General features: G+C 42.1%; 2 protein-coding genes, 1 long non-coding RNA gene and 1 pseudogene across 6 annotated transcripts; 1 reads left to right on the top strand and 3 right to left on the bottom strand.

Moving 5' to 3' along the window:
* Positions 1-32,588: 32,588 nt before the first annotated feature.
* Positions 32,589-44,467, bottom strand: KLHL31 (kelch like family member 31). 3 transcript variants are annotated; one of them, XM_045802567.2, is made up of 3 exons: positions 44,185-44,467; positions 35,282-36,486; positions 32,589-33,525 (listed from the first exon to the last, which is right to left on the bottom strand). In XM_045802567.2, exons 2-3 carry the CDS (start codon positions 36,451-36,453, stop codon positions 32,793-32,795), a joined length of 1,905 nt encoding a protein of 634 aa, XP_045658523.1. In that variant the 5' UTR covers positions 36,454-36,486; positions 44,185-44,467; the 3' UTR covers positions 32,589-32,792. The 3 variants fall into 3 exon arrangements, with proteins under 3 accessions (XP_045658523.1, XP_045658530.1, XP_087713135.1); XM_045802574.2 differs by having other exon boundaries at positions 44,234-44,368; XM_087857009.1 differs by lacking the exon at positions 44,185-44,467 and adding an exon at positions 39,271-39,357.
* A 34,767-nt stretch (positions 44,468-79,234) lies between these two features.
* LOC148107515 (uncharacterized) lies at positions 79,235-151,440 on the bottom strand. 2 transcript variants are annotated; one of them, XR_015722263.1, is made up of 4 exons: positions 150,859-151,440; positions 148,616-148,674; positions 87,289-87,509; positions 79,235-86,399 (listed from the first exon to the last, which is right to left on the bottom strand). It is a non-coding gene; the product is annotated as an uncharacterized LOC148107515 (long non-coding RNA). The 2 variants fall into 2 exon arrangements; XR_015722262.1 differs by having other exon boundaries at positions 79,235-87,509.
* Positions 151,441-151,539: 99 nt separating this feature from the next.
* LRRC1 (leucine rich repeat containing 1) lies at positions 151,540-270,830 on the top strand. Its single transcript, XM_045802582.2, has 14 exons — positions 151,540-151,969; positions 199,845-199,962; positions 224,614-224,692; positions 228,122-228,211; positions 241,988-242,044; positions 242,328-242,391; positions 242,772-242,846; positions 245,395-245,539; positions 247,673-247,791; positions 249,236-249,319; positions 259,044-259,159; positions 266,054-266,226; positions 267,591-267,727; positions 269,352-270,830. Exons 1-14 carry the CDS (start codon positions 151,811-151,813, stop codon positions 269,508-269,510), a joined length of 1,575 nt encoding a protein of 524 aa, XP_045658538.2. The 5' UTR covers positions 151,540-151,810; the 3' UTR covers positions 269,511-270,830.
* On the bottom strand, positions 190,348-190,415 carry LOC148107514 (U4 spliceosomal RNA; annotated as a pseudogene).
* Positions 270,831-288,358: the final 17,528 nt, after the last annotated feature.

Here is a 288,358-nt window from a genome sequence, read left to right as displayed (position 1 = left end):
ACAGAGATAGAGACAGCCAGCGAGAGAGGGAACATAAGCAGGGGGAGTGGGAGAGGAAGAAGCAGGCTCATAGCAGAGGAGCCTGATGTGGGGCTCGATCCCATAACGCCGGGATCACGCCCTGAGCCGAAGGCAGGTGCTTAACCGCTGTGCCACCCAGGCGCCCCAGGTTTTAAGCTTTTAAAAACGAGTTTTCAGGAGCCTGGGTGGCTCAGTCGGTTAAGCGTCTGCCTTCGGCTCAGGTCATGATCCAGGGTCTTGGGATCCAGTCCCGCATTGGGCTCCCTGCTCAGCGGGGAGTCTGTTCTCCATCTCCCTCTGCCCCTCCCTCCTGCTCGAGCTCTCTCTCACTCTCTCGCTTGCTCTCAAATAAATAAATAAAATCTTGAAGAAAAATAAAAAAGAGTTTTCATGTGAGAAGGTATACGTATACATTCGAATGTCAGTGCAGAGGAAAGTTGTGGGCCAATCTGTAGTGTTCTTCATTCTGATGAAAAATCCCCCTTTACTGACCTTCCTTCCAAGTCCAGCTACCATTCCATTTTGTTACAGTCATGCTCTGTGTGGGTGGGTGGCTGTGTACCTAGACTCATGAGTACGTTCATACCACGTAAGAATAGACCCAGTCACATGCTTTTAAGAATTTGATATTGGACTTTGCTTCCATAGTGAATGGATTTCTAAACATTAGCTCAGTGACGCTTTGAATACTGTGCAATGAGTTAACAAAAGCTCACATCTAAGAGTGTGAACCAACAACAAATTCCTTTTGAAAAAGAACTTTGGTCTGGTTAAATCACTGCCTGATTCTGCCGTGCAATCTCTCTTTTCTTTGCATGGAACAAATGTATTTTCCTGCATCGAGTATGTTTTTCCTAGCAACGCTGCTGAGGTTCGATAGAGCCCCACGTTTGGAGCAATGTTTGGGTCATAACGAATAGTGATAGTTGCCAATGCCAAAAAAAGCACGATGGTGCTGAGTCACTGTGATTTGGTGATTCTCTAGTGAAAGGGATATGCCGAGAGCTTGACTTTTGCTTCCTTTCTTTTGCTGGAGTAAGCTGGAGGCGCCGTTACATGATTACTGTTCATTCACCAAAGCTCACATTTCGGGTGCTTCGCCCTCACGGAATAAAACAGCGATGTGCGTGCGGGTGGCCATGTCCCCAGGGGAAACGGGCTGCCTGGATGCCTCAGAGACTCAATTAGATTTGCCTGGAATTTTGGGCAGGGGTGGAGGGGTTGGGATTGATGTTCAGGCATCAGGACACTGAAATTTAGATGAATGAGCCAAGGAGTGTGTGTGTGTGTGTGTGCGCGTGCGTGTGTGTATTTCTTAACCTCACTACTAGGTGGTTAAGAAACTTTTTCAAGGTTGAACAGAGTAGAGGTATTTCAAGTTGCTTTAGAAAGATGACAAAAAAATTCTCTTCAGGAGCCAGACAACCTTTTGTAAAACCAGTAAGAGAGCTCCAACATAGGGGAAATGAAGCCCCTCTTGGTGATAACAGCAAGGTCCATCTGGCAAGATGGTTGTGACAGAAGTGGTGATAATGGGGATAGAATAATGGACGGAGACCATCCTTCCTCGGTATATGTGTGTGTGCTGTGTGGTGGTGGCGGAGTCAAGTCTTAGAGTATGACAATCCTACGAACGCCAAAGAGTACCTTGAGTGACCCAGGATCCTCTCAGGATAAAAAAGGGGCTGGAAGGTTGGGGGCTTCTGGGAGTCTATTGAGCGGAACCCCATGCTTCACTAACACAAATTTTCATTAACTTTATGTTTGTTACCCTCGACTTTGATAGCTACCAGAGCAATGAACCATAGTTATCTGCCAGTTCCATTGCACTGGGGGGGCTCCTTGGCAAAGGGCCATATTGAGTTCATTTCTATGCCCCTAGTGTTTAGCAAATGTTTTTACTGGTTGATTAATAAATCCATCTTCTACTTTTTTTTCCAAAACTCTGAGATGCGATGAAAAAATTAGTGTCTCAGTAGGACTTTTGCTCATACAGAGAGGAAGCACTACACAAGTGTTAACTATGCCGCCATGATTACGGCTATTTCTAAGTTTGCCTTGAACTTTCATATGTAAAAGTTTAACTGACTTTGGTGTTTTTATATGATCGCATTTCTCTGGTTCCTTCTTTTTATTTTTTATTTTTTGGTGGGTTATTTTTGAATTTTTATTTTAAGTGGGCTCTACACCCAATGTGAGGCTTGAACTCACAACCCTGAGATTAAGAATTGCATGCCTTACCAACCAAGCCAGGCATCCCTCTGGTTCCTTTCTTTTTATTTAAGGTATATGCAGTATGGCCTTATACACAAAAGTTTGAAGTTTTATTTCTAGAATTCCCACAATTTTCTGCACAAATGTTTTTATTTTTCATATTTCCTGTTTCTTCTGAACATCTTCCCAATGACTGGAGTCATGAAAGCTGTCCTCAGGAGTAGATTTTTTTTTCAAGATTTATTTATTTATCTGAGAGAGAGAGAGACCTCACACACAGAGAAGGAAAGGAAGAAGCAGACTCCCCACTGAGTAGAGAGCCGGATGTGGGACTCCATCTCAGGACCCCGGGATCATGTCCTGAGCCAAAGGCAGACGCTTAACCGACTGAGCCACCCAGGTGCCCAAGAATTGATTTTATATCTTAGACATGGAATTTGTAACCAGTGTGTAGTGTCCTCTCTTTACTGAAAAGGGATCCCTCCCTTGACCTCATTACAGTGTCCAATCAGCTCTATTTCATTTTTCACGAATATCTGTGACAAAACGCACGGTGTGGGGAAATCAGCATTTCCACCCTACTCACTTTCACCCCAGCTCGCGGCTGCCTGACTTCAGCTTCACTGCCCCTCCAGACACATCACTTTCTATAAAGCCTCAGTGCTTTCCTTCTGACCCTGAGCCGGGAGGCTGTTTTCATACCCTCTTTCAAGCTTAGTTGGTTTGACATTATTAAAAAAACAAAATGAAACAAAAATCCCGTTTCAACCAGAAGTCTTTTCTCCTTTGCGATAGTCTCTTCTTCCTGACAGGTATGACCCTGAGCTCATTTTTTTTTTTAACCCAACTGGTAAACAGGTGGGGTCAATGCTGGTCACACTTGCTGTTCGCACCCTTTGGCGCTCTGCAGTGAGCCCCAGACTCTCCTGCCCCTGCCGGTCCTCCTGTGTGTGGTCCCCTTGCAGCTGTGCTCTTTCCCTGCTCCGGACACTCTTAACTCCACTCAGCCCTTTGGTTTTCTAAACCTGTTTTAAAACACACATTCAAGGAAAAACTTATCTTCTTAAACATTCCGTATTCTAACAGCTCCCTTGGGTTTTGTGGGAACAGTGTTTTCTTTATGGGATACTAATATATCGACACATGTGTGCTGCTTAGTAAAGATTCTGAAGCTTTTGTCTTTTCATGAATGGGTATTTGCTCCCTGAGACCCTTTCTTCTATTTGGGCTCCTTCCAAAATGCATAATATGATCTTCCATATGCAGTGGATACGAGCTACCTGTTGGTTAAAGTGGGTAACAATTAGAAATGTGATATTTACTCCCGCCAGCTAAGTAAATATGTAACTTACTTAATATGACTCAGTGACAGTTTGTTCAGATACCGCCATTTCCTGCTTTCAGGGACCTGCTGTCTGTGGCTAACTTACTGCTTCTCTGGGTCTTCTTTGCCCAACCTAGGTCAGATGGAGAGTATGGGGCTTGTGAAATAGCCCGGAACGTTGTTCTTACGAATTTTACTACCTGCATCGCATGCCAACCTCTCATAAAGGCCAGGTATTCATTCGCCAGGCTGATATTTATTTGAAAGAGAAGGGACCCGTAGAAGCTTCTGGCACCAGATCGCTGGGGTTGAAGTTCAGGTTTTGCCATACTGTAACTGCACAATTTTGTCCAGTTACTTAACTTCTTTGTGCCTCAGTTTCCTGCTATAAAAAGGATATAAAAATAATTGTATTACTCTCCTGGAATTATAAGGAACAAACGAGTAAATATATGAAACGGAGCGAGCTCTAGAGAAGTACAAACTACCACTGCCACAACTACTACTATTTGTAGGTTTGCTTTGAGTCTTTGTATGTGTATGTGGATTCAGATGCTACACAGAAAGCTTCCTGAAAATGGATTGTTGGGTTTATTCCCCCTTAAGGAATAGATTCTGGAAGGTCAGAAGAGCAGACACTGGGACGCCTGGGTGGCTCAGTCAGTTAAGCGTCTGCATTCCACTCAGATCATGATCCCAGGGTCCTGGGATCAAGTCCCACGTAGGGCTCCTTGCTCAGCGGGGGGCCTGCTTCTCCCTCTGCCTCCTGCTTCTCCTGGTTGTACTTTCTCTCTCTCTCCCTCTCCTCCCACCCCCACACAAAAAAATAAATAAAATCTTAAAAAAAAAGAAGAAGAAGAACAGACACCAAGTTTCAGCTGCTAAGGCAGAGCCAACCCCAGAAGGGGTTGAGAAGAGCACAAACTAGCCTCTGTTCTAACGACTGTCTGCCCTCTTCACAGCCATTGCTGTTCAGACAAAGAGAGGCTGAGGAACTCTTCCAGGCGAGAGGAGATGAAAGAAACATGGCCGCCAAATGCAACTCAGGATCCTGGGTTGGACCCTAGGTCGCCATAGGGACGTGATGGGGAAAACTGGGAGATTCGGAATACAGACTGTATGTTAGACAGTGATTATGGTGTCAGTGTTAGACTTCTCATTGCGATGTGGTTATGTGAGAGGCTGTTCTCATTCTGGGTGTGTGTGTGTGTGTGTGTACACATCGAAAGAGAAAAGAGAGTGAGACGAAGAGAAAGAGACTTGAAAATTCAGTAAACGTGGCAAAACGCTAACATTTGATGAATTTGTGTTATACAGGACTCTCCTGTTTTTGCAACTGTTCTATAAATTCAAAATTATTTCAAAATAAAAAGTGAAAAAAAATTAGTCTTGTGATTTGAAGACCCAGTTTTCCAACTTGAAAGATGAGTTTTAATTTATGGTCTTTAAGAATGATGATAATATTTTCTGAGCTGCAGATTGGACTGTTTTGTCTGAAGAGTCTTCTAAAATGTTTTAAATATAAAAATCCTCCAAAGATGACAAAGGAAGGCACACATTGGATATATTTCTGTTGAAAAGAATAAAAATACATGAGAAAAAATAATTTAATAAATTACATTCATTGGTTAATAGCGGAGTTGTCATTTACCCATTTTAAAATCAATGGTATATTGATCCACTTGTATTGTTTCAAGAACTCAGTTTGCCCAACAGTTTTTTTCTCAAAATTCTTAAACAAATATCAGAGTAATGGAATTGAGTTATCATTGCTGAAACTTCTAATTCTTCTGAAGTTCTTACTATAAAAATATAAGAGTTTTTAAAAAATATAAGTTGACCCCAAAGTGAAAGGACAAGGTTGTCTATTTTCATTAGGTCGGAAGTATTTACATTCATAGAATAAAAATATGCAAGAACATTTTATCATCTCTGATACACTGTTTCTTTTTTTGTGTCATAGTCAGCTATGAAAATCTCTTTAAGATATGCTTTTATGATACAAACTTAATTTTCAAATCATATTACCCAATAGCAGTGAATGTTCAAAACATGAAAAGTTGGTTTCCATTTTAAAATGTGCTCCGGTTCAACCTCTTTTAATTTTATACAGCCAATATCTCAGCCAGATGAACCCACGTAAAAATGATGAATCCACTGTCAATTCTAGTGACACTGAGATGAAGCCTGAGTGGCAGCCAGAATCTGAAAGGGGATGTCATTAAGTGAAATCTTATGGAGACTGACGGAGGATCCCTGTCAGGAGCTACCAGAGCTTTGCCCCTTGACATGGAAGCTCTTGCTGGAGGTTGAGAGAGGCTTTGCATACTCTTTGGTTCAAGAACTTGGGACAGTTACTAGCCAGAAAACTGGGCAGCCATTTCTCAGCTGGGAAGGTTAAAAATAAAAAGATAAGCAAGGGAGGGGGGAGGAAGAAGAAGGAAGGACAGAAAGGAGATGAAGGTAATATTATCAATTTTTCATAACATTGCTTTTCATAAAGCAAAAATAATTTGTCAGGAAAACAAGGATCATTTTATATTGATAAAAGATATAACCCACAATGAAGACGAGCCTTCCTAAAAGAAATAAAGAAAAAAGTTTCCAGAATAGCAAAGAGAAAACGACAACTATAATTGTAAGAGGCATGAACATATTTTTCTCAAGATTTCATACAGATTGAAAAGTGAATAAGATGGAATCAGTAGGTAGATACTGGACTTCGTGTTTTACAAGCAGAGACTAGACCTTTGTCACATATCCCTGGACCATTTGCAGCAGCTGGTCACATACTTGGACGCAAAAGGAATTTTACTATATAATACAAATGAGAAAATGTAGAAAACATATTTATATAATCATAACTAACATACACTAAGAAAAGTTTAAACAAACAAAACTCTTCAATCCATGAATTATCTAACAAGGTCCAAAACAGTCTGAGAATATTTATGTTTTCCATAATGAACTCCAAAGTTCATTGATGATCTGTAGGTGAATGTTCATTGCAACTCTATTTATAACAATAAAATGGTGGAAATAACCCACACGTTTGCCCACAGGGGACTCAGACCCCCGTCGATGGAGAGTCGGCCGCTGTAAATAAGGAACATCTCCGTATGCTGCTATCGGTATATACGCTGTAGGACGCATTATTACCTGAAAAAAACAAGATGAAGGAAAATATATAATATTCTGCTCTCTACCCCCCAAATGTGGCGGGGAGACGAATATTTATTTGCTTATGCTTGAAGTCATAACAACAAAAGGGCGCAATTTAAAAAAAACTGAAAAAAAAAATCAGTTACCTACGTGGGAATAGGGTGAAGGAAACACAGAAGAAAAACTACACTTTGGGTTATACTTTGTTTGGGGAATTTGATTTTGAAACCATGTAAAGATTTTATGTAATTATAAAAATAAAATTAAATTTCAAAAGGAATTCTTAAAAACAGAAAGTAAAATAAAGATTACTATGTTCAGTGAGTAGCTTAACTATACAGAGAAAAATTATTTCAAGTGGCTTAAAAACCAGTACTTTATAAACATTTTGGGATATACCCCAGGAATAAAAAGATTTGCAAGTGCACCTTAATATGATATATATTAATATATAGTTTATATACAATACCATATATATTACATATATACACACACACACATACCTACCTACACACATATTTTTTTTCTTTGCCAGCTGCTGGAATTTCTGGGATATTCTGATGATTCAGTAGGACAGCATATGGGATAGAATCCTGGAAAGTAGGACTTAGAAAATCTAAGATTGGAAATGCTGAATCCTCCAAGGGCTATGTGTTACTGAAATTTGCAAGGTGACTGCCTTTGCTGGGACCCAAACTTGATAAGACTAAACCTTTATTGGAAAAATCTTTTAAGTAAAAGACTAGTTTATTAAGTGGGGATGTAGGGTGTACATGAAGTCTTCAAAGCCTGGAAATAGAAAGTTGCAAGCAATTTGTACACAAATTTTTTTGCTCTTAAAAAATATATAGATATAGGGGCACCTGGGTGGCTCAGGCGTTAAGTGTCTGCCTTCGGCTCAGGGTGTGATCCAGGTGTTCTGGGATCGAGCCCCACATCAGGCTCCTCCGCTGGGAGCCTGCTTCTTCCTCTCCCACTTCCCCTGCTTGTGTTCCCTGTCTCAGGCTGTCTCTGTCAAATAAATAAATAAAATCTTTAAAAATATGTATATATATATATAGATAGATAGATATAAATGTATCTCTCTATTTAGTCCCTAAAAACAATCTTACCACTTCCCAGGACTTCACGCTATTGCTGAGATTTGCTTTCTTACAAGATTTTCTAATGATATAATAGTCCTAGTTTTTGAACTATCAGATAGAAAAAAAGTCATTTAATTTGACAGTAAGATAAAATTTTGATTCTAAGAAGCCTTATAAGAAGATTCTGAGACTTGCACTGGAATATTTTTGAAATGTCCTTCAAATAGGTAAAATTTTAACTGGAAAGAGTAAAAAGTTAAGCATTTTCTATTTATAAAAAAACTATTTTTTCCTCACTTGGTTAAAAAGTTGGTACCAAAGTGACTAAATAGCTTCATATAGTAAACAATTAATCTTTTGTTGGATTCATTCCCAGTTCTATTTCAGGAACTTACCTTTGTTTTCCCTTTTGGTTTCCACCTCTATGTAACTTATGTTATCAAGCTATCTTTCATAAAATCTTCTAAGTGCCCTTTTATTCTTTATGGACTAAGGTAAGGGAATAACTAACTCATTAGCTAAATTTAAAAACTACAGCCAACTAGGGGCGCCTGGGTGGCTCACTCTGTTAAGCCTCTGCTTTGGGCTCAGGTCATGATCCCAGGGTCCTGGAATGAGCCCCTACAGGAGGCTCCTTGCTCAGCGGGGAGTCTGCTTCTCCCTCTCCCTCTGCCTGCTGCTCTCCCTGCTCCTGCACCCTCTCCCCTGCTCAGGCGCACTCGAGGTCTCTCTCTCTCTCTCTGGCTTGCGGTGTCCGTGCCACTCTCTCTCTCTCAAATAAAGAAATAAATTAAAAAAAAAAAGCCACAACCAACTAAAGATTGATACAGTGATGTGACTTGCATTACTATCTTCACATTAACGACCATAGACTTCATTTTCTAAAATACTTCAGAGAATGAAATGCCCAGCCACACTATCAGCTAAATTCTCTCAAACTCATTGTCTGGATTTGGTGTTTCCTTTGCATGGTCAAAGCTTGGAATCTGAAAGCTCAAAATTTCTTGGAGTCAAAAGTGATTTAATGAACGAAATTAATTTCAGGAAGAAGTAGATTTAAAGTCTTAGCCAACAAAGAGTCAAAGAGATTTATTAAGGCTCTAAAATAAGTAATTTAATTTTTTTTAACATGTTAAGAGACATTTTGGTTCACCCAAAGGACTCTGAATTGGCTAAGCGTTTAACAATAAGAATGACTTTAAACGTTTTTTTCCATCTCGGAATATAAAATCGGTTAATGTCATGTCATCAAATTGTCATTCCCAATTCACATGTTTCACAATAAAATTTTATCTGCACAATTCTGGTTTCGATCCTTATGCAGCATTGTACTGAGTTCTACTGCTCAGCGTCCTGAGGTCTTCATCTGAGATCACAGTAGGTATATGGAAGCATATTCCACCCATGAGGGCCCAGAAGCCTCCTGGAGCAGGAAGTCCTCCACCCTCTTCCCCGTCCTTAGTCAACCCGTCCTTCAACTCGATGCACTTTCAGACCTACGCTTACATTAGCTGTAAGGAGGCAAGTGTTCTGTCGTCTCAGGAGGGAAGGCCAGGATCCCCACAGGAAAGAGTGTAGAGCCTTCCACGTGCCCGCCCTCAGCCTTGAGCTTTGTATTTGCTACCTCATTCCAGCCAGTCAGCAACAGCAAGAGGGAAGAAATCTCCATTTAAAGAAATGTTAAATTCCAGTAAAGTTAATATACGGTGTTATATTTGTTTCAGGTGTCCAGTGTAGTGATCCACCACTTCCATACATCACCTGGTGCTCCTATGACAAGTGCCCTCCTTAATCCCCATCACCTGTTTCACCCATCCCCCACCCACCTCCCCTCTGGTAACCCTCAGTTTGCTCTCTGTAGTTACGAGTCTGTTTATGGTTTGTATCTCTCTCTCTTTTTCCCCCTTTGCTTGTTTTTTTTTTTGTTTCTTAAATTCCACATGAGTGAAAGCATATGGTATTCGTCTTTTTCTGATTTCGCTTAGCATTAGATTGTCTAACTCCATCCATATCATTGCAAATGGCAAGCTTTCATCCTTTCTGTTGGAATATTCCGTAATAATGCGGATTGAAATAATGGATAATGCGGAATATTCCATTGTGTATGTACACCACATCTTCTCTATCCATTCTTCTATCAGTGGATGCTTGGGCTGCTTCCCTCATTTGGCTGTTGTAAATAAAGCTGCTGTAAGACACCGAGGTGCATGTATCCCTTTGAGTCACTATTTTTGTGTTTTGGGGGTAAAAACCCTAGTAGTGTGATTACTGAATCATCGGGTCGTTCTATTTTTAACTTTTTGAGGACCCGCCATAGTTTTCCACAGTTGCACCAGTTTGCGTTCCCAGCAGTGCCCGAGGGTTCCCTCTGCTCCACATCCTTGCCAACATTTACTATCAAAGAAATCTCCATCTTACACACTTGGAAATTGAGCCCAGAGAAGGCACTGGGCTCCTTAGCTGTGTCTGTCAGCCTGTCTAATCCCAAGCCTTTTGTCTACACTACTACTTCCTGTGTGACCTGGGACCGCCCACGGTCACACGGCAGAAAGCAGGGCCTTGAGGAAATGACCACTGACCGATACGTGCTGTCCAGGCCATGGGCATGAGGGAAATAAGACAGTTGTGGGTACGTGGGGGTGGAAGTCAGAAGTTACCACACTATCGTGGGAGGCGGGGCCCTGCAAGAAGCTGGGGAAATAAAAATGTTTCAAACTTCCCATTTCCCCCTGAAGGCCAGACCAAGCTGGAGCTTGTTTTGTAGTAGAAATGAGGCAGCCCAACCGGTCGGTAGGGCAAAAGGTCTCTGTTGAAAAGCCCAGTAAGTATCATTCTCGTGAAACAGTCTTTTTCTAAATCTAGAGTCTTTTCTTTCATGCGCTCTGTAGAACGGAGGGTGCGTGTTTGGGTGGGACTATATTGGCCACAAGTCTCCATTTTTTATGTTTCCTCTCCATGTTGCTTAGCGTCTCTTTTCCTCTTGCTCTATCCAAAGATAACTGGTCAAGGGAGCAAGCAAAGTGCCCCCTTTTATCCAGAGTTAAACACTCTTATACGGATCGATGGTTCTGTCAGGGAGGAGAGCACAGAGTTGGTTATAGCAAAACTGGGCAGCACATAGTAACTCCAGATGCTGAGGCGACCCCTCCGCCCCGCTTCCATTCCCCACAAGGCACTGCGCTCTGATGGTCAGAGGGAGGCAGGGCAGGCGCCTGCCAAGGGTTTTTACTGCTCTCCACATATCCTTTTTCTACATGCCGATTCAGCATGATCTAGACAAGCATCACTTGTTTGTAAGGATTGAGAGCAACTGAGAGTAGCTCAAGTAAAGGGGGGTTCACCGGAAGGGCCTGAGCTTATGCCCTGGAGTTCATTTGAAGGAAGTGTGTCTGGACCTCCTGGGAGCTCTTTCTGGCTTGCACGGTCTCCCTGATTGAGGTTCCAACTGCTCCTGCTACTTCCTAGGACTGTTGCAGCAAGGCTCACCTCATGAGATGACGACAGGGCTGTAACATCTACACGAATGCTCTATCTTATTTTAAAAAGTGGCGTTCCTCTTAGCCAACGTGTTGCGAGTCGTTACAACGGGTGCTGCAAAACGCTTGCAATAAAAATCTTGTTAATTCACAGTCATTTAAAAACATTAAATGAATTGCATTTAGTTTTCATGCATGCGCAGGATCGGAGGCCGTCATATCAAGATTGGATGGTCAAGTAGATAATGAGAGGGTGCCAAGATTCCAAAAACGTTGGGAGTCATGGTTGGGGGTGGTCAAAGAATTTGTTTCCCCCACAGGGCATGTGGCTTTGAGCCAGCGTACCTCCTGGTTTGTTCCCCTCCATGCCCTTCTTGGTTTTCCACCCCCTTCTTGTAGTCAGTTTCATCAGGCGGATGTGGAGTGTAAGGAATGTCTGTTAGTCCTTTAACATCGAAGTAGTTGTGACTTCCGAGAGACATGGAGACTAGTCCAGGTTGGGTGTGCTGTTCTGGTTCTTAACCTTTGAATATTTGAAAGTCTTTATTTTTGTATCAAATATTTGACCAGAGGTCTGAGTCCAGAAGGTCAGACTCAGATGGTGAACCAGTGGGTTGCAAAGAGCTGCATAAAGGTCACTGAATCTAAACTGATCTAGAGCGAGGGACCAAGATTAAGGAATAGAAAGGCAAATTTAGATTCATTTAAAGAAATAATACAAATAGAGTATTCAGGAGGATAAAGAATGGAAAGAACTTGCAGTGGTCTTTGTTCTCAGGTAAGGGACAGGTTGGTCACCTCTTTTGCTATGGCTGTGACCCTACTATACTAGTCACAGTACTGTAACCTCCAGAAGATGGGACTTGATGACTCATGCACACTTGCAGAGTGTTTGGTCAGGGCAACACGAGAAGTACTAGAATGGTCAACGCTGTCAGCACTAAAAGATCAAGAGATGCTATTTGGTCAGATTAGATTTAAAAAGGACATTCAGAGACACAGAAATATGGAAGCGATTTTCTGCCATCCTAGGAGAGGATATGCAATAGATGACAACAAGCATTTGGGTGACTCCCTCCGTCTAGGCTTGGAGGGAGTTCACGGCCCCTGGCAGATGGGTGGGAGAAATTTCATTAGTCTTCCATGTTTCCCCAGGGCCACATGTTCAGAACCTTTTAGTTTTAAGGCAAGAGCAGGACCAATATTCCAGTCCATTTATGAATGACCTCAGAGAATGAGGGAGGGGAGAGGAAGACACCACTTTTAATCCACCCTGGAGGAGTCCCTAAAGCCTCATTAGTATCTCAACTGTTTGGTCTAATTGAAGGGTGTAAACACAGTGTTCTTTTTTAACCTAAACTTGATAGATTGATTGATGAATTAATTGATCAGTAGGCATTGGGGACTTAAACATGAAAACTATATGATGAAAACCCTTAAGGAGCTCAGAGTTTAAATGGGGAGTATAAACATTTATGATATTGTATGATAAGGACAATAAAGCAAGTAAAGATGAAAGTAATCTTCTGGGCTTTGCATTGGACAAAATGTCCCTGGGAGGTCCTTTACCTGCAAGCCAGTATGGGCCCAGCTCCAGCTCCAGCTATTCTAAATGAGTCCAAAGATAACATATTATCTCATATCTGGAGCCATGCCCACTGTCTGAAATTTCCCAGTGGCTACCAAGTTATTGGTCAGGTCCCTTCAGGCCCATTAATTATTACCCATCCCACATTGCTACTTCTGGAGCAGACACCAGACAGGTAGTATCAGAAACAGTACCACATGGTTTTGTCCCAAACGACCTTTGAAATAGGCCTGCTTCCACTCTGGCTCTTTCTGGGGGAACCAGCACCTTTGCTTCCTGATTTCTATCACACGCGTCCCAAGGCCAGCTGGTAGAAGAGCTCAAAGGGCAAGTGACTGGTCTTGAAAGGACCTGAGGCTCAAGGAATGAGCAGTAAACACTCATTATCATTATCATGGATAATTTAGCACGACATGAAATTAGATGGCCCCAGTGGAGTCAAATTGGATGAAGACTGCCTCTTGCTCTTAGCGGTTCCTTCTGTGCCAGTCTTTTTTTTTTTTTTTCTTTTCTGCACAGGAAAGTATAAAAAGCATTCTGTTAGGAAGATGGAAAAAAAAATGCTGGTTTTAGACAAAGCTAGTGAGGGTTCAAAGATCACCTATCTATTGGCCAAACTGAGTTTCAGTGGCTTAAAAGTAAAATAAGAAAAATAATCGGTCTTTCCTTCTCATTCTACTTAAAGGCAAATTTTCCAAGCCTTTCTTTTTCACCTGAAAACAGGAATTGAGAAACAGTAAAAAGAGGTACTAGGTAAGGGATGCCTGGTTGGCTCGGTCGGTTAAGCATCTGCCTTCAGCTCAGGTCATGAATCACAGGGTCCTGGGATCAAGTCCTGCATTGGGCTCCCTGCTCAGCGGGGAGTCTGCTTCTCCCTCTCCCTCTGCCTCTGCTGCTCCCCTCTGCTTGTGCTCTCTCTGCAAATAAATAAATAAAATCTTAAAAAACAACAAAAAAAGAGATACTAGATAAGACTAGAGTTTCAGCATCCTAAAGATGAATACCGTTCTTAGAAGTGTATGCTTGGTTCCAGAAGCTCTCTGAATACCACGTAGCCCTGAAGAAACTACAATTGCTGGCTCAGACCTTGGCAAAATAACATATATCAGATGCTTTTCATTGTCAGGCACACTTGCCTGACAAAGAAACACACGTACTATTTATATACATACTATATACACTATATATACTATATATGTGTGTGTGTGCGTGTGTGTGTGTGTGTATATGTATATATATACACACTAATTTCTTTATTCTCTTAGGGCATAAAGGATTAGCAGACCCTTCAGGTTCCAGTATATTCTAAGACAAGTTAACCCAGAAACTGTCATGGAAAAGTAGATTCAGCAAAAAGGGACCAGCCAATATGTTCCGTGGAAGTCCCCGTGGCTTAGTGTTAGGGATTGGACATTGTGCCCTTAGGGGGAAAACAATGAGGTCAGAGCAGACTGGGAGAGGTCGGGGCTGGCACTTCTGCAGCAGGCCTGGCTTCAAAGATGATCTGATGGGAAGCCGGGCAGACAGTTTGACTGAAGCATTCAACCATAGGGGCCGGCCTGAGATGCACGGTTTGGACTGAGAATGTGGGTGCACCAGATCAAAGCAAGAGGCCTGCGGAAGGGGTGCAGGGCCCTGGAGAGAAATCTCAGCCCCTGGGATAAAGTGGCAGTTGCTTTCCATAGAGTGCTGGTGTGGGGGGTACTCTCTGCGAACCTGAGAAGGGCCTGGGGTCTCCAGTGCTATTTGGGCGTACCCTCCCACAGTTTAGCGACCCAGGCAAAGGAAGAGACAAAGTACAAGAATCAACATAGCAGGGAGAAGCTGTGCCAGATTTCATCCCAACACCAAAAAGTAGTTACAAAAAGTAGAAGAAGAGGATTTTTATCCCCTCCTCTGAGCCCTAGAAGGGCTATACTGGGCTGGGATTCAGTCTACTTTTCCATCAGGTCTAGGATTCTAATTGTTCGTGATACTGACTTTTGGCATGAGGATGATTATGATTACTCAGGGTTTTGGTTGTTTAAATCCTACTTGGCTTGTACCAATAGGCACTAATGCCAAGCTTTTACTGCTGAATCCGTAAGCTTGTCAGAGAAATGGCAATGCCAAGAGATTTGCTGCAAGTTACTACTTGTAACCCATGCATAATCCATTCTTGCTTGCTGTCTTGTGGTATTCTTCGGTTCCTAATCCCCTACATCTAAATAAAGGGTGGGCAAACTTTTTCTGTTAAGGGCCAGATGGTACATACTTTAGGCTTTGCTGGCAACGTTCTGGTCCGCCATTGTGGTGGGAATCCATGAGACAGTAAGACAAGCAGGTATAGCTGTATTCCAATAAAACTTTATGCACAAAACAGGCAGCAATCAGATTTGGCATGCGGGCCACAGTTGCTGATCCATGAAAGAAAGAAACAGACAAACAGATAAATACATTTTATACTCTCCTTGAGCAATGTTTTATTCTAATTGTCTTTTCCTAAAGGACAGGGGGAAGGGGGAACCCTTTCTCCTGCATGGAACTGTAAGTCACTGTCATTTTCCTTCTCTCTTACATTTGTAACTTTGGAAGGAAATGGCCTAAATCAAACTTCTTGCCTGCTTTTAAGATACAGAAGGGGCTGGAATGTGTTATTCCAGGTTTTTTAATTTTAAAGAAGGGCTCCCATTTGCTATTTCTTCCTCCCATCCAGTGAATATTCTGCACACACGGACAGCCTCTGGTAAGAGTTGAGCAGTGTCCCTTAGGTGACCTCTACTCTTTCTTTCTCCCATTTCACTGGCAACAGTGCCCATCTAAACAGCCTTTGGAATTTTACTTTCTTCGGAGTGGTTCATCCAAGTAAAGAGTTAATGGAGTTAAAGATGAGGCAAATGCGATTTCTCCTAAAATGCAGAAAAATAAACAGAGAATCTGGGTGAAAAACTACTAGAGGAGAGTTATCCTGGCCAAAATCAAGTCTGAAGGTTAAACACGTTTGCCCTCCTTATCTACGGACTGAAAATGCTCAGAGCGCAGGGTAGCACTTGATTAATGCTGGATTCTCTTCAGCAGTTAGCAAATTCACCACCTGTTATCAAGGCGATTGTGTCTTCCCAAAAGATCCAGTGAAAGGCTGACCCCCGGGACCTGCAAATGTCCCCTTTTTTGGAAATAAGGTCTTTGCAGATGTAATCAAGTTAAGTTGAAGTCATTAGGGTGGATTGTAACCCAGGATGACTGGTGTTTTTGTAAGGAGAAATCTGGACACAGACACACACACGGGAGAATGCCACGGGAAGGCAGAGAGGCACACGGAGAAGACGGCCAGTGACAACAGAATCGAGACTGGACTGAGGTAACCACAAGCCAAGAAATACCAGGGAGGACTGGTAACTTCCAGAAGCTAGGAGAGAAGCATGGAAGAGGCTCTCCGTCAGAGGCGTCCAGAAGGAACCAACCTTGCTGGCAACCTCGATTTTGGACTTCTAGCCTTCAGAACTGTTGAGAGCATACACTTCTATTGGTTTCAGCTGCTCAGTTTGTGGTCATTTGTAACGGCAGTCCTAGAAAACGAATATGCCTACTATGGGCCAACGTCAAACAACTCAAACTCTGTAGCGCGCTCCCCTCTGCTCATGTTTGTTAAATGTCCTCCTCCTATCTAGATACCTCCGTAGTGGAGTAAGCTTAGTAACTGTGTCATCATAGGCAGAGGCTACATTCTGACTTTATTTTGATGTATCTTGCAGATAACCTGGGACTTTCAAAGTCCAATGGAAGTGATCGTTGTAATACGTCCCCTCTTTTCGTGATGTGAATTCAGAGCCAGGCCAAAAGCAGTTTGGCAAACTGTCAGCAACGGGCAGTATGACTGAAAAGCTGTTATGTCAGCTATGGTTCTCTTGTATTAGCCTCTTCGGGTCCTATGAATTCAGGAAGCGTAACAAAGCGCTGTATTGTCCAGACTCTTCTGAATACATGGCTAGGGATCACATAGCTCCTTTTGTCTTAGGCTGTGCCTGTCAAAGAGGATTTCTCTGGTGTCTTTGTTTCTCTTTAGAGCTTTTCCCTCTAATTTGATCTGTACTTGATGACGTGGTTATAAAGAACGCCACGTACCTGGTAGAGCAGAATCGCACGTAAGTATGGCTAAAGTCGTTCTGCGATGCAGGAAGGAAATTTCCCACACAGAAGTCTAAGAGCTAACATTTCTTGAGTGAGTCCCATGTGCCGAACACCTCTAGATGCTTGACAGCAGATAACGTGTTTATCCTTTTAAGGACCCTACGGGGTAGCTGCTATTGCTCTCCTCCCTTTACAGCTAAGGAACCAATTTATGGCAATGGGAAGTACCACTTACCCGAGGTCACAGCGCTGGTGAGGGCCAGGGCTAAGATTATGAACCCAGTGGTCTGGTTGCAAAGTTTTTTCTTTAACCATTACTCTGCTTCTTTCCTACCTGGGAAATACTCCCATCCTGGATCTCAACGTTGTCATGTTTTCCTCACTGAAAATCAGTGTTGTTATGTCCTTTTCAGCTAATGCAAATTTGAATCTATGTACTTGCCCAAGGTTGCGGGATCGTCTTTGCAGGAAGGGACTGAATGAGAGCCTTTGAAATTCAGTTGAAATGCTCTCTAGAGCATTAGTGATTGGATGGTTACAGATGTCTCTTGACCTTCGAATGATCTAGGCCACATGGGCACCATTTTTAAGTAGTCGTATTTTCTCCAACTAGGCCCACTAACTGGAAATATCGTGTTTTCAAAACTAAATGTTTTATTTTTGTATCATGTTATTATACAATAGAATTAGTGATAGTGATAATGACTGATTGCAGGTCTACTTCCCTCCATACACAACACACATTTGGGGTGAGGTATCAGAGACCCAGGCAAGAGAGGGCCAGAGTCCAATGCCTCTTCTGGGGGAGCTTCTGCAGGCCACTGGCTCCTAGCGTTGAAGTGGTCAAGAGGAGAAAGGAGTAGAGAATGGGGGGGGGGGGCAGAATCGCTTCTAGGACAGGGGTTTAATCCCAACACCCCCTACCTAAACAATTTTTTTATTAAAACTCTTTTATCCTAAAGTGACTTTCATAGATAACATAACCTACTTCTATACATAATTAAAAACCCATGTAATGCCTCAACTGAATCATAAAGAAAAAAAACAAAAGAAAATAAGTAGAAATTAAATAGTATGATATTTATGGCCCGGGACCAACTCTAGTAAAGCCATAATGATGTAGTCAAATGCTTGCACCTGAATATGCAAATGCAAGTATGCCTGATACGAGGGTGTGCTGTGGTATACGGATAGTGGCCTTACCTCAGGAAGTGAGCTTCTCCTGGTGGTGAGTAAGCTAAGTAAAGTTACTAGTAAAATAGCATGTAATCTTCCCTGATTAAAAAAAAAAAAAAATAAGAGTGGTCAACAAAGCGACATATAATTTCCCTTCAATTTTGTTCCCCAAGAATTTGCAATTCTTTTTTTTAAATTTTTTTGAAAGATTTTATTTATTTGCCAGAGAGAAAGAGAGAGAGAGAGCACAGGCAGGGAGAGCTGCAGGCAGAGGGAGAAGCAGGCTCCCCGCTGAGCAAGGAGCCCCATGCGGGACTCAATCCCAGGACCCTGGGATCATAACCTGAGCTGAAGGCAAATGCTTAACCGACTGAGCCACCCAGGCGCCCCTCCCCTCAAATTTAGTGGCATTGCTGAGATATTCGGCCTGTATCAAAACCAAGAAAAAACACTGCATTAATGTGAGAAATAGACTTGAGTCCTGAATTTGTCACCTACTTGAATGAATAGGCCAGTTAAGCAGGACGTGGAACTACCTAGTTGCGGTACCATCTCCCGTGTATCTACCACATCCGAACTCAGTTGTTGGAACAAACAACCGCCCCCGGAAATGTCCACACCTCTAGAGGTTGTATCACTCCGTCGCGTGGCCACTAGGTTCGGGCTTCCTTATTCACAAATCTCTCTCGTCTCCTCGTCCTGTCCTGTCTCTGTCTCCCTCTCCTCTCCCTTCTCCTCTTTCCCTCTGCCACCCCTCTTGTTCATCTTACTTGTGCCCTGACGTTCTCCCCTCCTGGCTCTGCTGTCCACATCTCCTCCTCCTTCTCCCCCTCATCAGGGAGGAGGTGGTGGCCGTCTTCCAATCGCAGAGTTGGGGGCTTCTTGTCTCTCGTGGAGAGTCTATCTCATAAGATTGCCTGTGGCTGTCTTTCCAGCCCCAAGCATCCTCACATTGCATTCTCTCTCTCTCTCTCTCCAAATTTGGATCTGCAATTTCAACTGTATAGGTCAGAAAATACGGTCTGAGAAACGTTGCGACATCAGAGTCTTAACTCTTTAATATAATTTTAATATAGACTCTTAAACAGCAAATAATGGCTAAGATACACACACACACACACACACACACACACACACATTATTGCCTTTAGTTTTCATCTTCTCCCCATTTTACAGATGGGGGACTGAGACACAGAAATTAAATGACAGGCTAAGCCCTCAGAGCTCATAAATGGCGGAGCTGGGTTGTTCTCTTACACACTAGGCAAGGGGTGCTATGGAATCTGTTCCTATCCCCAGAGAACTGGCTACCTGGCTGCAGATGAAAAATCTGCAAAGGAACAGATGAGAATTGGACAGCTAATCCTTGCTGGGCGTTGCCATGTGTCATTAATGCTCTACATGCATTATCTTATTATTATTATTATTGTTTTTGGAGAGATAGAGAGAGTGTGTGTGTGCATGTGCATGGGAGTTGCGGGGCGGGGGGGACAGGGAGAGGCAGAGGGAGAGGGAGAGAAAATCTTAAGCAGGCTCCACCTCCAGTGCAGAGCCCAGCAGCCCAACATGAGGCTCGATCTCATGACCCTGAGATCATGACCTGAGCTGAAATCAAGAGTTGGATGCTTAACCAATTGTGCCATCCAAGCGCCCCTTATTAATCTTTTTAATAACCCAGTAATGACTATCTTTTGTTGTTGCTTGTTTTTTAGTGTCACCACCAGTGTCCACTGACAGATAAGGGACCAGAGGCAGAGAGGCTGCTAGTATCCGGGCTGGGATTCAGACGCAGATGGACGGCCTTGGGAGCCTGGGTTCTCACCCATTAATCTAAGCCCAGGGATTTCAAGAGAGGGAGATGTTTCTGGCCACTGGGATCAGGGAATGGCATTGCCGCTGGGGGCATTTCCACAGGTGGAGATTGTGTGTGCCTGGTATGGGTGGAGCCTGACGGACAAAGAGGAGAGGTAGTCAGGAAGTGTTTTCTCCTTTTAAAATTTAACGGCATTTTTTTCTTTAAATTCCAGTTGAATATTGAAGAGAATGAACTTTACTGCTGAGCATCTGTACTTGGAATCAATATATCCTTATCGGTTCTGGGCGACTATTGAAATAATTTGTGAGAAGGCACCACGGTCATTTCTGCCTGGTGCTCAGCGGGCTCTATGTACTGGGAAATGGTCGGAAGGCAAAAGCTGGAGCTCACGTCTTGATTCTGCCTGTCGATCTCGGGCCTCCCACTTCATCTTCCCTATTCTTCTGCAAGTGTGGGTAATGACGCAGGCCCTGGCTTATCCTGGAAAGATATCAGAAGGCCTAAGGAGGGAACAGAGGTGCCCAGCTTCAGAGGAAGGGTGCTGTGAAACTCTAAGGCATCAGACATTTTTGTTACTCTGATTACTGTCTCTTTTAATACATAGCGATAATTAATATTGGCCACCGGCAACTCAGAACAGAAATGGTGTGACCTCGATAGATTTGTAGAATGACCTCGTGTTTTCACATACCTGATCTAATTCAATTTTTATAATCGTCCTATGAAGTAAGCAGGATGGTTATGATCAATTGCCAGTTTTACAAATACTGAGACCCAAACTATTTGTTTAGCGGACACTGGGTCTAGGTATAAAACTCCAGCCTTCCAACTCAGTTTAGGCTACTTTCCAAAGACCAGAGAAGAGGCATTTTGGGGTCAACACTTGCTAAATTTCTTGGCAAAATTCAAGACAGGCAAGAACATAGACTTGATAATGGTCTTTGAACATAGTACGTAATTCAGAGTGACACTGAATTCATAAATCTTTTTAATAAATCAGCTCCAAGTTTGCCTCTTTTGCTTTGACCCCTCCGGATAGAATGTGTCACCCCTGCAGTAATCCCATGAGGCTGCGTACCTACCCCTGTTATTACATGTATTCCTTGTATCCTGTCATACAACAGCAGTTCGTGTACGTGTCTGCCTCCCCAGACTCCGCCCCCACCCTTACCTCCCCAGGGGGTGGGGGGACAGTGAGACAAGGACGAGCCATCTAGGGTCTCCGGCACCTAGCAGGCTGCTAGACGTAGCAAATGCTTGAGAAGGATCTTAATTTTTTTCATAAAAGGAAAACTTATTTTGACTGCATAAAATTCAGAAACATTTTAACAGTAAGGAATATAAAAAATGAAATAAAAGTTAAAAAGAAATAGAAAAATAAGAAACACATGGTTGCAAAATGTCAAATCCTCTAACCTATGAATTAATAATAATAACAACATTGCTAAGTTTAGCTGGGGATGACGCTGCCACGTGGGGTGTGTGTATGTGTTGTTTTAAAAACCAGCCAAAAAATTTTAAGGTAATATTCACTTACTTTTAGCGATTTCTAATAGCAGCTGGGAGGGTAAAGAAATGGTCTTTATTCTTCTGAATGTCTCCATTTGGTCGTGTCAGAGTTCAGGGATCATTTAAGTAATAATGGACACTTTTTTTTTTTTGAGCAAAATACAATACATCATGTACATTCTACTGGGTCCACTGAAGTGGACATGATGTATGCACGAGAATTCTAGAACAGCCATCTGTTTCTGAAAAACATGACCTTAAGAATTCTCATTCTATCAGACCTCACTAACAGTACATGTGGCATCAACTTAAATAATAGTTTAACTAAAAAAGAGATACACCAAAATGACTTTTAAAGAGAGAGAACATGGGCATATCGCCAGTGGCTGTGGCTACGCAGGGGGCGGGTGCTTTGGAAGGTGAATCAAACCTGCATGTGACCCAGGCTTCCAGAGTCCTCTCAGCTTAACCCTGCTCTTCCCCTGGGGACCTGATGATCAGGGGATGCCCTGAGTCTCTTGGGCCCGTGTCAGGGCGGCTCATTGAATAGCAGGGGCTTCAGTTTTCTTACGTGGCTGAACAAATCACCCCAACTTTGTGCCTTAAAGCAACACACATTTATTGCCTTTGGGTTCGGCAGGTTAGAAGTGTGGGTTAGCTCGGCTGATTTCTCTGCTCCAGAGTTCACCAGCCTGCTGCCGAGCTCCATCCCAGGACTCTGAAACCGTGACTGAGATGAAATCAAGAGCCTTACAGACGTTTCTGATGTGAGTTTTAGGGATTGGAAGGGTTTTGATTCATCTGCAAGTGGCCATGGGTCTGTCCTTGACCGGGAGCCTTTATTGCCCCATGAAATGAAATGAAAGGGGGGTGTCTCACTTTTCTATCATTTGTCAGGAGGGTCTCCTGTATCCTCCAGGGAAGAGATGAACTCATTCAGAGTTCTGTCAAGTGCTGCCAAACATGGTGCCAGTAACGTCGAGAACTCACCTCGGCTGGCGGAGACTCGAGGCCTTGTTGGTCCTGTAGGCAGTCCAGTCGTCTCACCGACTTTACCATATTCTTCCAACCTGCGCAGAAAATCTTACCTAGCTCTTTTCCTCCTCTTGAAAGTACATGGGCTCTTTATTATCAAAAGCAAACACCAGAATCACCAGGAGATCCACAGGGAATTGGGCATGGTCTCCAGCTTCCCGACAGCCCTGGCGGCGCCCGGCACGGCTGGAAGGTCATTGTTGTGCCAGTCGGCAGCCCTCTATCGCCCCCAAGGGCACCACAGTGCCACCTCTGATTGCCAGTGTCCTGTGAGTCACAGCTACTGGCAGAGCGCTCTGCCTCTGACCCAAACCACTGCCTCCATCCAGGACAGACCGCTGGTGGGACGGGGACACGGGGAGGCCAGGTTTTGTACAACAGTGCTGTCTCACTTTGCTCTGCCCAAGGAACGAGAAAGTGCACGAAGAAATTGTTTGTATGGTGCACTGGGGGTGGGGCTGGGGGGAAGGGGGTGCAGAATGGAAAAGGCTGAGGCAGCCAGAGAAGACCAGCCTGAGAGCGCCGGCATCTCTCGGCTCCACCTGCAAACCTATCGCCAAGGCCCTGCCGCAAACCTGGGAGGCGGCCAAGCGGTGCTGCTCCAGACCCCAGGCCCCGCACGTCAGGGCTGGGCTGGCACAGGCCGCGGTAGAGCGCCCACACACCCCCAGCTCTGGCGGAGGCTCACTCTTCTGATTTACAGTTCCCTTCTGCAGCCCAGACTCGGGTCAGCCCACGGAGATCACAGGGACCTCCCACCCCTGAAGGCTCCCTCTGTCCTTTGTGTTTGGTCAGCGCACGCAGGGGCAGAGGGCTTCACCAAGAGTCCTAACTTACTGAGCTGGATTTCAACTGGAAAAATTCAAGAGAAATAAGAGGGAACGGATATGTCTTCATACTTCACGGATTTTTGATGGAGCCCATTTGTCCCCGTTCAGTGCGAGCATTCCATGAGCAGACGCTCTTCCAGTGGCCCTGCTACCTTCAGCGCGGGGCCCTCGGGCTTGCCCGGGGTTGGTCCGCCGTCCGCCACGTCACCTTCAGAAGTGTGCCTCCAGGTTGCGTCTCCAAAGAACAACAGGCAGATCCCCCTTGCAGCTGAATTTGCCCCTTTTTATCTCTTTATACGACATCTCACTCTCCTAGTATCTCTGGTCGACTCAGGCCCGGAGCCTTACTATCTCACCCAGGACTGTGCCTTGTCCTCAGTATCGTTAACCTTGAGAGAAATGAGAGAATCACTGGTGGAGGCCAGTCTGGGGGTTCTGCAGGGTGCCGGCACTCGGGCTGCAAGTGCCCTGCTCCCTGAGCCCCTCCTTCTATCTCTTATTCCTGAATTGGAAGAAGTCCTCTGGTGTCAACGGGTAGGCTCCAAACTTTTCAGGTTCCGCCATGTGGCCAGGAACATGGCTGCCCTCAAGAAATATTTAAAGAAATGGGGTGCCTGGGTGGCTCAGTCAGTTAAGCATCTGCCTTTGGCTCCGGTCATGATCCCAGGGTGCTGGGATCGAGTCCAGAGTCTGGCTCCCTGCTCAGCGGGGAGTCTGCTTCTCCCTCTGCCTCTGCCCCTCCTCTCTGCTTGTGCTCTCTCTCTTTTGCTCACTCTCTCTCAAATGAACAAAATCTTTTTTTTTAAAAAAAGAAATATTTAAAGAGATGAACATTACCTATCAACTCGTTTAGCTCTCATATAAAGTAGGTGATGGAGTGAGAACAGCTATAAAAGTCAGGGTGCAAGCATGTAGCGACATGGTAAGATATTCATACAGCTATGTCTATGTCTCTGCCCCTACCTCTTTATCTCCCTATCTCTATCTCTTAGTCGGTGTGGGCTGAGGTTGCTGTAACCAAATACCAAAGACCTGGTGGCTTACATTTCTCACAGTTCTGGAGGCTGAAAAGTCTGAAATAAGGACACCAGTGTGGTTGGATTCTGGGTGAAGGCACTCTTCCCGCTTTACAGACGGCCATCTTCTCATCTTATCCTCACACGGCGCGTGGAGAGCTAACTCTCTTCCTCTTCTTAGAGGGACCCTGATCCCATCACGGGGCTCCACCCTCATGACCTAATTACCTCCCAAAGCCTCACCTCCAAATGTCATCACATGTGGTTTCAACTTATAAAACTTTAGGGGGCACATTTAGTCTATAACAATATAACTATATATATATATATATTCACACATATATGTATTTGTAATAGGACTAGTGTCAGCATTTAGCTGGTATTTATTTAGTGCTTACTAAATATACACATGTGTATATATATGCGCATCATCTGATAGAATGTATATAAATACAAATATATACATAAATACCAATATATATTCTATCAAATTTGTATATATATTTATATAAAACTAAACATATTGAATAAACAGTTTAAATACTGCCACTAAATATTACTAAATGAACACTTGCCAGCTAAATGCTGCAACTAGTCCTAAACTGTTCTTGAAGATTTGGCAATTATAGAGAGAAAAGTGATTTTAAAAAGTTTAATATTAATAATATTAATAATAACTATAGAGATAGTCTCAATCTTCTGAGAGGTTTTTTAAAAACAGAAACGGACAGTAAAGGTCTGGTTGGATAATTCCTTCCCCCTGTACTCTTTCTTGCCAATGTGACTTTTGGCTTCCGCTGGTTGAGAGAAGACCTAGTTATCGTGGTTGTGTAATTTGCGCTCACCCCTTCCTGGGGTAAAGGAAAGTGCTTTGAATAGAGTAGGTGTGCAATGAGTATTTATTGATTAAATAAATGAATAATAATTGGAATAGGAATCTAGCAAGCAGTAAGTCATGATGGTTTTATCATTTCATTCATTCATGCATTTGTTCATTCACTCAACAAAAAGTACTGATCCCCTACTATACACCAGCAATTCTAGACACCAGACGAACGGCAGGGAACAAGGCAGACAAGGTTCCCACTTTCAAGGAGCAGATTCTAAAAGGGGTGGCAGAACATCCACAGAGCCACAAGCAAACACCCGAAGTGGCAGGGCTCTGAGTGGGGCTGTACTTGCAGAGTTACTGGCTTGGCCAGAGTGCAGTGCTGAGGCCCAGAAAGGACAGGAAAGAAATGCCCCAAGCACTCTCTTCTGCCCTCTACCTTCTCCCGATGCCTCCCATTGGGTAAACAGAACCTATGGAACAAAGAGTCTGAGTCTGAGGATGCAGTCCCTGGGGGTCAGCCTCCTAGAGCACAGAGCAGGGCGGAGAAAGAGCAGGATCAGAGATGTGGGGTTGGAAAACAGAAGGAGAATAAACTCCAGAGGGAGTCAATTAGAAAAACTTTGACCGCGAAGCTCCTTGAGGGCAGGCTCTAAGCTGGGCTTGCCTTTCTCTTCCCCGCAGGACCTGGAGAGCACAAAACTGGGCAAGAAGTAAACGCCTGTGAATGTAATTGCGCTTTTTCGGGTTGGCTCTGCCTGACCGTGAGTGTGCTTCAGGCAGCCGCGGTGTCCCCTAGGAGTTTTGGTTCTTCACTTGCCCTGGGGAAACACAGCACCTTTCCACGACGGTATTCCAGCCAGGTGCTTCGTACACGGTTATGTTCAATGGACATATGCTAAACTAGGAAAGAATTCTTTTTGCATCCAGAATTTCCTTTGTTACCCATATGTAAAATTGTGATAGAAGAAAACACTTCTCAACTTGGAACTCAGCAACAAATCAAAAGGCTAGGGAAGAAAAGATTAGGGAAGACGACTTGGGGGTCAGATTATAGCCATTTCATTTTCCTTCTCTCTCTCTGAGGAATCCTCTCTTCGTATGGTGATTAAGAATAGATCCTTGCATTTCCTCTTTTGGTCTCTACATCATGTATCTATTCTCCCAAACCACTGAGCATTGGGAACGTCCTCCTGTGGCTGGAGTGAGAGGAATTTGGTCACAGACGTATGATTTATAGTCAGTATTGTGTTAGAAGAGGTAAAAATCAAGAAGAGTTTAGAGTATTCTAGAAGTAGAGGGACAGAGAGACCCAAGGAGGGAGGGAGGAGGGGGTGATTCTGATATTGGATGGATTTCCTTGATGGTTTGTGGGAACCAGATTTATACCAATACTCGAGGCTTACCAAATACACGTAATGTGTGCTGTAGGTCTGCAAGAGCCCTGAATGGAGAAAAGGCTGCAGGAGCTGCCTGGGCTTGCCCTTCAGGAGGGAAAAGGCAATATACACTTAAGTCTTATGAGCGAGGAAAGGGAAAGAGGAGAACATAGATCCAGAGGCTGAGAGGAGGCAGTTTGCCTGGGACGCTCTCTGCTCCTGGGCAACCAGAAAGGAAGATGGGAGCAGTGGTTTCCAAAATGTAATCATTCAATGTGCAGAGGTGATGCTATATGAAATCCTCTCTTCTTCCTCTTGGGCTCACTTGAAGGCTTCTTCTTCAGCTCCCTTGCCTCTAGGTAGGGCCATACGCCTAGTTCTGGCCAAAGGGATGTAGGCAGAATTGACATCAGTCGCTTCCTACCTGGCTCGCCCAAAATGGATCCTGCTCAGTTTCCCCCCCTAACTGATGGTAGTGATGTCTCCAAGACGGAAAAAGAATTTCTGAATGCAGAGCCGATGGTGATAACCTAAATGTGAGCACAAAGCAAAAACAGCCGGATACAAAGATGTAGGTCCTCCATTCGTATCACGAGACACTTCGCTCCCGTGGGTACATGTTGCGATGGTGGGGGTGGGGTTGGGGGACAGAGACATGTTTGTTACAAAATCATGGTCTTGTTTCTTCCATTTTGACCTATTGCCCCATCTGAGTGAGAGAAATAGTAATTTTCAAAGGTCTTTTTTGGGGATGCCTTGGGTGGCTCAGTCGGTTAAGCAACTGCCTTCAGCTCAGGTATGATCCCAGGGTCCTGGGATTGAGTCCCACACTGGGTGCCTTGCTCAGCGGGAGTCTGCTTCTCCCTCTGCCTGCAGCTCCCCCTGCTTGTGCTCTCTCTCGCTCTGACAAATAAATAAAATCTTAAAAATAAAAAAGGTCTTTTTTGAACATTGCTTCTATAGCTATGACTGAATATTGAGGCAAAATCGGAACGGTCATTTCTCCAAGATGAGTCAGCCTGACTTTGAGAGGTGCTTCTCTGAAAGGGATAAGAAAAGAAGCAATATAGGATCTTCAGGCTAACCAGAGGCTACTGTATTTATCCAAAGGTTGGGGAAAAGTGCCTCCCTTCCTCACCACTCTCTAAGGAGCATGTCTGGTCTGAAACTGGGAGGAGGATTGGTGTTGGCATAAGGAATAATTCATCACATACCTACATTCATAGCCCAACTTGTGAATGTGGGTGGAAAGGAAGACAGAGGGGCTGAGTAGAGTATTTCTAGAGGGCATGGGTTGGATTCCTTCTCTCCTTCCAGGCCTGTCCCCTTTCCTGAAGTGGACTTCCTAATGCACTTCTATACCACCCTGATGAGGGGAAAGCCTAGAGGTGGGTCTGAATATCTTTTTGTCTCTAGTCTTTCTATCAAATTTGCCAAACAGTAGGTGCAAAATGGTTATTCCTTTGCTACCTCCTGGAGTACCATGGATGTCATTCGTGTCATTAAATAATTTTACATGTGCTGTGAATTGGTTAGACAGGCTGGTATGTGAACGTGGGAGGAAGTGCAGATCTGTGGGGAAGCTTGGAGTTCTAAATGTGGCAATTCAAGGAAAACTCAAGGAAACTCTGGGGCTCCTGCCGGTATGCTCAAAACTGGGAATGCGGCACCAGCTTGTTTCTGTTTGGGGGCCATTCTAGTCTCTCTTCATGGTTAGAAAGCTTGGAGAAGTTTAAGAAAAAGTAATTGCTGCCATTTAGAATTTTCTAGAAATGACTGCCTCAACTGATATTCTTTAACTACTAAATCAGATCAAAGCTAGAGCATCTCATCTTGGTTACATTTCCTTTGCTCACTTGGAAGGAGAGGTGGAAGAGTAAGGCTGTGAGAGTTTGCCAAGACAACACCACAATTTCATTTCCTAAAATGTAGTTTCGTCGCAAATGATGACAAATCTGAATCCGTGCCAGGTTGGCTGCGGTCAGAGCGGGATCAATCATTCAATGCCACTGAAAGCACGAGGCTAGAAACCACCACACTTAATCTATGATTTCTAAGTGGTCAGGGCCGAGACAGACCAAATGCAGGCTTTGGTCTGAGCTACAAAGCAAATCACTATTGATGTTTTATACATTTTTCTTCTATTAGTCTGCAAGCTATTGGAATAGCTCTTCAATTATGTGTCATTTCTTTCCTTGTTATGTTTTGTTGAGGTGAATCATCATGAAAACTAACTGGAGGAAAAAAACCAAACACCCCAATCATCACACAAAGGACACTTCAAAACTACCCACATTTGATCATTGACTAAGCTCTTACTGAATACAGCTTTATTGATAGTGATGAGGATACAGATACCACATACATTTTAGTTTGTTGTTCCTTCTATAATACCAGAATGTTCTAAGCGAAGAATTTGTTTTGCCAGAATTTTCTGAATAAATATCAAGTTTTTTGTTTTTTAAAGGAGTGTCCAAGACAAGTATTTTATCTCAAATTCTCTGGGAGGGAAATTAAATGGTCTACACCCTCTGAATGTGCTGGAGGGTAGATCTTTAATGTTTCAGATTCTTTAGTTCTTATAATTACCATGGAGGAGTGTTCAGGTAATTATGCTATAGTTTTTACTGGGAGGAAGAGACATACTAAAAAATAATTCCTTGTAATGCTGCCTTGTGCCGGAGAACGTATTCATCAGTGGCTCGGGTGGAGACATAGCTCCTTCAGAGAACATTCGTTCAGAAAAGAATTCAGAAAAGTCATTCAAAGAAGATTACATAAACGTGTTTCTTTGTAACTCAGGGAAAAAATTAAATGAAGTGATTCTAGTTTCTTTTATATAGCATCTTGGATTGATTTCTGAAGATATTTGGCCAAGATAACCAGCAAAAAATTGACCTTTTAACACTTACATATTTCCAGGGAAGCCTCTAGTTACATGCAAGTTTGTAAAATAGACTTGCTATAATTGCTGCTCAGCCTTAGGTCAGAACCATTCAGCACATTCTCACTTCCTTCTTTCCCCGGTTATACCTCTTTGCTAGTAACACCCCACTACCATCGAATCACTGATTAGAATTGTATTAATCTGTACCATCACTGACTTTCTATCCTTAACCAGTCTTACACCAGAGGAAGTAAACATAAAAATCATTCAGTGCCACTGAAAGCAACTAGTGCATCGGGGATGACAGCAGATCACCAAGAGTCTAACTAAAAACGGACAGACTACATTAAAGTCCTTCTTCCTTGAGACTTGCACATCAGGTCTCTGGCCCATTCAGAAAAAGAGAGCTTATTATATCAGCTGCTGGGTAACTTGCTACTGCTCTGACAGACTGAACTGATGCTTTACTTAACCGCAGGACTTGGCAATTACAAAAATAATACGCACTACAAAAGTAATATGCCCTTTTCTTTCAGAAAAATAAAAGAAGGTCTAGGGTTGGATCCTGAGGCTGGGAGTGTCATTGAATGTAAGCATAAGACATTAAAAATGAAGTTGTTCTCCAGTTGGGAAACAAGGACAAACCATCACGTTTTCTAGGAGCAATAGCTCCAATGGTGGGTTACAAAGTACGTTTCACTTACACATGAAACGGGACACACCTTACTTTGATTCTATAGACCTCCGTGTCTTTCACTTGTCCGTGAGGAATGTTCCAGGACATAACACCTTCACCCACCCTTATGTTCCATGCTCCCTACCAATTTGTAATGCCAGCAATTCCAGTGTTCTAAATTCATACTGATCTTTATTTATTGACCTAACCGTTGAAACAGAAGACAGAACAGCAATGCACCCAGGAACTTGGTAAGCCCAGACGGGTATGTTTTCTGAGTCTTCAGATAAACAATGTAGAAAATACGTTACATGGTCATTTCAAAGGATTTATCCAGCTCTAACATGTCTTCAGTCCCATGTCTAGAAAGCCATTGCCAAGTCTGTGTACATCTTACCAAGCTCTGAAGGCTGAAAAATCCTCTCGTTTCAGTCTCTCCTCATTCTTTCAAGATCAAATGTTACAACTGATTGATTCCTATTTCATTCCAAGCCTTAGGTCCTCCACTTCACAAAACTTCTAGGATCTCAATGGGATACACACCTACTAGTGTACATCAGGAATTATGCCTATTTGCCCACTTATGACCTGTGATCCATGATAAGTCACCTTTTTTTCTCTCAAAATGTATAATATACTGCAGGCTGCTCAATTGTACAAGAATATACATTTAGACCAAACGATAGATGTCAAAACTCACATAGGTTTTGTCAGTTGTGGCCAAAATAATTTACTAAAAATGAAAAGTTTATTTTACCAATGACGCTGCAAGGACAAAAGTTATCTATGGTTTGTACACTGATAGCTTAAGGGGCTCGATGATTTAACTTGTTCCATAAACTAGTTTCTCACACAGCTTGATTTTCCAGCCTGGACGGAGAAGGAGTCAAGGGAGCCAATGCCTTTAGACCTGCTCCATACTTGGAGAAGCTCCGAATGTTCTGTGTGGGGTGAGGAAACAGCCCAGTGGTTTTACATTATTAATGCCTTGTTCTCAGCTCACAGTGTTGTACGCTTTACCAAGCGTTACCGTTAAATACAGAGATTGACCTTTTCGTAAGGGGCAATGATATAAAAGTGTCCTACATGAACCACTTTTCACAGTTCAAAGAACATATTTTAAATATAAGTATTGTAATGCTAGCAATAACCTATCTACACAAGGTAGGAGAAATGGGATTAATGAAAACCCAGTTAGGTTTCCATATATCTCATGGTTAACCAGTGAAATAGTTTTATTTTTCAAAACCCAATTGCACATAACCCATAACTGATAGGCCACGTCTCCAAAACAAATAAGCCACCAAAGAATAAAGTGATAAATTATAAGAAAGGAAAATATGTATCATTTACTACAATCATTCCCTTGCTCCAAAACATGGCAAATATGTAAGAAAAATGATATCAAGTGGATACACTTTAATCTGCAAAGCTAACTTGGAGTGGATGAAGTTAAAACATACAGAACAGAATGGGCATCGATATTTCCATGTGAAATGAATAGTGTTAGAGTTTTAATTAAGAAATCAGGAGGATTGCTACGCGATTGGCAACAGTGACATTTACCAACAGGAGAAGCCGTTCATCCTGTTATCGCCAAACCCAAGAATTCCAAATGTTCCCTTCATTCTCATCCTTATAAAAAATGGGGGAAATCAAATTCTCGTTATTAGTTGTATAACCTTCGGGCTATATAAACTTTAAGTTAATGGTCCTTATGGCCGTAGTTTTATTTGGTGTTCTTCTTGGGGCTTATATTAGGGTCAAGGTTGCATCTCGGTGTAGTTTTTAGGGTCACAGTAAGGCTCCCATGATACAATTCCTTTAATAGGGGACAAAAGTTAAAGTGCAAATACTCCTAAGAGAAACAACGAAATGACCTAAATTTACACCATACACTAAATGACTTGTAGTTCCTTCTTTGAGAGCAGTATTTTTCGAGAGCAAATACCCTGCGGACTGAGGCACAAAGGAAGACGAGAATAAGGGATAAACCAAACGGATCAGTGTGCCAGTCCCAGGGTGGAATCCCTGTTACTTTCCACCCCAACTTTGTTCTAAGCTTTATGGCTTTATCATGGGACGCCTTTCAATATTCTTTACTCAGTCATGTCTAGAAAAAGAAACTGCTTTTAAATGTAGAATTAAGTCTTTAAGGATACGGATAGACTTCTATTTTAAAATAAAAGCTATAAATGAATACTTTTAACTTCCTACAGAAAAAGTCGAGAGAAGAAGATAAACTTTCGTACATGAAATTGATTACTCACATAAGCTTCATGTGTACTAAAGGGTAGAAGAAAAATCTCAAATGTGGGGGTAACCGCTATCCATTAAGGAACATGCCCCGGTGGAAGAGGGCCTACAACGAATTCTGTCTGCCACCCAGTGGCCACGGAAATAAATGGTTTCTTTTCTTTGTTGGCCAGGGCCTTGCATTCTGCTTAAAAAAAAAAAAAAAAAAAAAAAAAAAAAAAAAAAAGACATGGAGGTAGATTACGCCCGCCATACCAGGAATTTAAAACTACCAAGACATATGCCTCGATATAGTGTAAGATACAATCCTTGTAGTAAATGCTATATATTTTCCTTTTCGCTAACCCAAAGGGAACCCACGAACGCCTATTTGCCCTTCCTGTGTCCCCGAATCTACCTGGGTTCAGATACTGACTGGCACCGAGGACACCGAGCTGGCTCGGGATTCCCGGGTCACGCTGTTGGGCATCGAGAGGGTGCAGCAGGACACGCCCACGGTGGCCTCGGGCAACTCGTCGTCCTCCGTCCACTCGTTGAGCTCCGGGCTGAAGCACTGGATGCACTTCTTGTACTTCTTCTCGCCCTCGTTCCAGCCCCCTAGCAGGTAGGCGCGGCCGTGCAGCGCCGAGGCGCCGGCCGTGCTCACGCCCACCAGCAGGGGTGCCGCGTAGCTCCACTGGCCGGTGGCCGGGCTGTAGCACTCCACGGTCAGCACGTCCACGCGCTCCCCGCGCGGCCCCAGCTGGCTGCCCCCCATCACGTACACCCTGTCGCCCAGCGTGACCGCGCAGTGCCAGCCTCGGGGCGTGCTCAGGCCCGGCAGCTCCTGCCACGAGTCACTGGTCGGGTCGTAGGCGCACACGGAGCGCGAGTACGCGCTGCCAATGTACCCGCCGGTCACCAGCACGCGGCCGTCGGTGACCGCGCTGGCGTGGCAGCAGCGCGCCACCTCCAGGGGCGTCTTGGGTTGCCACTGATTGGTGGAGGGCACGTAGCACTCGAGCGAGGCCAGGCTGCCTTCGGTATTGCGGCCGCCCACAGCGTAAAGGAGCCCGTTGAACACGCTCAGGCTGAAGTGCGTGCGCTTCTGGTTCATGTTGGCCAGGTGTATCCAGGTGTTGAAGCGGGGATCGTATCTGAAAATGGCAGAGCAAGCGTGACAGCCTTGTCGGCGGCAGCCAGGGAACCCACGTGACTCCACAAACCACAGCGTGGAAATTGTGACACTCTTCCTGCAAGGAGGCTACGCTACGAACAGAGCGAGGCCTCTCACCTGGAGGCCGGTGTTAGTTTCTCAGCCAGTGAAAAAGTGTGACACTTGATAAAGACAAGACGGGCATCGTGACTTCCCCTCCTCCCGTTTATAAAACCACTGCCTTTAGGGGGCCTCTTGGAGAAGTCCCCACAGAAACCAACCTGTCAGTCCCTCTTCTTACATACTCCACACTGTCCATCACAGGGGAGGATTTATGAGATGTGCTTGTCGGGGAGGCGGTGGAAGCTGGGTATTTGCGGCAATCAGAAAGGGAACACTGCCACATTTAAGTCAGTTCCACTTATCTGCAGACACCAGCCATCCTGGCTTATTCTTACTGCTTAATTAAGATAGGAGTTGGCTAATTTGACTTCTCCATGTCTCGCAAACACCTTCTCATTCATACACCTGACCTGGCCAATGTAACAGTAAAGCTAAGTCACTCAACCAAGTCTATCACCTGCTTAGAATGAGATCAATGGAACTCATCCAAAAGCATCACCAGAGGCTTAACTTTCGATATTTCTCTATTTTCTAGCACTTATTGGTGGGTAGATTTTTTAGTGTAGAGATAGATTTTTTCAGTGTTCTATATTACAGTTATTATACCATAAGCACTGAAGTCAGTACTGCAAAAACAATTACTTGAATACTTAACATAGTTGTCAGCAGGAGGAAAATAAGCAGTCACAGAAAACCTGTTTTAACTGTTTACGTAGTTCCAAAGTATTGTAAACACAGACCTCCCTGCATTAGTTTGATGTTCATTTTTCTCCCATTTAACCTCCAAATCAAAACTTAACTTATAAAGGGCAAAAAATCAGTTAATTTTTTGGATTGATTTAAATGACACACAGACACATAATGAAATAATAAAGAATATTTTTCATGATATACTTTATAAATTTTCAGATCTTGCTCATTACTTATGTTTGACTTTGTATTTCTACCAGGATATAAGTATGACTTCCTGACATCTCATATATATGAAAGTGTTTTTATTATAAATATACACAAACAACATGGGATTTGAATTCCATTTTCTGAAGGATATATTATACCTTTACTGTTTCCACATGCAACAAAGATATTGACATTTTTTATGGTATTCAGTCTTCAAAAATATTTAGAATTAATTATCTGCCACATTTCTAATGATCTCATTATATTTGCCAATTATGAATCTGACAGTCATCAGTAACAGTCACTTAAATGAAATTTTGTATTATTTTGACCTTTCTTACCACTTCGTGTTAAAAACTAAATTTGTACCCAGTTTCTTTTCAGAAAAACAGTGTACTGTGAAGGGTACCTTACCATAAATGAGAATGTGAATTACCACTCACTTGTGGTATAACTTGTCTGGGTATCAGATTTCACACACGTAAAATCAGAATAACCATATCTTCCCAGCTCATTTCATAGGCTTATTCAGAAATATAGAGTGCATTTTATATATGCATATACTTTATGTAATGTGGACTGCTGTATATATGTAATGTGGCATTATTATTATTATTATTATTGATTTACTGAGCCAACGAACTAAGCTAACAGGCAGGACTCATTTGTTTCTATGTCAGAGTAATTTCCTCATAATATTGAACCATTTCAGTTCCTAATAAAGGATCAAATACCTGCAGAAATTGCTGACCGCATGCTTGGCTTGATTTCTTGCGTCATTCTGGTCTTCACCACCAGCCACATAAAGAAATCCGTCCATCACAGCCACACACTGATTAAAACTCTTGGCTGGCATTTCTGTAAGCTTGCTCCATCCATTTTCAGGGTCTCTGTACAGGATGTCTCTACTAAGGGACTTCTCAGTAAGGCCTGGACGTCCCCCAACAGTGACGAGGACTCGACAGCCCCCACGGATTCTCGTGCGCCTAGACTGCAATGTGTTTTGATGATATGGAAGTAAGTGGTAGTTCATAGCATCTACAAGAAGTTTGTGACAATCAGCATCTTGCATCATTCTTGGTACAGACTGAACATAATTGACCAGGTCTTGTGCAGAGATGGTACCAAAGCGGATATTGCTTAGAAGATCTGCAGCGTATTTCACTCTCTTTTGGTCAAATTCTAACCATTTCATTGCAATCTGGAATGCTACTATTTCAGAAGGCAACTGTAAGTCATCATCTATAAGAAGTTCATTAATTTGCTCAAATGTAAGTTTCAAAAACTGATCTGATTCTGCAAATTCAAGGAAGTTATCCCGGATAAATTTTTGGGCTGCCGCTTTTGCATTTTTCAAGGAGTATGTTTCAGCAATGTTAGCAATGTACATGCAATTCTCAACACTCATCTCTCGGATCAGAAAATCACTGCACATCTTTACAAGGGTATGGATCTGAAGATAAACAGCAGCAGAAATAATGCTTCCTATTGTATACAAGGAGAGCGTCAGCTTTCCGGTGTAGGCATATGCAATGACAGTAGCCAGGCCCAGCGGTGAGATATCATTGAGATCCACCCTTTGGGTAGATGGGTCTTTTTTTAGGATGTTGTAAAAATATTCACTGCACGAAGCCATCACTGACTTGTGAACATCAAAGGATTTGGTTTTGGTGCCGATGACTAGGTCGCAAAGGAAGTTCTCCTGCCTCATTTTACTTAAGCCTTCCAAGAGGTTGGGGCCATAGGAAGCATCTGTTAATTCAGAAGAAATGCAGCTAAGGCCATTGCCTCCCTCTAGGAGCCCATTCAAAGCATTTAGTTTGTTTAGGGGGCTATCTTCTACGATTATGGTCATCTCATTGATATCTCCTTTGCTCTTTCTGACAGTCTTCTTTTTGGGGGCCATGTTGGCAAACACACTGTCACAGGCAAGATCTTGCTAAAAAAAAGAAAAGAAGGCATGGTTTTATTTTAACAGAGCTTTGGATTTTGAAATGCTACATTGAGAAACTGTTCTTTTTCACAATAGCTTTTAAATGGCATAATGTAGATTAAACCTCAAAGTGGTTTAGTATTAGACAGACTTGAAATACATTAAATTTAGCAAGTATATGCATAGTCCTTAAAATATCGATTAAATTGTTTTAGAATTTTTCAAAATACTGAGCATAGTCATCAGAAGATGTTATACTTGGACTTTTTGATGGATTTTACTTACAGCATGGTAGCATTCACTTTTTTTGTGAGATTACTCTTTTTTTTTTCATTTTCAAGACATACATTAAACTAGAAGTACATTTTATTGACTGTTTACTTCAGCATCAAGCACTGAAGACAATTCTAGAAAGATTTATATTATAAAATGAGACCTCTTAATAGCTCTACTGCCAAGTCATTTTATACAGCAGAAAAGACCAAATATTCTCTGATCTAGCCGTACAGCAATTATAGAATAGTCCTTAAACATCACTTGAAGGGCTTAGCTTACTCTCCTGAAAAAAATGAATTATAACTCTGAAGTTTTCCTCAAAAAATACTAAAATTCAGGAATCCATGTAAAATCTATATATATCAGAATAAATGTGGAATTTAAAAATCAATGGGTAAGGACTTGTAGCGATACACTGGTTCAACCGATTTCTACTATACATAGTCACTAAAATAACTTCTAGATGTATGAAATCTCTACATCCCACTCACACATACACACTCACACAGACTAGAACAAGGTAGGTTTTTGTTTGTTTGTTTTAATTTTAGGGTAGGAAAGGCCCTCTTAAGCATGACCCAAAATTCAGAAGCCATGGGGGAAAAGACTGAAATATCTGAATACAACAAAAAAAAGAAAGAAAGAAAAGAAAACCCCTCAATACTTCTGTAAAACAACATCAACTATTTAAAAGACAAGCAATTGATAGTGGAAGATGTTTGTGACGTTCTTGACAGATAAAAGGTTAATTGACATGTTTGAAGAGCTCCAACAATTAATTAATAAGAAAAAGGTAATCCAATTAAAAATTATCAAAGACTGTGACTAGGTAACTAGGTTGTTCACAGAAAATAAAATACAAATAGCTGATACATACATTTTTTAAAGCTAAACTAATTAAATCAGGGAACTGTCAACTGAAATACAGAGATCCTTTTTATTTCTTTGTGGACACATTTTGCTTATCAGATGGTTAAAATATTTTTTAATATTCACAATATCAGATTTTGCTGTGGTACTCTTCATACATTGTGGATGGGAGTGTGATTGATACAGTCTTTGCTTTGACATTAAACCTATATCCAGGAACATGCTCATGGAGATATATCCTCATAAAGATATATTTATATGGATAATAACCATTTTCCATGATCAATGTTATATATATTTGAACCAGTTTTTATTTGTTTGTTTTTAGAGAGAGAGAGAGAGCAGACGTGAGTAGGGGAGGAACTGAGGGAGGAGGAGAGAGAGAATCTTAAGCAGACTCCATGCCCAACATGGAGCCCAACATAGGCTTAATCTCACAACCCTGAGATCATGACCTGAGCCAAAACCAAGAGTTGGATGCTTAACTGACTGAGCCACTCAGGCGCCCCAATATTTGAACCAATTTTTAAACCCGTATGAAGTGGTCTGAAACTTTAAGGTGGCTCTGAGCAGCTTTAGTATTAGACAGACTTGAAATACATTAAATTTAGCAAGTATATGCATAGTCCTTAAAATATCGATTAAATTGTTTTAGAATTTTTCAAAATACTGAGCATAGTCATCAGAAGATGTTATACTTGGACTTTTCGATGGATTTTACTTACAGCATGGTAGCATTCACTTTTTTTGTGAGATTACTCTTTTTTTTTCATTTTTAAGATTGTAAAATCAGTAGGTGTAAATTCAACAAGTCACAGTTTGGTATATATTATTCCAGATAATTGGATAGGCTTATACAAACTCGTATCTGCCCATTTTTGAGCAGCGGTGTGCTGATAAACCAGCTCTCTAAGGGGTGGGGGGAAGCCCTTATTTGTAAGGTGTGGATTCCTTTGGTGCAAATACACTCACTGTAGCTGATTTTAAGCTATCTACTGCTTAACAACCAGCTTGTCAAATTTCTGAAAATGTAACCGTTAGATCTCATGAGCCAGCACAGTCAGCTCCAGCACACCACTCTATGAGAACTTACATCAAAGCAAACAATATGCTTTACTATTCAGCAGTTTGCTTTTTTTTACCTAGCAGAACTAGTGTACCTCCTTCCATATCAGCACACACATAAATTTACAGGATTCTCTCTAATACTTGCATAGTATCCCATAGTAAAGATATAAAACTTATGCTATTCTTCTCCTACCGATGTGTCCAATGATTTAGGTAAGTAGGTGTTTCATAGCTTATTGAGGGGTGTGTGTATGTATGCGTCTCTTTTAAGTCACACCATTGAGTTCATCCTGAAGGGTGAAACTTGGCTTTGATTCCCCTTGAAAGGTCCTTCAATTTAATTACTGGAATGTACGTTTAAAAATTCCATAACCGTTCTATTGTGTTTGTCCTTATTCCTTTCCACATGGAAGAAGCCTAGCAAGTACGTAGGCACAGAGATCTATCTCTTTGCCAGGGCTTTTGTCTTCTTCATGAAGCTCAAACTGTCGTATTCATATTTATATTTGTTTACAAACTACAGCACATTTGTCCTTCCTCATTCTTTCTTGCAAGCATTGCCAGATGCGACCTTACCTTGTGAAATAGATTTTCAACCCACCATCAGTTTAGTCTTCAAATGCATTTGACTTAGGTGGTTAAGTGTCCCCGTGATGGATATTTCTGGGGAAAATTTTAAAAATTTTGTTCAGCTAGCAGTTATCAGACACCTACTGCTGTGTGGGCAGCGCTGTGCTGGGAATGATGGCGCCATATGATATGTAAGTTACGTGAGACAGACAAGACATGACAAGTACCAAATGGTAACAAGTAACTAGGCGAGCACAGCAGAACACACACACACATATATATATATATATATATATATATATATATATATATATATATATATATATATATTTAAACGTCAGTTTCTACCATCTGGAGTAGAAGCACCCATGTGTCTTTGGGAAAAGCCTTGTCTATTTTCCTAGAAGAACCCCTTTGGAGAAGTTTCTATTCATATAGATGGAGGGCTCATGACCACTCATTATTCTGAAGGAAATCCTGAACTTGAGCAGTAACGTGAATGTTTTAGACTGAAATGGTAAATATTCTTTTTATCTACCATTAAATGATTGCAGCAGTCCCCGTTTTATCTGTGGTTTTGCTTTCCTCAGTTTCAGTTACCCATGGTCAGTGGTGGTCAGGAAGCAATGACGCTCCTGACACATCATCAGAAGGTCAGTGGTAGGCTAACACTAGGTCACAATGCCTACATCATTCCCCTCACTTCATCTTATCACGTAGGCATTTTATCATCTCACATCCCCCCAAGAAGCAGGGCGAGTACAGTACAATAAAACCTTTTGAGAGGGAGACCACATTCACGTAACTTTGATTACAGTATGTTGTTATAATTGTTCTATTTCATTATTAGTTACTGTTGTTAATCCCTTACTGTGCCTAATTTACAAAATAAACTTTATCACAGGTGTATGTGTACAGGAAAAAACATATTATATCTAAGCTTCAGTACTATTTGCAGTTTTAGGCATCACTGCGGGGCTTGGAAGGTCTCCCCCGTGGATGAGGGGCAACTCCTGTTTTCACTGGCAGCAAACAGGGTGGTATTTAAATAGTCAACACCAGATAAAACAGGGCACCTACTAAATAGTATGGATTCACAGGCCAGAATTCTGGAGCGGGATTCCAGAGGCTTCCCTGGAGTACACTTACAGTCCGTGTAAGTCTTCAGTTGCTGGATAATGGGCCCGGGGGCTTCTCAGAGAAGAATGGAGGAGTGGGCGGGATTCAGGGGGACATCAGAGCAGCCACTATTTGGCTGTTGATTTGCCTATTTACCAACTCCATACAGAAGGATCTCACTATTTTAACAACTGGTATACTGTACTGAATCATTCTTGTCGCAGGGACAGGATGTAATTCTGAGATTTCCAGAGAAAAGAGAGAATCTGGCCTCGACAACACAGTGATACGATGGAGCTAAGGAGAAAAAGGGCCAGCAGGGAATTCCAAATGAATGCGAAGGTGCACTGTAGGAGCACTGATTATGATTTCCGGTTTCCAATCTTCTTTTTCTACATTGGTATTCCCCTCCATCACATGTGATTGAGGTACCCTCAAGTACCCTTAGTTAAGCTTGAGAAGTTGCTGACTAGCTCACTCTCCGCCTTTAGGTATATATCATACAGTATTGTTGGGAAGACCCGAGCCTCTGAAGGACCACTTGAGTTTAGGAAGGAGCTCCAGGGCATGACAGGGTGGGCATGGATTGGAGGGGGTGGGGAGAGAAGTAGGGGAAACTACCAAGGGTCTGCAGAGGGAGTATAAAAAGCAGGATGATTTTGTAGAGGAGTCAAGAGTTGGAAATGTACTGTACGGTGACTAACATATCATAAGAATAAAAAACATAAAATAAAATAAAGAGTTGGAAAAAAGACATAGCATAGGATGAGTTCCCCTATCCTTGCAAAATTTTGGGGTGCAGAAAACCCAGAGAATTCTCTTTTTCTGGGCATGGACACCACAGCCCCCTTCCCCTCTCTGCTCCATCTGGGATTACCCAGAGCAGCCTCTTGGGTTCCTGGAAGAGCTGCCCCTTAGCAACTAGATAGAAGTATAACAGAGATGCAGCTCCACACTCTCCTCCCATCGCCCGCCCCAGACCTTGGCTCTTGTGTCATTTCTATTATGATAGTGTCATGCGTTTGACATCCAATAAACAGCTGGATAGTCATGTGAACCATTGCATTTTTCGTCTTTTGTATTTGCCAGATTTAAGTACATTAATAATTATTCCTAAATGTAAATCATCAAGCATGAATCTATATTATGTATTAATTGTAAACTGTTACCTCCATTTCTAATTAAAATAATAATTAGATAGCTAGCATTTATTAATTGAGAACTTACTGTGTGCTGAGCCCTGGGTTAAGTACTTTACGTGATTTTTTTTTTAATTTAAGCATCACTGAAATCCGAAAAGATAGGTTATATTATGTTCATTTTGCAAATGAAGAGATTAAGATTCAGAGAGAGTTTAAAAACATATCCAAGGTCACACAAACGAGCAATAGGTCGTGAAGCAATGACTCAAGCCCAGATTGAGTCCTGACCCCCATAATCACCACTCTTAAAGCCAGGGTAGGTTAAAATCTGTAGCAGGTTAAAAAGTTCCTCTTTCCAGTGTGAGAAGATAGAGACTGAATGATACAGACCTGAGGCTGCCAAAAAAAATTTTTGGATATAGAGAACATGAAATGGTTCTTTGTAACTCCAAACACTAAAATGACAGAATTGCCTTTTTGAATGTAGAATGAATCTGGGGATGAACAGAACCTGTGGATTTCTTAATCCTGAAAACTCCCATAGGTTGGGTAAGCCAAAAATAGAAATAGGTTCAAGGAGATCCTGCATGAATTTGTTGATCAGAGCACAAAGCACTTCCTTTTAAGTGCTGGGTTGAATATGAAATTATCAATTTTTTCTTAAAAACAAATATTAATTCCATCTTGTTCAACTTAGCTAGAGGCTTATGCCTGGCTCTTATCTATAAAGTATACAGAAACTATGCACAAAGTTAGCTGTAATTCCATTCCCCAAGACTGGAGATAGGACACAAGGGTCCAGTGCTAAGATTTTTGCTTTGGGTTTTATTGAAATTTCAGGAAAATAGCTCTTTCTCTTGCTAGTCTTTTGTGTGTTTATATGTGTGTGGGGGGGTGGTTGGAAATGTAATTTTTCAGGTTCATGTCTCTTTGGTTGTCACAGAACTGGAAGTTGGGTTTTAGTGTTCTTTTTGCTCTAATCCTCTAACAGACCTATGGCAAAACATCAAGCAATTAGGAATTCTGTTTAATCCTCTGTCAGATGAGGATATGTGTACCTTCCAGGTCTAAAACTTTATACAGAGTTAAGCATAAACAGCTGGCTTTTGCTGCCAAAATTGTCAAAATCTGGTCCTGCGTCTTTTCTCCCCCCAGAATCCTAGAATCAACTCTATCAGATAGAGATACACCAACTGAACCAGGGCATTCTTCACCTGGGAGGCATGCAGCGGGGTCTGAGTTGCCAGATTTAGCCAATAAAAATACAAGATGTCCAGTTAAATTTGAATTTCAGATCAACCATGAATCATATTTTAGAATAACTAGATCTCCTGCAATATTTTGGAACAAACTTACACCAAAAACTGGTTTGCGGTTTATCTGAAATTCAGGTGTAGTCTGGATGGTCTATATTTTATCTAGCAACCCTGCTCTGGGTGGGGTTTCAAGTGAGTCCATGAATTCCAAGGAAATTTCTAGAATATTATGAAACATGTTACGCATGTGTGTTTATGTGTCTTCTTCTATAGAGTGGGCCTAGAGCTTCCACGAGGTTCTGAAAAAGACCCCTGACCCAAAATAGACCCAGAACCACCGGGCTGAGGACGGTGCAGACAAGAAATGGTGACGTCCTTCTACTCTGAGGAGTGGGCAAGTCCCTGTGAAAGAATTACCCTAGAGGGAAGCTCCTCCTGGCCTGACACAGCTCTCAGATGAAAATCTCCTACAGCTGATTATAGAAAAGAATTGTCACTTTATATTTAAGAACATTCTCTTTTCTGCCACCTCCCCCCTTGCCTCCTGGGAGAGACTCTGCACAGGGCAAGCTGAAAAGCCATGTGTGCCAAAGTGTCACTGTCACTCTCATGCCAGAATGAGCTGGGATCCCAGAATGTGTCCTTGCCAAAGAGGTGAATCAGCTGCGCCTTCCCCCTGTCCTGTCACATTCCAGTCGCTGCATCTGTCCCAGCTCATCAGCACGGACCCTGGGAATAGAAACACTCAAGCTTCTGCTGCTTTGCCATTTTAAGTGAAGTCCAACTTACCGGGGGGGTTTCCCACGTCACCATTTCTCTTCTAACGTAAAGCAGAGGTCAGGACAGCCATGGGTGCACATTGAGAACAAAAACTCGCTTTATGGTTAAGTAAAAAATGTGTTCTTTTTATAGGGGGAGTTTCTGTTTTGCCAATAGGAATATTTCTGGGAATTCAAGGAGTCCTCTGATTTTTGTGCTACCAATTGAGTTGAAACTGATTGTATTTCATCTAAAAGTATCATGTACTAAACGTTTACATGGTTCCTATAAAAATGAAGATGGAATTCTAAAGTTTGTGAACAAAACCTGCGAGTTTTACTTCGTCCCTCCTTTCTCTATAAAGTGGAGGAAGAAAAACAGGCATTAGGCTTTAGAGAGTGAAAATTATTAATGGGAATGACAAGTCATTTTACTTTTTAAAGGCATCCCTCTCTTGCCTTTCTATTACTAGGACATTCTCCTGATCTCTGGCATTCCTTACATCTCGAGAGAATGTGTTCTGGCTCCCAATTTCAGATCCAGAACTTGGCGATGTGGCTGAAAACCGCCTGTCGGTGATAGAGCTCGACCACCGCGAGCACGCGGTAACCTCCGCCCTCTCCCACCCACACAGCCATACGCACCCTCGAATCTAGAAGACAGGAATTGGAGATCGTGGCCCCAGCTCCTTACCCTCCTGTGTGGTGTCTGGACCTGTGATGATGAGTGTTCAGCAGCGGGCTCCTCTTGGGAAGCAATCTGTGGAGAGAGAGGGGGGGAGAAGGAAAATACGGTGGGGAGCCACCAGCAGCCACCTGACGAGTCCCAGCAGCAGCAATTTTTAGAGTGACCCTCGGCGGTCCAACTGGATGAGACAGCAGAGCCCACGCTCCCCCACCCGGCCTGCCACCCACGGAGCAGGAGCGCAGTCCCCTCTCCCTCTTTGGCCTTCAGCTCCAGGCCTCCTGGGGCAGAGGCGGGGCTCTGGTTGGTGGAGAGGGGTTGGGTTTCTTGGCCTGCTCAGTCGTTCCAAAAAAAAAAAAAAAGAGTCAAGAGTCAGTCACCCTGGTTGCAAGGAGAGAAAATTAATTAGGTGGGAACTGAATTGTTGGAAGCCGGGATTTCAGGGTACATACTTTGTAAGAAGAGGGGCAGTTTGTGAATAAAAACTTAGCAAGGTGAACAGCCTGGTCACTTCAGGTCCTCTGAAAAGACTGAGTTTATAAATAGGCTGTTCTTTAGAAGAGGAGCACATCTAGGAGGACAAGGTGCTTTCTTTGATACCTCACAGGTGCCATCAACATGATTAGGTCATGGTATAGGGCCCCACACTGAGGTTTGCAACCAGTCCTTGACTCTCCAGTGATCCACGGGAAGGTCCGAGACTAACACACACTCAAGCACACATGCAGGTGTAGAAATACCTCATTCGGTAACACTCCTTGTGAGAACAAAACAAAACAAAATCAGAGGATTACAACTGACCACAAGTTTTTAACAGACTCCGAAGATGTGAAATGGCTGCTAAGAGTTCATGTGATATTGGGCTGTAATAATAGAAAAATAGATCACGGAAAATTAATGTTGTAATTATTCTTCATTAGTCAGACGATGTGTTAGGCATTGCTTTGCCTGGTGGCACAGTGGGAAATCATTCTGCATCCTGAAGGAGGTGGCTGGAACAAAGAGAGCTTCAGAAGCTGTGAATATTTCTGAAGAAAATACCAAGAGAGGACTTAGGATGGATGAAATTCTTGTAGCAAGTGTATTGGGGGTTGTTGTGCAACAAGGGGGTTCAGTGAAAATTCTTATAGCCTATCATGGCCAAAATCGGGCCCGATGGGTAGAAATTTCAGGGAAATATTAAAAATAAGGAAAGAAAACTCTGATAACAATTGGCTTCTAATGATGAGAATGGGCCCTACTGATGAAAAGGAGCCAGTTCCTTATGAGTGGAGGTGGGGGGTGGCAGTGAAAGAAACTACAGGACTGGGTGATGTCGGGACTCTCGCTCTGGCTGGGCACTTGTACTGGATCATCTCTGATAGCCTTCCAACTCTGACTCTATGATTCCATACGTATTGGCTTCTAGTCCTCCCACACCTCTCAGCTCACTGGTTAGCGTCTTCGTTACCACTTATAATTAAGTCCCGTTCAGCTTTTTAGCAGGGAAAACTATTTTCATTAAAAAAAAATTCTTTGTTTTCGCCCATAGATCTCCAGTTTCAAATGTGTCAGAAGTATATCAAAGAAGTTCTTTATTGTATGGTTTACACAAAGCTAACAGAGAACCACTCCCAAGTGATCCTTCATGTCTCCACCTCCTTGATTCCAGTAAAAGACCAAGGCATTCAACTCTCTTCCTAGCAGTATGATAAAAATCAGCTTTAGATCAGTATTTATGATAATATTATATGATTATGGAAAGGCCCTTCAAGAAGTAAGCAGAAATGACCTGGGAACCTTGTTAAAGATAGATTTTAACAAGGTAGGTCTGGCGTGGGGCCAGAGATTCTGTTTTTCTAACAAGCTCACAGGTAATGCTGCTATTGCTGATCTAAAGACCACACTTGGGGTAGCGAGGATTTAGAATGCTTCGGCTACCTAACACCTGAAGGAAAAGGGTTTCTTAAAAAGGCAATAAAAGCCATTCTATCAGAACATATTCAGTGTTCTAATACCAAATCTACAAATGCACCATGAAGAAGTCTACAACCTTTCCTTCTGTGCCTTGTTAAAGTGGAAAGCCCTCCTTCTAAACCCAGCCCCTGCGCTGGAACTTGGGGTTACAGATACAGCATCTGTTCAAGAACCAACCTTGCTGTATCAGTTCATCCTACTCTCCTCTTACCCACCCACCCCCATCTCTGCTAGCCAATTTCTACCTGTTTAATGGCACATAAATTCTTCTCTTTAACACAAGTGCAACAAAACAAAGCTTTCAATTTAGTCCATCTGCCCCTCCAGATACTGCCATATTTCTCCCCATTTCTTCAAAGGCAAACTTCTCAGATGTATTGTGTATATTTATATCTGTAGCCTCTATCATGTTGCTTCCCATTTTCTCCTCAAATCAATCCTATTAAGCTTCCCTGTTTGCCCTTCTACCGAAGTGCTTGTGCCAAAGTCATAAATAACCCTGAGTCACCTCGCTTCTTGGACATTTGCCAGTGCCTGACCTTTCTGAATTACTTCACACAGTTGACCAATCACTTCCACCTAAAATTCTCTTTTCCTATTGGTTTTGATTTTTCTCCAGTTGCTCTGGTCATTTCTTCTCATTCTCCTTTTCTAAAAGAAGATATTCCTCGCAACTCTTGCAGGTTAAAGGACTTCAGAGCTCCTAGGCTCTCTTCAATTCCCAAAGCTGCATTTGGCAGATAAGCTCATATATTCTTAGATATCTCACAGGATCCTTAAATTCATTATTTCCAAGACTCAAGTCATCTTTCCCCCTCAAAATATGCTCTTTCTAGAAAACAATATTCCCTTTGGTAGTATACAAGCCATTACTCGTCTAGTTCTTTAAAGGGTGGACTTGGGATCATCATTTGCCTCCTCACCACCCTGCACCTCCATCTCCTCATCTCATTATTCACCATGTCCTGTTATTACATATCTGTAATATCTTTCCCACTGCTACCATTCTGGTCCCAGCTATTATTACCTCTCACCTGGACCATTGTGAAATCCCCCAAAATGGCCTTCCTGTGTTCACTCTTGCTTCTCTCCGATCCATCCTTCACACAATGTAGCCAAAGTGATATTTTCAAATTTCATTATGTAACTTCCAAGCAGAAAATTCAATAGCTTTCCATTTCCTCAGGATAAAGTCCCAGATCCTTCTCTAGCTTACAGTGCCTTTCAGCCATCTGATCCCTGATTTCCTCTATGACATCTTCATGCTCCAGCAAAACCAGTCCTCTCCAAGTACCTCAAATATACCATATCTCTCTCCTGCCTTAAGGTCCTCAAACTTGCTCCCAAGAAGCTGTCTATTTTCCCTTCTCCTCCACAGTTCAACAACCCCTCATTGGACTGTAAGTGCCATAAACAACAAAAGCTAGCATGTATTCTGTACCAGGTACCTGTGGTAGGTAGCCTCTAAGATGACCCCTAAATGATCTCGTCCCCCTGGGATTCCTAGCATCAAATAATCTCTTAACTTTCAGCAACTTTCTTCTAAACAACAGAATACCTTAGCATTGAGGGGATATGATGTCTATGACTAGATTACAAAAGATTCCAACTTCCACCTTAAAAGAAGACGTTCTCCCTTGCTGGCTTTAATGAAACTCAGTGTTACACCTGAAATACCCAGACAAGGAACAGCCAGCTAGGAAATGAAGCCCTTAGTCCAACATCCCCCAAAGATGTGGAATCCTGCCAACCACCCTTGCATGAACTTGCAAGTAGATCCTTCTTCAGTTGAGCCTTCAGATGAGACCTCAACCCTTGTAAGCATCCTGGATAAGCACAGGCAGTTGGGTAACACAGTGCTGCCACCCTGGTAAAAGCCACCGGAAAGAGATCAAGTGCTGTATGTTGGCCAAAGCTCAAGAGAGTGCTTCAGTTAAAATCGAGGATGAAACTACTAAGGACTAGCTTTGTCCTCCTGTCACTCTTGTTTCTGGCACCAGGGATCTGCAATGTGCATTAATGTTATATTCTGAACATGTCAAAATCTTTCAGTTCAAATGTGTCATACATGCTGTTTGTGGCCTCGGCTGACATGAAGCTGTTTCTGTGAGGTTTGCTTCTCAACTAATGACTTAGTAATCAAACTGTGCAGTACTTTTGTAGTACTTTGATTTCATGAAAGAAAGACTCTAGTTAAGGCCTGCTTGGATCCCTGACCTACGGAAACTGTGAGATAATAAATGTATATTGTTTTAAGCTGCTAATTTATGCAGCAATAGATAATTAATATAGTACCCTTCTATGTGCTTTTCATTATAAACTGACATAAGCCTCACGATATTTTTATCAGATAGGATTCATGTTTTGTAGGTAAGAAAACTGAAGAACTTTTAACTTATCCCAGAGCACATGCTGGTAAGGGATGGAGCCAAAATTTGGACCCACATTGTCAGGCTTCATGATCTGTGCTAATTTAACCACTTCATTTTGCATGAAGCAGTGACTGTAACTGATTTGTTTATCACCATAGTCCCAATCAACAACACAGGGTTTGACACGTACTAGTGATCAATAATTGGTTAGTTCATTATTTAATTTAGAAAATTGCTAAATGATGATGAATAAATTTTGTTTTTGTTCATGCAAAGGAATTTTATAAGAGTATTTTTGGTATAACTGTGTCTTTTGGTCCCAAAGCCTTTTCTTTTTTTTTTTTTTTTTTTTGTGGTATGCAGGAATAGAATGGGCTACATGCTAAATGACTGAAAATTATAGGTGCAAACCACAGCATTTTTCACAGAACTAGAACAAACAACCCTAAAATTTGTATGGAACCACAAAAGACCCTGAACAGCGAAAGCAATCTTGAAAAAGAAAAAACAAAGCTAGAAGGATCAGAATCCCAGATTTCAAGTTACATTACAAAGCTGGAGTAATCAAAACAGTATGATACTGGCACAAAAATAGACACATCAATCAATGGAACAGAACAGAAATCCCAGAAAGAAACCCACGATTATATGGTCAATTAATCTTCAACAAAGGAGGGAAGAATATACATTGGGAAAAAGACAATCTCTTCAACAAATGGTGTTGGGAAAATGGGACAGCCATATGGCAAAACAATGCAACCAGACCACTTTCTTACACCATACACAAAAATAAACTCACAATGGATTAAAGTTCTAAATTTGAGGCCTGCAACCATAAAAATCCTAGTAGGGAGAACAGGCAACAATTTATCTGACATCGACCATAACAACATCTTTCTAGGTATGTCTCCTGAGGCAAGGAAGATAAAAGCAAAAAATAAACTATTGGGGTGACATCAAAATAAAAATCTTCTGCACAGCACAGGAAACACACAACAAAACTGAAAGGCAAGCTACCGAATGGGAGAAGATATTTGCAAATGACATATCCAATAAAGGGTTAGTATCCAAAATATATAAAGAACTGATACAACTCAATACCCCCAAAACCAAATAATCCCATTAAAAATGGGCAGAAGACACGAACAGGCATTTCTTCTCAGAAGACACAAGAAAAGATGCTCAACATCACCCATAATCAGGGAAATGTAAATCAAAACCACACTGAGATATCACCTCATCCCTGTCAGAATGGCTCAAATAAAAAACACAAGAAACAAAAGGTGTTGGTGAGGATGTGGAGAAAAAGGAAACTTCATGCGCTGCTGATGGAAATTCAAACTGGTGCAGCCACCGTGGAATCAGTATAGAGGCTCCCCCCAAAATTAAAACTAGAATAATCATATGATCCAGTAATCTCACTACTGAGTATTTACCTAAAGAATACAAAAACACTAATTCAAAGGGGTACATGTACCCCTAGGTTTATTGCAGCATTATCTATCATAGCCAAATTATGGGAGCAGCCCAGTGTGCACTGATAGATAAATGGATAAAGAAGAGGTGGTATATGTGTGTATGTACATATAATTACACACACACACACACACACACACACACACACACATAGTGGAATATTATTCAGCCATAAAAAGAATGAAATCCTGCCCCTTGCAAACAACATGGATGGATCTACAGAGTATAATGCTAAGTGAAATAAGCCAGTCAAGAGAAAGACAAATACCAAATGATTTCATTCATGTGTGGAATTTAAGAAATAAAAGAAAAAATGAACAAGGGAGAAAAAAAAGAAAGAGAAAACTAAACAAAACAAAACCCAACAAAAAACCAAAAACCCAGTCTCTTATCTTTGGAGAATAAACAGATGGTCACCAGTTGGGTGGGGGAATGGGTGAAATAGGTGAAGGGGATTAAGAGTACACTTATCATGATAAGACTAAGTAATATACGGAATTGCTGAATCACTATACTGTACACCTGAAACTAGTACAATATATATTAACTATACTGAAATTAAAATAAAATTTTAAAAAATTATAGGTGTATTTCAGAGTGCAAAGCAGTGTAATATAAGCATTATATAAGCCACACATGTAACTTCAAATTTTCTAGGAGTTGCATTAGAAAATGGAAAAAGGGAACGGGTGAAATGAATTTTAATAATATATTTTACTGAACTCAATATATCTATAATACTGTTTCAATAGACAATCAATATAAAATTATAAGATAATTTACATGCTAAGTAAGTACTAAGTCTTCAAAATCTGGTCTTTTATACTTTCGATACATTTCAAGTGTTGAAATTTGGATTTGCCCTATTTCAAGTGCCCAGAAGTTAGTATTAGACACTGTGAGTATACGGGCAATGCAGGTATATGGTCAGTGCAGGTATAAAGAAAACGTGGAAGGAAGACACAGCCTCTGGGAGTCAACAGAGTCTCTCTCCTGTCCTTATAATTACCCCTTCTATTACAATCCCAGGACTTACTAGAAACTGCTCAAAATAAAAACTGAACTTTAGGGACAGAAATTGTCTTAAAGTTTTCCTTTAAACGGAACCTGGAAAAAAAAATGACGAGTCATCTTAAACAGTAGGGTTTGGGCACCTGCCTTGATGCTTCCAAAATTTCGGTTGCCTGAAATACGCAGTTTCCTTTCAGGCAGAAGACAGCCTGAGAGAAAGTCTGAGAGAGCAAAACTGAGTTTCTGCGTTCCTAGAAGGCAAAGATGGGGAACGTGGCCCTTTGTTTTACAAAGGCTATTGTTCAGTCTTTGGTTGGCGCCAGAAAGGCCAGGAGACAAATGGACAATGGAAGGCGACACGGACATTTTTACCTCGGGCTGCTGGACATCTGAACCCCTTTCGGATGGTTGTGTTTACCCTCCCGCTGTATGAGGCTGGGTGGGAAGCAGAGTCTCCCCCATAGAAGCCAAAAAGCCGGATGCTTGATTTGTCGGGCTTCTTGGCGGCTACGACAGGGCTGGGCATGGGTTTGACGAGCAGCTGCCTGCACCCCGCATTAGGAAGTGGGAGCTAGCGATGCACAGGAGCAGGGCAGGGGGGAAGCTGTTCCGGCTCCGGGGTGGCCCCGCGAGCAGCATGGGCGATCTCCCTTCTCAGTAGCTGCCTGGGCAGCAGGGCCAGTGGCGGCCTCTGCATCCTCAGCCGGAGGGCCGGGGACTTCCAGCAGGGGCCTCGACTGTTCTGTAGGGGCAGCCGTGGTGTCCGGGGCTCTTCGCTCTGGCTGCGGCCGCGGAGTCTTCATTAGTTCTCGTCCTTTTCCTGGTCTGTGTCTTTGGTGGTCCGGGAGTGAGTCTGTGAGCTGCACGGTGTCCTTTCAGGACATTTCTTTCCTTGGTTACTCCGCGTACAGGCTCAGGAGCTCAGCCCTTCTGCATAATGAAATGAGGGGACCCGAGGGACAGAAACGGAGGGAGGGCAGCCTGGAAACCGGGGAAGCACGGAGATGGTGGGAGTCTTGAGGGAGACTGGCCGAGTGACAAGACCGAAGCTGTCATCTGCAGGTAGGGGGCGGGGGCGGGGGGGAGCCAGGGAGGATGGAGCCATTTCTGACGGCAGGGTGGCGGAGGGACCCGGACCAACAAAGGTGCCTCATGATTCCTGTTCAGCAGTTTGCATTTCTGCCCTGTAAATGCTCTCCACGGCATACAAAAGTCCCAGTAAAGGCTGCTATACAAATATTCTGGGTGGGTGTTTTCTGTGGAAATCAATGAGAAGTCACCCAGGTTGGCACAGAACAAAAATGACAGGAGAGCTGTGGAGATGAACTGTGAGGGACAGCTCAACAGAGCAGTAACTTGGAGTCAGAGGTGACACCACGTGAGCCTAGGGCCCTGGCTAATTCCCCCAAATCCCGGTGAGGGCTTGGAACTTCTCAACTGGCTGTGATTTAGGAAGGTTAAGCCAATTTTATTTAATATCAAAAAGGCTTGGAGATGTCAGCTGACATCAGGGTCACACCCGCATTAATCTATTTATCTTTACTAAGAAGGACTGGCTCTGGGATGGTCACATGGGACAACCAAGTTTCTCATCTTTATTACAGGAGTAGTAATCTTTGAAAGAGTTAGTGACTCTCTAAAACAAATGAAAGAGAGGCAGAGCTAGAAGAATCCACATGCCAAGAATTTTCAGATAGTAGACATGAAACATTGTCTTTTCAAGGTGACGCAAAGGGGTCTAGTTCATTATTTTAAACACATAGGTTTTAAGCAGAAAACACTGACTATGTAAGTCCAGCACAGAGGCATTCAAAGGTCTCATTAAATTCTTACTTTTGGAAAATAAACATGAGGTCAGTCAGTGTAGTAAAAACTTTCATGGAAACTGCAGCCAATTCGTGAATTTACACAGCCTATTCCAGTAACATCTACAGATGCCAACTGTGCATGGACTATGCTTGGTATAGTTAAGAAGTTCTTGACGTAAGAGGGCACGCGCAAGCCACATGCTCTATAAGGACATTTTAAAGGTGGCAGTACTGTTTTGGTATAAAGACACCCTTGTAAAGGAGAAAACATATTGATTACAAGTACTTCTAAAAGTATGACAGTTTTCAAAACACACAGCCGGCTTCTCCAGTGATTGTAAGCATACAGTCACTGAGGGTTGCTTTTAGATATCAAATAATAAAAACAATCTACATATGAAAGCTGAGGACTAACACTCATTTGGTGTGGATTAATGCAGAGTTAACCCATCTAAAATGTAGAAGCCTCTTATTCGGGAATTTGCTTTCCTGGCCACAGTGTTCCCGTGGTCATATTGAATTAACATGATATAACTTTACTAACAGGTGTTGAATGGCATTTCCCCATCGAAGACCTTCTTGTAGACTCCTTCCCTGACCTGTCCATATTCCCTTCTCCTACCCACCTGTAGGCTGTTAGGTGACTCCTTCCATGTCCCTGTGATGCCATGGATATAGCTGTCTCTCGTGGCACTTACCACATTATGATAATGTGATTTTCTCCTCCCTGACCTGGCACATCTTGGAGGACAAAGTCCTTGTAGTGTCTTTTTTTTTTTTTTTTCTTAATCTCTATACCCAGTATGATGCCTGGTAAATGGTCAACCCTCAAGAAAGTTTGTCACTCTAGGAATGACCCATTTGCTTGCATTAATGACTCACTAACTCTGGAATTAAGTAAGATTTAAACAAGATTAGACAAGATGCCAAAGATTAGTTTCTCATTAGTTGCATTGTCAAATTACCTTCAAAAGGTAATTAAAAGACTGAAGGCGCCTTTCATTCAATGCCCTAGATAAGTGATGGCCCCGCTCTCTCCTTCCTGCCTTGCTCTCCTTTTTCACCCATCCAGCTCTTCCACTAAAATACTTCTCCTCTGCCTCACCATGATCAAAAGCTCTATCGTTATGCAAGATTTGAAGAAGTTGAAAGGAGAGATGTGATGTCATTTTGGTAAAGTTTCATCAATCATTTTCATTCTGGCCCCCAACCCCCTTTTAAAGAAGACCAGCAATCATAAAATCTTGACACCATAGTGGCTTGTGTTTATGCAAGTTGGGATCAATTATATGTTGTCCTAAAACAGCTTTAAACTGCAAAAGCTATTTCTGAACAGAAGAATTTATTAAAATTATCTTCTGAAAGCTTGATGGCTGTCCCTGAGATCTCTCGGGCAACACAGTGACTCCATGCAATGTGGAAAACAGCTGGAAAGAATAAGCTGATCAAAACCCAGATAGTATACATTGCTATTCTTTCCCCATAGGAGGTCCCTTCACATCCTCACTCAATGCATTTTCATTCTTTTGTCACGTGTTTCAGTTAAGTCGGTTCCCAGGCAGTCAAGAAGGCATTTACAGCAAGAGGTGGCCATTTGATTGGGATGGAGGCCAACTGTTGAAAACATGGCACAGGAATTCCCAAACTCTCAGTTTTAGATCATTGAGGGTAGGGGCTCTCATTTCTGAGCGCCACTGCGAGGACTTAAGACAATTGTCTTATGGACCAAATTTGGCCTGCCCAAGTGTTTTGTTTGGCCTTTACAGTGTTTCTTTTTTTTTATTTTATTGAACTAATATTTTTGAATAAAGGGGTGTCCACAGAACAATACATTGTTCCCTAGAACAATTTCCATACAAAGGCGGTTCCACAAGCAATCACACAGTCTGGCAGTACCGGCCGGTGCATGTACATGGGAAGAGTAGCAGATGCTGATTGGTGACTGCACCTATGAGAGAGGGCATGGCCCCCCGCGTGTCACTTCCATTGCCCACGTGTGGGCTGCCTGGCACCCATCCCGGCTGGTTTTCTCATTTCTACCTAGTCACTGTAGGCAATTCAGTTTGCCACGAAAAGCTTCATATCATGGTCCATTTTCTAATTGTCATACGGTTTCCTTTTTTACAGTGACAGGGAATTCTCCACTGTACCAAGAAGATCTTCTTGCATCCCCCTTGCTGATTTAGTTACTTTTATTTTTGTAAAACCCAAAGTATGTTATGTAGAACCTTCATTCCAAGGGATGTTAAAATTGGTGTTACAGGGCTCCTGGGTCGCTTAGTCGGTTAAGTGTCTGCTGTTTGGCTCAGGTCATGATCTCAGGGTCCTGGGATCAAGCAGGCCTCAAGGGCTCCACGCTCAGTGGGGAGTCGGCTTCTCCCTATCCCTCTGCCCCTCCCCCCACTCACGTGCATGCCCGTGCGTGCATACGCTCTCTCTCTAAGAATAAATAAAATCTTTACAAAAATTGGTGTTACATAAAAGAAAAATTTCAGTAGTCAGGTATTTATTCATTTATCAGCAAAGATAAATTACTACTTTTTTTCTTTTCTTTTCTTTTTTTTTTTTTTTTAGTGAAGAACTTCTTAGAGCCTTTAAAACACTTGTGCATTGTTGGTCTCTACCAGGAGGATGAACATGTAACCTTTCTTCATATATATTTGACCATAAAACCTATTTTCATGGGACTACCCTTAGAAAATGTATATAGGAATTCTTAAGGATTTCTCAATTTCATTATGTTGCCTTCTACTGTTTCTGAAAAGTCAGTTGGAAACAAGATACAGCAACTTGCTCCAGAACACAGAAATTGTGGCTGTGATGAAACTGAGCTGGAATCTGAGTCCTGCCATCAGTAGTGGTAGCAGGATGCAGATGGAGTGCGCACACTAATCACTAAGTTTGGGGATAAACAGACTTAGTTAAATCCACAACAGTGTGAGAGGAAAGTGTGACAACCTTGATAAAGGAACACTGATGTTAATGTAGAATCAATGGTAGCAAACTATATAATAACAATAAAAAAGGGAGGTAAAAGGAGATTAAGGAGGTCATTAATGGGGGCTTAGCCTTATTTGTGTAAAAAGGGAAAGCACTCCTCCCTTTGATGTTCACGGTTCACATAAGACTGTAAAATACATAATATATGTTATAAGCATGTCCATTACAAAAGTAAGCCATACAATGGTTATGGTCTCATTTTTACCTCCTGTCAAAATTAAGTCCTAACGAATGAGAAATTGAAGAGAACAAAACAAAGTTTCCCACTATCATTATTAAAGACAGGCAATCTCGTTAGTAAGTCTCCTTTTGTACTTGGAATTTAATGTGTTAGCTAAAATATGGAGATTCATGTTTTGGGGCCATCTCAAAAGAATAATAGCATTGTCATCACCATTATTAGGTTAAGAATTCAGTAGAAAAAAGGCAGAGAAAATTGGAAGCTAAAAATGATATATTCCAAAATCTCACTCCCATATCACAGCTATCAACATTTGTATTTATTTCCTACTAATATTTATGTTCTTCATATTTTTTATCATTATAATCATATTATAATTTTTGTTATAATTCTTGATCGTGGTAAACTATACTTAACAAAATGTATCATTTTAACCATCTTCAGGTGTACATTCCAGGGGTGCTGTGTATCTTCATATTGCTGTGCAACCATCGCCACCTGCCATCTCCAGAAATTTTTCATCTTCCCAAACTGGAATCCCTCCAGTCCCTCCAGTCTCCCTCCAGTTCCCGGCAACCACCCTCCATTCTCTTCTTGCTTTTTAATGAGTGTATTCTTTTAAAGATTTTCTTTTGGACAACATTTTTTACCTATCAGAGGTAATTGTTCTTAGGAACTATAATGAATGCAAATAATCATTCATGATATTTTTGGTAAACCAACTATGCTCTTGTTTCCAAAATGGTTAAGGTTTTATTCATTCACTGGGTCATTCATTCATTCTTTCAACAACAAATTGTTGCATCATGTCTTAGCCTGGATTTCCCTGAAAGCAGAGCCTGAGACAAGAGGTGTATTTGGGAAATGATCCCGGGGAGGAGTGAGAGGCCAGGAGACTGAAAAAGGACAGAGGGGAAGACAGCAGCACAAGGATGCATTAAAAAGTTGGCTAGCACTGTGGGCTGCTGTGCCCCAGCCCCCTGGACCTCTTGAGATTTCTGAAGTGGATCTCGTAACCGTCCACATGGACCCAGAATGGCCTCACAGGCATTAACACTCTGGCCTCTGGCTTGTGTATTCTTGTGAGTCAAGTGGGTTCTCCCAGGATTCTGTACCTTGGGCCAGAGAAGCACCAGGGCAGGAAGAGAGAGCGATGTGGCGTGGGGCCAGTGGGATACTGACACGTTATACCTGCATCACGTAGCTGAATGCTTGCACAGAACTGGGGGCTGGGGTAGTGGCTGGAACAGCAGGTGGGCACAGGTGGTGCTGCACATACACAGGCACTGAACTAGGCACTGGACTGGAGCCACAGCAGTAAGCAAAAGAAGGCACGGGCCCTTCCTTCTGGAGCGTACAGACACAGATAGGTGATAGAAAATAGGAGCCCTGGGGCAGCTGCAGAATTGTTCTGCTGGATACTCATGACTCTGGACAATTATGAATGAGCCGTCCAACCACTTGAGAATAGCTGCTGGACACTGTACAAGGAAGATGGGCAAATACATTGAGGAGCAAGAGGATACAGGTCCAGCCTCATGAATATGGTGAAGAACGCCATCACAAACAAATAATTCCCAATGGGGGCGCCCAGGTGGCTCAGTAGGTTAAGCATCTGCCTTCGGCTCAGGCCATGATCTCGGGTTCCTGGGATCGAGTCCTGAGTCAGGCTCCCCACTTAGTGAGGAGTCTGCTTCTCCCTCTGCCTGCTGCTCCACCTGCTTGTGCTCTCTCTCTCTCAAATAAATAAATAAAATCTTAAAAAATAATAATAATTCCCACCAATGAACTACCATTGTAACAGCTGCTGTGAACAAGTTCACCAGGTTTCGAGAGGCGTAACAGGGGCTCTGGTAAAGTCAATTGAGTCAGGAAAGGTTGAGTGCTTTCTTCACAGAAATGATATTTAATCGGAGACCTGAAGGATGATGCGCTATGAAAGAAGCATTAATCGGCTATTATAGCTCCGATGCTCGGAATACCCTGTAAATTATTACCTTTTTCCTCCAATTGCTCACAGTCCAGTTGTGGACACAAGTGATGATTATGTAATCAGAAACAGGCTCACTAGCATTAGGTGTAATGGAAACACAGGGGATCAGCCCGAGGAGGCTAGTGATGTTCTGGCATAGGAGATAACATTTGGGCCTGAAAGATTTGGAGGCATCTTCCAGGTGAATCAGGTCAGGACTCTTACAGTGTGTTTCTCCAACGGGGGCAGGAGATTGCAATGCAGTCCATGAAATTCCTTAAAGAGAATATCAAGTTTAGCTTTTATTTTTAGGATGATCTTTTTAAAGTCAGGTAAGCAAACCTGCATTATCTGTGTGACCTGCCTTACCACTGGACACCGCTGTACAATTTCAGGGCCTACATTTTCAAATGTGTTTGTTATCACAGGGTATCAAGAAACAGTGTTTGAGTTATCCATTGCCATGCAGGAATTCAGGCCTCGTATATTGAGAAAGATCCTAATTTTAAGACAAGAAAAAAAAAGCAACCCACCTCTTCACACGAAATATCCTAATATCTAAATGTTGGACACTAATTTTTTGCAACATTGCCCATGGTAACAAAACAAAAACACGTGTTTTGTGACTCCTACTGGGCAATGTCTTTAGGCATCAGGGTCATTAACAAGACATTGCTATCCACCTAATGGCCACGTTGTTTCACCATAGTTGGAAGGGCTTGAAGGACATTTGCTTCTTGCAGCACTGACCTTGAAAACCATAACATACAAGTCTGACCCAACAGGACAAAGGCCCAAAGAAGAACTCAGCAGGTGGGTAGTGGGGGTCTGGCCTCCTGCTTGAACTCACACTGGGGAAGGCTAACTCTGGAGCAGCATGGGACTGGGGAGACACCCATCAGGACCTGGCCATGCTAGCTTCGTGCTCTCCTTTGGGAAACATGGCTGAGCCCATGAGTGTGGACCTGGAGGGCCACCTCCTCATGGCTCCAGCAACTGCATTCTTGAGCAGTATGTCATCCTAGGGGGTTTAGGCCATGATCTTTTGATGGCGTTCAAAGCCATTGCTTGACACAGATTCGTAAATATTTGACCTGACATCTCTTTAACAGTCATTCTAGCTTACAGAGCAGTAAGAGAAGCTACGATTATTCCCTTCTTGTGTCTTTTTGATGTTTGCCAGACCAAGTTTTAATAGACATGAGAACATAATTCAAGTGAATAGTTACATTCAACCTCAATCTCTCCACCAGCAGGACCCCTCCCTGGCTCCCTTACCCTTCCACTTAGATTTGTTCTGGCAGATGTTTCAAGGGTGATCTAAATTGTGTTCATGGAAAACAACACTTCTGTGAAAGTTCTCTGCATGCTTGATTCCCTTTGGTTGGCTCATCCTCCTACATACAGTGTTTCCACGTACAGCAGCAACTGGGTCCACAGTTGGTCAATTAATTTTAAAAGTCACTTTAAGGTGTAACAAGAGCAGTTTCTGTCCAGTTTGAAGGAAGGTATAAGAACAAACAATAAACTCATATTCCAAAGTGTCCTACCTAAGCCAGGTGGTAAAAAAAAAAAAAAAATCTCTTTTTGTGATCCTCAGAAGTAATTTAAGATGGAGCTAGGAGGTCAAAGAGGAGGCTAAAGATATCAAAGAGAGAGGATTCTTATGGAGAAAATTCTTGGAAAGCCATGACATTTCCCCCTTTTCTTAGTCAGGGTTGGGGAGCGGGGAGAGATGTGCTTCCTCACTTTGCCATCCAAGTGAAAAAGGCTTTGAGGGAATCACTTGAGGAACTTGATCTGTGTTCTCTGGAATTCGGTGGACTAGTGTCTGAACTCTAGAGGATGACTGTTCAAGTTGTACACTGCACAACTGTAGAGGGTGCCATCCACATAGATGACAATGTTTATAACCTGTACAATGGTACTTGGAGACCCTGGGTGTCCAAGAGCAAGCACTTGTGGCTGACATTGCAGTTATGTAATAATAACACAGGAAGCAAGTTGTACTTTCACCAACATTGGGACAAGGAGGTGAGAGATTTTCTGGTTAGCTGTGTGGGTTCATGTGAGGGAGCTGGCCTGGAGTCTTCTTAAGAAGGCCCACCCAGTAAAAGCCTTCTGCAGAGTTCCTCAAACTAGCAGTCTGAGGGTTGAGTGTTGGCAGTGAGAGCAGGCAGGTGGAGGAGTTATTGCTTTCATCATGCAATTCGGTGGGGATGCTCAATGGGGAAAATACCTCATGAGAGAGTTGAGCCTGCACACCCAAGACCAACGAGCAGCAATGCCAGGTCACCATCCATGGAAGACTGTGCCCTTTGTCTAACCCTGCATGCCCTGGGCCCAACCCTGGAGGGGATGGAAAAGCAGCTAGTAAGGAGAGGCATTGAAAGAGGAAGGACACCCACCTGCCCTCATGGCCCCTGTGCCTTTAACTCCCAAGACCCTAGGTTTCTTGGCATAAATCGAGGCTTAGGGAGGGGAAGAGAAAAAATTCGGAATTTTATGATTACACTAAACTGATTCTTTTAATTACTAAAACAAGGCTTTCCTTGAGACCAAAGATGACCTCACGACATTTCACACCTAGAGTGACTGGGAGAGCTGCTCAAGACTTCAGATAAGGACAGGGGAAGAATCAGGACACACAGTGGGTACCAAGGAGAGGCTGCGGCAGAGACAATTTCTCTTTGGGCCCTGCCGAGTACCAAGCCTTCTGTGACCAGACCCCATGGGAAATCTTTCAGAGAGATGGCTATCTGTACTGGAAACACTTTATTTTAACTTGAAACATATAAATAAATACTCATCCTTAATCTTTTGACCTAGAGCAAGGCCTCCGTGTGAGCACAAGTGGATAAATCTTTCTTAAACTCACCCACGAAACATCAACTGTGAATTCAATTTTGGATCCCTTATATCGGACTGAAAATTTTACAAACCTTGCCAAGCAACCTGAATATAGCTGTATACATGTATATGATTTCTTTTCTTTTGTCTTCCACGGTCATCTCACCCATACCTATTTTTTAGAAACTTGCATTTATTGGGGCTTTTGAAAGCCTTCAACTTAGTGTTTCATAGGAACAATTTTCTTTTTTGGATTCCTATTTCATCAGTTTACACAGTATTTAAAGTATGTAATTCAAAAACAAGCGCTACTGGCATAAACGGGTTTGGGAACACACCCAGCTGCCTCTCGGTCAACACAGTTACACTTGAGGGAGCAGAAGCACGTGGATGCACTGGAGAGTAGCTACTGCCTCATGTATCCTAAACAGTGGTCTGGGGCGCCTGGGTGGCTCAGTCGTTAAGCGTCTGCCTTCAGCTCAGGGCGTGATCCCGGCATTCTGGGATCGAGCCCCACATCAGGCTCCTACGCTGGGAGCCTGCTTCTTCCTCTCCCACTCCCCCTGCTTGTGTTCCCTCTCTTGCTGGCTCTCTCTCTCTCTCTCTCTCTCTGTAAAATAAATAAATAAATAAATAAATAAATAAATAAATAAATAAATAAATAAATAAATATCTAAAAAAAAAAAAAAAAGAACAGTGGTCTGTATGCCTCATAGACAGAACGGAAAGCACAGGATTTTCTGGCGAGTTGGTAAGTGGAGGTCAGTTGGGTGAGCCGTCCACTTTGGATGTGCAAAGTTGAAAGTGACCAGCACAAAAAGAGTTACCATTTACTGAGTCCCTACTATGTGCCTGGTGGGACTCTGGATCCTTTATACACACAATATCACAGGTATCATTTTCCCCTATTTTACAGTTGAGGAAAGTGGAATTTACAGATATTAAATAATGGACCCTGAGTCAGGAAATGAAATGGTCAGCGTTTCTCCGTCTAATGTGCAAATGAATTGCCTGGGGGATGTGACTGAAGAGGCATATTTTAATGGAGTAGGTCTGGGGTGGGGCCTGAGAATCTGCATTTCTAACAAGCTCTCAGACCAGGCTTTGGGTGCCTCAGTTCTAACCCTTGAGATTCTGACTTACTTGTTCTGAGACAGAACCTAGGCATCACTATTTTCCAAAAGCTTTCGAGGGAACTTTTATACACAGAGTAGAGGCGATGAGTAGCCTGGATCCCAGTGAGAGCAAGGGAAATTGGAGCCGTGGACTGAGAGAGAGATACTTAATTTGAGTGTTTTAAAAAGACAAGGGTAATAAAATTTGAAACAATATAAACGTGTATAAAATGAAAGCGAAAAATCCCCTGTTCTCAACATAATATAAAGAATTTGTGAAAAATATCTAATTAAGGGGCATCTGGGTGGCTCAGTTGGTTAAGCATCTGCCTTCGGCTCAAGTCATTAGATCAAGTCCTGCATGGGGCTCCTTGCGCAGCGGAGAGCCTGCTTCTCCCTCTGCCCCTCTCCCTGCTTGTGCTTGCTCTCTCTCTGACAAATACATAAGTAAAACCTTTAAAAAAATTAAAAAATAAAAAATCGAATCAAGCTAGCCTTGCACACATTCATCCAACAGTTTCCTAACTCAGTGATATGTCATGCACTTTTTTCCTCGTCCCTACATGCAGATCTACTTGCCCCTATTGACCCTGCTGCATTGCATCCTCTAGCACAGTTAAACCGGAGTTCATCTCACTGGTCCCTCACACGCATTCAGTAGATTCCAATTTTTCAGTTTTTTTTTTAAAGATTTTATTTATTTATTTGAGAGAGAGAAAGTGAGAGAGAGAGCATGAGCGGGGGGGGGGGGGGGAGAGGAAGAGGGAGAAGCAGGCTCCCCACTGAGCAGGGAGCCCGATGCAGGGCTCAATCCCAGGACCCTGGGATCATGACCTGAGCTGAAGGCAGATGCTTAACCGACTGAACCACCCGGGCATCCCCTAATTTTTCAGTTTTATAGATAACACTTTGGGCACATATCCATGGGTATGTATGCAGATTAAGCCCCAAAGGCTCACCAAATTACATTCCCACCATCACATCTAGAAATACTTTTTCCCCACCACCTTGCAACTACTGGGTATGATCAATCTTTTCAATATTAACCAGTCTAATGTATGAAAAATGGCTCTTAATATGCTTTAGTCTACATGTCATGATAAATGCGTGAGGATGAATGTCTTTTAATATATTTATTAGACTGAAGTATTTCTCCTTTGGATTTGCCACTTTAACTATTTGGTTCTTACCTTTTTATATGAATCTTTTGTTTACTATTTATGCCACAATTTTCTTTCATGACTTCTGAATTTTATTTTTAAGAAAGACTTCCTCATCCCAAGATTATAAAATAGATCTCTGGTTTTTCCATCTACTTGCTTGGATAAATTTGTCATTCATTAATCTATCTGGTCATTGGTCCATATGAAAAATACGTATTTTACTTATGATTTGAAGGAGAACTCTTACTTTGTTTCATTTACTTCCAAAATACCATTCTCAGCACTATTCATGGAGCTGGAGTTGAAATACCCCCTGGATCATATAATCCACCCCACACATGCAGTCTGGTCTCCTCACCTCCTTAATCTCTCTCTCTCTCTCTTTTTTTTTTTTCTGTGACTGTCCAAAGCTCTTATAATTTCTGCACTTTTACAAGACTTCAAGAAAGACAACTACTTCCTTGTTATTCTTTAGTTTTTCTTCTTTTTAAAATAAATTTCTTCTCTGCTTTTTTCCAGATGAATTTAGAATTCCCAGGTCAGCTTCTAAAGCAAAGTCTAATTGGATTTTTTTAAATGAAATTGCATTTTAATATACTAATGTGGATTTTTATAGTATTTTTATAGTATTTAGTGTCCCATGCAGAAACAAGATGTGTTTCTCCATATATATATATATATATGTGTATTTTTGAAACTATTTCTTCACAAACATAGATCTTGCACATTTCTTGTTAAGTTTATTCCTGGATGAACTGTATAAATATATAGTGACATTTCTTTTCAAATCATCATTCTAATTGATCACGGACAATACAAGACCACTGTTGATTTAAATATATTTATCTCCTAAAAACAAATTTAAAAAATCTATGTTTATGTCCTAATTATCAATCTTACCAGGTGCATAAGGCCTAAAAATTTAATCGATTGTGTTTGGAGCTATAGAGCTTTGATTTTACCAAATTCATTTGTTAGTTTATTTTTTGAAGTATGAAGTTATTGAGTATGTGAGAGCAAAAATTAGAAATGTAGAAAAAATTACCCCAACAATCAAGGACAACTATTATCATTTTACTTGTATCAGTTTTCATTCTTTTTATATTTGCAGAGCTTCTCCCACATAATTATAATCACACAGTTTAATTAACTGACATGCTTTTTAAAAGAGTAAGTGTGTTCAATATGCCAAAACCGTTTTGCTGAAAGTTTGTTTTACAAAGAACCACGTGCTTCTCACTAACGGGCAGAAATGCAAATGTAATTTCTGCTACTGAGATTATTGAGCTCAGTCCCTTCTTTTGCTGCCAGCCTGACTTGCTGGCATTTCTACCAGCCAATTATAGTTCAGCGTCATGGAGCCCTCTGTCCTTCGCGCCACACATAGCTGCTGACCTCACCACACACCCAGCCACTCCATTTCAGGCCTCTGCCTGATTCACTCTTGCTAGGGGTTTATAATTCCATTTGAAAAGCTGACTAGATCCTGACATAATCAAGATTTCCCAAGAATTTGTTCGAAAACCATTTCTCACATGGCTTTCGTTGACATAAACGCATATGGGGTTTGGGTCTGGATGGGTTGATTGGTTTCTTCTTCTGTATCACTTTAAATGTGATTTCCTCACTTGTTCATTTTGTGACCTATATGGATTGCTCTTTTATTCCCTCAGCTCTCTGTTCATTCACCTTAACAGGGAGCCAGGTCAAGATGACCTTTTTCAAATTCTCATGGCCGTGCGACTAAGTTCTGGCTAATGAGATGGCAGCAGAAGTTGGTTGTGAAGTTCTAGCAAGTCTCCTTCCTTGGGGCACCTGGGTGGCCCAGTCAGTTAAGGAGCTGACTCCTGGTTGTGGCTCAGGTCATGATCTCAGGGTCATGAGATCTAGCCCTGCTTTGGGCTCTGCACTCAACACAGAGTCTGCTTGAGGATTCTCTCTCTCCCTCTCCCTCTGCCCCTCCCCGTGTTTGCACCCTCTTTCTCTAAAATAAATAAATAAATAAAATCTTTAAAAAACAACAACAAAAAAAGAAGTCTCTTTCCTACTAGGGAAAGAGGGAAAGAACACATCTTTCATTTTGAAAACGATAAATGGTGTCCTTATTCAAGGTAAATGATTAGTTTCCTCTTTGTTTTCTCCTATGGTTATTATTCTAGGCAGGTATTCTAAGCCTTTTTGAACTAATCTTCATTCGTGTATCTCTAGAAAACTATCTGAAAAATTATATAGATTTTTAAGTTTATTGACTATAGTATTGTCCTCAAGTTGTTTTATTCCCTACTATATTTGTAACCATAGACTCTATCTTATCCTTAATGTTGCTTATGCATTATCTCTTTTTGGTGTGATTGTTTGCCAGATTAGATTTAGTAATTTTACTTTTCTTTTCAACTTTTTTTTTAAAGACATTTATTTATTTTTTTTTAAGTAGGCTCTACACCCAACATGGGGCTTGAACTCATGACCCTGAGATCAAGAGTCACACACTCTACTGACTGAGCCGGCTAGGCACCCCTCAACTTTTCATTTTTTATTACTATTCATTTTTTCTTTAGATTTCCTATTTGGTTTCTGCCTTTATCTTCATTGTTTCCTTCTTTCATTATCTTTTCTCTTTGATTTTCTTTGTTATTTTTTGGTTTCTGGAGTTTTGTGCTATAATCATTTATTTTCAGTTTTCCTTATTTTCCAATATATACACCTACAAGCCATACATTTTCCTTAAAGTATGATTTTGGTTACATGAAAAGCAGGCGTAAGACACTTAGAAAGTTCTGGCACACTTAGGTATGACTTTTCAAAAGCGTGCTTTCATGTATCACATAAAAAGTCTTTAGAATTAAAAGAGCTGCTTACATTATCACCTTGACTAAATATTTTCCTAGACATATTTCCATATATGTTGACATTTCCTATAACCAAATTAAAGAAGAAATTCTTTTCAAAATATTTATTTTGTATGCTTTTTAAAATTAAAGCCTTCTTTACTTTTAGAGCAGTTTTAGTTAGGTTCACAACAACACTGAGAAGAAGGTACAGAGATTTTCCTTATGTCTCCTGCCCTCACATATGCCTCCCTCTCTTTATCACCAGCCCCCACCAGAGTGGCGCATTTGCTACAATTGAAAAACCTACACTGACACATGGTAAGCACCCAAAGTCCATAGTTTACATCAGGGTCCCCACCTAGTGTTGTACTTTCTATGGGGTATTGCTTTTTCTACAAAGTATTTTTTTTTGTTGTTTCTTTTTTATTTCTTCTTAATCTTGGCTACTTTTTAGAACTACCCAGGAAGCTTGATACCTGATAGCAAGGCTTTAATTCAAATTATATCAGAATCTCTAAGCAATAGACCCCAGACATTGTGCATTTTAAAGCTCCCCAAGTGTCGGGGTACCTGAGTGGCTCAGTTGGTTAAGCGTCTGAATCTTGGTTCAGTTCAGATCATGACCTCAGGTTCGAGAGATCAAGCCCCGCAGCCAGCTCTGCACTCAATGTGGAGTTGGCTTGAGATTCTCTTCCTCTCCCTCTGCCCCTCCCCTCTCTCTCTAAAATAAATAAATAAATCTTAAAAAACAAACAAAAAAAACCCCCAAAAAACTCCCTGGGTGATTTCCCAGTATAGCCAAAGCCGAGATTTATATTGATCTTAACTTTCTGTCCCATCTTTCCTACTCATAAGCCACAGCCATTCAGAACTATTAAGTCTAATAAAAATGAATGGATGTAAATGTAATACAGAAATTTTAATACTTTATGTAACACTCTGGGATACTTGCTCATTGACATTGGAAATCCATAACATGTAATTGAACATTACTCTAAGTGAGTATTAATAAGTGATCAGCAATTTGGTGGACTTATCATTGGGAAAATAAGTTTACAGATTTTCAGACTAGTTCAGACAGCCTGTATAACCCCCAATGTAGCTGAAACAGTTATTTAAACAGAATTCATTAGGAACGACTGAATTAAAGACATTGTTTTCTTGAAGGCTGATGATCAAGTAAAATCAGTTCTAATCAGAAAACAAAGTAAAGAAAGGGTAGGATTTCCCAAGGTACTACATATTTAATTCTTTCCCTTGTCTTTGAAAGGGCATCTTTATTGTTGTACAAGCAGAATGATCATTTATAGCTGAGAATTTGAGGATTTCAAGTCCAGCTTGATGCCTACCATTTAGATGAATTTGGGAAGAAGAATTATAAACTCTCTGAGCCTTCATATTTTTATTTTTAATTTTTTTAAAAAAGATTTTATCTATTTGTCAGAGAGAGAGCACAAGCAGGGGGAGCAGTGGGCAGAGGGAGAAGCAGGCTCCCTGCTTAGGAAGGAGACCAAATGGGGCTCGATCCCAGGACACTGCGATCACGACCTGAGCCGAAGGCAGACGTTTAACCAACGGAGCCGCCCAGGAGTCCTGAAACTTTTCGCATTTTTACATGTAAAATGGGGACAATCTATCCTGAAGGATTCTTTTAGAGGATACACGGCATCGAGTACTTGCTTGGTAGATAGCTTCTATGACACTGCCCTCCCTGCTTCTTACTTATCATTATATCAAGCCTAAGACATCATCGTTCTTCTTTGCACGGTGACATCTCCCGGACTATTCACTAGCCTTGATGAATTGTATAGCCAGGAAGGAAGAAAGAAATGCTGTGGTAGTTGCTGATGATCTCAGATCAGCTAGGGTTACTTTGTAGCTGAGCCTGGAGGAGGAGGCATTGCGCAACCAGACTTTTATCTGCGCAGGCTCTTTAAAAGGTGAAAAGTCAAGTTATACTCTTCTGCAAGCTCTTGTGGTTTTTTTGTTTTCTGTAAAAGTTTGTATAAATCTTAAAAGGCATATAGACATGCTTTCCTTTCTCTGATAATTTTTCTAGCCACTTTGGATTCACGGTTAAAATATGCCCGGAGTAGCTTTATTCCCCCCACTTTTGTGTTGCCACAAGAAGGAGTTATTCTGTGAGTCGTACAAAACTTACAGGGGCGCCTGGGTGGCTTCGTCGGTTAAGCATCTGCCTTCGGCTCAGGTCATGATCTCAGGGTCCTGGGATCAAGCCCTGAGTAGGGGTCCCTGCTCAGTCAGGAGTCTGCTTCTCCTTCTCCCTCTGCCCTTCCCCCCAGGTTGTGCTCTGTCTCTCTCTCAAATAAATACATAAAATCTTTAAAAAAAGAAAGAAAGAAAGAAAGAAAGAAAGAAAGAAAGAAAGAAAGAAAGAAAGAAAACTTATATACCAGCAATTTATTCCTAAGATTGTAAAGCTAGACAGATTTCAGGAAAATTGATGCCATCCCAGAGCCATTGTAGATTTTCCTCTAAATTAAAAGCAGAATGAGGTAGAAAGGAACTGCTTAATTTTTATTTGTGCCTGAGACTTATGAGAGAAACAGAAAGAGTCAGAGACCTTCTTAGTGACTGAATTACAGTAATTCTAGTATTGGGTTGCAGTTTGATTGTGGAATGCAATGCTCATGGACAACCCGGGTGCCAATTTACATAGCTAATGAGCTTTACTGGCCTGCGTGACTGGTTGCGACAGCATCTGTACAGAAAAGCCAAAAATATTTACCCTTTGCTCCTTTGCAGAAATAGTTTGCTGGTCTAGAAAATCATGCAGGCAGCTCGGAGAAAAAAGGCTAAGATTACTGAGAGCCCAGAAAGTCTCAGCACTGCCACAGACCTTTGCTTACTCAGCGTTTCATCCAGTCCCAGCAAGTGAGCAGGACGGGAGGAGGTATTTTCCCCATTTCACAAGGGGAAAAAAAAGGGTTCTAAGTCTGCTGGGCTAGCAAATGTGGGGCTTGAATTACAGTCCAAGTCAGTCTGGCCTCAAAGTTCTTTTATTTCTTTCAACAATATTTCTTCCTTCTGCGTATGCAATGTCAAAAAAAAGAAGTCCAAGTTCTGAATTTATGTACAATGAGGTGTGGCCCAAGGTCAAGAACACTAATAGCAAGCATTCAAGGAAAAGGAGCCATGAAGAACTGAAGGCAGGGTCCTGGACTCATGTTAGAAACAAGGATCCTGGAATGTTGGTGAAGTGAAGCAGGAAGCAATCAACAGGATGTGTGTTCAGAGGCCTGAGGGTGACAGTAGGCTTGGGCTGCAAAGTAAGGAGAGGCAACATTTGGAGTTCTCCTGGGATGGTCTGGCTTCTAATCAGACTGGTCATCAGTGTGACCTTTGCATGCCCAGGCAGTCAAAGGACCCTTCCATTACGTTACCAAGGGTGAAGTGACATATCAGGAATTAAATTCTAATCACTGCATTAAACTGTTTTTTGATCAGAGCTACATATTTTCCAACCATCTTTCTGATTTCTCTATCAGGTAACAAAAGCCAGCTGGAGAATACAGACTGTCTTATCAACGGCATTGACGCTGCGCTGAACTAGGGCAGCTGTCCCGTCCTTGGCCTCCGCGGGGACCTACACCTTAGTAAAGTCATTTTAAGTCCAATGTCTGGAACTGAACTTTGGAGTCTGAGGAACAGTATTTTCTTTTCTTTCTTTTTTTCCCCTCTATTTATTTGTCAGAGAGAGAGAGCACGAGCAGGGGGAGCGGCAGGCAGAGGGAGAATGGTGATCGATGCTACGTAGAAAAAGAAAACAGAGGAAAAGGGGATAAGGAAGTGCAGCGTAGGGTAGGATTTAACCAGGCATATGACAGAGAGTGACCGCACCAAGTAATCTAATTTGTTTAACCTGGAACGCCAGCCAAATTAGTAGTTTGCATTGTACCAAAATGCTTGCATGGCTGTCATGCAAGGAGCAAAAAGTAAGATACTCCACCTTTTCCCCATTCATCTGCAAGTAGCTTAGGAATGCTTTTTGAAGAATCTGGTAGATTCTAAGCATATTTTAAATAAATTAGTCATGTGTGTATTATCCGAATCTTCTTTTGGCCTCCCTCGTATTACAAATGAAATCAAAATGCCAACGTTGAAATAATAGTCCACCGAGTCAGTAGGAATTGACCATCACACTCAGTACAGAACCTAAATTCCGAATTACTGTGTATTAATGTGTATTAGGAAGAAACCAGTCATGGAAAAACTTAGGCACACTCAAAAGTGTAGGCATTTTTTTTAAGTCTCTCATGCAACTGATTAGCTCCTGTTCTTTATCTTGTTCATTATCATTGATGATTACTTTATAGTCTACACAAAATAATAGATGGGGGGGAAGCCAATGAATGAGAAAAAGGACTAAAATGTGCCTTACTTGCGGAACAGGCATATAAAGTGACCATCATATTGACCCGTACCACAAAGAACAGTCGACAGGTTCACACTTGAACACGCAGGTGTGCATTATTTCCAAATCCATAGTTGCACATACATACTGAATTGTCTTCTGTAACTATGTAATCTATAAAACTCTTCCCCACACGCACACTCCTGTGACTTGTACTACTGACCATGGCTTGCCTTCTTGCCACCAACACAAAACAATCTCAGTGATATCCAAACCGTGTTAAACTGTCCATAGAAACCATGCATGATGTGATTAGCATTTGTGGGATGCAATGACAACACAACGCAGTGACGTGACACGATCAGAACACCAACGTGTACATGGAGTTCATGTATGTGCTTGAGAGATGACAGAGTTTACGGAAAAGGTCTTCTTCAGTGGGGCTTGTCTCATCTTTAACTGCCACCAAACACTAAAGTTACAATAGCACAAAGCCAACGTCACCTGGAAGGTTGGGCCTGAGAAGCTTACCTTCAAAAATTTTAGCCTCAAGAGTGTCCTTAAGGAGTCAGACAAAAAAACCACCAGATATTTCACTTGTCTACACAAAATAACAGCACTAAGAAGTATTTCATTCTGGCCAAGGCGATTTCAGCTTCTCGGTAAGATGAAACATTTTTCTGGCAGCAGATATCACTCATCTCTCCCCACGTGCAAAACCGCTGGTGGTGGGAATGGAGAGGTCCTGACCTATGAATTGTTTAATAATCCTCCCTACTTTCTTTAGTATTTAAATTATTTGAATCTTCGAACGGAAATATCTGTAAGTACTTCCTTTATCTGAGGTACTTTCCACTCTCCTACTTCCCAGACATCTGGGAAGAAGCCCGATATCCTAAGAGCTATGTTTTCCAGGCCTCCAACTGAGCCTCCAATTGAGGCCATCTCTATTGTAATAAAATGAACACCCTAGATGCACTTTCCAAGATGCTCCATGCTTTCCCCCAACTGAATGAATACTCTTGTTCTGGAGCATAAGATCCAGAGGGCAGAGGCCTCCCTGAAGAGATGATGTCTGAACTGAGCGATGAATGGCCAGAAGGAGCCGTACATAAAGCAAGACTGCAGGCAGAGGGAGCAGCAAGCCCTCGTCCAGCAGGTGGCTCTCTCTGGGGAGCGCTGTCAGAGAGGCAGCCAGTGCTAGGGACCCTCCTTCCACGTTCCCCTCCCTCCAAGGGATACTCATGCCAAATGGTGGGTGTCTAGGGTGCCCTTCTACTGCCCCCCTCAGCCCCACCAGCCTGGGGTGGATAGATTTATACAGAGGAAAAGAGAGGCAAGACTCCCTTCCTGTCCAGAGTTTGGGGAGAGGAGACCAACTTCCCTTCTCCCACCTGGTCATCCTGTAACAAATGGGGGTAGAGGTGGATAGGTTCAGGAGCAGAACTTCCAGTTCTCGAATGGGTGCTTCTCCAACAACCCTGTGGAGAGGTGGCTGACTCCAGCTGCTGCATGTGGGAATGACTTTTCCCCTTTCCTTCGGGCCTCCGCAAAATTCCCTACAACGGGAAAAAGCATCTACCTGATGCCTTATCACTCGGGTCTAATAGGCATCATTTGCGGAGTATTGGAAGGTGGGATCTGGAGTGTGAGGAAGTCTTTGTGAGTCCCTCAAGCCATGAAAAGTAGACGACTTTCCAGGACAGCTGCAGCCATTCAAGGCAGCAATGCTGGGAGTGAACTTGGGACGTGAGCTTGGGATTCCACCCTTGCTAATGTGGGAATGAGCAGAAATATCCACAAATGGCAACTGAAAATGTCCAAAGTCTAGATGAGGCTTCTGGCATTTGGAAGTGAGCCAAGCTCAGTAAATGACTTTGCACCTGTTTATCTGAGGCCTCTTAGAATGATCATCCTCAGAAAGCGGAATATTTATGCACTTGAATAAGTCAGGGTTCGTGAGTGGAATAAAACAACCAAATTTACGAGTTTTAGGACCCAAATTGGTCAGGAGTTGGTCAAGGTTTCATTTCTTTTCCCTTCAAGACAGCTAACCAGGCTTTGCTTTTCTTTTGCCCCAGTTATGAAGGGTCTCAGATAATTCATCAGTATAACCCCTTAAGACTGGAGCTTTTACTAAGTTGGCGATCTCAGCTGCAGGTTTGAATATTTAAAAACACTGTGCGTGAGGTGCCTGGGTTAATTGGGTTAAGTGGACGACTCTTGCTTTTGGCTCAGGTCTTGATCTCAGGGTCCAAGGATCGAGCCTGCCCCTCCCACTCTGGCGGGCTCTGTGCTCAGCAGGGAGTCAGCTTGAGAATTCTCTCTCTTTGCCTCCCCCTGCCCCTCTCCCTGCTCATGCACTCTCTAAAATAAATAAACACATCTTAAAAAAAAAATAAATAAAAAACCCACTGTGCAGAGCATACTCAGACCTGTGCCCACAATCAGTTCTAAGGAGCTGATCAGACTGAGTACATCGCTTACTAACAGACACCATGACAGACACCAGAGGAGTCCTCTGACTGTGTGCCTTTCCTCTCTAGCAAGCGAAATTTTCAGTGCAGAGCTGAGCTGTGCCACTGGACAGAGTCTGACAAGGGTAAGACATTCCCAAGCCTCATCTTGGCTATCTCCTGAGAATTTCTAGAATACTACAAATTGAGAACCCAAACTATTTTCTTACAGCTGGCATGAAGCTGAGGCATCTTCATTGGTTGCAAATAGCCTGCCAATGCTAAGAAAAGAATTCATCTCATCAGTAGCTTAGATTACTGAGTAAGTGGGCTCCAATTTAAGCTGTTTAAACCAACCACACTAAAATTAACCAAACAGCCATGTTACTTTAAAAGTAGCTTGTAGTAAGCAATTAATAACTATGTGCTGAATGGAAGAACAAAGCTGTCTTAACTGGTGTTTATAAGGTGAGCAGGGAGATGTTAGGAGAAGACCTGGAAGGGTTGCTGGATTTCATGCTTGTGATTGGGGATCTCCTAACACCAGCTCTGTGACACGGTGGCCATTTGGCCGCTCAATCCAAAATCCCAAGGGTGCTTCTGAATTCCTGCATCTCCGCAGCCTGTCAGCAAGTCCTGCCAGGCCCACCACCTGCCAGGCCCACCACCAAGACCGAACCAGATTTGCTTCTTTCTCCACCTGCACGACCCCAGACAGCTCCAGTGGTGCTGACGAGCCTCCCACTCACACCCCGGTCAGCAGCCTCAGGGACTGTCCCATGACACTGCGCTGCTTACAACCCTTCAGAGCACCGCGCTCATCTGAGCCTGCAAGGCCCTTTATCACCTGACCTTTCCTCCTTCCCTCCCCTCTCCTTGTACCTTCTATCCCTTCGCTTGGGACTCTTCAGACACATTGGCCTGCTTTTCGCCCTCAAATGTGCCTCGCAGCCTTTGCGCTTGCTGTCCCCTCTGCCTTGACGGTTCCTCTTGCGGCTCACGACTTCCCCTCTCTCAGGTCACAGCCCAGATGTCATCTTCTTAGAGATGCCCTCCCTGGTCTCATTAGTCACTACCCAGTGGCTCTTTATGAAGTGACCATGCTTTTATCGCATGTACTGCCATCTGGCCATCTGTGTTTACTTGCTTACTCTCTCCCTCTAGCAGAGACAGTGACTTCATCTGTCTTCCTCACCGATCTATCCCCAGCACTTACTGTTCAACTAATAATTGTTGAGTAAATAAAGTGAATGTTACTCTTCTCCTGACATTTCCTTCTATTTGGATTAGGATCAAGAAAAAAAAAATCACACAAGTGTAACATGTGACAGTCGATAGGAAAGCGAGGTCATCTATTCCCGTTTCTTTACTTTGGGATGGGCAAGTGGGGGCTGGGGCTCCAAGGTGACTTGCCCAACATCACATGGCTTATCAGGGGCAGAGTCCAGAATAAAGTCTCGTCTCATGATTCAAGCTGGCGCCCTCTCTACAAAAACCATGGACAGGGCCAGGCTCCAAAACAGTTGGATTTTGTGGCCAAGTGAACAGTAGAAAGGGACGTATGATGAAAGGTGGGAGGAAAGACTGGATAGAAAATATCATAAGACCTCTCAAAATAATAGGGATAGGTACAAAGATTTCACAATAACCCATGAAGGAAAACATACGTGTGGGAAGAGTAGTCACTGTTATCAGCAGTGGGAAAATTAGTATAATCTGCTGCGTTCTATCCCAGGGGCTCCCTGATGGGCAATGTGCATGAGAAGGGGGTGCCGGCTGCTCTGTAGGGCAGCGCTGATGTGGGACAGGCCAGAGAGGGCACGCCCTGCCTGCAGACATTCACATCTGTTTACACGCTGTTCTGTACAAACAGAAGCTTTTTATGGGCTTGGATTCAGCCTACGGGCAGTCAGTGAGTCCCCTGCATAAAGCCTAGAATCTGGTTTGTTCTCAGGTTATACCAAATATATAATGACCTTGAATTGTGGTCCAGTGTTGAGTAGATCTCCTCTGATGGGAGAAATGATGGAAAAAGCCACTGGGTTGCTTCTAAATCTATGTCACCATCTCCTTCTACAGAAGCCATGCTCAGGGTTTGACAAATAAGTGACTGCTCAGGCAGAAAATCACTCAGGAGATGGTGAGGAGAAGAGGGGGTTGGTTTGTTGGCTAGTGCTATGTACTCACCAGTGTATACACACACACCGTTGTTTTCTTTATTTGGACTCTACGCTCTGACAGATTATATCTGAGCCAGGAAGATGGTCAAATACTCTGGAAAGAGGTCATGCCCGGTCACTGGGATGGGATCCCAGAATTTGTCATTGTGTTAGGAAGGAAGTCCATGGTTTAGGTATTAATGTCAAGGAGGGATATAGTGAGAGGAATCAGAATGGTTCCAAGTAATTAAAGGGAGAACTCTTCAAATGAAAAAAATCTCTGAGACTCTTCAGGGTTTCATCAATCAATCAATTTAGTGAGGTTTAACTTATGCTCCCTGTGTAACAGCGGCTTCAGGTAAGTTCTATTTGTTTGTTAATATTCATTAATTCATTTATTCGAATATTATTTGTTGGGTATCTAGCAAGCCCTAGGCACTTATAGGCTAAGAATACAACAGGAAACAACAATAATAGAACATGATGGGTTCATAGGGCTACAATTTAGTTGTGGAGATAGAACCCTAATAAGTAAACTACATAGTGGGTTAAGTTTCACCCGAGAGGTACTTTGAAGGGCACTTCACACAGGTCTGATCTTCATGTGGGTAAGAGGGATGGCATTCCTGAGAAAGAGGTGGTCAAGTGCACAGCTGATGGAAAAGTACAAGTCTACCAGGCAGAGCCTGGGGAGAAAGATTCCAGGAGGAGAGCAGCATGTGCAAAGATGGTGTGGAGGCAGGAGATGTTGAAGGAAATGCAAGGAGACCCTTGTAGCTGGAGCTGAGCCCTGATGAACTAGAGTATAAAATGGGATCAGAGTGGCAGGTGGGGCTAGACTGTGTGCATTGCAGACCCCCAGAGTAAAGAAAAACAGACCAAGCAGAATCTGAACACATTCCAGGGCCAAAATTCAAAAACATCTGGATAATACCAGCCCAGGTGAGTGTGGGCAAGCAGAGCTCTTCTGGAATGCCGGGAGACACCTTTCTGGAGGACACTTTGGTGAAGTGTGTTATAGTTGACACTTGTGCACTGTGGGTGAGGGGGGTTAGGAGCACCCACCACCCCCACAGTGGAAAATCCAGTATAACTTTTGACTCCCCAACAACTTAACTACTAATAGCTTTCTGTTGATCAGAAGCCTTACTGATCATGAAAACACTCAATTAACACATATTTTGTATGCTATCTGCATTAGATACTGAATTCTTAGGATAAAGTAAGCTAGAGAAAAGAAAATGTTATTAATAAAACCATAAGGAAGAGAAAACACATTTTCAGTGCTGTAAAAAATCTGCATATAAGTGGACCTGCATGTTTCAAACCTGTTGTTCAAGGGTCAACTGCATAAACCTTCCCATCATACCCTTTGACACAGCAGTTCTACTTCCAGGAAGGTATACTAAGGAAATAATCAGATGAGGGCACTAAGACAGTGTTATTTAACTTTGCACAATGAAGAATTTGACGCATGGGAGGCTGTTACTTCTTTTCTCTTCCTCTTAATTTTTCTTTCGGAGTATGCAAATCAGTTTTTTTTATCCAAATAGATTTTTTTTCTGCCTCTGTCCATAACAAAGTAAAAATAAAAATAAAACATTGTTATTTTGGTCAATATCTGAGTTGATTCCACATAGGATAATGCCATTTGCTAAGAACGTGGAGATTTAAGAGACAAATCTCAACCACACGGTGTCTTGTGGATCTTGCTATTGAAGCTACTGTCTTAGGTAATGTGGTTTTGCAACATGGCAGCTTGGACACTGTGCTGCTCTTGCCTGCAAGTGATACGGGTCAGTTTTCCTGTCTCATATAATATGGTGCCACGGGTAGATGGATTATAAGCCCTCAGGTCTACGACTGTGACTTTCAAAAGTGAGTAAAATGTGGTTCCACACATATGGGCATGTCATCCAAAATGAGGACTACCAACCATCCCTCGAGCAGAGATACAATCATGTTAATATTCAGCATCATGGGTCTCCCCGGGGCTCCAGTAAACCGTAAATGAGCCCTAACTCAACTCACAGAGTCGAGAACCGATTCTGCCTGTTTCCAACATTTACGTGACCAGGGGACAAGAGATAAGGTAACTTCCCTGAACCTGTTTCCTTACCTGCAAATCGGAGATAACAATAGTATCATCTCATCAGGTTATTTCTGGGGATAAAGAAGCTAATATGAATAAAGAACTAAGACCAGGTATGCCTCAGTGTCGACTGTCCCTATCCACAATAGAGAGATGACATGAAACTTTCCAAATTCAAAGTTTTGAAGTCACCGAGAGGAAAATGCTATTATTGAAGACAAGAGGGGCATGCCTAAGTGGACCCTTGAAATTCCTGCTTCAAGAAACTCAGTCTTTTTGCTGCTAGCCCCAAAGTGCCAGCAGCATGATTGCTCGGTTCCAGGAATGGGAGGAAGGAGGCAGACCCAGGAGGCAGGTGGGTTTGAGCAGTGGCCAGAACTAACAACAGTGTCCTGGTGGAGAGGCCCTGGGGGGTATGTTTGTGGAGGCAAATTGAAAAGAAGCAAACTTTGATCCAACATAAAGAATGAATGGTTACCTTGGAAAAACCCATCTCTAGATAGCCATGGGCTACATGATTTTGCAATAAGCACAAGCCTCCAAAATCCTAGAGTCTTATTTCATATTTAGAGAGTCTGTGTCTTTTCTTTATGGTTATTTGACATCTTTCAAAGAGACAGTTTGTGAAGGTTCTGTGCACAGACTCTAAAGTCGGAAATACCTGGCTTTGTATCCTGCCTCTGCCACTCTCTTGGCTGTGTGAACTTGGGCAAGTTAATGAACCTCTCTGTGCCAGGGATGATATTAATTATACCCATTTCAATCAGCCGCTGTGAAAATTCAGATAAATAAAGTGTTCCAATATTGACTAGCACTTACCAAAACGAAATTATTATAATTATTATTTCTTTTTTCATCTTCCGGTCCCTGAACCCCTCATTATTTTTATAGATGTCCGGCACCTTTCTGGATTCTCTTTTTTCTTTACCAAGCCTGGGACCCAGCTTGTCACTTTACAGTCATATTTGCCAACACTCTGGATCTTCTGCCAGCATGACCCAAAGTTTGGTTGCTGAAATGGAGCGGGGGCCATAGGAATTAAGCTGCATGTCTGTGTTGTCAAATGGATGTCAACACTTCTGCAAGGAGGTCAAGGCTAAGACCATTCAAGAATGCCAGCTTTGAAGTCATGCACACCTGAGTTCGAATCCTGCCTCTGGTAGTCGACAGTGCACTCGGCCTTCGACAACATGGTCTCTCGTGCCTCCATTTGCTCACCTGTGACATGGGGCTACAGGATCTGCCGGGCTGGACATCTTCCACGTGCCCCGCCAGACGTCACTCTACCCTTTCCGACTCTGCACTGTGCCCCGAAGCTCCCCTGCTCTCTGGCTCCACATGGGAAGCACCCAGAGGTGGGTTCACGCAGCTGCCTCCCGGAGGGCCTGTGGTGGTCAGACTTCTTCAAATGCAGCTTGAATGCCACTGCTGAGCACCAAACACTGGCCCCTGGAGTAAGGCGACTGTGTAGCCTGTAATTTGATGTGGTTCCTGATCTGACACGAGTCTAACTTTAATTTCCTCTTATTCCCCTTGATGGACGCTGATGCTGATGACACCAAATTACTTGCTCACTATTTCCTGACCACGTCCATGTGATTCCCAACCTTATGCCTCGACTTCCGCTGTTCCCTGCTAGGTCCTGACTGCACAGGGCTAATCCCACCTTTTGGTTTGGCCTGGCTCAAGAGCCTCTAGGGCGTTCTTCCCCTCGACTCCCAATCACGGGGATTGTTCTCCAGCAGGAGCTCCTATGTCCTATCCTAGATCACTGTGTGTGTATCTTTCTTCCAGCACTTTATCACTTCTTGCTTTGTATTGCAATTGTGTGTTTTATTTCTCCTGCTGTTTTGAATGTCCCGTGGGGAAATGTCTGTATTTTACTCATCCTGTGCCTCCCATAATTGCTTGCCCACGCAGGCTGCTCAACAGATCCTTCGTGAACAGTGGGTATGGTGCTGCTGGTGGGTGACGTCCATAAGCTGGGTGAACGACTTGAAAAAGCACTTGTGTGGGGTGTTCTCCAGCTACACGAGCAAGCACCGTGTTTCTGTACAGAACTGCTCGTGTCGGTGGGGGAGGGATGAGGAGTAAACTTATCTCTAAGCTCTCTTTTGGATCACTGCTACTTATAGTTCATGACAAAACACTGTCTAAAAAGGCTCGCTGGGGTAACCCTGCATGAATGACGATATTCCAGGACAGATGGCAGGCTCCGGAGGGGGAAGAGTGTAAAGGGAAATTTTCACTCTCTGCCTGCCAACCAGGAAAAATGGAATACATCCTCTATGCTACTGTCTTTTTGATTCCCCTTCTAACATGAGGACACACCATAATGAATTAACATTTATGTCTCAGGGATAAATTCAGCCACAATGTATTGAACTTACACTATGTGTCTCAGCGCAGCCACGTGCCTTGGGGGATACCGGGGACCAGAGGCAGGGTCTCTGCCCCTAATTTCTTGCTCAGCTTTACCGGGGAAGCAAAATCTAAAAACAATACCATCCATAGAGAGGAGGCCTATGGATGGGCTCATTATCTGACAACTCTGACCTAAAGCCATTCATGAGTTGAAAGCATTTTAATACAATTTGAGGTCACATTATGTGAGCCAGATTCTCCGAGTCTGCGTTACTCTCTGGGCAGAAATAAGGTTCCTTTAAGGTAGCCAGGCGTAAAAATAGCTTACTGTGGACTTTGAATTGGAGCTAAACATGTTACCTCTTCTGAAGCAACCTTCACTGGCTACCTGCCTCTCTGGCTCCAGACTGACCCTTTACTTCTGTCCCTCATCTCAGAAACGTCAACAGATGCACTGCTCATGGCCATTTCAGGGAAGTGCCCCGAACAGTCTTGGATCCTGGGGGCAGAGCACGGGGGCACAGGCAGCCTGCTGGGGCTGCTGCTGGCACGAGGAAGGAGCAGGTCGGGTTACGGGATACCCAGCAAGTGGACACATGTCCTCCTTTCCCCTGAGCTTCCATCTAGCTGGTATTTAGAATTCATTTACGTAGCCTATGGCTTGGAAATGAAGAAATGAAATTTCACATTTTTAATGTCACTTCATCTCCTGGAAATTGCTTGATTCTTGCTGTTCTTGTCTGTTTTCCCAGCAACCTACTTCACAGAGTGGTTGGGAAGATGAGCTAAAATGGGTTCAGGTGCTTAGGGGAGTGACGGCACATGGTTGGCATGCAAAAATATTAGGTGTTACATATAAAATTCATCACTTGCTACCTTGTGTCTCAACCTATTCACTCCTTGAGAGCAGAACATATATTTGACTCCTCCTTGATTAACCTAGCAAAGGCATACATAAATTCTCCCCTTCTATTCTTTAATACTTTCTGATGATGTATCCTAAAAAAGTAATTTTTAATGTTAATGGCTATAAATTAGTCCAGTTCCTTTTTCATAGCCACATATTTATTATAAATATCCCCCAATCCAGCACCAACTGGTTCAGGAGAAAAGGACCCTACATCTCTTGACCAGCAGGGCTCGCCTGCTTAGAGCTTCATTGGGAGTGGCTCGGGGAGGGTGTTGGTATCCCCTCATTAGGGAAGGTCTTATCTTTTCTGTCTCTTCTTTTTTTTTTGCCACAGATTAACAGACATCAGCCTTGCAGCTGCTCCAATGACCCTGTCCAAAGGAAAGCCACTCTAAAAATAGAATCAAAGGGAACAAATGGTCTGCCTGACAACCTATTTTGAGGGGCAGGATGGGGAGAGGATTCAAAAAATTAAAGTATGTTATCAAGTAGGATGAGAAACATACAGATTGGAAAAGTTTTAAGGCATGATTTTTACCAAAAAGCTCAATTGGTCAAGTTCATAGCTATGTGCCATCTATAGCGATTAAGTTATATGTGTAAAATTGCCAGTATCAGATACAGGCTAATGTTCTGAAGTTTTACATAATGCTTCCTATATATAACAAAGCCCTTGGTGTCTTAGGAACACAATTTAAAACCTTTTCATAAACCACAGGCTTTTGAAATAGTGTTAAAGGGAAAACCCTAAACGCTCCACCAAAACTATCTATCTATCTATCTATCTATCTATCTATCTATCTATCTATCTATCATCTATCCATCTGCTAGATAGAACTTATAAATGAATTCAGTAAAGTTGCAGGATATAGAATAAATGTACAGAAATCCATTGCATTTCTATACACTAATAATGAAGCAGCAGAAAGTAAAATTAAGAAAGCAATCCCATTTACAATTGCACCAAAAATAGTAAAATACCAGGAATAAACTTAACCAATGAGGTGAAAGACCTATACTCTGAAAACTATAAAACTCTGATGAAAGAAATTGAAGACGACACAAAAAAATGGAAAGACATTCTATGCTCTTGGGTTGGAAGAAGAAATATTGTTAAAATGTCTCTACTACCCAAAGCAATCTACACATTTAATGCAATCCCTATCAAAATACCAATGCATTTTTCTCAGAGCTAGAGCAAACAATCCTAAAATTTGTATGGAACTGGAGAAGATCCCAAATAGCCAAAGCAATCTTGAAAAAGAGAGCAAAACTGGAGCTACCACAATTTCAGACTACAAGTTATACTACAAAGCTGTAGTAATCAAAACCATGTGATACTATCAAAAAATAGTCACATAGATCAATAGAACAGAACAGAGAGCCCAGAAATTAACCCACAGTTATATGACCAATTAAACTTCAACAGAGAAGGAAAGAAAATACAATGAGAAAAAGTCTCTTCAACAAATGGTGTTGGGAAAACAGGACAGCTACATGCAGAAGAATAAAACTGGACCAGTTTCTTACACCATACACAAAAATACATTCAAAATGGAGGAAATACCTAAATTCAAGACCTGAAGCCATAAAAATCTTTAAAAAGTACATAGGGAGTAATTTTTCTGACATTGGCCCTAACAACATCTTCCTAGATGTGTCTCCTGAAGTAAGGGAAACAAAAACAAAAATAAACTATTGGGACTGCTTCAAAATAAAAAGCTTCTGTACAGCAAAGAAAACAATCAATAAAGCTAAAAGGCAATCTCCTGAATGGAAGAAGATATTTGCAAATGACATATCCAATAAAGGGTTAGTATCCAAAATATATAAAGAACTGATACAACTCAACACCCAAAAAACTAATAATTCCATTAAAAAATGGCCAGAAGCCATGAATAGACATTTCTCCAAAGAAGACATCCAGAAGGCCAACAGACATATGAAAAGATACTCTGCATCACTCATCATCAGGGAAATGCAAATCAAAACTACAATGAGATATGACCTCACCCCTGTCAGAATGGCTAAAATCAAAAGCACAAGAAACAATAAGTGTTGGTAAGGATGTGGAGAAAAAGGTATCCTTTTGCACTGTTGGTAGGAGTGCAAACTGGTCTAGCCACTGTGGAAAACAGTACGGAGGTTCCTCAAAAAGTTAAAAATAGAACTGCCCTACAATTCGGTAATCACACTATTGGGTATTTACCCCCCAATTCAAAGTGATACATACACCCCTATGTTTACTGCAGTATTGTTTACAATAGCCAAACTATGGAAGCAGCCCAAGTGTCCATCGATAGATGAATGGATAAAGAAGTGGTGTATATACAATGGAATATTACTCAGCCACAAAAAGGAATGGAATCTTGCCATTTGCAATAACATGGAGGGAGCTAGAGAGTATAAAGGTAAGAGAAATAAGTCAGTTGGAGAATGACAAATATCATATGATTTCACTCATCTGTGGATTTAAGAAACAAAACAAATGAGCAAAGGGAAAAAAAGAGAGAGAGAAACCAAGAAACAGACTCTTAACTTTGGAGAACAAACAGATAGTTACCAGAGGGGAGGTGGGTGAGGGAATCGGTGAAATAGGTGATGGGGATTAAGAGTACACTTGTCATGATGAGCATTGAGAGAAGTATAGAATTGTTGAATCACTGTATGTACACCTGAAACTAATATAACACTGTTAAGTTAACAATGCTGGAATTAAAATAAAAAGCTTAACGAAAACATAAAATAAAATGGTGTCAAGGGCCTTCCAAGTTTTCCAACTCTTCAGAGAACATTTAGCTCTCAGGGACTCTTGGTAATACTATGGTACAAAGTGAGCACTCATCAAACACATGATGTCACACTGGACTTGCTCCATGAACCCACAGCTCAAAGCCTCATCTAGGAGGCCCTCTCGTTTTTGTGGACTTCCAGTTTTCCCTTCTCCCTGGGTAAACTGGAAGTGATCTAAATGAGGGGAAAGCAAATCAAACAGCAGAGTCACATACCTACCATTTGAGTGGACTGATGTTATACACGGAAACCCCTAGAACTGTCTAGAACCATCAACTTTTTTTAGTGTATGTTCTCAGATAGGATTTTTAATAATTACAGATGTAATTATATTGTATATACAGTTATACATTTTGCTTGTTCATCTATTTCATCAGTATTTTCACCCACTTTACATTCATTACATCTTTTTTTTTTTAAGTTTATTTATTTAAGCGATCTCCACACTCAACATGGGGCTCAAACTCATGACCTGGAGACCAGGAGTCACATGCTCCCCTGACTGGGCCAACCAGGCACCTCTCATTATGTCCTATAAATTACTTTGTCACAAAATACACTCAGGCTTAAAAATGTAAATAAATAACATAGAAGTGCATCAAGTGAAAAGTAAAAGCTCCCCTCCCTTCTGTTTCCTAAACCTAAGAGGTACTAGTTCTGTTACAGTCTTCCGGAGCTTTTTATCTGAATGTCTGTCTGTGTCTAAACAAGCATGTTTATGTGTAGATTAATTTTTCTTTACATTTATGGGATCAATCTAAACATCAGGTTTGGCAACTTGCTTTTTTCATTTAGTAATGTATTTTGGGTTGTCAGATTTAGCAAATAAAAATACAGGATGCCCTGTTAAATGTGAGTTTCAGATGAATAAGAATTTTTTTTAGTGTAAATATGTCTCAGATACTGCATGAAACAAACTTATACTAAAAAATGATTCATTGTTGATCTGACATTCAAATTTCACTGGGAGTTCTGTCTTATGTACTACAAACACACTACTATATCTGCACTTTTAGATCTGTTTGTTTAAATTGGCATAGGGTTCCACATGTCTAAATGTGGCCAGACAATCTTGGTTGGTAATAGAAGTAGAATCAGGGGTAATTTTTCTCTTCTTATTTTTCCATATTTGTCATTACCAAATGTTTATCACTGTAAGTGCTTTGTAGGGAGATTAGGTCCTGTGAGCTGGAAGTCCTCTTCATCCACAGGGCACCTTGATTGGTGAGGCCACAGAAGCCTGGGAGTGAGACTATGGAACATTCTATTACTTTGTCTTACAGAGGCAGAAGACCCCCTGGGACACCTAGAAGAAAGGAACTGAGAAGACTAGGCCAGCACCTCAGGAGGCCCCATTCTCTGCTGACTTCCTCAAAATCATCTAAGTCACCCTCTAGTGCCTCGGATTAATGGGGTTGGCAGAATCTTCTTGGTGGGGTGCCCTGAGCCTAGACTAGGACTTTTATAGAGCCTCATGGACTCTGGACTCTTTTCCTCCTTTTTGGGGCAATCACTGATCCTCTACCCCCCACTCCCCACATGTGGTTGACTAGATGCCCTAAGGAGCATGGGGGACATTGTGCCTATGAGGTCTTCTGGGGGCTCTGGGGCTGGGCCCCAGTTCCAGAAGGGAGGCAAGTGGATCACATCTACTATCTTGCTCAGTATTTCTCACATGGAACTGCATGAGATTGGGGAGCCAGTGTGGGGCTGACATGCTGATTCTGAGTGACTCAAATTGTTTATACAGACAAAGCCCTGGCAAAAAATGTTGTCACCTCCACCCCTCAACCTTTGGGGTGGCCCTGGAGAAAACAAGTGAAAGGAAGAAGGGAATGGGAAATTGGAAAAAGGAGAGTGCCAAGTTGATAAAAGCCCTGAGAGAAACCAAGAAACCCAGCTGAGAAGGAATCTGGGGAATGTCTATGGCCAAGTCTCTAAGAATTTTGCATATACTAACTTGTTCAATCCTTACAACCACCCTGGGAGGTAGGAGCTATGACTACCCCAATTTATAAAAGAGGGGGAAGGGAGGAAGGAAGGGAGGGAGGGAGGAAGGAGGAAACTAATTTGAGTTCAGAGAAATGAGGTGACTTACCCAAGATCACACAGCAGCTAGAAAGTGGTAGACATGGCTTTCAGTCAATACAATTGACTCTAGAGTCTATGGTCCAAAACACTTGGCTACACATGACTAATGTGGATTTTTAACCTGTTGACTAGTTCCCATTACCCCCAACTTTCCAGCAAACCCTACTATACTCATGAATGCCTTGTTATGTTTTAAATTTTGCTTTGTTTAGAAACCAGTAAAGAAGCTATTTCTTGTTTAGACCTATAAAGAGGCAGAAATGCCTGGGCAGCAGTGAACATGTGACCATAAGACTTTCTGGAGTCCATACAAATCTTTGGGAAGGTGTCTATACCAGTCAGGACAGTAATGGGAAAGCCAACACCCTCATAGGGTTTAACTAAGAAGCGTTGGGGTGGGGGGCAGAATTAAGGGAACCAGCGAAGGACATGAAGCACCAAGGAGCTGGCAAGAGAGAGAAGCCTTTACACTCCTTGTCCTTACGGGGCAAAGAGAGATAACTGTGTTATCGAGTCTAGAGAGAGCTGGGAACCTCAGAAGGCAGATCGCCTGCCTAGAGCTATGACCATGGAATGAAGAGCCACGGCAACACAGGCAAGGAGCGAGAGAATAAATGTCTCTTCCTCTTTCTCTTTCTGATCTCCGATATCCTGCAGGTGTTTCCACTGGCCACACCCATCAAGAAGCCAAAGGGCAAGGGACCCTGATGAGGCAATCTAAAGGTCAGCCTGTGGAGACACAGAGGAGGCAGAGAAAGATGGTGGAGAGGCAAGTATAAAATAACAGCACGGGAACTGGAAGTTTAACACGCTCTGGGAATGTGTGTGTGTGCGTGTGTGTGTGTGCAGAAAGACACTAGTTCTGGTTTGGGTTCAGGCTCTAAGTTGGGCTTCAGTTGTTCCTAGATTACCCCAAAAGCCCAGATATATCCTAGGGAGACTGAACTCTGTGAAGGCATACACTTGCCTCCCCAGGAGCCTGTGTATACCCTAAGGTGTCTCTGTGACTGGGAACACTTTTGTGCTTGTCTGAGTCAGTGTGCCAATCCCAGGGCTTGGCCAGAACCATCTGGCTTCCCAAGGCCAAAGGCCAGGCATCGCTCACCTCTCTGGTGTCTTGCTGACTCTGGACTAGGCCCACTGTCAGAGGGGCTCATTCTCTTCCGATGCCAGTGATCCTGACGAGAGAGACATTGTAGACTATTTCTGAGTGCAGCGGAAGTGTTCAGGACATTGGATAGCTCATGTTGAGAGATTACTTTATGATTCATTATTTTAAAAATTATACTTGCAATCTTCACATGCTATGGAAGTGACACATGATTCTTATTTGACTGGTGATTTTCGGTGAAATCTTCATTGGAAATAGTGGTAGATTTTACATTTCATTAATCTTAAGACAGAGGACTGTCAGGCAAGGGTAATTATCTTTCAGAATAAATTCCTCCTATATAGGCTTTCATTTACTATCCTGAAAGTCCAACAGGATCTACTTGTTGGACTTGAAGTAATGCCATTTGACACAGGAATTGCTACTTCTTAGAAGAAGGTCAATACTATACTGATCACAGTAAAATGTGACGGCCATCTATGATCGTCTCTCTACTTTGTAAACCTGACAACTGGAATAGGAACAACAGTTAAAGTTTTTAGGAAGCAAACTGTTGTTAAAGTCATAACAACTCCTTTGCAACAATTTATTCTAGCAGAAAATGTCAGCTGCATGTTGGCCATCCCGTCGTCGGAGGCAGAGAGGATTCATATGCTCCTTGAGGATGGAGACACAAGGCTTTGGAAGGATGGGGACAATGTGTTGATGTGGGTTTTGCAGAGTAGGCTTACTCCGGACTCCGGCAGCAGTACTGGGGTACTGTGGCTATGCTGAAGCCTTCTAGCACCTTCTGCTGTTACTTCAACTAATCCACCTGAGTGTTTCATCTGATTCTGATTTTTGCTTCTATTTGATAAGTGGAAAAAAAACACATAATGTGGCTAATGTGATGTTCTTGATTACGTGGTGTAAGGTGATGCTGTGAAACGATCTATGAGATTATCTTTGAAATGTTTTGAAGTGTCATTTCATTCTTACCTTTCTCAGAGGAGCGCTGGCCCTTTAGGCTAGGGGTTTCCTGCTCTTTTTTTTTCTCTTTGGTTTTCAGTGCTCCTTACCATCTTGGCTTTGGCTCTGTGATTATCTCAAGGTCTCTGTCATCCAAACGGTTCTCTGTGAACTGATGCAGCCTCTCAGTGTTTGCTTCCAGGCCCAAAGCCCTCGCAGGGGACGGGGGAGTGTAGACCAGGCTGGAGAAGCTAAGAGGGAGAGGAGAGGGCCATGTTCTGAAATGCCATCCCATTCAAACTGTCCACGTGAAGGATAAATTCCAGCAAGTACACCTTTCCGTGCCTTGCTGAACTTCTAAGATCTGAAGGCAAGCCCAAAGGACAAAAATCTTAAAAATAAAAAACCAGAGGGGCACCTGGGTGGCGCAGTCAGTGAAGCATCCGACTTCTGGTTTTCGTTCAGGTTGTGATCTCAGGGTTGTGGGATTGAGTCCCGTGTCAGGCTCCCCGCTCAGCGCAGAGTCTGCTTGAGACTCTCTCTCCCTCTGCCCCTCCCCCATCTCTAAAATAAATAAATAAATCTTTAAAAAATAAATACACATAATAAAACCAGAAACCATAGAAGCAGGGCTAAACCTGAGACTCTCCCTGCTCCCTATACAGCCAAGACACCTGAAGCTGTCACATTCTCAGTGGAATGAAATGGCAGGCTGGGGGAAAATCTGCCTTACAGCAAAAGGCACCACCAAAATCAGACAGACAGAAAACTGTTGGTGGGAAAAAAAAAATGACAATAATGACTTCTTCTCTAAGGATCTATAACCAGAGGCCTGCCCTTTCCAGGTTCTGGGTTTCCTATCCACACTACCCACGCAGTCAGGGACACCCCAAACCTAGAAATGAAGCGACCCCAAGTTAGTGTTGGTCCTGGTACATACGCACATCCTCTCCAGAGAGAAACACCCCCATCAAGCTCCCACAGGTTATTCCAAATCTGAGCTTATAGTAAAAAACTACCAGATGTTTTAGGAAATATTATACCATGAGTGAGACTGACCAGAATTACACAAACACACACACAAAACAGTTCTAGACCCTGGTAGATTTCAGATATTGGAATTATCAGATATAGAACACAGAATAATTATCCATGAAATACATACTTACAGAGAGGTTATACAGTTTTAGTATCACGTTTTAAAATAACAATTTTCCAAATAAGAAGATAGAACCAAAATCCTGGACAACAATAGTAGGTCAACTGAGAGGCAGTGGTTAGACGTATAAAATTTTAAGATTCCTACATTTTTTGGAAGCAGAATCTGTATTTTATTTTACTCGGAGTCTTTGTTAAATTATATATACAATTTTAAAGGTAACCACTAAAAGAATAAAAGTAGAGTGTATTATGTACAGATAGAGTGAAAAAAAAATAATATGAAACACATCAGGAGAAAAAAAAGAAACAAATGAAAAACATAACAAAGCGACCACCAAAGAAGATGGCAGAAATAAATACAATTTGTCAGTAATCGTAAGAAATGTGTGCAGTAGCCCCCCTTTACCCATGGTTTTGTGTTCTGCGGTTTCAGTCACGCAAAGTCAACTGTGGTCTAGGAGTAGATGTTCCTCCTTCTGACGTATTGTCAGGAGGTCAGTAGTAGCCTAACGCTACATCTCAGTGCCCACGTCATTCACCTCACTTCATCTCCTCACACAGACGTGTTATCCTCGCACATCATCATGAGAAGAAGGGTGAGGGGCTGGCCCCTGGCTGGCTCAGTCAGTGGAGCATGCAACTCTCACACATTGGGTGTAGAGATTACTTAAAAATAAAATCTTACAAGCAAAAAAGAAGAAGGGTGAGTACAGGACAGCAGGATATTTTGAGAGAGAAAGAGAGACCATAATCACCTGACTTTTATTAGAGTGTATAGTTGTATTTATTCTATTTTATTACTATTATTAATCTCTCACTGTGCCTAATTTATAAATTAAAGTTTATCATATGTACGTACAGGAAAAAATAGTCTCTATAGGGTTCAGTACTTTTGCAGTTTCAGCCACCTGGGGGTCTTGGTTGAGGGAGGACTATGGTACCAATTATTTTTTTTGGCCTCAAAAATAATGTTTCTGATTACAAAAGTGCTTTCACTCTCCCTGTGTGTGGCCTTGGAGCAGGTCCCACAGAGGGTGGTACAGGCGCCATGGTGGCTTTCTCTGGTCACTCTGGCAGTCCTTTAAGGACCAAGCATGACCTCAAGATGTCTGGCTGGAGGCAGCCATTAGCCAGCCTCTGATATAGTCCTCTTGGTGGTCGGTTACAATGGCAAATGTTTCTCTATTACAGCATCTTTTAGGACGCTTGTTTCTCACGCTGAGTCTGTATTCAACACTAAAAGGAAATGTGCCTCTGAGGGAAACAAGGAAGGTGGAGCCATGGAACCTTTGTTTCCAAGAAGGAGATTGTCTTGAGGGGTGCAAAGCAACCACCAGACCACCCAAAGGGTGAGAAGGATCCTTCAAAATCTGGGAGCAGATCTCACTCTGGAGCAGATAACAGAAATGAAAGGAAAGCAAATCTTGAAAAAAAGGGAAGGACTTATGTTGGCTATCCAGAACGTCAGAAAAAAGATTTTTAAATGACTTTTTGTCCCTAGTTTGCTGAAGAAAACAGGAGAATGAATTCTCTAAACATTGAGAAAACTATTCTCAGAGCATTTACATGGATTTTAAGACAAAAAAAAAAAGCGCAATGCTTTGCTGATGCTTTTTCCTTTAACTTTGACTTAAGATAATGCTTCTAATAAAATGGATAAACATAGCTTATCGAGGTTGAAAGCAGGAATGAGCAGTACAGCCCATCCCATTTTAACGAACTCTTACTGGTGCCCAGAGATCTCAGCCAGCACTAGGTGTGCCCACAAAGAGCTTGACATGCCTGATGTAGAGCTAGGCTGCCACCAACTGGTGGACCATGTTTGTCTTGCTCTGCTTTCCAAGAAGTACCAACTGACTTTTCTATTTCCAGTGCTTGACCTTTGGGCATTTCTTCTCTTTTGAAATGAAAGCTAAATCTAAAAACACACTGTAAGTATCCCAAACTGGCTTTGCCTGTTGCTATTTTCCACCAAATAAATAGGCATTGGAGCTCACTGGGACCCCACTCTTGACTTCTTGAGAAATGGGTTCAGAGCTGTCCAACATCTGGTTAACCACTGGATTGGTTGAGAGTCTTTCATTTGTAAGGCAAGAGATTCAACTCAAACTTCTTACATTCAAAATCTGAATTTATTTGCTCCTATAACTAGGCAGTCCAGCTGTGGAACTGGTCTCAAAGACCCCGAGGACTCAAGTCACGTGTGGTGTAGGACACAACCGGGAGTCCTAGAGCAAGGTTTGCTTTGTTGTTCCCTTGCGCTCACACTCAGCACCCCCACTGACTCAGAAGTGGCCTTCCACAAGGAAGGATCAGGATTGTTACAGCAGGAAAGCAAAGAGAAAAAAAAATAGTCAGTGTTTATCTCTTTTCAAGTTCTAAACATATTTAAAATTTTCATAACACAAATTTTTGAAAGAGCTTTGGATTTGCAAAACCAGAGACTTTTGAGAGAAGAAAGGCTTATTGAGAATCAAAAACAGCAAAACCCCGAAGGAATCAGGGGATGGGGTCTGTGCCTTAACCAACATATAGGAGAGGAAATAGTTGGCGCTGGGCCTGCAGACCAAATTAGCATTGTCCAGATGTGGAGTTTGAAAGAGGAAGGGATGGAGCATGATCTGGAAGGAGGTTGGTGATCCTATGAGCAGAGGCGTGCAACTGGGGGGACTTTTCCAAGGGGAAATGGGGTCAGTACTGGGTACTGCCCAGGCTTCTGCTCCAGCAGCATTTGAGACTAAGTACCTGGTTTGAATGTTCCACTGAAATGACGAAAATATATATATTTGAAATAATCTTCTCAAAAGCATTGATGACCTGGAAAAAAAGTAAAGTGTATTCAGGACAAAACCTATAATAGGAATATGGAGTGAGAAGAACACAGAAGCTGCTCTTTCCAAACTAGTAAATGTGAGTTTTAAGGTTTAAGGGACTTGCCAGTTACAGAGTACAAGAGAAAAAAAAAAAAGCCCCATAAAATAGGAGATATCAGCCTATAAAGGTGGGTTCTGTAAAGAGTCATACCCCTTCCTATGACCAGCTTCATAATTGATGGGTTCAGTGCAAAATGAAAATGCAGGGTACCTCATTCAAAATTATTAAGAATTTTAAGATAGTAATAGCAGAGCATTAAACCCAGTAAGGGGCTCTTCTGAGCTCACTGCCCTATGCAACCCCTTGTGGCATGAACTACATGGGAGCCCAACTCCCACCATCTCCAGCAGACCACCTTTCTAAACAGCCACAACACAGTCTTCATGTGGGTTTGCAACTGAAATTCGTACTGTCTGGGTCATCCCCAAATACCTCCAGCCAGGAATTTAGTGTAAAGGAGACTTGGGTTGGTAGTGCCCCAAGCTGCTGGACAGAATCCAAGACAAGTCCTATCTGATGGAATCCAACTTCAATCCAAGGGCTAAAATCAATCTCCCTACTTGCAGAACCAAGTAAAAACAGTTCATCATCACAAATCATATACTACACAAGGAAGCAAGCCACCATAAATAAGAACCAACAAAAATAAGAAAATTGTATATATAAAAAAAAAAAAGCCCAGAGGGAACCTGGGTGGCTCAGTCAGTTAAGCTTCTGACTCTTGGTTTCAGCTCAGGTCATGATTTCTAGATCTTGAGATCAAGACCTGTGACAGGCTCCACACTCAGTGGGGAGTCTGCTTGGGATTCTCTCCCTCCGCCCTTCCCCACCATTCATGTGTGCTCTATCTCTCAATCTAAAATAAATAAATAAACTCTTAAAAAAAATAAGAAAATTGTAAAAAAAAAACAAAAAAACAAAAAACCTACAAAGACTTTTCTATTGTTGGCCTTATCAGACACAGAATATTAAAAGGCAATATAATTTTTTTTTTTTAAATTAAGGTCCTCGTGTGACACTCCATTACAGTTTTGCAAGAAGTTACCACTGGAGGAACCTGGGTAAGCAATACGTGGGATTTCCCTGTATTATTCCTCACAACTACAGGAGAATCTGCGAGTATCACAAAATAAAAACTTTAATAAAAATTTCAGGAAAAACTAAATATGAGCAGTGATTAGGATAATTAAAAGGATGAACAAGTAAATTTTTAAAAATAAGTAGAGCATCTAGAATTGAAAAAAGAAAGGGAGGGAGGGAAGGAGGGAGGGAGGAAGGAAGGGTGAACTAGAAGAATGTTCCAAGGAAATTTTGCAGAATCCAGCACAGAGAGAAAAAGAGATGGAAAAACTGACCGAGAGGTTAAGAAACGAGTAGGACAGAGTAGGTGGATCTAACAGGTCGAATTAGAGTTCTCGATGAAGAGGAGAAAGTTAGAATGGGAAAGAGGAAACACTTAAGGAGCTGACAGCTGAGAATTTTCCACAACTGGTGAAGGACACTAATCCACACCACACATGTCATAATAAAAATGTACGGCAAAACAGCCATGATGAAAAGAGGACTACTTCCACAGGAACAAGATCAGGCGACTGACGTTTTGACAATTCTTTTAGAACCTTCCTACACACACTGACAACCTTTCAATAATTTCCCATCAACTTCTGGATAGAGGCCAAAATATTTTTGCATGGTCTACAATGCCATGTGCTGATAGTCTTTAGGAGTCACCGTCCCTTCAGCAATCTGCTCTCCATGGTCTTCTTCCAATTTCTGGTATAACTGCTATATTCCCTCCTCACTGGAAACTTCAGACATGCCGTTGTCTGTATCATTTCCCACTCTCTCCCTCCTTCGCCTTGTTACCTGCTTCTCATCCTGCAGGACTCAGATCAAAGGTGGCTTCCTCAGGAAGTGTAGCACACATTTGTTGAATCTGTGTTTGTTTTTTGTTTGTTGCACAGCCCAACATCTGAGCTCCACTTTGGCCTCAAGGGGAGTCTTATAAATTGTATCCTTTGATGGATAAGGCTTCAAACTTCATATTCAGAATAGCTATTAGAAAGTATTCAGCAAGGCGCCTGGATGGCTCGTCGGTTAAGTGTCTGACTCTTGCTTTTGGCTCAGGTCATGATCTCAGGGTCCAGAGATCGAGCTCCCCCCAACCAGTTGGGCTCCACGCTCAGCAGGGAGTGGGCTTGAGATTCTCTCCCTCTGCCCCTCCCCCAACTCGCTTTCTCTCTCTCTCAAACAAATAAACACATTTTAAAAAAAGTATTCGGCATTTGCAATAGGACTACCAACAAGTGAAACTTATTTTCTGGTGTAGTTTAGTAAATGTCTCCTTACTGAATAGCGAGAGTTCCATACTTTTTTCTTTTAATCAAGAAAACGTATTACTTTTCTTATGTGAAGTACTCTAACTTCAAATTTTCTAAATTCCAACGCAAATTCACTTGAAGTTAAGTACTTAGGTAAAACACTTTTATAAAGCGGCAAGTCCATTTTTAAGAACATAGGATCTAGAAGTCTCTCTTCCTGTAGCACGTACAAAGGGTAGAAAGTTACCAAATCCACAAAGCGTGCCAAGGTTGGATTGTCTCTCAATATAATCAGCCATTCTTCTGACTCTTCAAACCAAGATGATTTGGGCTCCAATACATCTGGGTTTGGTTCAAGTACACAAATCTTTGTTTGGGGTAGTCTGGAGGCACTCAGTGAGTTTTCAGGGATGATATGCAGAATTATTAATTTAAATGATACTCTTTATCAGAATCCTGAGAGAGGGAAACTTCATCATGAAATCTCTTTCACCCTCTCCACCTTAAGATAGCTACTGAAAAAGCTATTTGTAGAAAAACCTTTCAGGAATGACTTCTAAAAGAGCTGTGAAAACGATGAATATCAATTCAATTTTGCAATCCAAGGAGACTTAAAAACAAATCAAAATATGTACCACGACTTCTCCATCCACTTAACTCACTTATAATCTGTACAGAACTGAGCAGAATGAAAGGTGAAAAGATTCTCCTATACCTCACCTTCTTTTTGTCTCCAGTATTTCATGATAAAAAAGCATATATCCTAGTACAGCACGCGACTCTGGTTAAAAATACTCTACTGCATATTTGAAAGTTGCTAAGAAAGTAGATCTTAAAAGTCACAAGAAGTGGGGCGCCTGGGTGGCTCACTCGTTAAGTGTCTGCCCTCGGCTCAGGGCGTGATCCCGGAGTCCTGGGATCGAGCCCCATATCAGGCTCCTACGCTGGGAGCCTGCTTCTTCCTCTCCCACTCCCCCTGCTTGTGTTCCCTCTCTCGCTGGCTGTCTCTCTCTGTCAAATAAATAAATAAAAAATCTTAAAAAAAAAAGTCACAAGAAGCAAATTTTTTTTTGTAACTGTGTGGTGATGGTTGGTAACTAGACTTATCATGGTGACTATTTCACAATATCCGCAAATATCAAATCATCATTTTGTATGCCTGAAACGAATATAATGTTATATGTCAACGATACCTCAAAAAAGCATATATCCTAAAATAGGTATCTATTTGCAGGCATACAAATTTTTGCACAAAAGCCATTTTGTTATTCTGCACTGTTTCTTTCATTTAATAGTATACAAGGAACAATTTGCTACTGAGACTTTCCAACGGTATGAATCATGGCTTTACAATAAAAGAGAATAAAAACGTTAGGACTCTTACACAGAATGGTATTTTGGCCTAGCCTGAAAGCCTCAGAGGGAAATGGCATTTTCAGATCAGTTTTTGGGCTGCTTTTGCGGCAGAAAAGAAAAAAAAGGTCTTGGTCTCTGTCATCTTCAGATACAGGTTTTGGAGGTAAACCTTTCCGTATTTGAATTCAAGCTATAGAATTTACCAATTATGCGTCCTTGGGAAAGTAACTTTACCTCTCTGAGTCAAAATGGAACAAATAGCACCTAGATTACAAGATTGTTGCGAGCATCGATGAAATTGTGTATATAATGTAATTAGTATTGCGATCACATAGTAATCCTTCAGAAATTGTAGTTTTTTAAAGATGTAGGTGCACAGAAAACCTCCATTTTCCACATTAGCCTTCATTTTCCCTTCTAGGAGAGCCATGTGGGTCTTTAGCAGTAAGTCCTCTCAGACTTGGCATCCTGATTTAGTGTCCGGGATCATCCCCTGGGCCACCATAAAGCAGTTTCCTAACCTGTGCACTTCGGTCATGACTAAATTTTCATTTGTATCTGAATCTTCTTTTTTACTTTTTTTTTTTTCTTACAAGAAGCGTTTCCTCTTGTTTGGTAGAACACTGTGTACCATTAGGATGTCTTCAGTGTCACAGAGAAGCCCAACCCCTTGGCATGGCTCTAGTCCCATCATCACCTGATGCTGGCTTCATCCTGTGTCACCAGTCCTCACAAGGGGGCCTCTCCATGACTCTCTCCATCAGCGTCCTCATTTGCACTCCCTTCCTGCGCCCTGCTGCTAATGTTCTTATCTGTGTCACTTTCTGGGCTGTCTCTCGTGGGGCCCCTACACCTCTCCCACTCACTAGTAAATAAACTGTCCTGGAACTTGGGCATGCCACCCTGCTCGAAACACTTCCCAGTTTCTCCAGGACACTGGAGAAACTCTTAGGGAGTTAGGACCCACTTTTTCTTCCTTGTGATTCTCTCTTATGAAGCTCCATGCTCAGGGGGAAAAGGTTCAATAAAGGCTGGGAAAAGCACTGGCAAAACAAAATATGAATACAAAATATGTGATCGCGGAAAGCCTTCCCTGAAAGTACTTTCTTTCCACCCAAGATGAAACGATGAGGGTTGAACGCCGCTCTGTCTCTACGGGCGCCACTGTGCAGTCCACCTGCGGTTGGTTTCCTGGGCCGGTTCTCCTGGGAAACAAACCCGGGTCTCCACGGTTCCCTTTGGAGCTTCCAGCAGGATATCAGCGCAAGTGGGGGAATTACTGGAAGTGTTTCATGGCACCTGGAAAAGCCACCGTAGCCCCCGGGCAGCTAGCTTTCTATCCCTGAAATGGACACGTGCTATGTGTCTTCTCAGGTCAACCACTTTTTCAGAGAACCTCAAAATTCCCTTCTCTATCTCTAAAGGAGTCTGCTGTCGTCGTTACTGCAAGAAAGTCTCATTACTCAAAGTTGTTTGCAGCGAATCTTACCTTTTACCTTTCGTTTCTACTCTCCTAGTAAAGTCCCAAAGAAACATTCCTCGCTGGATGCTTGACTCTGTGCTGCTTTTTTTAGGAGCTGCCCACCTGGGCCACAGCTGCGGAAACGCTGAGCTCCCCGCCTCCGAGCCTCTGCTGCTGCTCTGCCCTGCCCTCTAGTGGCACAAGGATGTCGGAGCAGGGGCTCCTCCACCTTCCCTGAGGCTGGAGGCTGCCAAAGGTGAGTCTGCAGCCCTGGCAATTTCTCAGTAATAGATAGAGCTCCTGCTTGATGCAGCTTTCTTGCCAGAAGAGGATCGACTTTAAGAGACAGCGGCTGTCTTGGACCCCAGTTTGAATCAAAGTGCCCAAGAAATGTAGGCCATCCTGATGCATACAATATGCCACTTTGGAGTAACTACTCTGGGATCCTTCGATGTGAGCCTACAATTCGGCACGCTGGAGGAAGAATGGCAAGGTGTGAGAGGGGACAGAGCCCCCTCTTCACCACCACCTTTATCTTCCTCTGTCCTCTCATACTCCCTCCTGATGGGGAATGCAGTAGTCGTCCTGGTTCTCCAGAGAAACAGAGTGAATAGGAATCTCTCTCTCTCTTTTCATCCATCCATCCATCCATCTATCCATCTATTTATCTATCTAACAATTATCTGGAGCTTTATCATAAAGAAGTTCGCTTACACAATTACGGAAGCTGAGAAGTCCCATAATCTACTGTCTGTGAGGGGGAACCCAGGAAATTCCAGTCCAAATCTGAAGGCCTGAGAACCAGGAGTGCTGATGGTCAAAGTCCCAGTCTAAGGGCAGGAGAAGACTCAGATCTCAGCTCAAGCAGTCAGGCAGAGAGAGAAAATTCAACCTTCCTCTGCTTTTCGGTGTTATTCATGTTCCCAGCGCTTGGAGGATGCCCACACTGGGGAGGGCAATCTCCTTCACTCAGTTCACCAATTCAAATGCTTCTCTCTCCTAGAAACACCCTTACAGATACACAGAAATAATGTCTAGTCTGTTTATCTGGATGTCCCATGGCCCAGGCAAGTGGACATGTAAAATTCACCACCCTAGGGAAAAACTATTTGGAAGATGATGTAACCTGACAAAAGTAAGTAATGCACTAGCGTAATAATGACAGGAGGTACATGGTAGCAATGTCAGCCTCCTAGATCCTGTAGGATAAAGAATTCAAAATTGCTTGCCATCACCATACATACTTCATAAGAAAGCACAGGAGGGGCTGCCGCCCAACGTGCAGAACGAAGCCAAGAAGGAACTTCAGAGGCTGGGGCATCTCTGCTGTTCCGAGGTGAGGCTGGGAGCCCCAGGGAAGGGCAGAGTGGTATGGGAGCATCCTGAAGGGAGGACAGAAGGAAGACCAAAGGGAAGAACTTCCAGATGTCCTTTCAGAGTGAGGGGACTCTTTAGAAATTAAAACAAAACAAAAAGACTCATGAGAACAGTGAAAAGAAATCGTTTGTGTATTCATTTTCATTTTAATGTTATTTTCTTTGGGATAATATATTTTCACCTTCAAACCATCCCAGGTATTGAAGGTACTAAAAGTTAACATAGAGGATTCAGTTCATTTCTGGTGCTCAAGAGAAGATGGTGAAGATGCCCTAACTGGAATTTTGTGTTTTCCCTCTGGAATGTCACCAGTGCATAACTCAGTAGGCCCCTACCCTGACCTCGCATTAGAATAATATAGAGATTTTCTAGAGAAATTACATCACAACTGGGAGGGGGGACAGGGCTGGACATTCTGTTTGAGAAGCTCCTCGAGTGACCTTGGTGTAGCCAGGACTAGCCCGCTCCATTATTACTTGGCTAATGAACTCCAAGCACATTTGGTGGATTGGGTAGACATCTTGGAGAAATGGAGACAGGTTCTGCCATGACTCCTACACTGGCCTGCAGAGTTCCCACGTGTACCCCTACGCACACAACAGGAATGATATTCAAATGGCTTTCCTTCACAGCACGGTGGTCCTGTTATTGTTTTCTTCCGAAATCGCTTTTATCCCAAACCTTCCAAAATCTAGGAAAGTTTATAGCTAAAAAAACAAAAACAAAAACAATGGTTTCTCTGTACTAACTACTGACTTGTCTCTCTTATTTTGCATTTGGGTTTTTTTTTTTTTCCCTGTCATATATTCTGTATATACAGAAAGCATTTTCTCAAAAAACCCTTTGGTTCTGCCTTATCTTTCTACTTTACTCAGTGACTTCCGATTTGGTCTTTGGGCCCCCAGCATGTTCGCTTCTTAAGTCTGTGGGGAAAGGCTGCGTGCTCACGAGCCACACCCCAATCTGATGCAGCTTCTCCTCCTCTCAGCTGCACTGCACTTAGCAAATGAGTGTCTTGATGAATTCACCTATGTCGGCCTTGCTGCCTAAACTGTGAGCCTGTAGAAGGAAATAACAGCTACTTGGATTTATTTCCCCAGTTGATGACATGTGGAAAGGGCCGAAACATTTTAATAGATGAAAATTATCAAGGGCAAGATTCTCTTCTTCAATGAAATACTAAATTTCAATGCAGTTTTCATGTCGTGCTTGCCTGCTCTTCCTTCTACTCCTAACCTTCAGAGGTGATGCACACATTGGGTGAAGAGGTGGGGAGATTTCTCAGGGCAGAGGTCTGCCCAGCATTCAGCCCCTTAGCTCCTTTTTTTTTTTTTATTATAATCATATTTTTTTATTATAGTATGTTAGTCACCATACAGCACATCCCTGGTTTTTGATGTAAAGTTCTTTGATTCATTAGTTGCATATAACACCCAGTGCACCACGCAACACGTGCCCTCCTTACTACCCATCACCACTCTATCCCATTCCCCCACCCCCCTCCCCTCTGAAGCCCTCAGTTTGTTTCTCAGAGTCCATAGTCTCTCATGCTTCATTTCCCTTTTTGATTACCCCCCTTTCTTTATCCCTTTCTTCCCCTACTGATCTTCCTAGTTCTTATGTTCCATAGATGAGAGAAACCATATTGGCTCCTAACGTTCTTTCAACTTTCTGCGGGAGGAAATGTGTGAAAGTGGTCTGCTCCGCCCTCTAGTGGTGGCCAAGTTGCAGAACACCTTCAAGACTCCCTGGGAGTTCTAGTTCTCCAGAATGGTATTGAAAGTCATTTGTGTAATAATCTGCGTGTTACATACACAACTGTTATCTCAGTCTTCATTTGCTGCTTTTTAGAATAAGAGGCTTGCAGTCCTTTGGTTAAGAATCTGTGGTCATCCACGGGAGGATCTCTCTGGAAGGGAGTTTCAGATCAGAGTCCTTACCACTCTAAATGTTGGGGTCCCAGCGGCATCCCACAGGCCCCTTCAAATGTATTTTCTCCCTTTCGTGCCCAGGTATTTTCCCATACGGCATAGGGGCACCTATGCAGATCACGTTTGGTAAGGCTGCAGGTATTACAGGGTAAACACTCAAGCAAAATTCTGTAATAACAACCCGATGTGTTCCAAAACAGTTGACCCATTATGTACCCCCAGGTGTTTAATCAAGCCTCACTGCCTTAAAGAAAGTCACTTTGTTTCTGAGTTTTGTTGTTGATAGTGGTGGTGGTGCGGTAATTTTGTGTTTGTTGGCTTTTTAATTCAATCATGACGACAGAAACTGTTGCTGGGGTTTGGGAGAAGAAATCTAAAATATCACTGAAGCCAGCACCTTTATGGAACCTACCACATAAAATCTGTTGATAAGGGGAAAGAACATTCTGATTCTGATCTGACCTTTCTCAGATAGGGGCTATGTAGAAGACGAGGAAAAATATGAGGAAGAACATAGCATCTGCAGAGAGAATATGCCCACAGCCTGTGAAAAGTGCTGTCTTCTGTGGATGGTATTTTGTCGGCAAATTGCAAACACTTTCTCCAAATTGCAGGCACATTTTGAATCCCGACAATGTGGTTCATGAAGCAATTTGTAGTCAGTTTCTTTCACAAAATGATGATGTTTAAGAACATTTTGCAATTAGGTCAAAGGAAAACAGTGTTTATTCTATGAGCTGAGAATAGACTGCAAGTCTGAGTTCTAATTAACCCAGTGGTTGATTCACTAATGCCAAGCATCTGTTGTCAAGGAAGGCCTGAACACAGTTCCACAGGTAACATTTTGCAAGGGGATTCTTTATAACAGCCGTTCACTTGGACAAATGATGGTGGCAGTGCCTACCCTGATGCCTTGAAACGTTTCCCTGACGAAACCTTTACCTCTAACTGGATTCTTCTCACCTCAAATCCGCTTGTGAGAAAATGGAGATTTTTTTCCCACCAACAAATGCGTACAAGTGCGGTCCCTGGAAATAAGCAAGTGATCACAGATCAAAGTCTTAGCTCATGCATTCTGAACAAACACAAACAGCAAGGCTCAAGAGAGAAAGCTCGGTTTTGTTTCCAGTGCTAGATCACAATCGGCTCCTTCAGAGCCCCAGAGAGCCAGAGGCAGAACAGGCTGCCTCACAAGTCCTTGTTCCACATTATGCTTTCCTTTTGCAGAGTTAAGCCTTTGACTGAAATGCTAATTGTGGAAAAACAGATCTCCTTGGGAGCCTGTAGGCTTCCACTTTATTCCACTTGATGATAGTGATGAAATCCCTCTCTGGTAAAGCTCCACAATCGTGTGAAAAGTGTTGAAGAGATTAATTAACGAAAAGAGAGTGATTCATCCGGTACCTCAAAGTTGAAGGATGGATAGAAAATTAACCCTAGTCACTTCAGTGTGGCAAAAATGCTAGGTATTTCCGCTGCCCAAATTCCTCTGTCCATTCTTGATAACACATGCTTGATAACACACACACACACCCACACACACCTCTTTTAGTCCTTTTGTTGAGTGTGTTTGCTTTCTGGTGTTTCTTCATGTGGGAGACAGGTGAAGGAGAGAAAGGACTGTGTATGTAGAGGGAAGACGCTGATTTAAGAACATGAATCCTTTTGCCAAAGGCATATGCCTGGACATAGCAGGACTCCGACCTCCAAGAAATTCAGATAGGAACCCAAACTCGAGCTTTCATCCTCAGCGCCTTCTTTTCCCCCCTGTGCAGGGCTGCCCACCCTCAGTCCTTACTTCCCCTTACTGCCATTTGTCACGATCCTCCTCTTGATGGAAAGCTGCCTTTGGAATAACCTGCCCCTCTTGGGTCTTGACTGATAAGAAAGGGCTGGAAAACATGCTGCATGAAGACATAGCTATAAGATTCTCTCTAATGCAGGTGCCCACTGCCTACGGAGGAATCTCAAAAGATCTTCCACTTCCTTCCCACCCTTTAATTTTGTTGTGAGATCAGGGAGATCAAATGTGGTACTTCCCATTTTAAAGTGTGGTTGTTGGGGCTGAAAATCTGAACAGAGTTGGCCCTGAGCAAAATTATGAAATAGGTATTTGGTATCTTCCTTCACCTTTAGCTTCTTGCCCCTCCCCATCTGTCCTCCCTTCAATTCCTCTCCCTTCCCTGCTTCTTCAGTGAAGAACCTTCCAAGAGCAAATCCTCAGCTAGCTCTCAGCCCTTCCACCTTCCACCTCTTGAGCTGATCAACAGTAGGGTCTCAAGGCACACTGCATTTGAACAAGGCATCTTAATTCTCAGCAGTGACAAAACTGGTGGGTAGGGATCTTCTCTATCCCCTGGGATCATGCTCTTGGAGACGCTGCCTTGGGATAGATATGGTCAAGTTCTCCCTGGAAAAATCCGGGAGAGTTCTAGGACTCTTGTTCTCTAACTAGCATAACCTGCCAAGTGTGGATTTTCTTTAAACAGAAGATTGGCAATAATTACTGATGTGAATTTTTCTGTTTTCATTGGTGTTTTGATCTCAGAGGATTTCTTATCACTTTAATCAAGCAGCTACTGTTTTTCATGGGACACAACAATTTTTTCAGATATAACTTTTTTTCCCCCAAAAGGAACAAGCCTGGGTGAGCAAAGATCTGAGTTCTCATTCTTATTTGCCACTCGGTAGCTGTGTGACCTTGAGTAAGTTGCATCCATTCGTTCTACAAGCATGAGAACACCAGCTCTGTACCAGGCACTGGGATACCGTGGTGAGAAAGGCACTAGAAATTGACCTACGAAACGGGCCATTACAATGTAAGCTATCGGAGGTCTGTCCATGGCGCCCAAGAAGAGAGGAATGAACTTCTAAGTCTGGTCGACCTTTCATAAAGCGGGTAGAACACCAGCTCTGGTGCTGTGGGATACTTTGTCAGCCGCACTAGACCACAATCTTTTTGACAGCACCTATTGATTTGAAAACTGTATCTTGAAAAATATATACTTCTATTGGTGGTGGTAGTTAACATTTGATCGTGCCTATGTGACTTTCAACTTTTTCAAGGTTAACACATGTCTCACCTCCCAACTAATAGACTTCAGAAGACTCTCAGCCAAAATCTCTTTCATCTTGGTTCAATTCCATCCTATTTTTCTAATTGCAAACCAATCATTATGATGTTGCTTTATACAAGACCTATTTAGAATTATCTAAATATTTATTAATTAATTTCTTTGCTTATTATACCTTTTTGCATCTCCTTCCATTTGAGTTCAATTTTGTTCTTCCTGAAGTAGAGTTTGTTACAGGTGCACCTCCAATTGTTATTATTATTACTTTAATGATAATTTAGCGGGGCATAGAATTTTAGCTTGATGACTGTCTTCTCTCAGGACCTTGATGATATGAGTGCAGTCATTGAATTCTCAGATCAATCTACGTATTGTACATTTTGGGTACATTTTTTGGACTTTCGCTGCTAAGATCTTTGTCTTTGATATTCTATTTCACTACAGTATGTTAGGAATGGACGTACTTTTACTTATCTTGCTCAGGACTTTGTGAACTTTCTGAATCAGATGATCTATGTGTTTCCTACATCTTGGAAAATTCTTAATCATTGTACCTTCCAATATTGCCTCTTCCTTTTTTTTTTTTTTTTTAATATATTTTCCATCTGGAACTCCTGTTAGGTAACATTTCATCTCATCCTCAATGTCCATTCATCTCTCTTCATATTTTCATCTCTTCATCGCCCTGTGATGCATACTCACATCTATCCTCTTAGCTCTTCCGAACCTGTCTATTTAGAGTGTTTAATTTCAACAAATGCATTTTTGTGTTTTTCCCCTTCATCTTTGCAGTTTCATTTTTCTCCTGATTCCTATTGTCGTATGTTTTAAACTCTCAGGCATCCAGTCATGCTGTTTGTGGTGTCTGTTGACTCTTGCTCCCACTGCGCCCTGTGTTTTAGAATTTTAGATGGGAGTTAATATCCAGTGAGCCTTTATCTGTGAAGATTCTGCGAGGCCTGGATTAGAGGCATGGTTCTTCAGCAAGCTGTATATTTGCTCTGAAAACACGGTACTTTGAATCCCATGCCTTGCATGGGGCCCCGGGCCGCATCTCCTGTCTCCATGTGTGTATTGACGCGCCAAGCTTTGGGCTACTCGCTGAGCATTATCTTCTGTCTCCTGCTTCCTCCTCAGAACAACCATGTACTTACATCCTCTGTGCTGCTCTGGTTTTCAGTTTTAGCTGCTTTCTCACACTTTCCCACAGTTTCTTGTAAACTCAGCCATGCATTTGAAAGAATGTTTGGTATAATTCATTCAGCATTTCTAAGTGTTTTATAATTGGAGGCTCTACAATTGCCTATATTGTTAGAAATGGACCCCCTACATACTCTAAGAACTAGAGCACAAAAGAATTTTAACTAGGTGACATCATTTTATGGGTGAACGTGTGGTCATATTCGCTGGCTAATGTGCTAATGAGAATCAGCCATGTTTAACATACTGTTACCTCAAAAACAGGGAAGGCGGGACCGCAGTGAATCAAGAACAAAACTAATGTTTTTTGAGGGAACAGATAATCAAGGAGAAAATGGTCGAGCTGTAGGGGTCCTTGGAGATTAATGTATTCATTCATTCATCGGGGTTTATGTTTGTTTTGTTTTTTAAGTAGGCTCCAAGCCCAGTGTGGAGCCCAACATGGGGCTTTAACTCATGACCCTGAGATTAATATCCTGAGTGGAGATCGAGAGTCCGATGCTTAACCGACTGAGCCACCCGGGTACCCCCATTCATCAGTTGTTTGGTGGATGGTTCCAATGACCCAGAAACCACGGGGATGTAGTTCTTCCTCTTATAAAGCTCACCTTCTGGTAGGCAGCAACGCACGGTGAACAGTAAACAAATGATTGAATCACATTGTCGCCAATGGTGCTAAAGACTACAGAGAAATAGAGGGACTGGGAGGTGTTCGTTTCCTTGAGGAAGTAGCACAAGGTGAGGCCTAAAGAATCAGAAGGAGCCAATCAGAGGAGCTAGGGGAGGGCTTCCCAGTATGAAGACGGTGTGCAGTCCAGGCTGTAGACAGCATAGGGAATCTGAGTGAGACACCAGAGCAGACAGACAGTCCTGAGAACACAGAAACCAACTCTGCCAGATTGGCCACAGCTGGGGCTCTGATGGTACCTTCTCTGTTCTCCAATCCCCAGCTTCCCGCATGCCACTAACCCTCTTGCCAGCTGTCCTGTTCAGCCTCGTCGTGAAGCAAGCTGCCATGCACCACATCAAATATTTCTAAGTGCTCACATGAGCTGTAGGACTACCTAGAGCACCTGCTTCTGTGGTATTTTATAGCTCTGGCTCCAAATCCTCAGAGCCTTTGCCATTAAGGACTATCTATGAGTTCTTGCACCTGTTGTTTTTATATAATTCTGTCTGTGTTCACAAGAAGAACCACTAATTATGTTCTGGTATAGTAAATAGAAAATTTGCTATCATGATTTTAGAAAACAAAGAAAGTGCTTGATCTTTTGATAGAAAAATCTCTAGCTTTAATTGTAAAATTCCCATATACCTTTGTTAGGTATAGATCTATAAAACTGTGCTTCGAGTTAACAAGAACAAATATACAGCCATATATACATGCATGTGTGTATTATGTGATCGTATTAGAAGACTGGAATTTATTGTGCTCCTTTTCTTACACTACTACTCATTAATAACTCTATACTCTTAATAGTTTAAAAACTATTGTTTACTTGATTTTGCTCTATTTTCATAATAATGATGTGATGTCAGTGGTATTATCCCTCTTCTTTTACAATGATTTGAAAACAAAGAGGACTGATTTGTCATGATGGCTCAACAGAAAATATTACTGAGACTAGAGTAAGGGGAAAACATGTGGTCCACCTCTGCACTAAGTGAACAATACCAACATTTACACCTTAATTTGCGCTAATTCAATATTTATTTTTTTAAAGATTTATTTATTTATTTATTTGGGAGAGAGAGAGAGAGTGTGTGCTTGAGAGCCGGGAGTGGGGGGTGGACAGAGGGAGACAGAATCCTCAAGCTGGCTGCCCACTGAGCGTAAAGTCTGACCCCAGCGGCTCCATGCAGGGCTCAACCTGGGGCTGGATCCCATGACCCTGAGATCACCACCTGAGCCGAAACCAAGAGTCGGTGCTCAACCAACCGTGCCACCTAGGTGCCCCACATTAATTCAATATTTAGATAGCTACGTAGTTTCCTACCATTAGTAGGAAGGCTATTGTGCATGTGTTTTCTTTTGAAATAAACATTCATCGGCTAAGATTCGTTATTGAATATCGAAAGAAAAAAATGTCAATGTTTATCCTCAGACATCTATGATTTTATTTCCTTTACCTCATTTTTTGAAGGCCTTTCTCTACAAAGTCAGGGTCTTCTACCATTAATTCTACAATGGGACATATTTCTGAAACATTAATCACACTAGAAGGAGTTACTTTCATTAATCCTTCATATAGCAACTGAAAATAGACCTCAAGAGGAGTGTTGAGAACATTAAGCTCAGACACGAAGAACACTCAGTGGGAGGAGTACCTTGGCAGAGTTCTGCTTTCCTGGGGCACGGCTGTAATTTAATCTTAGCATCAGAGCCATGGATGGCGCGGCTCTTTCCAAGATTCGGATTTGTCAAGTGATTTTTCTTGGTGACAGTGGTGTCTCAGTGCTGGCACTGTCCACCTATCTTTCAAGCTCTTTCAGCACACACTTCATGACAAGTTAGAACACAAACCAGAATGGGAAAGCTTTTCTGTTGCATCTATGTTGCATTTCGGGTTTTGTTTTACTTGCTCTAGGGAAGTCTCTTTACTTCTTGTTCTTGATGGCAAGGTACTCTGTTCTGTGCTAGTCGCCTATGAAACACATCAGTTGGGAAAATCAACTGCTATGGAATCGTACATAGCTGATTTCTAACCACCCCTTGAGTAGCTAAGCTTTGGGAGGGGGAGAAACAGGGATAAAAGCTCTTGGAAGCAAAGTGGTGATCAGAATATAAGGCCTCCCAATCACCCTTTCCTTATTTATTAAGTTTTAGGTGTCATGGAAACAGATCAAAATCCTAGCAGTCATTGCCATGTTGTCACTTGATTGAACAAAATTTGGAAACAGAGATACTTGTCACAGGGAAATTGGGAAGACCTGTGGGATAGGGTATAATTCCTATAGAAGGTTGGGTGGTCTGGTAGTTCTCTACCTCCAACCCTACTTACAAAGTTCTCCGTTAGGGCAGAATTTTGAATTTTTAATGAAGGGAAAATAATGTAGAAATTAGGAATTTTCTAAAATAATAGCAGCTAATGTTTACTATGTGGTAAGGGTATAGCAGGTGCTTTATATATAACCTAATCCTTGCAACTACCCAGTGAGCCTGGTACCTGAGCCCCTTTGTACATATCAGAGGTAGAGGTACAGAGCATTAAGGCACCTTGTCCAACGCCATACAGTAAGGAAGGGATGGAACAGGATTTGAACCCAGACAACCTCACCCCATGGCCTAAGTGCTTCATTTCCAGTACATGGACCATTTCTTGCCTATTATGTGCAGGAGTCTTTCTGCATATGTCTTCGGGAATCTGACATTCTAGTAAGTTAGGATGTCAAGAGTCTGGGAGGAGGAGTTATAATGCAAAGTCCGAAATCCTTTGCCTAGTCTTCATGGACCTTTATTTGGTGATTCAACTTATTTTTCCAGTCTTTTCACCTATTACCTACCATCTTCCTACCTGAACCCTGGAGTCATTACGATGTTTTTACAGAAGCTCTCACCTTCACAGCTCCACGTGTTGGTTTTACTAAAATATGCTTTTCTCCATCCCCGTTCAGATTTTCTCTAGGCAAATCTTAATGACTGTCCATGAAGCTCTCCTTACACTTGAACTCATAGCATTCCTTCCCTCCTCTTACAGTAACTGCTGTGAACCAGGCATAATTCTGTGTGCTTCACATCTCTCACTGATGCAAGCCTTGAGGACACCTAGAAGGGTGTTTTGGGGCAGGGAATGGAAAATTCAAAGGCCCCAAGACAGGAGTTTGTTAAGCATGTACCAAACCACAAGCAAGCCACTAACATCCAAAAGAAACAGAGTGAAAATGAGCCATGTGAGTGCTCAAGGCCAGGGGTCTCTCCATCTCTCCTGGACAACCGAACACTCAGGCTTGCCTATTGGAGCGGTGCTTTGGAATATAATCACAATTTTTTTTGAGTGTGTGGACTTCATCACATAACCTCAAAATAGATGAAATAACATTTTCAGAACTAAAAAGGAGAAATAGATAAATTCATAATCATTATGGAAAATTTTAACACACCTCTTTCTTTAAAGGTTATAAAAAGAATGAGCAGACCAAAAAAAAAAAAAAATCAGGCTGACTACAGGGTGATCGGAAGGGAATGCCTGGTTCAGCATGCCCACCTCCACACCTTTTCCCTGGTTCTTTCGCCCACGTCAAAGGTAGAGTGAGTGAGAGGTCAGATCGCAGCTCCAGAAAATAACTAAGTTCACAGGTGAATTCAGTCTCACTCGGTGTCGTCAGCCTCATTAGGACCAGAAACTCATTGGCTATTAGAACTGGATGACAGGTACAGAATTCTCCATGAAAATCACTCCACTGAAGCGTCTTAGTGGCAATGACCGAAACATTGTCCAAAATCCAAAATACCAGGAAAGACACTAAAGTATCTGTGTATGCATTAATTTGCTACAATGAGCTTTTCCTGTCCTTCATCAAGTCAAAACGAGCTATTCTAGGCTTTTCCTAGTCAAAACCAGTTATACCTGTTATAATACTTCACCTCCCACAGCTAGCTTGTTACAGGCATATTTTCCCTACAATTGCAAACCTAGAAAATCTATCTGCTTAGAGTCACACAAATGGGAACCTAACAAACATATAGATGTCCAACCTCACTATTAATCAGATAAATGTTATAATTAAGATGAAATATTTCCCCACAGGTATCATACTGGCAAAGATTTTATTTATTTTTTTATTTTATTTTTTTTTTTTTTAAAGATTTTATTTATTTATTCGACAGAGATAGAGACAGCCAGCGAGAGAGGGAACACAAGCAGGGGGAGTGGGAGAGGAAGAAGCAGGCTCATAGCGAAGGAGCCTGACGTGGGGCTCGATCCCATAACACCGGGATCACGCCCCGAGCTGAAGGCAGACGCTTAACCGCTGTGCCACCCAGGCGCCCCGATACTGGCAAAGATTTTAAAGACTGACAAAGCAACTGGAAAAAAAGGAAACTCTCATACACTGCAGATGAGATTGGAAATTGGTTTGACATTCTGGAGTGCAATTTGTTAACACCTTATAGAACTAAAGATGCACCTACTTGTCAAGTCAGACATGTCGCTTCTAGGTAGAAATTGTATCAAGATCCTCAAACTTACTGAAAAACCAAGCGTTAAAATTCCAGCCTACTGAGGATCACTATTTTGGTAAAATACAGTAAAAACATAAAACAAATGAGCCTTAAAAATAGACAAAATACAAGCCTGAATACTTTTTTTTATTATTAGTTCAGTAGACATCAAAGTACTCAGGTGATTTGCTTCTAAAGTTTCTAAATGCTTATTCTCAATTTCTGCACTTTTTAGTCATTAACCGGTAATGGGCTTTGGTACATGCTTTGAGGAGCCCTGCTAGGTAACTCCGGCCCACAGGAGCAAGGAGATGCATTTAGAGGAAAACGTTCAGTGCAGCACTGTTTTTAAAAATAAAAAAATTTTTAGGGGCGCCTGGGTGGCCCGGTCGTTAAGTGTCTGCCTTCAGCTCAGGGCATGATCCCAGAATCCTGGGATCGAGCCCCGCATTGGGCTCCTCCACTGGGAGCCTGCTTCTTCCTCTCCCACTCCCCCTGCTTGTGTTCCCTCTCTCACTGGCTGTCTCTCTCTCTCTCTCTCTCTGTCAAATAAATAAATAAATAAAATCTTTAAGAAAAAAAATTTTTTTTTTAAATTCACTACCATAGTGAAAAATAAACATTATGGTCATACAGTGAAACAAAACACAGCAATTAAAATGAATAGACTAGATCTATACATATTAACATGGATGAATCTTAAAACTAAAACACTGAGTGAAAAAAAAATGTTAACAGACTTTCTTGCATGATGCCATTTACAAGTTTCAAAAATACTCAAAACAATCTTATATAAAGGTGTTATGGATATGAATGTATTAAAGTTAAGGAATGGGAGATTACACACCAGCTTCAGAGTAGGGAAGTGCGAGAAGGAGTGTGAGATTAGGGCACTTGATTTTATCTGTAATGTAGTATTTCTATAAAAAATTGAAACAGATATTATATAATGTAAACATTTATTCAATTTGGGTATTGGGTACATGCGTGTCATGTTATTTCCCTTTAAAAAATGTTTGGATTATTTCATGCTTCAATTTAAAAAGGCAATGAAAACAGTTCAAAGAAATTCACCACATCTTTGAAAAATGGAAACAGTTTTAAAGTGTTATAGTTTATTTGGCCAGAATATATGTTAGCTTTAAAGAAATAGACTTTATCATAGTAAAACTTAATCAGTTTTAGGTTCACAACAGAATTAAGGGGAAGGTACAGAGATTGTCCCTGAGACCCCTGCCCCCACACAGACACACATCCCCCATCATCAGCATCCCCCACCTTTGTTAAAATTGGTGAACCTACACTGACATATCATACTGACCCAAAGTCCACAGTTCACTCTTGGTGTTGTACATTCTACGGATTTGGACAAACGTATTAATCATGTACTTTTCGTTCCAAAGTTCTCTCTTAAAACTGGAATAGTCCACAGGCTCAGTTGGGAGTCCTGCTCTGAACATCAAGTCTTGTCCCAGTCCCATTGCTTCCTATACTAACCTGTGTGAATATCAACAAGTCTCAAATCACAGAGGGAAACTTAGAGGTCACCTACTCCAAACTCCTCATTATAAAAGAAACTAGCTTGGTTGAAACCAAGACAAGGGTTGGACATTTTCTCCATTAGAAAAGTCCAAGTCATTTAGAAACAAAAACACGGCATTGTAACTGCTCCTTGTGTCTGTAAGTTTTGATTTCAGACATTTAAATACAGGTAGTCCACACTGTCTCTTCTTCAAAACTCAGTTGAGGGACCTCTGGCCCATAAAGAAGCAGGGAAAGAATGCTGGCTTTGGAGTCAGGCGGATCTCGGTGTGAATTCCAGCCCTGTACTGTGCTGACAGCCGTGTGACCTTGAGCCCACGTTTACCCATCTCCAAGGATGTGGAAGAATAAATTACAAATCACATAAAGAGTCCCTGGCACATGATGGGCACAGTAAGTATCTAATGAACGCTCTTTTCTTTCACCGTCCTTGACAGCTAAGGCACACAGCGTGCAATGACACCATGCCTGCCTTGAGGTGGGGAGACAGACATGGAACAAATAATTGCAACAGAGGGAGACAGGGGCCAACCTAGATACATTCAGAGGACTTGGAGGTAATTGAACAAGCACCAAGTAACTATTATGCTATCCTGTGTTGCCACTTACTAGATGCGTTACAATTTATTCACTTACAAAATGGTTCTCTGGCTTTCTATTCTGCTGATTCAAAAGTGAGAGCATAAAAACGTGAAAGTCTTGGTATGTCATAAAGCATAATACCAATGTGAGGCATTGTTCATCACCCCCTCTCCCTGAACCAGGTGGGAGGCAGAATAAAGGCCTTTCAAACCCGTCCACGTGCCGATGCTGCGTGGCAAGGAGGAATTAAGATTGTAGGTGGAATGAAGGTTGCTAACCAGCTGGTCCTAAAATAAAGAGATCATCCTGGATTAACGAGGTGGGCCCAATATAATCACGCGGGTCTTTTAAAGGTGGAAGAGGGAGGCAGAAGTTCAGAGTCAGAGAAAGTTTTGAAGATGCCACGCTGCTGGCTTTGATGATGGAGGAAGGAACCACAAGCAAAAGGCATGCTGTTGGCTTCTAGAAGCCGGCAAAGGCAAGGAAACAGATTCTCTCCTAGAGTCTCCGGAAGGAATGCAGCCATGCCAACAGCCCAACTTTAGCCCATAAGACCCGTTTCAGAACTAATAAATAATAATAAATTTGTGTTGTTTTTAAGCCATTACATTTGTGATAATTTGTTTACAGTGGCAATAGGAAACCAGTACAAACCACAACCTCAATACTCTGAAGACAACAGCATGAAGAATGGGTTACTGCAGAAGGTAGTGAGAATGTGAGTCTTGCTTTTCTTCTAGATTTCATGGTCATCAAGTCAGAGACATTGGGTTAAAAACCAGAGACAATGACCTTTCATGGTCAGTCTGGGTCTAGAATCAGCAGGATGAGGTCTTTCTTTAAATCTCCTCTATCTCTGCCTAGCTCTGGCATGCACAGGCTGTGCTCATCTCCACTCACTAATGGCCCCTGTATATTCCATGACAGACACCGAGCAGGGGTCCCCCAAGAAGTCCCAACTCCTATCTGTCAGGACATTTCTTTCAGGCCAAATACTGTGCACTAAGGTTCCTTTATTTCTCCTGATTCATATTTCAGATATTTAGGTCCACCTGATAAACTCGTAATCATCTCTCAGAATGTAGTTCAAGGTCTCTCCCCCGTGGTAAGTGACTTTTGGCCCCAGTTCTTCCTTTCCCTGTAGTAGCATCCATATCCATATTATGGAAAAGTGGAGTGTAATTCCCTACTTCTTGACTTTGGGCTTGGCCAGGTTACTTGCTTTAGCCGATGGAATTTTAGTGACTGCAGCAAGAGCAGAGACTGGAACAATGTTTGCACAGTCGGACCCTCTTGCTCGATAGTGATGCACTATGAGAACATCTGGTCCAAGGAGGATGAGGACCATGTAGAGCAGATCTGAACCCAACTTGTGACTTCAAGAATGGCGCCCAAAGCCTGGAGTCAAGCACAGCCCTAGGGAATGGGCCATCGTCTTTCAGACAGAAGCGTCAGAAGTATTAAGTCACCGTGTCTTTAATTTGTTGCATGGCATTGTGGCAATAGCTAGCTGATGGATATACCTCTTACATGAGGGCTTTTCTAATAACTTCCCTAAGTACAATTGACCAACCATATCCTCTTTTGTGCCCGTTGTATTGTTACAGATTTATATATCTGTCTCCCCAAATGGATTTAAGTTCCTCAAGGCTAGGTACTGGGTAGGACTTGACTTTATATCTATGATCCCTAGCATGATGGCCAAAATATAGTAGGCCTCTATGCTTTTTTTTTTTTAATGAAAAGATACAAATGAATAAATGAATGAGTGTAAAGAATACACTATTCCAGGTCTGTGACCTTGAAGTAGGGGCAGTGAGGGGGAGGAGAAAATCACAGATCTCTGGGCTGTTGCAAATGTCATCAAACACATAAGGGGCCAAACTTGGTTAGCAGACTGAATAAGTCCTTTTTTTAAAACCTATATGTTCTATTTTTCAGGTATCTATAAATGCAAGTATAATTAATGAAACACATTTATCTCAAAGTAATAACAAATGTGTGGTTGCTGGAATCATTATGTATTTTCTCAAATAAAAAAACCCCTCATTTCATATGACAAATGAAACATTTTGACATTATTCCAAAATGGGGGGAACAACTGTTCTAGACTATTCCCTTTAAAGAAGTCAGAGAGAGTTCAGCACTGTGCCATGTCTTTCTGGCTTGCTGACTGGTAGACCATGTAGCAGGGACTTGGTGTGTCTGCCTGGCTTATTCTGTCCTGAGTCTCCAGGTCACTGCACATTCACATCATAAGGGCAGGGCTACTATTAGACGTCAAAATACCTCCACGAAAATTATAAGCTTTCATTCTTTCTCTACCTTTCCTATCACAAGAGCTGTCACATCACTGCATTTTCCAGCTCAGCCCTGGGTTGTAATTATAGTCATTGCCATAAGCATTCTTCCAACAAAGAGGCTTATTTAATAGGGAGAAACTCCCATGCAACAAAAGAAAAGACTGCCAGTACAGGAGTAATGACTGAACACTGAGAGTTTAGAACATGAAAACTACACACTGAATGCGGCAGGGTGTGGCCTTCCTGTGCTAAATATTTATAGTAGGGAAGAGGTTTCTGTGCAACTGTTGAAGTCCTTTCTCTTCAAATTGGTTTATTTTCTTTCATTCTAATCCATTTACAGGATGTCGTCTCTAATCTATGGCTGGCATAGTAGATAGAAATATTTAAGGGTTTAAAGGCATCTTATGGGTACTGAGAGTAGAGGTTGGGGAGAGGGAAGTGACAGACCAATGGTGATTTCGCTTAGAATTTTTATCTACTCAAAGGTGACTCTCAGGTTCTTGACTTAAGCCAGGACACAGGCATAGCTCTCTGGGGCTGACAGGGCTAAATGGAAACTCTGGAAAGGATGTTTGATAAATATTTGTGGATGATCACGTGAATGAGTAAGTGAGTAAATGAACAAATGCTTCAGACCAGCTCTTTGCTCTCATGCCCCCTCGATCATCCTTCCCTGAGCACCTACCCTCCTGTGGCAATGAACTGCTTCCTATTTCTCCCACACCATTCTTCCAATTGCTGTAATTTCTGGCTCCCTTAACTCTCCAGGCAGACCACCATAGCCCAGCAGCTTCCAACTCCACCTTCAAGTCACAACTCCAGCTCCATGCTCTGACAGTACTTGATACAAACGTAATGGTGCAAAACTTATCATGTTGCAATTTTCCCAGCTTCAGTGCTCAAGGAAGCATGCATTTGAATCACTGCAGCTGATTAACGGGCTTGGTGCCTGACACATGCCAGGTATTCAGTAAGTGATTCCTGAATAACCTTTATGCTATTTGACTCTTCCAGTGCCTTCCAAATCAGACTATAATTTGCTTCAATGCAAGATGATCTCTTCTATAATTCTTTACTTCTGTATCTTCCTTCCCCAGCACACATCAGTCCCTCACCCTGACCCAGAATTGATCAAGCAGCAAAAAGAATAAGACACAGTTGTGGGTGTTAGGGTTAAGAGGAAGGATGAAAAATCATTGGATGAATTTTAGCTGGGGATGACATCACCAGATTTACCTGTGGGAAAGAAACATTATAGTTTAGGGAGAATAACATTCTGAAGTAGACAAGAAGGTCATTGTGGTTGTGCAGAAAAAAGTGATTACAGATTATTGCCGATTTTAACAAGGATCAGGGCAGTGGGAATTGAGAGTTGGGGATACATATTATGTGTTTCAGAGATCACATTTATAGGGTTTGGTGGCTGAATAAAAATGACGCAAGGACAGAAGGAGTCTAGGATGGCTCCAAGGTAATTAGCTTGGGCAAACTGTATGTCCTTCGGGAGAGCCAGGGATACCGGAGGGATATGTCCACAGGAAGACGGGAGAAGGGCCCTGAGTTAAGCGTCGCTTTTATTGCAAACGAGGAACCCGTGGATCATCCCTAAGGTAGATACCCACCAGCAGTCAGTTGTTGTGGAGCTGTGCAGAGCAATCTGGGCTGTAGATACAGATTTCAGAGTCATTGGCAAGCAAGCGGAAGTTGAAGGTTAGGTAGTAACTTATGTTGCCCGAGGATATTGTATACAGAAGAGGTTTTAGGGATCTGGGGTGGGGAAAGAATTACATGGAAAACGCCAGGGAGTTGACTTAAACTACATGCCTTCCACTGCTAAGTAGGTGTCGTAGCAGTTTTAAAGAAGTGAGAATTACTGCCAGCGTAGCCCCTTTCCCCTGGGGGTGGCTGTGTGTAATTTGAAAAGCTCCCTATGTGTGTCTGATATAATCTCCCATCTTGTGAACCACTGTGGAATAGACTTCTACGACACCAGGTGTACCTATTTACATGCTTGACTTTCCTACTAGACTCTGCTCTACTTGAGAGTGGGAATTTTATCTTACTCAAATCTACATCCCCAGCACTTAGCACAGCGTCCAGCACACAGGTACGCAAATGCTGTACGAGTCAAATGATCTCATTTCTTGTTGATCTCATGGGTGTGGCTTGTCACCGACATGTTATTTTTATTTTTACTTTTTTTTTTGGTCACTGACAATGTGAGAAAAAGAGGCCACGAAGTGGTTCAGCAAATACCTTGTCCCAGTGTCAATCCGGTGCTCTCCCGCTATGGCCCGTTGCCTCTGCTCCCTCCTGGCTCTGCCACCGCCATCACAAGGGAGGGGGGAGGATCATTTAGCAGCAGGCTGTAGCATTTCTAGAAGACCTTGCTAAATGAAATTCAAAGTACCCTCTAAGGTTCGCACAGCTGGTCTTCTCACTCTCTATTAGCAGACTTCTTGAAATATCAGGTGAGAAGAATAAACATTAAGATAGGAGCCATTTCATATCGGGCTCACTGTAGGGAAAGACTCAGGCTAACTGGGAACATAGGAGAAATGACTACGTGAGGATGAAGTGTGTGTCATAATTCTTGATAAGCCTCACCCCTTTTATCTGATTGAATACAGAGTTTGTTTTCACGTTTCTTATGTGGATACTAAGATTTTTCAAACAGAAATTAAAAGCGTTGCTGCTCTTTAGGTCTCTCCTCAACCAAAAAATTGATATGTGGATGCTGTCTTTAATATATGGAATATATGTTAAAGGAAAAAAAGGAAAATGCTGAGAGAAAATTTTTATGAGAGGAAATTTTATGATTGAAAAATGCAGAGGAGCAGTAGGGAAACCTAGCTCCTCCATGGTCTGTGAACAAACAGTCCTTGACTGGTAGACACCTGCTCCCTACAAACGTCAGCACTCAGCTGGCCAGAACTCCTCCAGGAAAGCTGCCATGGAAAACATGGCAGCTTCCAGAGAACCTATGGATGTAAGGGTGGTGAGAGGAACATCCTGAAAAGCCAGCAAAGCTTGGGGTTGCTATCTCAATGGGTAGACTCTCAAGATTAGATTTGTCTCGGTAAAGTGAGCTTTAATGAGGAAGAAGTACAAAACATTGGGAGGGTAAAGGCCACCTCCAGTCATGCAACTTGATTGGGGTTAGTGTAATCCATTTGCTTTTGAACAAATAGCAGTACCTCCCAAGGCAAGGGAGTTGGATTGGGGGAGCGCAGCCCATACTGCCTGCACCTCCACGTCAGGCAACGCAGACGGGCTTAACGCCACCTAAGCATCGAAAGGAGAGAGGAAACACGAGGCAGGAGACGTGTACACAAGGCAAGTAGGGGGTCAAAGACCAAGTTTGCCGAAAGAGAAAATTTGCCAAGGGATGACCATGCACCAAGAAAGGGGAGGGGATTCTCCTTCTCTTTTACTACAGACCTAGAAGCCTTCCCGGAGCTTCCTTGGCCTAAATTCTCCTTTCCTTTCTCTGTGCTTCAAGGTCCTTTGTTCACCCTTTGCCTAGAATGGATGTTTTTGTAGTTATCTGAATTGACCCCTTGAGTTAAGCCCCTGAGAGGGAAATAACACTTAACAGTAATCAAATGTACTGGCTACTTGCACATTGTTATTTCGTTTCAGTCTTAGGAACAATCCTGCAAGGCAACAACTGTTATTCTCAGGAAACCAAGCCTTAGAAAAGTTAAATATTTTATTCAAATTTACAAAGCACTAAGGAGCAGAGCAGAAATTCAAATCTGGGTCTGTCTGAACCGAAAATCTTTGTTCCAGAGATGGCTCATCTCCCCTGAGGCCCCGAATCAGTTCTTGCACATCGTTTCCCCCTCAGAGTACCTAGCATGGCGACTTGCACATGCTAAGTCCTCAACACGTGTTTACTGAATTGATTTGGAGTTTGTCAGTCTTTTTTGCGGGGGCATGTCCATTTTTGTTTAATTGACTTCAGGGTATTATTATATGAGAATATATGCTACTAGAGATGTACCAGACATAAATCTTGTCTACCTTCTCAGAGTATCTCATGTGCCTTGCCCACCTACACTCCAATCCACTCTAGATTTGGATGGGAGGCCACATTTCTGGACACTGGGGCTGGCTTCTTGGGAGCTTCTGAGGGGCCATATGACAACACTGAAATGTGGGGGAATTAGGTCCCAGTGGGATAAGACTCCATCAAAGGTAAGTGGGAGAGAGGAGGAAGCCAGGTGTCCTTTCTCTTCTTGTAATCCTTGTGGAGAAAGTCCCACTGGCGAACAGTGAAAGATATGCTTTCTGAGCTATCTGGGGAGTACTGGCTGGTGGCGTAACTCATTGCTTCACATGGCCTTGCATTTGTCCTTATCTCACTTCCTTTCTTCCTCACCTGCACTGCCCTGGGCTTGCACCTGGCGAGTAAAACATCAGCCTTTAAGGAATAGAGGCATGTTATGTCATAATAGAAATAATCCAATAGGGGGCGCCTGGATGGCTCAGTCAGCCGAGCATGTCACTCTTGATCTTAGGGTCATGAGTTCCAGCCCCCCATTGGTCCTGGAGCTTGTTTAAACAAACAAACAAAAAAGAAATTACCCAAGAAACTCTAACAAATATATACGTCCCTAGCAACAGAGACATGAAACAGACTTGTGAAGAAGAAAAACTGATGTCACAGGGAGAGATTGGCAAACTCTAAGTCATACTGGGAGAGTTTACTATTCCCCTCCTAGAAGCTGATAGATTTCAATACCTCTCCCTCTGAAGTGGAGATAAAATAGAGATTAAGTCTGTATCAGATTTAAATGCGAAAAGGGATGCAAAACACCTTTGAAAACCCTACTGGAATGTGGAATCCTATTAAATAATCATAACAGAGTTTCTATGGACATAGGCTTCGGGGTTCAGAAAAATGCTGCATTTTAGGATATGACGACTTAGTAAGTTGGGAAGAACCCGGTTCTCAAAATCAGGGCACAGTGCTAGGGCACCTAGATTCACACGCCCAGGTCCTCACCAGCCCCAGGCTCTTAGGTCGATCCACATGAAACATCTCCCGAGGAAACCAAGGACTGCTGGCCAAAGCCCACACTGAGCTGTTAGAAGGTGGGCTTCTGAGGATTTGTGGTCTCTGCCACCGTCCTCCCCATCCGTTAGCTCTTTCCATGTGATGAAAATCTACTTTCCAAGCATAGTTAACCCCGAAACTAGAGAGCTGTGAGAAAGTGTTTTGATGCTTATGCTTTTACTGACTTTTGCATTTGAAATTCTTGTTGGCCTTTTACAGTTAATGAGCATCGAATTTTTACCCTGGCATAGCTTCTCTCCCATTGTACATTCAGTTACTATTCATTTGAATTCCTGCCTTCCTGAACAACTTTGTTATTTGGAGTTCTCCAATGACACATTTGATTAATTTAAAAAACACTTTCCATTTTTTCCTCATTCTAAAACAATACCCATGCATTGCAGAAGACTTCGTAAATACTGAAGAGCAGAAAGAAGAAAATAAAATTCACTCATTATCCTATCACTCACTGGCTGCCACTTGCATATTTTATCTTAATCCGGCCACACCTTTTTGAAGCTGGCTGACCAGATTTTCTGGAAGTTCTCAAAGCTGCTTTTCCCTCCCACCTCCATCCTTTCTTTTCATCCTCCTCCGGCAACACCCCCCCCCCATTTACCTTTACGTCTGCCATTTATCACTAAGTAACAAACAGCTTTCCCAAATTACAATTTTAAATCTCATTATATTTTATTAACTCAGAAAATTCAGGTGTAAGAGATCCATAGGAGAAGACATGAATTTGTCCATCAGATTTGATGTAAAAGGTAAATTACTAGCACAAGTCATCTGAGGGATGGATTGGGTGAGACATGGGGAAGAATCAGTTCCTCCCCAAAACTCACTTTCTCCCAGTTCTACAGAGTCACCAGTCTGGACGAGCAAAAGCTATTTACTGTGTTCTAATAAAGATACATAGGCATGTAGCACTTACTATATACCAAGCCCTGTTAGCAGTACTGTGTATGGATTAACTCATTTAGTTTTTACACTAGGACTGTGTCAGAAGTACCAGTGATGTGGGGTGCCTGGGTGGCTCAGCCAGTTGAGCATTTGACTCTTGATTTTGGCTCAGGTCATGATTTCAGGGTCCTGGGATCGAGTATTGTGTGGACCCCCTTGTCAGGCTCTGTCCTCAGCGGGGAGTCTGCTTGAGGATTCTCTCCCTCTTCCCCTGTCCTTCCCCCTGCTCACACTCTCTCTCTCTCAAATAAATAAATCTTAAAAAAAAAAAAGGACTAGCGATATCATCCCATTTTTCAGAGGACGACACTGAGGCACAGAAAGATTAAGTAACTTGCTCAAGGTCCCAAAGCTACTAAGAAACAGAGCTTGGATTTGAACCCTGGCAGTCTGTTTCCAGAGTCTGTAGTTTCAAACCACTGTGCTACCCCGCATCCAGAGTGCCATCATATTCTGTAAATTGTGATTTCTACAGCATGGGATGTGGGACACATCTTTAGGCAGTTTGTGGAGAAATGTTTAAATATTTTGTTGATTTTTATTACTCACTAATTAATACTCTAATGTGTTAGAAAAAATATCTTTCACAAGTGTAGTATCACAAACATTTTTGCTTAGAATGAAAAAAAGTTTAAAGTCTATTTCAAGAAGAATATTAATAATAGTACAAATGGTACATAAAGGTTGCAAAAATAAAAGTGACATGCTAATGAAATCTTGGAAACACTGTCAATTTAAAACCAAAACCAAGATCCCACCTCCAACTCAACACACCCTGGGGAGATTCCCCACCAGCAGAGTGGATCAAAGACGGCCCCCTCCCAGGGGCACCTGGATGGCTCAGCTGGTTGAGTGCTCAACTCTTGGTTTTGGCTCAGGTCATGATCTCAGGGTCATGAGATAGACTCTGCACTGTCTGCTTGAGATTCTCTCTCCCTCTCCTTCTACCCCTCCTGCTTGTGCTCTCTCTCTCTCAAATAAATCAATAAATCTTAAAAAAAAAAAAAAAGATGGCCGACTTGTCTATGTTCTATCCTGTTAGCACTCTAAGTGAGGCCTCTGGTGGAGCTTCTTTTTAAAACAAGTTATACCCTTTCCTCTCTCATAAATAAAAATTCTATTAGTTTATTAGACATCTTCTGTCTTAAAAGATTGCCAGTGTAGGTTTCTTAGACTGAGGTCCTACACAAGGAGAGGTCATGGAGCTAACAGTTATTCCACTGCTAATCTTTTCTACATTTTTATTGACTTTCAGAGAATTTTGTTAGAAGTAAGACAAGGTTGCATGTAGTTCTTATACCCAATGCCTCGGCTATGGGCTGGTTGCATGATAGGCAAACAGACCTCCCCTCACTGAAGTGCAGCAAAATCTGTCCCAAAGGAGTCAGGGTCTGGAGGCAGTGTTCTGGCAGCTCAGATAGCCATTTGCAGTGGATAAATAACCATGTATTTGGTCTGCCCGTCTCTGAATTCATATTTCCATGACTTGATGCCACAATCCTATGAACCTTTTGGCTAAATAGAAGTTGAAGATGTCTTTCCATTTTGTACAAGGTCCTCTTTATGACAATGCAAGAGGTATTTTTTCCTCTAGTCTCAGTTATAGGAATAACAGACTTTTATTTTAGGAAACTGTGAATACACTGTTTTGATACAATAAATCTTAGAGTCCAACTAGTAGCCCTCTTAGTAATTAATAGCTTTCATAACTCAGATATATATAACTTACTGTGTACAATTTTTGACTACTCCATCTTATCATTTTCCACTTATTTGTCATTTGGCTTATTTCCTTCATTCTTTTATTCACAATTTTTTTCTATGGCATATAGATCTATATAATCCATTTTATATGTTGTGTGGAATAAAACAGAAGCAAAAAAATAAAACTATTAGTCCCCAAATACTAAGTGTTACATGGACTGTGACTCAAATCAGCAGAAGCAGGGAGACTGTAGAATTTTTTTTCCCCATCAGTCACAATTAATTCGCCTTTGTGGGCAAACCTAATCCAGGATTCTTTTCCAGTCACTCCCAGAACACATTCACACTGCATTTGACAGCATACTTTTTCTTTCCTGCCTCATATCTCCATAACAGAGCTAATTGCCTGAGTGTGGAGCTCAAGCACGTGGACTTATCCTCTTCCCCCCTATACAGACTGCCCAATCAATTTCAGACTGGGTCTGGGTATTTGTGATAATATGCATGATTCTCTTGTTCTATTATAGTTCACAGTCAGTGTAGATCAGAGGTCTATTGAAAGTTAAAAGAGCCTCTAAAGAAATTCCCAGTGCAAAGAAAGAAGAAAACCTAAGTGTTGATCAAAACACTTCCCTGAGGCTGCTGGGGGTGCACGCCGCCTCTATAAGGGCTCATTGCAAAACACTGAATGCTATTTTTGTGACTTTTTTTTTTTTTTTTTTTTTGTAAAAGTGAAAATTCTCCAGGTGTCTGGATGGCACAGTCAGTTGGACTCTTGGTTTCAGCTCAGGTCATGATCTCAGGGTCATGAGATTGACCCCTCATTGGGCTTTGTGCTCAGCATGGAGTCTGCTTAAGATTCTCTCTCCCTCTGTCCCTGTACTGATGGGAATACAGGAAGATGCATACCATCAGGCCTCATGAAGGCAGCAGGACAAAGGCTTTCAGGATCCAACACAGCTGCGGCCTCCAGGTCATCCAGAGCAGTGCTTCCCAAACTGTAGTAAGCGAATCACCTGGGAACCTCAGACTGTAGATTCTGATTTAAATCTGGGATCTGGCCTGAGTTTCTGCATTTCCAACAAGCTCGGGGGGATGCTGATGACACTGGTCTGCAGACCACACTTTGAGTAGAGAGGATCTAAATTTCCTCCACTGTGAGAGTCCTCAAGTCCCTGTTCTTTCTCTGTCCTGTGTCTCTCCATGAATCTGTAGCTTCTGTCCCACTTCCAATGGCTTATATCTTAATCACAAACTCCACAAGGGAAAAGATTGAATTATCTCAGTGTGATGAAAATATAGGCACCGTTTAAAATACTCTTTCATACCTTCTAAAGGTACCTTCTGTATAGCGTTACTTACACGATCAGAAATGAAAATTATTTTATGCTATTTGTTACTAACAACTTTATCACTTTGGCTGTCTTATGTGTGATGCTGGTCCTTCAGATACCCACAGAGCTGGTGAGAAAAATACAGATCTGAGAAGCAGGGCACGGAACTCAGGGCACTAAAAAACAGATCCTAAGGACACAGCCAACATCTTTGGAAGCAACTGCAGGATTCCAAAGGGGCCAGCAAATTGCATCCAAACACCAAGATGTAGAGGCCCCTTTTAGGCAACGGGCTTGAGCCATGGAACCTTGAAGAAGGAAAAAGGGTCCACAGTGACCACCCACCTGATGCAAACAGGCTTACTAAGCCATTAGGCCCTAATTAACCAATGGGCTCCTTACAACCAGGCACAGTTCCTAAGATTACCAAAAAAGGGAAAATTCCATATGTCCATTGTTCCCTTACTCTGCCTTATAACTATAGGTACCCCCCCCCCTCACCCCCCTCATCCCCCACCCCGCCCTCACTGCCTCATGGCAGACAGTCTCTCCTTTGCTGTCCTTCCCACTGCTCCCTCTATCTCCTTTGTTCTGCCTTGGGTGAATTCTTTCACCACCCATGCCACCGGCCCCCATCCAATCCAGACAACCCACACAAGAGCCTTGCTCTCCTGGACTGAGATTTCTAATGTTCTTGTCTGTCAGTGGCTCCCACCCTGCACCGCAGCTTGTGAACATTAATAAAGGGAAATCTCCTTTAGAATCGAGTCGGGAGGCTGGAAGGAGGAGCTCGCATGCCCTATCACTCATAGTCAATTGCAAATCCACCAGGAAGAGTCGGACTTTGCATGTGTTTTCTACTTTACTACCGGAGCGGGAGGAAGAAAGGTTTTCCTCCTCCCCCAGCAGCAATAGCTCAGCCAATGAGAGCTGTCACAACTCAGTCAATAAAAGCCACTGTACATCAAACTCTGTTTACTCCAATGGACTTTCTGTTTGTAACAGCCTTTCCAACATCCCTCTTTGCTCTGTAAAACAGCCTTCCTCTCCTTTGTTCTGTGGATTTGCCTATGGTTTTGCTGTAGCTTCCTTGTTCTGGATTGCAATTCTCTGCTATTCCCAAATAAACCCATCTTTTGCCAGTAAAATAGCTGGCAGTTTTAACTTTTTAAGGTTAACAGTCCGTCTGGGCTCACTCTGGAAGGGAGTTGGAGAGCGTTGTCATTCTATGATGGCTTCCTTCTTTAGACAGGCTTGCCATGACTCTGCTGCCTGCCCTGCGTGGGGACACAGTGAGAGGGAGCAAGAGACGGCCATCTAAGAGTTCGTACAGAAGCTAGAAGCAGCCTGTCGGTAACTAAAGTTTCTAATAAAATATTTCTCCAGATTTGCACTAATTACCAACTTAGGGCAACCAGAACAAGATGGTATGGTTCACCAGCCATTTCTATTTTGCACCAAGTAACTTTATCAGAGAAACAAAAGTTGAACATTGTACAGTTGGGTGTAAATCAACTTACAGCCCTCCCCTTCCTTTGAAGCTCTAAGTTCAACTGGGCACTACTTCAAAGAATGGCCCAAAGAGGCCAGACTCTCAGTGTTCAGAGCTGAAGGGTGGGTCCACTGTGCCAGGCTTCAGTGTTTCAGTAAAAGAAAAGGGGCTCTCCTTAGCCTGGGGCCTTGCCCTCCCAGAAAGTCATTAGCCTTTAAGATCAGTTACGAGAAGCTGGAAGTAAGAGAGGACTGCTTTCTGGACTCATGGGACTGGGAAATCAGCTGATTCTGCCTCATGTGGACCCTCACCTCCCAAGCCCTAATTGACCTCATGTACAAACTGTACTTGTCTGAAGATGGACCCGAAGGGGCAACTTTTGATGCTGCCCTTTACAAGGTTTTGCCAACAGAACCCCATTTTTCCTGCTGGGGGTGCTCAGAGCACACATATGCTGCTAGTAGCATTTCACAAGCTGCTGGACATTTCAGACAGGTAGGGCAGGGCTGAGACCCCACAGTATTTACCACTTCAGCACAGAAATCATTTACACCTCATGATATAGATCTTATCCCACTGTGATGAGCCAACTGATATGTGTAGCTATCTATAATTGAGCCATTAAATATTATTCATGTTGGTTTGTTTTGCTGACATTCCCACTTTATCCCTGAAAACCCTCAAACACCAGCGGTTCTTTGATGTAATAAAGACCTTCCATGGGGGCTCGAGGGTATTTACTTCCTTCTTCTGTGCATTGTCACAGTGGTTCAGAGAAATCAAAATTAAGGAAAGTCAGTATGGTAGAGCTAACTAGTGTCTTTGGAAAATTAGAAATGTCTAATGGGTAAGTTTTTAAACATGTTCTGTGGGTGTGTGATGCAAACTCCCTCTGCCATCACTCCCATAAAATCTTCAGTAAAATACACGGTACTAACGAACGGCTTTGTGTGAATGGAATATTTAAGAGCATGTGAAGCTCTGCATGTTCTGGGGGATGTAAAGGAAACACGACAGCACTCTTGGGCACAGGGGCTGGAACACAGGAGCCCCAGGCTGCATTTGCCCCAGTGATGCACTATTTGGGGACGTGCTACTCACAGTGCAATAGAGGAAATGTTGTCCCCTAACGTTGTGATGCTCTCAATCCACACGGCCAACTGTGCTGGCCTGCAATGCAGGAGGAGACTGTGCTTTTTTATATCAGTACATTTATAGAGCATTTCCTGTGTGTATGGCTAGGATTTTATTCTTGCCTTCGAGTTTCTTCTATGCTCTAGGGAAGGCAAAATGAAATGCAAAGATAAGAAGGTAAGGTGGCACGTGCTAAGTGTCACATGAATGATGCAGCAAACTCTTCTGAGAAATACTAGTCCTAGGAGATGCTCCCTGAAAAGTGTCCTGAGACCAGTTAAGTTGGGGAAACACTCATATTCGGTCCTTTCCTTGGAGGTTCTCCATGGATCTGAGCATATTAAAGGATCCTGCCACAATATAATCTGCATATCTTCTGTTAGCCCAGAGTTCCCCATTTACTTCAACATGGAACATGTTTTTGTGTAACATCTATTAACATTCCAAGAAAATGGGGGAGCTTCTGTCGTAGAAGGTACAAGCTGAGGATTTAAGGAAGGAATCACTCTGGGCTGGATTTACTGTTCTATGGAAGCACTTCAGGGAGGGAAAGGAAAAGCAGCACAGCCTTATGAGACAGGCAATGTGTAGGTGAACAGAGCCAGGGTGGAAAAAGAGTGATCTGGAATCAGGAGAGCAAGGCAGGAAGGTAGGAACACACAGGCCAGTTTAGAGAACTTTGTGCCTTGACTTTTGGGAAGAGGCTGGAGAAAAAGTTGAAGAGGTAAGTAGGAACCAGATTTTGAGAGTCTTAAATGTACTAGAGTTTTAACTTCATTCTGTACATCACAGTAAATACAAGCTTATTTTTAGAACAGTGTTTGCATGAAAAATCGCCATATACCAAGCAGCATAGAAGGATGTTAAATTAATTAAACAAGGAGGCCATTGGACTGAGTGGGCTCTAATGCTTTGGTGGCTGGTCTATTTAAGCAAACCAAGATCTAAGCCTGTAAATGCTTCAAGGTCATGAAATCAAAATGTTAAGGACAACCAATCATGAACAGCCAAATAGGCTTTAGGTTATAGGCAATCAATGATTTCCTTCTTCTGCCTTTTCACTGTAAAAGTCTCCCCTGGCTCCTGTTGGGGGCAACACTCCTAACCCCTTCCCATGTGGCGCTGCCTGATTCAAATTGATGTGTATTCAAATAAACTCTTCACATGTTTAATATACCTCAGTTTATCTTTTGACAGAGGAAAAGGACTCAGTAGAAAGGAGAGCTGTTTGGAACCCAAGAACAAGATGAGGAGACCGGAGCCAGGGCAGTGGCTGCAGCGAGCGGACAGTAAGAGGGGAAGTGGAGAATCTAACGGAGAGAGAACTAACTGGTGACAGTGGCAGGGAGGGGGAAAAGGGGGGTTTGCCACGAATGACTCCAGGAGTAGCCCCAGTAGCAAAAACAGGGAAACGGGAGAGCAAGCAGATCTGAGAGGGGCAGGGCAAGTGTCACCCTGGCCTTTGTTCCAAGGTCAGTGGGTTAAGACAAGTCCGGCCCCGCTACAGTCTCTTGTTCCTTCCTGTGCCACGTGCATAGGAGATCTAGCCACAACTATACTTTGCAGTGCACACAACTGTCCAAATTGAAGTTATAGATAATCAAGTCCAAGCCGACTTTAACCGAGATCGAAGACATTCAGAGCCCCTGCCTCGAATCAAACTCCCTTATCTTTCCCTAGCAGTAATAATACCCTCCAATGTTTGAGCACGTGCTGTGTGCCAGGCATACACTGGATACTTTACATACGTTCCCTTTTCATTTTCACAACAACCACACAAGGCAGACTTTATTGACTTCCTTTTTCAAAAACAGCAACTTAATAAGCTTTAGTTAACTCCGATTTATTTGTACTGGAAGTCTAAGGTTCAGAGAGGTAAATTATATTATCCGCGATAACACAGCTAGGATATGAGGCTAGGTTTGACAGACTCCAAGTCCTGTGCTATTTCCAGCACATTTCCTGACTCTCACTGAAAATACTCATGTCATCCTGATGTGCCTTCCTCTTTTAGAGTATAATCTGCATTCTGGCTTCACTTATTTCAATTATTTACTATTCCAAATAGCAGCTCAAAATCACCCACCTCACGTACATTTTCTCACTTTCCCCATCCTCAATCCTGCTTGATTCTTACCTGATTTTGTATTTCTGGTCCGATAATGTCAGGTACTGCTAAATAGCATCTTATTACAATAGGGAGTAAATCCTATTGAAGCTGGAGGATTTATTCATCCCCTAAAACACTGATTGGGAAGCCCAGAGAGGTAGTGTTGGTGGGTCCGAGGCAAAAGCAGCTGAGGGTACTCAAAGAAGAACCCATTCCTATGAAGATGTGGCCAGACCTCTCAGGGATCAGGCCAGGACGTGGGCACCAGTTTCAGCTGTGGACCAAGAGTGATGCTAAGTGAGCCCACAGGGAACATTCCCAGGATCACATGAATACCTGAGACTTAGTGCTGGAGTATGAGCAAGGCTCAGGGCTAGAACAGCAGGGGGCCATGCCATAAGCATCTGAATGGACAGAGCTAGGCTGTAAGACGTAATGGAAATCCACATTCAGCCTGTTTTCTGAAGAGCAGCCTGTGATCTCCTTGCAGAAACTCAATGGTGCCGCCTGAAATGAAGTCTCTCCAGTGGCCTGGGCTGAGGCCTCTCTGAAGTCAGCCATCTTTGAATCAGCTCTCCTCGACTCCCTGTTACATTTCCTACAGCAGTACCCTCCCACACAACTGCATCGTGCCATTACTATGAATCTGGAGACTGTTCCTTATGAGGATCAACTTCCTTCCTCTACACATTAGCAAATCCCTCAGTATTTTCATTTATCTCCTTCCTTCCTCTTCCTTCAGGGAGCTAACACTTGCAGCTCTGTTCCTGCTTTCCTGAGTGGTCCTTCTCTCACTACCTGTTCACTGCCTTCTCCCTCTACTTCTTTATGTTACCCAGATCTCCTGTTTCCTAAAGGGGCTGCTTCTGATTTGCTTCCCTATTTAAGCTGTCACTCCTTTTCCTCATTCCTTCTCCAGTTTCCACTCCCTCACCTCCAGTTATCATGAAGCCCTTTGCCATTTAACTTCTGCAGAAATGCCTCTTTCCTAGGAATCAGGGAGCTCCTGTGGACCCCTCTACCACTTCCTCCATCCTGAGACTTTCTCCTCTATAATGCTTAGTTCCCTGGTACCCCTCCTGCTCCTTCTTTACTTTCTTCTTGGCTCTTTTTCCCATAGTCTGTGTGTAGACAAGTCCTAAGCTTCTGGCCTGCCCTTCTTTCCTCCTTACTTTTACCATCTCCCTCAGTGAGGATAAAACTTCCATGACTTAGGCCACGTACTTTGCACAGCACAGGGGGGAGGCCTACTTCTCTGTCACCAGCACAAACCTGCTGAATTCCAGCTCTGCTCTTTCAGTTGGGGAAAAAGATCTTAACCCACCTGTCCCGACTGGACCTCAAGGTGCCCATCATTCTCTGCATGCCCGCCCTCCCCAACCTCAGGTAATAACAGTTATCCTAATTAGAGCTACTTTTAATGAGCACCTACTATTTACTGTAGGTCATTTACTTTAATGCCAATACATCTCAATGAAGCAGGTGTTTTTATTTCCATTTTATAAACGAGGAAGCTGAGGTCAGTGATATAATTTGCCCACATTCACCCAGCAGAGCTGGGATTCCAAGCCAAATCTAAGTGAGTCGACCAGTTAACTTTTGTGCTTTGAGAAGAATTTAGGATAGTGGTTAAATGCATGGCCACTGATCCTAGATTACCTGGATTCCTAGCCTGCTTCTGCCACCTCCTAGCTGGTAATTTCAAGCCTGATACTTAACCTCGCCTGTGTCTCAATTTCCAGACTGATGGAATGGAGACAACGGTGTCCCGCTCCTGGGCTGTTCTGAGGTCAAAGCAACTAAAGCACAGTCTGGCACAGAGTAACTATGTGAGTGCCAGCTGGTATTATGCAACATTATCACTTGTCACACCTGTTTCTTTCTCATCAAGTGACCATCCTTACATTGATCTTTTTTTTTTTAAGATTTATTTTTTTTTAGAGAGAGGGAAAGAGAGTGTGCACGGGGGAGGGGATGGAGATGGTGAGGGGAAGGAGAGAGAAAGTCAAGCAGATGCTGCACCAAGCATGGAGCCTGATGAGGGGTTTGAGGTGGGGCTCAATCCCACGACTCTGAGATCAGATCTGAGCTGAAACTAAGAGGTGGATGCTTAACCAACCCAGGTGTTCCAAAAAAGAGAATCTTAAGCAGGCTCCATACCCAGCTGGGAGCCCGCCATGGGGCTCGATCTCACAACCCTGGATCAGGACCTGAGCCAAAATCAAGAGTCAGACTCTAAACTGACTGAGCCACCCAGGTGCCCCAATTACATTGATCTCTGACTGCATTCACATCATCCTTTAGACAAATACTCTCATTTTTTTTTTGGTGAAAACCAGTATTCGTTTTTCAAATACATCAATTTGTTTCTAGTATTTTTAAAGTTGTTTGGCATTGCTTAGTCTATTATACAGAATAAAAGGATTCCCCTCCCTATTCCCCGTTCATTGGTTAAACTCATTAGGCATCACTTTGGATAACCCTTTAGAAAAATTAGGAAGATTAAAGACTTTATTTCTATTATATGCTTAGGCAAAGCAGAGATATTGTGAGGCTTTTAAAAGAAAGAATGGAAGAAGGAAATGTATGCTACCAAACAGAACACAATCGGTATCAATACTTCATTATTTAGAGTAGTGATTCCTACCTAGAGATGATTTTGTTGTCCCCCTACCCCGCAGAACATTTGGTAATGTCTGAAGACATTTTTGGTTGTCACAGCTTAGAAGAGGGTCCTATTGGCATCTAGTGGGTAGAGGCAGGGATGCTGGTGAATGCCCTATAATTCATAGGACACCCTCTCCCCAACAAAGAGTTACCTAATCTGAGATGTTCATAGTGCCAACGTGGAAAAGTCCTGACTTCAAGATACAGACAGGATGGTTCAAACCTGTCTTCTAGTTTTTAGACTAGTTCTTGTTAAAAGCAAACAAAACTAAAGTCACCACATGAAGCTTCTCTAAATTCCATAGGGACGGATTTAGGGGCATTCGGCTGATGGTAACGTAATCGCCACTTCTGACTTTATTTTGGAGCACAGAGTTTAATTATAATACGACAGCACCCATGGTGAGATAAGAAAACTGTCACGACGGTACAAGAAGAAATAACCACCCTCAAAAGTCTTGGAAAAGTTTTAACAACAAAAGTGGTAGCCAGTGGATATCCAAGCAGATAACTGTCACCTTGTTTCTAAAACTGCTGAACCCTCCTGGAGGCAACTGCCATCAGCATGCTGGGTCAGAAGGACCTTGTCAAGTAAAGGCTGTAATTGCCAACAGGTTCCCTGGGCAAAAGGGGGAGAGAAAAAACTGGAAAATTTCCATCCCTCTGTGAATTGCTCTAACACAGAGCACAAAGGGGAGGTGGATGTGACAGCTTTCAAGCAGACAGTTGCTCTAGGTGAGCCAGGAATAGAGTGATCCTGCAGATGTTTAATGAGCCCAGAAGAAGACACTTTGCTCTGCTCCACTAGATAGAGACTGTCTTCAGAAAAAATCATGGGGACTTGGTATGCAAATGTTTTTGCGTAAGATGTCTTGCAATTTCTCTTGGTTGCCTATGAATGCATTGCAAAATGTACGGTTTTGTAGAATTACAGTCTGTTAGAAATATGAGGAGATAAAGAAATTAATGGTGGATACTGTTTACTCCTGCATAGGACAGAAGAGAGAAAATCCTGAAACATGGTGAGCATATGAAACATCAGAAACCTTTAGGTCAATGAAAGACAGGTACCTTCCCTTTCTTCCTCCACAATAGAAAATACCCCAAATTATTTAGTGTTGCCTCAATGCTATCAATCAGTAGATGATAAAGGATGGTAGATAAGAAGCTAAGAATGTGGAAATGTGTCGGGTAGGATAGAGTTTTCGGGAGAGGTGCACACCTGGGAACAGACCAGACCCTGGAATGGTTTCCAGATGCTGATTGCCTTTCCAAGGTTCCAAGGTGAGTGGCTAGGGATGGGGTACATATGTCCCAGCCACTAGCCCAAATGCAACTCTGTCTAAATTAGAAAAGAGGCCCTTCCTCAACACTTTTTTCTGTCTTCCAGAAAACTGTCACAATAATTATACAAGTCTACAATGACTACTATGTCAACTCACCCACCCTCCCTGAGATGTGCAAAACACAACGTGCAAAATTATAAAGAGCGAGCTCTGGTGAGGATATCAATGGTCATCAGTGGCTGAAATTTTAAAATTCCATGGCCCCAGTTTATCCCCAGTTAAAAAAAAAAAAAAGTTCTTCCTTCATAGTACGAAAGTAGTTAACAAATTTAGGAGGAAGAATAGACCTAGAAAAAGCATTATTTTTGCAGTTCCCATTGAAATAATTGATGTAGGGCGCCTGGGTGGCTCAGTCGGTTAACCGTCTGCTTTTGGCTCAGGTCATGATCCCAGAGTCCCGGGATCAAGCCCTATATCGGGCTCCCTGCTCAGCGGGGAGTCTGCTTCTCCCTCCGCCCTTCATCCTGCTCGTGCTCTCACTCACTCTTTCTCAAATAAATAAATAAAATCTTTAAAAAAAAAGAGAAATAATTGATGCAGGCAAAAATCAGCAATGAAAGCTAAAACTACTAGGTAGATGAAAGATGGCTGGAGAACAATATTTATGTGGTGCTTAAGTATCACCCTACAAATTACTTGTGATTTTTCTTAAACAAACGTGTCCTTTTTCTCAATCAACTCTCCCAATATATATTTTACTTATTTATATGCTGTAATCATATACTACCGTACTGATGTATTTCTAAAACATACACACAAAAATACATCTGAAAGAGTGAGATAGGAGCACCTGGGTAGCTCAGTCAGTTAAGCGTTTGACTCTTGGTTTCAGCTCAGGTCTCCATCTCTCAGTCCTGAGATCAAGCCTTGCAAGGGGCTCTGTGCTCAGGATGGAGTCTGCTTTAGATTCTCCTTGTCCCTCCCCCTCTACTTCTCCCCCCACTCACACACACTCTCTCTCTAAAATAAATAAATGAAATCTTTAAAAGAGTGAGATAAAAACAATTAAGCTATTATAGATTTTTCTCCCAACATCCTAAATCATTGTCTTTCAGGCACACTTCGGAAAGCATCAGTTTAGTCTATCCATTATTTTGTGCCTGGAGATTTCTTTTCTTTCTTTTTTTTTTTTTTTAAGATTTTATTTATTTATTTGACAGAGACAGAGTCAGCCAGCGAGAGAGGGAACACAAGCAGGGGGAGTGGGAGAGGAAGAGGTAGGCTCCCAGCAGAGCAGGGAGCCCTCTGTGGGGCTCGATCCCAGAACGCTGGGATCACGACCTGAGCCAAAGGCAGACGCTTAAGGACTGAGCCACGCAGGCGCCCCTTTGTCTGGTTTTGGTATCAGAACAATACTGGCCTCAGAGATGAGCTGGAACGTGATATCCTGCCACTTCTGAGAATATGGCCCTCTGACTAGGACCCGGGGGGCACAGGGAGCCCTGTGTTCTTGGTGGTACCTGTCTGGATGGAGTTGCTATCTCTTTAGGCTGGGAAGGGGGTAAAGGAGCAAGTCTTTGTTCAAATGCCACAGACTTCTTGTGAAGTTTTAGCAGATTTTTCTTGAATAAATGTGTCTTCCTTTGCTCTTTGCCCTTGGGATAATTTCCAGAGATTTTAAATTGTTGTTTTTGAACACAATTTTGTTTTTATTTTTGAACACAACATTTACTGAGTAGTAGGTCTGTGGAAGCTTTTACACTGTCACATCAGAAACCAGAAGTAGAATTCTAATTATCTTTTCTTATATCCTCTAAGGGTCTTTTAATTTTTTTAAGTTATCTTCGTTCCACTATTTAATATAGGAGGAATCCCCAGAACGCCCTGTGATTTTTGATTGCCCATTCATATTTAAAACTGAGGTGCTGAAAAGCTGATTATTCTGTAGGGGGCAAGGACAGGAACAGGGAAACTAATGTGAATCAATTACAGAATTTCTCTCTAGATTACTGGGTAAATTATGGTTTCAGAATATAGAATATAAAAGAAAATAAAAATTCAGAAGTCTGGAGGCAAAGTGAGTGTGCTAATCAACTCATCTTTTCTAGTTGGAGCAAATCAACACTGAATTGGAAAAATCTAGCTCTTCTTCTCAGCCCTGGCATTCTCGATAACACCCCCCACACTCGAATAATTTCAATAACTATTTTTCCTTAATTTTATAAGTACCTTTTCGGGGAAAAAAAAATCTTTTGGGTAAAGAAACACTTACCTAAGCTTCAGTCATTCCTGTAATTTAAATTAAATTAAGACAAAATCAGATTTAATCTTTTTCTTAAAAATATCATGTGTAGTATTATTCTCTCTTTATAAAATAATTTCTATTTATACCTGTTTATCTCTTTGACTAACTACATTGCTTATATATCTACCAACCTTCTTTCTTTACATATGCATAGAGAGATTATAACAATGTATGCCAATTACTAATGGTAGTTATTTCTGGGCAGTAGGACGTGGGATGCTTTATTACTTTTTCCCTTTAATTTTTTGTATTGCGTGACATTTTAAAGAAGCGCATACCAAAATTTTTTAAGTCAACAATACAATGCAAAAGCAAAACCCAACCCACTAACAGAGTCAATCAACCATATAATCAGGGCTGGTACTACGGTGAGGCCAGCAAGGAGCCCGGAATACAAAATCTGGGAAGGCGTTTCCTTGCAGAATCACACAAACGCACCCTCAGCTCCTCATTGGCCTCACCATAGTAGTCCTGGACAGCCTCGCAAACAACACAGGGAGGACTGGCAAATCAATGTAGGCGAAGAACAGCATGTTTGGAATTCTGGCTAGATGAGTAAAGCATACTTTTCCTTTCTTATAAATGATTATTAAATATATTTTTAAAAACTATTTGCAGAAGAGATCATAGCCTTTACACTTTAGAAGTTAATTATCAGACACTTGGAAACTAGCCAGTACCTAGTCTTTCCATTCCCTCCTGTCCCTTGATTCAGCACTTGCATGAGTGTGTCGCAGGCTCTGGCCGCAGGGCACCGAAGGGGGCGTGTTGCTGTCAGCTGCAGCATCTCTTGCTTCATCTAGGACTTTCCTGATCACCCTCGCTAAAATAACACAACACCCTCCTTTGTCTTTCCAGCCCATTTTCCTGCTTTACTGTCTCCCTGGCAGTTATCATATTCCAAATGTATTCATCCTTTCTGCATACAGTTTTATTTTGTAGGTGATGTGTTCATTGCCTGTCTTGCCTTATTAGTATATAAGCTCTGCCCTGCTACCCTCACGGAAGCCTGATGGTGCACAGGAAGTTTCCACGGTATTTGCTGAATGGAAGAATGAATGAGTTCATTGTACACTCACTGAATGACTGTGGACCTGATGGTGGTGTGACAATACGAAAAATGCACAGTCTTTACTCCCCACAAAGAGAGTCCACATGGCAGCCTCGCTCCCTGCCTTGGTTCCCTGAGACAGTCACTGGCCTCATGCAGTCATTACTTCCCAATCACACACAGTTTGTTTTCACCCATCTTTTCCTTTTCTCATAGTCTCTCTTTTTTTCTTCCTTTAACTCTTGGCTGATTAGCATAGGGAAATATTATCTCCCCCTTAAAAACATCACTCAGGCTGATAAGCATAAAAGTAATACTAGTAATAACACACTCATGAAAAGAAAATCAGTTTTGAAGAGAAAACAATAGCATTATTAATTGTGAACATCTATGTTTGCTATATAGCTGGCCCTCTGCCAAGCAATTTATATGCACTGCCTCATTTAATCAGTATAGATAAAGAAACTATGGCAGCAAGAAGTAACTTGTCTGGGTCACAGAGCCAGTAACTGGTCTGAACCCATGTCAGTCTGATTCTAGAGCTCAGGCCCCGACAGGGGCAACAGAGAAGTTGTGCTGTTCATTTCTAACATAAACCCCTCTGTGGGATTTTCCCTCCATCCTCTTCCCACACTACATCCTCATCCGCACTACAAGCAGTTGCTCTCTTCATGCTCCCACAGCGCTCTACTCATACCGCCTCAGCTGTGATCACATAAAATGTTAGGTCTATGTCTGAAAGGCTCAGCTGGGTGCATTTTCACTCGTTATCAGTGTTATAAAGTATCTGCTTGCCTTATTCATTGCAATTAGACTTGTAATAGAAGCAGGAGCTTTGGAGCTATTCTGTATACATATGTATATATGGAGGATGGAGGAGAGAAAGTTCAAAACCCAGCATCTGCTACTTATTAGCAGTATAAAGTTAGGCAAAGTAACCCCTCAGAATGATAGGTTACTCGGGTGTGCTGTGGGGATAATGATGCCAGTGTTACAATGTAACGAGAATAACCTAAGATGTGTCTGTAAGGTGCCTGGCATTGTGCCTAGAACAACACAGGTGCTTAGTGAGCACTCCTCATCTGGGTCCTATACAACCCTCTGCCTACCTTGATTCTGACTCTTCTGCTGCACCTCATACAGCATTTCAGCTATGTTACCTGTTTTGGTTTATATTAGTTATCTATTACTTTGCAACAAATTACCCCAAACCTAGCAGTTTAACACAATACACATTTACTATTTCAAAGTTTCTGTACATCAGTGATCTGGGAACAGCTTAGCTGGTGGTTCTGGTTCAGTCTCTCATGAGGTTGTAGTCAAGATGTCAGTTAGACCTGCAGTCATCTCAAGGCTCCACTGGGAGAGTGTTTGCTTCCAAGCTCACTCATGTGGCTATTTACATGCTTCGGGAGATTTGTTTCCAAGCTTACTCATGGGCACCTCTCCACAGGACTCTCAGGCCAAGGCAGCTGGATTCCTCCAGAGGAAGCAATCCAAGAGAATGAGATGAGAGCCCCCAAGATGGAAGCCATACATAGTCTTCTTATAGGAAGGAATAATACACAGCCTGAATATCAAGATGTGGAGATAATTGGGGTCATATGAGAGTTTTTCTACTACATGGTTTAAATATTGTAGAGAGCTAGCCTAGGGATTGTGATGTGCCCAATTATTTCACTGATTTTATAGAAAAGTTTTTATGGAAAGTCCTGTGTTTACACAAGGGACTTATACATTTTGGAAACATACACATTGCTAAGCAGATAACTGGCTACACCAGCAATAAAGCTTCAACATACTCCACAACATAAAAATAATAACAATAATGACTTCTTTTCATAGTCTTACAAGTTATCATGCTATCTGTACCTTTAATTTCCCACTCTATACATAATTATACTTTTCCTCTGAGTTGGTTTCTTAAAAACCATTTCCCCTTTGGCTGTCTCCTTGGTACATTTTCCACCCACTTCCCCCCCTTTGGTCTATAGACACACACACACACGCACAAGCTTCCTTCCTCAGAGAGCAGCAAAGATCAGATAGGTAGCCATGGTGAAATATAAATATTACTCCCAGTCCCATATTTGGAGGGCAACTTGTCTTTTATTCCCAATTAAGTCATAGCTCTAGCTATCTCCCCAGAGTGAAGTGTCCTGCCTTGGGATGATCTTGGCTCCTTTTACCCCTTTATCCTGTGGCTGCTCTTAGTCATAGCATTGCCTAATTGTGTTAGCCTCCCAAGAGGGACGGACACTGGTCAAATTTGATATTCATGTCTTCTCAGGCTTAGAAGAAGGATTATATAAATACAAAAATATGTATAAGTAACTAGTAAAACGTATCAAATATTAAATAAGTGTTATAAATATTAAAACTTTACTGTATAAATATTAAAACACGTACTTTACATAAGTCTCTGCTTGGATATTAAAAAGGTAGATTCAACAATAACAGTCTGACATTTTGTATTCTTCCATTTCTATAAATTATTGAAAGTCTATGTTATTAGCAATAGTATTTAATTATTTGGGTTGCCAATAAGTTTATTAAACTAAACAATTTCTGCTTTTGAAATGTTATTTCTCAGGAAAGTAGGCAGAAATGAAGCAGATGAACAATTAAAGAAAGAAATATAAGGAGCCACGAGCAGGTAAATATCTTAAGGCAAGAGGATTTGATGATGATAGCTACATTGGGAAGGGGGAGACAAAAAGTTATAATGGAAAAACAGGTGCACTGGCTGTGAATCATGAAAGAGAAATGTTTATAAAAATGAAAACCCGATAGGATCACTTAATTATGATGGACTTTGTGCCATTTATGTTTACTAAAAGGTATAATAAGGAGAACATTTTGAGGAAGAAGTATAATCATAGTCCTTTTAGAGTTGTCAGAGACCTTATAAACTTTGTTACCCCATCTGCTCATTAGGATGAGAAACAGGAAAGAAAGAGGTGAATCTTTTGATGTCCAATGTTATTCTGTTGAAGAGCCAGGGCTGAGATTCACTGAATTCTTAATTTAGTAGCTTTTATTAATAATTGTACCTTATGATCTGGAAGAGAATTGGGTTTAAGTTTTTTCTTACAAATTTCTTATTTTCTACATCACTTAAGAGATTCAAAAATCTGAAATAACTCTGTTGAATATAAACATAGTTATAATCTATGTGTATGTGAATTTAATAGAGGGGTTCAACAACAGATGAGATGAAGCAGAGAAAAAGATCAGAGCCCTTGAAGGCAGGGCAGTGGAATTTATCCCATCAGAAAAGCAAAAAGCAAAAAGAATGAAGATAGCTTAAGTGAGTTATGGGAAAACATCCAGTGGGCCAATTTTTCACTTTATAAGGGTCCCAGAAAAAGAAGAGAGAAAGAGGCAGGTAGAAAACTTATTTCAAGAAATAATGGTTGAAAACTTCCCTAACCTGGCAAAGGAAATAGACATCCAATCCAGGAAACCTAGAGCGTGTCAAACAAGTTGAATCTAAAAAGACCCACATCAAAACACATTATAATTCAATTGTCGAAAGTTAAAGACAAGAAAAGATTCTTAAAAGCAGCAAGGAGAAAACAACCTGTTCTGTACAAAGCAATCCTCATAAGATGCTATCATCAGAATTTTCAGCAGAAACTTTATAGGCCTGAAGAAAGTGGTACAATATATTAAAAAATAATAATAATAAAGCTGAAGGAAATGGAAAGAAAAAAACCTGCCAATCAGGAGTACTCTATCTAGCAAAGTTTTCTTTCAAAAATGAAGGAGAGATAAAGAGTAATCCAGACAAGCAAAAGCTGAGGGAGTACATCACCATTAGACCAGCCTTATAAGAAATGTTAGAGTCTTTCTTAAGCTGAAATGAAAGAGTACTAATCAGTAGGAGGAAAACATGTGAAAGTATAATTCCCCCTGGTAAAGATAAACATATAGTTAAATTTAAAATACTCCAATATTGTAAAGATAGTAGTTAATCACTTATAAATCTAGTGTGAAGGTTAAAAGACAAAAGTATTAAAAATAACGATAGCTACAATAATTTGTTAAAGGATACACAAGATAAAAAGGCCTGTATTTTGACACCAAACACAAAAAAATCTGGGCAATGGAGAGTCAAAATGTGAAGCTTTAGAATGTGTTTGAAGTTAAGTTGTTATCATCTAAAAATAGACGATTATGAATATAAGATGCTTTTATGTAAGCCTATGATAACCACAAAGCAAAAACCTATAGCAGTTACACAAAAGATAGAGAAAGGAATCTAAGCATATCACTACAGAAAATAACCAATTCACAAAGAAGGAGAACAAGAGGAAAGGAACAAAGGAATTACTCAACAGCTAGAAAATAATTAACAAAATGGTAATAGTAAGTCCATATCTATCAACAATTACTTTAAATGTAAATGGACTAAATTTTCTAATCAAAAGCCATAAATAGGGGCGCCTGGGTAGCGCAGTCGTTAAGGCGTCTGCCTTTGGCTCAGGGCGTGATCCCGGCGTTCCGGGATCGAGTCCCACATCGGGCTCCTCCGCTGGGAGCCTGCTTCTTCCTCTCCCACTCCCCCTGCTTGTGTTCCCTCTCTCGCTGGCTGTCTCTATCTCTGTCAAATAAATAAAATCTTAAAAAAAAAAAAAAAAAAAAAAAGCCATAAAGTGGCTGTATGAATAAAAAAACAAGACCCAACCATATGCTGCCCAAAAGAGACTTGCTTCAACTTCAAAGACACATGCAAACTGAAAATGAAAGGATGGAAAAAGATATTACACTCAAATGGAAACCAAAAAAAAAGAAGAGATAGCCGTACTTAAATCAGACAAAACAGACTTTAAGCCAAAGACTGTAATAAGAGACAAAGAAAGTTATTACATAATGATAAAGGGGTCAATCTAACACGATGATATAACAGTTGTAAATATTTATGAACCCAGCATAAGGGCACCTAAATATGTGAAGCAAATCTGAAGAGAGATCTAGATAAAGATCTGAAGAAAGAAATAGACAGCAAAATAATAATAGAGTACTTCAATACATTTAACAATTGATAGATCATCCAGACAATAAGAAAACACTGGACTCGAACTACATGTTAGATCAGATCGACTTAACAGATATTTACAGAACATTTCATCCAACAGTAGCAGAATATATATTCTTCTCAAGTGAATAGGAATATTCTCCAGTTTTGATCATATGTTAAACCATAAAACAAGTATACATTTAAGAAGATTGAAATCATAGCAGCATCCTTTCTGACCACAATGGGATGGCATTAGAAATCAATTACAAAAAGAAAACAAAAATTCACAAACATGTGGAGATTAAAAAACATGCTACTCAACATATAATGAGTGAAAGAAGAAATCAAAAGAAAATAAAAAATTACTTGAGACAAGTAAAAATGGAAGTATACAAAAACATATGATCCAGCAGAAGCAGTTCTTTGAAGGAAGTTTATAGTAATAAATGCCTACATTATGAAAAATAAAAGATCTCAACCTAAATTTATATCTCAAGGAACTAGAAAAAGAAAACCCCAAGTTAGTAGATGGAAGAAAATAATAAAGATCAGAGTGGAAATAAAAGAAATAAAGACTAAAAATACAATAGAAGGGGGCACCTGGGTAGCGCAGTCGTTAAAGCGTCTGCCTTCGGCTCAGGGCGTGATCCTGGCGATCCGGGATCGAGTCCCACATCAGGCTCTTCCGCTATGAGCCTGCTTCTTCCTCTCCCACTCCCCCTGCTGTGTTCCCTCTCTCGCTGGCTGTCTCTCTGTCACATAAATAAATAAAATCTTTAAAAAAAAAATACAATAGAAAAGATGAATGAAACTAAGAGCTGGCTTTTAAAATTTATTTATTTATTTATTTATTTATTTATTTATTTATTTATGAGAGAGAGTATGTGCATGAGCAAGGAGAGGAGCAGAAGGAGAGGGAGAACGAGAGAAGCAGACTCCCTGCTGAGTGTGGCGTTCTCCACTCAACCCTGAGATCATGACCTGAGCCAAAATCAAAAGTTGGATGTTTAACTGACTGAGCCACTGAGGCGCTCCAAGAGCTGGCTTTTTGAAAAGATAAACAAAATAGACAAATCTTTAGCTAGACTTACCAGGAAAAAAAGAAAGAGGAATCAAATAAATATAATTATTAATGAAAGAGGAGACATTGCAGCTAATATAAAAATTAAAAGGATCTTAAGAGACTATTATGAACAATTATATGTCAACAAATTGGACAACTTAGAAGGAATGGATAAATTCCTAGGAACACACAATCTACCAAGACTGAATCATGAGGAAATAGAAAATCCGGAAAGGCCAAATACTAGTAAGGAGATTGCATCAATCATCAAAAACCTTCCAACAAAAACAAAAAAGTCCAGAGCTAGACTGCTTCAGTGGTGGATTCTACCAAACAATTAATGAAGAATTACTACCAATCCTTCTCAATCTCGTCCAAAAAAATAGAAGAGGGAACACTTCTAAATTCACTTTATGAGGCCAACATTACCCTGCTACCAAAACCAGATAAGGACACCACAAGAAAAGGAAATTACAGGTCAATATCCCTTATGAACACAGAGGCAAAAATCCTCAATGAAATATTAGTAAGCCAAATTCAACAATACACAATGATCAAGAGGAATTTATTCTAGGGATGTAAGGATGGTTCAATACTCAAAATCAATGTGATACACCACATTAACAAAATGAAGGATAAAAAGTCGTGTAATCATCTCAATAGATGCAGAAAAAGCATTTGACAAAATTCCATATCCATTCATGATAAAAGTGCTTGACAAACTGGGTATAGGGGGCACATACCTCAACATAATAAAGTCCATATATAATAAGCCCACAGAAGCTCAATGATAAAAAACTGAAAGCTTCTCCATTAAGATCAGGAACAAAACCAGAATGGCCACTCTTGCCACTTTTATTCAACATAGTACCAAAAGATCTAGCCAGAGCTACCACATAAATAATTAGTAATAATAATAATAGTAATAATAATATAAAAGCATCCAAATCAGAAAAGATGTAAAATTGTCTCTATTTGCAAATGACACAATTCTATACATAGAAAATCCCAATGATTCCATAAAAAAGCTTAGAATTATTAACAAATTCGGTAAAGTTGCAGGATACAAAATCAATGGACTGAATTACTTGTGTTTCTATACATTAATAACTATCATGAAGAGAAATTAAGAAAACAATCCCATTTACAATTGCAACAAAAAGAATAAAATAAATTTAACCAAGGTGGTGAAAGATCCATACACTGAAAACTATAAGACACTGATGAAATTTAAGAAGACGCAAATAAAGGAAAGATATTCTCTGTTTACGGATTAAAAGAATTAATATTAAAATGTCTAAACTAACCAAAGTAATCTACAGATTCAGTGCAATCCTAATATTCCAAAATTCCAATGGTATTTTTCACAGAAATAGAACAAACAATCCTAAAATATGTATGGAACCGCCAAAGGCTCCAAATGGCCAAAGCAATCTTGAGAAAGAAGAACAAAGCTGGAGGCATCAAACTTCCTGCTTCAAACTATGTTACACAGCTATAGTAATCAAAATAATACAGTATTGGAATAAGAACAGGCACATAGATTATTAGAACAGAATAGAGGGCCCAGAAAAAAACCCAAGCATATAAGCTCAATTAAATTACAACAAAGGAATCTAGAATATACAATGGGGGAAGGACAGTCTCTTCAAGAAATGGTGCTGGAAAAATGGGATAACAATATGCAAAAGAATGAAACTGGACCACTATCATATACTATACACAAAAATAAACTCAAAATGGATTAAAGATCTAAATGTGAGACGTGAAACCATAAAACTAGAAAAAGACGTAAGCGGTAATTTCTTTGACATTGACCTTTAGCATTATTTTTCTAGATATGTCTCCTGAGGCAAGGGAAACAAAAGCAAAGATAAACTATTGGGACTACACCAAAATAAAAAGCTTTTGCACAGTGAAGAAAACCATCAACAAAACAAAAGGCAACCTACTGAATGGGAGAAGCTACTCACTGTTCAATAAGGGATTAATATCCAAAATATATAAAGAACATGTACAACTCAATAATAAAAAAGCAAACAATCTGATTAAAAAACAGGCAGAGAACTGAATAGACATTTTACTATAGAATACATCCAAATGGTCATCAGGTACAGGAAAAGGGGTTCAACATCACTAACCATCAGGGAAATACAAATCAAAACCACAATGAGATATCATTTGCACCTCTCAGAATTCAATTTTATGGATGGAATTTTAACTGGAGAGACATGACATTCTTTAGCTTTATTTTAGTTAATTATTAGTAGTGGTATTTGAATTGTCTGAATGGCACTGCTCAGTAGAAAGGGCACACTTCTGTTGGTTGATATCTTTTTCTCTAATATTCATAAAGTAGTTCTTGGCCTTCGATGAAAACTTAGTGTCCATATTGATTTAATTTACATTGTAAGAACCGTTAACTATAAAATAAAGGTGATCTAAGATAAGATTGATCTGTACGATCTTCTAAAATCCTTTGTAAATCAAGGTGGAAAACAAATGAGGCATCTGTGTTTATTTAAATGACTACAGGATGCATTTTGATCAATTGAGATGATGTATGTTGATAGTTCATTTGAACTGTAAAACATTACACAAATGTAAAGCACTGTCACAACCTGAGGAAAGACTGCTTGTAAGCCTCTATGCTTCAGCCCTCAAGTTTTCAGTTTTATTGGAGAAAGAGGCTATGAAGCAGAGGCTGGGAACAGGATGGATTCAGTGGCAGGTGCTTGTTTTGCTTGGGCTCCCCTGGTGTACTCTCATTCATGTTGAAATACTTTCACAGTCTCATTTCTACTAATCCACCATATAGTTTTCCCAAATAGAGTACTCACATGGTAGGCCTTCTTTCAAGCTGGTAACTGAGAAAAGGGTATTGGCAATGACTAATACCTAATGTGTAGTTTTTTGCAGTACAGAAAGCTCTTTCCACTACATTAATTCAGTCCTCTCAAGAACTTCTTGAAGGTGGCAGTTTTCATGTCTTTTGTAGAAATAAAGAAATGGATATCGGAGTTAATATGATTCACTTATGATCTAATCCCTAATAGTGGCAGATGCAAATATTTGATGCAAAATTATGAGTTCTTTATGCCACCCCGCATGACAGATTAGTGTCTGGCCCATTTCCACCAAGGCAAAATGTTGTTCAATATTTGACTCATCATTAGCACATTTATTAGGAGACTGAGAAAAACAGAAAAGCACATGAAATTCAAGCTGCTCATTTGTAACTTCTCTGAATGGAGGAGTAGATTAAAATCTATGTAATATGAAATTTTGGATTTTCCACATATTATTACAATCTGTGAAGCTGAATAAATAAACAATTATAATTAATAAAAAGCAATGAATAGCGTTTTTCTTTCAGTAATGACTGAGTGGTTACTATCAGACTAACTTTCCCATAGATAACAATTATAATGCTAGACAAAATATTAAAAAAAAAACAAACACAAAACCATCTGAAGGTACTAGAGAGTGACCAAAGGCAAGCAGGAACTGAAGGGGACTGTACACTTGGAAGAAGGAAATACCATGGTGTGAGTTTTCTGTTTTTATGGCTTTGGCAAGCATAGACACTACATTACATAAAACCACTAAAATTTAAAGACTAAATTAAAACAGGCAATGTTCATAGCAAATCTGACTGACTTGTGATAGATCAGAGTTGGAGTGACCACGGCAGCTGGGAAGTGAAAGAGGGAAACCTCGGAAGGGACTGAGTGAGAACAGAAGCTCCAAATTCTGCATATAAACTCCACCTATGACCCCTTAACTATGCATGTGTAGCTCTGTTTGAAGCAGCACCATTAACAAGAAAATAACTGAATACAAAATTTCAGCTGCCATGCACCACAGAGATAATAAGATGCTATAGGCCAAATATGTGTCCTGCTTCAAATTTATATTGTTGAAATGTAGTCCCCGATGTGGAAGTAGGGCCTCTGGAAGGTGATTAGATCATATGAGTGAAGCCATCATGAAAGGGATTAATGTCCTTATAAAGGGAGCCCAGAAGCTCCTTCATCCTTTTCTAATGTGTGGAGACATACTGAAAAGAAAAACATCTATAAACCAGGAAGCAGGTCTTCATGTGACACCAAATCTAGTGGTGCACTGATTGTGGACTTCCAGCCTCCAGAAGTGTAAGAAATACATTTCTGATGCTTATAAGTTACCCAGTATATGGTATTTTTGTTATAGCAGCCTGAAGAGACTAAGACATAAGAGTTTGAAGTTTGATTTCATCTAAGCTGTTCTTAAGGAAGGAATTAGGGTGAAATAAAGATATTTCATAATAACACTAAGAGAATCTTTTGCCAACAGAATTTCACTGAAAGGTGAGAGAAATGAGGTCAGGTAGGAATAAAGAACATTGGAAATAGTAAACATATGAGTGAATGTAAGAGTCTATTTTTTTCTTATTTCTTTAAAATACATATGGTTATTTAAAAAATTATAAAATTCTATTGTAGATAGAGCTTATATCATAGGTAAATGTAATACACATAAAAGCTAAAACATAAAGGAGCAGAGAGGTGGCAAATGGACCTAGATAATTGCAAGAGTCTTATGTTTTACATCTTTTGGTATATACATGGTAAACTGTGAAAATTTAAGGATGTATATTGTAATCCCTCGAGCAGCACTACAACTAGAAAGTCTATAGACAAAATACAATCATTTATTTATTCAAAAGATGGTGGAAAAGGAAGAACAGAGGATGAAAAATCAGATGGTACAGATAGAAAGCAAATAAAACATAGTAGACTTAAATCCAACCATAGCAATACAGTTGACCCTCGAACAACATGGGTTTGAACTGTGTGAGTCCACTTATATGTAGATTTTTTACAGCATTGTACTATAAATGTATTTCCTGTTCCATATGATTTCCTTAAAAACATGTTTTTTTCTCTAGCTTACTTTACTGTAAGAATACAGCATATAATACATATACAAACTCCGTGTTAAACGTTTATCCATATGGCTTCTGGTCAACAGTAGGCTATTAGAAGATATTGGGGAGTCATAAGTTACTCAGGAATATTTTACTGTGCAGGGGTCAGTGCCCTTAACCCCTGCATTGTTCAAGTGTTAACTGGTAATTATATTAAATGTAAATGGGCTACACATTCCAAGTAAAAAGCCAGGGATGGGGAGGATGGTATTTTAATTTGGTAGCAAGAGGAAATCAGAGAAATCTTAGAGTGGCATCTTTACTTCTGATTACATAGATTGTTGAATTCTAAACTGATTTACCCATGAGATTGTATAGGTTCTCATGTTTTTTTGAATGGTTTAGGTGTCCTTCTCTTATAGCAGGGATATATAATCTCTAAAAATGTCCTTAAATTCAAATTTGAAGAAACAGAGGTTAGGGTGTGAGTGCTTCCTCTCCCAGAGGGCTTTGGGATTCTATTGCAAATTTCTTCCTAGAGTCCAGCATTGCATATAATAAGATTTAATTTGCTTATCTGACTTGTATATAAATAACTTGGAGGGCCACTCAAGTAACTTTTTAATTTTTAAATTTATTTTAATTTCTTTTAAAGATTTTATTTATACATTTGCAAGAGAGACAGCAAGAGCAAGAGCATAACAAGTGGGAGCTGTAGGCAGAGGGAGAAGCAGGCTCCCTGCTGAGCAAGGAGCCCAATGCAGGACTTGATCCGAGGACCCTGGGATCAGGACCCAAGCAGAAGGCAGACACTTAACTGACTGAGCCACCCAGGCATCCCAAGTAACTTTTTATAGGACAAAGATGAGACTCCCTAGATTAAGGAAAAAAATTTTACTATGATTGCTATAATTCCCTAGATAACTGCTTTTCTTTCAGTAAGACTGAAAGCTCTGTATTATTCCTTTTTATTTCCCCAGAAAATTAAGCTAGTGCCTGGCACAACAGTGGGCATTAAATAAATAACACAACATGATTCCTAGTCCTAGAAGTAATTTATGACTGCCTCTTAAATACATTTACCTGTATATTATTTATTAACTTTTAAAAACTTCTTTTATTAATAATTTTATATAATAAAAGTTCCCATTTTAAATGTATAGTTTGATGACCTAAATAAATGTGTACACACATGCAACAACCAATACAATCAAGATATTTGTATATGGGGAACAACACTAGAAATTATATCAACAAGGAAAGCCTAAAACTCTTCAGGATAAAGAATTGGTTCCCTATTCTTCAATTCACAAGGTGTTTTCATTTTTTTCTCTCTTACCAGACTAATGTTTCAAATTCTAGGCAGCATTGTATATAGGAAACCCTAAAGACTCCACCAAAAAACTATTAGAACTGACAAATGAATTCAGTAAAGTCATGGGATATAAAATCAATGTACAGAAATCTGTTGCATTCCTACACACTAATAATGAAGCAGCAGAAAGTGAAATTAAGAGGGGTGCATGGGTGGCTCAATCAGTTATGCATCCGACTCTCTCTTTTTTTTTTTAAGATTTTATTTATTTATTTATTTATTTGAGAGAGTGAGAGAGAGAAAGAGAGAGAGAGCATGAGGGGGGGAGGAGCAGACTCCCCACTGAGTAGGGAGTCTAATGTGGGGCTTGATGCAGGGCTCCATGAGGGGCTCAATCCTTGTACTCCAGGATCATGATCTGAGCCAAATGCAGATGTTTAACTGACTGAGTCACCCAGGCACCCCCACATCTGCCTCTCAGCTCAGGTCTTGATCCCAGGATCGTGAGTTCAAGCCTCACATTGAGCTCCGTGCTGGGCATAGAGCCTACTTAAATAAAAAAAAAAAAAAAAAAAAAAAAAGTGAAAGTAAGAAAACAATACCTACTTACAATTGCTCCCCAAACAATAAAATATCTAGGAATAAACTTAACCAAAAAGGTGAAAAACCTGTACTCTGAAAACTATAAAACACTGATGACAATATAAAGAAGAAGCTTCTACGCTCATGGATTGGAAGAACAAATGTTGTTAAAATGTCTATACTACACAAAGCAATCTACAAATTTAATGCAATCCCCATCAAAGTACCAAGAGCATTTTTTACAGAACTAGTGCAAACAATCCTAAAATTTGTATGGAACCACAAAAGACCTTGAAAAGCCAAAGCAGTCTTGAGAAAGATCAAGGCTGGAGGTATCACAATTCCAGATTTCAAGTTATATTACAAAGCAGTAGTAATTACAACAGTATGGGACAGGCACAAAAATAGATACATAGATCAACAGAATAGAATAGAGAGTGCAGAAATAAACCCATAATTATATGATCAATTACTCTTCAACAAAGGAGGAATGAATATACAATGGGAAAAAGTCTCTTCAGCAAATGGTACTGGGAAAACTGGTCAGCCAGATGCATAAGGATGAAACTTAGCCATAACCCTCACTTTCTTTAGCCATACACAAAAATAAATATGGATTAAAGACCTAAATGTGAGACCTGCAACCATAAAAAATCCTTGAAGAGAGCACAGGCAGTAATCTCTCTGACATCAGCCATAGCAACATTTTTCTATACATGTGAGGCAAGGGAAGTAAAAGCAAAAATAAACGATTGGGCCTTCATCAAAATAGAAAGCTTCTGGACAGTGAGGGAAACAATCAACAAAACTAAAAGGCAACCTATGGAATGAGATATTTGCAAATGACATATCCAATAAAGGGTTGGTATCCAAAATATATAAAGAACTGATATAACTCAATACCCAAAAACACAATCTAATTAACAAATGGGCAGAAGACATGGATAGACATTCTCCAAAGAAGACATACAGATGACCAACAGACACATGAAAAGATGTTCATCACTTACCATCAGAGAAACGCAAATCAAAACTACAAGGAGGTATCACCCCACACCTGTCAGAATGGCTAAAATAAAAAACACAGGAAAAAACAATTGTTGGTAAGAATATGGAGAAAAAGGAAGCTTCTTGCACAGTTAGTGGAAATGCAAACTGGTGCAGCCACTATGAAAAACAGTATGGAGGTTCCTCAAAAAGTTAAAAATATAACTACCCTATGATCCAGGAATTTTGCTACTGGGTATTTGCTCAAAAAATACAAAAGCATTAATTCAAAGGGATATAAGCACTCCTATGTTTATAGCAGCATTATTTACAATAGCCAAACTATGGAAGCAGCCCAAGTGTCCATCAATAGATGAATGGATAAAGAAGATGTGGTGTATATACACATCATGGAATATTATTCAGTCATGAAAAAGAATAAAACCTTGCCATTTGTAACAACATGGATAGAGCTAGACAACACAATGCTATGTGAAATAAGTCAGAGAAAGACAAATACCAGATGATTTTAATCATCTGTGGAATTTAACAAACAAAACAAATGAGCAAAGTAAAAAAAAGAGACAAACCAAGAAACATGGTCTTATCTACTGATGGTTACCAGAGGGGAGGGAGGGATGGGAGAAATAGGGGATGGGGATTAAAGAGTACATATCATGATGAAAAAAATAAAATGAAATGAAAAAAAATTCTCTTAATCAAAAACAAAAACAAACCAAGAGGCAGGCCTAACAATAACATCTTCTGAGAGTCCCAAAGCTAGAGAATTTCAAAGCATATTAGCTGTGCTATAGTCAGTGGATTAAAAAAAAAAGACAAAAAAAAAAAAAGACAAATTCTAGGTAGATCCTTGGTGACAAAGAAAGTCAAGAATTCTGCCCTTGATTTCGCAGAGTTAACAGAAGTTTGCTGATCATTTAATGTGCGTGTGGCATTGTGGTCGCTGTAGGGATCTATGAGATGAGACACTACCTGTTGTCCAAGAGGTCACAATCTCCTTAGGATTAAGGTGATACAAAAATAATCATAACGCAAGTATAAGTGTCATAGAGACACACCCGGGGAATACTAATTGAGGTTTGAATTTTTTAAGAGACCAGCTATATCTTTAAAACATATTTGGTGTTTATTAAAATAACCAAGTGTGGTAATCTCTGGAAGTCACAGATTAGGATGAAGGAGCCAGGCCTTCTTTATTTTTGTTGTTTTTTAAAGCAGTTAGAAAACTTGCAAAGACAAGTCTGTGACTTGTTTACCATTCCAGACTCAAATCAGAAACTACAGTTTTCCACTAAAAGTGGCACAAAATAGGTTTCTGGAATGTGAGAACGGTGGAAGAGTGGCTAAGGTTCAAAGTCGAGGTAGCCTTTCTTCTGTGAGAATGTAGAAATCACACCAGGACAAAGGAAAGAGAGAGTAGAGTGGGTCTGGCAATGGAGTTTAGGGATTGACCTGAATTAGAAAGTTAAGGTGACAATTCTGGGCTCAAAACCAAAGTGGTACTCAGATCCATCCTCACTGATGGGGGAGAAAGGAGCCCTCCTCCCAGAGTTGAAATGATGAAGTGTCCTCCTCCTCGCTAACCCTGTGGGAAACTGTCCTGCACACAGTTGGAACTGGGAGTCTGTGTAGACACGTATGCCTTGTATAAACTAGTTTCAGACCAAAAATTCCCTTGGTCACTAACCATGCTCAGCTTTCAGTCTTCTACAGAAAAGTGGATTGGGTGGCTCCAGATTTCAGCTTTGGCAATTTGGGGTGGCAGAGCCCATGGTGTCTTGGCAGAGGCCACAGGTGTAATCTTGAAGGGAAAGGTGTGAGAACTAGGGGGCAGCTGGGAGAGAGTGACAGTAGGACCGAAAAGACAATCCATCAATGTGACTGACTTTGATCTGGTCCGCAGCCCTTTGTAAAGGAGCCAGTTGGTTTTCTGGAGAGAGGGAGAAGAGAAGTCCTGGGTTCTGGTCCTAGTTTGTAGGAACCAACCAGGGGTAAAGGAATGAACCGTCGTTTATTACCCAGTAGCGAACCTCCTGATTCCTCCCCAGCTAATCCTTCTTGGGCTACAATCTCCCTTTGCAAGATACTGCGTGTTGGTGCAGAAACGCAGGAACTGGAGGGAGGATGCTGCCCTGGCAGCCCCCAGCCAATCTGCCCCACCTCCCCCACTCCTCTCTTCTCACTAGCCCAAAATAGTCGCCAGGGGCCAACATCTGGTCGGGCTAGAACGAGCTCGGAAACTCACCTTTGCTACCTCGTTTTTTGCGTTTGGACTCCTGATGCGGTGCATCCACGCCAGTGATAATCTTACAGACTCTGACTCCTATGCTTTTGATGGTATGGGGAGAGGGACTTCCTATTACTCTGTGTATAAACAATGATTCCTGAAGATGTGCGCCCAGGTTACACAGCCTGCAGGCGGTGCCCGCGGACCAGAGGGCACGGTCGGGGCCCCGGCGTGGTGCGCGGCTGAGGGCAGCCCGCTCAATTCTGGGGTTGCTGGCAGGCAGGGCACCTCAAAATCACACCGAATCTCGTAGCTCTGGGCGCCCACGGCGCACAAGGTACGCTTCGGGGGCGGTCCTGCCTGACCCCGGAAGAGAAAGTTGTTTTGGGGAAGGGGAGCGAGGAGACGAGAGCGAGTTAAATAACTAAAAATCAAAGTTGTTCTGCTCCCCTCAGGCCGCCTCTCTTCTGCTTCAATTTACCCCAAACTCCATTGCAGTCAGGCTTCGTCGGAGGGCCGGACGCTCCCCGAGTCTCAGCCTGAGTAGGGGGACAGGCTGCGCCCGGCCCGCAGGTTTCGACCCTCTCTTTGCCTCCAGGTCTCCAGGAAAACCCGGAGCGGAGCATCCCCCGGGCCGGGAAACGCCCTCGCGCGCGCCCACTGGCGCGCATGCTCAGTCGCGCGGCGGCCGCGAGTAGGAAGCTCCGCGCGGCAGTAGCGGCCCCGGCGGCGCGACTGGAGGGTGGGAGGAGACGCACCGGCTGGCGGGCGGGGGCGCTGGGACGCGGCTGGGGCTCCCGCCCGAGGTTCCTGGGAGTGTTTGGGACCGCGAACCCCGGCGCGAGGATCTAGCGAGCACGGGAGCCAACGAGTGCGGAGTGGGCAGCGGGCGGAGCGGAGCCGCCGGGCGGAGCGGGCTCAGAGCCCGGGTCTCCGCGGCTCGGCTCGGGACCCGGCGGCGGGGGCGGCGATGTTCCACTGCATCCCCCTGTGGCGGTGCAACCGTCATGTGGAGACCATCGACAAGCGCCACTGCTCGCTGGTCTACGTCCCCGAGGAGATCTACCGCTACGCCCGTAGCCTGGAGGAGCTGCTGCTGGACGCCAACCAGCTCCGCGAGCTGCCCGAGGTGAGTGTCCGGCCTCACCTGCGCGCCGTCTTCGGGAGAACACAGACGAGCCTGGCCAGCCCTCTTTCCCTCCTCTCTCCCGCCGACTCCTCTCTTCCCCACTCTACCCCCTTCCACCTCCGGATCCGGTCCGCAGGTCCCACAGAACCACCACTACCTGTGTTCACCTGCTCTTCCTCCCTTACCGCACCCCCCCCCCCCGCCCCGTCCGCGTTAAAAGTTCCTTGTCATTTTGTACAAAGCGAGCGACTTGCTGTTTTCCAGGTAGTCACTAGAGCTTGTGCGACTAGGGAAACGTTCTGGTTCTAAGTAGTTTAGATAACACGTCTAAGTACTAACAGCTGGTGCTTGTACCCAGGCAGGTGAGGAGCCAGGTGGCTCGGGCTGTTCCCGGGTGAAAGGACAGAGCGTGGCATCCGCTCCCTGGACAGTTTCCCTGCTCTGCATTCCCCTATCACTGGCCAGGGCGCGCTTCCCGGTTGGCTCCGGCCGGTCCGGAGGAGGTGGGCAGCGCTCAGGAGAGCCGCACTATCTCGGCATCTTCCGAGGAATGTGCCCTGGGCCTTATCGCTGATGGGCAGTGCTTGCAAGTGCTGTAGTTTGGCTGGCGGGTCCTAGGCTCCGGGACCGGTCGGGAATTGGGGGTGGGTAGGAGATCGGACAGGAGGAGAACTATGCCATGGGAGCTGTGGGCAGGTGCCCGCTGCTGGGGCACTGCGTGCGTGGACCTGTTGCGTGGAGGGAGCCGCTGTGAACGTCAGCAGAGGCTGTGCCTGACGGGCCAGTCTTGCAGCCGCCTCTCCCGGAGCGGGTACATTCAGCCTGCTGACTTCTGCCCTTGCAGTGGTGCCTTACCTCTTCAGAGTTGTTTACGTAAATTAATATCTGCTGAGGCTGAACTTGTTAAGCGACAGATGCTGATTGAGCTTTAATGGAGGGTCTGCGACTGCGAACTTTTAACCTTGGAGCTTGCGCCGGGAACTTAGCTTGAGTAACCCTCGAAGAGGAAGGTATCACAAATCCAAGGGTGTGCAGGAAGTCGGTGTGCAGTAATCCAAAGGTGTGCAGGAAGTAGGGAGACTAGACTGCTGGGAGTTGCGGGGAGGACCCGAGGGCTGGAGTTGCAACTCAGATATCTTTCTTGTCCTTTAGTTAACAGAAGACCGAGACACTGTCACACAAACACTAGTCAGATGTTCTGGCTTGTTAAAATGACCTGATAGTTCTTTAGCCTTGATCGTGTGTTTTAAAAAGCAGAATAGTGTGTTTTTCTTCATATTTCAAGTGTTATTCTTCTTGGATTAACTTTCCTTGGTTCATGTGGGATTGGATGGTTTGCTGTATGTAATCATGGAGATAATCCTCACTAGGATCTTTGCAAAGCCCCCCAGGCTTTATTTAGCTTAGAAGCAGAAAAGCCATCCAGTTCCCTCAGGCATTTATTATTTTGCAGGCATTTCCAAACACATGGCTTTGTCTGGCCTTTAACTTCCTTAAATGTGACTTGAAAGTCATAAGCTCACTTGCTGCCTTAAGTTGTTTAAGTAAGTTTTAGGCATCGCTATCGCCAGAAATACAGACTATGTTATTTAATACTTTTCAAATGTGTCAGAATGAAGTTATTAAAGATTGAAAAGTTATTTTAACTAGAAATGTTTCAGTGTTCCTTGTGGTATTTTTGTTTGTTTGTTTATTTTAGTAGAACTGGAACATTTCCTTTGACTGGATTGGCTTTTCACTCCCTTCTGCAAAGTTTGTGGGTTTTCCTGTAATGTTGGAGAATTCAGCTTCGTAAGGGGAAATTATGGGTTTTGGAAGTGTTAGGTATTCTTACTGATCCTAACTGGAAACTTCTCAGAAGCTCAAAATAGTCTGATAGCACTCTGTAGATATAGTAAATAAACAAGCTTTTCAGAGACTAAAGGTGGTCTTCCTTATGGGTAATTATTGCTCTTACAGCTCTGAAATTAGTTTTATGGTTTCTAGGTCGTTGGAAACCTGTTTCTTCATTACTTATTGTGTCTGGGTGCCTCGATATGTATGAGCCAGACCTGAACTACCACCTTGAAAGCACAGATATTTCATTCAAAGGTATAGAATGTTGTTTCACCTCAGAGATCTGTATTACTCATTAGCAGTGTTCACTGCTGTCCCTGCCCCCTCCTCCAACCTCTGTCCCTCTACCTGTCCCATCACCAGGGGGCCTCTTTTGCTGACAGACCTCCAAGGTCCTTGTGGTGGTGGTCATGCTGGCGATCTGTTCTTGTCTATGTAATTTGTTTGGAAGCACAGACAAGGGGGAAGACTGCACCCCCTACCCCAACAGCAAAGATACACTGTCCTGGCTTCAGGATGATGAAAAGCATCTCCTCTCCACTGAAAGGTTTGTAACCTCTAATTTGCTCCAACTTCCTCATTTTGCATATTGAAACTTGGAATTGAAGTGAGTTTTTCAAGGCTGTCCAGCTGGTTAGATGCGGAGTCCCTGGTCGCGCCCCTGTTCAGCAGCTTTGGACACCTAGTGGGAATCTGGCCTGTTCAGCCTCTCACACCCATTAAAACCTCAGTTATTTAGCCCCTCCTGTTTTACTCACATCATCAAGCTTGGCCTCTGTCAAAGGGCCAAGATGCTCTGTCAAAGAGCATCCTTCATCCTTTGTCATTGTGGGAATACAGAGATTAAAGAAGTTATGATTCTTAGGAGCTATTCACAGCTTTGTGGGGAGACAAATGACATTAATACAGATGTGGTGAGTGTGGGGTAGAGGGGGCATCGCAGTTAACTTGATGGTTACTTTTGCTGAATGTGCATCCCCCTCCTCAACAGACCTAACCTTTTGCTGAACGTGCATCCCCCTCCTCAACAGACCACCCACCTTGTGATAGCCTCTCAGTGCTGCTGTTCCGCAGGGAGGGCTTGCATCCTTCATTGTTAGCCTGACCCCAGATAGATGATAGTCTCACCATCCCATTCCCATCCACCCTCTCCTTCCCACTTCCTCCCGGCTAGATCTCTGTGGCATGTGTATTGAGACCATCTGACTCTAACCTCCTTGAGATGCTGGCGTGTTTTGGCTCATCCTTGTGAGTGAGCACAAAGCCTGCACCCAATGAGTCCTGCTCAGTAAACAGCTTTTATCTGTTCAATGAATTTAGCCAAGTCTGATACAAATCTTCTTCCTCGGCTTCTTTCTCTTACCTTAAGCTTATCACTGCTCTGACATCTATCCTTCTCTAAGATAGAGAATATTCAAGTTGGGAGTGATTTTTTTCAGGACTGTCTAGCTGGTTAGATTTATAGTCTCTGGTTGCTTCAAGTTGGAAACCACTTCAGAAGTTAAAGGTCATTGATATGGTGGAGCTGTTTTGTCTTCTTCAAGATCCTCCACCCCACTCTGTACCTCCTCAGTGGTTCTGACACCATCAGTTTTCCCCTCAGGCATCCAAGGTGCATGGATTGTCGAATACCTTCACATCTGTGTGTTTTACTGTGATCTCTCTGGCTGCAATACACAGCCTAGTCTAATGGGCAGCAAATATTTTGAATGAATGCTGTTGAGCCCAGACAGCTTATAAAACTGAGCTTCATCTTGTCACCTACTCTTAATGAGGATTCAGTTGACCTTTTGATGATTGCCAGATGATCTTATCTCAAATATATACTCCCACCCATCATTCTTTCTCATATCCTGCTTAATTTTTTCACAGCCCTTAGAGCACTATTACTGCCTAATTCTAGACTGTATACTTGCTTCCTTGTTCTTTGTCTCCCCAACTAGAACATCAGCTCCATGAGGACAGCGATGTTTTTGTTCATGGCTGAACCTAGGACAGTATCTGGTATACAGTAGGCACTCACATGCTTGTTGAATGAATGAGTCTTCCCATGTGATGTCATGGGTAGGCTGCCCTGGTTTCTCAGCCATTGTGATTCCCCTTCCTACAGTCTCACATCTCCTGTACACCGATCTATTGAAACTAGTCATGGCAAAAAGTTATTCTGAATTCAGTAGTCTTGTCTTACCAGTCTTTTCTCCATCTCTTCTCTGCTGGGAACCTTTGACTGTCTTCTCTTTTTGAAATAATTTTTATGCACTGTAAACATAATTTCTCACTATGACTTCAACATCTCCAACTGTGATCTGTTAAGAGCATATCCATTCCCACTTGGAATAGGTCCCTTTTGTCTTAAGTTTACCATGTTTCAGTGTAGGTCTGTCTCCTGCAGTTCGATTTCTGATGGGTGGGACAGCTGTTCTTCCTAGCCTACAAGTCCATGGACCAAGGCTCTTTGGGCTGGTCTTGAAGGAGCAGAGACCAAGGGTGCTGGAATCAGATAGCTCAAATGCTGCTCCATCACTTGGATGCTTTCTTCAAGACTTGTTCCCTCACTTATTATTTTAGTGCCTATTTTTTAGGGTCATTCTGAGGACTAAAGAGTTAATGCATGCAGAGCGCTTATAGTCAGGTATGTCTAAGATCTTTGTAGATACTGTAGCAAGAGACTTTTAAAAAAGTAAAACAATGTTTCTTTATCTGAGATTGGAAAACATTTTCCTGGGGGTTCGTAAATTATTTTTTTAAATCAGAATTAAAACTTTAATGTTCTTTTCAGTAATAATTTAAAAAATCATAGATTCCATATATCTAGATGAAGTCACAAATGAGTAGTGCCATAAGGTTTTACTAATGCCATAATCTGTGTTTGAGCACTCCCTTAATTGTCTCTAGCTAAGAGGGAAAGAACAGATGTGGGCTTATTGCAGAAATCATGTGTTTGGGTCAGATGATCGCTGGAACTTACATGAACAAAGGTTTCATGGCCATTTGTTAGAGAAGCGTGATGGGTAGCTGACGGGGTCACAGAGCCCATGGTGGCGTAGGCAGGCGGAACTGCGAGGAACCTGCTCCGAGGTAGTGCTGTACCATTGTGCGCAGCCATGCGATGACTGTAAAATTGCATCATTGTCACCTGTCATGTTAGATTAATGTTCAGTTCTTTCATACTGGTTTTTGTCAGATTTTTACCTTGGTTCACCTCATGGTTTTATAAGAGCTAAAGCACAGGGAGGACATATCTAGTTTTATGTTTAGACATCCTTAAATATCAGTATAACAGAAATAACTTAAGTCAAAGCTTAAGAAGGGAGCCCAAGAGAGGGCTTTCCCCTAAAAGTGATGATCCACGCACTTGTCAAGGTAAGGAAACCGTTCTCATTTCTCAGATATCCTGTTACACAGTTTAGCACTTAGTTGTTTGTGATGCTCTCTCTCTCTTTTTAAATAAAAGATTTTATTTATTTATTTGACAGAGAGAGCATGCACGCAGGAGAGCACAAAGCGGGGGGGGGGCAGGGAGGGCAGAGGGAGAGGGAGAAGCAGGCTCCCCATGGAGCAGGGAGCCCTATTGGGGTTGGGGTTGGGGAGAGGCTGTATTCCAGGACCCTGAGATCATGACCTGAGCTGAAGGCAGACGGACACTTAACTGACTGAACCTCCCAGGTGCCCAATTGTTTGTGATTCTCTTATGTGTTCGTCCAGCCCCCCTTCTCCTACTTCTCTCCTGCCCTCAATTCCCCCCCTCCTTTTGTAGGTAAGGAAACTGAGACCTAGAGAAGTGGTAATTTGCCTTGGTTGGTGGAGGGTAGACTCTCTCTGATTAAGAAACACTGAGTGAGGGGCGCCTGGGTGGCTCAGTCGTTGGGCGTCTGCCTTCGGCTCAGGGCGTGATCCCGGGGTCCTGGGATCGAGCCCCACATCAGGCTCCTCCGCTGGAGGCCTGCTTTTTCCTCTCCCGCTCCCTCTGCTTGTGTTCCCTCTCTCGCTGGCTGTCTCTATCTCTGTCAAATGAATAAATGAAATCTTTAAAAAAAAAAAAAAACAACACTGAGTGAGTACCTGGTAGCTATTAAGTAGAATATTAGCCACCACTTACTGAGATTTTACTGAGCTCCAGGATTGTGTGAGGTACTCTACATAAATTATTTCTCTTAACTTGAATAACAGCACACTTTAGCCATTATAATTTCAGTTTTGCAAATGCAGGAATTGAGACTTATTTAAGAATCTTGTTTAGGGAAGGTAGTCAAGGTCAGTTCTGGATCTGGCATTCGGCTCCAGCTCTATGTGTGCATTTACCACCTGGGAACCCACCTGGGAGCAAGGAGGCCTGGCAGCCTGTCGATGCTTAGGAGGGAGCCTGTGCGGAAAGCTCTTGGCAGCCTTAAGGAGTCTCACACTCTCTGAGGAGCTGAGGGAAGGCTTTAGAGGTGGTGACATTTCACGCTAGACTGGAAGGAAGGAAAAACCATGTCAGCTGTTGAGAAACCAGTCCTTTCCAGGTGGCTAGAATGCGTGGCACCTGAGTGGTAAGGAGTGACTGGAGAGGGGCCTGGGGTCGGATCACGAAAAGCTCTTGACCGTTATGCTAAGAAGGTGCACTGTGTCCGTAGGTAGAGGAGGCCCATGGGCGGTGTGTAAGCAGAGATGCAGTACGGTTAGATCTTCGTTTTAGAAAGATAATTCCAGGGCAGAGTATAGAGTCAGGGAGACTAGTCAGGAGCCTAGTGTGGTAGTCTAGGCCAGAGAAAACGATACAGCACTTGTGGGGGACGACAGGGGAGACGGCTTTGTCCATGATGTTCACACTGGGCATTTCCTGCCCTTGGGTCCAGTGCTCTCTCTGCTGGGCCACCTTCTAGTAGTACACTGGGTGAGGTACTTCGTTAATACTTGTGAAACACTAAGTAAGAAGCATTTACCTCCACATTTTCCTCGATTGTGGCATGTGTCTGCATTCAGCTTGCGAATTGCTTGCTAAGACATGGCAAGCATTATATGTGGGCATTGGCTCGGGGGAAAGAAGAACAGCCAGATGTGCTCTGGATGGCAAGAGATTGTTATTTTTGGGTTTCAGATAAATGTGGTCATCAAGTTTATAAAAATGAACCCACAGTAACACTGGCAAGCCTGGGGGTTCTATTTTTCTGAGTAATATGAAGGCGTACTCTGTGTGTACTGTACCATGAATGTTAGTTTCATCATCATCTGCTGATGCTTTGAAAGACTAATACTTGGAGAATTTTTATTATTCTAGAGTTACTTGGAAGTTACTTTTTTTTTTTTTAATAGCTCAAATCTTTGAGGGGAAGTAAAACTTATTTATTTAATAAAACTTTTCCAGAATTGACAAAGTTGAGGCACACTGATAAAATAGCAAAATAAGCTTGTTTCCAGAGTTCCTCCTCCCCTCTTCCAGTGAAAAGGGGGGAACCTCGAACCTTCCTCACAGCTTCCTGCTGCATTATCCTCTCTGCCAGAATTTGTAATTTCTGTACCGTAATAAGTAGGTACTTGGGATTTCCTTAAAAAGGACTCTATACCACCGACTTGACATTCTGGGGGTAAAGCATCGTTGATATTTATACAAGAGGGTCAGAAATAGTAAGGTAAACATTTTTTAGCAATGATGACAAAAATCTCAACCATGATCTTGCTGTGCTATGGAACAAACAGGCATTGGATTCTTCTAGATGGGGATCTAATGACTGCTACAGGCTTTTCTCTTTGTTCACAGAAGTCTAGGGAAAGTTTGCCTATTTTAGGATTCTACCCAGAACATAGGGCTAGAAATGTTTGTCCTCTGCTTCATCTGATAGTTATGAGGGATGATGAGATCATGGGCCAGATCTTAGTAAATGCATAGGAGAAACTTCTGAATGTCCATTTTCTTTCTCTTAGGTATTATTTAGTGGACAGGAATGGTAATTTACTATTGCATGTGGTGTTTTGGAAGATCTAATGGTGTGTATGTGTGTCTAGTGTAAAATACTTTGAACTCCTAGAAGTACGATGAAATGTTTAAAAAAAAGAGAAAAATATTTTTTGCTCATTATTATTTTGAAGAGTTTCCTTATCTAGGCTGTAACTCCAGAGTCCAGAGAATTTGACTCAGTTGGAAGAAATTTGGTATTTCAGTTTCCAAGAACCACAAGGAGTGGATTTGTCATGTGGTGGGTGGAAGGAGGTGTTTCACCTAATTACGGCATGTTCCAGACTGATTCTTGGGTAGTGTGGCCAGATGGAGACAACTCTGTCTCCCCTGGCCATTCTAGTCACCTTCCTTTCCACAGTCTATACCCGCTTCTTGGGCAGTCATCGGGAGGGGCTGTCAGCTGACTTGTGGTAGAAACTAGGAGGTCGGGTCAGATGAGCACGTGCAAAGGCCAAGAAGTGGCTTCTGAACCTCTGAGTATGGGACGTGGGCTCCAACTGCTTCACTTGATTCGGAAGATGCTGAGACCTCTGAGCTCATGCAATTAGCACAACTGGCCTGACTTTGGACCATGATGTGGCTTTGTTTTTATCTCATTAAAGGAGTAATATGGGTTGGGTGCTTAAAAGAATTCAAAGAATAAAACTGACGTTTTCCTTGCTTTCTTTGAAGTGATGCCAGCCATTAACAATTCTAGAATATGTTCTTACAGATTTTTTTCTCTTACTATATAAATTGCTTTGCTGCCTGCTTTTTTTACTTAACACTGTCTTGGACATCTTCCGTATCAGTCCGTATAGATGTATTTCAGCATTGATTCTGGTGCTATAGTATTTCGCTGTATTGGATATACGACCGTTGATTGGTTTAACCTTTCTCCTATTGCTGGGCACTTAAATTGTTCCTAATTTTTTGCAGTGATGAACCATGCTGGATTAAATGTTCTCGTACATATTACTTTGTACTTCTGTAGAAATGTTTCTTTAATAATTCTTGGTTGAAAAGGTAAATATTACAGATTTTATTAGATGTTGCTAGATTACCAAGATTTTTTTTTTTTAAGATTTTATTTGAGAGAGAGAGTGTGAGACAGAGCACGGCAGTAGGGGTAAGGGGCAGAGGAAGAAGCAGACTCCCCACTGAGCAGGGAGCCTGACACTGGGCTCGATCCCAGGACCCCGGGATCATGACCTGAGCTGAAGCCAATGCTTAACTGACTGAGCCACATGGGTGCCCCCTCAAAAGAGCTATTTTTAATAAGAGTGGAATGAAGTCCTTACTAGAGATGATAGAAACCTACCCACTTTACATAGCTAAGGATGTGAAAATTTAGAGAGGTAAAGTGATATGTCAAAGCAGAATGAAAATATGGACTGTAGTCTCTAACTCTAGACTCCCAAGTCCTGTGGATTTTCTAGGGGCCTAGAGACTGGTTCTGTCATCTGTGCTCCCTTTATTTTTGACTGTGACTCTTTTCCTATAGGCTGGAAGAGCTCTCAGATGGGGTTTAATCAGTCAGATATTTTTTCCAGGGCTTTGGAAGACTGACATCTAAGTCTTGCCTTCAAGTAGTCAACACTCCTCAGCTGGGAAGAAAAGTTTGGGGTCATGGAATTCCTAATGGGGCTCAGCATCACATGGGTCAGTAAATCAAGAGTTGCTGTGGACCCTGTGGGAGGCTCACTGGGAGATCAGGAAAGCAGGACTCTGATTTTCCCTGAAGGTAGGTTCAGATGGGCTGGGAAGGGTGGGCAGGTATTGCAGACAGGGAGCTTTTGTGAGGCAACACAATGTTGTGCCACGGAGCAGAGACCCTCACTCTGGGTTGCCTTGGTTCTGTTTGTGGAGCAGGGGCCAAGATGATATGAAGCATGTTGGGGGACAGGAAGCATGGGTGCTAACTTGGTGTGCTGACTGTGTGGATCAGCCTCCCCCAGAGACTCAAACTCCTTCGTGCTTTTCTTGTTCAAGTCCTTTCTCAGTACTTGTGAGTGAGTGATTATTCTAAAACAAAAATGTGATGAATGACTTTCTGCTGCAGTGGCATCTCACACCTTCAGGATACAACCCGGCAGTGTTTTTGTTCTCTGCCTACCCCTTCCACCTTATCTCCCATCTCTTTCCAACTTGAACTTTCCAGCTTGTGTTTCAGCAAGAGTTAGCTGCTCTTGGTTACCAGCATATCATTTCATGCATCCGAGTCCTCATTTTTTATTACTCTGTGTACCGTGAGTTACTCTTTCTCTACTTCTTTGCCTGGCTCATTGCTCTTCATCCCATGGGATACAGTTAGGGAGATAACATTCCTCCAGGAAACCTTCCCTTACCTCCTCTCTGGTCTCTGGGGACACCTGTGTCATTATTCATACCTCTTTGCAATTATTGCTGCCTCTCATCAAAGTGAATTTCTTAAAGCTACACACTTTTTCTTCTTTGCATTCCTGCTGCCTAACTGGGTGGTTGGCACAGAGTAGGCATCTAATACATTTTTGAGCAGCATTCTTGGGGAAATTTCAGCCCTGTTGGGGAGTGGATTTAGAAGTGGGTTTGGTCTAGACCTGTAGGTGAGAGAGTGATGATTATTCCAAGAAGAGCTGGGCTTTCTGCAGTCTTTGCCTGGGTGGGTAGCGTCCTGATGGTGTGAGATCAGCACTGGCCTGGTAGTCAGCGCTGATTTTTGTCCTTGGGCTGAACAACACTAGCATTGTGACCTTGGGCAAATCACATAATCCTTTGAGCCTCTGTTTCTTTATCTGAGTGATGAAGGGATGTTGTTACTGATGTTCAGGGTCCCTTTGAGTTCTGATCTCCTTGAATGCTAATTTTATGAAATTTTATGACTTGATGCCACAGTGCTAACCTTAGGAGAGTGATCCCACAGTTGTGCACGTGCTCCATGAGGTTGCTTAGTGGGGTTTAGTAGAACCACAAGTCTAGGCTTAATAATTATAATCAAGGATTTGATGATAAGGAGAAGCTGTTCCAAATACCCGCCTGTGGTCAGCTGTTGATTCCCAGAACCAATTAAGGGAAAAAGATCAGCAGATTTTCTCTGGTTAAAACACAGCCCCCCATAGCCACACCCCCTCCAACATTACCCCTCCCCTGACATAACCACACCCTCCCCGTATTCACATCTACCCCACAGACCCACACCCTCTCCATAAACCCACACCCTCCCACATACCCACACCCCCCCACAGACGCAACCCCCCACAGACCGACACCCTCCCCACATACCTACACCCCTACCCCAATGGACCCATACCCCCTAATCTCCCCCACATGCTCTCACCCGCCCCCCCCAAACAACAACCTTTGAACACTGAGATGTTCCTCCATGTCAGTTGCATTTCCCCAGCTTTTAGAAGTGAAGTAAAATGAGCAAAAAGGCTGGGACTTTTTGTCTCTTTTATTAAATGAACTGAAGCAGTTCAGAGATGGTTGTTTGACACTTGGCATTGATTTGAGTACCTGAGTGACTGTATTTAGGCAAACTTAGTTTGAAGACTGAAAAATATGGGTTCTTTGGGGGCACCCGGGTGGCTCAGTTGGTTAAGTATTCTGACTCTTGGTTTCTACTCAGGTGTTGATCTCAGGGTTGTGAGTTTAAGCCCCGCATTCGGCTCCGTGCCCAAACGTGGTTTAGCTCCAACCGCGCTTCTAAATCCTCCCCCACTTAAAAAAAAAAAAAAAAAAAAAAGAATACGGGTTCTTTGGATGGATTAATATCAGACTGAGGTGGCTTTCAAGGAGTGCGCTAGGATCAAAGGTGGCAGCTTTTTACTAGATAACTGGTATCTGGCTTCCCAGGCAGCTCCCTTCAGGAATGGGCACTGGGGTAGATCTCTGCTGGATCCTGACACACCCTCCCTCCTTCTCCTATTCGCTGCACAGATTTACTGAGTGTCGACTGGCTGCAGGCATTGTTCTATCTAGCAAGATAGGTATCTTGCTTTATTCTTACAAGCTTCCATTCCAGGTAAGGGAGACAGCCAGCAAGCGGAAAAGCAAATAAGAATCTCAGATAATGATAAAAACTGTAAAGAAAACAAAGCAGGGAACTGGAGGTAGGGAGCAATAGGAGGGAGGAGGCCTCTCTAAGAAGGTGACATCTGCATTGCTGCATTAAAGGCAGAGATCCTTGCAAAGACTTGGGGATGATCTCCGCGATTCTCTGGGCAGCAAGAGGGCCAGTGAGGCTGGAACACAGTATGACAGGGAAGGGAGTAGAAAAATCAAGGTGAATATGTTGGTGGGGTTCATGTATGTAGGGGCTCTGAGACCCTCCTGAGGAGTGTGGATTTTTTTATTTTTTATTTTTTTTGTCATTTGAAGTATGGCAGATCATAAACCCATAGGATAGCTGACTTAGGCTTTAGAACGTTCCTTCTGCCTGCCCGTTAGAAACTGCAGGGAGGAAGAGTTCAGAGAAGCGGGGAGACCCGGAGAGGAGACTTTTTATTAAAAGGTTCTAGAGAAGAGCTGACGGAGACTTAGACCAGGGTGGTAGCAGTGAGTAATGAGCTATGTCTTGGGGGTCAAGTCAAGAAGACCTGAGGATGTATTGGATGCAAGGTTTTGGTTTTGTCAGCTGGGGAATGGCAGAGCCATTTATGGTGTTAGGGAGGACTGGGAAAGGGAATATAGCAGCAAAGGAACTAGGAACTGGTAAATACTTGAGTTGGGACACGTAAGGGGTTTTTATGAGACCTAGAACTTAGGAGAGGAAGTCCGGGTAATGATAATTATAATAAAGACAGCACACTTTTTTTTGAACAATGTGCCTTGAATTGTTCTAAATAACTTCCCATGATTAACTCATTTAATCCTCATAACAACCATTACTTCATTTTACGTAAATAGCTTTATTTTGCTGTTGAGGACACTGGGACACAGATGAATTAGCGTGCTAAGGTCACATAGCTAGTAAGCAGCAGAGTCGGGGGTCAAACTGATGCAGTCTGGTTTGAGCGCTATTATTCCTAACCACTGTGTCTGCCTTCCTTAAGGTTAAATATGGGGCGACCATGTTGTCTGCATGAAGAGCCACCTGATGGGCCAGGAGTTGTGTCTGTTCTGTGAAAGGGAGCAGAGAGACACGCATGATGCTTGAGTTATTTTTGCCTCATTGAGAAAAAGAGCACTGAGCTGAAATAGCATTTTAAGAATCAGGTTGCCGAATATTAATGTGCTCACGCAAGCATAATCTTTAAGAGAACATTAGTGGCCACCATTCTTTGGTGCTGGATTTCTTTCCTTTAGCAAGTAACTTACAGCTGTATCCTTAAAAACTCTTGAAGGAAGGCACATCCATTTGGAAAACCAGTGGGTCTCACTGAACATAATGAGCACTAGTTTTATCATAGCGGTGCCCTCATTATAATTCTGCTCATAATTATTCAACTGTTATGCTGTTGGTCTCTGTTTTCAAAGCATGATCTCAGCTGATTTGCTTATGAAGCAGTTCTTGGTCTTGACTGTAAAGGTTAATATTATCAAGAGGTTCTGATGTACCTTTTGGAACCATACGTATTCCAGTACTGTTGAAAATGGAAGCCATTGAGATGAAGTTAACAGCAAATATGTGCTTTACAATAGACTTACCTTAGCGCATAGCACATCACAGGTATTTACCCACCTTGATTCTTGGTAACTTCATTCTAGAATGGCAAGAAGAGGTGTTACATATGCCCTGCATCTCTGCTAACTGGTGATTCACGAGTTCTGTCGAGAAGAAAGAAGCTAATCCTACCCCAACTCTTCAACCTAACCCATCCCCACCTCTCCTTAGTAACTAACCATTGAAAAAAAAAATCTATATAATCTATATTATATATATATATATATATAGGTTATAGATATATATTATGTATCTGTCTATATATATTGTATATAGGTTATATATTTATATATATCTACAATCATATATATATATAAAATCTATATTTTTTGTAAGGTCAGTAGAGGGTTACTGCTGATGAGGTGTAGTTTCTATAGCCTTTTTAAAATGTATGTATTCTCAATGTTTTATTTCAAGATTCAGGTTTAGATCCCAGGTAAATCTGGCTGAAGAGGAGTGTCAGGGAACTTCTGTGGTTTCAGTTCCCCGGTGGTTTCTCTTTACAGAGGGTCAGCCCTGGAGAAACAGGAGTGTATTCGGAATACTCTTGACTGCAGATAACAATCTTTGCAGCCTAAAATGCCTTAAATAGGCCTGTAGCCATCTCACCCACAAGGAGGCCCGGAGGAAGGTGATTGTGGGGTTGGTTTCCCCACAATTGTGGGGTTGGCGGTGCGTGGAACTGCTGCGGCCTCGGTGGGACTAGCTGGCCTCTGTCCTGCCGCAGCCCCTCACAGGGCGGCATCTCCAGGAGAGGCATACACGGAGTCATGGGCCCTACCCTTGTCTGTTGTTGTTGTTGTTGTCTGTTTTTCCTCTCTAAATGGGATGCAGGTGGGCAAGGAATAGGAATAAGAGGTTTTGGGATGGATGTGGGGTGCAGTGCCTGCTGCAGGAGGAAGGCAGGGAAGACAATGTGAGCCTGGCTGGCTGTGCAGACACCCTTGTTTCCCGCCAGCGAGTAGTGGATCGTTGTTATGTCTCTCTCTGTTTTAACCCCATGTCTTCTGCCAAAAACACAAGGACCATCTGCTCAGGAAAAGTCTCTTGTAGGAGGGATTTCTGTTTCAAAGTATTCTTAAAAAAGAAAAAAAAAAGCTTGTACATGTAGACATTTTCCTTAGATTTTATTCTCACTATGTGTGAAATTCTGTGAGAGAAAAACAGAAGTAAATAGGATATTATAGAGATTAAATTACCAAATATGCTTGTTTTCTAAATTGTTAAATTCTAATGTATGTTCTAAGTACTTCCTGGCACTTTCTCATGTACTTTTTAAGTGTTAAATTTCCGCGACTGCGTGGGCTCAGGTTTTCCTGGTCTCTGTGCCTTTGCCAGTGCTCTGCTCAGGACACTCTTCTTCAGGGCAGATGCCGCCACCTCCATGAAGTCTGCCCAGCTTTCCAGTCACATATGCGTCTCCGTGCTCCCCTGACCCATTCACAGTTCAGTTCCCTCAGGCTGTTTGTCAGGATGGGGCTTCATTGCGCATCTGTATATTCCCCCTCATTTTGTTGTCAGGGACTGATTTTATGCATCTCCTCCCCAGACATTTGGGAATTCAGTGCCTTATTCAAAAGAAATGCTCAAAAAATGTGTTGCATTGAAAAAAATGTTTTTTTTTCATGGTGTAGTTTAGGTACATAAATCCTCAGACATTTCTTCCGTGTCGAACCACTCCCTTCCAGTGCCTTAGTGTAGTGAGTTCTTCCGAGGGGCTGACGATGCCAGCGGCGCAGCCTCGTCTGGTTTGGTCTGAGCCCGGCACCCCACGGGCACCTCTGTGGGGCCACAGACTGCAGCGCGGGCCAGCGAGCGTGTCCCATCTGCTGGCCGTCCACCTGCGAGCAAGGTGGCGGTGTGGGCTGAGTCAGCACGTCCTGTTGGCAGAGGGTCAACAGTAGCACAGAAAGATAACACATCATTAGTCCATTAGTCATGTTGACAGAAGGACGGTCCTCTCCCCCTTGCCTCTGAGTGGAGGTGTTAATGAGGAGCAAAATGGCCAAGAGGCAGGAAGTGTTTCTGAAGCTGTGGGCCGGGCTGCGCGCACCCTGCACACCCTGGAAAACCTGCCCTCTCCTTGGAAGAGTGGAATGCAACCTCAGTTGCAGTTTTGAAAGTGCGAATAGCAGCTCTTTACTGACTGCCCACAGTATTTCAGATGCACTCTCAGGCTCTTACACAGAATTTGTTCCGTCTTTGGGTCAGCTTTATATGGGGGGTTTTTTAAAGTCCTGTTTTACAGGTGAGAAAACTGAGGCCATGCCCGTGCCTAAGGTCACTCGTGTGGGAAACAGCCTGGCTGGGGGTTAAGCCCAGGTCTGCCAGACTCCAAAGGCTGATTTTTCCTATGTGATGCTACTTCGGCAGATCTGGTCAGGTAGTGGCCTTGAGATCTTCATGAAGCCAATGTGCATTGAAGGCCCACTGTGTTTTTAGGCTCCGGGGATGCAAAAGTGAATGCCAGTCCCTGCCTTCGGTGTTGGCGTTTAGTGATGGCATCGGGCACCCAAGCAGATTGTGATGAAGGCTTGGTTGTGGAGCTGGTGGCTACAGTTTCCTGGTGGTGGAGGGCAGGGGGCACAACACAGCCAAGTGTTGTGGGAAGTGTGGGGGTAAGGGTGTCAGGGGGCAAGCAGCAGCTCCATCATGGGTGACTCTGAATGCCGGGTGAGGGAGCTTGGGCTTTATTTTGTCATCACCAGAGTTTAAGCCCAGGAGTATCTTGTCAGACTTGAGTTTGGAGAGCTCAGCCTGGTAGTAGCTTGTGGATGGCTTTGAGGGGAACAAGACTGGAGACTGGGAGAATACTTTGGAGGCAAACAGGAGCAGGACTGACCCAATTGGAAATGGAGAATCTGGTGGTTCCAGGGGTCAAGACTAGCATTTGAGTTTTTAGCTTGAGTGACTGCATACCCCCTACAGGATTTGAGGGATGAGGGAAAGGATGCATGTGGGTAAATGAAAGATTGACTCTGGTGGCTAGGGCAGTGGCTGGGCAACAGAGGTGGGGGTTGAGGAGGGGGTGCCCGTGGATCAGATCGGTGAGAATTTCTGGTGGTGCCAGCAGCCTTCACGATTTGTGTGTGTGTGTGTGTGTGTGTGTGTGTGTGTGTGTGTGTGTGTCTGTGTGTTTTTCTCCCAAGTGCTCAACTGTACAGCCCAGGATCGGGAAAGGTCGATTGTAGGTGCCTGTTGCACATGCAGAAGAGGGTAGCAGGATAGGAGGGAATGAGGCCACTGATGTTTCTGATGGAAAAGGTGTTTGGGATGCGGCATAGGCAGAGAAAGAAGGCAATTTTTAAGCGAGGGGTGGATGGTCAGAGAGAAAATAGTGGAAATGAAGCCATGGGAGAGGTCGTAGCCAGATCTGGAATACTGGAGTTGAATATAGGTGAAAGGAAGCAGCTCTGGGGAAAGGAAGCAGCTCTGGGTGAGGTCAGTGTTCCAGGGCGGGGACCTGGGAGAGGATGGTGATGTGCAATGGGTGTGGAGGTTGGCAGGAGCTGCAGGCTTGCTTGTTGGATGGGTCACCTCCATCAGGAGCCACAAGGCCAGACACCTGTGGCAGGCGCGCGTGGGCAGTGTAGGCTAAGGAGGTCCAGCTGCAGACAAAGCTGTGCAGAAGAGAGCACGTGCCCTGTCTGAAGAGGACAGCCATTAGCACCAGGGCCCAGCCCTGTCACATGGGGATGCAGGCCTGGGGTGTATGTGTGTGTGCTCGTGCGTGTGTGCTTGCAAGCGTGCATCACTCAGTGCTTGCTTGCTTTTCGTTTTTTGTTTTTTCCTGAAAATCAATTTATTTGCAAAGTCTCCCGATTTTTAAGCGTTGACATCTTATTCAACAGTTTAGAACATTCACTGTTTATCAGGTGTACAGACCGGAGTTGGCCGTGTGGGCTGTTTGTGTCCTCTGCTGTACAAACCCCTTGACATTCCTAGGACTGTGGCAGGAAGGAGGTGGGTGGGAGGTGTTTGTGAATTGAATCCCAGAGCCTTGGTAACGCCTTACTTTCCTGGTCATTTTCATTCCGTTTGTAGGATGGAGGTTTGAAAGATAAAGAGCTAACTAGCTAATTAGTTTTTCAGTGGGAGCTAATAGGAGGTGATAGTAATCTGAAGCCTGTGGCTCAAGTGAACTACAGATGGTGATAAAAAATTTGCTAGCTTCTGAAACTCCTGCATCCTTACTCCTTTCCACTGTTCTAGAGTGTCCCTCTTGAGCTCTCTTAGTCTGTTTCTTGATTCGTACCTCCTCTTTTCCTTGTTCATGGCATTTTCTTTGCCCCCCCCTTTTTCTCATTTCTTCTTTCTGTATTTACTTCTCTACAATTCATTTTCTTATAGGTTTCAGCTCTAGTTAGTTGTTTAAAATAATGAGTAATTTTTTGGGATTTTTTTTTGTGTTGATTCACTAAAATTTTATATTTTATTTTCTTAGCCTTTCAAACTTGTGAATTAACGAGTTGTGATTATAGAGAGTGAAACTTAGACACTTCACATCCAAATACATGTTTCGTCCTTCAAATTAATCACTTTGTGGGTTTTACTCAAATTTCAAAGCACTGTCCGCAGGCCACCTACACATAATTTCAGCCATCACCTGTGTTTGCAGATCTTTGTCCCTTTGAAAGTACGTTTAATGTTTGGGACAGGCTAAGAACTGGGTTCTTGAATAAGAGTAAGGTTGTGGATTGTCCTGGGAAATATCATAGTTCTGAGTGAAAAGGAGGTGTGACCGTGGGGTACTGCCACCGTGTCTGTTGTGCAGCTCAGCTGTGCGTCCCTGGGGTAGCGGCAGGCAGGGAGGGACACAGATGTTTGAACAATGCTGCCTACTTGGAGTCTGTGCCTTTTATCCTCTTTCATTGTGGCTTTAAAGACTTTGCTTCCAGATACACTGTATCTGTTAAGTGGCTTAACAGTTAAATTTTCCCATTTCTGAAGACATTTTAGTTAGGCCTTTAGTTAGTCTTTTGGAGATGCATGGACAATTTCTCTTGGCCTTTGAAATACCAAAATAGCCTTTGGGACCTGCACTATTGTCATTGTGGGCCTGCTGAGCTCTGGAAACTCTAGGTTAGGAACCACTGGGGGATGGGTTCCCTAAATGATTTTTTTTTTTAAAGTTTTTAAGTAATCTTCATACCCAATGTGGGACTCGATTTTATAACCCTGAGGTCAGGAGTTGCATGCTCTACTGATTGAGCCAGCCTAAGTGATGATTTTAAAGAATGCACGCACATACACACACACACACACACATACACACACACACGGCCCATTGCTAAACTTGTCTATCTGATAAAGAACCAGGCTGCTTCTCACTGGGTGATTGCTTGTGGGGGTACCACAGTGGCTTATCTAGACTTGGTTCCTTACCAGAAGCAAATGGGAGTTGTCTTAAAACACGGATCCCAGAGCTCTATCTCCAGAGATTCAGATTCAGTATGTTAGTGTGGGACCCCAAGAATCTGTAGTGTTTGCAAGTGACCCAGGTGAGTGATGTTGGGTGATCTGTGTCCACAGAATGAGAAGCACTAGCGTAGTGGGCTTTGAGATTGAACAGACTTAGTGTTACCTGATCTTGGAAAGATTGCAAAGTTACTTAACATCTGTGGGCCTCGGGTTTTGTTTGTTTGTTTGTTTAATTTTATAACTTTTATTTTGTTATATTAGTCACCATACAGCACATCCCCAGTTTTTGATGCAATGTTCCATGATTCATTAGTTGCGTATAACACCCAGTACACCATGCAATACGTGCCCTCCTTAATACTCATCACCAGCCTATCCCAGTCCCCCACCCCTCTCCCTTCTGAAGCCCTCAGTTTGTTTCCCAGAGCCTCGGTTTTTTCATCCTTTGAGAATGAGAATGGTGATAGCACCAAGGGGGAGGGCGTTGTAAGGGGTGCAGTTGTAATACATAAAGCGCCCAGCTCTGTTGGGCACATATTATGTTAATTGCCTATTGTTGGAAATAAAGGATCCCCATCCCTACTCTGAATTTGGCATATTTGTCCGCGGAGTATATAACTAACCCCCGAGGATAAGGACCATGTTTTATACTTTCTCCTGTGTTGTGCCACTTTGTTTGCGTAGTGCTGGTGTTTACAGTGCAGCCTGTAGTTCTAAGTTCATAACCTGAGATTTCCCTGTCTCTTGTTGTCTCTTACACTGTACCTTAGGGCTTCTTCCTCCTACGTACTTGCGTGTACACACATACACCCCTCCCCCAACACACACACACACACACACACACACATACACAGCTGAGTGTCCTCAGGAGCTGTTTCTGAGGCTTAGCCCAGGTCTCATAGTCTCCCCTCAGGTCACTGAAATGTGGTGACACTTGTCTATAGGCCTGCCCTGCCAAGGCCCAGGGACTCTCCAGGCTATAAAGTTGGCCTCTGCTTGTTCCCCCTACAGGGAAATTAAGGTGTCAGTTTTCAATGGGCAAATCTAGGTTAAATTCCCCTTCTCCTGTGACCACAGGAACATGAAGACGGGGGCCCCCCGTGCATAGTCAGTGGTCCCCGTGAAACATTTCGTCTTGGCCAACATGATCTTGATCTTCCTGGAAGACAGGCAGGCCGGTTCTTAAAAAGTGTTTTATTTTTATTTGTTTTCAATGCTAGCACTGAAAAATAATGCCTTGGTTTTGGCCCACGGTGCTGTCAAAACAAAACACTTCCTGTATCCAGGATCTAAGCAGGTTTAACGAGTACCCAAGCTTGTTGCTGCTTTTCATTTTCATCTCCCCTTTGTAACTTTTGAAGTGGAACAACTCTGCATTCTTCTCTTGCTAATCATTTAAAATTTTAATTGAAAGTTCTGCTTTTATAACGTGAGCTCTTTTGGCAAATGCATGAAGGTGTGCCTAATGTAATTCTAGTTTCGAAGCAGTTTTAAAGTGAAAGAGGCTTTAATCTTCAATGCCTTTGACGCTGGGCTATTAGATATTTTTAGCATACAAATTATGGTGAGCATGGTACCAAAGGGCACATTTTTTTTCTTGTTTGGTATGTTTCCTCATTCTTGGCCTGGTAATTATATTCGGGATAATTTAGCCTTGGACTACAAAATAGATGTTAGGCCTGTGTTCTTATTATATGGTAATGCTTCTGTGTTTGTTACCTGACAGAATATAGAGACGTGTTTTAGGAATTGATCCCCATGATATCTCTCCCTGCAGGCCCTTGAATCTTATAAAAAGACACACGTGGGGAAAGAGAAATCAGAGATGGAAATTCTAAGTGCCTAGTGACTATAGAAATCTGTGAAAAGCCTTTTCATGTTCAAGTTACCAAAATCAAAATAATGCTAAACTTGTACTTAATGCTTTTGAATATAGCTTTAAAACACTAGAATATATAAATAGCATATTACAATTCCTTATTCTCAAGAATAAGATTTTTAAATGTTTTCAAGGTTTTAAATATTTTCCAGGACACTTTGTAAACTAAATATTTTCTTTGTAAATAACCTCATGTGGGCTGGAGGGAAGGATAAGGGACACAGTGACAGCTCTTCTTTCTGATTCCTCCACTACTTCTTGTGAATGCTTTCTCACGGGCCAGATAATCTGAAACAGCCTGAACGCCCTCTAAAAATCCAGCTGTCTTCCCCTTTAAAAACACGACAGCACATTAGTTAAGACAAAAAGAGAGAGTCAGGATTTTAATTAGTGCTCTAACTTTTAAGCTGAAAAAATTCATTTGGGTTGATATTTTTGATACCGACAATTGATTTTTTTTTGGCCCTGACTGTGGGAGTGATATTGATGCCCATTTTGGAATCTTGACAGATACAGAATTGTTTAAAGAGGCAGAAGAAGAAAGTTCCTTGTAAACCAGAGGTGGTGATTGTTTACCACCTCATCTGCACATAGCAGTTCCTGGCTCCCAAGCAAACCTAAAGGCATCTTTCACCCTGAGGACCTTAGCTACCACCTGGCATTGTGGACGCCGCACACAGGTCTTTTTCTTTACTGGACTCTGAGCTCCTCGAGGGAAGGGACTGCTGTAATTTTTATATTCCTGAAATCTAGAGTAACGTAGGTACTCAAAAAGGATTGTTTACACCAAATTCTGTGTATTTTAACTTCACAACATTTAGTTGCATAGAGTCAATCCTGTATGGTCAATGCTTATTTTCTTTGAAATGTCTACTAATATCTTAAAGAGCATTTTGTATTTTGAGCCTGTAATATACGGACATGGTAAAATATTAAGCCAACACTAAAAGTGTGTATAGTGGAAAGCTGGTGTCCCTTCCCTGTTTCCCAGGCCTACCCTTCTCTTCGGACCAGAAAGCTGCTTTTCTGTTACTTTGTATCTTTCCAGAGATAGTCTGTGGATATACAAGCATTAATACAAATTATCTTTTAGAAACCTGCCTCTGGGATGTAGGGCAGTGGTGGCTATGTGAGTGAAATGGCCCTTTTGGTAGCCGTTTCAGTAATATCTTTTAAAATTGAAAAATCAAGCCTAGCAATTCCAGTTCTGGCAGTCTGTTTTAAAAATAGAAATACCAGTGTGTCAAGATATATATGGAAGGACTTTTATTAATGCATTCTTGTGGTGATGAAAGAAGGAGAAACAAACAAAAAAATGAACCGGGGGGTAGGGTTGGGGGGCTGGGGAAGGAAGAGTGAATAAAATGCCGTCAGGGGAATGGTTGAATAAATCGTGATACACACATGCCGGGACTCTGGTACAACCGGTACACAGATGAGGTAGAGCTTTATTCCATAGTTGTCATGGAGGAACTTTCTCGATACATTGTTTTGTGAGAAAAGAAGGATGCATATGGGATTGTACAGTATCTGTTTTTACAGAACAGTGATAAATTCTAAGTGACCATGTGTCTGCATGTTTATGTGTGATGTGATGAGCATGGGGAAAGATAGAGAAGGGAGGAATCAAGTCAAGAACACTTTCTAAATTGCTTCTTCTTTTTTTTTTTTAAGATTTTTTTTATTTATTTATTCAACAGAGATAGAGACAGCCAGCGAGAGAGGAAACACAAGCAGGGGGAGTGGGAGAGGAAGAAGCAGGCTCATAGCAGAGGAGCCTGATGTGGGGCTCGATCCCAGATTGCTGGGATCACGCCCTGAGCCGAAGGCAGACGCTTAACCGCTGTGCCACCCAGGCACCCCCTAAATTGCCGCTTCTTGTTATTCTTTTTTTTTTTTTTTTGAATATGCCCTTGAATCTTTCCTGGTGGAGTCGGCATCATGGTCATAGAAGAGATTTGCCACATCTACTTCCTTTCACTTCTAGGAAGTGGCAGTGGGTACTTCCATCCTCACTTAATCTCATTTCATAAATGTTTTTATCTTCTGAGGTCTGAGTCATCCGAGGCAGAGACCCGGGACTCACGTAGGGCAGCTAAAGGCTTTGTGCAGCACATGTGTGTGGGGTTTGAAGCCATTGGGGAGGGCCCCGACCCCGCCAGGAGCAGCGAGCAGAGCCAGGGAGGACTTGCCAGTTAGCGGCACTGTGGGCGGAGAGGCTGGAGAAGAGGCAGCGGTGACCCGCATGGGGCATGATCAGAGGCCGGGTGAAAGCCCTGGAAGATCAGAGAAAAGAATTGCTGAGAGCTGTGGGAAGATGACAGAGACAGTTAAGAGTCAGACGGTGACTGGGGTGTCGTGGCAGAAAAGTGAGTTCAGTGGAAGTGCTGAGATGATGAGGGCTCATAAGGCAAAGGCACTTTGGAGAAATGATGTTCAGGTATCTTTTCCCGGTTTACGTCTCAGCACATCCCCTTGTTGCCAGTCATGTTTACCCTTCCCTGGATTCCTGCTTCTGGCAGGAAGGAGTGGGAGGTAGATGTCATTCGGCGGGGCCTTGAAAAGTACTTGAAGAAATGGCATCCCTGCCCTCTCTTTACAGAAGTGCCTAAATGACGACTCGAGTGGATATGAAGTAAGCTTGGGGGAGAAGTCTAAATTGCTATTAGCAGAATCCTCAATTTTTTAGTCTTGGATTGAGAAGGTAGTTTATCTGCTGATGTGTCTGTAAAGGAGTGTAAAACCTCCACTGTGTTGACCAAAGAAATGTCAAGTCAGACAGAAGGGTGAGGGCAGTGGGGGCTCTGTGTGTTTCAAGGAATATATGCCACCTTCCTCTCTGTCCTTGAATCAGTCCTACCCCCACTTCCATCTAGTCTCATGTTCAATTAAGAATTTCAAGTCCATTTATTTTGCCTGGTTATGCTTTTACAGAGATGTTATTTTTTGCCAAAACTTTTTAAAATGTGATAGCCCAGATGAGATATACCAGCCAGGGCAAAAAACTGTCACTTCCTTCAGTCTGGGCATAATACCTTTATGAATGCAGTCCTACAGCATATAAATGCATATGTAGCTACTGGATTCGTAGTGAGCTTACAGTTTAGTTAGTGTGTATACCTTTGGGTATACAACTCTTAGACTCACACTGAGCTTTCTAGGTAAAGCCATCCCCAAGTTCTGTTCGTGAGTGCTGCTTTTAGGTCAAGTTTCCATTATTTTGTACAGAATTTTAGTTTCCTTGTATCCAGTTGTAAGACTTCATATTGCTCAGGGCTAAATTTAATCTCATTAGATTAGCACATTAGCTCTATGATAACTGCCTTTAAAGAGATCCTTTTCTGTCTGATTTTTATATGACTTACAGACTGGTTTCAGGAACCCTGAAAATGGAATAATAGTGCCATCAAATGGAAAGAAGGGAGGAGCTAGAGATGGAATTGAGATTTCTGTTCTGCTCTTTGCTAGTTTTGACCTTCATCAGATCGCTCAACCTCCTTGAACTTCCATCCCCATACTCTTCCCTTGGTTTAAAATGGGAAAATCTTTGTCTCACAAGCTTTTTATGAGGGTGAGGTGGGTCCATGTGTGTAAGGTACGTAGTACAGTTTTGCACAGAGTAGGCACTCTGCTGATGAATATCAGTATCTTAAATTCATTAGTTAAAACACCAAACAGTGTGAAGCCTGGGGTCATACCCCCGTAGTCAGTCCAACAGGTAGCTAATGAGTCCACTGGTCAGCATGCTTCGAGTTGACTTTGATTGTTCAACCAGTTTTGAGTCTCTCTGTTTTAGCCTTCGTCCATGACTCTCCATTTTGTCCAGGGCACCCCGAGGGGTGTTATCGCAGACCGTGGTGTGTTCTAGATGCTCCATTGAAGGACTTAGGAAATTATTCCTGATATAATATTATACAAAAAAACGGGGAAGACATTGAAGTGTACATAGAGTAAAATCGCAGTTTGAGGACAGTTTTAAAGTGAAGTAGATTAGACCCAGGGAGAAAAGAACAAGGCAACACACTAGAAAGTCAACACTGTTTTTACATAGAAGGATCTCCTTCAGGATCTGTTGACTTATTTGATCTTTCTTCTGGTGTCAGAGCTTATCTTCTATCCTTAAGAATCTGTCACTTGCACCAAGCTTTCTTTGAACAATTGAAAGCAGAAGTTTTTTCCTTTACTTTGTGCTTGTCGTAATAGAGTTCACTGTTTAGCTTTCACTGTGGAAAATCATTTGCATTAATGCTCTGCCTCATTTCAGCCCCCTGTAGATTCTCACGCACCTGCCTTGGACCCTGAGAAACTCGCTAGCATCTTTTTCTCTGCAGACAGAGCTGCATATAACTCTCCTGGGCCCTAGCATGGGCACTTAGCCTTTGTGGGCCCCTTCCTCCATGAAATTATTACTGGTCATATTTTGTGACTGTGATAGACAAATAAAATTCAGACCGGATTCATTGTTATTACATTCATTTTTTTCTTTTGACCCTCAAAGAAGTTAAAGCATTTTTGAGCTCCCCTCCAAGTGTCCTGGACCCTCAGCCCTGTGCTTCCTATGCCTAAAGGCTGAGTCACCCAACTCACAGACTCCGTTGTGCCCATCACCAAGAGCCCCCACTGCACTTTGAGGTGCACAGAATTTATGATGGTTTTGCTGTTCCATTTTGTATCCTCATCTACTCTGAGAATATTGGATGGTCTTGATGACTATCTGAGAAATAATCACTTGCTTTTTCCTTTCCAACACATTCTCTTTACTCCTTCTCAGGTTATTGTGCCTTGGTAGCCTTTCCCAGATTCTGTGCAGATTCCTGCGCTACAAAGAATGGCTAGAAAGGAGGCTTTTTTTCAGTTAACTGCTCTGGCCCATGTTATTAATGCTGCATTGTGAGATTGACTTTGGAAATATACCAAGGTTAATGCTTTGTTTTCTAATGGTAGGCTTCTTTAAAAATTAAAAAAATATATATATGGTTTGAGATTTTTCTTTCTTTTTTTTCCCTTTTGAATGGGGCCAGTCAAAAGTATTTAGGCTTTGTCAGTGATTATTTTGAAATAAATTTGTTACAGGAAATATAATTACTGCACTTGTCATGAATTGAAATACCACTTTCTCTTTGTTCCTACCCCAGCTGTATATTTCTAGGTCCTGTAAGAATAGCTCATCCACTCTTAAAATGTCAGGTGGCCAGTAAGGAGTACAGATCCTTGACAAGAAGAACATAGCAATCGAGGGAGGAAAATTGCAGAGGAGTTGGGGAGGATACAGCAATAGCAAAGGCTCAGATGCCAGAGAAAGACCAAAAAAATGTGGTTAAAACTTGCCTCTTGAGTGTTCAAACAGACAGGCAACACTAAAATAAAGGCCCACAAAAAGCCAGAGAAAGCTCAGTCATTCAAGTATACCCTTGAAATGGAAGAGGTCAGGGAAAAATAAGATGAGGTTTACTCTATCAGTCTTTCTGTAGGCCAGAATGTTGTTGGCATTTCCATCATCCTCATAAGTAAGTGACTTTGAACAGTGAAAGCATGTCTTCCTAAAGGTTGCCAGGGAGGGCAAGTTTTCAGTGCTTGTACGGTTGCCCGGCTGGTAGCCAGGTCCTGCTAGATGCATGGACAGGGGAGCCGTTGGCTCACATTTTGATTGTGGTTCGCTCAGAATTATCAGACAGATGGCTTCCTCCCTGTTGCTGGCAAAGTGTTGAGGTCTCATTGACTGTATCTGAATTCTTTCTCATTCCATTTTTTTCCATTCTGGGTCCTGGTAGCATGTGCTTCTTCATAATGCAAGGGAAGAATGGCCTCATGGGGAATTCATTCTCTGTGACGTCTTGTTCTTGCAGACATTTAACCCACGTGTGTATTCTGGGGAGATATGAACTCATTCCCATCCGTAGGGAAGGCTGAGCCCAGTTAGGGGGTGAGCCTTTCAGGTGCTAGAAGGGGTGTTTGAGCAAACCCTATTGTAGGATGCGTCCTCTGGCTCTTCCAGCTCAGCCATCACAAAGACACAAAAATAGATTGGATGCTAGGATGCCTCTCGCAAGTTCAAACTCTTACGGTTTCCTGAATTCTCCATCTTCCCTGATCCTCCCTGTGGTCAGAGTTAAAGCAATGGTCGTTTGTTCTCTGTCTGAGGCGTCATGGCACTTCACTCACAATGTTCTCATCTAGGAAGCTTATTTTTTAAATTTAAAAATAGAACAAGGAGCTTCTATTAGCATGGAAAACATTGATAAGAATCAATTAAAATTCCATATTTAAAAGTTCTTTATAACTCACAAGGAAGGATGTGACTCCTTTCATAAAGAATATACTGCAGCATGTATCCTCATGATCATAAGCCAAGCCCATGATACTGTCTTGCCACGCTCTTTTCTCCCTTTGTCCAGTGTTCAAGAAAAGTAGGGCTGTGTTTTTGCTACCTGACTTGGTCAGTGTTTCCTCTTTTTCTTCTAAGTCTCCAGGGGATGTGACATCATGTTCTAACTTGAATTTTGGATGCTGTCTTCTGACTCCAGATAACCTGTAGGTTGCTTTGCTGCTTCTTGCAAATACTGTACTTGGTACTAGTTAATTATAGGCCAAAGTGCATATCACAGGGTGTTATCTAAGAACCTTGGTAAATTTTGAGTGGGAGGAAGAGAATATGTAGGGAAATTGTGCTTGTAGAATCTTAGGGTCAGGAAAGCACTTTCTAGATCAACCATCCGATTCATCAGTTTCTTTCGTAAAACCATACAAAGTAGTCATCTGGCTTGTGTTTGTACCAAGGGTTCACTGTATTCCCAGAGGACCCTGTCTCATTTTTGCTCAATTTATAGAGGGGCATTTTTCTTCCTTTAGTTTCCTGCTCCTGGGCCATACCAAACAAGTCTAATCCATTGACCATGTGACAAACCTTCATATATTCAGAGGCCGTTTGATATTCCCTGCAAATCTTCTCTCCTGACCCACTTTCAGCTCTTCATGGGTTGTGACCAACTGTTATCACCAGCCTTGCTGTTCTGGTGACGCTGTACAGAGCATGTTCTAGTATCCTGGGAAGTACTCACTTTTGCCTGGCAACCATACATCGATAAGGTGCGTGAAGTTTTCCTTAGGCTTTTGGTTTGTGTGGTTTTTAGGAACATTTCATGATGGTAGTAGGTTCCAAATTTTGACTATATAGTGGGGGAGGAATGCACTTTGGATGTAGAGTTTCATGGGTCTACATGGAGGAAGAAATGTTTGAAAAGTGACCAGGTTCTGAAATTCGGCTGCCTTGCCTTAAAACTGTACTTACATAGGAGCCTGCTGATTTGGGCAGCCAGTCAGTCCTCTTAGGCCACGGAGCCTGGATGCCATGGTAGTCTCAGCCTCTGCAGTTCAGTGAGCTCTCTCTGCTGCCACTGTTTTGAAAATTAACACTGGGAATTGGTAGACAAGTCATTGGTGTGGAAAATAGGGAGTCCTGTAAACATTATAAGTATGCCTTCTGAAACAGGGTAAGTTGATAGTGGCTTCAGAAACAGAGTTTTTTGGCCGAATAGCATTAGAAGTTGTACTGAGTCAGCATTCAGAAATAGAGCAGCAGTCAGTGAGGGGATGGAAGGTTTATGAAGAGGAAGGGAGCTGGGTTCTTTGTTTATAAAAGCAGCTCTAGAACCACGTTTCCAGGACTTGGCTGCTCATCAGAATCCCCTGGGGCACCTTACAAACCAGTGTGCATCAGCCCCCGTGCAGGCTCAGACTCCCTTAGGGTGGAGTCCGGGGATCTGAGGCTTATGCAGTAGACTAAGAAGTGGTTTGCATGGACAAGTGGGGGACAGGAGATGGCTCAGCTTTTAGGACCGTAGATTCGGTTGTCTTTGAGCTATTCTAAAACTAGGATATTTCTATATTCTGTCGATCTACTTTCTGGTTTCTTATGGCGTATACTTTTTTATTGCCTGTTTTCTTCCACTCTCCTTCTCTGGTTATTGCTGGCTTCTACCCCTTTGAGTAACTTACTGGTTAACTGTTCTGAAGGATTTTTCAAGCAGAGGAAGGGCATGATCACAGTTGCCTTTTTTCTCCTTGCTCATCGCGATGACCATTCTTTCCATCTGGGGCTGCCGCCCCCGCCGGCCAACATGCGGCCTGCATGTGCACACATGTGCTTGCTCAGGCATGGTCCTCGGATCCCATCCGGGTCACACATCCATCTCTCTTTTGGTCTCCTGGGCACTACAGCTGGCCAGTCTGTGTGCCGTGGGAGGGGCCCATTTGTGACTTGCATCTGGATTTTTAAATTTTAAACCTAAAGTGGCCACACCGTCTTCCAGCCTAGAGCCTCATTCTGATTTATGTTTACGGTAGGGGAGCCAGCTTGAAATGAGAAGGGATGTCCCACCACACCCTGGCCCAAGACCCGCAAAAGGAGAATGAAGAGCTCTCAGCAGTTGCCGTGGGTGAAGTACTAAAAGCTCGTCTTTGATAAGGTGCACTGTTCCGAAGGTGCTCATATATAGTCAGGCTCCCACATTCAAGCCCGTATCATGTTGGATTTGCCCCTCAGTTAGCGAATCTTTAATTCAGAGCAACTGTAGGACAAATGTGTGAGGCAAAGGGGAAATCTTGCTTTATGCACATTTCAAAAGCTGTTCAGTTTTCATCACTTCAGGCCATTGTTTCTCAACCTTATTTTCTTTATCACCCTCTTGCCTCTCCCTTGCCCTCCCCACCCCACAGGAGCCTCTTTAGACATATTTCGCCTAATTGAACCTTCTATCATGAAATTTTAATACCGCAGATGTACAGTGAACCACGGACCACAGTAATAAGTAAGACTTTAAAATACCCCACCATTAATTGTCATCCTTTTGGGGACTATATCATCCCTGTAATGAAGGCATGGTTTAACCCTGGCCCTATCTCAGGTAAGGTATACTTTGATGGTTCTAATATGCAGCCAGGATTGAGACCCAGTAGTCAAAGCCAGTGTTTGCAAAACTTGCTTGATCAAAAAAATTAACTGGGAGCACTTGTTAAACTATCAGATCCCCAAGCCCTTCCTCCTGAAGATGGTGCGTTAACAAGTCTGAGGTGGGGCCTAGGAATCCATATGCTTGAACAATTGCCCTGGTAGCTCTTAAAATTTGGAGGGTTTGGTTCTCTCCATTCTGACACAAAAGCTGCTCCCTTCCCCCCTGTTTTCCTGACTGGCGGTTGTGGGTGTGGGGCTGGTGTTGCTTACGGAGCATAGATATGCTCTAGATATCCTGAATTAGAACTTAGCATTCATTTCGTAGTAAATATTTTAATAAAAAGCAGCCAAAATAGTGTTAGGCCACTTCACTGGACAGCTGCACATTGAATGTTTACTGTGTAGCAGAACTGTGGCAGGTGTTCCGAGACACACAGTGGTGTGTATGATACGGTTTATTGCCACAGGGGCTTATCCGTCTAGTGGAGGAGCACTGACAAAATGCTTTGGAGGAACAGTTTTAATTTTGCTTAGGTGGTTGGGTAGAAAGGCTTCCGAGAGGTTGCAGAATTTTAAGCATGAGTAAGATGTTGATAGCCGGAAAAGGGTGTTTGGAATGGTAAAGGCATGATGCATAGCAAGTGAGTCACTGGGGCTGGAGAGTGGGGTGCACGGGTCTGTGGGTGTGGGAACTGAACTTAGAACGACCATGGGGTAGTTGTGGGGCAGAGGGTAGACCGGACAGGACACTGGACTTGCAGCCAGAGAGGCTGGGTGTAGGTGTGGCCATACGTGCCATGTCGCCTTTCTAAAGTTCAGTTCGTAAGGACTGACTGCTCACTGGCTTGTTCTGGTGGCATGACATAGAAGAAGGCACTTTACAAGCCGTCAAAACCTACAAAAACACTAATGGTGGATGGTATAGAATATGCCCAGTTTAAGGGCTCCCTGAGTAGGAAATTAAGGAGTTTGTACTTTGTTCTGGAAGTAGTGGACAGCCCTCGGGAAGCTTTGAGAAGACACGTTTATACTGGTATGGGTCGAGTAGATTTGCAGGCCTATTTGACGACTTAATCATGACATGTAATGTTTCTATACGTACGGGTGTGCATTCCTAGTTTTGCCCTGTGACCTACAAATGACTGGAACATAACCCATTGGAGAGTTGAAAGCGCTCAGTTTAAAGGCCAAGGAAAAGGAACATGGGTAATTTGTGTAACCTGCTTTCATTCCTACCTTTTTCATAGTTATAATCGAAGACTGTTGGCACTGGAAGGGAGCCCAGGGATCTAGTTGAGTCCCTCTGCCCTCTTGCATGGGGCCAGGCCTAGAGGAGTCCCGCCTCAGGGCAGCCCCCTGCGGTGCGGAGCCTGGCAGGCTATTCCCCGCCCACCCCCAGAGCTGCTGAGTTGAGCTGCTGAGCTGAGCTGGGGGCTGCCCAGCGGTCTCCAGGTCTCCCATGCACACAGCCTTTGTTCTTGGTCAGGCAGCCCAGCCCTCCCCTCCCACCCTATGTTCCTTTTGTGCCCAGGTCAGACCCACCCTGAAGTCTTGACTGGCTTTTCGCTCTCGAAATCCATACAGCCCTTTCGTGTAAGTTTCAGTTTACTTTTTTGCTTTATTTTGTTTTTAATGATTTGATTATGATGAATGATTTGATGAAACAGTTGTTTTGAATTTACTTGCTGTGTTTGGATAGTAGCTTGAGGACTTGGTAGAATGTGGGTTACTGGACTTGCTGGCTAGTACTTAAGGTCTCTTCTTGAGGCACTTTAAGCTTTTGGCCCCAGCCATCTGTTGATTTATGTGTATAATGACTTTTTGTTTGTGGTCCTTCTCTGCTTTCGAGAATGAAAGAAGTCTTAAAAAGTCTAAAAAGAAAGAAGTCTAAAAAGTCTTGTATTGGCATGATTCTTGTTCAGCATTGAGCTCCATCCTAACAGTATTCTCCAAGGGCAGCAGGATTTATAATTGGCTCAAAGTGTCTTACATTCGATGAGTCTTACTAACTTGGATATATAGTAAGTGTGTTATGTGGTGGTGTAAGAGTAGTTATAGCTTACATCATTAAGCATTTCTTGCATGCCAGGCACTGTTCTAAACACTCTACCTACATTCACTCGTATAATTATCACTACAGTTTCGTGAGAGATAGATGCTGTTATTACCCCCTTTTACAGATGAGGAAGCTGAGGCACGGAGAGGTCAAGCAACTCGTTTGAGCTCATACAGCCAGCCAGTAAATTAGGGAATTCTGTTTACAGACCTCGGATTCCACAGTGCTTCTTTGCCCTACTGTTTACAAAATAGACAGGTGGACACACCTGTGTAAACTGAGTCCAGGGATGTAAACTGTCTGTGCTCCAGTTTCATTATTTGTGAAATTAAAGTGGTTGCCTGACTCAGAGTTAAAGGATTAAATGCCGTTACGTATGCAGAGTCCCTAGACAGGCACCTGGCACATTAGAGGCATTTCTCATTATTTGAGAGCTGCTTTGGTAGAAAGTAAAGTGTTGGGAAGTTTTTGAAATTAGACTCTTCGAAGTCTGCTCGAATAATGTAGCATTTTAATTTTAAATTGCTTTAACCTGTGCATCGGAGATATTCTTTCTTTAAAGAAGTCCTTGTTGAGTGTCCCTCAGGATTGCCAGGCTGTGGAAGGTGCTTTCCAGGGAGAAAAGGAAGCAGTGGTACCGTGAGGGCCAGCCCGCATTGGTGCTGATGATATGGTATGGTGAGCCACCACACGCATAAATGGGTTAAGAGATGTCTGGGTAGAAAGCTCCACTCAGCTGGGAACAGGAGGCTGGGGCAGTAGCACAGAAGTTCAGGAACACAGAACTACCTCAGAAGCTTGGATGGAGCCTGGTTCATGCCATTTTGTCTGGGCACTTGGGAGCTGTTGCTTATTTCCTGGAAGTCCAGGAACTGAAGGAAAGCTGTTGTCTCTCATACCTTACTTTGGGATTCATTCTTTTCCTTTAGGAGTCCTGCATTTCCTTTTTCTTGAATGTTTCTCAAATGTTCTTACTGATCTCATGTCACAAAGAGATTTCCAACTCGGAGAACTCTTGAGGTGATGATGTACTAAATGAGCAAGTACTTGGTTTGTGGTCTCTATCCTGAGGAGCCAGCTGGTCAGCGGTACAAGCACATTGCCAGAACTTTTTTGAAGAGCTTTGTCACAATGAAAGAGCCATGTCCTTGGACGGATGCTGTAGTTATGGACGGAGTGGTTCTTTGTGTGGCCTACAGGCCACCATCTAGCATTGCGGTGGTGGTACATCCTCCTCCTCCCCCCTCCTCCCCCCTCCTCCCCCTCCTCCTCCTCCCCCTCCTCCTCCTCCTCCCCCTCCTCCCCCTCCCCCTCCTCCTCCTCCCCCTCCCCCTCCTCCTCCTACTCCCCCTCCTCCCCCTCCTCCTTCCTTCCTTCCTTCCTTCTTCTTTTTAATTGAGACGTATATTTTTATATTAAATGAGTGCTAGGAATGTCAGTTTGGCCTCTTACCTAAGTTTGCTGGTAAACAGTAAAAATAAAATTTAAAGAATGTCAGAAAGAGCAGCTTAAAGATGTGGCTCTGAGAGAGCTTTGCATTTCCTCATCACAAAGAAAGCAGACTTGGTAGACTTTAGCATTTAATCAGATGTAACTGCAGACCATGGGAGTTGAGCAGAATCAGTTGGACACTAATGGTTTCTCTTATTCCTTAAACAGTAGGGCAATTCAGAAAGTTTTCAAAATTAGGCCTTGTGTTTGTGGTTCTTCATCTGGCTTAATATTAGAATTTAATATTTAGTACAGTTTGTAGGGCTAAAATGTGGTGATCAGCATGAGCTCTGTTTTGTTTTTGCATAACCGTTTGTGAGTTGCTAGGGAGTCTGCTCTCAGTTTTTTCCATCTTGCTTTTCACAACTGTTTTGGTCAGCCAGTAGGAAACAGTGTGAATTTAGTAGGTGTGAGAAATTTAAATCAGAGGACTTATTTCAAAGATGCAAGGCTGCTCTTAGAGGAGCTATAAACACTTTGGAGTGCAAACATGTCTAGGTGGAGGGACACTCTACTAAAATGACTTACACAATTTTAATCTTAAAATGCGATTCTAGAAATGCCAAAATATATGTTGTACTCATGTGTATTTAGAATATGTAGAAAATGTTTTAGGACAAGTTAAGCCCTTCTCCACTATTAAATTCTGCATTGATCATTGTATTTCTAAATGCCTGAAATCTGGTTAGGGCCTAAGAGTGACTTCTTAGCCGATGCAGAGATCAAGTTGCACGTTGAAATTGTCTGGAGTCCTGGGAGACTTCAGTAGGTGTGCATCTGATGCTGGGTTATTTGTTCTTTTAGTGTTTGCTGTATTCTGCTTTTCCACTTCTTTTGGAAAAGTACCTTGGCAATTCCTTGAAACAAACTCTCCTAAATAAATATAGTAACATCATGACTACCACTGCAGGGCTCCCACTTGAGCCACGCCACAGTTGGTTAGAGACGGGTTCGTGGCTGCAACATGCCAAAATGCCATATGTACTAAGTGGTTAGTGAGATCCTGCCCCCAACCCTTCAAGGTCTCTTGATAATGGTTTAAAGCAGTTTGGTCATCTTGAGCATTACTGAGATAAGAGACACACTTCTTCTCTTTTTCCCCTTTACTTAAAATTACGCTAAAAACGCTAAAAGTGCCGTTAAATGTTGCCTTAGAAGATCATGGGCCATTCTTGAATGATCGTACTCTAACTCAGATTAATTTTTGAAATGCTGTGTCAGTAACTGAATCCCTCCATTTCTTGCTTGCTATCCAGAAAGAGCGAATCTTGGCTAGGGAGGACATCCATTTATTGTTTCAGGAGATGAGACGCATGAACTAACGGGCAGTCCAAGATACTCTGTGCTTCCAAGACAAGGGCGCATATCAGCGTTCCCATCTTTTCTCTTAGCTGAGCCTGTTACTTCAGAAGAACTGCTTTTTGATCCACACATTGGTGTATTTCCTGGGAGAATTCAGAAACAGTATTTCCAACATTTCCCTGAATAATCCATTCTTATGAATGGATTCATAGGAACCTTTCATAGGAATCTGATTCATAGGAATTTTTGATCTTATTGGTGTGGCGTGACCATAAAACACCCTAATTGACTTTTTAAAATTTAACCTGAAGGAGCATAACATGTAGTTTATGACAAGAGGCATTTATTATCCTTTCGTAGCATTTTGTGCCTTATTTATTGATTTTCGCTCTTTCTCCCTTGTAGTTTGATCCACTGGTTTTGTGTCAGCTCTTGGATGTCCCTTGAGAGTAAGGACCACATCTTGTTTGAACATCTTTTTCTCCGCTTCAAAACTTGCATAAACTAGGCACATTACAGATGTAAGTGGTGCTTATTAATGCTATAGCTTGGATAAATTGTCTTGAATCCAAGACAGAATGTCCACTAAACACATTTTATTCTGTTTGAGTCATGTAATGCTTTCCTGAGTACGATATAAGAAAAAATTCAATCTTATTGAATATCCAGTGCCAGAATATAAGACCTGTTTTAATAAACTTATTTGAATTTCTTTGACTTCTTTTGGAAGAACTTTCTTGGTATGTAAACTGTCTTCAAGTTTTGCTTGAAGATACATTATTTGGTTCAAGTTTGAAGGAAAAACAACTCTTTCTTCAAATAAATAGAATCTTTGGTTTTTTGTGGTACAAAACATCAACACCCAAAGGATGAATGATCCTAAGTCATCGAGTTTAAGTTCTTTTTTTTTTTTTCCCAAAAGATTTACCTTTCTAAAGTAATTTTTTCCCTGGAAACCTAATATTGCACTCTACGTTAAGTACCTAGAGTTTAAATTAAAAATAAATAAATAAAAGAAAAAAAAATAAAGTAGTTTTCCCCCTAGAATTCCTATTATATACAAGCAAAATAGGGATTATACTGTATATGCAATTTTAAATTATTTTTTGATAACCCTAGAACATGTATATTTGTATTATTAAATATTCCTCAGACACATGACTTTTACATTTTTTATTGAAGTATAATTAACATACAATATTATAGTTGCAGGTGTATAACGTACTGATTTGACATTCTGTGCATTACTCAGTGCTCACCATAATAAGTGTAGTCACCATCTGTAACCATACAACGTTATTATAATATTATTGACTCTATTCCCTATGCTGTACTTTTCATCCCTGTGACTTATTTATTTTATAACTGGAAGTTTGTACCTCTTAATCCCCTTTATCTCTTTCATCCTGTCCCTCCCTATACCCTCTGGCAACCACCGTTAAATACTCTCTGTATTTAAGAGTCTGTTGTTGTTGTTGTTTGTTTTGTTTATTTTAGATTCCACAAATAAGTGAGATCATATGGTATTTGTCTTTCTCTGACTGACTTCGCTTAGCATAATACCCTCTAGGTCCATCCATGTTGTTGTAAATGAGAAGATCTCATTCTTTTTTGTGGCTGAGTAATCTTCCTCTGTGTGTGTGTATGTGTGTGTGTGTATGACATCTTCTTTATCCATTCATCTACCAGTAGACACTCAGGTTGGTTCCATATCTCGGCTTTTGTAAATAATGCTGCAATAAACAAACATAGGGGTAGTATATTTTTTCAAATTAGTGTTTTCATTTTCTTTGGGTAAATACCCAGTAGTAGGATTACTGCATCATATCATCATATGATATTTATACTTTTAATTTTTTGAGGAACCTCCATGCAGTGGCTGCAGCAATTTACATCCCCACCAGCAGTGCACAAGGGTTCCTTCTTTTCCACATCCTCGCCAAATACTTGTTGTTTCTTGTCTTCTTGAAACTAGCCATTGTGACTGGTGTGGGGTGATATCTCATTGTGGTTTTGATGATTAGTGATGTTGAGCATCTTCTCATGTGACTGTTGGCCACCTGGATGTCCTTTTTGGAAAAATGTCTATGCAGGTCTTCTGCCCATTTTTCAGTCAGATTTTTTTAGTGTTGAGTTGTGTAGTTCTTTATATATTTTCGATATCAACCCTTCATCGGGTATATTTTTGCGAACATCTTCTACCATTCGGTAGGGTTGCCTTTTTGTTTTGTTGATGATTTCCTTTGCTGTGCAGAAACTTTTTGTTTTGGTATAGTCCCAATAGAGGAACAAGATTTTTTTAATGGCCATATAATAGTTGATTGCTTGAATTTAAAATCCTGTGCTTAATCCTTCCCCTGTAGTGTTTCAGGTTGATCCTTTTCCCCCACTTCGTCATATTTGACCCTTCTCTGTGCTATGCCAGTCTTGCTCAATCCAAGTCTTGTCAAGTCTCCATTTGTGCCGTCAGCCTGTCCGTCCATGTCTTTGGCTTGTCCTCTCACTCAGGTTCTCAGTAAAGTAATGCTGTTCTAATCGATGCTACTTTTAAAAGTATATGTGCTGCTGAAGCAAGCACCTAATTTATCTTCATTTTGATAAGTTTTTCCTCTCTAAACCATTGCAAATGCCACTGCCAACCTTATCTACTCTTCTGGTCATAGTACAATAAATAAAACATTCCTGGCTTCATGATTTTCAAAGTGAGTCACACCTGAGCTATTTTAATTGTTGGGGGTGGGGGTACCCTTAGGGCATGAATATCTTTGGTAGGGTTCATTAATGGTTATAGCTTGATAATGTATGAAAGCACCTTGAAAACATGCAAATATGTTAACGAATGAGAGAAGATAGAACTACTAGGGGGGCCCAGAAGACAGAAAAATTGGAAAGAGAAATATTTTAAGCAAGGTAAATGTAAACATCTTTATTACAAATGCTCAAGTATACATGCTAGCACTCAGTGGGAAACTAATTTCCTTCCCTGAAATTTGATTTACCTGTGACCTTTAATGGCCACATAAGGACAAGAGCCCACACTCTTTTCTTTGTTGCCCAAAGAAAGGGTATCTGTGCTGCTGAATTGTGAACCAGTTAAAAAATTTGTATTTTAAAACAGACTTTTTTCCTCTGATCTGTCTCATTTATTTGGACAAATAAATGGGCAAGGAAATATATTTCTTCCTGCTTCAGATTATAGAGGAAGTGGTTAGTTTTATTGAGGAGTTAAACCTTTATCTCATTTCATATTTATTATCTATTGTCTGGCCCATGTAATAATGCGTGGATATAAGCTTTCAATTTTGTGAATCAGTGTTTCAGATTCTTATTTGTGCCTCTCTTTTGAACACCCTTCTATGTTTACCTGAAAATGGTTAAAATGGTTGAATAGACAGTGTTGTTAGTCTTTTTTGAATTTCACCAGGACTCTCCTGGTGCTGGGTGATACCGTCCCCTGTGCCCCCAAACTGGACCAAGCCTTGTTTTCTTTCTATGCTCTTTTGCTATATCGTATTATGAACTTGTTTCAGATTTCTGTCTACTGCTTTCTCTGTCTCTGTCCGCCTTCCCCTTGCCTCGGTCTTTATCTGGAGTTACCTCACCCTGCCCATGATCCTCTAGAAGTGGATTCATGTTCTTATCTGTCTAGATTACTTTCCTTTTATGTCTACTCTTTTGGCCTGGATCTAATGGGCAGCAGCACCACTTACGTGCTCTTACATGCTGCTTTCATTAGCGTGCTCTTTCCTTTCCCTTTCAACTCATTCATCAGGATGAAATATAGCATTGGCACAGTTTAACTCCTTAACTCCCCCCTTCCCCTGACTTTGTTTTACTTAGCTAATGAAAATAGTTTCCCAAGTGTTTGTCAGTTACCCGAGCATTTTAATTAGCAATAATTGCGCCTTGGATAAACCTCATTGGCTACGATGCTGCCACTGTGCAGAGCTACCTATCTGAGCATTTTATTACGCTGCGATCCTCCAATGTGGTCATGTTTTAGAATTTTCCTTAAAGAATGTTATTAACTGGCAGCAGCGCTAGGGAAGTCACTAAATGGGGTGTCTTCTTATCTGTTAACTGGAGATCAAAAACTTCGCCTCATTGGTACCTATAGGGATTCAACTACATCAGGCATCTGGGTGTCCCTCGCTGAGTCTTTTGTCACCAAAAGGGATTCCTTCTTCATTGACGTCTGCCAATCCTATGCACGGTTTGACATCTTTATTGAGATAGGACTCCTATGCCATACAGTTTACCCATTTAAAGTGTGTGATTCGGTGGTTTTTAGTATAGGCAGAGTTGTGCAGCCGTTACCACAATTAATTTTAGAATGTTCTTGTCATCCCAAGAGAAACCCCATACCCATTAGCAGTCATTCTCTATTTCCTAGGCAACCACTAATCTACTTTCTGTAATTTTATGCATTTTTAACCTCATGCTTATTGTATTGTGTGCTAATAGGATTTTCATTTTTCTTAAGGTACACCGAAGGTATTTTGAAATGCAGTCTTATAATTTTTAGAACTAAAAAGAGCCCTTCAATCATTTGATGCCTTTTTTTTTTTTTTTTTTTACAAGGGAACAAAGTGATTCACCTAGGGACATTCCCATCCCATAGCTCTTTACCAAAACATACTAAAAAAAAAAAAAAGTCTTGTTAATGCTTCTTTCATCAGTAGTTCTCATTTTTGAGTGTCTGCTAAAACTCTTTCAAATTCAGATCCTGGACATGAAATATTATTTGAATTCTCTGCTTCAGATAACTGATCCTGTCACTCTTCTGTGGATATTTCTTGGGCTTTTCCCTTTATCTATAGCTTTCTCATTTGTCAAAAATCTTGGCCAAAGTTTCTGCAATATATTGTTCTACTTTCTATTTAAATTTTCTTTAAACAGTCATTACTCTGTGATCCAGCATGGAAGTTTCTAGGATAATCTATCCAGTTTTTATATATGTTTCTCTGTGGCATACCTGAGACTCCTACTCATTTTGTGGTAGACCATTTAAGCTACCAGCTTTCTCCCATCCCATGCCTCTTTCCAATGTCAATTTTGCTGTCCCTTCCATCCTTCCGGTACAGACTGATTCTCCAACCCCCTGAATGTGGCAAAAATGACAGCATGACATTTCAAAGTCTAGGCCCCAAGAGTCCTTGCAGCCTCCTCTTTTGCCACTTTTGAATTCTGCTTGGAGAACTTCATGTAGGGAAGCCACTGTATCATAAGGGAGAGGACAGAGGCCGTGTGGAGAACAGAGGCAGCTGACACTAATTGCCAGACCCTAAGAGTCAGGCCAGGGTGGTCTTCCAGCCTTTCTGACCCTCGAGCTGACTGTAACAGTTGCATGAGTGAGCTCAGGTGAAAGCAGCAGAGGAACTGCCCAGCCAGCCTGCAGAATGTGAGAAATTAAAGAAAAAATGTTGTTTTAGAATTTGTGATGGTTTGTTATTCAGCAGAAGTTAACTGGTACATGTAGGTATCAGCATGGTGGCAACACTGAGATGATTAAATAATGTAATCCCTGTAAAGTCCTTAGCTTACTGCGAAGCACAGAGAATCCCTTAATAGAGGCTGACTGCTATATCATGTGGGCTATAGCATTATCATTACTGATGTTGTTTTTGGTCACTATTGTCCTTTTGTTTCTCCTCTTCTCCAGATATGTCATTGCTTTTTGTTATCATTAGCTATGATGAGTTAAATAATTGGCTGCCCTTGTGCTAATTTTCTAGTATTTTCCTTCCTAATTAGTAAGTAGTTTAAAATGTTAAAAACTATTCTTACTGTGAAATAAAACAAATATATAGCAAAATGCATAAGGTGCGACTGTAGCTTATAACAAATTATAGATTGAATACTTGTAACTACCACTCAGGTTAAGATATTAAACATTGCTTGGACTCCAGAAGTCCATTATGTGCCCTTCCTGGTCCCAGAATTCTCCCTTATACCTAAAGGTAGCCACTAACCCGATTTCATAGAAATCATTTCTTTGCTTTTCTTTATAGTTTTTACCACCTCTGTGTGCATCTCTAAACAAAATAGTTTAGTTTTCAGCTTTATATAAGTGGAATAATATAGTGTGCATTTTTTTGTGAAAGCTTCATTTGCTGAATATTATTTCTAAGATTCCTTCCTGTAATGACCAACAGTAAGCTTTCATTTTGATTGCTATGTAGAATTTCATTATAAGAATGTACTTCTCTGTTAGATCTACTATTGATGGGTATTTGAGTTATTTATAGTTTTGGGCGATTACAAATAATTCTGTCAAGCACATTCTTTTATGTATTCTGAAATAATATATGTGAGCATTTTCTTAAAAAATAAGGTACAGACCTAGGAATAGAATTTCTGGGTAATAGAGTTACAGTCACTTTTTATAAATCTCACACACACACAAAAAGAACATTGGCAGATGACGCAGATGATATACAGTTGATCCTTGAGCAACGTGGGGATTAGGACTGCCACCCCTCCCCCCTGAGGACAGTCAGAAATCTGCATATAACTTTTGCCTCCCCCAAAACTTAACTACTAATAGCCTACTGTTGATGGGAAGACTTACCTATAACATAAACAATAGATTAACACATATTTTTATATTATATGTATTACATACTATATTCTTAGAATAAAGTAGACTAGAGAAAGAAAATCTTAAGGAAGAGAACAGATGAATGAATAAAGAACATGTGGCCTCTATATGTATTTCTTTATCCATTCATCTGTGGATGGACATCTGGGCTCTTTCCATATTTTGGCTATTGTGGACGTTGCTGCTATAAACATTGGGGTGCATGTGCCCCTTTGAATCACTATGTTTGTATCCTCTGGTTAAATACCTGGTAGTGCAATTGCTGGGCCATAGGATAGCTCTATTTTTAACTTTTTGAGGAACCTCTATACTGTTTTCCAGAGTGGCTGCACCAGTTTGCATTCTCACCAACAGTGTAAGAGGGTTCCCTCTTCTCTGCATCCTTGCCAACATCTATTGTTTCCTGTGTTGTTAATTTTAGCCATTTTGATGGGTGTGAGGTGGTATCTCATTGTGGTTTCGATTTGTATTTCCCTGATGCCAAGCGGTGTTGATCATTTTTTCATATGTCTGTTGGCCTTTGTATATCTTCTTTGGAGAAATGCCTGTTCATGTTTTCTGCCTATTTCTTGACTAGATTTTTTGTTTTTTGGGTGTTGAGTTTGATAAGGTCTTTATTTAGATTTTGGATACTAGCCCTTTATCTGATAAGACATTTTCAAATATCTTCTCCCATTCCGTAGGTTGCCTTTTAGTTTTGTTGATTGTTTCCTTTGCTGTGCAAAAAGCCTTTTATCCTGATGAAGTCCCAACAGTTCATTTTTGCTTTTGTTTCCCTTGCCTCTGGAGATGTGTCTAGCAAGAAGTTGTGGGACGGGGTCACAGAGGTTGCTGCCTGTGTTGTCCTCTAGGATTTTGATGGATTCCTGTCTCACATTGAGGTCTTTCATCCATTTTGAGTCTATTTTTCTATATGGTGTAAGGAAATGGTCCAGTTTCGTTCTTCTGCATGTGGCTGCCCAATTTTCCCAACACCATTTGTTGAAGAGACTGTCTTTTTTCCATTGGATATTCTTTCCAGCTTTGTCGAAGCTTAGTTGACCATAGAGTTGGGGGGTCCATTTCTGGGTTCTCTGTTCTGTTTTTGCACCGGTACCATGCTGTCTTGATGATTACAGCTTTGTAGTAGAGCTCGAAGTCCGGAATTGTGATGCTACCAGCTTTGGTTTTCTTTTTCAACATTCCTTTGGCTATTCAGGGTCTTTTCTGGTTCCATACAAATTTTAGGATTATTTTGTTCCAGATCTGTGAAAAATGTTGATGGGTTTTTTTTTTTTTTTTAAGATTTTATTTATTTCTTTGACAGAGAGATAGAGAGCACAAGTAGGCAGAGCGGCAGGCGGAAGGAGAGGGAGAAGCAGCCTCTCTGCTGAGCAGGGAGCCTGATGTGGGGCTCGATCCCAGGACCCTGAGATCATGACCTGAGCCAAAGGCAAACGCTTAACTGACTGAGCCACCCAGATGCCCCAATGTTGATGGTATTTTGATAGGGATTGCATTGAATGTATAGATTGCTTTGGGTAGTATAGACAGTTTAACAATATTTGTTCTTCCAGTTCATGAGCATGGAATGTTTTTCCATTTCTCTGTGTCTTACTCAGTTGCTTTCGTGAGTGTTCTATAGTTTTCTGAGTACAGATCCTTTGCCTCTTTGGTTTGGTTTATTCCTAGGTATCTTGTGGTTTTTGGTACAATTGTAAATGGGATCGATTCCTTGATTTCTCTTTCTTCTGTGTAATTGTTAGTGTATAGAATGCAGCTGATTTCTGTGCATCGATTTTATATCCTGCCACTTTGCTGAATTGCTGTATCAGTTCTAGCAGTGTTTTGGTGGAGCCTTTGGGTTTGTAGATGGAGTATCATGTCATCTGTGAAGAATAAAAGTTTGACTTCTTTGCTGATTTGGATGCCTTTTATTTCTTTTTGTTGTCTAATTGCTGAGGCTAGGACTTCCAGTACTATGTGGAGCAACAGTGGTGAGAATGGACATCCCTGTCGTGTTCCTGGCCTTAGAGGAAAAGTTCTCAGTTTTTCCTGAAGATGATATTAGCTGTGAGTCTTTCGTACATGGTCTTTATTATGTTGAGATATGTTCCCTCTAGCCCTGCTTTGTTGAGGGTTTTTATCACGAATGGATATGGTACTTTGTCAAATGCTTTTTCTGCATCTATTGAGACGATCACATGGTTCTTATCCTTTCTTTTATTAATGCGTGTATCTCATTGATTGATTTGCAGATGTTGAACCCCCCCCCCCCCCGGCCCCTGTAGCCTAGGAGTACTCCTATATCCCTTTCTAAGAAGAAGGAGGTCACTAACACTACCAAAAGAGAGGGAAAAAGAATCTTGTCAGAAACGGAGAATGGGAAAAGGAAACGAGCTGTACGGCCAAATTAAAGACTCTGCATCCACTAAAACAAGGGTGGCTATAAGAAGGTTGTGGTGTGGCATAACGAGCCAAAGCAATTTGGGTTCCTTTGCATGTAATTGTACACAGTGTCCTCTAAAGTGGGCCAGCGTGCTGTCATCAGACATGGTATAGTTGAAGAATGGTGTCTGTGTGTTGTGTCACATGATCGCTCCGTGCTGCGGCACCCTGCCAAGACAGCTACATGAATTGTTCTTCCTGTACCCTGGCTAATGTCAAAGAGGAGGCAGAAGGGCTTATAGCTTTTTGGGTTTTCTCCCCCTGATTATCTGAGGAAGTTGAAAACTTGAGGATTTCATAAAGTCTTACAGGCATTGTGTCCGTCTTATAAGAAAGTAGTTATTTTAAAGCATTTGGATGATAAAGTAAGATCCCATCAGGGCAATGAGGGAAGGGTTTAGGAATTTCTGTCTTCATTTTGGGAACCTGTCAGATAGGGTTGTTTTAAGTCTGGTGTGTGCTTCCCAAGTTGAAGCAGGTAGTGTTCGTGACAGTCTCTTTGAGGGTACTTTTATCACACAGAACGAAACTTAAATTTGCCTGCTGGTATGATTTCTACTGGATGTGGGGATTTGTATGCTGTTGTTGCCACAGTCATGAAACTAACTGATTATTCACTGCAGATCTAAGTACCTTAGTGACTTGATTTCTTGTATTATTTCTGAATGGTCCCTGAATGTATGGAATTGGTGATGGTTTTGTGCTGTTGCTATTATATCTTTCCTGGAAAATAAAGTGAGCTTTTCATGCTTGAGTAAACACATTGATGCATTATGAAACTGTCAGCCTCTTTGAACAATTGGCATAAGCTCAATTATTCAAATATGTGACTCTTTTGAATGGCTTTTGTGTCCGCTAATGCTTTCGTACAACCAGCATCAAGAAATTTCAATACCTTTCCTTAAGAAATTAAATCTCAACTGTGTGATTAAAGAAATCCAGAGGATTAGTCCTTTCATTGAGCACTTTCATTATCATATACAGCTAATTGGTAGCATTCATCTGCTGAGGTTCATCATTTTATTTAAAAATATCTTTCTTTTTTGTTAAAAAAAAATTTAAAGTTGTTTATGCATTTTTTTTATCACCTGAAATCACTTTTTCTTGTGTTTCCTTCCTGTCAACATGCACACATGCTTTTTTACATAGTGTACCTGCACTTTTGTCTTTTTAATATTATATTTGCATTGTAAGTTTTTTTTCAAGTTATATGGTCTTTGTAGTAATCATTTTTGTTGCTTACTCAATATTGAATTAATAACATACTAATCATTTCCCTTACTTGATATGTATGTTTTCCAGTTTTTCATTTTTGTTGATAATAATGCAAAGACATCTTGTGCATTACAGCTTTTCTTATTTTCAATTATATAACAAGGACACATGCTCAAAAGTATCGTTACAGTGTCAGTGAACTTGAAAACTTATGTTCTATGTATTGCCCTACTGCTTCCCAAATGATAGTGCCTTTTTTGATTATAGAAGTAAGTATACAGTCTCTTTTACCAAAAAGCAAAAACAAAAAACTAACATCTATTAAATGTTAGCGTCTTTCAGAATTATCATTTGGAGCAGCCTGGAATTTTAGTAGAGACTTTTTCCTTTGTAAATTCAAATTCTATTTTTAGCGAAGTAATATATGCGAATAGTTTTTTTTAAAAAAAATCCAATAAGCCTCATAGTGTGACAGTGAAGAAGAGTAGCCTCTCGCCTTCCCTGTCCGACTCCACTTTCTGGCTCTTGAGAACCCCCAGCTCTTGGCTGTTTCTACTGCTGTATGCCCCCACATTGCCACACTTGCTTTTAGTTTGATTTTTTTTTTTTCACTTTGTAGTTATCTTTTGATTTCTTTCTATGGAGGATGAGACTTTAACACTTATGGTTCCTTTGCCATCCTCTCAATATTGACGTAACACAAATTTTGTTTTTATCAATATGTAGCTATTAAAATGTTACGACTAAGTATTTTTCATAACCAAAGTCTTAAATTTATATTATGAATATGTCTTCTCATATTTTATATTTTTCCTGAAATTAATAACTCCTTTTTTTGTTTACTTTGTTTCTAATTTATCAATAAACAAATCTTCTTGATACTTTCAAACACATCAGATAATCCCACAGATGTGTGTTTTGCCCCCAAAAATCTTTCCTCTGGGAGCCTCCTTGTTGTTTGCAGCGTGGACTGGTCCCTCCCAGGGCCTGCTGCTCAGCCGACATCTTGGAAGTCCCTTCACTCTTCTACCCTGGGAATTTCTTTTGTCTGTCTCTGTTTCGTTGATTCTCTGATTGCCGGATCTCAGGTCCTCCTCCTTTGAGATTTATGCTCACTTTTAATGGATTCCTGAGGTGCAAGGAAGATACATGTTTTTGAGACCATGCATGTCTAAAAATGTCCTTATTTTGTCATCATACTTGATTGATGGTTTGGTTGGGTATGTAATTTTAGGTTGGGAATAATGTTTTCTTGGAATTTTGAAGGCATTCCTCCAAGGCCGCCTTACTTTCAAAGCTGCTGTGGAGTCCAGCACCTTTCTGATTCCCAATTCTTCATTATGACCCCCCACCCCCCACCCCCTGGTCTCTGGAAGCTTCCCCCCCCCCCCACCTTGGTATTCTTACATGTCTGTCATTCATTCTATTGGCCATGTGGTGGACTTTTCCAAACCAGAAAATGCATGTTCTAAAGTCCCCTGTGTTCCCTTTTTGGAATACCTATCAGTCAGATGTTGTACCTTTTGGACCAGTCTTTGAATTTTCCTTTTTCTCTCCCATATCTCTGTCTTATAGTCTTTTTATTCTACTTTCTGAGGGATTATGTTAATTTTATTTTTCACCTTTTTTATTGGATTCTTTTATTAATGCTACAATTTTTTTTTTAATTTCTAAAAGCTTGTTTCTTCTTTGAAGCTTCCTTTTTATGGTATCATGTTACTTCATTTGCTCTTATTTCTCTGAGGGTGTTACTTACATTTTTTGGTTGATGAAGTTTTTTTCTGCTCCCCACGTCCTATTTGTTTCATATTTGAAGTGCCGGCACACAGGTATTCTCTTGCATGTTGGGGCCTTTCCTCAAGTGTCCAGAGAACCTTGGCTTTGCTTAAATGAAAGATCCAGACACTTGAAGGCGGGCTGGGGGGGGGTGGTGGATAGTTGGAAGCTCTGTGTGCATGGGTGAGGCTTGTAACCCGGGCCTTTTGTCTACTATAATTCACATCTGTAGGGTCTGTTCTCATGCCTGGGAACTTGGCTGTGGGAAGAGGGTGGGATCTTACTGATTGGGCTTTGACTCCGTCCCCCTGTTTTTAGTGGGGTGCCTCATCCCTGTCCTCAGCTGTCCTTAGAGTCAACTCTTCTAGATAAGAAATTTCCAGTCTCCTGCCTGGCTGGGGCAGGGTAGAGAAGAAGATATGGGGACCTAACTGTTCTTTATATAAATTTTCAACCAGTTCTCCTTCCTTCTGAGGTCACCTGGACCTAATTTCCTATTGACTCCTTAGTCCACAGGCTTGAATTTCAGCTTTGTTTAGATTCTTTTGTTCCCATTTGTTCATCTGTTTTCTGGCTTCGAGGATTTTGTGGCATGTCTGGTGTAGTTCTTGTCCCCTCTCATTTTTAATTGTCTTCATGCATTTATTTCATATTTTTATATTTATATCCATTTTTGTATAAATTCTTTTAGTGTCATTATAGTACAGTTTTAAAAGGTGTGGGGAAAAAGGCATGTTCTCAGTGTACCATGGCTAATGGAAATATCCAGTGCAGGCTCTGCTTTAGATTGGCCAAAAACAATTTTTTTCCCTTTACACATTTGTGGGATATTTATATATTTTCTGATGCACAATAATTCCTTTTTTTATTATATTAGTCACCATACAGTACTTCATTAGTTTTTGATGTAGTGTTCCGTGATTCATTATTTGTGTATAACACCCAGTTGATGCATAGTAATTCCTATTAAAATGTCTTTAAAAAATATTTTCTAATGTTTACGTATGTTTATTTAACACTGCAGATTTAACATCAGTTTCTATGAGTAGAAAATGTGACCACCCACTGGATAGTTTAAAGGAGTAATTATCATTTTTATTGAGCCACTTACTCATTTTTAAAAACTTTTGAGATAATTGTCGATTGATAGGAAGTTGCAAAAATAGTACAGAGATGTCCTTTGTGCCCAGTTTATCCCAGTGGTAGTGTCTTTACACGACTGTTACAATATCAAAATCAGGAAATTGATATTCGTACAGTCCTCACTAGTTTTTAAAAGACATCCTTTTACATTTCATATTGGGCAGAAAGTTTACATTGCAAATATATGAGACCCATGTGAAACTGTTTTGTCTTTCAGCAATTTTTCCAGCTAGTCAAATTACGAAAGCTTGGACTTAGTGATAATGAAATTCAGCGGCTCCCTCCAGAAATAGCAAACTTCATGCAGCTGGTGGAACTTGATGTGTCTCGAAATGGTAAGAAAAAGATTCCACTTGAATTGTCCATTTGTCTCTGCTGGTGCTGGGGGCGATTTTGAGTAAATATAGCTGGATAAATGCTGTTGGAGGTGCTTTTTCTGATGGGTATGAGAAAGCTATGTATAAATTTGGGGATGAAGTTAATGCCATTATTGAATGGTTTAGTCAGCTTGTAGGTATTTACCAGAAATATTTCATAACACAGTTTTTAGGTGACCATTTTCTCAAAGTAGGTTCAGTCTGATTCAGAGAGTTGGAGAAGGGACTGGGAAATTGTATAACCCAGCCCCCTCGTTTTACTGACTGTGACACTGAGAGCTATTGGTGTGGTCATTTGTCCAGTGCTCGGAGCTGCTGACGTGAGGGCAGCCATCCCGGGGGGAGTTTGAGTCCGCGGGCTGTGGCTTACTTGCCTGGTACGCTCGCTCCTGTGAGACCCGGTCTCCCTGTTGTGAACAGAGCAGCTTGTTGTCCGGGCATCTCTGTCAGGTTAATTATTTCTCAGTAGGCCACTGGTGGTTCTGCCCACTTGAGTTTGTGTGGCGTGTTTGTGAGTTTATTTTGATTTCCAGATTTCACGAGAATGATGAAGTGCTTCCTTTTTTATTTGAACATTCTAACGGGATATTTATAGCCCATTTAACCTTTCACTTCTGAATGGGTAGCCTGGTTTAACCTCTTGTATTGTAGCCCTGACAGCATTCCTGGAGCGGGCCGGTCGCCCTGCCTGTGACAGCGTGCACGGTTAATTACTGCAAGGTAAAATGGCAGCTCCCGGTGGTCCCGTCTTTAGTGATGGAGTTCTGTTCTCGCAAAGACTCTGCTGTAATTTCCTCGGGAAAGGCCCCACTGTAGTCGGAATTATTTATAAAAATGACGATCCTTTTCCTTCTCGCTCATACTACGTACCTGTTTTGTGTTTTATTTTTGCTTTGCTACAAAAATCTACAAGTTTCTTCTCAGTGAACCTCAGGTCTGGATCTTTCTCATGTCTTCCACAGAAACTGCAAGGCTCAGATACGGAATTTTTTGGTGGGTCACTGTTATAAGACAGCAGTGATAATCAGTACTTGATTGAAAATGTGGTGAAAGAAAAACGATTTTACCCCCTACTTTTAACAGCTGTGAAATTTCTGTCATCTACTAGATTCCATAAATTGGAAACGGTCTTTAGACCAGGACATATGTTCTTGACATAGGGTCTACTTTTATTTTTCTTGAGAATTATTTCTTAGTTTGAAGGTAATGGAAAAAGTGAAAAAAATTATAATTTTTTTTAAATAAAAGATAAATTCATTTATTTAGTGTGTCTTGGAGTGGCTAATTTGGTTACAGAGGACCCAAATCTGCTTAGGTAGAGGGTATTTGATTATAAGGATGGGGGTGGAGCTAACATTCCAAAAGCATTGGCCTGGAGCCTGCATCTGACACCACCTGGGGAGTTTCATGGCCTCTCTCTGTCTTACAGCGTGTCTGCTTCTGCTGGTCTGTGCTCTGTTCTTCCTTCCTGGCTGATCTGCTCTCTTGGAACTGGCCTCTCCAGGCCCAAGTGGTTGTGGTCTATTTCCATGCACTTTTTGGCTTATGCCCCTGCTGTGGCATCTATTTGCCAGTGACAGATTTCTAAGTGAGGAATGGTTGAGCCAGCTCATCTTTTTAAGCCAAATATAAACCGGAAACTCCAGGTCCCTGGACACCCTAAGAGTCAGCTGCCCCACAACAGGGGTGGCAAGCAGGGCAAAACTTGGCCCTGCCCCTTAGCACAGATGCGGCTTCCCTTATACCCGGAGTGTGGCATGGGACAGGCATCTGAGGCTAGAATCGCCACTAAGGCTCTCCTATATCACATTTATCTAAAGTATATATCATTGAAACTGCTCTCCCGTGTCTCAGCAATTATTTCCGTTATAAAGAGTAGCTGGCTGTTAATTCTGCAAGGAAGCAGTGACTTAGGAAAATGGTCACTGAAATCACATGATCTGAAGAAATAGAGGAGCCATTTCGAAATTGGCATTAGAAAGGAAAATAAGCAGGGGTCCAGAAATCCTCAGGAAGGGGGAGAAGTACTGGCTTTGATTATTGGGACAGGGGACACATAGAGCGTGAAGATGCCCAGTCTGACGTGACCGGGTGCTCTGTGGAAAGTCGGCATTGGCAGCTGCCTGGTTTACCACTTCTCACGTCAGCTGTTGCTTTCCAAACATTCTTAGCTAGAAAGAAGGGCTACATGCTTCCTCCCGTGTGTCCCTTTATACCTTCCAGCATGTTGATGAAAGAAATTAAGCTTTTACCAAAGTCAGTGTCAGGACACAAAATGTTTCCTTTCCTCTTGCAGGTGTTGGGAGTTTTGTGAAGGATCCTGCAGATCCTGTCACCTTCTTATGAGGCTCATATAGAAATGCTGAGGGAAGTCAACTGCCCCCTTCTGCTATTGGTATAGAACCTTGCTCTGGCTCAGTAGCATGGATATGTGTTTGTGTATGTGTGTGTGGTGTGTGTGTGGTGTGTGTGTGTGTGGTGGTATGTGGTGTATTGTGTATATTGTGTGTGGTGTGTGGTATGTGTAGTATGCGTGTTGTGTGTGTGTTGTTTGTGATGTGTGTGGTATGTATGTGGCGTATTGTGTGTTGTATGTGTGGTATGTGTGTGTGGTGTGTGTGTGTGTGATATGTGTGTTGTGTATGTGGTATGTATGTGGTATATTGTGTGTGTTGTGAGTGTTGTGTTATGGTATGTATGTGGTATGTTGTGTACATTGTGAGTGTGTGTTGTCTGTGGACAGAGCAGAACAGGGTCACCATTTAGTTTAACCAAGAGGAACATGGGTCTTGAGCTATTTCCAGGTCAGGCAAATCTCACTGTTGCCTCTCATTTTTTCTTTTCTTGCAGATAAAATCACATTAATGTGAATTTCCTAGGCAACTGAGTAGGTAAATGAAAGTTGCGATATCTCTAGCCTGAGAGGCAGTGTGAAAACCCCTAGTTTGTATGGATACAGCCATTTGTGAGGGTTTGGCCTTACGTCTGGAGGCCTTGGAGCCTCTAGTTTTCTGTTGCTCCTGCTAAGGCTGTTCCTCCATGATCAGAGAGGCGGTTTTTTTGAGTCCCTGCCCAGTCCCTGAGTTGTAGCAGATCTACAGCCAGGGCTGTCTCTGTCATGGTGGGACCTCTATTGGCTTCCTTAATTCCTGATTTTCCAGAGAGCATTGCTTGACCACGGAGGAGGAAGGCAAGGTGTTAATACCAGACCACTGAAGTTATAGGATTAATGCTTGTCAAACCTGAACAGGCAATGAATTCCTGTAGGATTTTGCTAAAATACAGATTCTGATGCGGTCGGTCTGGAGAGGGGCTTGAGGTTTTGCTTTGCAGCCCCCAGAGGTTGCCAACCCTGTTGATCCCACCGAACATGCCAAGTAGCAAGATCGGAGCCATCACTACTAATGTTCCTTCAGCAGCTTCATGTGGTTATGAGCATGACTTTGCTTAGCTCCCAGCAGCCCTGCACCTTCTCACATGGAAGGTAGGAAATCTTCAGGATATTACTGGTTAAAGGGTAAGATGCTGTTACTGACCTAAGCTCGAGTTGGCTTTCATTCCAGGAGCAAAATTAGACCTGTCCTGGTGTTCTCTAGCTCAAGTGAGGGAGAAAAGACAAGTTTTATGTTTGTCTCCAGAAAAATCTGTAAATGAGGAGGAGAGAAGTTTTTACAGGCTCATGTCGTATGCCAGGAAGAACTGCCAAGACCTCCAAATCCTGACTTTTGTGGCTTTGTTTTCTGATATTTCAGGCACAAAGTCAAGGGGATTGTGTGTTGTATTAGAAAAGAGAACAGTGTGCTTAGGAAGAAAGAGAGTGGTGCTTGGAGGTTATATATGGGCTGTGGAGACTTGTTCTAGGGTAAAAGGAGAGAGGCTTGGGATGAGCACGGTTTTGCCCCCAAAATGGCTGGACGTGCTTGGCAGGCAGGGCTGTGGGTGGGAGCCCTGGCTTTGCTGCTCAGCACCGGGCCAACTATGGGCAGGCCTCTCCTGACTGTGGGGCCCTATCCTGGGAAGGAGTGGGGCAAGGCACCGCTTCATACAAACCCAGCGAGCGGCGAGGAAAGTCACAGATCGCTCATGTTCTGACAGCGGATTATTTTTTTCATCAGGCAAATAGCTAAAATAAACTTGGGATAAAAGAAACGAGGTGTTTTCCCGTGAACACAGATTAAAAGCTGACTGGAGTGTATAAAATTGGTATCTGAATATGGTGTTAAAATGCCTACAGAAAGCATACGGCCCTGAATTAAGGTCTGAAGCAGTTTTCTGTGGTAAAATGCATATACTTTAATGCCTGGACTCTACGTCTGTTTTCTCTGCTCACTGACTTTTAGCTGTTGAGGGAAACGACCTCTGGATATGTAAGAAAAGGTATTACCCCATAGTGCTATCTTGCTATCCAAGAATCTCAGGCAGACTTTGTTAATGCATCATGCATGCTGCCTGAAGGCTTAGTAATTTGAATTTTATAGCCGATGCTGTAATTTGACTTCCATCACAGTACTGTATCATTATCCATTTAGTTCAGTTTTTCCCAAAGTGCAAGGCATACCCCACTGGTACCGCTAGAGATGATTTTAAGCCGAGCCGCAAAACAGCAGCTTTTAATATTGAGTCACGGTGAGAAAGTTACCATTTAAAAAAGAAACATATTCCTTTTGGTTTGCCTTCTGTGGAATTTAATAACACTATTATATTTATTGTTACATTTATCTTCTATATTTGGGGGCAGTAGTTTTTATTCATGTTGGTGACTTAAACCTCCTGGTGAGTTATCCATTTATAGGAAATTTAGATACATGCCCATAGAGGACGAGGTAACCTGCCTTCCCACATCTGCACAAAAGTTTTTAAATGCAGGGCATAGATGAACATGATTGATAGCCACTGATCCTAATAATTAGCATAAAATCTATGCAAGCATGCAAGTATGTTTTTTAATTTGAATTTTTAGAAACTAAAATATATTTTGAAAATTAGAATTTTGTATTTGAGGAATGTTTGAAGCATTTGCGCTAGGCAAAATTAAAGGTTTTCAAGCAAGGAATCACCATCTCCAACAAGTTACTTAACCTCTCTATGCCTCAGTTTCTTCATCTGTAAAATGGAGATTATAATAGCACCGACTTCATAAGGGTGCTGTTACCCTTAAAAGACTCTTAAAAGTGCTTGGAACAGTGCCTTGTGCATAACGAGCATGCAGTGTTAGCTGCTGTAATTAATCCCATCATCGTCTTCCTGTTGGGCCATGGAGACCTGAACTAGCATTATGAGATTAAGAATGCAAGGCAGGGGTGAGGACACTGCAAATTTGAAGGCTGGAGTGGTACAGGTGAGGGACGTTCCCGCCCGAGGTGCCTTCTAGATGCTGGCTACCACGGCCAGGCATTGCACGGCCTCTTCACATCTATGTCTTGTCTCTCACACACACGCTATCCTGTGGGATGGGTAGAAGCACCTCATGGTGAATGATGAGCAAACTGAGGCTTGAAGAAGTTGTGATGTGCCCCAAATCAGACTCTTTCTTGTGGTGGGGCTGAGGTAAGAAGTCCAGAGGAGCGACCCTGATAATTATTTTGGGGGCATATTGAAGATGATCAAGGTAGGGCTGTTAGTTTCAGTCGATGTTAGAGAAAGGATGTAGACAATATTAGGACTAGGTACTCCCCAGATTCAGAGATAAAAATGGAAAAATCATTCGAAGACATTTAAAGTCCTAGAAGTCTACATAGTAAATGAATTTGGTTGCCTGTAGAAGTGGCCCACCTTAAGAGATGCTTTGTAAATCTTCTTTGGCCAGAAATGGAATATCATCAAATGAAAGATGTGGGGCTTTTTCTTAATAAGCTGCGATGTCACACTTCTAAGGTAATTGTGCTGTTTTGGCAGAAGCTCGGAATCACATAAGATTGGTGTCTTGCTAGAAATGTAGAACAAGGAAAGCCAAAACCTAGGACTGGATAGGATTTTTACCTTTGAAAGAGATTAGACAACATGAATGCCCCTTGGCAGCAGGAGTAGCCCTCCATTATTAAGAATTAATAATAGTGAAACACAAAGACACATTATTGGAAAACCAAGAGAACTGTGTGAATCTCTATTATCAGAATATATACTGGGTGCTAGTTCTGTACCAGCTGAGCACTTCCTGTGTATCAGCTCATATAATACCTTGTTTAATCCTCCAATCAGCTCCAAGAAATATACTCGTATCATCTTTTTACAGATGAGAAAATGGAGTGTCATTAATAAGCCATGGGAATGTAATTTCTAGCACAGTTACTATAGGTAGTAACCCTGTACTACATATTTGAAAGTTGCTTAGAGTAGATCTTAAGAGTTCTCACAAGGAAAAAAAAAAACAAAACAAAACTTGTGTCTATGTTCTCACCATGAGAGTTCTCATCACGAGAAAAAAGACTTGTGACAGATGTTAACTAGACTTATCATGGTGATCATTTCACAATATGTACAGATACTGAATCATCGTGCTGCAGACCAGAAACTTAAGTAAGGTTATACATCGATTATACCTCAATCAAAACAAAATGAATCTTAGCGATTAAACACTTTTTCTTGGACACATGGCTAATGAGTAATAGAGCTGGTATTTGATTCCAAGCTTGTTAGACTCTAAAATCACAGTTCTGTCTCCCCAGTATAAAAATTTTATATCCTACTGCTGAGAAATAATCATCAATAATGTTTTTTAATGTATTTTATCATCTTTTTCCTTTTTTTTTTTACCAGTTTCCTAAAATTGGGATTATGCAGCACATGTATCTTACTTTTAAAATTCATTTATTCTCATTATTGTTAAATACTTAAGTGTTTTAAAAGGCAGAGTAACTAATAACTCCTACCTTCTTATCTTTCTGGAGAAAATATGAACAGATCTATAACTTTAACACAACAGGAAGCTGTAGGTTTCAAAGGTAGGATTGGTGTTAGGTAAATAACTGACAAGACAGGGGAATTTCCAGACAGATGTGGTAAGTTCAGAGCCAAACAGACAGAGTGAAGGAGGAGGTGAATAAGCAGTTTTGAAGTTTCTACCTGACTTGGGATTTTTGTGTTGAAAGAAATCAGGGAGGCACAGTTAGCCCCTACGGCCATGTAGTTACAGAAGTACATACAGAAAGAATGTGGGCAGAAGCAGACCAGGCATACGTGCTCACCTGCGTTTAAGGTACTGTGAAGCGGTTAGTTCTGTATTTACCTACCATATACTTTGTTTGTGAAGGTGCTTGGTGAAAGTACCATTGCACGTTAATACTTGATATCTTGAAGTATTTGACTTTGTCGTTCCATTTTTGTTTGATGGTGTTGCGAGGTATTAAAGAATAGGTCTTCTTCCATTCAGCTGGGCTGATGAGTGGTGGGTCAGGATGAACACGAGGATCTGAGCAAATAAGACAAACGTGGGGGGACCGAGCACTGATGACTTGACACATGTCCAAAACAAAAGCAGCCCAGAGCCAGGAGGGATTCCTGAGTTAACACCAGAGGGGCCGAGGAGACTGAGCCTTCACAGGGGAGGCCTAAGCTAAGAACGCGAGGCAGCAGACCTCTGGAGCGGACTGAGGAGGTCACTGGCATCTCTCCTTTCCTCAGCTGACTGACCGTTTGCATAGCAGCCTCTCTGTTTAACTAAGACTGAGGAGCCACAGCTTGGCAAGGGGCTGGGCCAGCCTGAAGTTAGCTGTAAGTTGAGTCAAGTGCAGCGGGTGTGTGCTTTATCACAATTACAGGGAGCACCTTTGCATCAAGAAGTCAAGACTTGCTCTATGCCTCCTCACACACCTTTTAAATCATCACTCTATTCAGGTCAGGGGCTTTGCACATTGGCAGTTAAGAGCAGGTAACTGTTGCTCTTCCTTTACGTCAAGGTCCCTGCCTTGGCTTTTGTCATGGACTGCTCGGCCTTCGGGTTTGACCAGTTGGAGCATGGCAGAGAGATCTCCTCCCTGGAGCTCTTTGGCATTTTCTGAGCAGATGCTTTTGTCCTCTGGAGCCCTTGCCTGCTGCCAGTTGAATTTAATCTTATCCCCCAAATCCCTCCTTTCTGTGTTACCGACTCTTCTGACCTTCCTTAGGGATCCATCTGGGAAGAGATAAGCTCAAAGAAATGTTCTAAGTAAAGGCATCGGATTTCATTATGAAAAGCACAACAAAGCACTTGTGAAGTCTTGACTAGAATGTGTGTCTCACTGAGATCAGGTAGGTTGGAGCAAGAACAGAGTTTTAGCTATTTCTTGAATTTTTGAACCAGCACCAGGCATGTAAGTTACGTGCTGGAAGCTAGAGACCACAGGTCGGTTTAGTGATGGCTCTCAGGGGATTTAGGGTACAAGGCGGAGGGACCAAGGCCATCTGTGATACCAGGACTATGTGAAGAATCTCTGAGGATGCCCGAAGGAGTCTAGGGAGGGAGGGTCTTGATCATTCCGATCATTCCTGGGGAAGGGGATATTGAGAAGGCTTCCCCCAGGGAAGGATGACTCCTAAGCTCTGAGAAACAAGTAGCAGGTAGAGATAAAGTACAGGAAGGATATTTCTGGGCAGACGGAATGGCATGAGTGTGTGTCTGAAGGTTTAAAATAGCCTGATGAATTTGGGAAATGCAAGGTATTACTGGAGTAATGGCAGTGAGATCATGAAGGTTGTGTATGCATGGCTAAGGAATGTTTTCTTGAAAGCTGTGGGGAGCTGTGAAACGGTTTCCAGGAGGGGAGTGGCTCACATCTCACCCTGGCTCTCGCAGGAACATGGAGTTGATGGAGGGCAGCCTGGATGCAGAAGGCCATGTTGGGGATGGAAAGACCGGAGAGGGGAACGGGAAAAAAGGAGATGCCAGCCCAGGCATGCGGGTGACAAGTGGGAAGATTGCTGGATGTGGAGGGGTGGGTGAGGGAGAGGATAAACTCTCCTTTCCCACTGCAGAAGAGATGGGAGACATTAAAGAAAGCTCAGGACTGGAGGGGAAAGATGAATGTATTTGTGGGCATGTGGAGGGTGAAAGGCTTTGGGATATGTCAGTGGAGGTGGTCAGTAAGCAGCTGAGTGTAAGGGTCTGAGGCTTGGGGGAGAAATTTGAGCAGGAGATGAAGGTTTGGGGGTCATTCATGTGTAGGTGATGGTTGAAGCTACGGGCATGAACGAGGTCACTCAGGGAGGGTGGGAGGATATGGTGTTGGAAGGGGGAGATGAACATGCAGAATATTACTGTGTCAGGGAAGGCAGAGAAGGAGGGCCTCCTGTAAGACTCTAAGAAGGAACAGCAGGAGGATTTGTCAGCCCTGTTGCCTGATGTAGAAAAAGCCCAGCAGGAGAACAGCGAACAGCGCCATCACATTAAGTATCATAGATGGGATTGAGCTTGTGGGATGGAGCTAAAGCTTGCAGATGAATGGATGGAGTTGTCATGGCTGAAGCCATAGGCACAGGCTGTAGAAAGGCAGCACCTTTGCGAGCACCCTTGTTAAAGGACTGCTGAGAAACGGGAGAGCCACAGGAGCTTGACCAAAGGTGGAACCAAAGGCAGGGACGCACATCCAGAAAGACTGCAGCGTAAAATGGGCGGAACAGTCAACAAACGTGGACTGAAAAGTTTCCACTGGTTTTGGCACCTGAGGGGGTCATCTGTGACAACAAAAGTGATGTCAAAAGTGGTTTACAGCACACATTGTTTTTTGTTTTATACTTTTCCCTGGACGCTGAGAGATGAGAGGAAGGCTTGAAAAACACCACCAATCACCATTTCCAGGAGGAAGCAGCAGCTGTCAGTGTTTCCTGCTGGATCTGCCAGTTCTAGGGGATGTGAGCGGTCATGATGGTTCTATATGTCTTGGACAGCTGACTGTGATACAATTAATGGAGGAATTTCCTAACTCTCTGGTTGTAATGTGTACATGTTTGGGAATGAGCTATGCAGGCTTTGCTGCTGCCAGAGAAGCAGACCCAGAAGGCAAAAGGTGGGGGTAACTGGCCACCAATATTCTTCTTCTGGAGTCAGGCCATTAGCTAGGGCTAGGACCAGAGTGGACTCTGGACATTTTAAGCCTGGTTATTCCATATTCAGTATTGAAGACCACAGACAGAGTTCTCTCTGTCCAAGACCCTTTAATAATTGCCTGTACCCTGGTGTTTCCAGGTTTACTTCTCCTTGCGATTTAAAAAAAAAATTATAAAAGCAGTATACGGTCATTATAAAAACTCGATGGAGGCAGGTAAAGGAAATGTCAACAACTTGCCCTTTCGAAGTACTTCCTGACTTTCCCAGCCCTGGCTGAGGTTGCCAGTGTTGGGTGTCACACTATATTGGTCTTATTTATGATACCTCTCGCAGTCACTGGATTATGGATCATAGTGGGCCAAGACTGTGCCTCTCTTATTCACCTTACTTTCTGACACATAGGTGGTTCCTTAAATAAATGGATAAAGGAACAAATGAATGAATAAGTGAACAAATGAGTGAATCTCTTGGGCTTTAAGTGAATCTCTTAAGGAAGAGCATTGCTTCCATTCCTTCCATTGTAATTTCAGAGAGAAACTGGCTGAGAGGAAAGCACCTATATTTTTGTCACCTTTTGATTTGTAGGAGGGCTTATTTTTTTTTTTTAAAGATTTTATTTATTTATTTGACAGAGAGAGAGACAGCCAGCGAGAGAGGGAACACAAGCAGGGGGAGTGGGAGAGGAAGAAGCAGGCTCATAGCAGAAGAGCCTGATGTGGGGCTCGATCCCATAACGCCGGGATCACGCCCTGAGCCGAAGGCAGACGCTTAACCGCTGTGCCACCCAGGCGCCCCCGTAGGAGGGCTTATTATATGGATGGTACTGTGTGACAAGGGACAGGGTCTGTAGTCCCTTTATCCAGCCTGGAGGTGCACATTTCTTCAATTATGTGAATAAAGTTAATCTATTCAGAAACTGGTAGATGACTGTCAGGGGTGACAAGCTTAGCTCTTCCATGGAATTAGAAGGTGAGATATTTATAATGCATTTTAGGTTCTTAAAAAGGAGAACATCTGAACTTCTGCGTTAAGTTCAGACAGTTTGGAAATTTTACTGTGCATTCTGTCTGTGTCAGGCAGTGGGGTGCTATCAGCTATATAGCAGCAGGAGGAATAATTCTGTCCAAGAGATGAGAGGCCACAATACGCCCCCAGAGATGTTCAGACTATGTGGGCAAAACCACATTTATAGGTTTAAAAAAGGGAAGATCAGAATGCCATGCTGATCATCAGACCGCAGAAGAAGGGGCTTTTCGGAATGGTGAGAACAAATATTCCTTCTGTCTCGAAATTTAGACTCCCGATTATGGTCTTCATTCACTTGGAGCAGTGTTTCTCCAGGTGGGCTCGAGACTGCCTCTGTTAGAATCCTTGTTAAAATGGCGTATTTCCACTTTACGTAAGGACTGCACAGTCAGAATTTCCAGGGCCGGATCCCTGGAGTTTGCATTTTAATCTCCAGGAAAACTCATATAAATTTAAACTGGAGCTAGGAGACTAACAGAAGAACCTAAACAGTTCCTGGTGGGGTCAAGATCCCAAATAGCATTCAGGCTAAAGGGATGTCTTTACAATCTGACCTTTCTTAAAGCCTTCAATTAAATCCATAGAATAATGGCTCAAGGACAGGAAATGATTTTTTACCAGTCCAGAAATCAAGCGTCTATTATAAGAACTCGAATTACCCTTCAGCAAAACAAAACAAAACAAAACAAAACAAATAGTTCCCCATCTTCTAACCCTTTTCATACTAAACTTGGATGTAGGCCTGTGAGGCTTGCTTTAGGATATGGGAATAGAACCACACTTGCCATGATAGCTCATCTTCAGAGTGAGGTTCAGTTGAAATACAGAGTATATTTTATACTGGTCCCTAGGACTGAATTTTCTGTAATTCATAGAAACAGCATTGGTTCTGCAAGATTTTCTCAAAACACTGAGTTACGAGAAACACTCAGTATAACTCAAAGAAAGAACTCCAGAACATTTAGCAAGTGTCAGTGCCGGAAGAATTTATATGCATGCCTCATATGATGACTACTTTAAGGGGATAATACCAATTTTAACGTATAAGTTCTGATATGTTTCTTTTTAAGAAGTTAAATGCATAGCATACCTTTTCTGTCAGTTGGCAATTTGTAATTTTTAAGCCTTTAAGCTCTTTTTCTACAGCATTTCTTTGAATCATATAAACATGTTTTTGAGCCCTTTTTAGAATACCTTTTGCACTCTGTTTTCTAGTTTAACTTCTTTTTTTAAAGGCCTACTTTTGGAAAGATATGCTTGTAGAACAGGTAGAGGGATTTCTTAAAAATTTATTCTACTTAAAAATGGGAAGGAGGCGGTTCCATTAGATTGAAACAGTCCCCCTTTCCAACCTCTCCCCATCTTCAACTGAACAACAAAACAGCTTTCCTTTGTCACGTTGCTGCTGTTTTATGTCCCATTTGAGGGACACAGCCTTCAGCACACACAGTCTTTACACGGTGGCTCTGCTTCAACCTAAGAGCAGAAATAGCTTTATTATGGAGGTAAATTATGGATGGGAGCCACGAGTGATTGTCAGATACACTCTAAAATGACCAGGGCCTCATCATTAGTGGTTCCTAACATGGCTGCATATTAGATTCAGCCCTTTTTAAAGTACTGCCCTAATCCCAGCCCAGGTCGATTTATTGGACTCTCAAGTGATGATTGGCCCCAGGTGGTTCTGACATGTGGTCAGGATTGAGAACCAATTAAGTTACATGCCTCCATGTTTCTCAGAGGCAGCTTGAAGACCCTCTTTATCTGAATCTCCAGGAGTGTTGCATTAAAAAGGCAGATTCCTTCCCTGGACCCTAGATCTGGTGAAACAGTTGCTGGGGAGTGGGGGCTGCAACCAAGTAAGTGCTCCCAGTGGTTGCTCTGTACTCTGAAAATGCAAATCCCCAGCCTCCGGGGCACTCAGTGGTTTTAGTAGACCTAGGTAGGGATGTGCATCAGAAAAAGATGGTGACAGTCGTTGAGAATCCGGTTTTGGCTCATTTATTTGGGCCACATGGCTTCTCCCTGCCCTTCTGGAAAACTGCATTGTTCACTCCTGGCCCTGCACCCTCTCATCTATTTTGTGTGTTACCCACAGTGATCTGAGGAGTCCAAATGACTCATTCTAGCCTCTCCTTGAGTCTGTCAATTCACAAACACTGTGCCTGGTGTGGGGGTGTGAGAAGAGAACACCAAGTTTAGTAGGATGCTTATTTCGGTTGACAAGAATCACAGATTCTCATGCAAAGATTAAGTATACTTAAAAAGGTAACAAGAGACAGGAAATCAAGCCCATGGAATTCATGCAAAAGAGGGGTCTGACCACAGGCCCTGATTTGCACTTGAGGGGAGGGAGTCTTATGGTCCACGGGAGATGGAGGAGATGTGGGGCAGAGATGAAGACTTAATTTTTGGATCAAGAGCATTCATCCATTGACTTAGAATTTCCCTAGAGAATTTTGATGCATAAATACCAGTCATTGTAATTTTGTTCCTATTAAATAGGAATAATTAAAATAAGCTGCAATTTTAAGTGAATGTTGAAGTAGGGGATGAATGCAAATACTGTTTTTCAGTTTTTCGTATTTAGTTGCTGTTACTGTGAGGTTTAAGTAGACATTATTCAGAATTTTGTTCTGGGAGGAGGGCAAGTAAAAAAGAGTGCCAAACTGTCCACGTTTTTTTGTTTTTTTTCCCCTTCCCATTATTCTATGTGAAACCTAACATATACTATTCTGTAATTCTTTTTTACTTTCTGATTAATTTATTTTTATATTTGTGAATTGGGATCTTGTGTCCCAAGACATATTTGTGTTTGCTTAGCCAGAACTCTGCTGGGGAGGAAAAGCTGAGGCATAAAGGTTATTTTGGTAATCATGGCTGGAATTAGGTGAAAGCCTTCTGGGCTGGGAAAGTTTTTTGGCAGCACAAGTTACCAAGACTCTAAAATAAAACTTTGACAAAGGTCCCTCTGTAGCACCTTCCGTGGGTCTCTCTGCATAGCAGCGCAGAGGGACCCAAGTCTGCCTGTCTGCTCCACATTGTGCCTTTCCAGACACGGGGAAGGCTGCTCAAGCAGGAATTATGCCTTTGTCTACAAGGCGGGCTGCCTCCCGGGTGAGTCTGTGGTGGTTGGAATAATATGATAAATGGGATGATGCCTTTGAAAAAAATTTCCAGTTAGCATTTTTTTCCCCCCTGCACACCCAAGGGAACAGCTGTGGCAGCAAATGCAGACTTGAATCATGCATTCATATTTAGTCTTGTTTGACAATCCCAGATATTTTTAAGCAGGATCGAGTCAGGCAACCAGCGTTACAGCATTCAAACTGTCTTAATCAGCCAGACTGTTTGGCACACAAGGACCTTGTTTTACCCAAGTAGTAAATAATTCTCAATGAAGCAATATGATGTACCACGTATGCCCAAAGTCACACCATTCAGTATTTTACTACAGCTTGTCAGCATCCCTTTCTACATGCTTGTTCTGTTCACCACTAGTTGTTTCTAACTTGCAGTGTTTGATTTCTATGTTTGGCCAGGTCTTGATCGGTGGTTTTTATACATAACAAGGGCCCTACATTCCATGCCAATATGACCCTCCCATTTTCCTTCTTGCCCTAATGCTGCATTGCCTGCTACATGTATGGTTGATTTTTTGCTGAGAATGTTTCATACCGCGATGACTTGTTTCTTTCTTAAGACCATGGACCATGGGATTTTGTCATTTGCCTCTGCTAGGGATAAGCAGCTCTCATCCATTGAGTCGGCTCTCCATTTATGGGCCTTCCTTCTCCCAGGCTCCTCTCCTGTCCCTTCCTCATGGCCAGGGCTCTGAAGTCCACACTCTCCAGGCCTCCCCTCCCTCCCTGCGCTGCCCTCCTTGTTGCCTTCTGGGCAAAGATGGGAATGTGCTCCCACAGCTTTCTCCCACTCCCCGTCTGTCTGCCTCCCTGCTTACTCCACAAATTGTCCAAACAACAAAAATCAAACCCAAACGCATGAACATGAACTTTTCCCTTGACCTTGGTATCTCCCTCAAGCTACAGACCCCTTTTCTCTCCCCCGGGCTTTTTAAAGGCACACTTCCCCAGGTTCTTAGACTTGTAGATTTTTAATGGAGCCTTATGATTTTTTTTTAATGGGATTGTGACACAGGATTGCTCTTTATTTTGATAAGGAAAACGATCAATGTCATTTTAGTAAAGGATAAAGAGGCTTCAACCCTCCAGGCAAGATATAATCTCTGATTAAACAAAGGACAACAGTCCTTTTAAATAAATAAATTTGGCCTCATGATCAGAAAACCTTGTTACCTTTTCCCCAGTTGCCTTGTCTGCCAGTTAGGAATACTGTGTCTCTGACTAGAATTTGGCCCCTACTGCTTTACACTCCCCTGCTCTTTTTCCACAGAAGCCAGTGGATAACGTTGGCTTCTCAACCTTTGTGGTTTGACTTCCCCTCAAACCGCTGTGTGTGTATCCTCTTGAAGGTGACAGCAAATTCCTAATTGCCAAATCCACCCCTTCCTTACCTGTTGGTTGTCACTTGGACCATCCCTCTTGGTGACACTCTTTGCTCCCTGAGTTCTTGGCTCTGCCCCCTCAGTTCTCTTCCCTCTGCCTGTTGGGTACCCCCTGCCTCATAACAGGAAGTTCACCCTTGCTTACTTTCTCCTCAGACTGTTCATCCACCCCCACCTGCATGGGAAATGCCTGCCAAGTGGTAGATGAGAGTTGCAGGCTTGTGTTTCTACCTCCTCTTTCTCTCCACAGTCACTTCCCCACGCATCTCTTACTCCAGCATGCTTGGAGCTGATCCGATCTGACTGTCCAGATCCTCAGCAGCTGCTTCACGGGCTTCCTCAGCCCTGAGGCAGAGGGACGAGAATTTCAAAGCTCTGCTCTTCTGCAAGTCCGCAGAGCGATCTTGGACAATGTAGTTAATGTTCCGAAGCCTGCTTCTGCATCTGTTACTGGGACTACTCTCTCAGGATTTGTTGTCAGGATTAGAGATGATGCATGCAAAATGCCATTTGCAGTACCTGGTACATCGTAGGCCCTAAGAATGGCTGCTCTTCTCGTTTGGAGACAGTCCCGTGGTGCAGCAGGGGTTGGAGGGGAGGAGTTCTTTTTCAGAGCCGTAACTGTCACTTTTCCTGATCTTGAGCCCGTCCCATTTTTCTCCGAGTGCCTGACTTTCCAGTTGTGGCTAAGGTGGCAGTGACAACTGTTAGGTGACTGATTTCAAAAGAGGCTCCTCTGAGTACCAGGCTGTCAGGTAGCAATTTCAAATCTTCATCGGAAGTAGCGGTATTGTGCTGGAAAATATAAAGTCTCTATGTGGTTGAAAGGAGGGCTACGTGTATGTGTGTATATGTGCTCACATGCACCACCCTGGCGGCCAGCCGGGCGTGTCAGCTCAGCACTGACCAGGGTGAGCCATGGCCCTCATTTTCTTTTTTTTTTTAATTTAACTTTATTTAAATTCAATTAATACCTGTAGGTCACATCTTACACATTTTCCCTTTGTAGACTGGAAATACAAATGTAATTAAACTCTGATGGGCAGTTGTTCATCTTAAACAGTCTTGAAGTGGATGTCGGTGCAGAGTTTAGGCAAGGTTAGCCATCTCTGATGTCCACGTGCGTGCTTGTGAATTGCTGGGTTCCTATTAGGGTTGCCTCTGTCCCAGTTTTCTTTGCAGGGCAGTTCACAGGATAGCTTTCTTTGTGTTCGTTCCAGTTGCTTATGCTGCGTTATATTTTCTTCGTCTCTGACTTGGTTTAACATCAGTGATGTGGTATTGAGTTCTTGACAGTTCTTGAGTTCTTGACTTCAAGTCCTTAACAGTTCATGCAGTTAACCCTTCTTTGTCTAAGATTGGATACTAATAGGGGCGCCTGGGTGGCTCTTGGTTAAGCATCTGCCTTCAGCTCAGGTCATGATCCCAGGCTCCTGGGACTGAGTCCCGCATGGGGCTCCCTGCTCAGCAGGGGAGTCTGCCTCTTCCTCTGCCTGCTGCCCCCCCCCTTCTTGTGCTCTCTCCTCTCTCTCTCAAATAAAATCTTTTAAAAGAAATTTTTAAAAAAGATTGGATATTAATAACCAAGACTTATTTAAACACTCAGCTTTTTGTCTTTTGACAGAAGTTCTTGATTACATTTTCCCCCTAGTCTGAGTGTTATGTTGGGGTGAGAGGAAGGCAAGAACACACATGCCCCAGACTCCACAAGTTGATATAAAAAGTGACTCACACTCAAACCAGTCAGTGCCACCTGAGAATTACCTTTTCTCCCCTCTTTTAGTCCTTTCCATTTCTGCACTTTACCAAGTTATCCTGTATATTACCTCATTTTACCTCTTAATAGCCCTGGTTGGTGGGTGAGGCAGATAATCTGAACACCCCACAAGCTCAAAGCAGTGGACGTTTACCTATGTTAAGTGAGGATGCTGGCCCTGGGATCTCTCTTGTGATCCAGGCCCGGTGCGGTGAGTAAGGAAGTCTTGTTGAACGCCTGCCCGTTAAAGACCTGCACTGTCGTAGATGCTGGGAACCCCTGGGAGACATTGTCGGTCTGATCCCTGAGCTAGTTAGTGGAGGACACATCTAGGGGAAGCAAGGTATTGAATAAATGTTTATCGCTAATCGCCTTTGAGCAGAGTGCTTACAGAGAGAAGTATTGGGCACTGTGGGAGGCCCAGTCTATCTGAGGGGATTCAAGGAAGGTTTAAGAGAAATTTTGTGACACCGTTTTGCCTTTTTGTCAGTGGTGCTGATTAAATTCTTTCTCTTGCCTGGTAGGAGCTATATTAAGCAAGAAATAATGAGGAAACATTTTACTATTATGTTCTTAATCAAATACTATTAGTTTCAGTACTGCATCATAACCAAAAGTTGTTCAAGATTAACCATACCAGGGGATTAAATTTAAAGCTGCTTCTTTGTCACTTCCATATTTTTTATGTTATCTTGAAAATGGACTATTTGGTTTTGTTTAATCAGAAGAATTCGGGAAGCAAAAGGTTTGAAGGTGTCCTAAGCTGTCAGATGGGATGGCGCACTGTCTGCCCGGCTGCCTTCTGTTGAGTTTCTCAAGAGTCAGAGGCAGCGCTACGCCGGGCTTTCCACAAGTAGCACACGCCGGCCGCTGTTGGCAGTAGGGCCGTAGGGCTGGGTTTTGCGGTTTCTCTTGACCTCACACATTCTTTCTAGAGATAAGACAAGTTTACGGTGAGGAGCACAGGCTCTGGGGGGAGAAGGCCTAAGTTCAAAGCCTGGCCCTCCTGCGTGCTGGCTGTGTAAACTCGGCCAGGTTCCTCATCCAGAGAATGGAGGCGATCAAGGTGGCCTTCCTAAGTTATGGTGAAGACTCACGGGAGTTAATGTGTGCAAAGTGCTCAGAATCATGCATGACGCTTCTAAGTGCTCAGTACAGGCTCCACAGCTGTGGCTGTGTTTCAGTCACAAGTCTCACAAAGGGTCCTCAGAGTAGCACGGCTGCAACCAGGGAAAGAGGCTGCCCCACACTTGGACCAAATCCAGGCCCCTGACCTTGCTAGCACCTTGTACTAATGAAGCGGACACAGCCACCTTGCTGTGAGGCTAGTCGAGCTGATGCAATAAGTGTAGGTGATTGCTTACAGAGCTTCTTGCCCCACTTTCAAATATGCCCAGAAGTTTAAAATGTTATTCTTTGCAAGTTTATAGAAAAGACAAATTAATAGATGAGGGTCATCATTTGATTTATTTTAGTATTCCTCATCTTTTTCAACTTCCTGTGTCTAAATGCTATCAACATGAATTAGATAATCCTAGAGAATAGCTACAAAAATACCCAAGACTTGTTTTGCGTAGCGTTTTATGGTGCTCTGAGTGGAGAGAACCTAGTATTCTCACTTACTAACCTCAGATAGGTCTTGAGCCCAGGAGGAAAAGAGATGGTATTTATATAGAACAAGAAATGCCAGTGAGTAATTGTTTTATCCAGAAAGAACTTGTGCAATGTACAGGAGCTGCGGTCAAAACAGGCTGGCTGTGCGCAGTCCTCCATGAAAGGAAATGGCCTGGATGTTTGTAAACTCACACATGCTTAGAAGGAACCTGAGACATCCGTCAGTCCAATCTATCTCCATCATGAGAGCGGTCCCAAAATGGCGATAGCTTTTCAGGAAAGGGTGTGGTCCACCATGAGGATTCTGGGCATGTGGGAAGAGAGCCCTCATTCCCCATCGAAGAATGTGGACTAAGCCTCTGTATTTGTGGGGCCAGGGAAGTGGGGAAGGTAGAATCTCAGCTCGATGTGTTACAAATGGATGTCCAGAACAGAATATGAGTGCCAGGAAGGGCAGGGGATGTCTTTTTAAATCACTTTTTAACCGGTGCTATCTCTGGTGAAAACTGTAGTCTGTCTCGGAAGCCCTGGGGCTAATGGTGCCAGGATTGTTGTCTGCCTGGTGGTGAAGATATTCTGCACTGACAGTTTAGCGGTAATTATCCATTTCCTGTATACAGGCGGTAGTAATGGTCATATTGGTAAACTACAGATCCGCTATTTTTATTTTTTAAGTACAATTACATCTCACTAATTTAAAGCAATTCTGATTCGGAAATAATGATGGCTTAGAGTGGATCCAAATTACAGGTTATCTTAAGAAAGTTATAGGGAAAAGATTATTTTTATAAGCATTCTCAGACATTTTGTAAATATCTAATTTTATGCTATTATTCTTAGACATAGATGAGACAAAGCCAGTTTGAATTGATGAAAAATATGATTAAATTTTTTGTTTGTTTCACCATATTCAGAAGCTTGAGCTAAGGTGGATGTTGGCAAGTAGAAGGTTTGGGGTACATTCCTTGAGTAGATGAAAATCTCATTATTTCTAACAAAATAGATGTTTCTTCAGAAGTTAATTGTTACTGTTTCTCAGATAGTTAAAACAATGGCAAAAGCCCTCTAAATCCTCTCATCTCTATTAATAATGCTACTCTTCTTCCCCGGATTATTTGGCCTTGAATGGAAACCAGTGGTCCTCTCCACTGATCTCCCTCAAATATTAACGAAAGAGGTCAGACAGCGTGCCATGTGCTTTTATTCATGCTACTCTGCTTTATCCTTGGGGCAGCCCTAAGCCGGAGGTGATTATCCCCTTTTTATAGAAGAGGAAACTCCTTAGTCTAACAAATTAATTGTAGATAGCTCAGCCTGGCATTTGGTAATCTGTTATAAGAGATGCTTCAGCCTCTCTACACATACTTCTGTATTGATATTCTGAAGTTCACACTATACTGTCTTTCTCTAGGGCTTACCCTCGAGTCCTCACTGCATTCAGGGTCCCATTCATGCCTGGGTTTCTCCTCTGCTCTTACTTATTTGGTTCAAAGTATAAGTGTCCTTTGTCTAATTTTCTCTCTTCTCTGAACTTGTGTAGCACCGAAGGTATGATGTGCTGGCATTAAATTAAAAAAATCTGTTGATGACCCATTTTACAGATAAGGAAATTAAGGCACAGGTAGGTTAAGTAGTTTGCCCTCAGGCATAAACCTAGCAAATGCAGAAAACTAGTGCAGATTGCTCTTATGGCTGTTCGGATTTGATGGAAGACAAATTGGATACAGGGCGAGACCATTTAAGAGGATATTCCAGTCATCTAGATGATTGAGGCCTGAACTAAGTTGATAACAATAGGAGTGGACAGAAAAAGATGGCTAGGAACAGTAATTAGAGTATATGAGAAGGATTTGGAAATTGAATGTAAGAATTGGCATGGGGGGAAGGATTCAGATTAGTTTTTAATGAGGTTGGTAGCCTAGGTTTTGTTTAGAAGGTGGTATTTATATATATATTTTTTCATATTTTTACTCTCAAACCTCCTCTTTGTCTTGAGCAAAACATTTAAGGATCAAAGGGGATTTCAGCTGGGAATCACCTACAAGCTTTATACTCCCTCTTGTCAGAGATCTGGGACTAAGCAGTGTTTTTTACCAGTAAAATGGAGATAATACTAACCTTCTGGAAATATTTTGTGACTCAAATGAGAGAGCAACTGTTCTTATAGCTTCTCATTCATTCATTTGGCACCTGTGTACTGCTTAAGCTCACTACTGTGTCAGCTTTAGGAAAACAGCAACAGCTAGACTCACAAGGTCTTTCTTTCCAATGAACACAGGATTTAATGAGGAAGATTGACTGCAAACAAAATTATTAGAACTGCCACAGATCTCACAAAGGTGAAGCCTGAGGAAACAGAGAGTGGGGGAATCCAGCCTCATTTTGGGACCCATGGAAGGTGTCCCTGAGGATAGGACATTTTAGCTGGGTATTTAGGGATGAGTAGATGTTTTTTTCCTTGTTTTTTTTATTCCAATATTTTTAGCAACCTAAAACAAACCAGTACTCAGGACTCTTCAAACCACACCATTGCTGTCCTTGTCTACAGCTTCTATTTGCACAAGCAAATACTTTCTTTTCCTCAAGTTCAGAACATGCATATGGTGGAAGGCAATGGTCTTGGGAGTCAGGAGACCTGTGTTCTGTTTGCTGATCTGCTGCTTCTCCTGTGTGTATGAGCATGTTATCCTAAGGAGGGAATGCCTTCCTATGAACTAGACGTCTCTGGCAGCTCTGTGTGGAGCTTGGCTGTGCTGTTCTCGGGCAGTTGGTTTTGTTACTCTCAGATCTCTGGATTCCAGACCAGCCCTGACCAGACTTTCTCACAGCTGCTTTTCATGTGTTACCTTGGCAGGCCCATCTTCCCAAGCTTCAGGGATGTTTCTAGTGCTCTGGAGAATATTAAAGATGGCTCCTATTGGGCATACCTTTCCTCTTTCTCTGTTTCCTTCCTTTTTTTTTTTTTTTTTTGGTCTTGGATAGAGCAGCAAGTTGCTGTAAATTGTGTACGTCTGTGTCTGGCTTGATCTTCTTTGGCACGTGTGGGGTAACTGGTGTGACGTGTGCACCTCTTTCCTCAGTCTTGTAAAGACTGCTCACCAAACCCTGATATAGTGGCAGAAGAGGGACTACTGTGGAGTGCACAGGCCAACCAGCACCTTTCAGACCAGAGCAGGCCACGGCGTGTCACTGCTTCACTAGCCTGGATAGCCGTGCTTGTTCTGTGATGGATTTGTGTGTGTTCATTCATTCTTAAGCACAACAGTGCTGTGATGTCAGCATGGGAGGCCCAAGGCCTCAGTGGAATAGGCCTGTAATGATGGGGAAGCCATTTCATCATCCTGAGAGTTACTGTCCACTTTGTACAATGGAAGTTAAAATAATTTATGTTGAGATGAAATAAGGTAATATATCTGAAAGGACCTCCCAGTGTATTTGTACCTCAGGACCCACAAACTGTTGTGTGTTTTTAAAAATCCATTCCAGACTTGAGTATGTGTGCATGTGTGTATAGCTATGATATTTATGAAACTAGGATCATAGTGTTTGTTCTTTACTACCTTATATGACCATGCAAGGCAGAGAATAGCGTAACAAGAATGTTACCACAAATTTAAATGATTTTGGCTTTTAAGTTTGAACTAAAAGCATTTATGTAGCTTCTGATGACTTTGCGGTTGCTGGTCCAGGGCATCCATTTTTCCCCTTATTTCTCCCTTCTCCCTGCCACCCCCACCTGAGAAATATTAGGTATGTTTTGGCTCGGCTTGCATTTGTAGAACTGGTAGAAGAAACAGCATGGGACCAGAAGAACATTTTCTTTTTTAGCCCTTCCTAATGTTAATATGTCCAAAATAAATGTATCCTTGAAATTAGATGCTAGGAAGTAAATCTTTAAAGCCCTAAAAGCTGTAACCCCAGGTTTTGTACCAAAAAAAAAAAGAGGAATTTAACAATTTTGGTCATTTCAAAATCACAATATTTAGTGACCAGTACACATAGGGAAAAATATTCAGCCTCATTAGTAATAAAAGGAATATAAAACAAAATATTACCAGACTATTTTTACTAATAATACTAGCAGGGTTTTTGTTGTTTTTGTTGTTGTTTGTTTTAAGAGAGAGAGTGTGGGAGGGGGAGGGGCAGAGAGAGAAGGAGAGCGAGCATCTTAATCTTAAGCAAGCTGCATGCCCAGCGTGGAGCCGGATGCGGGGCTCCATCTCACCACCCTGAGGTCATGACCTGAGCTGAAATCAAGAGTCAGATGCTTAACCGACTGAGCCACCCAAGTGTCCCAGTATTGGCAGTTTTTAAAAGTAAGAGAAAGAAAGGGGGAAGAGAGATGTTGAATTAGGCACCTTGTGCAGGCTGATTGAAGTAAGAATAGGTATAACTTGTCTTCCTCTAAGGCAATTTAATAGTATTTACCGAGGACTGTAGAGTTGTTAATGCCTTCGACACAGTAATTACAATTCTGGGAGCTTAGCCTAAGGAAATAATCAGAAATGAATATAAATATAATTATAACATCAGGAACTTGGAAACAACCTAAATGTCTAACAACGAGGGATTGATTAAATGAAGTATGAAAATATATGCAGTGGGTTTTCTGCCATTAAAAATGGTAAACTGGACAAACAAAGATGGAAAAAAGTTTGTAAAATAATGTACAGTGAAAAACCCAATCAGCATGAATCTAGTATTTTGAAATATCTCTTTATATACACTGTGTGTGTGCATGTGATGACAATGAAAAAAATACATCAGAGTAAATCATTATCTCTAGGCAGTCGAAACGTTAGTGGTTTTTATTTTCTTCTTTGGACTTTTGTGTATTTTCCAAATTGTTACTTTTACACTCAGAAGAAGAAAGCCCACAATTTAAAAATGCATACTCCAAAATACTGTGTACTGATACAACTATATGAAAATGTAAGGAAAAATAGCTTAATGGGAATTACGACAGAAAGCCATCAGTGACTTTTGACAGGGTGATGGGACTTGGTGGTGGGTTTTTTCCCCCACTTCTATTGAGAAATAATTGACATTCATCACTATATAAGCTGAAGGTGTGTAGTATGATGGTTTGATTTACATGTATTGTGAAGTAGACTCAGCTAACATCCATCATTTCATATAGATACGATAAAAAGGAAAAAAAGGAAAAGAAATTTTCTCCTTGTGATGAGAACCCACAGGATTTACTCCTCTACCAATTTTCAGATATAGTATAGAGCAGTGTGAGCTCTCGTCATCCTGCTGTACATTCCATCCCTACTACTTCTCTGTCTTATAACTGGAGGTTTGTACCAATGACCACCTTCATCCAGTTTTTCAGACCACAAGTCCGATCTCTTTCTGTGTGCTGTTTTTAGGTTTGTTTTTAAGATTCCATATATAAGTGAGTTCCTACATTATTTGTCTTTTTCTGACTTATTTCACTTGGTATAATGCTTTCAAGATCCATCCACGTGTATTGGTTTTTTAATATTTTTTCATTAATGTGCTTCTATTAAGAATATATCTTCTATTAGGAAACCAAATATAAAATAAATGTGGAAAAATACTTTAGAAATCCATGCCACGTTTGAATAGAGGTCCATCTTGAGGATGGTGAAAAGTATTAACAATGGTGGTAAATGATAGATGTTTTCTTTGCTCCTACAGATATTCCTGAAATTCCAGAAAGCATCTCATTCTGCAAAGCACTACAGATAGCTGACTTCAGCGGAAACCCACTGACTAGGTAACCTTTCGGCTTGCTTTGCTGTCTATGGTACTAAGGCTATCCTTTTTGAGGACCAAGCTACAAACACGCCCTGGTCACCCATCGTGGGGGTACCTAGATGGATGGCTCTCTTTATCAAGGATGATTGATCTTCACAGATACTTATTTATAAATGGCACTGTGCAGTTAAAGGCACACTTGTGCTACTGATGGAACATTAAAAGGATATTGGTAGGGGATGAGGGGAGACACAGTGGAGTACACAAACCGGGAATGAGGACGACATTTCTTAAGCCGTGTGAAGCACTGGACTAGTTCATACATACCCTCTTGATTATCTTGTCTTGTGGGATAAGACTGAATTCTAAACTCCCAGAGAGCTTACCCTCTAGTTACCCGAGGAGAAGTCCTAATAAGGGATGTTTTTTCCATTCCAGTAATGAAACATATTTACTATCTCAACTTTCCTCCAACTCTCCCTTTAAAACAAACAAACAAAAACTGCCAACACCACTATTTCCTTACTTTGGTAATAGCTGTGAGGATTTCTTTGTTACTCTTCCTCCACGTAGAGCCACCTGTCACTGTTTTACTGCTGATTCCAGTCTTGCTCCTTCTAGTATGACACAGCACACGGCCTGGGCGTACCTGCGTGGCACTGTTGTGAGGCCCTCCTTGTGGCTCCTGGCTGAGTCATGAGGCCACTGATCACTGGAGTCCGGGTACCTGTGTTGCCAGGTTACCTGAATTGTTGTGCACCTGGCAGTGCAGAGAGAGTCCTCAGGAAACGTTCCAGAGGTATCTCTAGGCCAGGTGGGTCCGTATCTATGATTTCTAGACTCTCTAAGCAACCTCAGAAGAAAGGTACACTTCACTCTTCCCTTCTGTTCTTCTTCTTCTTCTTCTTTTTTTTTTTTTAAGGCATATAGGAAAATTGAGATGAGGTTAAGATTTGGGATAAATATCACCCATTGCTTGGGTCTTTCTGGGTATGGAATGCCAGGGAATGTCTATTTAGTGTTGTTTTCCCCATATCTGCTATTTTTAAGAAGTAAATATGTTTTAAAAAATATTTTTTGATTTGCCTCTTTTGAATTTCAGTGACTCTGTTACTAACAACATCTGTTTTTATGGAATATAGTAAATGTAGTAAGCTCTAACTCATCACTGCCCTCAAGTATCGTCTCTTTCTTAACCATCGTCTATACAGTTGTCCCTCTTCTTCAAACCTTTCTGTAGCTCCCGTTCCTATGAGGTAAAGTCCTGCTCCTCCAGGTGCTATGCAGCCTCGCCCGGCCTGTATCTGAACTTGGCCTGTCTTTCTACATTCATTGCCCTCGGTTGCCTGTGTCAGATGTCATGCTTGACTGTTACAGAGTGCTCATAGGTCCTTTGTTTCACTCTCTGCTCTTTCTACGCTCCTGTAAGGTGTACGTTTAGCGTGACGTTTCTTTGGGAATCCTTTGCTTCCTCCCCAGAGTCCTCTCTGCTGGGCTTCTGAAATGTTCTATGCGTACTTTTTTCATAATACTTGAAATTTACATTTAAGTTATCGCTTTGAGCAAGGCTCCGCAGTTAAACTGAGAAAGTTAACTTATATTCCTCTATTGCTTATCATTTTATCTCCAGCTCTACCTTAATTTCTCGAATGGAGTATGCGCTCCATAGTGTTTGTTGAACTGCACTAAGCTATTTATCCTTAAGGCAGCTTGTAGGGTTAGGCAGCTGGGAAATACTCATTATGCTGCCCTGGAGGGTTTTTTTTTTTTTTTTTAGCCATTCAGTTGCTTAATCCCCTTTTCTACCTCTTTAGTTTTCCTTTTCTAATGCCTGCTGACACAGGACTTTAGCATTATCTCAAAACTCTCTGGACCAGAACACACCCACATTGCAGGAGGCTTTACTCAGTTTTTATCCTGGCCTCACATTTGGAAGGTTTCTTAGAGTAAAGCCTTTTTGATTTGGCAGGTGCACTCCTTTAAGAATTAAGACAACTTATCTGTGAGTTGGAAGGACTGAAAATTATTGAGTTTGACCTACTTCTTTTATGGCTGAAGACACGAGGCGGAGAGGTTAAATGACCTTCTGAGATGATGCGGCCTCTGGGCTGCAGCTCAGACTCGAATCCCGTTCTCCTAGCCCGAAGTCTGTGCTTCCTCCTCACACACACCAGTCTGGCTCCTCATGCCGATAGCCAATAAAAAAGGAAGTCAGCCATTAAAAAATACATTTTCCTTATGTTTAAGATAATTTTAGTTAGTTTTAAAATTATAAAATGATACGTACTTTAAGTGGAAACTCAGATAACAGATTAAGTTGCATCTTTTCAAGTATAAGTAAAAAATCTTACCTCTGTTACACTATGGAAGAGGTTTCTACTCTGTCGAAACCATTCCTGAGAATGTATTTCTGTGGTAATAAAATCCTAGAACTCTCATCTTGCAGGGCCTGAATTTGCTTTTGAAGTTTGGGATTACCTATATTTTATGTCAAACAGTAACCTAGAATTTGCTCTTTAAAAAAGGAACCTAGAAAAGGGGAAAAAATGAAAGATTCTAATGTATAGAAACTATCACTAAAGCAAGGAGTCCTCCCTCCCTGCGCCCCCCCCCCCCATGTGAGTCATGTGTTCTCTTGTCTGTATCAGCAGATTTACGTATAAGGACCTTTGGCATTTTAGATGCAAGGAAATCTTTTTAACTTTAGTTTTCTTTTTTCTCGTAACTGGAGGTAACCATAGAAATATTGAAAGGGAACTTTCTTTGTAAGTTTTTGAATACTTTTATTTTGAAATCTCACTCTTCAGTAGAGTTTTAAGGGAAGTATAAAAAATTTCCTTTTGTGTAGAACATAGTGAAACATATAATTACGTCAAGTGACTGGCATCTTAAATCGAGTTAAAAGAAAAATATTAAGAAAGCAGCAATTGCTGTCAGTTGATCAGTTCTGAGTAATCCATAGCTTTGCCCTGGGTATTATAATCTACAGAAAAAAAAGTATTAAGCTGCTGTACTGTGTTTTATTATAATCTTCTGGGCTAAACTTTCTCTTGATTTTCTGCTAATCAATAAAGTGTCTTCACTCATAGGCACTTTCCGCCGCATCAGCTGTTTATCTGTTTCTTTCATGAGGCACTGGGCGGTGGCACAGCATTTTTTCTCCTTCATTCTGAGAGCTTGCGTGTCTTTTCCTCTGCAATTATTTCTGGATTACCCCACCAAGCATTTATCATGCCTCTGTACTTCTAGGTAAACCGAGCCTTGGTTTTTTTCCTTATCAATGTCTTCTGTCTAGGAAGACAAGGCAGACATGCCTTTTATACTGTAATTTTTAGGAGGTTATTTCAATTAGCATATTGGGAGAAATCATCATATTTATGTCTAGTATACACTGTATATGCACTTTTCTTTTTTAATTAACAACATTTTGTTGTCATTGCTGTTTCAGATTGCCGGAAAGCTTTCCCGAATTACAGAATTTGACGTGTCTTTCTGTAAATGACATCTCACTGCAGTCCCTGCCTGAAAATATCGGCAAGTAAGTTTTTATGTGAGGTTTGTGTGTATCAGGGCAAAAGGGGGTTTGTAGCATCAACTCCAGCCTCCTTCTCTTTTACAGCTCTTATTTTTCTACTCAGAAAGCCTTTTATCCAATCTCGAATCTCACCCTCAAGAAAGATCATAGCCGGACTCCAGTATTTTTTGCTTTCAGTTACCCCTAAATTTTACTGGTTAAAAAGGATAATGCTACATGTTGCTAGTGAAAAACATAATTTGTTTGGACATGTTCTCCAAACTGTTGGATTCCAAAGTAGTTAACTTAAGCAAACAAAATAGTACTGGTCATGTAGGTGGTTAATAAATACTGTTAGGAACTACGACTCTCGGCGATTTTATTGAAAACTTGGAGTAGGTACCCCTGAACAACAGCTGTGTCCGCCAGTGTTTGTCCACACAGGGTAGGAATGGTGTGTTTGGAGAGCAGGCGTGGAATTGGGAGATCGATGGGGTGGAATGGGCACCTTTCCATGTTCCTGGCTTAGAGGTCGGGAGGACAGCCATGGCAAGAAATAAAAATGTTCTCTTACTCATTCCCTTAGATGAACTAATTATCTCAGCAGATCTTTTCCGTACCTCCAGGACGCACAGTGGGTTAAGTCAGGCTGGAGACTCACGCTTTACCACTTAAACTAAAAGCCCAGCATGGCTGGCCAAAGCTAGTGGACCAGTGTTCCCCAGTGTCATAAAAGATTTCTTTTGTGCTCACCTGTCCTGCCTGAGTTCTAAGACAAAACAGAAACTTCGTTTTTGAGAACTGTACTTTGTCTGTTCCACAAAGGGTCTCTTTCCAGAGGTGTGTGGAAGTAGCCTGTTTTTCACAGACAACTTTGCCCCCTCCTCTCCCTCCTATTCGCGAGGAAGACAACCGGCTGACCCCTGTTTCAGCCAGCAAGTTCATGCTTTTCTGAGATGCAAGCTGTTTAAACATTTTGTCAGTAGACTTGCTGATGCAGATTTGTGTCCTTAATGTCTCAGGAGGGGAAGGAGACAGGAAGCCCCCAGTCCTCCCTGAGTTTATGGGATCTGTTACAGAGGAAACAATGTTTTACTGTGGATTTCATGACTTACCACTTTTGTCGTGTCAAGATTCATATATTTCTAATGAATATAATAGCCATTTAAATACCTAAACTGACTCCCCTTCCTCCACTTCCTCCTCGGGAATCTCTGGAATCTAGTTCCCTTGATACCCTCCTTCCCATTCTTTCTCAGCCTACCACTGCCTACATGTTCACCCCTTCTTTCCCTCAATTCATATCTTTTTTAAAAAGCCTGAATGCTTTGAGAGAAAATATATTCTTATTAAGCAAAAGTGCCCCTGTCACTCCCCACTGCATTGTTTTAATGGAAAGTGTTACTTAATAATCATTTTAGAATAAATTGCATATCCTTAATTCCATCTTTTCAGTTAGTATCTGTAACTGTTCTTGTCAGTGTTCAGGATTTCTTGTGTGTCTGCATATTCTGTCAATAATAAGGGTACGGTTCTGTTTTGTTTTCATTTTGGACGTAATCATCTTGTGTTACTGTTATACCCTTATGTATACTGATTGCTTCCAAAACAAACTCACTTTGAATTTGTACCCTATGGTGAACCATCACCCAGGAAATAAGAATATGTGGCAGATAAGTGAATCAACTATTTCCTATTAGGTCAATTTGTGAAAATGGGAAATAGGGAGTTTTCTGTTCCTGGTTGTTATTATTATTATTATTTTAACCAAAGCAAGAGACTCCATGGTTTCTACCTGTTGGATTTAAGATTTATGCGTGCTAAAGTAACAGCGAGTTCTCACTTAGTAAAAACAAAGAACAGAGTCCTTAGAGAACATCAGGCACCTCTGGTGTTCTAGACCATGCTGGAAAGGCCCTTGAAACAGTGGAAATGGTGAATTGCTGAGTAAATCGCATATATGCATAATAAGTATACTACATTTTTAAGCAAGTCATCATTTGAAACTTATGAACTTTCCTCATGAAAACAATTCTTCAGTTTCCCCGAGGATTCCTAAATGGTTTCTTTAGAGCACTGAACCAAAATATTTAGTAACCAAACAACTACTCAGAGATAGTATGGTTTTGTAAATAAGGCACAAACATTTGATAGTCCAAAAAAATTTTGAGAAGGCCACAAAATGGCGGTCTGAATGATCATCCTCACTGTTACCTTTGTAGATTCTGAACCGGGAGTTGTTGCATGAACTAATTCTGCTTTTTGGTCAGATGAGTCGGCCCCTCAGTGTCTGCCTTTTGAGCATCACTGAATACGGGACATCAGTTTCTCTTCGCGGCGCCTAGCACACACTTGGCATGAACTGGGAAAGCTATGGATTCGTCAAGGACATGGGTCCCCTCACGATGGGCAGGAGAGTCCAGCCTGGAGGAGAGCGCGAAGCCTTTAGGGCAGGCCAACTGCCGTGCCTCAGAGCCGGGGCCGCCAGTGAGCATCTGTCCCATAGTGTTTGGTTTGCCGATGGTCGGGTAATTGGAGGAGTGTTGGGGGGTCGATGGCGAAGTTGGAGCTAGAGCACGGCTCTCCTGGTCCCCGCCCCGTGTGTCTCACTACTCCTCACACACTGACACTGCAGCACCGTCGGCTCCCGTGGCCCTTGGGGGCACAGTAACATTTTCTTAGTGCCCCTAGTGATATCCAACTGCTCCATTTATTAAATAGGTGAGTCTAACCAACTTAAGTATTTCTGTCCTAACTACCTAGTAGTTGTTTGAAAAAGTATTACTTTTTCATTTTTATTTCATTTTTTATTTCATACTTTTATTTCATTTTTAAACATCGTCAAATGTTTGCTGTAGGATGTGGATCCCTGCTGGGCAGTGCCCAGCCTCTCAGACTGCCACCTCTTTTCCCATTCCCGATTGATTTTTCACCTGGTATGTGCCTTTTGTCACTGAAAACCCAGCTTTGCAAAGATACAATGTCCTTGAAGGAATGTCATGCTGTCTAGGGTGGAAACTGAACCATCTGAGCTTGTGGTTCACACGGTGTCTAACAGATGTCGAGTCTTGCTGTGTCTCTCCCAAGCGTGAAGTATTCTGTGATGTTACTGTGCATTGGCGGCTGCTTCCCTGGGCGCCCCAGTGCACAATAGCCTGAAATTGTTGCTCCCCTGAATCCTTGAGTGCACTGTTGGGGATATTGGGGAGTGCGTGGGAGGAAACCGGCATCATGCACGTTGTCGTACTTTCAAGGGGGCTGCAAAGCGCCGCAGTTCTCATCCTACACTTCCTAGCCGGGCACCACCAGTGCGGTTACTTTAATAAAGCAAGTTTCTCAAATAGGAGAATCCTTATAATACTTTGCAGTGAGATGAGGAATAATCATGGAAATCTTTTGAACCACACAACAGTACACTGGTCACCTCATGCAAAGTCACACATTTTCCTTTTACTAAAACGTAAGAATGTCCCAGATTTGCTGACCCTTTTCTGTGATGGCACGTCAGCACATTACCTTGTCCTTCAAAGTAAAGGTGATTAACAATGGGTGAAAAACTAACTCGCCTTCAACAGATTGTGTTTTTAAAACTCTTCTGTTAAAAATACAAAAACACAGCAACTTCTGATTAGTCTTCATAAACAAGTGATTGGTGTCAGGGACAATGGCGATTTATCAGCAGAATTTCAACAAAAACCTTACCATAAGAAGGAGAAATTTTTAAAAATTAGTATGACGATTTAATAAATGAGGCTGAGAATATGGTTCTGCTTCAGTCAGTATAACTTGTGAAGAACTTTTTCACTTAGTATAACCATTTTACACCAAGTATTAAAACAATTTAGAACCAGTCGTTTTGTCCCCAAATGTAAAACAAAAGATTTGCTACATAGTACAGTGCTTTCGCTATTGAGAGCCCAGAAAAAAAATTGTTTTTTAGTAAGGGATTTTTAAATGCTTTAATTTTTACTTAAAAAAGCATTAAGTTAGAAGCACACCTGTGTCCTTAAGTATGTGCGCACCCCTATTCTAGGAGAGAATGTTCGGCAGTCGGTTAAGCGGACGGCGGTTCTTCAGTTCTGCTTTTTCAGGTCCCTAGGGTTGCGCTGCAGTCTCTCTCCGGCGCTGTGGCGAGAGAAACAGTGCTCCGGTGGGTGGTCTCTGCTGATCCCTGTTTGTGCCAGCACAGCTCTGTTAGGAGCTTTTTAATTTTTTTTATTGAGGTTGCCTTTAATATTTGCTTTAAGAAAGTCTACAGCAAATAATTTTCAAGTCCAGTGCGGAGCCCGCCGTGCAGAAGCCCGGCAGCACTTGCTTGCCGTAGCAGCCGGCGCCGCGGAGCCTTTCCCGTGACCGGGACCCAGCACGCTCTGCCCAAACCCCGCGCAAAGCTTCAGAGCCGTTCCCGAAAGTGAGCTCTGTACCAGCTGGCCGAGGTTTGTCCTCAGTAAATGGTGGAAATCTACCTCTCTTGTCAAGACTTCTCCAATGACGAGAAGAGGCGAGGCAGATCCTCAATGCTCAGGTTCCCTGACCGACACTTCACGGCCCACACAAAGCACGTAGTCCTCTATCTGTACACGGAAGTCTCGTGTTTCCGTGTCCAAGTGTTTGCACCCGGATCGCTTTGTACCCTGAAAGTGGGGGAGTCTTTGGTTGTTAAACTCTCTTTGTGTCTGTACCGACCCTGGTGTTGCTCAGACATACAGAATGAGTACCTGGGACCAGGCGCACAGTGTTCCCTCCTTCACTCTGCGCGCTTCCAACCTGATGTTGTAGGCAACCCGGTTAGGTTCTTAAAGCTTTGTGAAGACCACATTGGCCTCTTCCTACGCAGTCACTTTTCTGGCTTAATGCTATATAGTTGATTGAAGAAACAACTATAAAAAAAAAAAAACCTATTTCCATTGCTCTGAAACCTTCTAAGGAAGAATAATTATTGTCCATTAATATTGCTTAATTTCCCTGATAAAAAGAGCCATTAGAGATTTTAATATGTATTTTTAGGGGAAAAAAATCTCACCGGAAGAACTGGTAATCTTCTTCCTTTTAAGATTTTATTTATTTACTTATTTATTTAGAGCGAGCAAGATTAGGGGGAGGGGCAGAGTGAGAGAGAGAGAGAATCTCAAGGAGACTCCCAGCTGAGCGGGTCTTGATCTCAGGACCCCAAGATCATGACCTGAGCCAAAATCAAGAGTTGGATGCTTAACCGACTGAGCCAACCAGACGCCCCAGGCTTCTTCCTTTTCATACCAGTTCTGACATTTATCACATTTCCTTTTCTGCTTTTGTTGCCAGAAAGCTCATAGCTAATTTTGATGATCATTGAGAGCAGCTGTATTTATATCATGTGATGAAGGAAACCAAGGAATTGGAGGAGCCATGTTGCTGACATTTACAAGGGGGTGGGTGCTCTGTTAGGCACATACACGGTGTCAGTACAGCATGCCTACTCATGGTTAGTGGTAACCATTCTGAGTTTCATTAGCTTGTCTGTGAAATGGGGATAAGTCGTCTGCCCAGGTTTGTGTTGCTGGTGGCTGGAAGAATTGGAATTCGAACTTAAATTCTTCCATGAAGAAGCTGCATTTTCTATTTCATGAAGTTTTTTACATGTATGTACTTTATAAAGACCTCTTTGTATCGCCTTTGGAAAATGTTGGGGTAAAATTAAGTAAATAACTTTACATATCACTGAAATTGCCAGTTAGCATGGGAGGGCAGGAGCCAAGGAGGGAAGCATTCATTAGGGTCTTCGTAGAGTTCCCAGTCTTGGGTAGGCTTTAAGAACACTGGCTGAATAATATCGACTTTTCACATATGCCCTTGTAAACAGTGTTTGGTGAACAGTGATTTTTTGCTTTACTCTCTCTAAAATCTCTTGGAGGATTCTGCCGGTAAAGCCAGGAAGGATACTTTCGCTTTAAGGAGTTTTCAAATGTTGGTACAAAGTGTGAAGAATTTGTCTTTCAAAAAACATGCTAGTGAAATATTTTTCTTCAGACCAGTTGTATCAATTTCTACTCAAGTAAATCCCACACTGAATTTTTTACTTTTCAAAAAGTAAAGAGAGAATCCTTATATAGAGAGAACCCTAAGGAATCCACAAAAAGCTATTAGAGTTAATAAATGAATTCAGCAAGATTACAAGACACAAGATTAAAATGTAAAAATCAGTTTTATTTCTGTATACTAGCACCGAACAAACCAGAAATGAAATTAAGAAAACAGTTCCCTTTATAAAGCACCAAAAGGAATGAAATACTTAGGAATAAATTTAACGGAAGAAATGTAAGACACATATATTGCAAAGTGCAAAACATTATTGAAAGAAGGTAAAAATGACCTAAATAAATGGAAAGACATCCTGTGTTTATGGATTAGAAGACTTAGTGTGGTTATGATGGCAATACTCACCAAATTAATCTATTGATTCAACTCAAGCCCCATCAGAATTGTAGCTGGCTTTTTTTTTTGTTTTGCAGGAATTGACATGTTGATCCCCAAATTCAAATGGAGATATAAGAGACCCAGAATAGCCAAAACAGTCTTAAAGAAGACATGCAAAATTAGAGGATTCACACTTCCAGATTTCAAAACTTAACTAATAAGGGTCAGTGATCAAGATGTGTGGTACTGGCATAAAGATGGACACAGAGTTCCCTGGAATAGAATTGGAAATTCAGAAATAAACCCTTGCATTTATAGTTAAATGGTTTTGACAAGAGTGCCAGAACAGTTTAGTGAGGAAGGATAGTTTTTTCAACAGATGCTGTTGGGACAACTGACTATCCATCCATATGCGAAAGAATAAAGTCCCACCCCTGCTTCACACCACAAACAGAAATTAATTCTAAATGGAACAGAGACCTAAATGTAAGAGCTAAAACTCTTATAAGAAAATGGATAAATCTTCATGACATTGGGTTAGGCAGTGGTTTCTTAGATGTGACACTGAAAGCCCACACAACAAAAGAAAAAAAGTGGATAAATTTGGACTTCACCACAATTAAAGACTTTTGTGCATCAAAGTCCACTATTAAGAAAGTGAAAAGAAAACGTACAGGTGGGAGAAAATATTTGCAAATTATGTATCTGGTAAGAGTCTTGTATCCAGAATATATGGAGAACTCTTACAACTCAACACTGAAAGATAAATAACCCAATTAAAAAAATAAAAAAGGACAAAGATTTGTCCAAAGAAGATATACAAATGGCAAATAATCACATAAAAAGATGCTCAACATCATTTTAGTTATCAGATAAATGCAAATCAAAACCACAGTGAGATACCACTTTAGACCCATTAACTCTAATAAATAATAATAACAACAAATGTTGGTGAAGATGTGTAGAAACTGAAACCCTCATCCTTTGCTGGTGGGAATGGAAAGTGATGCATGCCCTCACTTGAGGGAGCAGGTCCTTCCTCAAAAAGTTGAACATAGTTACCATTATAACCCAGCAGTTCCACTACCAAAAACAGTTTAAAGCACGCCTCACAAAAACTTACGCATGAATGTTTAGCTGCTTTTATTCATAAGAGACAAAAGGTGGAAACAACTCAAATTTCCATCAGTGATGAAGTGATAACCAAAATGTAGTATATTTGTCTAATGAAATATTTAGCCCAAAAATATTGGGGTACCGATACAGGCTACAACAGGATGAACCTTAAAAACATGCTAAGTAAAAGAAGCCAGATAGAGAAGGCTACATATTGTACGATTCCATTCAAATGACATCCAGTATAGGCAAATACCTATATCCACTATAGACAGAAATTAGATTAGTGGTTGCCAGTGCCTGGGGCGGAGGGGAGGGTAAGGGTCCGGGGAGCAGTGTCAGGATAAGGAATAACTTCGGATGGGTATGAAGTTTCTTTTTGGGTGATGACAGTTTTTTAGAATTAGTTAGTGATGATGGATCCTTAGGCCAACTGGAAGCCTGGTGTTGCTGAAGTTTGAGACTGTACCTGGGAGACCTAGTTTATTCTTGCAGGAAATACCCTAATAGCCTTGTGAGTAACGTGCTGAGGTCATTTGCCTCAGTTACTCACACCTGGTGACAAGGTGGGTACACATAGCCAGAGCCTCCAAGACCGTCAGATCACAAGGAGTGGGAGCAAAGTTGAGTTACAAGACTCCAGTGGGAACTCATAGAGAATTTTGAGAATCTGGGAGGCCTTTGTTTCCATCTGGGGGCATTTGTCTTTATGTATCTGTCTCCGTGAGATTCCTTATCCTTGGCCACTAAAGAAACATACCCTCAAAAAAAAAAACAAAAAAAAAAAACACCACAAAGTAACTTAGTCTAAGTATATCCAGATATCTCTACTCTGTTTAAATTTGTTTCTCAAAAAATAGCATTCTTACAGGAGAAGGAATATATATATATATATATATATATATATGATGGACTGGCACGGTGCCCAGGACGTAGCTGTCAGTGACAAAATGGTTATTATCAGTAAACATTTAATTATGCAATTTGTTAATAGAAGTAGAGCAAATAGAAAGGCTCTGTGTTCCCTGAGGTTGCAATAGAGCGTGTGGGTCTGATTTTGTGTTTGCTACCCTTGGGAATGGTGACCTTAATTTGAGTGGGCCTTACTAATAAGGCCTAGGACCGGGCCGCTTACCTATATTGTATTAGCGCATGCTGCCTGAGAGGAATAAATCTTACTGCTCTTTTTTGAGGCCTAGGAATTTCGATAAAATGTTTGTTTCAAAAACAAAAATAAAGATTTTTGGAAGTTTCTAGAGCAAAGCCACCATAAGGAAATTTTTTACCAGAGATTTCTTAAATACTAATTTGATATTAAAAAAGCAGCAAATTTATGAATATATAAGCAAACTCTCCCTGTCCCTAATAATGTTGTTTTCTCCAGTCAAGTAGTGTTGCCACAATTGTTTATAGATTGTATATTTTAATGATTTTATAGTGTACTGCTGTTTGCTTGTTCTACCTCAATTTATTTTATTCTTTATTTTCTTGATGACTTTGGTCACCAAAATGGAAAAAAAAATCCAAGTGGACTAAAAGGGGATTTTTAAAGTATAGTGGAGAACAGATGTGAATTCTTTAAAGTAACCACTCATGCAGTCCCTGAAATAGAATCCTAAAAATAAAGATGGCCTACATTCTGACTTACATTATAACTTTTGTCCCTGCTATCATGAACTGTGTAAAACATTAGGCATTAATGTGTTGAAGAGAAATGCTTCAACATACTCTTTTTCTGTAAGAGCTCGTTGTTTGTGATTGTTATTGTTTTGTTTTACCCCATTTGGGTGGTAGAAATGGTGGGAAGAAGTTACAGGGAGAATAGAAAATCATGTTTTTCATAGGAAGGGGATGAAGTCACTCCGACAGTATTACACAGAAATTTAATTTGCCGGATATTAAAATTGAAGAGTAAGATGTCTGGTAATGAGGGAATGGTTAAAAAAATTAAGGTATATCTAGAAGTGAGATACTATACAGTTACTTAAAAAAGAACTGATATGTACAAATAAGAATGAGACAAGAATCTGTGCGAGCGGGGGCTCCTGGGTGGTTCCTTCAGTTAAGCATCTGCCTTCGGCTCAGGTCATGATTCCAGGGTCCTGGGATCGAGTCCCGCATCCGGCTCCCAGCTCAGCTTCTCCCTCTGCCTGCCACTCCTCCTGCTTGTGCTCTCACTCTCTGTCTGTCTCGCTCTCGCTCTCTCTTACAAATAAATAAAATCTTTTAAAAAAATCTGTGTGAGCAAAGCAAAGTGCTAGGTGTGTGTGGGAAAACTTGCATGTGAAGATGGGGAGGATATTTCCTTGTCTTTGCATAAAAGGAAACTGGATGAATATACAAGTAATTAACAAAAAAGGGTGATTTTCAGTGAGAAGGGTCTCAGTGGTGGGAAACTGGATAGATGAGGGAGGAAGGTGGAAGGAAAACTTGCTATTGAATACTTTGCTGCCTTAGTTTTCTCATCCACAAAGTTGATTCTACAGTATCTATCATCTAGTAAGCCGCTGGTATCATTACTCGTGGTCAAAGTGTTAAAGACCAGTCATTCTCATATTGCATCTCAAGTGTCTCATTTTTTCACGTTTGTAAAGGTATTAGAAACACCCGATGTTTTCTTTTGTCTCTATACTATTACGTTTTAACTGAAGTGGCTAAGGCCTGTGGGGTTCGAGTCTCCTTGTTTCTCTTGGCCTAGTGATTAAGAGCCTGGTCTCAGAAGCCGACAGAACTGTGTCTGACTCCCGCACCCCAGCTCTTGCCGGAGCATGTTTTTTTATTTGGTGCTGCAAGAGAGGCAGAGATGTTTGTGCTGCATTGTATAGGTTGCCGTGATGGGAAAGGCACTATCCTGATATCCGGATTGAAGACGCATGCTGTATTCTGAAAGACTCAGAAGGGAGATCATTCATTCGTTCATTTATTCGTGGAGTTTTGTATTAATTTCTCTGGTCTAAGTCTGCGTTCAGGCAGATCTCTTTTTATGTCAGCTGTCACTAGAACAGTTTGGAGAACCACCTTTCGGAGTGGGCTGGTAGGATTCTGTACTTGCTATGACACTGTGCAACTTTTCTCTTTCTAAAAGTTGGCCAGAGCCAGCCGTTCACCATCTGTCGGAACTGCGCTCCAGGGGATCCTGTGTAGTGGGCAGGACTCCGGTGACGAACAGCGTCCTGCAGCAGTCATTCGGACACCCAGACTCGGGGCATGGGGACCTGGCTGCACAGGGCAAGGGGCTGTCTCGGGGAGATAAGGGGCAAAACTGGCTCTCTAGACTTGAAGGGAAAATGGAAAATGTGGTTTTCCCTAACTGCCATGGTCGATCCAGTTATCTTTGTTTTCAGGGAAGTTGGGACAGAGACGTGGAGCACCTGAGCTGAGCAGTCCAGCTGCTCCTCCGTGAGGGACAGGCCAGGAGCCGAGCCCGGGTGGGACACTTCAGCTGCCCGACTCCGTGTGCTCTTCTCCGGGTGGCACTTTACCACCGGGTCCCCAGAGCCTGATGGAATGTCTGAGTTCCTTTGTTTTAAATAGTTGAAAGTTATGGGCAAGTATTACCTCAGAAGAGCTTTTATTTTAGATACTTCGTTTTAAATGAATTTTTGAATTTTGAAAGTTAAAAAAAAAAGGTATTTTTTGTTGTCATAACACCCAACATTCCCATTTCCCCCATTGTCCAAAAACAGTGGAAACGAAGAAGTTTCGGAATCAGAACCTTTTGCTTAACAGGATGTTATGCTTGGGCGTTAGCATGGTGGTGGTGGGAACCGTGCGTTTACTGTAACGGGACGCTATCAGGAACTGTACATCGGAAGTCTCCTGGCATTTTTGCAGTATTTTTGCTCAAGCATTATTTGCTTTTAGTAACTGTGGCCTGTGCCTTTGACCTTCAAGAGAAAATATAAAGATAATTTAAAAACGTGTGTCTTATTTTTAAGATGACATAAACCAGTTAAAGTCCTAGTGTCCTTGGTGTGGTTCCGAAGGTAAGAATGACACATTTGCCCCGGATTGATAGGTGCTTTTAAAACTGAAATTTTAAAGAAAGTCCAGAGAATGGAGGGCCCCTGAGACACCTCAAGAAGGTGTAAGGTGAGGGTGGGAGTTTTGGCTCCCCATCAGACTTGAATTGTGCCTTCACCACTTTCTAATGGAATTGACACAAAGTGCCACATTCCTAATCGCGTCGTCGGCCTGTCATCACCCAGCGGAGTTGTTACTAATCAAGAGATGACGAATGTGAGGAGCTGTGTGCCGCGCCTCCTGCCAGAGACAGCGGACAGGTGTCCAGGTCAGGCGGGAGGCCTCAGACCAGCACTCAGCATCAAGGCCTGCGGAAAACAGCTTTTAAAGAGGGTGTTCGGTGATGCCTACCGGTAAAGTTTGTGAAGCAAAGAAGGACTTTCTCCTGCTTTAATTAGTGTATGCCTTTCATGCATCAAGATTGGTATGAAAGCAATGAATGTTGAATAAATAGACAATTTCATCAGTGATTGTTAAAATATAAATGTGAAAATAGCCAAATGATTACCACCTCCCCAATGAAACTGGCCAAGGATTACATGAAAAGTGGAAACAAAGCCCTTTGTTGTTCAGTGTTCACTTCTACAGACACTTTCCAAAGGTTACTTATCACCGTCATCTACAGGTTGCTTTTGGAAATAGATACTGGGTGGTTCCTTCTCACCTCCCTCTCCTTCCCGTTCTTCTGTCTTCGTGAACACATGGCCCACCAGAAGTAGAGCTATATTGCTGCAACTTCCCGCTGGCCTACATTTTTTCTTAAGAATGTCAGCATTAAATTCATAATTATTAGTGGGCATTTTGATTTTAAAAAAAAAAACATATTCTGAAGAGTTTTGTTTGCATCCACTTTAATTGTGAAAAGTACTCAGTTTTCTAAAATTGGAGGAGATACAGAATTTGTGCATTTCATCATCAAGATACATTTTCAAAGCAAACAGGCTTCACATATGTGTATATACTGTTTGTGCAAATCAGATTTACGTTTTCTGATGTTATGAAACCAGCTTTGTTAGTACCCATGATTCTGGCTTTTATGTTGGAAGGAGAATGGAGGATTAAGGCAGATTAGAGTGTTGGGATAATGTTTGACTCCTTGTGTTCTGTGCGCTCACACAGAAAAGTCCTCCAAATCTGGACATTACTATGGTGATATGAGCAGAAGCTTGAGTTTTCGATTGGTGCAGTTTTCGCCTGGTGGAGTAGTGGATGAATCCGTTACCATCCGAATCAGTAACGCGTGCCGGTGCTGACGTCCCCTGGGCGTGTGAGGTTTCTGGTGAGGCAGAGCTGCCGCTGCCTGTGAGGATTCCACCCAGATCATCAGTGTGCGGGGAAAACATCTGTCTCCTTTCACTGTGCCTCTGATAGGCATGCATTACACCCAAGGGGCAGGAGAATCTGCAGAAAAAGCGCCGTTGTGGCGTTTCATAGGAATCAAAGCAACAGTATTACAGCTCCCATAACTGAATCAGTCTCGTGTTCCGGGCACCATGTGGGGTGCCTTCTTACTCTATCCTTGATGCATTTAAGTGGCCGTCATTTCCATACTGTTGCTTCCAGGTACTCTGAATTGGCGATCTTTTTTTTTTTTTTAAGATCTTATTTATTTATTTTTGCGAGAGAGAGAGAGAGAGAGCGCGCGCGCGCATGAGCGGAGGAGGGGGCAGAAGGAGAAGCAGGCTCCCCACTGAGCAGGAAGCCCCATGTGGGACGCCATCCCAGGACCCTGAGATCATGACCTGAGCCATCCAGGTGCCCTGAATTTGTGATCTTAAGAAGAGCACATGGGCCCTCTGGACTGAGATGCCCACTACTTTCAAATGGGGATGGTCTCTCACTGATGTTTGGAAGAAGAGCTCTGATCTTTGTGAGATTAAAGGCATTACTGTTTTTTATGGTAATGGCACATAGTTGACATTCTAAAGTCTGGAAGCAGATATTTGGCTTCTATCTTGGTCCCGGGAGTGGTCATCTTTAATGACTACTGAGTTATTTTCACATATCCAGTGTACAAGTATTTAAATGAGGGTGCCTTACGTTGATGATGCTTCTCTTTTTATTTTAATATTAAAGCTTGGCAGGTAGAGAATAGGTTGTTTTTAATGAGGGTGGGGGGAGTGGTTACAGATATTTTTCTCCTGGGAGGAAGTGACATATGAGGTTTTATTAAGAATTGCTGTTTGTGGGGTGTATGTATGAAGGGGGGAATGGGAAGAATAATCTCAGGAATTTTCCTTATATTTTTTTTCTTTTGTTCATTTCTAGTCTTTATAACCTGGCTTCCCTGGAACTGAGAGAGAATCTTCTTACATATCTTCCTGAGTGAGTGTCTGGGCAAAATAAGAGGGGATTTTGTACTACATGAATTTCTTCAAGTATTTAGGGGGAAAAAAAAAGTACTACAGTACTTTGTCAAAAAGAGATTCTGTGTCTTTTGGAAAGTTTGGGAGAGGCCAGCCTTCCCTTAATAGTTTTTCCTTGGTAATATTTACTGCCATGCAGTCCAAATGAATCTTATTTTTGGAAATGAATCCAAATGCGGAATACCATATTGCTCAGCATTTCTAAGTACTCTCTAAGAGTTCCTTCTTCTTTTTTTAAATAGCTCTCTTACCCAGCTGCGGAGACTAGAAGAACTTGATTTAGGAAACAATGAAATATATAATTTGGTAAGTCTGTATTGAAGAGAGATTTAGATTTAATTTTGTCCTTAGGTGTGATCAAGGCATATTTTAGGGGAGATCTGTAGGGTTGTATTTTCAGAGATGTAGTTTGGCAACATTAGAGAATGTGCTTCAGTTCATACGGATTGAGAATTATGACGTAGGGGTGGGGAGGATCAGAACTAGAGATGACGGGCATGCATGGAAACCACCGGCGTTCTTGGAGAGCGTTGGGAGAGCTTTTAGAATGGGGGACTTGTATTGGAGAAGTCCCAACAAACATCCTCTATTGTACCCATTTATTAACTGTTGATTTGGTATTCTTTCTTAGAAGACTAAACTTTGAATGTTTGTTACCGTAACAGTATGTTTTTTGTTTGTTTTAGCCAGAATCAATTGGAGCTCTCTTACATTTAAAGGATCTCTGGTTGGATGGAAATCAACTGTCAGAATTACCTCAAGTAAGTGGTGTTTTCACATTGTTTCTCCCAAATTATAAAACAACCACAGACACCACTTATGTATTCCCTGCTTCTATGTGAAATTTTCTAGAAGGGGGATCTTGAAAACCAAAAGCAGTGGTTGAAAAAGCACATTTGGTAAAATATATTAAGCATTCAGCATGCTACATTGCTATAGAAAAATTGAAAGCCTCAACCCACCATTTCTAAAGACAGCAAATATATCCTTTAGTTTGTGAAGTCTGTATTTTATTTCATCCTTGTTCCCCATGTGGCTTACTTCAAGCCCAGCAAATTTATAAATTGCCAGGACTCCTGATTCTTAGATGGTACCCATTTCTGCCACTCTTTGTGATGTGCCAAGTGCTTTGGGAAGATCGTGACCACATTCTGTTCTGTAACAGTTGATGTAAAAGAAATGTTAAATGCTCTTATTTCAATTTTTTTTTTTTTTTTTTTTTGCAAATAACTGCTTATGGTTTAGCTGTTTTGTCATGGTGTTCAGGTTTTTCTATGACCAAATGTGAGAACCATGTTCCAAATGAAATGGAGTCTGCATAGACTTCTGTATACACAGTCATCTTGTGGGGCCCTAGAATCAGGCTTGCCTTCTGGTTCGATGAGAGAAACATAAGCCAACAAACCCAGCAATAACAAACAAGCATTTTCCACTTACTCAGTTTTTGTCTAACTATTAATGAATTTTATTCTTTGATATATCTTACAACCAGTCTTTAAAGTCCAGTATATTTCATGATGGTCTAGGTGCCGATATTTTAAAGCAGATCAGAAGCTCAGGTGTCTGCTCAGCTGGTGGAAGCAGGTGTGATGGTGCTGTGCACTTTGGGTGAGGAATGCTGTGTCAACGCAGGAGGTCTGACACTAGGAGAAAGTACTCAGTAACATGTTATGGCTGTAGTTACAGCACTGGAAGTATGAGGACCTCACTCACAGCTAAGGGAAGGAAGGAACTAATTGCAGTCTCTTTCTGAGGTCTTGGCTGCATTTGGGGAAAGGAGACAAATTAGCAACCAATGTGGGTGAAGATTTGGTTAATACCTAGATTTCTCTGGGAAATTATGAGAAATCCTGGTTGGGAGAATTCTAGTTACTTTGAGAGTCACAGAATGGGGAATAAAAATACCATGAGGTTATCAGGAAAGTAATACACCAGCTCTGGGGCATGACGGGGAAAGAGAGAGAGAGAGTGTGTGTGTGTGTGTGTGTGTGTGTGTGTGTGTGTGTACAGATGTGCATAAATGATTGTGTACAAATACAAAATGCCACATCCTGAACACACAAAAAAATCATGATTCCAGTGATCTTGTCATAAATGGTTATTTAAATGTCTCATTCATCCCTCTTTATAAACTTCTATTTATAAACTCATCAGATAGTCTAAATAATTGGAATTACTTTCCTATCATCATGGATGACAGAAAGAAAAGGATACAAAGGCATTGTTAAAACAAATTAATGAAAAAGTAGAACACCTTCAAGGGTCAGGTCTAAAATTAGTAGAAGAGCAGTCTGGTTTCCTACAGACAGGAATTGCAGGGGTGGGTCCATGGGATACGTGTTAAGTAAGAGAGAAAGAAGCTGGAAAGAATCAATCAGACCAAAGGAAGTGTAGATTGAAGGCTTTGTACTTACGTAGATATCAGGGAGCCACCAGACATTTTAATGTTTTTAGTAGAAGGGTGGTCTGATTACATACCTATAGCTAGCTGTGTTTACAGGAGGGAAATATGGGAACAAGAGTTCGTAGTGCAGACTTGGCCAGAGAGTGTGAGGCTCGGAGCTAACGGTCCAGGTGGAGGGTAATGACAGGAGGAATTTAATACTGTGGTGGTGGGAATGGATAAGGGGAGGCAGGTATGAGAGAAAAACCGTGCATTTTGTGAGTGGGAGGTAGGGTATCTCTTGAACAGAATGTTGGACTCATTGAGGTAGTTTCCCTGCTCCTGGGAATATCTGTTTCCTTTGAAAGCAGGATGCTTCTCTCTTCTGTTGAGGTTGAAAGCGACAGTGGGTCTGGATTCTCCAGTGTTGCTGGGGTACAGTTGCATTGATGTTTGCTGTAATAAGTGCTACTGGTCATGGGAGATATAAAGTAGATGGTTTCTTAACAGAAAATCTCAGGGTCGCCCTGAAGTATAAGCTGCTTATTGAAGTGATTGATTCCAAACTTGAAGAACTGGATTCTGGACTCCTTTTATTTATTTATTTTTTTTAAATTATGTAACCATAGAATCATTTGGTCTGTCTTGGTGCCAGTCTCTTCATCTGTTAAGTGAGAATGATTCCTTGCCTGCGTGAAGTTGGAGGGCTTGGCATCCCTCCCAGCTCCGTGTCTGTGATTTTTACAGCTTCCCGTTTTCATTGGAAAGGGGTCTGGAAATTTACTCCAGCCTTCTCATATAGATAAACGCTAAAGAAACATCCTTGGGACAACTTTGGGATTTGACTGTGAAAACTCACTGTAAGAAATTCCTCTGTACTGTGGCAGGTTTAAGCACGAGTCTCTTTTTCTGTGTCGTTGATGCAGGAAATAGGAAATCTGAAGAACCTGCTGTGCTTAGATGTCTCTGAAAACAGGTTGGAAAGACTTCCTGAAGAAATCAGTGGCCTGACTTCATTAACGGATTTAGTCATTTCCCAGAACTTACTAGAAATGATTCCGGATGGCATCGGTAAGTATGGAAAGTAACTCCCTACTAAAGATGCTGGCTGTTGTCTCTGGCCTTTGGGTCTCACTCTGATCCTTTGGTCACCACTCTCAGATGCTGGGGATGTGACTCCTTTAGTCTCCATGTCATTTATTTGTTCTTAAAGAAGGCATGCAAAGAACATTCAATGCAACTGAAGTTTCTCGATAGGCAAGTATTCGGTCATCCTGGTTTGGTAGCAGTTGTAGGTATGATTACTTCTAAGTGTTGACTCCTCCGTCTCTTTGGCATCTTGTCTCAGTGTTTTCAGTAAAGATTAGTCCAAATAATAGATATGTTTCAGGCATGGGAGCAGTCTCTAAGAAATTTATAAGTGAGTTTCCCAAATAGTTTATGAGAAAGTGACTCTGACCTTGCTGCATGACCTAGGGGAGAATGGTGTGTTTGAGTTGAGCCTTTTCTCATACGTTGAGAATAGTCTTTTCCTCTCACCATTCTTTGCCATTTCCTTTAAAATAAATTAGTCCATATATTTCCTTTACCGTAAAGTCATTCAGTCCCGTGTGAGAAAATAAATGCAGGGAAGGTATAAACAGACAAGGACCGGGAGCTCCACCGTAGCAAAGCCGCTTAGAGGTTGTAAGAAACTATGTTTAACCATGTAGTCAACATAGGATTGCTGTCTTTGACCTTTGTTTAATTTTTATTCAAAATATCAAAGAAAGTTGCTGAAAGGTTTTCTGTAGTTGGAGAAGCTGTATGACAGAGGACCACTTCCTTTCTGGTATTTGGTCAACATGAAAGCAGTAGCTGATCGTAGCAACTGGGCAGGAGCACAGACGTTGCCTTTTGGTTCAGACTGGTTGGAAAATTGACGGGGATTTTGACTCCAGGTAGAGATGGTCGGTGAGAATGATACGTGGCATCCGAAAACGGTTGTGGGAACTGAGATAGGAAGTAGGAGGCGTGACATGGCTGACTTCAAGCATTTGAGAAGCCGTCCTATAGAAGAGAAGTCAATTTGTCACTGCATTTTCTAGTTCAGAGTGCTGCAAGGAAAGGATATAAATGAAATACTGGTTACAAATGAGTCTGGGCTGCTTAGTGAAGGGATGAGTTCCCTGTGACTTGAAGTGTTCAAGGAGAGGCGGCAAGACTACTGGCCAGTAAAACTGTTCAGGAGACGCCTCAGTTGGAGGGAGATCTATCGATTCAATTCAGGGTGCCCTGTGGAGAAGCCCGTGCCTCTCCTGCCAGTGAGGACAGGTGGAAACCCTCTGGGGACAGTGTTAGTAGGTTATCGACTATGCTAGATAAAGAGCTTACGAATCTGTTGGTTCTCCTGCCCTGCTCTGTGACAACACACAAGGCAAGTTAATTTTTTCAATATTTTCATTTCTTCAGCTTTACGTCTCCTTTAAGATAGAGGCCATTTTCTGATTTTACTGGGGACAGTGTCCCCATGCCAGCCTCTCTCAGTAGATAATGAAGGCTATCTGCTTTGTAGGTTCATTCCTTGAATTATAGTTGAAAATGAGAATCTAAAAGATTGAGGATTTCCTTCATTCAGTGGGGACATTGAGGAAGCTGTGGTCACCCCGTCCCTCTTTTCCATGGCTTGCGGGCACCACCAGAAAATCCACTTTTCGTGCCCTGAGTAAAATACACTCAGTTCTTCATGTGGCATTTCAAAGGTTTCCATTTTATTCTGCATATCTAGAACCACTACAGAAGCCTCACTAAGCCACTTTCACTCCTAGGTGATAGAATAAACCACACTTTATTTTTTGTTTTTAGTGAGGATGATTCTTGGAGTAAGAAGAAAGTCTCTCTCCTTTGTACAGGAAACATTTCCTGTTCTTAAAGATCTGTCAAGAGCTAGCTGTTTGCTTTACTATAAAGTTTCTGGCTTTGACACGATTTTTTATGTAGTGACTTTTAAAATGATTTGTTTCTAATTGCTGACTGTTTCTGATGTTGTGATAAAATTAACTCTTCACCTTTAGTGATCTAAATGAGAAAGATGTGGTTGCATAATGTAAAGCCGGGTGACGAAAAAAAATGAATAACTACTTAACAAAGAACAGGAGATAAGAGATACCAAGCGATGATTAGGAAGACAGTTATAACTAATGAGTTGAAATAATGCTTTTACAGGAAAACTAAAGAAACTGTCGATCTTGAAGGTGGATCAGAACAGACTCACACAGTTGCCTGAAGCGGTCGGGGACTGTGAAAGCCTCACTGAGTTAGTTCTTACAGAAAACCGGCTCCTGGTGAGTGTGGGTTGCACATTCAAGTGGATATGGATAGTGTGGTTTCTGTGTCATAAAGACTTACTAGGGTAGATTCTACTTACTCGTAATTGGGGTGGACTGTGTGGATATTTTCTTATGTTATATCTAAAAAAAAAACGGGACTTGGAAGCAAATGCAGGACCCAGAGATGATTTGCATTTAACCTGCTGAGGTGAAGAGAATGGTGGGTCAGCTGACAGAGGTGTCCGGTGAGGGGTGGGGACGAGCCACTGGCAGTGGGTGTGCTGATGCCTCTGCCATGGTGTCCAAGGACCCCTGGAGGCAACCTTCTCACAGGGTTCTTTGAGCAAGTGGAGGGAGAGAGAGAGAAGGGGAGAAAATGGTGTTTGGTTGGAAAAAGCCTAGGTGGGACTGGGGGGATGAGTGCCCTTTGCGGGGTTGAGTGTAAAGCTGAGATCTTACCTTACCCTAAAGATTGGGGGTGGTGGTAGCTGCAGGTGTCCCACACTTGGGCCAGGCTTCCCCATCCTCCCAGGGCAAAGCTTTGGCATTGGCCACCTGCGGCGGGGGCGGGGCAAGTTAGCAGGATAACAGCAGATCTCTGTTGTTCCTCCCTTCCTGCTGCTTTCTCTGCTTTCATCAGGCCCTCACTGATCACTCCATCCTCTCCTCCTCTCTTCATTGTCTTGTAGCAGCTATGTTTTTTGTAAAAACAGTAAGCAATGCTCTTTAGGTGGAGAGAGTAGAAAAAGACAGCACAAATGGGTAGGACGCAGAGCCGGTGCAGGAGCCCAGCCACATCTCTCCTCACGCGGCTTGGGCAGCCTCCTCTGGCCGGTGTAGTGAAAGCGCCCAAATCTTCTGATGCTAGTTTATGGTTTTAGGCTTACAGATAGTTATCATAATGGCTGTAAACATAACGTTCACCCCTGGCTTCCAACAGAATGTTGAAGACCCCCCCATCAGGGCCCCACCTAGCTGCTAGAGTGCTCTGCCTGTCCCACCCCTCAGTCCTGCTCACCTTGCTCCTGTCCCCATGCCACCTGCCCTTCCCCCAGCCCTGTGAAACCCCTGCTCAGGATTCCCATTGTCCCAGCCCTCTGGCTTCCAGGTCATCCAAGCCATTCTCCCGGTGTGGTTCTCAAAGGTGCAGGGAATGAAGGGATGAATCTCGAGGTGCAAATTCTTACTTAGGTTGAAGAGCATTACCTCTTTACTTTGTGTTTCACTGTTTCCAGATCTGTGCCTTTGACTTCCTTTCATTGAAACATACTCTGGTTTTAACAAAAATGCAAAATATTTCATTCTACATCTTCCAAGTGAGCTTTGACCTATCCGATATTCAGAAAGAACTATTATGTCTCTTGCTGGATGAGATTTAAATCCTTGAAAAGATCTGTTTTACTGTGAGTCATGTTAAAAAAAATGCATTAAATTAATAATTAAAATGTTATTTTAACAGACCTTACCTAAGAGCATTGGAAAACTTAAGAAGTTGAACAACTTGAATGCAGACAGAAATAAATTAGTGTCTTTACCAGAAGAGGTATGTGCTTTAAAAAAACAATAATTGTAAGGAAATAACAGCACACAAGGGATCAAAAATGTCACGTTTTAAAAGACTTAATGCGGTGCTTTTTAAATGTTATGTACTCTCATTTGTGAGCATAGAGATGGTTGGAAGAGTTATATCAAAGAACAAGCATCAATAGCATTAAAGCGAGTAGGTGGGTCCAGATGACTGAGCATTGTTGAGAAAGGTGAATTGATAGGATTTTACGTGGGAGAAAGAGAGAGTTTGACATTTTGGGCTTGACATACAGAGAACCATTGACAGAAATAGGTAGTTTGGGAGCTTAGCAGAGGAAGTAGATAACATTGGGTCTGAGTTTAGTGTGAAATTAAACTGCTGCCTAAGCCATTGGAATTATAAAAGTGGATCTTGATGCAAACCTTCTCGTGGGCAGAGATCGATAGTAGGCGGTGTTCATGTCTGGGGGAGCGTGAATGAACTCTTCACGGAGGTATGCACCTAGAGGAAGGTGAATGGGAAGCTGTAGCCGGATTCTTAGGATTATTATTATTCACTTCTGCTTTTTTTTGTCAACGGTCCAACCAGGGGAGGGGACCATCGCCATGCATTGTGGGGAGTAATACAGACGTCGGGGCACTTCAGTCCTAGCAAGGGGATTGCTGGAAACAAGAAGGAAACTCAGAGCAGATTGAATAAGGAAGCATGTGTGATGTTTGACAAGAGGGCGTACCTTCTGTTTGGAGCCAGGAGAACTGGAAGATGGGGCCTTGATTTTTTTTTGTTAGCCGTTAGCCTGAAACTCAGTTTAGCTGCCTTCCTTCCCCCAATCGAATGTTGGTGAGCCCCGCCCCCTTTGCTAGGCCTCACATGAAAAGGTGTGATATTGTGTGATACGATCCCTGGCCAGGAGCAGTGTCCTTCCTATCTCTGTTTTGACCCTTTCCTACATCTCTCTTGGGATAATTTTAAAGCTACCATCCCACCAGCCAGAACTTGTGGGTTCTTATTTTCCTAGAGCCCTTCTCAGGGTGTCTGAGCTTTGCCTGGTTTCTCTTTCTCTTTCCTTGTCTTGGTGCTATACCCTCTGTGTCCCAGTCTTCTGCCTGAGCAAGACGGCCAACATTCCTGAAGGGAAGCATGGAGGGTATTTGTCATAAATGTGGCCATATTTTGACCCACCCTTACTCTGAGCACTGGTACTTAAATAAAACTGTTGCCCGCAGAAAGACTTCAGTACATCTCCGCTAAACTGGGACGCAAGTAGGAGATTCTGCTAATCAGAACATGTTGGTTCCGGTCTCACAGTGATAAACCAAAACACAGAGCTGATATTCTGAATATCGATTTTACTCTTGTTGAATGGGTAGCAGACTGGACACGTAGACACGTGCACAGAGAAGTGGGGAAGATTGATTACTTTCTTTCTAGGTGCTGTCATGTTTGTTAACTCCCTGAATCCACACAACAGCTTTTGAGGTTGTAAGGGAGAGTTCCTCATTTTCCAGATGAGGAAGCTGAGGCCAGTGGAAAGCCTTCCTTAGCAGGCCTCACATAGCTAGCAGTTGGTAGAACGGGCTCCAGAGATGTGTCCCCCACTGCCCGCTCACTGTTCTTCCACAGGCCGAGAAAAGCACGGCCACTCAGGGCATACAGATTCAATGCAGTCTTTTCACGTGTGGCCCTGAGGTAAGACAGGACCTTGAGTCGGTAAAGAGAGGTCAAACTATCTTTAGTTTGGACATGTTAGAAAATTAATACATTTCGGGATCATTTTCAAGGTTAGTACTGAAGAAAGCACTTGGGAGTTGAATGTCCATCCCCAGTAAGTTTTCCCACGCAGCCCGTCTTCCCAGTCCCCCTTTTCTGATTCTCTTGCAAAGAATACATCCTAGGCACAACTTTAACGTTTTATTTGTGTAAAATTACTGCCATCATGTCAGCATCTGTCCTCTTTACATTTTAAGAGAATGAAACTTGTTCTCAGGCTTCAGAAGGATATGCCCACCACGTGCTGTGCATCTGGGTAAATTTATTAGAACAGCATCTCAGGATGTGGAAGGTGAACGTGTTGTGAAACTAGTTCTAGCTTCACAGCATTTTAGTTAGCTCTCACGTGTTACCCGCTCTCTATGAAATTGTGATGGGTTTTCTGGCATGTAGAGCTTGATAACTGAATAAAGTCTGTGCCCTTTCCTGTAGCTGTGAGAAAAAGCAGAGAGTGTTGAGGTTTTTAGGAACTGGCTCTCTTCTAGCACACCTTCACTACTACTCACGCACACTCACCCCCCAGGGTAGGAAAATGACGAGCCGTGTCCCTGTTTCTGCTGCGGGTTACAGTGGTGACCCAGTAGGAATGGCTGCTGAGTGCTTGCCGTTGACCATCGGGGCTGAGCAGTCAGACCACTGCAGGCCTCCTGACTCGAAGTGTGTCGTGTTGGTCTGCACAGCATAGCTGTTCCATGAGTCTCTGTGCAGTGAGTGAGTGTGGTAAACCCTGTGACCGCATGTATGAGGGGGGCGGGGGGTGGGGAATCGGGGCAGCGGGGCCTAGGGACTGTGTGTGTGTGCACTTGCTCTGCCTCCAAGCTTGATGCCATTTGATTGTATCCTGTACTTTCCTTGATTGGATTCTGCACTTGCAAAACTCTACTACCCTCTCTCGAACAATTAAGTTGCATGCATGACACATCTCAGCTGAAATGCTGACCTATTCAATATATATGCCAAAAACCCATAATTGTATTAATTGCGATTGGTCTGGTGTGCCATGTAGCTCTCCCTACTTTTTGTCTTTAATTTGATACTATTGTATATCATGCTTTAGAGCACAGCTCCTCAGTCTCTGGCAGCATTTATTTGTTTTTTTTTTTTTTTTCCCAAATGAAGGGAAAATGTACTGTGTGGGTCACAATAATAGATTCTGTTTGTGTTTTGTGGTGTTACTTGTAGTAAACATTTGCAAATCAATGAATGTCTCTTGTTTTCTTAATTGTTAGCTGCTTGGAAATTTAGAAAAGTCGGGTAAACTTGTTATCTTGTAAGTATTGTTCAGACCACAGTTGCATCTCTAACTTCCATTTAATGCATGAAGATTTCAAATCAACTGACTGCTTTGTGTGTTCCTCATTGTAAAATAGTGGACATTTTCCTCTGAACTTGTTTTTTTTTTTTTAATGACCGCATGGCCTGGAACCTTATTTTGTTATGTGTTTGTCAGATTTGTTCAGATTGTTCTCTCTCAAAAGAATGCTTTTCTGTGAATTACATTTTAAGTTATTCAGAAATTCCAAAAGGCATAACGTGACAGCTCATCTGTCTTCACTAAATTCTGGTTTGTCAGCACAATTCTCTCTCTAATGGAAAGGCTAGATTTGCTTTATTTGCTACACGTGGCATGCTTCTGATTTTCAAGCTACTTATTTGTGTCTTTTATTTCTCATCCTGTCGTGTAAGTGTGTATGCTTCTGGGGGAAAGAAGGCTTCCTAAAAAACTCATGTTTTTGGTGGAGGGAAGAATTAAGAAGAGACTGCGTTGTGTGATGCGTGGACAGACAGGGAGTTGGTTTATGTGTGATTGTGGGTATGGTGAAAGAGAGCCAACAACTTCATAATATTCCCCAGCCAAATCTTACCTTTGAACAGCCTGTACCAGCTAAAGAGTTTCTGGCTGGAAGAAATTGAACATGTGTCCAAGTTTAGAGTCCAGTCTTTTGTCTCCGTTAAGTCAACATGAAAGTGATCTTGACTCCATCACACTTACCCAGTCAATAGATAGGATTTGCAGATCATTTATCAAAGCTCGTTTTTGTTTTTAAATCAGGTACTCTGTAAACGTTAATTACCCATAAATATTGTGATTTTCAGAAGTGTCTGTGGTGATAGAGAATTCGGTTTATGGATAGCTTTCTGTCTTATTATGATTTAGTGTAAGCTTCCATCATATTCTAAAATGGGTTATGATAAAAGAAATAAGATAAAACCTAAAAATACTAGAATAAAATATAGTTGGCCATTGGATTTCAAAATGGAGAAGGCATTCCCAAACTTACAAGATGAAACAAGTCCTAAAAAAAAAAAACCCACAAAAAACAGTTGATAGATTTGTCTACGTGAAAATTAGATTTCTGATCTTCAAGAAGGTAAAGACGGCCTGGGGGCCACGGGACACTTACAACATTATAGACGAAGGTGGTCTCTCTTCACTCTACTAGAAATCCTTCCAGATCATTGAGAAAAAGATGTTCCCACTAGAGAAGAGTGGACAAAAATTAAAGCAAAAAACCCACCACAATAAACAATAAGCGATTCAGAAGGAAAAAATAGAAATGGCTTTCGATGTGAAGAAATTTTAGCCCCATTAGTATTCACAGAAATGTTAATGGAAGCATTTTGACCTATCAAATTGTCAAGATTAAAAAAAAAATGATACCCAATGTTGGCAAGGGCACTGGAAAATGCATAGATAAGATGGAAGTATAAATTATTATGTCTTCTCTGGAAGGAAACAGGGTAATATTGAAACCTTTGAAAGGGTTCATACCCTTTGATTCTGCAGTGCTACTTCTAGGGCTTTGTCATAGGAGCACAGTTGTGGTACACATGAAAACCATGCACAAGAATGTTTCTCGTGTATACGTAAGGGGCAGCTAATAGGTACACATACGGGGCAGTTCACAAGTGCCAGGCACTGTACTTTCCTGTATATTCATATCTGTTCTTCACAGCAGTCCTGTGAGGGGTAGGTAAGTCGTTATCAGCATCCAACAGACCTGGAAACCCAGACTCAGCTGAAGTAACTCGCCCAAGATTACACAGAAAAGAAATGGCAGAACAAACTAGAAGCGTCTAATGTGGGAAATTTGTGAAGTGATCTGTGAGACATCTATAGAATGAAATAGTTATGTGGTCAATAAAAGTCCTTTTAGAAACATAATGATGTGGGAGGACATTTCTGATGTCATATGTAAGCAAGGGTGCTGAAGATCATAGTGTTGGTCCTAATTTCATCGAAGCATATACATATCACAAGTGCATGGCAATAATACCGAAAGATTGTACTTCAGAATGTTAATACCGATTATCCCTTTGGGGTAGGATTTGGTCAGAGTTTTTCCTTGTGCCTTTATGTGTATGTATGGGTTTTATTTTCCAGTCAACGTAATGTACTGTTTTATAATTAGAAATGAAGAATGCCATAGCTATTAGTGGATATTTTGATGTCAGTGGCCCAACAATTCAAGAAGTCCCAAAGCCACATGATTTCCAAAATATTTATGAAATAGGAACATTCAAATAATATGCCGTGGATGATGATGGGAAAAGCAAAAAACAGTCTTTGGTTTCTAAAATTACTCACCATGTTATTACAGCTCAAATTGTATTTTGACCAGATTTTGCTTATTGTACGTTTTCCTTTCTGCCAGTGAAATATGGGTTCTGTTCTGTTACATAGAATATTAAAAGGCCGATACTGAAGTAAAAGGAAAGTTTCTTCACACTTGGGGCAGGTGTTCAGAAAGTGGAATATACGTAGACAAAGATGACTAATACAGGCTTTCTCTTTGGATCACTGTGATTATCTCCTCTTGAGTTATGTCACCTGCAGGCAATTAATACACAGTGCAGCTGACCCGACTAAGGGTTTGCTCAGTGACCTGCAGGTCCCATCTCCTGGAGATGGGTCAAATCAGGTCCAAACAGTGAAGGAAGGTATTGTCTGGAATTAAGACACACAAGCCAGCAAAACAAAGATTCTCAGCTACATTCTGTAGTTCTCCAAGTCCAACCCCTTGTATTCTGGGAAGGTGCTATTATGTGGCTTAAGGAAGTTTAAAAATATCAGCTTCCTACGTAACTGGTAATAAGTTATTTAAACAGTGACTCTGCTTCCCAGAATTTCTAAGTGATACAGGCATTTTATCCTGATGATCACTCAGGACCCTGTAAACTCTGCCTCCTGAAAGCAGAAATACACACGAACCGTATGTATACTACAGTACTGAGTTCACACCCGTGCTTCTCTCGCAGTAGAGTCACCGTGTATTTATCCCTAGTATTGATCACGGTGACATTTTGTCATTTTGTCACTGTGATGCATTGCTGGGGAGAGATTTTTTAAGAAGGTCAGGTGTGTTCTGGGAGGAGCTCACCAACGTCAGCGCACTTCCAACAACACAGCAGGCACACAAGTGTTGACTGAGCTCGTGCTTTGGATCTGGGACTTTGACTTCTTGGAAAGACAATAACCATCACACTGGTTTGCCAGCCACGTTTATTAGACCAGGTTCTGCAATAGGTGCTAAATTGTATTTGTGGTTTCATTTAATTTAATCCCAAGTGTTACTTTGGTTAAAGTAACATAGTCAAATGCATAAAACACATGACTGAGCCTCAGATCCAGCCCAGGTCTGTGTGATCCCAGAGCATCCTATTCCAGTGTGCCACATTCCTCTCTGATGTAGGAAGAGCTGTACCTTTTGAGTTATGGTTTTTACTGCTTAATGGTCTTGTCTCAAAGCCAAAGGTTCGTGCCATGCCTTCCTGGCTGATTTGGAAAGAGGTCTCTATTTGTGCACTGTTTTGCCTAGGACAGCACGTGCCTCTGAGGGTGATGAAGGCGTCCCCAGCACACTGGGCAATAACACTTGCTCTTTGTTGGCATTGTTTCATTGTTTTCCAATATCCGTCGACAATAGAGATCAGGAGGTCACTCTGCCTGCTGTGACAACCCAGAGTGCCTAGGAGGCTCTTGAATACAGTTGCATTCCACCCCTTGAGGTCTCAGATGGTTTAGAGATTAGAATGGGAAAGGAAAAAGAAAAAATAAACAAATGAGACTATAAACACAGTAGAGAGCTCACACACTCCATTGGGAGTTCACATTATTTCCCCCCAAAAAAGACTTAAGGGGTGTTTACTTGTCCAGAACTTTTATTGCTCCAACAACTGCTAGAGCCCTCTCTGACCCATTTTAGTTAGTTAATTTTTTATAGATAGTATATGTACATTGATACAAATTGAAAACGTTCACATGGTATAGTATTAGGACCCCAAAACAGATATCGTACAGGTGGCTGGAGCAGTGGACAGCTTCATGACAAAGTGCCCACAATTATGATGCAGTCCTGGCTCTATACATGCTCCAGTAGCTTATTTTACCATTGTGAGGGTTGCGTATGTGAATAACTGCTTTGCCTCCCTGGAGTGCAGATAAATTTTATGTCGTCAAAACCAGGCCAGGATGATAAGGTTAAAGTGAGGTCTAGCCTCAGCCACATGCTGACCTGGAGGACCCCCCATGTGGCACACAGGCCCACCACTGAACCCAGAGTCCAGTGTACATGTTGCAGGGTCATGGGGGATTCCCCTGCATGAGGAGCTTGGGGATTTCTTCCCATGAATAGATCTTTGTTGGGATCATCTCAGTTTATCAGAGAAAATCTAATCATGTCAATCTTCAAAAGATTCAAAGTTTTGAATCCTCCTGTAATATTCCTGGGCATCTGAGTAAAACTGATGATTCTCTTCCTTAAGAGGGAAGAATGCCAAGCCCTTCAAAGATCCCGTCGTATATCTCTTTTAGGGCATGATATTGGGGCCCTATATTTGTAAAACCTAAGAGAGGCCTCTCTAATGATTCTTAATAGAAAAAAGAAGAGTTTTGTGGTTTTCATTTCTACACATGGAAGCAGATATTAACTTCAAGTAGCAGGCTTTCACTAGTAAATAAACATAGTGTATAAACATACCTAGATGAGAAAAGTTGGTAGGTAGGATGGGTACTGCACTTGCCAAGCACCTTGGTTATATGGACATGTGCAAGTTAAACAGCTCAGTGAAACAATCTGTCAGAGAGTTTGTGTAGACCATAATTAGAAACGCAGAGAGCAGTGTATCAATATGGACTGTGGGGTTTGGGGAAGACTTGATGGTGTAGAGGATATTTAGCTACTTGTGGAAAGTTGATAAGATTTAGAAGGACAGAAAAAAGAAGAGCATTTCTATAAGACACAGTGGGACCAAAATGTTATATTTTAGAGGGCAGTGGATGTACCAGTTTTGCTGGGTTGGGAAATGTGAATACTGAGAAATCATGGGGACAGTCTAAAAGCCTTTCTACATATCTGGGTGTTTTCCATTTTAGACAAATGTTAGTTTGTATTTTCTTATGTTTATTTTTCTTTTATATCCATTATGGTTAAATACCGGGGTTACATACGTGATGTCAAGTCTTTATATTAACTCCTAAGGGAAAACATAGTAAGAGTGTTTATGAAGGTAATTATGTAGCAATTTCATAAATATGCATTGTGCTTTTTTAACATATATATGTATGTTAAACACATAGAAAAGGGCATAAGATGTACTCAGATTATCGTTGAAGATGCAAATCTCCTGCCTCTCCCCAAGTGGGAAGCTGTGGAGTGTTTTTCCATGTGTCAGAGAGACATCATTAGCTTCCTTCATGAGCCTTTTCTTGTAATCACTCTGGTTCAAGATAGTGAGTACAGGAAGAGTGTAGTACTGTATGGAGTCCTGCAGAATGTTGTGTCTGAGATTGAGTTATTTTTCCACCCCCTTGGTTCAGCTTTCCTGACCATAGACACCGTGGCCAGTTGTTCAAGAGAATGACTTAGTTCTTTTGTGCTTATGTTCTTTTTTGAAGATCAGGCTCATACAAAGCTCAATTATCTTTGAATCACTTACTTTAAAAATAAATAAATAAATAGTGATCAGATTTGGTGTGGATGTAGATATTGATGTGTTCTACCAGCGTTAAGTTTATCAGATTAATGTGTGTATTTACCAGATTCAGTTTTTGCTAAAATATTGTTGATTTTGCATTTGTGAAAGGAAAATGAATAATGAATTTACCAAGTTAAGTTGTGAATGACCAAAAGCAATTAGAAGATGTATGGTGGAAAATTAATGTATTGTATTGTCTATCCAATACCCATTTTTTACTACTTCTATTTTCTTTCTTATGTTTGTTGTTTTTTGTATTTTTGAAATGAACTGAGACAGAACACTGGATTTAATATAATGGACAGGTCTTCAAAGGATTGTGTGTGTATCATTGTTGGCCTTATTTTTGAAACTTAGAATTCTTAATCTACCAAATAATATTTACCAAGTTTTACCCATATTACCAAATAATATTTGTCTGACCCTGGGTAGCTTACTTAACGTATTTAAAAGATACAGTTTGGGGCACCTGGGTGGCTCAGTCGTTAAGCATCTGCCTTCAGCTAAGGGCGTAATCCCAGGGTTTGGGATCGAGACCCACAACGGGCTCCCTGCTCCGCTGGGAGCCTGCTTCTTCCTCTCCCACTCCCCCTGCTTGTGTTCCCTCTCTCGCTGGCTGTCTCTCTCTCTGTCAAACAAATAAATAAAAATCTTTAAAAATAATAAAAAATAAAATAAAAGATACGGTTGCATTAGATAGCAGCAGAAAATGACTTGCTTCTCAGAAAGAGATTTTTGAACTGTACTGTTATTTTCTTGATTTAGTTTAGAATATGTATATTTAATGTATTGCAGAGATTTTTATGAACTTATTGGACTATTTAGTGTTTTATATGATTTAAACTAATCATAGTTGGTCTCAGTGAAACTTAAAATCATGTGATATCATTTATGTGTCCTTTTCATGCCATTTGACAAACAGGATACCCCAGTCCCACCACCATCTTCCACAAAAACCTGGAAAAAAGGTGTATTTTCTTTCTCATTGTAGATTGGAGGGTGCTGCAGCCTCACTGTGTTCTGTGTGCGTGACAATAGACTAACTCGGATACCTGCAGAGGTGTCGCAGGCCACAGAGCTTCATGTCCTGGATGTGGCAGGGAACAGGTAAGCATGTTCTGGTTTGCTTGTTTTGAGAAAAAGAACCAAATGTTCATCCACCCCAGTCTGTTATGCGTCTTTGCCATCTTGCCTTTGCTCCATCTTGTAGAATATGTACCAATTAGTCGAATGATACAGGGCCAGAAAGTTGTTAATCTGAGAGCAGGAGTGATGGATCTGGATGGAGTAGAAGAGGTCATGGACGGCCTGAGTGCCGGGCACTTTGAAGTTTAAGTGGACACTTCTGTAGAAATGCTTCCCAGAACAGCAGTACAGTGATGTAAGGGAAACAGTGCTGCCTGAGAACTGGGATACTTAGGTTTTCCCTTAACTTTGGTAGCTTTTGTAAGTCATCGTGAGCCTCTGGGTTTCCTCATCTGAAGGATGAGCTTGAATGAGTTTGAACTAGATTTTAACCAGGGGTCTTGATGTGCTCTGCTAGTGATTCTGAACCCCCTGAAATTGTAAACCAAATTGTATTCAGGGACGTTTTTCTGGCCAAAGGATCCCCAGCTAATGTCAGAATCTCCAAGTAGTCATAATCCAAGTGAAGAGCCATTCAACTCTTATTTCCCAAGGTCACAGCAGTGCCATTTCTCAAGTTCTGAGGTCAGAGGTCATGGTAGACTGCTCCCTTGTTTTTGTAATGTGCCTTCTCTTCACCTGTGTAGAATATGGATTTGTTTCAGCCAGTCTGAACTAATTTTGTCACCACAGATCAAAGATGCACTTTCTTTCCCCTGAGCCTAGCCCAGCTACTCTTCCTGCCTGAGACCCTCTTCTCTGACTCCCACTTTTATCTCTTATCACTCATGTTTTCATTTTCTCCGGGGAGCCTTCTTTGCATGGAGCGTGCTTCTTTGAATTCCCCCTAACATGGCACTCACAGCACCGTATGATAACTGCCGGCTTATGCATGTGTAGCCGTCTAAACCTAAAGTTGTGTGAAGTCAGATTTGGCATCTGTGCCACTGTACCATTTATCCCTGCACAGTGCCTGGTACACAATAGAAGCCTGGTAAATATTTGTCGTCCGAGAAAATGTTAAAAATGTTAGCTTTGCCAAGTGAATGATAGGCCACTGCGAAATGCCTTGTATCAGGCTGCATTGCCAAAGGAATTTAAAAAAATGCTTTTGAGTGTTATATAGATAGGAGAAAAAGTGCTCAGCCAGGGAAAAATAATCAATGATTTTAAATGAGAGCAGCAGTCGGAAGAGCGTTTGGGGAATTGTGTGCTAAGTGCTGATTAACTGGTCACTTAGGTCAGGCACAAGCCACCATTTCTCATTCTGGCTAATGGATTTGAGTAGTCCTGCTAATAAATAGCAGGACTCAGCAGGCCTCAGGGAGGGCCCACCATTTTCAAGTTAAGGCTTTCAGGATGTCTTGATAGATTCTTAAACCACTGACTGGTTACTGGAAATTCAAAAGTGCTTTCTGCTGGATGGTGTCAAACCTGCACATAGAGCTTGGAAGGGTGGTGGTTCTTTTCTGAACTCCAGCAGTAGAAACCCGGTGACTCCAAACCTTCCTGGATTCTTGCCACACCTGTGAGCATGAATTTGCATCGCTAATTCTTGAGCAGAAAGATGGCTCTGATGCCTGAAAACTGTTTTTCACCTGAGTGAAGGCTACAATCTCTAGTTCTCAGAAGGGAAAGTTAAATTTTTACTATGCTTGGGCTGGGGTGGAGAAAACCCCATCAAAAAGTAGAGTTACATAGCTGCCGTCTGAGTCAGTTAAATGTGTCACATGTATATACAGATTCATAACCAAATTTTAAACCTATTAAAATATTTAATTACTACTTATTTAAAGTATTAGTATAGAAACTAATAAAAAAAGGCTACGATGTCAGCTTTTTTTTAGCTTGCAGAAATGTTACACCATGGGAAATTATACCACATACAACAGAAGTTTTTGCCTCTTTTCTCAAGCATTATAAAAATAGCAAATGACACAGACTATATGTTAGTTTCCGCAAATTGTCTTTGACAAGTTTGATAGGGTAACTATAAAATGCCACTTGGAAACTAAGTATCAGATCTTGTGGTGCAGTAACAGAGAAGACGTCTTTTAGCATCAGCTACCCATGGACACAGAATCCATTTCCCTAATTCTTACCCTTTCTCATAGGAGTATCCACCAACTGCACAATATCTAGTATTTGAGGAGCTTTGAGGAAGAGTAGTACCGAATACTAGAACCTGTGGCTGTCAATGGGGAAATAGTTTGTAACTTTGAATTTTATAATCCAAAAAATGAAATGTAAAAATAATGGGGCACCTGGGTGGTTCAGTTGTTAAGCGTCTGCCTTCGGCTCAGGGCGTGATCCCGGCGTTATGGGATCGAGCCCCACATCAGGCTCCTCTGCTATGAGCCTGCTTCTTCCTCTCCCACTCCCCCTGCTTGTGTTCCCTCTCTCGCTGGCCATCTCTCTCTCTCTCTCTCAAATAAATAAATAAAATCTTTAAAAATATATATTAAAACATATTACCTCACAGCTGTTAGAGTGGCTGTTATCAAAAAGGCAAGAGATAACAAGTGTTAGCAAGGATGTGGAGACAGGGGAACCCTTGTGCCCTGCTGGTGGGAAGGTAAATTGGTACAGCCACTAGAGAAAACAGTATGGAGATTCCTCAAAAAATTAAAAATATAACTACCATATGCTGTAGCGATCCCACTTCTGGTATATAGCCAAAGGAAATGAAAACAGGATATTGAAGAGAGGTCTGCACTCCCATGTTCACTGCAGCATTATTCACGGTAGCCAAAATATGGAAACAACCTAAACATCATCAGCAGAGGAATGGATAAAGAAGATGTGGTGAGATATATATCATGGAATATTTTTCAGCCATAAGAGAGAAGAAATTCATGTTATTTATGACAATATGGATGGACCTTGAGGGCATTATGCCAAGTGAAATAAGTCACACAGAAAAAGACAAATCCTCTATGATCTCACATGTGAAATCTAAAAAAGCCAAACTCCTAGAAATAGAGAGTAGAATGGTGGTCCCCAGGGACTAAGAGTAAGGGAGATAGGGAGGTACTGATCAGTGGGTACAAATTCTCAGTTATAGTTGAATAAGTTCTGGGGACCTAATGTATAGCATGGTGACTGTAGTTAACAATACTGCCTTATATTCTTGAAAGTGGCTGAGAAAATCTTTAAATGGTCTCAACACACACACACACACACAAAGTGGTGATTATGTGACTGGATGGAGGTGTTAACTAACTCTACTGTGGTAGTCACTTGGGAATATAGAAATGTATCAAATCATCGCAGGTACACCTTAAAGTTACACAATATTACATGGCAATTATAGCTCAGTAAAAGTGAGAAAAAAATATTAAAAGACAAAACACAACATAGCAGTGTAGCTATACTATGGACGAGTAAGCAGTTAAAGAGTGAGATAATTTCTCTGTGTAGTGACACAGGAGGCCCATGGTACCAAGTAAAAAGAACAGCTGTTGGACAGTCTCATTTTTGTTTTTGCTTTTAAAACAACGTATCTATGCAGTACAACAAAACATTAATAATAGTCCCCCTAGAGGCAGAGTGGAGGCTTGAGGTTACAGGGGGCTTCCCTTTAGGTATTTTCGTATTACTTAAATTTTCCCACTGATTATATTTTCTCTATCTTTAAACAGTTTTGAAAACTTTGCTTGAAACTAAAAATTCTAGTAGGTGGTAGAAGATGAAACATTCAGTTGTAAGAAGCATGAAACTATAGGCTAAGTCAGTATTACATTGATCAGTAGGCCATGTGTAGTTGTTAAATAAATTTGACAGCACAGTCGCTGTAGCAGTGCAGAGGTGGGGAAGGTCACCTCAGGTTAGTTGGTCAGGGATTTAACTGGAAATGAGAGACTTGGCTTATGGTGTAGTTATTCATTTGCTTTAGTCCTTGTACCATTGATGTAAATAGTAACCACAGGCTTTTTATTTTGAGGGGATATGATCCTAAATAAAACAGGGAGATGTAAGGTATGTACAAATAGGGCTGTGGTTTCTTGTGTTGATTCTGCAGTGTACAGAAGGTACCAGAATAAACCAAAAATGTATTTTAACTCGTCTGAAAAGCAGGAACACACACACACACACACACACACACACACACACACACACACACACACACACACACATATATTTTATCCGGGATGGTTCACCCAAGAGAAATGGAGGAGTGTGTGTATGTGTTTTTTCTGCCCCAGGCAGCAGTGAATCAGTGAGGGTTAGCTCAGCCTGCAGAATCTCTGTGTACACACTGGACAGTGAACAGAGCATTTTTTTTCTTTTTTGTCTTTGACACTACTGAAACACCTCCATGGGACACTTAGTCAACAAACCCATGTGTGGTGTGTGCTCGGTTGGCAACAGCCATGTTCAGGCTGGCACTCTGATTCTTTACGGGGAGACTGGTGTTCTGTGATTATAAGATCTGTTGTAGAGACTAGTAATTTATTTTAACTTTTACCATATCATTTGTTATCCTTAGAAGGATATTATTATTATTATATTATTATTGACGCTCTCTTTAGCCTTTTATTTATGCCTTTGCTTTAGCACTTAGCTGCAAAGCCAGTTATTCTGAGAAGGTACCATGACCATGTTTAAGTATTTGTGTTTTGTGCCAGTTTTCAGATCTTAATATTTTTTTCTTTATGCTCTCATGATTAAGAAATATAGAGATACTGACTCTAAGTTTCTTGTGTAAGACCCTGAAACTTTCAAAAGAATTATCCTTTTATTCAATAAAATGAAAAAGAGTTTAAAGTACTTGAAGCTTTCAGTGTGTTAGGATATTCTTTTAAAAAAGTCCCTGTCATCGGGTCTGGCAAATGCATGTCTGTGTCTTTTACTTCCTTGCATTTGAGTAAATGTGTGACAGCCTTTGGGCGGAGGCAGGAATAATTTGTTGTATAAGCATAAGAAATTTCACTTTCTGTCTCACTCAAAGACCCAACACCTCAGAATAGGAGGTGCAGCTGTAAAGCCTCTACTTCCTCAGATTCCTTGCGCGTCCTTGATGGTGTGAGCCTGTCACTTAACTCGGTAGATTCTGGGATTTAAAAATACATATTTGTCACTCAGTTTGGCCCTCATTAGCAAAGTATTAGAGTGTACAATACACAGAGACTTTTCAAGGGATGCATTGACTTTGAAACCTAACTCCCATGTAAGTTACAATTCCACTGACTCAGTACTGCACCCGATATCTATGTGTGGGATGGATCAGCCTTTGCTGGACTGATTGTTAGGAAAAGAAAATATTTTGTAATCTCTAACTAGTATATTGGAAGTATTTTGTAAAACATATTAATTTATTCTTGTGAAGTTTGTTAAGTAATGCATTTGTTGTTAACACTCTCCATGCACTCTTTGATAATTTTTACTTAATTTGTTAAAGTAACAACATTCTGTGCTTACACATTATTTAGATTAGTTTAGTACTGGAGTACAATTTCTCTTCAGATCCCTGCATGGAGTTCAAATTAATTTTCCATAAGCCTGCCCATTCCGAATGGCATCTATGTCTGATAATGCAGCATTGATCTCTTGGTAAGATGTACAGGTAGACCTCCCACAGGTGTTAAACTGGAGATGGGTATGCAAGTGTAGAAAAAAGCCCCAGCAATACATGCTGTCCTATGATTTCTTATGGAATTCATGGGCCAGGGATTTCGTTTAAGAAAATGTGCCTCATCTGTGCCTCACAGAATGCAGTCAGCTCATTACTGTCCAGCTTGTGAAGTCACTGCTGAGATTGTAATTTAATGCACATGGAGCCATCTTTAGAGTAAAAATACTTGATCAAATACAACCTTAGGTTCATTAAACCTTGAATTCCTGGTATCTGCAGAGGTTTGGTTGTTTTCATAGTGCATTGGTAGACTTGTATAAAGCACTGGTTTTTATTAAAGCAGTCTTTTCACCCCCAGCCCTTTTAGCATGTTGGGCCAGGTAATTCTGTTGTGGCGGCTGTCTTATGCATTATAGGCTGTTTAGCAACATCCCTGGCCTCTGCCCACTAGATGCCAACAGCACCGCCCAAAAATGTCTACAGACATTGCCAGATGTCCCTGGGGCAGCAGCGCCCCTGGTTAAGAACCACTGCACTAAAGTAATCTTTGGCAAGTATGAACTATATATGATTCCCAGTGCTGGTCTTTGCTAAAGAGAGTTAACTGGGTGCAGCCACTCTGTCAGACATGTGTGCAAACGTTAATATAAAATTAATCTTTAGGTGTCACATTACAGTTTTTAAAGTGCTTTAATATATACGATCTCATTTTAAACTGAAGCAATGTAAAATGGACATTAATTATCACATGGGAGTCTGGGGAAGTGGGAGCATCTAGAAACTAGAAGATACGAGTTTAAGATGGATACCTAAAATAATCTCCTTAGAGAAAGAAAATGCAGTGCATGAAGGAAATGTTTTAATCTTTATTATAACTGCCACTTAAACTCTTTAGTACCTCAGGCATCTCCTTCTACTCTTCCTCATTTGCCAGGTGCTACTGAAAACAGGTCATCATCAGGGAGGCTACTGCCATTGACTCAGTAAGAACTCCTGCTTCTGGGTCCTTCCACAGTCACAATGGCTTTTTTCTCTTTAAATCGAAACCTCCTAATGTTTTGCCCTGTGGCCAGAGGTGCTGATGAGAGAGATGACAGAGAGGGAGGCACAGTGACAGACTGAGGAGTGTGCTCACAAAGAGTACACCAAGGATTTTATTATAAACATAACATTTTGTTCCATGTTGAGTCCAGTCCCAGGAGGTTCTTTGTAATGGTGGGGTTTTTTTTCTATCTGTATTGATAGGAATTGATGTAATTATAAAATCTGAGACCTTGATGTCTCCTTTTGTTTTAAATTAGGCTGTTACATCTGCCTTTATCCCTGACCGCCTTGAAGCTGAAGGCTTTGTGGTTGTCTGACAACCAGTCCCAGCCCTTGCTCACGTTCCAGACGGACACAGACCATACCACAGGAGAGAAGATTTTGACCTGTGTCTTGCTTCCTCAGCTGCCTTCTGAACCTACTTGCCAAGGTGAAATTAAGAACAATACTCACATGGCTACGAGAATTAGTAGGAGCTAATACCTGTCCATAAGACCTCTTACTCCCACGTGCGTCTGTAATTTGTCTAATATGCCCCTAGAGCCAGCCCAGGTGAGGTTACTGTGGGAAGGTTTGTTCCCCTGTACCTTCATAGAAAAAGTACCCCTCACACCTGCTTAGCATATCTGAAATTTCTTAAACAGCCTTTTGGGTTTGAATAATTGCTAAGGCTGAAAATACAAATAATCTTAAAAAAGTTGAAAGAGTCCCTTAAAATCCAAACTGGTGGTTTTGAGAATTAGTATTGAACATCACTGACAAACGGTTTTTTTTTTTTGTTTTGTTTTAAGATTTATTTATTTATTTTAGAGAGCTAGAGCACGAGTTACCGGTAGGGGCAAAGGGAGAGGGAGAGAGATCTCAAGCCGACTCCACACTGAGTGTGCAGCCCGACCAGGACTTGATCGCACTACCCTGAAATCATGACCTGAGCTGAAATCAAGAGTCAGTGTTTAACCAACTGAGCCACCCAGGCGCCCCCACTGACAAATAGTTTTTTTTTTTTTTTAATTAATAATGATTTTTTTTTATATTATGTTAGTCACCATACAGTACATCCCCGGTTTTCGATGTAAGGCTCGATGATTTTAGTTTTTAAGCCAATCTGTTATTTTAAGTCATTGTACCTTTGTTTTGTAAATTATATGTGGTTTTAAAAAATATTCACACTAACATCAAATTGCTGATAAAAATCTTTTGCTGAGAACTAGCGTGCTCTGGGAGAACAGGAGTCCCCTAGGTAGAAAGGCCCCAAAGCTATCTTGACAATCCCAGCTTTGTTAGAGGAGCTTTTAAGACCCCAAGGGGAAAACAGCAGACTGTGTTACTAAGGAAAGTACTAGTGTCCAACATGTGCAGCCACATCAGTGTCATGAGAAAGGTTTTTTGTTTTTTGTCTTTTGTTTTTAAGTAGGCTCCATGCTCAACGTGGAGCCCAACATAGGGCTTGAACTCACAACCCTGAGATCAAGACCTGAGCTGAGATCAAGAGTCAGATGCTTAACCAACTGAGCCACCCAGGCACCCCTCATGAGAAAGTTCTTAAAGTTAGTATATAGAAAGGAATTGTGAAAAAGGATTCTGTAAATTGTGATGACATTCTATAATGAGATACTAAACATTTATTTAACAGATATTTTATATGATCTCAAAAAGAATTATGCATCATTGAAAAGAAAGGGTAACCCTATCCCAGATTTTTTTCTTTTTGTTTTAAATTTTTTGAAATACTACATAGCAGTTACCAGTCACACAAACCCAAGTTCCCAGCTGATGTGGTCTTTGTTATGACAGAGAACCTGCCTCGCTGTGGGGCACTGGAGAGCTTGGTGAATGATGTCCCGGATGAGGCCTGGAATGAGCGTGCGGTGAACAGAGTCAGTGCAATCCGATTTTTGGAAGATGAGAGAGATGAAGAAGACAACGAAACGGTATGGAAATGGAGATTGTTGGCCTCCCTGAAAAATCAAAATTTAAAAGCCTTCCAAGATCAAAAGTGGCACCTAATAAGGATTTCTTTTAATTTCAAATTGTCTGTTCTCTGCTTTGCCTTCAGCATATAAGAATTTTTTTAGAAGACAAAATTAGGTATTTCCAGGTACTGATTCACCAAATGTATATAAAGCAAATGGAACTTTTGGGGTTTTTTTCTTGACTAGTTGATACTCTTGTTCTTTATTTGTGATAGCATCCCTTCATGCCTCTAGTAAACTGATTGGGAATTTGTTCTGTTTTTGTTGTTGGTGGTGAATGAAGTCTCTTCCCCACCACCATTTAGGGGTGTACCGTGATACCTCCATTCACACTTCACAGCGTAACTTGGCTTGTCTTCTGTGGAGCTGTGCTTCTCTCTCTCCTTGATGTAATCATTCTTCTCTTCACCCTCCAGCGGAGTTGCTTGTGATCTTAGTTGGGTTAATTTACAAGTTTTCATCCCAAAATCAAAATAGATTTGAAAGTACTACTTAGCGTTACTCTATCCACACTTTAAAAATGTCTCTGTGTCAGCCGACGTCTCCAGCAGTCTGTGACAACTCTTGAACTAGTACTAGAAGTTGACTTTGGCTTCTTAAACTCCTTGTGCTGAGATTTTCATAAGCAGAGCTTAGAGGGAGTACCTGCAACCCTCAAAGCAAAGGATGGCTTTTAAATAATTGCCTGTGGTCTTTGTTATTCCAGCTGTCACCAAATGGGATTTTATCTGTTTACAGTAGTGGAGTGCAGAATAGGAATTAGGCAAGACAAAGAGACTTCAGCAGAAAGGAGTCATCAGTGCTTACCTGATGGCTTGCTGGAGGGGGAGGATTTCACCCGTTCCTTCACAGCCTCAACAGTGCCCTTGCCGTGTCGTGTTCCCCTACTTTAGGCTCCTCCTCCTGAAACTCCTGGACAGGCCATTTACAAGACGGAAATACTATTTTATGAGCCAGAGAGCACGTGACATGTCAAATAATACAATTTTTTAAAGATTGTTCCTTCCCTGATACTTCACTCCCAACACTATGGCCTTTATTAGAAGAATGTGAACTCTCTCTCGTAGGTACTATGAGTAACACAGCAGCAAAGTAAGAAAAGAAGCCCTTCTCTCTCGCTTCCCTTTTCCTTCCACTCCCCTGCCTCCAGGGTTGAAGGAAGCCAGAACCACTTCAGATAGTAGTAGACCGCTGCAGTGATTTTAAGTTAGAATTTGTTTACCCCTTTCCCTTTTTCTTTCTTCACACCCCACACTAACATCTTAAAAATCTTTGTTTCCTTGTCCTTCGGGGAACTTCATTTTTATCCTACACTAATCTTACATTTTACAAAGTATTCGTTTATTCTGAAAGTAATCCTTCTATGTGGAGTAGATAAGTTTCATGCGACACTTTCATCTTCCATGAACGGCTAGTAGGCAGCCGCTAGCGCTCAGGGCTCCAAAGGAGGCGCTGCCGCCCCCTCTTAGCTCCTGCGCCCTGCGAAGGGAAGCTTTGTCCCCGAGGGCCCCCACCTTGAAGCTGCGGGTTTGAAAGAGTCACGGCATAAAACCCACACACTCACTCCCCTGCTTGTTTTCAGAGAACACTTCTGCGGCGAGCCACTCCACACCCAGGGGAGCTAAAGAACATGAAAAAGACAGTGGAGAACTTACGGAATGACATGAATGCTGCTAAAGGACTGGATTCAAACAAAAACGAGGTCAATCACGCCATTGACCGAGTGACCACTTCTGTATAGAACTTCACCTTCGAGTTTTACCTCCCGTGTCTTCCCCTGCTGTTGAGACCCTGTCTCCTCCCTGAGGAGCCTCGCGCAGTCCTGGGGCTTCCCCGGAACATGGGCACGTGCGCGTCACCGCCCGGAAACGTGGGCGCGTGCGCGTCACCGCCCGGGAACGTGGGCGCGTGCGCGTCACCGCCCAGGCCGGGCGCTGGGCTGCTGCTCTCCCCATGGAAGTGCCTTACTCGGGCTCCTCAGCCAGCCAGGGCACCAGTGCGCCTCCGGTGTGCCGCCTTTCCCCTGACTTCCAGTCATTTGTCATAAGTAGAATACACTACTGTAAACATCTGACCTTTGTTTCTGTCTTATGTTGGGGTAGGGGAGCGCAGGAAGGGGAATTTTGTTGATCCTCCTCCCTCCCGTAGAGTGCTGGGACATTTTGAACCCAAGTTCTCTTGGACCTACTGATGATGAGAGATAGTTTTATGTATGGGGCATAATTGATCCTTTTTTAAAAAACTTTTTGGCAGCTCAGATGGTGTAAATTTAAAAATTTTGTATAGGTATTTCGTAACAAAAAAATGTTTATTTCTTTTTTGTTATTTTATCTTGGAAACGGTACATATTTTAGTATTTGTGCAGAAAAAAAAAGCAACAGTCCTAAAGTATTTGTTTTCACTTGTACCATCCACTTGTGCCTTACTGTATCCTGAATCGCGTCAAACCAGTCGTACGCAGTGGCATCCTTGAGCAGTGAGATGAGACTGGGAATGTGGTACTTTTAAAGCAGTGTTGGATTTTAATCAGTAATTTACCTGGTGGATTTGTTTTTAACCAAAAAGAAGAGTTACCACCAATTAGTAAATTTTATCAGTTGATTTTTTTAAAAAGATGAACCAAAGGATTAGATTGCTAATATTTCATGTCTTACACTATAACTTTTTATGAATGAGTCTCTTACAATGAGTGCAGTGTCTGATTGTACCTATTGGGAAGGTATATGCCATTTGTAAAATAAAATAGAGCAGAAAAGCACAAAAGGAGAAAACCAGTTCAGAAATTCAGAGGATAAATGAATTATGTACTGCAAAAGGAAGTATGATTTTTATGGAAGAAAGCTTTAAAGTTTTATACTGAGATATAAAACCACAATAAAGCAAAATAACCATATTAGAAATGTTGCTATCTTTGTAAGTGCAATTTAATTTGTAAATAGAGTTTGAATCAAAGTATAACAAATCCTTGCTTCAAGTTTTACTTTTAAATCTGCTAATTTAAGGGGCATGGGGGTGTATTTTGGTGTGTTTCTGTTGATTTCTTTCCTTTTTTTTTTTTTTTTGCATAATGTCATAAAAGAGAAATGAAGAGTGGCAGTCACTATGTGGTATCTAGGAAAATCACAATATTGTTGGTTTTTTGTTTTCTCTCCATGAAATAAAATCACCCTGGAATTAACCATACAACTTTTTAAAATTAATTATCAGCTGGTATGTTCAGATGGTGGCGAGTAGCTGACTGCTTTGACAATGAGCTTCCATCCATTAAATATCTAAACTACTGGTCAGTTTTGAGTTAATTACTTGCCGTTTTGCCACACAGCACAGACCCCAGATGTGCCTTCCTCTTTAGCTAATAACTTTGGGTCCTGGCTGTCTGGCCAATCGGAACCTGTAGAAACCTGCTTTCAACCAACTAAATACACCTTCTATTACCGCTATGCCTTTACTTACTCGGTTCACTTTGCTTTTTAAGTTGTTTGTATATATGTATGTATTTTAAAATATGTTTATTGAGGTGGAAGTACCATGGCATGTAAGGGGTTCTTGGCTAGTCAGTTTTATACCTTCCTCCCCAATCTGTGAGTACCCTTTTGGTTTTTCTCCACTTTAGGATTTTGGCATGCTCTGCTTTAGGCCTTTGTGGATGATACCACTAACTCGTGGGCTGATAGATAAGCAAATTGGTTTTATTTAAGGAGAGTAATTTTGATGCTAAAGAACAAACAGAACTCAAATGGTGTTTTTTGTTTGTATGTTTCCATATAAAGCCCACCCTTTACCATTAAAGTTTATCATGGCTTTGGGGGAATGTGGTGGACAGAATAGAGGGTGTGCTTCAACTTTTCTAGGAAATTTTATGTAGGTAATTATCTGTTTTGTTTGGCTTACCTTCTTTACTATGCATTCGCCTGTTTTGTTTGCTTGTTTTGTTTTCAGTTTTTGGTATTTCGTTTCCCCCTTCCTTGTGAAAGGAAAAGTTACTTTCATTTATTTGTTTGTCCTGGGTGACACTGCTGTGCCCTTTACCTTTAAGGTGCCTGGACCAGGCTTTAGACCTCACAATGGAAACACCACCAACCAAAGAGACCCAACTCAAGAACATGCCAGCCTTTTCCAGTGAAGCCTCTCTTGTCATTAGAAGGAAAACATAATTATGTGAAAGGATACCTGTCCCTTGTGAGGCTAGTGCCAAAATTTCCTGACCTTTTCCTAGCAGAGCACTGGCGGCCCCCACCCCACAGTCTGGCCCTTCCTTCAGGAAAGGGAGGAGTTCAGTGTGGGGCCTGCCTGTTTGTCTTGTGGGAGTGACAGGTAAAAGCAGGAAAGATTATTATGACCTGTTCACCCACTTTTTTTGTAGCCCCTTATTTCCTGTTTTTAGCAAGGAAATTATGCCTAAGTGGATAAAATAGTAAAAAAAGAAAGAAAATTAGAGGGATTGAAGTGATGAAAGTCATTGATAGAAAAGAGGTACAGGTAAGAAAACAAACTAGAACTATTTGCCCGAATGTTGCGTTTTTTGTTTTTTGTTTTGTTTTTCCTCTGGCAAGTTTGGAGGCGTGGTCTTGACCCACTCGATCTTTCTATCTACAAACTTCTCAGGTGGCTGTCGCAGGTAAGGAAGCGCAGGCAGAGATGCTGGGCGCAGCCTTCGGCAGCAGCCCCGCCGCCTCTTTGGAAATCTACCACGCCCCAGAAGACACGCTTCATGGGTGGGGCGGAGGCTGGGAGAAATTCTGCCTTCGTCTGAAAGTTACTCGGAACAGCCAGGTCTCACCGTGTAAAAGGGACCGACACCTGTGCCGCGGGCGCGCGGGCGGCGGCGTGACGAGGCTGTGCCAACACTGGGGACGGACAGCCGTGGAGCTGCTTAGTCGTAGAAGGCCGTCAGGGTTATGGTAGCTCAGTGATGTCATGGAGAGTTGAAATCTCACTCCAGCAATTCGTGTCGACTCACCCAAGTTTCTAAAGAGCCAATTCAAAAACTACAAGAAAACAACAAAAAAACAACAAAAAAACCACTTTTTATTACAGATAGTCAAAAACATACAAAAGTAGAATTATATAATGAACCCCCATATACCTATCACTCAGTTTCAACAGTTATCAACCTAAGACCAACGCTAAGCTGTTTTAAAGGAGCTGAATTATGTTTTAAAATACATCCATAAGGGGCATCTGGGTGGCTCAGTTGGTTAAGCGTCTGCCTTCAGCTTAGGTGATGAGGCCGGGTTCTTGGGATCGAGCCCCGCATCGGGCTTCCTGCTCGGTGGGGAGTCTGCTTCTCCCTGTCCCTCTGCCGCTCCCCCTCCTTGTGCTCTCTGGCTCTCTCTCAAACAAAATCTTTAAAAATAAAAAATAAAAATGCATCCATAAGAAGACTGCACAGTGAAATAATTTAAAAACTTAGGGCACAAGCCCTTTAAAGGAGCACTTGGGAGTTCAAGGTTTTGAGAGCGTAGCCCAGCACTGGCATCATATAGATACGGGTTTGAATTCCGGCCCCGCCACGTGGCTTTGGAAGAGCTACTTAACGTTGCTGGGCCTCAGGTCCTTCATCTCTAAAATGGGGCAGGAAGACCTCTGAGAGGCTTCGAGTGAGGATTAAGTGGGAGACCTTAAACATCGGCTCTCAGGAAGTGGTGGCTGCTGTTATCACAGGTCTCGCCGTCCTCCAGCCGGGTTATTAGCAGCTCCGCGGTCCCTACCATGGAACCAGAAGTATGTGATAGGAGTGCAGCGTGCCTCAGAAATGAGGACACCCACCCTGCTGGTTCTCTGGCAGAGAAAACTCTCTCACCGGTGGTGTTGCATAGAGACCCTTGAGTTACATAACGGGGGAGGGAAATCGGAAATTGTCACGTCGGCTGGCGTAGCGCTGAGGTTGGCCATGGTCCCACAGCAGCCCCCTCATTGCAACCGGACTCACTAGCTCGCTGTCCTCAAGATGAAGCTCGTTCCTGCAAGAAGGCATTAAACCTCTGACGGAGAGAAGGGTCTCTGCGTTTCCACACAATGTCCTCGGGTGTCTAAGGTCCGGGTCTCCTGTGCTCATTTACTGTCCCACGTCTACTTTATTTCACTTTGATTTTCATTACTTCCTCCTCTTCTGTCTCCTTTCTCTCAAAGGGAGACCTCTGAGGCTTTTATGTATCAGGAGGGGGCGGGCGGATTAAGAAACAGGTCATCCATGGAGAAAAAGCGGGGAACAATGAATAAATGCAGCCCGGTTTGGGGAGTGTAGAGGACACTCCCACTTCGCTGGAGCTTTTTCTTTTGAAAAGCAGACAGCTGGCGGGAAAGGGAAACCGACCAGAAGAACCCGATCGGGTTACTTTAGTTCAGCAGGTTGTATGGAAGGTCGGGGAAGAATTCTTGTGCCTCACAGTCCGCCAGAAGGACAGTGTGATTTTAAACTGCGAGCGTGGGCAGGCGGAGTGACAGGGTTGTGACCGGGTACGAATCTGATGGGACCGATCCTCCAAGGACCTTTTGAGGCGTCAACATTTAATTTCTAAAACCAATAATGAGCTGTCCCTTTGGGGGAGCGACATGGTCGTGACAGGGGCCCTGCTTACTGGGCACTCACTATGTGCCACACACCAAGCTAACTGAACACAGTCTGTTTTTCAGAACAACCCCCTGAGGTAAGTGGTGGCATTCTCATTTCACAAAGGAGAGAATTAACGTTCAGATAGTTTTAATAACTTTTCCATGACCAAATAGCGCACGACAAAGTTGGAATTAAAATCCGCATCTCTGTTGCCTGGAGTCCAGGGTCTCGATTATTGCTTTATTTTGCTTTGACCCCCTCAGTCAAAATACCGTGAACCTGTAATTATATTTAGAGTTGTATTTATCATTGCGGTGGCGGTTCTGTTTTAGTTTGAGATTATTTAAACCTAGATTGTGGACAAAGCCTGGCACAGAACCGAGTGAAATTTAGCCAGCATTTACGTAGACTCAGGCCTTCATTTGTGTCTAGTTGTGGTAGCCAAAGCTGTCACTTTACACCCTCCAACCCTCCCACTACCCCGTCCCCCTGTCCCCCCCGCCCACTCCGTATTATGTTGTTCCTTGGTGAGTGCCATGAAAATGTTCATGGGATCTTTGTTCTACCGCCTCAAACTGTGTGCAAATCCCAAGAGACGCGAGAGAAATTATTTGGTCAGTGGGAGGCCAGAAAAAAAAAAAAAGGTATGTTTTTTAACATTGACTGAAGTGACAGTTTGGTAACCAGCTCTCCGAGAGAGCTTGAACACGTTCCACAAATTGGCAGTTAGCTCTAGAGTGAGCTAATTAGTTAGGAATGATTTTTATCCTCACTACCTTTAATAGCCTATCCTTGGAGAGAAGACAGATAATGAACACTCAGAAATCAATAGTGCTGCAGCTTGACCTTAATGCCGTTTGGGGGAAATAAGAGGGGTGACTCATGATTTATTATTTCAGATCCTCCTTTTAAAAAGCACTGTTGTGAAAGATTTGACAGATCATGATCGCTCCCATTTAGGAACTATCATTTAATCCAAGAGGCAGAAAACAGGAAGAATGGAAAACTTGCATGACCCCGCAGTGTTTCGTTTTACTTGAAACCGGCTCTACCACCCTGGTTGTAGAAAGAGAAGGCCTTCCGGTTCTACACGGCGGGAAAGCCTGCTTGCACCGGGGCACAGTGGAGTGACTCCCTAAACCCCATGCCACATAAACAGAATCTGCAAATGCTTCTCTTGAGGTGCTTTTTCCACGGCAGGCATCGGCGAGGTCCTAACTGCTTGTGCGAAGTTGCCCAGCAACCCCATGGGAAAGCGCTGGCTGAGCACGTAAAGGAAGTGGGCTCTCCTGGGCCGGTCGGTTCCTGTCTGGACCCCGAGCGTCCTGTGTTCGTGTCCACACACCTGACTGCGGCTTCCCGCTCTTCCTTGGCTGGAGGTGTGAGTGCTTGTTTGTTTAAACCTTCGTCAGTACTGCTTGGAAAAACAAAACAACATGCTTACTTGTCTGGGCATTGAATGTTCTTCCTGAATTTTTGTCCTGCCCATTGGCCCGGAGGCATAATGGGTGGGGCGGGTTTCGGCGTTGGTTTGGGAAGTTTCGAGAACCAGGCTATGGGTTGGGTCTGTTAGGTTGAGGTTGCTCTTGGTTTTAATCATTCTGGAATGTCTGAGGGTCAGGGAGCATTGCCATAGATGGCTCTGGGAGTTGTCCTGTTCTGGCTGTGCCTCTTTCTCCCAGGAGGGCAGATGCCCCTGGGGAGGCACTTCACACGGCCCTGACAGATGCCGTGTCCTCCATCCATCTTGTGTTCTCACCTGGACACCTGGAAGGTGTGCCGTGTAAAAACATCACCAGTGCGATGACACCTGCCTGATGTCGACTCCCTCCACATTAGTGACAGCTGGTCTTCATCCTCCTCCCCTCCCCCCCAGCCCCGGGCTGACATCGGCCAGCAGCCAGAGGTGGGGCGCCCCAGGACTGGGTCGAAGCCGCTCTTTGGAAGCCCACAGTTTGTCACCAGTGGTAACTTGCCCTGGGCCCCTTACCTAGCTTGTTCCCCATCTCCGGTGTAGCGAGGCCTTGTAGCACATAGGTTGTTAGAAGAAACGATATCCACAAAATAAGGTGAAGCTCTTGTATGTATCTTCCCTTTTATTCACAGCAATATGTGGTAGGAGTGCTCTTTAAAGAGCTGGACCTCACGTGGCCGGAAAAATCAGCGCCCTGGCTGCCTGCCTCCTCCCCTCGTGCCTTAGTATTCTGCTCAGGGTGCCCAAGCCTATTCTTGCTCACCGTCCTCTAGCCTGGCACCTACTGCAGTATCCCCTCTTTCTCGGAGGCTGTATGTGCGCAGTGGTTTCAAACCTCAGCATGTGTCAGAGCCCCTTGGGGGCCATGTTAAAGCAGATGGCCAGGTCCTGCCCCCCCCCCCCCCCCGGGCATCTCTGATTTGGTAGGTCTGGATTGGGATAAAAAGTTTGCATTTCGCATAAGCTCTAAGGTGCTGCTGTTGCTGGTTCAGGGACTACAGAGAACCATTGCCCTAGGGTATGCAAAGGAGCAGAAGCCTTTAGTGAGCAGAGCTGGATTTCCATCTAATGATGCCACTTAGCTTTGTGACCTTGAAAAATTGTTCTTCATTTTCCCAAGTCTCAGTCAATTTATCTCTACAATGGGGATAATAGCTCCTTCAAGATGTGTTAGGGAATCAGATGATAAAAACAGCCCAGAGTAGGCTTTCAGGAATTTCCAGCCCTTTTTGCTGTCCTGAAATGTGCACACCGTTGTTCCCTATGGAGACAGAAGAGCACTTTGGCCCCTTTAGCGGAATTCTGAACGTTAAGGATCCTCTTGTTAACATATACAAGCTACTGGGAGTAGAGGAAATGCCAACAGAAGTAGAAACTATGCTTACCTGTGGGTGAGTGCCCCAGGGAAAGCCTGGAAATGCTGATGGTCAGGCAAGATTAGAAATTATTAACACTTCCTGACTTGCCTGATGGAGGAACCATGCCTTACTCATTTGTGTTTGTGCCTGACACGGCAGCCAAAAATCCCCACCCCGCAATCTGCTGATACACGTGGGCTATCTATCAGAAGAAATCTCCCAATCACGACATCTCTGAAACTTGCAGGATCCCAGACCTCACTTGTGTACTTCACGCAGTGCTACAATCACTGTAGTGTCCTTAGGATATGGAAATCAAATTGCTTTTTTGCAATTGTTCCAGGTTTTTATTACTCTCCGCAAATCCATTATCCTTCTCCTTGTCATCTCAAGGATGATCCTCAAAATGGGTAATTGGTATGGAAATATACAAATCAATACCTCAAGTTTAAGTGACATCGATTGTCCTTGACAAAAGCAAAATTATCTATACCAGAAAACTACTTTCCTAAAGATCTAAATGGTAGTGCCAATCATTAGCACGTAATTTTCAAATACGTTGTGTATTTTTAAGCCTTGTTTAATGTATGATCACTACCTAAATGATAGCCTTCTCTGAGCCATGATTTTGTTAGGGAACAATATCGAACTGTTTTGATAATATTCCTATTACAATATTCAAGTGCAGAGGTCCTTAAGCCATGGTTCACTGCCTGTTTTTATAAACAAAATTTTGTTGGCACACGACCGTGCTCATTTCTCTATGGGCAAAGACCGAATGGCCCTCAAAGCTGAAAATACTAAGTATTTGGCCCCCTCACAAAACAGTTTACAGAAGTTTCTGCTTCTAGTCAGTGGGTCCCACCTGGTACCTTTTGCCGCTAGAGAGTGCTAGATGTACCACCGGCTTATCACAGCCAAGGCCTCCCTGCCTGGACACCCTGGCTTCCGCCATAGGCTGAACCCAGAGAGCCTATACCTTGGTCCCTGCCGCCACCAGCATAACCTGTCCCACCTCTTGCTCTGCCAACACTGAGATGCTGTGCAACACATGTGTGGGCACCCCTCTTCTCCACTGCTCAGAGGCCAGAGCACACCCTCGGCACCCATCCTGGGCCCCATTACAATTCTAGGCTTGGCTGAGCAATGTCACTCCATGACTGGTCGTCTCCATAGCTGAAATTCTTTAGCATCTTGTAGGAAGTGCTACAATATTATAAAAGTTATTAAGATAGCACATTTCTTTTTATCTTTTTAAAGTTTATGTATTAGAGAGTGGGGGGTTGAGGTAGAGGGAGAGGGAGAATCCCAAGCAAGCTTCATGCCCAGCATGGAGCCCGATGTGGAGCTTGGTCTCATGACCGTGAGATCGTGACCTGAGCTGAAACCAAGAGTCAGACACTCAATTGACTGAGCCACCCGGTGCCCCATGAGATAGCACATTGAGCTACTGACTGAATGTCAGCTTTATTTTATGGAGAAAATTCAGGATTTCACATGTGAACTGCCACAGTTTCCATTTCCTACTACTGTGCACTCACATGTCATCTACGTTAGACTGTCTGCTTCCCCCAGACCATAACTAGCTCTTGCAGCTCTTCTCCTGACCCTGACCCTTTCTCTCTTAGAGCTTACTCCATCAGTGATCCACTTGGCCCCATATCTTCAGCCACTTCTATAGATTTGTTTAAGTCCTATCCTTAGTAAGCAATACACCTTGATCTTCAGCCCCCTCTATAGCTGTTCGATTCCTCCTTTCTTTGCCAAGGTTTTTGACAAGGAGACCTATTCTTGTTCTCTCCCCTTCTAAATCCCTACACACCTCTCCACCCGGTACTGTGGGCACTCCTCCAATGCACCGTGGAAACAACCCTGACCAGGTCGCCTGGCCTCCATGTTGCCATATCTGATGGACATTTCCCCCCCAGCTTTATTGAGATATAATTGACATATAATATAGTATAAGTTTAAGGTATACAAAGTGTTGATTTAATACATTTATATATTGTGAAATCATTACCACTGTAGCATGAGCTCACATCCCATGGACATTTTGATTCAGCTCTTGCCTTTCTAGACCTGTCTACTGCATTTGGGTCTGTGGACAGCTCCTCCCCCTTGGAACTCCTACCTCAGTGCCTTTCCAACTTCTTTGACTGCAACTCAATTTGAGAAAGAACTTTTTACATAGCAACCCGGTAAACATGAACAGATACAGAGCTGAAACTTAAGTTTCCTAACAGAGTGCACAAGAAACTCTTATATTTCCAGTTTCATTCTTTTTCTGTGCTAGTTACAACCACGTAAATTGATTTCATGGCTCGCTAATGGCTTGAATCCTTATGCTTTTGATTTCCCTGACACTCTCCTCTGCTTCTCCTCGTACATCTCTCACTACCCTCTTTGGTCCCCAGAATTTTTGATATTCCCCAATGTTCTGCCTTCAACTTTCTGTTCCTAATGTATGTGTTTTCTCTAGGGGATCCCATCCTTCCTCTTCATGCTGCAGACTCCAAAATCTGTCTCCATTCTGGAGCCTCAACGTGTGCTCCTACAGAAAATGATTCGGCCTCAGGTTCCATCCCTAGTGACCTGCGCTGGCTCGGCGTCAGGGGAGACCGGTCATCAGATTGAAACTCAGGTACCTGCAGTGGACTTAGGACAAAGCTGCGAGCAAAACCAAAGTCAAAAGCCAGGTGGGTTTCTGCAAGGATCGAAGACAGAACCAGTCTTCTGCAGTAAAGTTCCTGTGTGTTCTTTCCAGTGTTCTCTCTCTGTACTCTATTGTTAGAAGTGAGTCACTAGACTCAGCCCACACTCAGGGGAAATCATCCGGCTTTATCATCAATATGAGAGGAAGAGATAGTAGCTCTCCTTTGCCGGGTGACTGCTGTTATGCGTCAGGCGCTGTCTAGGCTGCAGTACATACACGAATCCCATTCAGTCTTAATTCTACAACACTATGAGCTTGGTGGTATTTCCATATTCGAATGAAGAGGAAATTGAGGTACAAGTCAGATAATTTACATGCTCATGGTGGCAGCTCTCGTGCTTGAACCAGGCTGGTTTAAATCTTTCAATGGTCACTTCCAAAGGCAATCTTAGCCCCAGCATTTGCAAAACTCTTCAGGTCAAATGCCAAATGGGGCAGCGTTGTAGACAGATGGAGACACAGAAGTACAAGCAGCTCCTGTCCTCTGTAACCTCCCGATTGGTTCCCCCAAGTTAGGCTCCGCTGGCCCAGTTAGCCGTGGCAGGGATGACAGAGGGAGAAGTCAAATAGAATGAAAATGGCAGAGGGGAGAAAATGGCAGAGCCTCTGGGAAAACTCTTACAGGTTGAATAGCATCTGTGGTATAGTCAACTGGTACAAAGTTGTGTTGGGGGAGAGTGGGAGGAAGGGAGGGCAGAATGAGATGTAGAGAGTGTTTGTGAGCGCTGACTGGGTGAGGAAGGCGTGGAGACCAGAGGAGACTGGGTTTGGAAGTAGGGTATGTAGGGAGGTAAAGAGGAGGATTACAGAAGAAGAGAAAGGAAATCTGCATAACTGACAGGACTTCTATGGAAAGTAACTTTTGAAGTGGATACAGGGCTTCATAGGACCTAGTGTGCTTCTGGAAGAAAGATAATCTGCCATGGTGTAGTAAGAATCACATGTGGGTTTTCCCTTCCCTATTAAAGATTCAGGGGAAAAGCCTCACCCAAACTGGGGCATTTCCAGTGGAGAGCTCTATTTCTCCTGCCACTTGACAACCTGTTGGACCAGGTTTCTCTATTATATTTACATGTTGTGTCAAGTTAATCGCTGGAGACCTTTGCCTGCTTCTCAGGCAGACAGCATGTTAGGCAGAACAGAGTTGGTCTAAGAAAGTGAGGATTTTCCAGAACTGTGGCTGAGATCAACTCACCTGTTAACTTTCTAGACTCTCAGCTCAGCCCTTCTTCTGAAAACTGGACGTTATAGGCACTGTTTCTATTCTTGTGGCTGCTTGTTACTCTGCCTTCTGCTGTGTGAAATCTTGTCTCTACAGTCTTTGAATGACAAATAGGAAAATCGTAGTTTCCTTATTCTACATGAAGATGTACTAAAAATCACTTTTATTCTCATGTTTGTTTTACTACTGTGAGTCCCCTGGAAATTGACTCTGAGCTGGAGATGTGCTTGCAGGAGGTTTACTGGGGAATGTTCTCAGCAGCAACATTGCTAAGGGAGCAAGGGAGGCAGGATGGGGCCTTGGGAGAAGCTGAGCAGCAATGAAGTTGCAACAGAGGGCTCAGCCCATCCAACTGAATGTTTGGGAGCCCAAATGAAGCAAGAAGTAGAGTTCTGCACCCCACAACCAGTAAGTAGGTGCAGCTGCCTCTGGGAAGGGTGCCTAAGCTTGGACAAGGCAGCTCCCTTCCTCGGGGATGGGGGGTTGGGGGTTGGGACTTGGGGGTGAGCAATCAGCAGACACTCAACAGCTGGCCAGTGGGAAGGGGCATCTGTCTTGCACATTGCAGCACCCACGACAGATGTGCTTTCTACTTCAATGGTCTGGGTATTTTATGAGTATTTGTACAATATTCAAGAACTTCTCTTGTGGGACTAATTTTTTTGAACTCACTTTTTATTAGTATTTATTGTATCTTATGGGGAGAGATTTGAATCATTGACTTATTAAGTACCATCCTGACTCCAAATGCCCTAAATTGTCTTCTGAGTCTGAAGTACATAGTTTATATAGTTCCCTCTTTCTGATTGTTATATACTCTAATTTCTAATCCAGTGAAAGCCTTCCCTATCTTCCACCTCTTAAATCAGGACTAAACCACTGGTGATACATTTTGTTATTAATGGTTTAGTCAATCAAAGGGCTGGAGAGGTTGGTTTCTTTTACTTTTTCTTCGAGAATATTTAAAAAGTAAATTTACAAAATGGCAAATTGTTGTACCATCTCATATTTCCTTGATTTCCTGCAGTCTCTGTTTCTCCATCATTGACTTAAAAAATACAAAGTCAGTGTATACATTCAGCATTCAGCTAGAGATACACCAGGAGAAATAAAGCAGTGATTGTTTTTTACTCCGCTAAAAGGTTTTAAAAGGCATGGCCCCTATTATTTTCATCAAATATATATGGTTACATTTTGTGTGCATTTCGAACAATGCCATATGAAATTAAGCCTCATTTTCTGCACACACAAAAAAGGGAACAATTCTAATCACCTCCTAGCCCTATCCAAAAAAGCTTGCTAGCAGAGTAAATTGTAGACTAAATTTGTACTATTTCCATTTCATGGCAAAAGTTATCTTGTAAACAGAAATAGCTGCTCTCCTCAGCACAGTCATGTGAACCACACTTGCTTATGCACATCAGTACTTCTCCAAGGACTTTCCCTGTAAGAAAAGTTTAGCACGTTTTCTAAACATCCTATAACAATGTTATGGAAGCATTTATTACAAGCTGGTGCCGGCGCTGGGAGATGTGCCTCTGAATCAAAACTCAGAACAGAAGATATAATAAGACATTGTGAAGAAGGCCAACAACCACCGCTGTAATTGAAAAGAAAATTCTCTGCAAAATATTAGCACTGATGCTTAGAAAATAGAAGGCAGCAGTAAAACAGGTCCACTTTGAAAGTAGCAAAAAACAAAAACAAAAACCAAAAAACCAAAAAACAAAAACAAAAACAAAAAAACCAAAACCTTTATTACCAGAAAGGATAATGGAAAAATGTTGGAGACATAGCTGAAATATGAACCCCTCCCTAAGGAGGCCCTGAGTTTACAATGCTTGTATGTGTACACTCTCTGGGAACACATCTCCCTAACTTAAATTTATTTCTATGGAAAAACTAAACGAATTATGTGAGTTTTGAAGTGTGTGAATCGTTGGGAATACATCTCTCAAAATTAAGCAACAGTCTATTTTAAAGGGTTTGATTTTGTTTTGTTTTATTTTGATCTTTTTTCTTTCTCTCTCCCTTTCTTTTTTCTTTCCTTTTCTTTCTTTCTTTTTTTAGTTTTTTGTGCTAAATCCCATGACGTATAACTGACTTCAGGCTGTTTGTAAGGGGAGATGAAGCGGTACATGACGAAGAGGCTACAGAATCAAGGAAGAAGGATGGGGGTGTGGAGGGAAAGGTGTGAAGGAAAGGACGGAAGAACTTGAGAGGGTCTCAGTGGTAAGGAGATGTCTGGCTACAAGAGGGAGAGAAATAGTGGTGGCAAAGCAGCAGCCATCTAGCTGGTGAGGCGGTCTGACCAGCAGGCAGAAGTCTGACCTGATTCCAAACTGGGGCTTAGCTCCTCATGACACAGCTGAGGTTTGCCGGTCAACTGCTGTTTACTAAGTTCCTGTTATGTGCTGGGCATTGCCGCACACCGTAGATAATGGCGACCGTACGGGACTCCTGCCCTCATGGAACCTATGCATCACATTGTTAGAAAGAATGTAATTGCAGAAAAGCTGCAAGGGAGATATAGAAGGTGTTATGGGAGGGTCTAGAGAAGGTTTTATTGACTAAGGTGACAATTAATGTGAGACCTAAAGAATTTCCTTGACCACCTCAAGACTCTGAGTCTCAATTCTGCATCTGCGTCACAAACGTGACAGTGCTTATGACACAGGGTTCTTGTAAGGATTGGGAATGAGAGTTGCAAGGTTTGGTGAAGTTTTACTTGGGCCCCCAGACTGCAGTCTGCTGACGCCTGCCTAGACCATCCTTACATGTTTCTTGTACTACGGGAAAGACAGGAACCTCTGTGTGATTGAAGCCACCATACCGGACGTTGAGGCAGCTGTGCCTTGCCCCACCCCTCAGCTTCTGCTACAGGCACTGTTGACTTTCTGAGAAGTTTCTGTTGGTGCAGCTCCCTCTGGCTGGAGTGACCTTTCTGTAACAGTCCCCCTGGTGTGGTGCAATCAAGTACCACAGCTTAGGCCCAGGGGCTCCTTTCTAGCCAGCCCTGCCAGGCTCCCCCAACTAAGAAATGAACTGCCTGTGAGCAGAGACCATATGTTGCTGTTTCCATCCGTCAGGATCTAGCACAGCGGAGCCTCTGTGCCTGCCTGACCGAGTGAGTAACTCTCCTCTTCGGTCACTACTAACAACTAAACCAATCACTTTACCTATGAAACAGAGAACATTTATAAGACCAGAAAGCAGAACAGACCACTTCATTGAGAAATAATCAAAGGAAGGCCACAAACTAAGTATTTTACTCCAGGTTTATTTTTATTTTATTTATTCATTTTCATGTTCTGTCTGTTGTGAAATCCTGACCTTTTGAATCAACCTACTCCTTCCACCTGTGTCTACAGTTAAAATCCTTCCTACATACTGACTGTTTTGCACTGACACCGGCAATGCTCTTCCTTGAAACAGCACTGCCCAGACCACGTCCTGCTTGGATTCTCTTACTCTGTCATTTCTGTGCCTGTATTTTCCCAGTTACCCCGAACACCTGTCTAGTTTCCTTGCTCTTCACCTGGTAACATGGGATGGTAAATGAAACTTCTGCCTGAGAGCCTAAGAAGATTAGCGTGTAAGTGAGTTGGGAAAGAGAGCATTCTCCTCTGGAGAACCCGTGAAGAGGTAGAGCTTGGAGCTGGATGATGAATTCCGAACCTCATTCCTATACCAAGGGTGGAAAATGCTGGAAGAGCAGAGAATGGGGACTTGCATGCAGGAGGAGTTGCGAGTGTGCTGTGAATGCCCCCCTTCTCCTCCTCTTCCTCTGGAAGAGCCATTTTGGCTCAGCACAGAGAAGCTGAAGACACCACCCGAGCCCTAGGAGCTTCAGGCGGCCAGCCAGGTAGCGATGCATGTGCCCAGGCCCAGGGAATTTCAAGGAAGGTCCACGTTGATGGGGCGGATTGTCAGAACACCCACCAAAGCACCAGTGACAAAAACAGTGTCACCCAATCACCAGCCCAAAGTGCATGAAGCCAGCTTACAATAGGGCCAGTGGGGGGAGAGCTTTCCCTCCCTCTCACATCACCCACTTCCTCTTGGGCGGGGGGGGGGGGGGGGCTCCAGCACCGCGGGGGGTGGGGCTCCAGCGCAGCTGAGCAGCCTGGCAGAGGAGGAGATGGGTTACGGGAGCAGGAGGAGGGCTGCTGACCTGCCCTTTCTCCTGCAGGCTGGCATCCTGCCCGGGGCCAGGCCTCACTGGAGAAAGGTGGGGAGGCATAACTTCATATCTTGTGCTCATTTGGACTCTGATGGGGGCCTGGTGTTCCAAATTCTGCATTGAGCATGTTTGCTTTAGCTATGAGTGACCAGAAGAACCACAGGGAGAAGGGGGGGGGCTATTTGGTGCCTGTTTCCCCCACATCAGTCTTGTTTAATAAATCAATTAATAATTTTCCCATCTGTATTTTTAACTTGTAAAGACAGTGCAGTAGTTATTATTTCTAGTGATTTTTGCCAAAATTAAAGGAAAGAAAATTGAGAGGCAAAATGATATGCTTTTGAAATTGGGGAATGAGGGTGTATTTGCTAAAAGTGAAGAAATATCACACAAGGATGTTAAGGACTGAGCTCATTCAGTCATTAACTACATCGCCACACACTGAAATAATATTTCATAAAAGTGCCTTTCACAGTTCAGCTATCTCTGGGATTTGGACTCTGTGTTATTTTCCACTCCTGCTCTGCAGCCCTTTGGAGAAGAAAGCAAACAGAATCACTGGAATCTATTCAGTTGGGGGAATCCTGTGGAAATACAGAAGACATTCTACTTAAGATTGAAACCTCCCAAAAAGGTTGGCTTTAAATTTCATGTTCTCCTTAGGGAAGTATCTTAATTTGAACTTCTTGTTAAGCCAAAATGCCACAGAGGATAAAATATCTTCAGAGTTTGCTTTAGCTGGGCTGCTAAAAGGAGGTAAGTGGAAGAAAACCAGCATCTGGAACAGTACAGCTGACGTCTGAAGGTTTCATGGGTTTGGGAGTGACAGGGACGGGGGTGGCTGTGGCATCACCTTCAGTTTGCCACAAATCTTTTGCAAAATGGCTTTCTTTCACAACCAGGTATGAGTGTCATAAATACTCCTGTTGCTGTGGAATTTGAAATGGGCAAGCCTTGGTTTAAGGGACTGAGGTCTTGATTTGAGAGGAGATGCTCCCTCAGAAAGGACTACTCACTTGCGCCATGAGTGTGGCCGCTCCCACCCACTGGTCTCTGAGAATTCAGGGAGAGCACTCTCATGCCAGGATGTTGCTGCTGGCACTGGCCAATATCCACCCTTTATAAGGCAAACTCTTTACATCGAAAATTATTTTTATGTTAACATATAATACACAAAAAGAGTTTATATGTGTGTGTATTCAAAAGAATAGTAATAGAAATTAAACAAGAACCCCCCCCCACATACACACAAATAGACACATAGATCAATGGAACAGAGAGCCCCGAAATAAACCTACACTTAGATGGTCCATTAATCCATGACAAAGGAGGCAAGAATTTACAATGGAGAAAAGACCGTCTCTTCAATAAATGGTGTTGGGAAAACTGGACAGCAACATGCAAAAGAATGAAACTAGACCACTTTCTCACGCTGTACACAAAAATAAACTCAAAATGCACCTGTGTGGCTCGTTTGGTTAAACATCTGACTCTTGATTTCATCTCAGGTCATGATCTCAAGGTTGTGAGATTGAGCCCCAAGTTGCGCTCTGCGCTCAGCAGGGAGTCTGCTTGAGATTCCCTCCCTCTCCCTATACCTTTCCCCCCCTTTCTCCATCTCTCAAAAATAAACTCAAAATGGATTAAAGACCTAAACGTGAGACCTGAAATCATAAACCTCCTATAAGAGAACATAGGCAGTAGTTTCTTTGACATCAGCCATAGCAACATTTTTTTTAGTTCTACAACAAAGGAAACCATCAACAAAACAAAAAAGCAACCTGCTAAAATGGGAGAAGACATTTGCAAGTGATATATTCTATAAGGGGTTAATATCCCAAATTTAGAACTTACACAACTAAACACCAAGGAACCCACAAATAATCCAATTAAAAAATGGGCAGAGGATCCGAATAGACATTTTCCCAAAGAAGACATACAAATGACCAACAGACACATGAAAAGATGCTCATCAGTCATCATCAGGAAAATGCAAATCAAAACCACAATGAGATACCCCCTCACACCTGTCAGAATGGCTAAAATCATAGACGCAATAAACAACAAGTGTTGGCAAGGATGTGGAAAAAAAGGAACCCTCATGCACTGTTGATGGGAAATTGGTGTAGCCATTGTGGGAAACAGTATGGGGATTCCTCAAAAAATTAAAAATAGAAACACCATATGATCCAAATTTCCACTACTGTGTATTTACTTATAAAAAATGAAAACACTAATTCCAAAAAATGTATGCACCTTTATGTTTATTGGAGCATTATTTACAATAGTCAAGATATGGAAGTAACCCAGGTGTCCTTTGATGATGAATGGATAAAAAAGTGCTACACACACACACACACACAGACACACACATGCACACACATGGAGGAATATTATTCAGCCACAAAAAAGAATGAGATCTTGCCATTTGCAAAAACACGGATGGATCTAGAGGGTACTATGTTAAATAAGTCAGACTGAAAAAGATAAATATATGATTTCGTTCGTATGTGGAATCTAAAAAAAATCCCAAAGGAATACACTAGCAAAAAGCAGAATCAGACCTATAAATACGGAGAACAAATTGATGGTTGCCAGAGGTCAAGGTGGTGGTGGGGGGGATGGTCAAAATGGGTTAAGGGGAGTGGGAGATACAGGCCTCCAGTTATGGAATGGATAAATCATGGGATTAAAAGATACAGCACAGGGAATAGAGTCAATGGTATTGATAGCTTTGAATGGGTACAGAGATGGTACCTACACTTGTGATGAGAGTAGCATGTAGTCTAGAGATGTGTTGTTGAATCACTATGTTGTACACCTGAAACTAATGTAACATTGTGTGTCAACTATACCCCAAAATTTTTTAAAAAATGACAACCCTTACATATCAGCCAACTCAATAAACAGAACATTGCCAACATATTTTAATTCCTCTCTGTGCCCTAACAGATCATGGCCCTTCCCTCCTCACACTCCAGAAGGAACCTCTCTCCAGAATTTTTGTTTTTCCATCCCTTGCTTCTCTTTTAAATTTTACCACACACACACACACACACACACACACACACACATATATATAT

This window comes from Ursus americanus, chromosome 29 (genome assembly GCF_024610735.1).
Source record: "Ursus americanus isolate L20-20 chromosome 29, mUrsAme1.1.p, whole genome shotgun sequence".
NCBI classification, from domain to species: domain Eukaryota; kingdom Metazoa; phylum Chordata; class Mammalia; order Carnivora; family Ursidae; genus Ursus; species Ursus americanus.
This window is presented reverse-complemented; position numbering and strand designations above follow the sequence as displayed.

Excerpts from the sequence above, each read along its gene's own strand:
- LRRC1 (XM_045802582.2), top strand. The coding sequence starts at position 151,811 with ATGTTCCACTGCATCCCCCTGTGGCGGTGCAACCGTCATGTGGAGACC. Across the intron at positions 242,045-242,327 it reads CTTCTTACATATCTTCCTGA|CTCTCTTACCCAGCTGCGGA; the intron begins GTGAGTGTCTGG and ends TTTTTTAAATAG. Across the intron at positions 247,792-249,235 it reads TTACAGAAAACCGGCTCCTG|ACCTTACCTAAGAGCATTGG; the intron begins GTGAGTGTGGGT and ends TTATTTTAACAG.
- KLHL31 (XM_045802567.2), bottom strand. The coding sequence starts at position 36,453 with ATGGCCCCCAAAAAGAAGACTGTCAGAAAGAGCAAAGGAGATATCAAT. Across the intron at positions 33,526-35,281 it reads GCGGTCAGCAATTTCTGCAG|ATACGATCCCCGCTTCAACA; the intron begins GTATTTGATCCT and ends TGCCATTTTCAG.